The sequence below is a fragment of the Balaenoptera ricei genome, chromosome 12 (assembly GCF_028023285.1).
Source record: "Balaenoptera ricei isolate mBalRic1 chromosome 12, mBalRic1.hap2, whole genome shotgun sequence".
Lineage (NCBI taxonomy): Eukaryota > Metazoa > Chordata > Mammalia > Artiodactyla > Balaenopteridae > Balaenoptera > Balaenoptera ricei.
The window spans coordinates 39,499,756-39,783,376 of NC_082650.1; the positions used below are offsets into that span (position 1 = coordinate 39,499,756).

General features: G+C 37.5%; 4 protein-coding genes across 12 annotated transcripts; 1 reads left to right on the plus strand and 3 right to left on the minus strand.

Annotated features, from left to right (window-relative positions):
- The first annotated feature begins 10,315 nt into the window (after nt 1-10,315).
- Nucleotides 10,316-10,941, plus strand: LOC132376294 (gamma-tubulin complex component 3-like). The gene has a single exon (XM_059941963.1). It carries the CDS (start codon nt 10,390-10,392, stop codon nt 10,939-10,941), a length of 552 nt encoding a protein of 183 aa, XP_059797946.1. The 5' UTR covers nt 10,316-10,389.
- A 27,703-nt stretch (nt 10,942-38,644) lies between these two features.
- SMPDL3A (sphingomyelin phosphodiesterase acid like 3A) lies at nt 38,645-55,530 on the minus strand. 7 transcript variants are annotated; one of them, XM_059941290.1, is made up of 8 exons: nt 55,193-55,530; nt 50,859-51,072; nt 49,812-49,956; nt 45,390-45,486; nt 44,449-44,618; nt 43,812-43,992; nt 41,825-41,949; nt 38,645-39,854 (listed from the first exon to the last, which is right to left on the minus strand). In XM_059941290.1, exons 1-8 carry the CDS (start codon nt 55,302-55,304, stop codon nt 39,537-39,539), a joined length of 1,362 nt encoding a protein of 453 aa, XP_059797273.1. In that variant the 5' UTR covers nt 55,305-55,530; the 3' UTR covers nt 38,645-39,536. The 7 variants fall into 7 exon arrangements, with proteins under 7 accessions (XP_059797273.1, XP_059797272.1, XP_059797278.1 ...); XM_059941289.1 differs by having other exon boundaries at nt 50,859-51,075; XM_059941295.1 differs by lacking the exon at nt 55,193-55,530 and adding an exon at nt 54,930-55,185.
- Nucleotides 55,531-59,483: 3,953 nt separating this feature from the next.
- FABP7 (fatty acid binding protein 7) lies at nt 59,484-63,568 on the minus strand. 2 transcript variants are annotated; one of them, XM_059941311.1, is made up of 4 exons: nt 63,392-63,568; nt 62,760-62,932; nt 61,647-61,748; nt 59,484-59,708 (listed from the first exon to the last, which is right to left on the minus strand). In XM_059941311.1, exons 1-4 carry the CDS (start codon nt 63,462-63,464, stop codon nt 59,658-59,660), a joined length of 399 nt encoding a protein of 132 aa, XP_059797294.1. In that variant the 5' UTR covers nt 63,465-63,568; the 3' UTR covers nt 59,484-59,657. The 2 variants fall into 2 exon arrangements, with proteins under 2 accessions (XP_059797294.1, XP_059797293.1); XM_059941310.1 differs by lacking the exon at nt 59,484-59,708 and adding an exon at nt 60,277-60,476 and having other exon boundaries at nt 63,392-63,464.
- Nucleotides 63,569-98,880: 35,312 nt separating this feature from the next.
- PKIB (cAMP-dependent protein kinase inhibitor beta) lies at nt 98,881-211,225 on the minus strand. 2 transcript variants are annotated; one of them, XM_059941313.1, is made up of 4 exons: nt 211,089-211,225; nt 186,523-186,622; nt 104,665-104,841; nt 98,882-99,517 (listed from the first exon to the last, which is right to left on the minus strand). In XM_059941313.1, the coding sequence occupies exons 3-4, from the start codon at nt 104,831-104,833 to the stop codon at nt 99,450-99,452; spliced, it is 237 nt and encodes a 78-aa protein (XP_059797296.1). In that variant the 5' UTR covers nt 104,834-104,841; nt 186,523-186,622; nt 211,089-211,225; the 3' UTR covers nt 98,882-99,449. The 2 variants fall into 2 exon arrangements, with proteins under 2 accessions (XP_059797297.1, XP_059797296.1); XM_059941314.1 differs by lacking the exon at nt 186,523-186,622 and having other exon boundaries at nt 98,881-99,517.
- Nucleotides 211,226-283,621: the final 72,396 nt, after the last annotated feature.

Here is a 283,621-nt window from a genome sequence, read left to right on the forward strand (position 1 = left end):
TTTTTATATTGAAAATTGTGGAAATGTTTATTTTAGCATTATACGTGTAATGACATGAATGCATGCATAAGTGCCTTCATAGCAAACAGATACACTCATTTGTAGAAATCCAATCTAGAGCAGTAGATGTAATTTATTATCGGATGGTTTTATTAACTTTATGGGCTGAATCATTTCATCATTTGTCTGTCCAGCAGGGCAGGGCATCTGGAATGGCCAATTGTGCATGTTGGAAAGGAGCAGTTGATGCTACTCATACATCAGTGCTGACAAAGCACCTTTGAGAGCCAACCCCAGAGCCCATCCTCACCCCTCCGCCCATCTCCCTTCCCCACATCTGCAGGATCTCCCTCCTGAAGGGATTGCCAAAGTGTGTTCACAGACAACCAGTATCGAGTTTTGTGGTGTTCAGTTAAAATGTGACGCAGGCTCCTTACCCAAATACTCAGTGACCCTTCCCATATTGGACTTTCCCATCTCCAGCCCAAGCAACCAATTATGTAACTCCTGCAGTGAGCTGTGATCAGCTGGCTATCCAATCATAGGACAGGATCTGATAAACGCTTACACAGAAATGCTAATAGATAATACTCTTATCCTTCCCAGGCCTATATGCCTTATTATGGAACATAATGGAATGAAGATATATAACAGATACATGTGCATGCAGTGTTCTGTTCCTAATGTGTTATTTCAAGTAACAGAAGTAAGCTGGGGAGATAGACACCATCAGCATCTTTCTTTCCAGTGTTATTCATGAGAAACTTCAAATTATAATAAATTTAATAAAGAGGAAAGAAATCCCTTCCTGTGTTTTCATGGACAGCTGCCCTAACTGGGCATGTCTCAATAAAGTCATGTCAGCAGCAAGAGGGAATATTCTAATCTCAGAGGCAATGGATAGAAGAAGGCGATGCCCAGGCACAAAAAATCATGTTGGTTGGGCAACACACACACAAAATTTTAAGCATATTTTCTGAATTAAAAGCTACTGTACCTAGTATTTTTACACATGAAAGTTTCATCTATAATAAAAAGCAGAATTGATTTTCTAAGTCACCCTTGTCTATTGTCTTTTTTCCTATTTAATAAATATTTTTGTTAAAGTTTAACATACATCAAGGACCCAGTTCATAAGTCTATAGTTTGATGAATTTTCACAAAATAAACGCATTCATGAAACAAGCACTGAGATTGAGAAACAGAATATTCCCAGCGTCTCAAGAGACTCCTCATGCCCTTTTCAAGTGACTAACTTCCTCTCAGATGTAATTGGTGTAACTGTTCTACCTTCTAATGCCATAGAACAGCTTTGCTAATGCACTTTTAAATGGAAACAACTTTGCCATTTTATTTTAGTCATATTATTACCCATTTGGCTTTAAATCAAAGATAGTGATTAGAGACCTTTGGTTTTCCTAAGGTATTCTTCAGGGTATCTGTTTTTCTGAAAGTACATCATCTTGAATTATCAAGATCTGAAAGAGCCAAGTTTGAAAAGATGACTTTTTAACACAAGGTCCCAAGACAGAAGAATGATGATGCTGAAAGAAGTCACTATGTAAGAGATTCATTACTGCAACTTGATATACAGTGTAGTTTCAGCCATAAATTCAGAGTAAACTTCCTTTATGTGTAACACTTTATTATTTCATTATTATCAAGGAGAAATATAACTTTGCCTTTAGCCATGTTCAAATCTTCTGAGGGAGAAATATTAAATATATAAACATGTGAGGAATGAACTTCAGCAATGTAATCCATTATGAATATATCTGAGGCATAAAATCTATAATAAATGGATAGAACCTGTACTAGCCCATTTCATATTTAAAGTGTGTCTAGTAATACTTCATTCCAGCTGAGCAATTTATAGATTGGGTAGTTGTTTTCCTTACTCTTTATTCAAATAGTAAATCAATTTTTGTGTTTTTTAGAAGTTGAATGATGAATTAATCAGAGCCTGAGTTTCATACTTTTTAAAAGTTAGGTGACGAGTTATTCAGATTTCCCTACTACCAATTTCACTTTTTTTGAAGCAGAGGGTGGGAAAAATAAACTGACTTATAAACCCTCCTTATCCCTTGGTAGTTTCTTCCATGAACCATTGACCCTGATAAGCATAATATGAGAAAAGGGGGAAAAGAAATATAATTGCATATATTTATTAAGCAACTGGGTGGATATAGTACTTTATTGGTACTAATAAAATATAGTCCCACTTCTTATGAACTTAAAGTTCAAAACTAAACTATATCATGCTTTCTTTCCATGGTAAACCCAAAGGCAGTCACATTTACATTTCTGTAAGCATGGAAGGGAGCAGCCGCATGGATAGTTCTGAATGATGGGTATTACAAAAGCTTTTATCACTGAATCTGCTTTCACTTATATTTATATATGGTCCTGTCTGTTACTCTAGTAATTAAGTCACAGTACTTCTAACAAAATAATGAAACAATCTTGTAAAGGCCTAACTCATCAAGATGAAGAAAGTAACCACCACTTCTATTCAATCCAATCTCAACTTCTCCCTAAATCCTACTTCAAGCTGATATATGTAGTCACTTCTCTGACTGATGAAAATCTCCTTCGAAGATTTCACTCAAATAAGGAAAACAAAAGTTGTGGCTTTGAATCATTTATTTGATATAATACAGGAATAGGGTAAATAGATAGAAGAGTAAAGCAAAAGGAAAATGTATTATTGATCATAGTAGTTGTAATTCTTAAAAAGAGCCAAATTTTTAACATATTTCACCTCAGGACAGTAAGAAAACTATCAGGCTTACTTTCTTTTTTTTTAACATCTTTATTGGAATATAGTTGCTTTACAATGTTGTGCTAGTTTCTGCTGTATGACAAAGTGAATCAGCTATATGCATACATATCCCCTCGTGTCTCCCTCCCACCCTCCCTAGACTTACTTTTTTAATGAATTTCTTTTTTATCTTAAAGGCCTGGACAGAGGGGAAGAACACAAGGAGGAAGACCATAGGATGAAAATGGAGTTTCATAAGAATGATGATAGTTCAGTAGAGGCAGAACCTGAAATAATCCCTTGAACTTGTAGCTAAGGTAGTTTTTGCTTTGATCCAGGCATGCGTACCCTGAGGGCTTAAATGAAAGCAGTGGTTCTCAAAGTGTGGTCCCCGGACTAGGAGTACCAGCATCACCTGGGAACTTGTTAGAAATGCAAATTCCCAGGCTGTACCCCTAACCTACTAAATTAGGAACTCTGTGGGTACACTCCACACATCCTCTGTTTTTAAAGCCCCCAGGGGTTCTGCTGCAAGCTGAACTTTGAGAACCACTGGTCTAAAGCAGAGATCAGCAAACTTTTTCTGTAAAAGGCCAGAGTAAATGTTTTAGATTTGGCAGTTCGTACTATCCCTGTTACAACTACTCAACTCTGCTGTGTAATGAAAAAGGAACCATAGACAATTTGTAAACTAAGGGACATGGCGGTGTTTCAATAAAATTTTGTTCAGAAAAACTGATCGTGGGCTGGATTTGGCACAAGGGCCATTGCTGACCCCTGTATAGAAAACTGGTGGGAGGAAGAAGAGGCGGTAAGTCTGCTCACAAATTCCCCCTTCCCACTTTCACCCTTGTGTCGGTCCTGACACCTAGCGATGAGTCCAAATGGCACCGAAGTTCTTTCCAATGTGCATGTACTTCCTTGCTTCCACTTGAGTGTTGTGTACAGAATGTACTCAAGCCATTTAGTAATTACCAGTGAGGCACAGAAAGCAGATCAGTAGAAAGAGATGGACGTAAATCAGCCAATGAGTCAGTCAGTAGAATTGCAGGACAAAGAGAGAAAGGATAGCCTTAGGACTGAAATATAAACTTCATAACTATCATTATCCAAAGTTTTGTATCATTTTCCTAAAGGAAATGTTCCCTGTGATCCTATCTGCTGTCCTCAAGAAACAGAATAAAAAGAAAAAGGAGCCTGACATCTTCATTCACTCAAAAAAAATACATCCATATGACTGATCACAATAAGATTAATAGCAGACGTGCCTCTTGAACCTCTCCACCTGGACGTCCTACTGGAACATTCCACAAGTCTCAGATGGAAATTATGACCACCTTCCCTCCAAAACAGAGCCTCTCAAATTCTTTCAAATGTCAGAATCACCCGGAGGGCTTGTTAAAACAGGTCGCTGGGTCCCATCCCCAGAGATCCTGATTCAATAGACTGGGTTAGGGCCTGAAAGTTTGCATCTCTAACAAGTTCCCAGGTGATGCTGATGAGGTTAGTTCCAGAACCACACGTCGAGAACCACTGCTCCAAGAACATGCCCTTCCCTCTGTGTTCCAACCTCAGTTGGCAAAATCACTACTTTATACATCCAGGCATCTGAGCAAATACATGGGTCATCCTTGACTCATCACTATCTCTCACCCGGACATTAATTAACCGCCAAGTCTAATCAGTTTTGCCCTTTCAGTAGTTTGGAAATCTAACCCTCTTTATCATCTTCATTGTCAATGAATTAGTTTAGGCCAGTGTTCTCATACTTTTCCCATACTTTACATATAAAAAGCAACTGTATCCATAAGCCTGTAGAGGTAAACAGATCTATAATAACTGTAGGTTGCTGGACACAACAGGCCTGGGGATTCCTTCAACAATCTCCAGGAATGAGGGAATCCATCTCCCTACATAGCTCTTCCCCATTCATTCAGTAGGGAAACCTTATTTTAGGTCCTCATAATCACATGTCTTGAATATTTTTGTAGCTGTCTAGGAATTCTACCTAATTCCATATTTAGCACTTCAAACACATGTCCTACTAGCCAAAGTGATTTTTTAAAAATTATAAGTTAACCAAATATTCTAAGACCAAATATTTATTGTCTCTCCTTGCACCTTACAAAATGAGCATTGAGTTCATGTAGCTTTGCACAGAACAAAGCTAATTCCAACAGGATACAGATGTTGTACTCAAAATAGGGTAACTCAAGGGGGGGTTATCTGCAAAGGTGAGGGTGATTCTCAATGATTCTCAAGCAGCAGAAGTTTTACTCCTGAGGACATTGGGCAATGTCTGTAAACATTATGGAGACTAAATGGAGGGTGGGGGAGATTGGGAAATACTACGAGCATCTGGTGGGTAGAGGCCAGGGGTGCTGCTAAACATCCTACAATACATAAGACAGCGTTGCACAACAAAGAATTAGACAATGTCAATATGTCAATCGTGCTAAGGTTGAGAAATCCTGCTGCAGAGTAAGTTCTCACTAAATATTTGTCAAACTGAACTAAACCTGAACTGCAGCACAATTCCCTAGTACAACTAACTCTGAGTCAACTGAAGAGGAATCATGGTAGGCAATCCGTGTGGAATGATGGAAACTCCATCTCCTTTTTGGGCTCTTATGTCTAGTTTAAGTTCACTTTTTTGAAGAGGGTTGATCTGCCCCAGTGGGTAGCTTTTATGTGGCTGAAGGTTCCCAGCTTTCCTGAGATGCTTTGTGAGCCCAATGTATCAATATTTTGCTCCAAGGAAAATTCTCAAGTATAGACTGAGGTATCCATTCAAGGTGGAAAATGGAAACATCACATTAATGAATTTATGAAACATTCATTGAGTGCTTACTATTTTTCAAACACTATGCAAAACAAGTTTGAAGATACAACTCAGTATAATCTGAAGATGGTTGAGCTCTGATGTTATAGGTAAATCTTTTCTTAAAGTTTAGGTTAGAGAATGAGATTTGTTCTTCTAGATTGCCCCTTATCCAGGAGAGACAGTGAGGTCCCAGTGATGAGTTCTATAAGATAGAGAGGAGAGAGGAGAGAGTTCCTAAGCCTATTGGCACCACCCTCCATTATGTCAAATGAAACCACATATGGTGTACATAAGGAAATGCTCTATTTGCCAACCACATGGTACTAGAGAAAATGGAACAGCCATTTGTGTTCTTGACTAATTTGAGAGGCATATGCTTATGAGTTATTCTTCAGAAATAATTAACTAATATCTTTCTCAATGAAAGCAGAATAGTTGATAGTCTATATTGTGTCATTTGTGTGTCACTTGCCCCAAATATACCCTTTTATTATTTTATGCTAAAACAGGTGGGTTAAACACATGGTACAGTTTCCTCTGTTCTCTCTCCTGCTCCCACAACAGAAATGAGTAATCAATCATGGCATTCTTTCCCCCTGAACCTGGGCATGGCCTCAGATGCCTTCTGTATATAACACTTCAAGAAGCTACTGTTAACAGACAGGAATTGGCACTTCAGGTAAAATCTACTTGTGCTTGCTTGGCAAAGGTATTGATCCTGGGTAAGTCTAGTTAACATATGAATATGTACCTGGAAAGAGTAACTCAATGACACTATATCATTTTATTTAGTCTGTCTCTTCCTTAGTAGAGACCTGATAGGATAGAAGGAACAATTTAGTTCTGATAAGACAACTAGAGCCTAAGGTGGGGAGGAATCTTCCAAGGCAATAGTTGATAAATTTATATTACAAATGTGTATTTCCAATCCAAATCTCTTTCCTGAACTCCAAATTCATATATCTAATTGCCTACTTGACATCTTCACTTGCATGTTCAACAGACACACATCTCAGAATTAAAATGCCCTAAAGACTTCGGCTTCCTGCCCAGATGGAGTAACAGGGATTGGATTTAACCACCACCATCACCAGCAGCCCAACATTATACAACTGGCAAAACAGACAAAATCTATGAAACGACAGTTTTCAGAGATTGGACAACAGGGAGTGTGGACCGTGACCCCCGAGGGAAGGAAAACAAACAAGGGGGGGGCCCCAGCCTCACCCCAGCGTACTACTGGAGAGAGCTTCCAGGCTGCAGAGTGAGGAGGAGGAACCTAAACGGAGCCCAGGTATCTCATTGAGTTGGAAGACAGAGATCTGAGTTCAGAGAGTCCAAGGCAGCTAGAATTTGTGAGGCAGATTCCAAAGAGGAGGAAGCCACACAGAGAGAATTTGAGTTTTTGTCTGAGTACTGATATGAGTACAGGTGAAAGGAAACTCCTTGAGACTAGGGAAAGAACGTTCCAAAAACAACAGGAGAACAATCCTAATAGAAAAGGACACACAGCATAGGTAATAATGAATATTTCCACCAGCCAAAGGAGAAAGACCTTGTAAGACATTGGAGCGTAGGGTAAAATCCGCAGAAGAGTATCATCTCAGTACCAGGGACAAGTTAGACCTGGACTAAAGGGTGCTCTGGATTCACACTAACAAAGCTTAAGGTAGACCCCAAAAGGAACAAACTGATCCTAAGTAAGTTGGCTGCATGCCAGAACAATGCCCAGCATTATTTAAGTGATTACAACAAAATCTAGCACCCAACAGCATAAAATTCATAATGTCTGTCTTCAAATAAAAAAACAGGCATCAAGGGCTTCCCTGGTGGCACAGTGGTTGAGAGTCTGCCTGCCAATGCAGGGGACATGGGTTCGAGCCCTGGTCTGGGAGGATCCCACATGCCGCGGAGCAACTAGGCCCATGAGCCACAATTACTGAGCCTGCACATCTGGAGTTTGTGCTCCGCAACAAGAGAGGTCACGATAGTGAGAGGCCGGCACACCGTGATGAAGAGTGGCCCCCACTTGCCGTAACTAGAGAAAGCCCTCGCACAGAAACGAAGACCCAATACAGCCATAAATAAATAAATAAATAAATAAATAAATAAATAAATAAATAAATGGATCATCACATTTAAAAAAAAAAACAGGCATCAAATAAGCAGGATATATGACCCATCACCAGAAGGAAAGTCAATCAGTAGCAACAGAACCAGAATTTACAGAGATGGTGAAATGAGCAAACAATGAATTTCAAACACTATTATGTTTATACTCCATATACTCAGGAAGATGGAAGAAAGCATGAGCATTATGAGGGAAGAAGTGAAAGATATAAAAAGAATCGACTTGATGTGTAGAGATACAATATCAGAAATGAAAAATATGGAAAGGATTAACCACAGATTAGATCCTCCACAAAAAAAAAAAATCAGTAAACTTAAAGCGGCAGAAAATACCCAAAATGAAGATTTTTTAAAAAATGAACAATGCATCAGTGACCTGTGAGGCAACATCAAGCAATCTAACAGTGTAATTGGAAACCCAGAAAGGGGAAGTGATAGAAAAAGTACTTGAAGAAATAATGACTAAAAATGTTCTAAATGTGACAAAAACTATAAACCCACATAAAGAAGGTTAAAGAACCCCAAAGAAAAGAAACATAAAGGAAACCACACCAACACACATCAAAATCAAATTGCTGAAAACTGGTGATAAAGAAAAAGATTTAAGAACAGTTAGGAGAAAAAGTGTAATAAATTCAGAGGACAAAGACCAGGACAGACAACAAAACTGTCAGAAACTATGAAAGCCAGAAGACAATGAAGCAAGTGAATGTATTGGGAAGAAAGGTGAAGACTGTCAACCTAGAATTCTATATGCATTGAAAATGTCTTTCAAAAATGAAAGTGAAATAGTTTCATGCCAAAAAAAAAAAAAGTGGAGGAGATTAATCACCAACAGATGTGCACGAAAAGAAATATTAGAGGAAGTTCTCTGATAGAAGGAAAATTATACCAGACAAATGTTCATTTCACTCCACATAAGGGAATGAAGTACACCGCAAGTGGTAAATATGTAGATAAATATAAAAATTGAGATACCCAAACTGAACTCTTGAATTTTTCCTCAACATCTGCTTCTTGCTTAGTCTTTCTTTACCTCGTTTAACGACAGCTCCATCCTTCCATCTTAAGGTCAAAAATTTTGTGATCAACATCGACTTGTCTTTTTTGCACACACCCTACATCAAAGCCTCAGCACGTGCTGGTAGCTCTAACTTCAGAACATGTTCAGAATCTCACCTCCGTGGCTATCTCTTAGGTGCTCACCTCCATCATTTTGCCTCCGCCTTCTAATTGGCTTCTCTGCTACCACGGCAGTGTATTCACAACGCAGCATAGTAATCCTGTAAAAACATATGACACTTCCCATCACACCTCTACTCACCAAACTCCAGTAGTTCCCACCTCCCCAGAGAAAAGCCAAACTCTTACAGCCGACAGGCCCCATAGCGCCTTCCTGTCTCCATCTTTGCGCCTCTCTGGCCCCGCTCCTACGTTCTCCCTCTCTCTCAGCTCAGGCTGCACTGGCCTCCTCAGATTCCAAAAGTACTCTCTCTCCTTGGCATCTTTGCATTTCCTCTGCCTCGGCCGTTTTCCTCCATATACTGACGTGGTTTATTCTCTCACTTCCTTCAAGTCTTTTCTCAAATGTCATCTATTCACTGTGGCCTTCCCTGAACACACTATTTAAAATTGCAACTTCCTGCCCACACAGATCTACCCCCTTTCCTGATATCTTGATCTCTATAGTCCTCCTGTTTTATATATTGTGTTCACTGTCGTGTCTCCACTAGAACATAAGTTCCACGAAGGCGGGAATATTGTCGTTCATTTTTACTGCTGGAAGTCCAGTGTCTAGAGAAGTGGCAGGCATTTAGTAGACCTCCGTAAATATTTGTTGAATGTATGAGTAAAGAGGGGTGTGCTTGACCAAGCCCGGCAGCTGTAGTACATACCTTTTGTCACTAGAGGGCAGCACAAGAGCATTAAGGTTTTAATGATGGACGCTGAAGAGACACTAAAACCTAGGTTCACACATGGGAGATGAGGAGAGGGTTTTCCAAACCCGATCCCGTGGTGGAGGCTGCATAGAAGAGGAAATCAGGGGTAGTTGAATCAACCTCTGTTTTTTTAATGTGTGACTTTGAGAATCACTTCACTCTCTGGGCCTCATTTTCCTCATACTTTAATTCAATTCACTAGATTTATTTAACTCTTGATTCACTTCTGGACCTAGCGGTCCACAATTTGAAATCAAACAAGCCCCCATGTGTCCACCTCACCTTTTTAAATTTCATATTCAGGCTAGAATGTAGTGCAATGCATTTTTACGTAAAGTTGTATTCAAGCTACTGGGATTCAGTAATTACCCACAAGTTCAAAAGAAAAACTATATCAAAGAGTGAGCTTGACTCAATTTCTTTACTCCCGCCTCTAGTTTTTGAATGAGAGGGAGTAATGCTGAAAGGAAAGAAGTTAGCCCCACTCTGGAGATCCCAGGGCTTTGAGATAGTGTCAATTAAAAGCTATGGTTTCGCGCGTTTCGGCGGGTTCTGTCAAAATGGCGCCCTTCTTGCCGGCGCTGCCCGCGGGCCCTTAGCCTGTGGGGAACCCGGGAGCTCTCGGGGCGCGGGGCGGACGCGGGCGGCCGGGCCTCCGGAGCACGCCGGGCTCGGGGCGGGGCAGGCGAGCGCCGGGGGCTCCGCGGGGCCCCCGCGGGCAGCCCCGGGCTAGGATGGCGACCCCGGACCAGAAGTCGCCGAACGTCCTGCTGCAGAACCTGTGCTGCCGGATCCTGGGCAGGAGTGAAGCCGATGTGGCCCAGCAGTTCCAGTATGCCGTGCGAGTTATTGGCAGCAACTTTGCCCCAACTGTTGAAAGAGATGAATTTCTAGTAGCTGAAAAAATCAAGAAAGAACTTACCCGAGAGAGAAGAGAAGCAGATGCTGCATTATTTTCAGAACTCCACAGGAAACTTCACTCACAGGGAGTTTTGAAAAATAAATGGTCAATTCTCTACCTCTTGCTAAGCCTTAGTGAAGATCCACGCAAGCAGCCTAACAAGGTTTCTAGCTACGCCACGTTGTTTGCTCAGGCGCTACCCCGAGATGCTCACTCCACGCCCTACTACTACGCCAGGCCTCAGACGCTGCCCCTGAACTACCAGGACCGCAGCGCCCCGCCGGCCCAGAGCTCTGGCAGCCTGGGGAGCAGCGGCGTGGGCAGCGGCAGCGTGTGCACCCTCGGCGGCCCGGCCCCGACGCCTCAGCCTCTCCTCCCGGGGTAACCCAGCTCGCAGTGGGCGTCCCCACGCGGTGGGCGCGGGGGGGTGCTCGGCCCTTAATCGGGCGTCTCGTCTTCACCGACACTGTCTTCAGAGCCGCGTGTGTGCCAGGGATGTTCTAGGCGCTGGGTCTGAGGTGCTCTATCTAGGACGTTCCCTTCCAGGCGCTCCCTCCGTTTCTGCCGGGAGCCCCTCCCGCGTTTAGTCCTAGCTGCCTGTGAAGGGTTTGGGCCGACTCCGCCTGTTAAGGAAGGCACAGGCCCATTAGCGGGGGGCCTGCGCTCGCGACGGCGAGCAGAGCCTTCTCTGGCCGTAACTGAGCGACGGGCTCTTGCTTGGCTCTTGCACTTCTCTCGGTGCACGTTGTCCCCTTCGTGGGTGTGCTGTTCCCTTCCTCAATTATTTAAAACGTCTGGAACATAAGATAAAGCTGCCTCGTCCTCGAGTGCTGAGGTCTTCAGACTGAGGCATGTGGCATCTTACAGTACATGTGTGACATCAACGTGCTGTCACATCCGACCACACGCAGAGCTCATGGCTGAGAGTAAAGCCAGTGCCAGTGCCCGAATGGACGTGGAACTTTGCTCTCCTGTGTGTTTTTCCATACACATTCCTAGAAATCACATTAAAGCAGACTGTGCTTTAAAATATCAAAAAGTGGATATTTTTCCAGGAGAACAGTGACCAAGGATTTACCATTAAATGATGTTTTCCACATGAGCATAATACAGTTATAAGTCATTGTGCGACTTAATCAAATTTTGTTAAAGTTATTAGAAAATAGAATGTGTGTACCACACATGTGGAATAAATGGAGTCTAGTATTTTAGAAAGACAGCACAATACATCCCAAAATTTAATCTTAAACTCATATTCTGGCTAAAAGAATAAACAGATGTTCTTATTTTCACCTTTAAAAAAAAAAAAAAATGCTATGGTTTCTTTCCTGGTTATTACTTTTGGGGATAAGCTAGTGTAGAGAAATTTGAGACTGGAAGATATTGTCTCCTGGAAAAGAGGCCATTTAAACTTATCTATTGGAGGAAATGACTAAATTTATTTTCTTAATGATGGAAGAGTTTAATTTTCTTTGAAAAAGTCAACATTTCTAAAACTGATCAGGGGAGGGCAGTAAAGAGTTACATACGGCTGCTAGTCAATTAAGTATTCATACAAGAGAAGAATTATATTTTAAGCTAATTTATTTTTAAGTTTTACTGGCCCTTAATAAAATTCACTCACCATTTTCTTGGTTTGAAGAACTTAAAGTGTCATCAAAGGATTTGTGGAGATGAGTTCGGTCACTGAGTTAGCATAGCACCTCAGAACAAAAAACTCCCTGAATTGCATGTTACCATTGAATGTGGAGCCCACTACCACAGGCAGGAGGAATCATCTTTTCGTGATCTGATATTTAAGTGGCTTTAATGAAAGCCATCCCTTTTATGGGATTAAATGCATTAAATTCTATTTTAGCGTAATTGTTTTCTTAGTCCTGGCATTTGACTTATTTCAGAATGTCTAATCTACATTTATGCTTCACAGAATTTTATTTTCTCATCCAAAAAAAAAAGAAGACATAAAAAGACACACAGGTTGGACTTCTTAGTGCCGGTTATTATGTTAAAGCAAAATCAACATAAAGCTTGGTTTCTTTGGCCTAACTCCATTGACTTACGTGGGTGGCTTTGGTTGGAAATATACTGGGCTGCTAAAAAAATGAGGAGAAAAAAAATCCATGCCACAAGAGTGTTAAGTAAACACATCTGATTTTCTGTCTAATTTTCTGACAGAATGGTTAATAAGGTTATCTGGAAAGAATCAAACAATCCAGGCTAAATCCTGGCTATGTTCTTTACTTTCCTACATAGCATTTATCAAAAATGTAATTATCTAATGGCTTGTAATTATCTAGTGGTTTTTATTTTCTATCTTCACCACCTAGACCTGTACCACTCCCCAACCTCACCCCACCAAATCTCTCTTCATTCAGGGTTGTATTCCTGGCAATGTGCATAGGCCTGTTCATATGGCAGGGGCTCCATAAATTCCTCTAGATTATAAGCCCCAAGGACAAGAATGGTCTCATAGTCAGCTTCAGATTCCTAGTATTTAGCCCATAGCATGGTAGAGCATGTAAATTTAGTAAATATTTCTTAGATGAAGTGTTGTCTAATGTATTTATTCTCTTTACCAGGTCCCATAGTGAACAAAACAAGTTTCATGCCCTCATGGAAACATTCTAGTAGGAGGTGGGGCAACAGAGGTCACAGATATATATGCATGAATAATTGAAATATCAGACAGTGATCAGTGTAGCTAGACTCCTGTAGCACCACAAGAAAGTCACTGACAGCCAAATGCAGAGCCAACAGTGCTGGCCGTCCTCTGAAAATCACAGAAGAGTCTCCTAGGCAAAGGAATCGCTTGTGCAAAGACCCTGCACAGGAATTTGGTAGGTTCAAAAGGTCAGTGAGGCCAGGAGTTGCAGAAGGAAGGCATAGCCATCCACCTATACCATTCTCTGCGCTGGAGACTGAAGAAAAGCAGCTTGAAAAGAATGACACAAGGAATGCAGTAATGATGCTGAAAACTCAGCCTCCGTGCACCAGTGCCGAATCGAATCTCAGAGACAGAGTTTTTGGTGAAATAGAAAAGAATAGCTTTATTGCTTTGCCAGGCAAAGGGAGACACAGCAGGGTCATGCCTCAAAAACTGCGTGCCTCAACCCGGGGGGATTTGATGAGGAGTTTTATAGCGATGGTTCAAGGGCAGGGTTCTGATAAGGACCAGGGTGTATGTAGGGCCTGCACTCCTTTAATCTGGCCTCAGGTGGTTTCCTGATGAGCTTCGAGGTTATCAAACTGTGACCTTCTCTCTGGAACATCTTCCATTTGGTGGGGGTTTTAATTCTGCAGAAGACCTTAAAGATATTATTATGTGTATCCCTTGAGGTGGACCCAGGACCCTGCCCTAAGCCTGCAGTATTGTCTCTTGGCTGTTCCTCCCTTGTCTCTGCATCTCCTCCCTTCACTGATTAGCAAATGTTTGAAAGTCTTCCGTGCTTGGTTTCAGTAACAGAACAACCATCTAAGAATGAACACAAAGAAATCCTGTCCTACTCACTCAAAGGCTTGGTGTTCAACACTCAGCATCCAATTTTGCAGCATTACAAGAAGATTCCCTCATAAAAGCTTGGGGAGATACTATGTATATAATGTTAATTTAAATATCAAGATTCCAAATTGCTTAGACAGGATAAATTCAACTAAGCAAGGACTATTCAAGAGAATAAGACAATATTCGTGTTCATTCATGAAGGCATTATTTAACAAATAATAAGTGAGTGCCTCGAATATCAGGCATCATTCTTGGTGGTGGGGATACAACCGTGAACAAAACAGAAAAAGCACCTGTCTTCATGGAGTTCATCTATATTATTGAGGGAGAGATAGCCAAAAAATAAAAATTACACAAAGGACAAGATCATTTCAGCTGTGACAAGTGCAACAAAGGAAAAGTGCCAGGATCCACTTGGGTGGTCAGATGTCTTCCCAAGTCCCCTTCACAAATCATGTCAGCCAACGAGTACAGCGAACATTAGGAGAGGTTTCCTTTAAGTTGTGGAATGATGAAATGGTTTTCTCCTTTATGTTTTCTACATTTTCTAATTTTTTGCAATGAGGATGTTATTTGATTTATGTAATCAAATTGACGAAATTTATTAAATAATACATAAAAACATTCTCATTAAAGTTTCAGCTGCTAAAGATAAAATTAGGAGTTTCCTTTGCCAAGGGAAAGGAGACAGGCATAGAGTAATATTATAAATGAACTTTATTAAAAGTGACAGAAATGAACTTTATTAAAAGTGACTTTATTAAAAGGTCCGTGATTTGGTGCCTCTGCTTCATAACTAGAACAAGTTTTCTCGGAAACAGTAATCTCTATTCCCAGAAGTATAAGACAGCATACTTCACTATTTTTAACACAAATGCTTCCTTCTTTAATTTATGAAGAGGGTTATCGGCAGGGATACCAGTGTTAGTTCCATGTGATCATAGAGAGAATTCTGTGATTTTTTTCGTAGACAAGGAGCAAAAAGCACTTTCAGGAGTTTGGTTCACATATTATGGAGACACTAGTAAACCTCAGCAGAACCAAGCTCTTTTTTTTTAAAACCTTCTTGGTCAAATGTTCAAACTCAGATTGAAAACACTGTTGATTGCCCCAAAACCAACTGTGGACATGAGTCATCAATCCTGACTACAATTCAGCAGGACGTGAGGCATATTCTTGCTCCACGTGTCTGGGAAGGAGGAACTACCATGAATGTTACAGTCCTCAGATGACAGGATCCATAACCAGTGTGTCACAGGACTGTCATGTGCCATGCCTCCCCTGACCAGTATTTGACATTGATGAGAAATGACACAGGTGAGGGAAAGGGGACTAGCTCACTTTTTATTTAAAGCATACAGTCCGCTGTAAGCAATGTAATACAATCCAGAACAGTACAAAACAGGAAGAAACAATCTACTTAATTTGAGCAAAACCAAAACAAACAGAAGTGTTATTTTCTTTGTCTCTGCTCTGTTAATGCACATACAAGTTTCTAGAGAAACATTAATATAACCACTAGAAAAATGGGGAGGGAGTTATAGAGGAAGGTTCAATAAAGTGCCAAAACAGATAAAGCTGACATACTGGACGCAAGTCTCACTAAACTGTAATTTTTTTCCCTCAGTCTTCTGTGTCCCTTTGCTTCCCCCCTCCTGTTATAGAACATCAATTAAAATTTTTTTTCTTGGTGTTACAGTGAAGAGCATTCAGTGATTCTCAAGGAAAAGCAGGCATCTATTTCTCTTTTCCCAGGCTTTCTTCTCTTTCCTTGAAAGACCAAAAAAAAAAAAAAAAAAAGGCAACAAGGAGAGACTGTTTGGTGCTGCCCAGTTCCCCATCATGCGATGCTGATGTAACGAGCTGGGGGCGCCCTGACTGGCTGACTGAGAACTGGTCATGCTCTCTTCACACATGGAGCAGCAATCAGCTTACAAGTAAATCACCTCTGAGCACAAGCTGTCTCCACAAAGGCAACCAAAGAGGCAGCATTCAAAGGCTGACAAAACATCCCTAAAGCGCGAAAGAAAAGGAGACCCTGAGGCTGCTGGAGAGAGAGGCTTCCAACATTAACCCCCACCCTGTCAGGCATTGTGCGCACTCCAGAGGGAGCTTGACTGATGGAATACCATCTGAAGTTCACACTTGGAAAAAGCCGCAAGGTCAACATCAGGAGTGAGGGGAAAGTGTCAAGATATAGGATAAACAAATAAATAAGAAGAGGGGGAGAAAAGAATAAGAAGGGAATGCAGTGTTGTGTGGTAACACCCAGAACTGATGATGTCAGTTGCATCTTAAGCTTCCAGTGAACTCCGTTAATTATTCATAAGCAGATATTTTGTGAATTGCATACACTTTGCACGTCATTTATTTTCTAATGTAAACATTGAGGAGAGTCATTTCTTGAAAGTGCAAATGTTTTTTGCAAGAAACACTTTGAAAAGTCATAACACTGACCAAAGATCATCAAATGACGTCTAAAACACAGTTTAAGTATAGTAAGTCTGTTCTTCCTGAGCAGAGATTGTTAGTTAATACTCTATAAATTATTTACAGTCATGGTACTGGTGAGCTTAGAAATGAGTTGAACCAGAAGAAATGCACCAGCTCTCACTTACTCTGGCCCTGAGATCTGCACTACTTCTGCTTACCGGATACTTCATCTACTTATCTATCTACGTTCCCTACACATTTGTCTGCCTATCCCTACCTATGCATACTTTCACGCATCCAACACTTACCAAGCAGCTCACATATTGCTTGGCTGTATTTACATCTTTGTCATATCATCACTCTCCTCTTCTAAAGAGACTTCCACATTAACAAGTTACATCCTTTTTTTTTTTTTTTTTTTTGGCTGCATCACACTGCAGTGGAAGCGCAGAATCTTAACCACTGGACTGCCAGGAAAGTCCCCCATAAGTCCCCTACATAAGAACAAGTTCCATTCTGAGAGCACGTTTGTAAGTCCAACAAAGTTAGCCTAGGTACCCGACTAACACAATTGGCTATATAGTACTGTACTATAATAGATTTATAATACTTTTCACACAAAGAATACATAAAAAACAAACACAAAAAATAAAGAAAACATTTTTAATCTTACAGTACAGTACCTTGAAAAGTACAGTAGTACCAGCTACATCACCACTGATTTTACTCTTGCTTCTGGACATCTTGGGCTTGAAATAAAGATACTGTACTACTGTACTCTATACAGTGCTATACAGTAAAGTACACAAAAGCACAACCACTTGTAGAGGATGCACGCACGTGACAATGTATGCCAGACACGTGAACTAACTTACGTGATTGGACATGTGAACGCACATTCACATCTTTGAAAATTCGCAATTTGAAGCTTTGTATGTACATCCTTTTTTGATAGACTCTTTCAAAGAGACATTTGATAAGATCCATATATGATCATTTCTTGATACTTTTTTTTTTTGTAGACTCTTTCACAGAGACATTTGATAAGATCCGTATATGAAAAATGTTTAATTCCAGGTTATTAACATGCAAATGTCAATTTCCTTTTAAGTGAGTTAAGCAAAATAATCAAAACACTGAGCCTACTAAAAATTGATTGTGAAAAAAAATTGAATAGGAGATATACAAGGTTTAGAACTAGATATGGAATGAAAAAGAAAACTAAGAGATTAGTTCACAGGTATGCATAGCTTACCCCATTTATTTAATGATATTAACTTATAGTTATATAGTAGGGGTTTTTTTTGCCAGATGCTATTCTAAGCACTTAATAAGTATTAATTCCTTTAATGCATACCATAATTTTGTCATATAAATTCTATATTCATCATATTTTATAGAACAGGAAACTAAGGCCCAGAAACTTGCCAAGGTCATACAGCTAATAAGTAATGGAGATGAAATTTGAACCCCAGCAGTCCTGATCCAGAAGCTGAGCTCTTAACCTCTCTGCTACACAGCCTTCATGTTAAAGCATATTTGCGATTTTTAAAATCAGCTCCTTCTAAGGAATTTTGACACCTAATTTTCTAAATGAAAAATAAATGTCGGGCTTTCCTGGTGGCGCAGTGGTTGAGAATCTGCCTGCTAATGCAGGGGACACGGGTTCGAGCCCTGGTCTGGGAAGATCCCACATGCCGCGGAGCAACTAGGCCCGTGAGCCACAACTACTGAGCCTGCGCGTCTGGAGCCTGTGCTCCGCAACAAGAGAGGCCGCGATAGTGAGAGGCCCGCGCACCGCGATAAAGAGTGGCCCCCGCTTGCCGCAACTAGAGAAAGCCCTCGCACAGAAACGAAGACCCAACACAGCCAAAAATAAATAAAATTAAAGAAAAAAATGTCAATTTATTAACTTGCAAAAATAAATATGAGCAGGTCATTAAGCAGATCAAACTCTTATATCAGCTTAGCCAGCACGCAATTCCTGCTACCTGGGAAGTCAAAACATGAGAAGAACGCTTGATAAGGAAGGGATTAGAGCAAAAGGAATTCACTACAAGCGTTCGTCAGTTGGGGCTGCGATCACAAAAATACTATAGACTGGGCTTAAACAGCAAACATTTATTTCTCTCAGTTATGGAGCCGGGAAGTCCCTGAAAAAGGTGCTGGCAGATGCAGTGTCTGGTGTTGGAAGCCATCCAGACGCTGCAACGCCATGACAAGGTCATGGGACGCTCCAGTGCGGAACTGCAAGGCGGAACCACACGTGGAAGGTGGACTACACTCCTCGTAAAAGCAATACTTATAATTTCTATATATGTAAATTTAAGTGTGGCAGGATATGCCCCAAGGAAAAATCTTAGATTTCCTGACTTCCCCTTTGAGTACTGTTTGGCAAGGCCCGGTGCCTAAAGAGGGACATTGGGAAACAGTGACTAAATCTGGACATAGGGAAATGTTTCTTTGGAAAACACCATCCTCCCTAGAGATACGGCCATATGAGGGTGTTTATGATGGTAATAATAATTTGTGGTTCAATACTAATGGTAGTTTAATGATATTTGATCAATTAACTGGTGAACAGATATGTTCTAGATTAGGGACATATAGAAATGATTTGGAAAGTTATTCTTTAATAGATTATTGGGATCCTAATATTGTTTGTTGCTATATTAAATTGCCTTTGAGTAGCAATATTCAAAATAGAAATTTTAAAATATATTTTAGATATTTTTATGGCATTATAAAAAAAGAATGTCCAAGTAGGAAAAGCTATGTGGGGGCTAAGGATATATAGAATATAAGGATATATTTAGACTTAGGTGTTAAGGTTGGTTAACCACCAAGAATAATTCTTAGAACATGTGCTGTACGTAATGGTAACCTTGGAATTTATCTTATGAGAAAATCTAGAAACTAAAAGGTATGGTTTACGTAATCTTTTAAGGAAATCTTTGTGGGTTCAAAATGATTCATTCTTTCGACTCAAAACAATAATATTACAATGTTTGTTAATGATTTATGTAATTCTACTGTAATCTATATATGAGTATATGAAATAAAGAAAGCACGAGATGGTGCTATTTTTACTTGGCTGAGTCCACGAGTCTCAGTCTCCTTCCTGTTGACTTGGCTGAGTCCACGAGTCTCAGTCTCCTTCCTGTTGTTCATCGCCGACGCTGTCCATCCTTTTGGGGTATCCTGGATCCTGTTGGAGCTGGACACCGACAGTCTGGTGGTAACACTTCCTGTTTGCAGATGGCCATCGTCTCCTTATATCCTCACATATTGGAGAACAGAGAGAGCAAACTCTCCTGTTTCTTCTTATAAGGGCACTAATCCTATACATTAGGTCTCCACCTTCATGACCTAATTACTTCTCAGAGTCCCCACTTCTTAGTACAATCACATTGGGGATTAGGATTTCAACATATGGATTTTGCGGGGACGCGAACATTCAGTCTGTAACACTATGTGATACAAACGTAGAGCAGCATCAAGTCCTGGTGTCCTGCTGCATCCATCTCCACCAAAGGTGGAATCAAGCTTTGTGCTGATCTGATTCAAGAGCCTTTTAAGAGCTGGCCTAGAGGAATCAAACTTATCCTCTGGTCTTGGATAGAGATATTTCACATACTAGCCTTTTAAAAGATAACCGTACTTATCATCATATGCATGAACTTTTCATTTAGAGACCACCATACAACCAAAGAAGGCAGGATATATATTCAGGTCTAGAGTGACAACAAAGAGGATCTTGAGGGCAAATCAAGAACATGCCAGAGAATAGTTTCAAGCAGTATGGGCTACAATTTTAAATGCTGCAAAAATATCACAATAATCTCAAAATTGTTTATGTTTTAATCGAGACTGATTTAAATTACTTTAAAAGCCTGTGGTTATCATTGAAACTCAACAAAAATAACAATGATCATAATAATGTTATTCCTGAGAAGTAGGAGTCAAATCTAAATAGTAATCAACTCTGTTTCAGAAAGTTGTACCTATAATACTGCAGTCAACTGAATGTGTTACAAATGGATTAGATATTTTCTGTGCATTTGAGGGATGGAGGGTGGGGGAAGAGGGTGGCTCAGGACTTAGAATCTATAATCCTATCACACAATCTAATACAGTCACCAGGTACAGCCCATCTTCTAGTTTGTGTGTGAAATCGAGATGGAGAGACACTTTGCAAAACATACTAGTTCAGTCCAGAGTAGTCTTGCCTCTTACCTTGTTTTTTAGACTTTTTGATACTACTCCATATCAAAAGTGGTTTATTCAAAGAAATGAGTAATAAGATATCACTAATCACATGGTTGAAAGTCTTTTATTTTTTCAACTTTTTTTTTTTTTAACATCTTTATTGGAGTTGAAAGTCTTAAAAAAGTTGTAATCATTGGTAAAGAGTGTGTTCTCTGTTTTGCTAGCAAGAGTATAAATTGGAATATACCATCTCATATGAAGAAAAAATGGCATCAGCAGCCTTATAATTTTTCATACCATTTGATCCAGTAATTATTGTTTCAGAAATGAATGCCAGGAAAATAAAAATCTACTTAAAGATTGATATAAAAGAATATCCCTCATAACATTTATAATGATAAAACACTGGAAACACCCTAGATTTCTACTATCAAGTGAATGGTTACATTATTGGTTATATTATTCATTTGAACTGCCGGGTCAACGATTACCTGGGTTTCAGAGGACATTTACTACTGAACTCCCTCAAGAGAGCGTATCAGTTATTCTCCCCCAGCTCCGTGCTGAGTGAGCAGGACTCTGATCTGGCTTCATCCTCGACACTGTCTCTCAGGTTGCTGCCTCATCACTTTCCTCTTTAGTTTTCCACAGTGACTCAGATCTGCATCTCACTCCTCAAAACATCAAGCTGCACAATCCGGTTCCAATCCCTAATCTCTCAGCTGTCGTCCCCCCTCCACACTCCTCAGGAAGAAGCAAAGTAGCACATTTCTCAGTAGTGAATCTGCAAGTTATTGGTCCTCAGGGACCCATTTAAGAAGGGGCATGTCATTAGGAATCCATGCAGTATTGGGCTATTACAGAGCCAGGCATACAACAGGTGGTCACTTCCTGGGAAATCTGTCTGCCTGGAGCAGAAACCTCACCAAGGAGCTGAGGAACAGGGCTGGGTCCAGAGGAATGCAAAGAACTGCTTGGAGCTCTGTTTGCTCAGGGTCTGAGCCCATATGTAGAAACTGCCCAGCCTTAGGGGTCTGCAGAAGATAGGCACAGAAGATTAGGGAGAAGCGGGCACCAGTTAGTAACATCATGCTTACATCTGCAGAGTGACCCCTCAGGCAAGGGGAGATCTACTTCCTTGGGCTGGCTTTTTGGGTTAGCCATAAAATTCCCCATCTGCTCCTGCATCTGCAGCCAACATCTCGCCTTAGGGAATGATTCCATCAGATCCCAACTTGTTTCTCCCTCTTTAACAATTTCTGTAAACTAAACCCTATCTCAGGGATCTTCAGACATTTTTACTTACATACTTTCTAAAGTAATTTATAAAACTCTGTACTCTCACACGCATTTTTAAGTTCACAGGGAATACTACTCATCCTAAGTTTAAATAATTGCAAAGAATATAAATTCTGATGTATTTCAAATTTGACATTTTAAAATAAATCTGTTAAAAACTCTTGGAAAAGTATCCAACGTGTTATGGCTCCATAATATGTTGGCTAGGCTAGGCTACACTATTTTTCCCTAGAAATCTCTTTCCTGTGTGTTTCTGGTAAGGGTGGGCCACAGGAAGGAGTCTTGTGGGAAACTGGAGAATAACCGTGAAGCAGCAGCCATGTTGGGGTTCACGTGACTCTTTGCTTCCCTGCCGGCTCACCTTGTTGCAGAGGATCTGTGACTGTTCCGTCTGTTCCTTCAGCTCCTCCATGTCCTGGGACTAGTGTGTGTTTAGCTGTGTGGTCAAGGCACCACCCCCTCCTACAAGCCACCCAATGTCAAGATGGGAGACAATGAGAACTGACATGGATTTCAGTCTCTTCTTGCTTGAGCTCATGCTGAAGACATGCTTGTTCTTATTCTTCCCAACTTCACATCTCTTTCCCCTTCCCAATGGTTTGCCTTGTTGATTTCAAACTCCAGTGTCAGAGGCAAAGGCTGCCAGTTTACAGGGACTGTTTAGCCAGTTCCCAAAATTGTATTAGATCAAATCCTTGTGGCAAATCTCTTATTCCATAAAAACAGAGGAATCGATATAAAGAGATAGGTAGGTGGATAAACAGATTCCTCCCCAGTGGTTCTGATTGAACCCTAATACATGAAACACCATAGTGATTTGATCCCCATCATTATTCATTTAAAAAATACATGATCGGGCTTCCCTGGTGGCGCAGTGGTTGAGAATCTGCCTACCAATGCAGGGCACACGTGTTTGAGCCCTGGTCTGGGAAGATCCCACATGCCGCGGAGCAACTAAGCCCGTGTGCCACAACTACTGAGCCTGAGCGTCTGGAGCCTGTGCTCCGCAGCAAGAGAGGCCGCGATAGTGAGAGGCCCGCGCACCGCGATGAAGAGTGGCCCCCACTTGCCACAACTAGAGAAAGCCCTCACACAGAAATGAAGACCCAACACAGCCAAAAATAAATAAATAAATAAATTAATTAATTAAAACAAAAAAAAATACATGATCCATCTCTTCTTGAACAGTCAGAAGGTTACTTCACTTATTTTATTCCTTGAATTCATATTTCTGTCCCATTTTAATGCAAATGTACTACTTTTACATTTTACTCAAATATTGATCACTCAATCGTACTTCTCTTCAACTAAAATAAATTCACAAATTATTTTTTTATTTCCTGTGGCCATGATGCTCAAAGTATTAAAACATGTCTTATGGATTTTATTCTTATTCCATTATTAATAGTAAGCTATTGATCAACATTACAAAAATACTTTATTAACTACTAGACATTTATTTTAGTTAGCAATTGCTGCTGAAACTCCAAAACTCAGTGATTAAATCAATAATTTATTTTTCTTGCTCATGTGTCTGTGATTAGGAATCTACCTTATTCTAGGTTGCTATTGGTGGGGGCAGATTAACTGGGATTATTCTGCTCAATGTGTCTCTCATCCTCTCCATGGACAAACTGCTTGGCCAGGCCACTTCTTTCCCATGGCTATGATGGAAACCTAAGAGAAAACATAGGCAGGTGTTAGCTCTTCTCTAAATGTTTGATAGAATTCGCCTGTGAGGTCATCTGGTCATGGGCTTTTGTTTGTTGGAAGATTTTTTTTTTTTTTTTTTTTTAATTTTTATTTATTTATTTATGGCTGTGTTGGGTCTTCGTTTCTGTGCGAGGGCTTTCTCTAGTTGTGGCAAGCGGGGCCACTCTTCATCGCGGTGCGCGGGCCTTTCATTATCGCGGCCTCTCTTGTTGCGGAGCACAGGCTCCAGACGCGCAGGCTCAGTAATTGTGACTCACGGGCCTAGTTGCTCCGCGGCATGTGGGATCTTCCCAGACCAGGGCTCAAACCCGTGTCCCCTGCATTGGCAGGCAGACTCCCAACCACTGCGCCACCAGGGAAGCCCTGTTGGAAGATTTTTAATCACAGTCTCAATTTCAGGGCTTGTGATTGGTCTGTTCATATTTTCTATTTCTTCCTGGTTCAGTCTCAGAAGATTGCGGTTTTCTAAGAATGTGTCCATTTCTTCCAGGTTGTCTATTTTATTGGCACATAGTTGCTTGTAGTAATCTCTCAGGGTCCTTTGTATTTCTGCAGTGTCAGTTGTTACTTCTCCTTTTTTGTTTCTAATTCTATTGATTTCAGTCTTCTCTCTTTTTTTCTTGATGAGTCTGGCTAATGGTTTATCAATTTTGTTTATCTTCTCAAGGAACCATCTATTAGTTTTATTGATCTTTGCTATCGTTTCCTTCATTTCTTTTTCATTTATTTCTCATCTGATCTTTACGATTTCTTTCCTTCTGCTAACTTTGGGGTTTATTTGTTCTTCTTTCTCTAATTGCTTTTGGTGTAAGGTTAGGTTGTTTATTTGAGATTTTTCTTGTTTCTTGAGGTAGGATTTTATTGCTATAAACTTCCCTCTTAGAACTGCTTTTGCTGCATCCCATAGGTTTTTGGTTGTTGTGTTTTCATTGTCATTTGTTTCTAGGTAATTTTTGATTTCCTCTTTGAGTTCTTCAGTGATCTCTTGGTTATTTAGTAGTGTATTGTTTAGCCTCCATGTGTTTGTATTTTTTACAGATTTTTTCCTGATATCTACTCTCATAGCGTTGTGGTCGGAAAAGATACTTGATACAATTTCAATTTTCTTAAATTTACCAAGGCTTGATTTGTGACCCAAGATATGATCTATCCTGGAGAATGTTCCATGAGCACTTGAGAAGAAAGTGTATTCTGTTGTTTTTGGATGGAATGTCCTATAAATATCAACTAAGTCCATCTTGTTTAATGTATCATTTAAAGCTTGTGTTTACTTATTTATTTTCATTTTGGATGATCTGTCCATTGGTGAAAGTGGGGGTGTTAAAGTCCCCTACTATGATTGTGTTTCTGTCAATTTCCCCCTTGTGGCTGTTAGCATTTGCCTTATGTACTGAGGTGCTCCTATGTTGGGTGCATAAATATTTACAATTGTTATATCTTCTTCTTGGATTGATCCCTTGATCACTATGTAGTGTCCTTCTTTGTCTCTTGTAATAGTCTTTGTTTTAAAGTCTATTTTGTCTGATATGAGAATTGCTACTCCAGTTTTCTTTTGATTTCCATTTGCATGGAATATCTTTTTCCATCCCCTCACTTTCAGTCTGTAGGTGTCCCTAGGTCTGAAGTGGGTCTCTTGTAGACAGCATATATATGGGTCTTGTTTTTGTATCCATTCAGCCAGTCTATGTCTTTTGGTTGGAGCATTTAATCCATGTACATTTAAGGTAATTATAGATATGTATGTTCCTATGACCATTTTCTTAATTGCTTTGGGTTTATTATTGTAGGTCTTTTCCTTCTCTTGTGTTTCCTGCCTAGAGAAGTTCCTTTAGCATTTGTTGTAAAGCTGGTTTGGTGGTGCTGAATTCTCTTAGTTTTGCTTGTCTGTAAAGGTTTAAATTTCTCCATCGAATCTGAATGAGATCCTTGCTGGGTAGAGTAGTCTTGGTTGTAGGTTTTTCTCCTTCATCACTTTAAGTATGTCCTGCCACTCCCTTCTGGCTTGCAGAGTTTCTGCTGAAAGATCAGCTGTTAACCTTATGGGGATTCCCTTGTGTGTTATTTGTTGTTTTTCCCTTGTTGCTTTTAATATTTTTTCTTTGTATTTAATTTTTGATAGTTTGATTAATATGTGTGTTGTCGTGTTTCTCCTTGGATTTTTCCTGTATGGGACTCTCTGTGCTTCCTGGACTTGACTGACTCCTTCCTTTCCCATATTAGGGAAGTTTTCAACTATAATCTGTTCAAATATTTTCTCAATCCCTTTCTTTTTCTCTTCTTCTTCTGGGACCCCTATAATTCGAATGTTGGTGCATTTAATGTTGTCCCAGAGGTCTCTGAGACTTTCCTCAATTCTTTTCATTCTTTTTTCTTTATTCTGCTCTGCAGTAGTTACTTCCATTATTTTATCTTCCAGGTCACTTATCCATTCATCTGCCTCAGTTATTCTGCTATTGATCCCTTCTAGAGAATGTTTAATTTCATTTCTTGTGTTGTTCATCATTGTTTGTTTGCTCTTTAGTTCTTCTAGGTCCTTGTTAAGCGTTTCTTGTATTTTCTCCTTTCTATTTCCAAGATTTTGGATCATTTTTACTGTTATTATTCTGAATTCTTTTTCAGGTAGACTGCCTATTCCCTCTTCATTTGTTAGGTCTGGTGGGTTTTTGCCTTGCTCCTTCATCTGCTGTGTGTTTCTCTGTCTTCTCATTTTGCTTAACTTACTGTGTTTGGGGTCTCCTTTTCGCAGGCTGCAGGTTCGTAGTTCCCGTTGTTTTTGGTGTCTGTCCCTAGTGGCTAAGGTTGGTTCAGTGGGTTGTGTAGGCTTCTTGGAGGGGACTAGTGCCTGTGTTCTGTTGGATGAGGCTGGATCTTGTCTTTCTGGTGGGCAGGTCCATGTCTGGTGATGTGTTTTGGGGTGTGTGTGGCTTTATTATGATTTTAGGCAGCCTGCTGCTAATAGATGGGGTTGTGTTCCTGTCTTGCTAGTTGTTTGGCATAGGGTGTCCAGCACTGTAGCTTGCTGGTCGTTGAGTGGAGCTGGGTCCTGTTGTTGAGATGGAGATCTCTGGGAGATTTTTGCCATTTGATATTATGTGGAGCTGGGAGATCTCTTGTGGACCAGTGTCCTGAACTTGGCTCTCCCACCTCAGAGGCACAGCCCTGATGCCTGGCTGGAGCACCAAGAGCCTGCCATCCACATGGCTCAGAATAAAAGGGAGAAAAAGAAAGAAAGAAAGAAAGAAAGAAAGAAAGAAAGAAAGAAAGAAAGAAAGAAAGAAAGAGAAAGAAAGAAAGAAGGAAAGAAAGAGAGAGAGAGAAAGAAAGAAAGAAAGAAAGAAAGAAAGAAAGAAAGAAAGAAGGAAAGAAAGAAGCGGTTATACTTTTTAAAGGCTCATAAAGAAACTGAAAATGGCTGTGAGAAAGTAAGAATGATTCACACAGCTCTTGAACTTGGCCTTTGGAGAGAACAGATATATTCTACCCTGTGTTTACAGCATCTAATCCCCATCACCTCCACAAGAAAACCTGTAATGAAAGCTGATTATGCTATAATGTAACACTAGAATGAATGATCCATCTATTTTCCATTGTTTACTGAGTTACAAGAGGTTACCATGGTTCAGGCAGCCTCATTACAGGCAATGCTAACCATGCAGTGTGAATGGAGATTACATAACAGTACCAGGAATGGTGCATTATGAAATCCAATGGTTCCTTGTTTTATAGGAACAAAATAGTCTGCTAAAAGGTGAGTATAGCAAGAGAGAGAAAAAAAGTTCAAGAAAACATATGTAAGTCACATTTAATGTAAAATTTTATGTTACCTAAAATAATTAAAAAATAGTTTATGACACTAAAGCAAAAAAATGGACATTTTAGAGAGCAAGAAGTGTGTAAATAAAACAAACCTCACAATTTTGCCCCTAATCTTTATGACTTGGTTTAAATATTCCATTATTTTTCAAGCCACAAACTGCAGGAAAAACAACCATTGTTGCTTCAATAACTTTCTTTTGCTTTGTTTTGTTTCGGTTTTTAGCTTGAAAGTTTTTCTTGAATTAACTTTGCTATACATTGGTGTGTTTTTTCAAATGCAATTGTAGGATATCTCCCTTGTGTACAAAGGGATTGATGGATGAATGTCCAAGGGATAGTTCATCTTTTAATATTAGATGCTCTGCGGGTCCAGAACCAGTGCAGAAACTTGAAAACCATTCCATAAACTGGAGTAATCAGGTATATAGGAACTAATTTTGTACCTTGTTTAAAATGGATGCTCAGTAGATCATGTTAAATAGGTAACTGACTGAGCCCCATTAAATATATAATGAGCTGTTAGAATTAAAAGAAAGTTTTCTAGCAACATATTGAAAGTAAGGATGCATTTAATATGTAAAAATCAAGATTGAAAAACAAAATCTCTTATACTTGAAAAGTTACATTCTACCTACTCTGAAGTAAAAGAAAAAGGATAAACTCTTTCTTACATGATTCCTAAACTGTGTCTGTCAGGAGAAAGAGGAAACCAAATTATAAAACAGAAGTTTTAATTTAATAGAAGCAGGTCAAGACAACATCACGCAGCCTTCGTTGTGTTTTCAACTTATCAATAACAATCAAGTGAGTGTTTCCTCATAAGGAGGTATGTAGCGTCAAAAGAATATTGACTCTGAGATCTCAGAACAGGCAGATTTTAACAGGAAAAGAGGCAAGAGTTTACTGGATAAACACATTTTGAAATACTGACAGGCAATCTTGGAAACAATCCATTGCCTAACTCAATTGTGAAACACATAATTGAAGTTGTTTTAGTAGAAGAGTTTATTATCTGTGCTCTATGAACCTGATGAATTATAACTCAATGTAGAAAGTGCTGGAAACTGCAAATTTGACTAGTATAATGGAAAGAATACTGAGCTTGGAGTCCGAAGGCGTGGGTTGAGTTTCAGCTTCTTTACTTACTTGGGTATTTCCCTTGAGCAGATTACTTAATCTTTCTGAGTCAACTGTGCCCATAAATAATTTGGTAGATGGGCTAAAACACTTTTGAAATACTAAAGAACTAAAGGAATTATTATTTTGCAAGTTTGTGTAGGAAATATACACAAAGATATACATTTTTATTTAAAATTTTAAATTTCTTTAATGAGTAATTTATGGATATTAAAATAGGTTGAACTGAAAATGACTTTAAAAATTAAAGTTCACTAGATATGCCTTACGTGTCTTTGGTTGAACTTCGGTGTCAAATGACATCTGTCTAGCAGCTCATCATATTGCTACTCTATGAATTCACAGAATAAGATCAAAAGGCACAACAATAATTTAAGCTCTATAAAGTCAGGGATATTTTACCCTGTATCCCCAGTGTCTAAACAGCATGTAGGAGGAATTCCATAAATATTTCATGAAAGAATAAATTAATTAACCAGGACCAGGAGTCATCTTGTCGTCAGAATCCAGAAAGAATTTGAACTGATAACTTGATGGGAATAACAATTACTGATCTCTGCATAATATATAATCAAGCATTGCAAGTCTGCTGGTCTGAAAGAAGAAGAGAAACCTTTGCCCTTACCCCACATCTGCCTCTTGCTCAGAAGAACAAGACATTCAACCAACTGGAAATCAAGGCATATACCGCTCTCCAGCCAGAGTGCAGCAACCTGAGCATTGGTTTCCCTCCTCTTTAATCAGTCTATCTCATTCTATAAAATATTAGACTAAGACCCCAGAATATAAATAGGCAAGAAATAAGGGGAAACGTTTGTAGAACTCTGGGAGACATAGTCTTCATAGATAAAATTTTATGTAAGAATGGAGGTAAGATGAACCCAAATACTACTGCATGTGGGAAAGTATGGGTTTTGCCATGATTCTGATGTTTTAGCATCTCAGACAACCAAACAGTAGAGACAAAATAAGATATCAGCTCAAGTCAAGCAGACCCCCTCATTTACTGTGTGTCTGGCATTTACTTACATTAGCCTATGAGGTAAACAGCAATACACATCCAACTTGAGATCTAAGAACATATTGACTAAAACTCAGTGTTTCACTGTCTGTGACTTACTTAAAAATACCCCGTCAGAGATAACTGTGTTATGTATGTGCAAGTGAGTGTAAGCTTCAACTCCCTGGCCAGTCCATTGTTATACTTAAAAGTTCATGTGCTGGGTGTTCAACTCACTTACTATCAAGAATGAAAGGCCTGAGAGTGGTCAGTGCAAGTTCTAATCAGGAAGCTGTTACTCTTTGCTAATTAGAATACTGGATTTCAGAATTTTTTTTATGTTTTAATCTAGCCAAGGTTTTTTTTTTTTTTTAAATTGAAGTATAGTTGATTTACAAGGTTGTGTTAGTTTCAGGTGTACAGCAAAATGATTCAGAGATATATATTTATATATATTTTTTAAGGTTTTATTTTCTTTTGAATTTTATTTTTTTATACAGCAGGTTCTTATTAGTTATCTATTTTACACATATTAGCGTATATATGTCAATCCCAATCTCCAAATTCATCCCACCACCACCACCACCACCACCCTGCTTTCCCCCCTTGGTGTCCATACGTTTGTTCTCTATATCTGTGTCTCTATTTCTGCCTTGCAAACTGGTGTATCTGTACTATTTTTCTAGATTCCACATATATGCATTAATATACGATATTTTTCTCTTTCTGACTTACTTCACTCTGTATGATGGTCTCTAGGTCCATCTACGTCTCTACAAATGACCCAATTTCATTCCTTTTTATGGCTGAGTAATATTCCACTGTATATATGTACCACATCTTCTTTATCCATTCATATGTCGATGGGCATGTAGGTTGCTTCCATGACCTGGCTATTGTAAATAGTGCTGCAATGAACATTGGGGTGCATGTGTCTTTCTGAATTATGGTTTTCTCTCAGTATATGGCCAGTAGTGGGATATATATATTCTTTTTTTCAGATTCTTTTCCATTATAGGATATTACAAGATATTGAATATAGTTCTCCATGCTATACAGTAGGTCCTTGTTGTTTATCTATTACATATATATAATAGTAGTGTGTATCTGTTAATTGCAAACTCCCAATTTATCCCCCTCTCTCCCCTTTCCCCTTTGGTAACCATAAGTTTGTTTTCTGTCTGTGAGTCTATTTCTATTTTGTAAATAAGTTCATTTGTATCATATTTTAGGTTCCACATATAAGTGACAACATATGATATTTGTCTTTCTCTGAATGACTTACTTCACTTAGTATGAAAATCTCTAGGTCCATCCATGTTGCTGCAAATGGCATTATTTCATTCATTTTTATGGCTGAGTAATATTCCATTGTATATATGTACCACGTCTTCTTTATCCATTCATCTGTCAATGGACATTAAGGTTGCTTCCATGTCTTGGCTATTGTAAATAGTGCTGCAGTGAACATTGGGGTGCATGTATCTTTTCAAATTAGAGTTTCATTGTTTCTAGATATATGCTTAGGAGTGCGATTGCAGGATCATATGGTAACTCTGTTTTTAGTTTTTTAACAACCCTCCACACTGTTCGCCATAGTGACTGTACCAATTTACATTCCCACCAACAGTGTAGAAGGGTTGCCTTTTCTCCACACTCTCTCCAGCACAGAAATGCATTTTTTTTTAAATTTATTTATTTATCTATTCATGGCTGTGTTGGGTCTTTGTTTCTGTGCGAGGGCTTTCTCTAGTTGCGGCGAGCGGACACTACTCTTCATCGCGGTGCGCGGGCCTCTCACTATTGCGGCCTCTCTTGTTGTGGAGCAGAGGCTCCAGACGCGCAGGCTCAGTCATTGTGGCTCACGGGCCTAGTTGCTCCGCGGCATGTGGGATCCTCCCAGACCAGGGCTCGAACCCGTGTGCCCTGCATTGGCAGGCGGATTCTCAACCACTGCGCCACCAGGGAAGTCCCCAGAAATGCATTTTTATTGGTGAAAATAATAGTCTGTGGACTAGCATGATGAATGTTGGAAATGGACTCTCAAAGGAGAAATTAAAGATGTGCAAAGTATGTAGATTAGCTAAAATGGCATGGATAGATAGACAGACGATAGATGGATAGGCAGACATAGAAATATATGCATGTATTTTTTTTAAAGAGACACTCACTCCTCCTATCATACATAAGCAAGGTAGAAGAGCCAGGAGGCCAGCAGCCTCACCTATAAGGATATCTTAGACAATCCTCACCCCTTCTGCCTCTGAAGGTGAACTCCTGAGGGTTTTGAGCAGTGCCCCGTGAAGGCATATTGAAGCCTGAGCTCAGCAAAGAAAAAAAGTGTGCCCTTACATACTCTTACCAAAATATCCTCCCACATTTTGAACCAAATGTAAAAGTTAATAAAATCTCTACAATCAAAAACATGACCATAAAGCTCCATGTTGCCAAATGGGATCAGATGCCATGGTAAACCTTCACGAACTGTTCTAGTAGTTCGGTAACCACTGGTTACTTGGAAATGACTTCTTGTTGCACAGTAATGCAGGAACATAAAACAATGACTGTCTTTATTTAAAATTTTGACATTTTGTTCATGACAAATTATTCTGCATTAATTTTGAATTTTTAAAATATTATTTCTCTTGATTACTAAGTGTTTTGGCACCTCTTTAAATTTTGCACCTGAGGCTAATGCCTCAACTGCCCTGATTTTGAGCATCTGAGGTGTCTACAAGACTGAAATATTGTATCTCTAGAATTTTGGTGTTCGACTCTAGCAAACCTCTAATCCAAGGTAGTGTTCAAAGAACCCCAATGGATGGAGAATGGGATCTTCTAGAGACCATAAAATGAGCATTGTAAATAAAATGTCTGTTGTTTGGTTTTATTTTTGATTGTTTTATATGTTATTTTACTATTAAATATTTAGTTAATAAATATCTATATATGTGGTATAATCTGGATGAAACTTGTTTTCATTATTATCTGACAGGCCAGAATTTGGGAATGGCTACCATTATCTGCCAAAAGAGAAGCTGAGAATAAGTTAATTCACAACACTCAAGGAGACAATGAATGGGATCAAGGGTAATGTATATTTTATCTCATTTAACTACATTTTTGTCGCACTATCTGTCAAAGATTGTTTTATATGCTTTACAAAATTTGATTCATAACAATCGTCTCTGTGAAATACTATTATTATCTCTATTCTACAAATGAGAAAACTCTCTTTCTCTTGGGAAAATCCAGAACTAGGTGTACCTCGCTTGAAACTGCATGACAGAAAAAGTCCACCATAGATATTATACCAAACTAATGTAGCAAAACGAAAGAAAACATTGAGCCTTTAGACCCAGAGAGGGAATGTATTTTTAAAATAACTCATCTCAAGAACCAAAAAATACATTTAGGAAATTTGTTAAAATCCTCAATCAAATGCAAAAACCCAAGAACTCATAACTATAAAGGATCAGGCAAAATAAGAGAGCAAATCAGTAAGATTTAATCTACTACAGTAATTTTTTTGGAGGGGGAGAAAGTTTTATTATCAAGTTAATGTAAATCCTCTTAAAGACTGTTAGAATGCTTCTGTCCCACTCTTGGCTCAAATCTACTTAAAAATTGCAGCACTGATTGTCACAAAAGTATCTGTGGTTCAGAGAAATGTCTCTAAAGACTAACGTTTAATTATGTCCATTCTAAGAGTTTGTGGTATGAATTTGAAGGGTGGATATAATTTCTGGACTTAGATCCTCACATCCTGATAGCGCTTTCCCCCCCCAGCTTTACTGAGATATAATTGACATATAACACTGTGTAAGTTTGTGTACAACACGTTGGTTTCATATACTTATATATTGCAATACAGTTACCACCTTAGCATTAGTTAACACCTCCATCATGTCACATAATTACAATTTCTTTCTGTGGTGAGTATAATTATTTTTAGTTGTCCACTTATGTATATGTCTTCTTTTTTGCTTCAGGTTTCAATTACAGGCCCTGCACATAACAGGCATTAAGAAAATGTTTGATGAATAAACGTATGAATCTACTCCTCCCTTTTCCCTAAAAATAATTACTGAACATATGAGTAACTTAAATAAACACAGTATGGCTTCTAAACAAGGGAGCCCCCAATTTGATATTCTGTGGTCTATCATGCTCAAATGTAGAAGATAAATAACATCTTAAATGTACTCTTATTGAAAAGACCTTGTTTTGCCTCTAAAGCATAAAGATTCCAAATGAAAGATTTTGGTTCTTTCTTCTGTAGCAAACATATCCATTAAAATATAATGATGGTATTTAAATTTTTTAAGTGACTTCTTTTATTTTCAAAGGATTTTAATATGTTTATATATCTAAAATCAATGCTACCAACTCTTGGCAAACAAATAAAGGGTTAAAAGAAACTACAGATATTTCAGCTAAAGATTCCAGCTAGATTTTAAGGGGACTGGTGGTTAATGAATTTTCAGGTGAATAAAAACTGCCTCAGGCTGCTGCTATGGTGCTTTGGTATCACTTGGCAGTAATTTGCAGGCTTAACAGGAAAGAAGACAAGTGAAGACTATATCACAACATTCCCTGTAACTCCAGTTCTTGTTTCAAGCACAATCCCATTGCTGTCTGGGTGATGTGAGAATAAATGCTTTCAAGACACACACGTAAAAAGGGATTTTGTAAGTAGTATCCAGCAGGAACCTCAGAATTAATCTGCAAAATAACAAAACCTGCCTGACTGATCAGAACATAGGTTTTTCTTCTATGCTGTGACAGCCATTTCCATGTTTTTCCAATTATATGGTTTTAGACGAAGCAATCATTTTAGCAACTTTTTAATCATTCTTCCCAAATAGCAAAGACTCAAGTGGGTATCTTTGTAATACAGTTGTCAGTATTTCTGACCCTCTTGTTTTGTGACATGACAGTCACAACCCCTACTAGTTTCTGGGAATGAAGTCCATTGTAATGAAGGTGATCCTGTTAAAAATATTTAAAATATTTTAATTGTTAAATCAGTTTTAGCTACGTGCAATGTGGTTCAAAGGCAATCAGCGTTCCCCATAAGCTGCGCCCACGCACCCGCGCGTACACACAAGCACTCATCACAGTAATGCACGTGCTAGAATGAGCCCCATAAAGGAAGGAATCTTCGCCTGTTTTGTTCACTGCTGCTTACCTAGCACATAGAACAGTGCCTGGAACATTACAGGAACCTTACATATATTTGTGGAGAGAATTGTGCCATACAAAACACAGTGGTGGTGGCTTTATGTGTGTATAAACTGAATGTTCCCCAGAACAACGTTGAAAAGTATGAGGTTCTGTTCTCCTTAACTTCATCTTCCATCTTCTGTACTTCCAAGTCCCTGTCAAATCTACTCTGTTCCCTTTGGGCATCTAACAATGTTAAAAATCATATTAATATTTATAACTTTTTTTAAAATTTATTTATTTATTTATGGCTGCTTTGGGTCTTCATTGCTGCATGAGGGCTTTCTCTAGTTGCGGTGAGTGGGGCCACTCTTCATGGCAGTGCGCAGGCCTCTCGCTGCGGTGGCTTCTCTTGTTGCGGAGCACGGGCTCTAGGCGCGCGGGCTTCAGTAGTTGCGCACGTGGGCCTAGTTGCTGCGTGGCATGTGGGATCCTCCTGGACCAGGGCTCGAACCCGAGTCCCCTGCATTGGCAGGCAGACTCCCAACCACTGCGCCACCAGGGAAGCCCAATATTTATAACTTTTACATAATGCTTACAATGTCCAGAAGCTGAGCTATGCACTTTACATTTTCACCTAATTCCCACAATAATGTTATAAATCAGGTGATGCTATAACTCTCATTTAATTGACGAGACAAACTGAATTACAGAGAGGTAAGTACCTTGAACTACACAAACTAGAATCCCTGGCCTCATCAACTTATCATATGGCCTCCCGATGATCTTTTACTCACTAAGCCCTTTTCCTTACCAGCATGTGAGAGGACAGGCTACTCTTCTTTTCTTATGTCTCAAAATCCCCACTTCCCTTCTCAGTTCCCTTTCCCCAACCCGCCAACGCCAATGCCAGAATCCATCCTCTCTGTCTCAACTGGAATGAGTATGCTCTCAGGCACGTAGGATGGCTGACTAATCAACTCGTTACCCATTAGTGTAAATAAGTTTCCATCAATGGATTGCCTAAGCCAAACATGTCTATCTTCAACCTTTAATCTCTGCTGCTTAATGATAATAATAGATGGTTTTATCTAGTCATTAAGGAATTTGGGCATCAGCAAGAAATGGAGAAGAATATCTCCCAACATAGATATAATTTCATTAATTTGATACTGTTCATTATAAAGCTTACTTACCTATTTGTCAAGCATTGTGTTAGGTGATGGGGATACAAAGTTGGGTAAAGCAGAGCCCTGTCCTCTCAGAACTAAAGGAAGAGAGGGAACGAGAGAAAAGGAGGAGTGGTAATGGCATCGATGGTTTTAAATAAGGTACCGATGGTGTCCCCAAGGAGAGAAGATTAAGTCTGCCTGAAGAGGTTAGATAAGTTTTGACAACAAAGGTAGTTTTTATGTGAGGTCTTAAGAAAAACAATATTAGAGAGAGCAAGAAATGGGGGACTTTAGATTGGAAAAAGGAACAATGTGAGCAAAGATGAAGAAATTGGTAATTGCGTGGATGGACCTAGAGGTTATTATGCTAAGTGAAATAAGTCAGACAGAGAAAGACAAATACTGTATGACTTCACTTATATGTGCAATCTAAAAAAGAAAACAAACGAACTAACATAACTCAACAGAAACAGAGTTATAGATACTGAGAACAAATAGGTGGTTGCCAGAGGGGAGGTGGATGGGGGTATGGGTGAAATAAATGAGGGAGATTAAGAGTACAAACTTCCAATTATAAAATAAATGAGTCCGGAGATGAAATGTACAACATGAGGAATATAGTCAATTATACTGTAATATCTGTGTATGGTGACACATGGTAACTAGACTTTTCATCGTGATGATTTTGTAATGTAAAGAAATATCCAGTCACTATGTCATGCACCCGAAACTAACATAGTGTTGTAGGTCAATTATTCTTCAATTATTAAAAATATATGCATATGTAGACACAGAGTAAATGCATCAAAATGCTCATGGTCATTACCTATGAGAGGTGGGGATTATGGGTGGTTGTTACTTTTTACTTTATCCTTTTATGTATTTCTAGTTGAATGCAATGAACATGTGACACTTGTAAAATTAGAAAGAAAACAATAAATGTCATTAAAAATGAAAAATAAATAAATCCCAACCTTATAATAAATTAGGAAATTGAAATATATGCTACATCTGAAGCTAACAAAAGAATAGAAATTAATCCAATAAAGTGTACCACTTTAAAAGGGGAGAAAAGAACAATATGTAAGAGTTCCAGTTCTGTCTTCGCCAGTTCTCGACATCGTCAATTTTTCAAAAAACAATTCAATTGGGGTGTAGTAGTAATTTATTTACTTTAAAATATTTTTTTACTTTTTAGTTTACATTTTTTTTAATGACTAATGTAGAGTATCTTTTTACATGCTTGTTTGCCATTCGTATTTCTTCATTGGTGAAGTATTTGGATCTTTTGACATTTTAAAAAATTGGGTTGTTTTCTTACTGTTGAGTTTCGAGTTACGTATTTTGAATTCAAGTAATTTATCAAACATACATATTGAAAATCTTTTGAAATGTATAATTACATGTGTGTTTAGAAACTGACATTCTATGTTAATTAGACTATGCAGTGGTGATGGGTGGAAAGAGTCTTCACTGAGGCAGGAACAAAGGCTACAGAAACCAAAAGGACCACTGGGTCCCTAGTCCTGCATGAAGAACAGTCCTCCAAGCCTACAAGGCAATGGTCAGGGGACACTCACAGCCATCTTCCCAAAACCACCAGTTTGGAGACATAGAACTTTCATAAGGGAATGTACTATGTATAGCATAGAATGCAAAAGACTTGAAGTTTTACAATAAAAGAGAGGAGTTTTATACTGATTTGTTTAAAATTAAACAACAGATTGTAGAAAGAAATTTGTTTTACTAAAAGTTAAGGATGATGAATCACACTAAATTTTAATGAGGAGAATTTTGTAAAACAGGAACTTCAGGTATGTTTTGAAAAACTAATTATAAAATAAACATGATCCTTACCTTATTATTTCTGTGTTCATGGCAAGGTTGCCTAATTATGCTTACACACATAATTGCTCCAAGGAGAAGCAACCCAAGTAGGGGATGCTGTAGCTTGAGAAAATCCATTCTCTACCAAAAGAATAGATAGCTCATCAATAACTGAACTAATACTATTTTTCCTTTCCTTAAGTGTCCTTGATGTTTGTCTAGAATGATTTAGGCAGTACCAGTGGGGAGGCAGGCAGATGCTACATTCCTATAAGTAAGTCATGTTTATTCCTAATAAATTTTAAATATTGTAGAAACAATCATAGTAGTAGAGTCTGAGTTGTTTGGCTGCTTTCTTAGGGTACTAATTTATTTTTTAAAAGAAATCCTAAAGTTCTCAATTTAGAGATGACTAGAATAGCAAAATGTTTAAAGAACTAGAGGAATTCTTGGGTAGCCTGTATCAGCTGTAATACACTATAGTACTCTTAATCTGTTGCTCTGTGCCCCTCACACTCCCCACCAGCCCTCTCCTCTTCTAGTAATCCCAACTCCCTCATAACACAACCATCTACCAGTTTCTCCAGCCAAAAATCTAGCAGTCATCCTTTATTTCTCTCTGTACTTTATCTCTTACATCCTTGCCATCAACAAATCCTGCTGCTTCTACTTACAAAATATATCACAAAAGGGCTACTTCTCTCCACTGCCACCACCTCAGCCCACCCACAATCCCTTCTCTACTAGACTACTTCAAACCCTCCCAGTGTCTCCATGCTTTCATTATGAATCATTCTCCGTAGAAGAGCCAAAATAATCAACTTTAAAGGCTGGATCTCTATAGTATTTAATATATTTAAAAATATATAAAGAAAAATGAGCTAACATTAACATAGCCACTAGGAAATTGATTGAACTAGGAAATAAAACTTTACCAACACATTTAAATCCCCTTATATATCTTTCCCCAATCAACTTCCCCATTCATTAACCTCCAACATTCCTGTATTTGATGTTTACCAACACACCTCTTTTGGGGGATCTATTACATGTATCTGTAAGCAACATATAAATACTATTTCTGCATTTTTAAAGTTTGATAAAATATTTAGCCATTCTCCTGTGACATTCTCTTCCTTAAAACTTAGTACTAAAGAGGACTCCCCTTCACTCACAGAATGAAGACAGCTAGTGAGGTCATGTCCCGTGATGTTTCATAGACTCAGAGATGGCCCTAATGTGACCTTGGTGTTTTCCCAAGAGTATAGATAGTGCATAAACAGTGTCAACCTCATGATACTTAAAACTGTCTGAACCTCAGTTTACACATGAAGTTTCCAGAAGAATGAATTAAAAGACTGAAAATTATCATATTAAAAAGAATTCATCATACTCAGGGAAAAGTAATTTGTCTTATTGTATAAATGACAATTTCAACAAGAGTATAAATTAGATGTAATTATATAAACTGGAAGATAGGGTATTTACATCCAAACATCATTCTAGTAATGGGCAGTTTAGATACATTCGATATAATAAAAATTTAGGATGTTAAAAATATCTACATTTTGGGCATCATAAAAAAGCAAAGACAGGAATTCTTCCTGCCCACTCAGTAACTCACAAAGTTTGGCATAACAATTGTCACAAACTGATCTCAGAAACAGAGCAATGATACATTTTCTATGAGTACAGACTGTGAAATACTACGGATTGTGCTTTATATAATATTGTTTGAGGCAATCTGTATAAGAAATAACATCAAGATTCATAATTGCACAAATCTGAAAGGCCTTACATTTCCCATCACAAATTACCCTACTGTCATAACTCACAAAGAAGTAATTGTAGTATTTTATAAACTGTTTACTGTCTAAGATTGCAAATTGTTTAGCTAATTCATACAAACTTTTTGGCTGCAAATCTTCAATGTCATAGGCCTGGGTCAGGTTATACTCCAGCTTCCAATTAGATTTTCCCTTTAGATTAGCATCTGTCAGGTTCAAGTAATACTGCAGCACATCCTATAGTTAAAAAGAGTAACAAAGCCTGGTTCGTTTTTTGGCATATGAAGTACTGCATATCAAGAAGAGTTCTTATTAGGATTTATGTGACATTCTTAATTTAAAGTATAGTCATTTTAAGAAGTGGGCATTGCTTTTAAAGAAAAAGAGTCCTGATAGAAAAATCTATATATTTTTTCATTTAAAAAATAATGAAAGAACGTAATAGAAAATAATCCAACTATACAGAGGGATTTACAAAATAAAAAGTCTTCGATTCACACACCTCAGAAGTAACCACTGCTAATAGTTGTATATAAATCAGTCATATGCAGGAGGTGGCTTGTACCAGCCCACAAATGCTGACTGTCAAATTTTCAGGCATCTTGCAAGTTAGTTGGTATCACTTTGGCAGCTTGAAATTGGCCATGATGGGAGTATTTATGCCGTGGAAATTGGCAAACACTACAAATCAAAGCACTTTTCCCCCTGCCCGGTGAACCAGCTGTTAAACATTTACCAGCACTCCAATGTATGTGTACTGTTCTAGACTTTATGTACAAAGAAATATAAGTATTTAGAATATATATACCTATTTTCTATCTTTTTGACTTTTTCAAAAAATGAAATTAAACTATACAAACTTTTGTACTTTTAAAAATGATATAATATTCTATCAGGTACATCTTTCTATGTCAGTATACACACACACACATGCACACACACACGTGTGTGTGTATCTGAGATTCAGATCCAAAAATAGGCAACTAATAGTTGTAAAAGAATTCCTTTGGGGACTTCCCTGGTGGCGCAGTGGTTAAGAATCCGCCTGCCAATGCAGGGGACACGGGTTCAAGCCCTGGTGCAGGAAGATCCCACATGCGGTGGAGCGACTAAGCCTGTGCGCCACAACTAATGAGCCTGCGAGCCACAACTACTGAGCCCACGTGCCACAACTACTAAAACCCATGCACCTAGAGACTGTGCTCCACAACAAGAGAAGCCACCACAATGAGAAGCCCCCGCTTGCCACAACTAGAGAAAGCCCACGTGCAGCAACAAAGACCCAACGCAGCTAAAAATAAATAAATAAATAAATAAATTTTAAAAAATTCCTTTGGACTATTTTATCAATTGTTTTATCTCCTCATTTAATTTAATGTTTATGGATTAAACCAGATTTTTCCTGCCCTATCTTTTCTTGTAAAAACATGCTCTAGGGATTAACAAATCTATCTCCTACTAAATTTACCTAGGAGAAAAATACAGTTACATCAATAAAGACTTTAATTGAGAAATTCTTTTCAAATTATATTTGTTGAAAGGGGCAGTACCCATAAGCTAAATGCCTGGCCTTTTGAGGCTGAATTGATATATAGAGTCATGTACCAGCTCCAGAGAACTTTTGTCTCCAAAGTTCCAACTCTATTTATTTTCTTTACAAAAAAAATTTTGCCAACATTTATTGAGCGCTTACTGTGAGCCAAGCATTTTTCCAAGTGCTTTAAGAATAGATGTTCATGTAGTCCTCACAGCAACTCAGTGAAGTCAGTAATATTTTAATCTCGGTTTTAAGGAGAATAGACTAGGACACAGAGAAGTAGGGTAAGACCACTCATGAGAGAGTATGGTTTCAGAGCCTACATTCTTCTTCATAGCTGTGTTCTGGAGAAGAGTAATTAATAACAAATATGGAGTAGTGAAAAGTTTCAAATGTATATAAGTCCACAAACAAGGCGCTACCCAATGAAACCCTTATCTAAGTAAATGTGAAGACCTTAGAAGACAGAAACAGCTTCCCAAAGGCTAACCTCATAAACCCACACTTAGAAAGTGCTGACATTCCAAATATAAAAAGGAAGAAAAACATCCTGAGATTTCAACATAAAGTACAATTCACAATAGCTGCGCTGAAAACATTCAACTAAACTAATGAAAACCACAAAGATATGCATAAATATGGGGTCACTTCTAAAACTGTACCAACTTACCAGTAATTTATAATCACGAGGATCATACTGAAATAGTCTGACACCAGGATTGTTGGTCTGTTTTTCTAAAACACTCTTCACTGGAGTAACAGCAGGAGCCACAAACAAAGAATTTATTGGATTTCCTAGACAAAATATATGTACATAAATATATATTTTTTAATAATTGAGTTTAACTATATTAAAAATATGGACAAATTCCAGATTAAGAGGTTAACAGAAGTAACGGCCAAATGATGTGTGATGCTTGATGGATCCTGATCTGAAACAACAGTAAAGAGACACTTTTGAGAAAACAGGGGAAGTTTTACTATGAAGAAAGAGATTAAAAGAATTATTGTTGATTTTGTTAGGTAAGTTAATGGTATTATTATTATGTAAGTTATCCATATACTTTAGCAATGAATACAGAAGCATGTAGGGCTGAAATACATTTGATGTTTGAGATTTATGTTCAAATACTTCAGCAAAAAAAGAATAAAGGATCATAGATAAAATAAATGTGGCAAAATCTTGATAGATATTGAATATAAGTGATGGTACATGAGGGTTTGTTTTATAATTCTCTCTACCTATATATATATTTGCAATTTTTCATAATAAAACTATCCAACTTATTACAAGTACACACACACAGAATATACAAAGCTAGTTTTTTTTGTACTCTACCTATAACAATATTCCAATAATTATATAATAAGAATTTAAGTGTCACCATGTTTTATACATATCTGTTATAGCAGCAGTCCCCAACCATTTTGGCACCAGGGACCGGTTTTGTGGAAGGCAATTTTCCCATGGGTGTGGGGGTGGGTGATGTTTCAGGCGGTAATGGGAGCGATGGGGAGTGATGCGGAACAGCAGATAAAGCTTCGCTCTGTGCGGCCCCGTTCCTAACAGGCTGCAGACAGGTAGCGGTCCGCAGCCCAGGGGTTGGGGACATCTGTATTATGGAACTAAATTTCTGAGTCAAAAAGCTATCAAATGCTGAAAAATGGTCACTTTTACCAAGCCCACTCATTCTAGATGAAGAAGGTAAAGCATTTGAAAAATGTTCCCCAATTACTGAAAAAAAAAAAAATACATATTGATTTTTCTACTGGCTGACTGCTAAAAAATCAGAACTCTTATTTTGTTAACTCTCAGTTTTCTTGCCCTTATACAGAAGTTATCTTTAAAAATAGATAATCGTTGGGCTTCCCTGGTGGCGCAGTGGTTGAGAGTCTGCCTGCTAATGCAGGGGACACGGGTTCGAGCCCTGGTCTGGGAAGATCCCACATGCCACGGAGCAGCTGGGCTCGTGAGCCGCAATTGCTGAGCCTGCGCGTCTGGAGCCTGTGCTCCGCAACAAGAGAGGCCGCGATAATGAGAGGCCCGCGCACCGCGATGAAGAGTGGCCCCGGCTTGCCACAACTAGAGAAAGCCCTCGCACAGAAATGAAGACCTAACACAGCCATAAATAAATAAATTAATAAAAAAAATAGATAATCGTTGTCTTATTTAATGCTAGAGCTTCTATGTTTTTTTCTTTTAATGCTGAGTAGATGACAATGTCGATAAGCACTTAAAAGTAGGAGCTTAATTTATTTTAAACCAACAGTAAATTGTGCTTTGCTCTTTAAATTATGAGAAGTAAATCTAGTCATATCAAAGGAAACTTGAGTCTAGCAGGTAAATAAAAAAGAGTGATTCTCTAAACTCGAGGACCTAAAAGAACATTTGAGCGAACTGAGGGTTTCAGAGGCTTTTGTGTCAACAGCAGTCAAATGACGATGGCCTTGTGGAGCTAAAAGGAAGAAACCCAGTGGCAGGACTAAATATGATTTGGACAGTTGCCATCACTCACAGAGGGTACTGAGAAAAAGCAGGTGCTGGCAGGTAGATCTAATAAAACTTTTAATTTACTGGATCAGTAAAAAGTAATGGATATTCACTATTTTGCTCTAGCATCTTGGACTGAGGAGATGCAAATAGAATGTTATATTACCTTTTTTATCTGAAAGAACCATAATACTATCTCTGTGAGTGTGTCCATAAAATTGTCCTGCAATGATGTTACTGTATTTTCTAAAAATATCTATCAATTTCTCATTATAGTATTCTCTCATTGCCGTCATGCTTCTTGAATAAGGCAGGTACCCCACTGGAACATGAGCTATGATGTACACCTGGAGAAAGAAACACAAAGAGGACTGATGAGACTCTTTTTGCACATTTTTCACAACAAAATGATTTAGATACCCAAGATTGAAAGTATATTAATTAAATTTTAGAAAGCAAATATACCATTTCTCCTATTTATTTACCAAAAAAAGATGAAATTATGAAACTATTAATGGCCCTATATTTGCACTTGTTTATTTGAACTACATGGTTTATGATGTAAGGTAACTGTGACTTTGCTCAAAATTTTTTTAAAAATATCAACAGATGTCAACCAATCCCCAGAGCATTAAAAGCAAAATAAAACAAGCAACAACAGCAGAGGCAAATCACAAAGTGTTTCATGTAAGAACATCTTTAAATTTTAATTCTTTTATTAATACCTGACCCCACTCAAGTCTAATAAGTATACAAGTTTAACCTCTGTTTATCCCATGATGATGTTAGTCTACGGCATCTACCTTCTCCTTATTTTGCTGACAGATGTTCAGTGTATTTTCTAGCCATTCAAACTGATTTGCTGGGTCAGTCTTATTTAGGGTCACGATATTTGGGCCATAGTATAAGTTTGTGTTGAGACTGATGATCCTAAGGTTCAGATTAGTTGAAACTTTCTGTGAATAAAAGCCACCTATAAAAACAAATTTGAAACACATTCTAGAATAATACACACACAGATACATAGACACTGTGAAAGCAAAATCTTAATAAAGGTTTTCAAGCCATTTAGGCAGGTTATACTTATTTCTTATTCTTTAGTTTGCACATACATAGGCTGTCATTGGATAAGAATCAGATTTAACAAACATTTATTGAAAAACTACTATGTGTCAAGTCCAATGCTGCCACTTCCACAAATTGAGGTAACAACAGTTGTATCCAACATTCACATGAAAAGATAACTAAATGTTTTGGCACTAGACAATGAGGTACTGAATTTTATAAAAGAAAGATTAATACATCAACTTCTACTTTTGTATGTTTGGGGAATTAAGATAAGAGATATTGTGAAATCTAAAATCCAAAGAATGGGAACACACATGGATCTTGCCAGAGAATACTGAGGAAGAAATGTCAGATAAACCAGAGCTGCTACAATCTCAGGTGAGACGAGGCTTAAAGGTATAACCCCACTCACACCTGTGAACAAGTGGTGACAGAACACCCTGCTGCCATGGCACTTTCAGCCACTGGGACCTTGCCCCTGTTTTCTTCACCCTGGGCCCACTCACCATGCATGCCACTCCCCGGCTTTCAAACATGATAAGGCCTCCAGAAAAACTGGGCACAGAGACTCTGCAGAATTGGCACACCCAAGCAAATATTAAAGATCTAAGTCTAAACAACATGAACTGAGATAAAAAATAGAGATAAAATAGGGATGAGTAAATCTTTCACTTACCTTTCCTTAGAGTACTAATAGCTTCTTCATCCAGCCATGGCTTCCAGAGGCTTGCTACTGCATTGTACACCTTGCTGGTGAATATAGGCAGTTGATCCTGGCCACAAACAATATAATCCACCATTGAAACTCTAAAGATATATGGATGGATTAATTTAAATATCACTTGAGCAGTTACTGCTATGTTAGGCATCTGGAGATGCAGGAATACTAGAAAGACTTAATTTTCAAGGATTTATAACTTAATTGGGGAGATGGAGGACAAAATGCAACCAATCATCTATAAGACAATGTGCTAGGCACCACTACAAGGGCTCTGGGAGTGGAAAAGCAAGAACAATCAAGTCTAGCCCAGAGAGTCAGCAGGGAGAGTGAAAAGAGCATTTGAACCAGAACTTGAATAATGATTTCATCAAGTTGACAAGAAAGGGAATCGAAGCAAAAATAATGGCCCAGACACCAACACAGTGCCATATACAGAAACAAGCCCTTGTTTCAGCGTGACCGGGGTATAGAATGGATGTGAGAATATGCTTATTATAGAGACACTGAAGGCAGATTTGAGCCTGAATATGTAGGACCTGGTGTAGCATGCCTAGGAGATGGATTTCAGAATTAAACAAAGTCCTCTGAAATGTTAATACTAGTATAAAGCTTTTTAGCTTCTTGAATGAAGACTTATAACCACATGTTTTTGATTTTTTCTTTGTTTGTTTGTTTTATTGGAGTATATAGTTGCTTTACAGTGTTGTGTTAGTTTCTGTTGTACAGCAAAGTGAATCAGTTGTACGTATACATATATCCTCTCTTATTTAGATTTCCTTCTCATTCAGGTCACCATAGAGCACTGAGTAGAGCTCCCTGTGCTATAAGTGTGTGGTGAAAAGGGAACCCTCCTGCACTGTTGGTGGGAATGTAAATTGATACAACCACTATGGAAAACAGTATGAAGGTTCCTTAAAAAACTAAGAATAGAACTACCATGTGACCCAGCAATCCCACTACTGGGCATATACCCTGAGAAAACCATAATTCAAAAAGAGTCATGTACCACAATGTTCATTGCAGTTCTATTTACAATAGCCAGGACATGCAACCAACCTAGGTGTCCATCAACAGATGAATGGGTAAAGAAGATGTGGCACATATATACAACGGAATAATACTCAGCCATAAAAGGAAACGAAATTGAGTTATTTGTAGTGAGGTGGATGGACCTAGAGTCTGTCATACAGAGTGAAGTAAGTTAGAAAGAGAAAAACATGTTTTTGATTTGAAGTCTCTTTATGTCAGTCTAAATCATAACGTTCTGATTTTTTAAATAATATATGTATAATACATTATACCGTATTTTTATCATCCTATTTTATCATATTATAATAAAGTATCTTTATGGTGACATAAGCTCTAGGGAAGAAAAAAAACTTCAAGAAAGTACATACTGAATAAAAACCCAGAAATCATTTGTGAAATTGGGTAATTATTCCTATTTTTTGTTTCAAAAAATTATATTAAAAAACTGAAGTCATTTTCTTCACTCTCTTCATTTCCTTCTCTATATTGGTAACATAGACTTATTTCTTAAAGGAGTTTCCCTGTCATCATTAATTAAAATTCTTAGTTTTTTTTTTTTTTAAGATGACACCCAAGTCACATCAGTTCCTAATACATGTGCCTAATACATAATGAAAATACAAATATATTCAAGGCAAGTAATAAGCAAATGACTTCTTTTAACTGAAACTGATTATCCAGAGGATATTTTCAATTTGTGTCAGCAATCAGAGTCATCTGTCTGAAAATTACACAATGGCTTAGGCCAATCTAAATTCTGATTAAAAATTGGTAATCATCATCATCATCAAAAACCTAATATCTTAGCCATTTGTTTATATTGGGATGGATGCCAAGATACTGGTATGGTCATGTAGAATCAAAATTTTATAAACATTGCTCTAGATTTTTCTGTCTATTTTAAGTATGAAAAATATGAGCACCAGAGAAGTTAAGTGATTTATCCAGGGAGCGCTGGTCAGTCCCAGAGCTGAGTCTAAATCCCAGGTCTTTCTACCATCACTCTTACATCCAGTTATCTATTGCACAATGGGAAGTGACCCACTCACCAGTTTGGTGGCACCAGCCTTGCCAGTGTATGAGTACCTGAGGACCCTGGCCCAGACTGCTTCCTTGAGTGGAAATGGAAAGAAATCCCTGGGCTGTCCACACAAATATCTACTTCTGATGTAATGGGTGGGAATTTGCATCTGTATTTGTATGTTTATGTAGCTATGTTTAAGTACATGTTTATGGGGTTTTAGTGGAGAAATAACACATCCGATTTATTTGTTACTAACATTCACCGGAATTTGATCTCAGATATGAGAAGTCTCAAGGAGAATTTGTTGTAGGGCTTTCATGTTACATCTGACCTTCCTGAAACTGGGATGGAAGGATGGCAGTAGAATAATAGAAGGTTTTCAGATATAAGGTCATAAGCTAGGAAGAGAAAAAAATTAACTGTTTAAGGTATAAAGGCTGCCAGTTTATCCTAGCTGTACATATAATCGGATATATTTTAGACGTTGGATAGCATCTATATCTTTGAATTATTATAAGATTTGGCTTTGCAAAAAGAAGGCAGAGATAAAAGTAAAATAAAACCAATCCTCAGAGGAGTTAGGAAACATGTGTCCCATGTCACTGCTTCATGCTACAAAACCACCACTACACTTACTGAGGGCTTATTATGTGCCAGGTAGGAAACTATGCCCTTTCCATATAGTGTCAGTAATTCTCCCCAAAACTTTGCAAAGTAGGTATTATTGCTCTTGTTTACAAATGATCAGGGATAATTATGTGCATTATCCAAGTTGCTCAAGCTATTAGAAGCAGGACAGGACAGGTTTTTAACTTCTAGTGAATGTGACTCTAAACCCTACATGTTTTCCATTACAACAGTCTGCCTGTCACCTAAAGCATATAAAAACAATGTGTGTAACCTCTGATTCCTGGAGATTGCCCATTCCCAAGCCTCTGCCCTGTGTGGTCTAACATCTCAACAGTAACAAAAGCTGACCACTGGTTGAAAGGCCAACTCGCAGACTCCCATACTGTTCATCTCAAGACAGGAGGCCGGGCTCAAGAAGTCACTTGAAACTTAAGCTCATCATAGAGTGCAACTTTTCAAAGTCACATTATTCACATTAATTAACTATTATAATCAAAACCCTCATTAAGCAGCCTTTTGACATGAGATGGAAAAGATATGCTAAACCAAAAGAAAAATGTAGACAAAGAAAGGCATGAAAGTAAATATAATGTTTAGGAAATATTGATATGTTAGTCTGGCAAGAGTAAAGGATGTGTGAAAGGATGTTTGTTTAACTGAACACAAAAGATCCAGGATGTGGGTTCTCCCACTAAGTGATTGTGAGCACTGGAACAAGCAACTTAACATTTCTGGGCCTCAGTTTTCTCTTTGGTAAAATGAAGAGTTGATCTAGACAAGGGGTCAGCAAACTTTTTCTATGAAGGGTCAAAAACTAAATATTACTTTAGGCTTGTGGGCCATATAGTCAATGTGGCAACTATTCTACTCTGCTGTTACAGTACACAAGCAGCCACAGGCAAAACAGAAAGCACAGCCATGGCTGTGTTCCAGCAAAACTTTATTTACAAAAACCAGTGTCAGACTGCATTTGGACCACAGGCCCTAGTTTGCCAAGCCCTGAACTAAACAACAATCTCTAAGATCTCTTGAATTTGAACAAATCTAAGATTCTACACTGCTATAGCAGATCCCTGTAACCAGGGCTGCTATCCGATTGTGTTACGCACAGGCTGTTTAATAAACAGCCACTCTAATAGGTTGAAGGCTGGGCCGTATCAGGCATTAAAAATATTCTGAACATGCTCTCTGCCTTGAACCACATCTTGAACATGGACCTCCCTTTTTGGTTCTTATGATGATTTGCTATGCTTTTGTTTTTAATCACAATCCAGCTTAGATCAGAGTATGGGTAGCTTATACTATGCCTAATAGAAATTCTGAAAAATGTAAACATTGGTCAACATTAACCGTTTTTGCTAACCTGAACATGGAAATTCAAATGAACAAAATTATTCAAAAGAAAGGAGAAACTGAGGAAGAATACAAAAGAAATCAAGAATTAATAACTCACAAACTAGGTAATTTGATTCCAAAATCTCACTATGGATATAACTTTTTATGAACTATTAGGAGTCCCTTTCAAGTCCCCAAAGCACTTGTCTTGCCCTCCTCCATGGTTAGCATTAAGAGCAAACTCCACCTCCGTGAGCGCCCCTCCCATGCCCTACTATCAGCTAGTTATCAGCATAATTTTGACACTACTGATGGAAAAAAATCCTTTAAGCATTTCTAGAAGCTGTGGTCAAATTTACCTGTGGCCAATAGTCATGATTACCCAGTGCAGGGAAAACCTGGAGATTTGGAAAGAGACTCTGCATTGTGGTTGTCATATTAGCAATCACATTTATGACCGTGTCTGTTGAGAGTTCACGCACCGGAACATGAGGTGGGCTATCCCTGAAAAGGAGACAGAATCGTAGAGAACAAAATCAGTTTCTATAAAAAGTCACTAGACTCCCGTGTAACGCCTTGTTGTATTGTCATTGTCAAATGCCACTATAAATCAACAGATGATAAAGAGTTGATAAACTACTCTTCATTTACCTTTGTCCCACAGAGAAGCCTATAAAAAAGAAAATTTGTGAAATACAAAAGATAAACTGGAAATCTCAGTCTATTTCACTGCCTGACTGAAGATTTATAAGAGGCAAAAATTTTTAGCAATTAAAAGCACAGATTCCAGGGCCAAAAGTGCCAGGTTTGCCATTTACTAGCTGTGTGCACTTGGGCAAGTTACTTAGATACTCAGTGCCTTCATTTCCTTATCTGTAAAATGGGAATAACAATATCTATTGTGAAGATTAAATGAGTTACAATGTATAAATTAAAACAGTGCCACTGTCATTATTGCAGGTCCAGGAAATATTAGGCCTCTTCACTCTGGCATGATGGATGGAATTCGTTAATTACACCACCAGAAAATGATGTTTGCAAAATCGCTATCACAGGTTAACTCCCATTGTTGCCTTTTTTTTTGGATTATTTAATCAAGACCTATTATCACATTAATAAACACCTCAAGACACTGACACAAATATGCTGTTTATGGCTTCATCTCTTAGTTAACATGGACATATTTCTAGAGCCTGTATTCTAAATAAACAAACAAAGAAACAAAACTGGGTCTTTTACAGTTTTTCTTATCCCTAATAATGTGGATTAATTTGATCTAGTATTTTTTTAAACCCCAAGAATTCTTAAAACGTAATATATATTCTTATGAAATTCGGCATTCTAATGAAGCTTAGGACACTGTAGATACATACTGAGTAACTAAGGGTATTTATATAATCACTCACCCTGTCCATATCATAAAAGATGCTTCCTGTCCTGAATTTTTAATAAAATCAAATGCTGACAAAATGAGGTGATAAGGAGAATCACATAGAACATCTCCAAAAGGGCCAGGATTGGAGGCATTTGCACCTTTCGAGGAAGCACACACTTTTGTGTGGTCATCTGTGATGTGGTAAGTAGGGTCTAAGTGTAAGTCAGTCACATGCCAAAACTGTCCTGCTGATGAGAAAATACATGCTGTTAAATCTACTTCTCTTCTGGAATTCCCATACCAATATTTACAGTAAGACGAGATTGTTGCTCCACCCTGTGATAGAAGAAAGCCTTAGTAATTTAAATATTCATATGCCCTGAAGTTAAATACACTCTTTCCCTGTCAGAAATAAGGATTCTAAAGACAATAGGAAGACTTTACTAGAATTTACTATTTACACACATCAGAACTGATGAAGTCACTCACAGCATGACTACTTAACAAAGACTACATGACAAACATAAGTTTGCATAGTGATATACATGGAGACATCCTTCTGGGAAGTCAATAATAATCCCATATTGTATCTTACCAGCATGTCTCCTTCCTTGTAGAATTTAAGGTTTTAGAATTTATTTATTTTCTTCTTGTAGAAAAATGGACAAAAAATAGGATGTGTTTTGTTAGGGTCACACAGTGAATAGATTGCAGAACTTGTAACTAAAAAATCTCACTCCTAATTTCTTGTAAAACCTTGCCTCTCAACATTAATGAAAAAAGAGTCTTCAGTTTAGCTTTCAGCCAAAAATAGCCACTGCCAGAGGTTCTTAAAAGCTATTTAACAGAGGAACATCTTCTATCATACACTTGTATAAGATGTTTATAATATTAAGGGAAGCATTTGTTAAAGAAGATGTTCCCACTGGGTTTTCAGGGAGAAGCCCAAGACCCACTTGATAGCACCCCTGATTGGAAATCATCTTGAGAAAGATTCCTTCACTGAAGGAAACACAGGTTAATCATAGTAGTATCTCTCTTTATTAAGTATTTACTATGTGCCAGACATTGTGATAAGCAATTTAAATATACTGTGTCATTTCATTCTCAAAACTACTCTCTGAAGTAGGAATCACTGTTCTCATTTTAGAGTTGAGAAATTAATGCTGGATCAGTTAGAAAATTTGCTCTAGTATACAGAGCTTAATAAATGGCAGAGACAAAATCTGACCCCTCATTTTGAAGGGCCCTCAAGTTTGTTTATACTTAATTTACATATATCTTCAGTGATTTTGCTGCCTTCTCATATGCAACCAATAAACTGTTTTAATATTGAGACTTTTTCACACTTTGAATTTGGAGCTCACTCTGATTAGGACTAATTTACAATAGGAAACATCAGAAGTGACATAGCAGCAGTACTACACCAGAAGCATGGAGCAAATAAGTAGAATGCAAACTTTTATCTATACAAATGACAAAAGCTAAGTATGATAAAAGCTAAGTATGCACCTGAGCAAACACTTGGATAAAACCCAAAGCTGGATAATAAAGTAGAAAATTGAAAGCAGTTAACTTAAGGTGGAAAAGGTGTATTATATTTAGGATGTTATTTCTTTGCAAAGTTGTTGTAATTTTATAACACATTTAAGTTCACAGTTAAGAAGTGGTAGACAGAAGATCCAGAACAAAGTCGTCATTAAATAGTCTTTATGGTCAATTACTTGGTCTTCAGCCCCAATTTGAAAACATTTGCCAAGAGTAATTTATTTTATTCCATAATGCAGAAAGTACTCCAACTCTTTTTCCAGCTTGGACATACTTTACCCAGCACATAAAGTGGTTTGGCAGACAGCTCAGAATCATCCTGGTGGTTGCCCTTCCTTGGGGTATAAATATATACTGCATCTCTATTGTATGTAAATATGTATATTATTATTCATAGAATGTTAAGGTATGTAGTAAACTACACACAGAACAGCATAGTGTTATGGTTAAGGATGGGGGTTCCAGAATCAGACCGCCTTACTTCAAATCCAAGCTCTTCTTCCTAATCTAGTTGTATGATCTCGGCCTGTTTCATCTGTAAAATGGGAATAATATTGTCTACTGAATGAGGGTTAAGTGACTTAGTAGCGGAAAGAGCCTGGCATCTGGTAAGCTCAACATTAGTTACGTTGTTATTCATTTGTAATGTCAAGCTTGCATCTGAGATTGAATTTCCTCATTTCCAAGTAATAGCTGAAATGTACTGAGTACTTACTATAAGTTTAATGCTGTTTCTTACGCTTTACGTGTATTAACTGACCATTATTTCCATTTTACAGGTAAGGAACTGCAGCACTCAGAAATTAAGTGCAAGTCACATATGTCATATGCAGCAGAACCAAGACAGCAATTCAGGAAATCTGACTCCAGAGTCCACACGGCTCTTAAGCACTGCACACAGTACCTCTCTGTGCGTGCTCACATTCAAATGTCCTTCCAGAAAAAAGAAGTCCTTCCGTCTCACTTGCCTCATGTAAGATAGATAACAGCTACACCTATAGGGGATACTGTGACAAGTAAGGGACATGAAATTATTAATATATTAAACTTTGTAAAACAAAACTGGAAACACATTAAGGACACATTCCTCTGATGTAACTTATTACCTGGATTTATATATCCCCAGCATCTAGAATATGTCTGACCTATAATAGGTCCTCAACAAACATTATTTAATTAGGCACAGGCAGATTCAGAATTTCCTCAATATCACATGGTGACTCAGTAATGAAAGCTGAAATGGAACCAGTCTCTCCAGACTTGCAGTCTAGCGCCCTTTCCACTACATTGGATTGCTAGACAGATAAGTGAGGAATAATTATTTAGGTGCACTGAAGGGTGTCTTTAAATAGAAGCCAAGAATGGAGCCCTGACAGGTTCTTAACCTGGGATTTATGAATAATGAACTGCTGGAGGCCTCACCTCCAACCTCTAATGAAATTTATACAAAATACTGTGAGTGTGTGTGTGTGTGTGTGTGTGTCCAAGGCCAGAGACCTGGCCTGCGGCAGAGCCCACACTTCAATTCAGATTCTCTGGTTCGCAGTCCAACGTTCTTTTCACTACACAACAATTGCTTTCTTGTTCTGCAGATAATCTTTAAAAAGATTCCCACATATGTATATGTGTATATGTGTGTGTGTTGTAAACATATCTAGATAAATGCTCAAAACAATCTTATCTTTGGGATAATGTATCCCAAAGAAGCTAGTATATCATAATTCAGATGTTTGGACCTATGGTTGTTGTTTAAAATAGGTGTTTTTGTTTATTTGTTTATAATGTCAGTTCCTACCAAATACTCCATCAGGTCCTGACTTAACTAAATGTAAAAAATTGTGGCCAAACACAACCAGGTGAAGTCTCCCTGGGCTGTTGTCCTCTGACCACTGGGACTTGACAGGACAGAAAGCTGAGACCGGGAATTTGCAGACACACACACACCACGGCGTAAAGAAGTCCTAGCATTTGGGGTGGCATCAGGGGGAGAGGGAAGGTCACATCAAGTGGAAAGCATATAAATTAATACATCCAATGTGAACCTGCTGAATGGACACTTCAGCAGGTCTTTGAACCTTGGTTCCCCCTCTCCCTCTCTCTCCCCCAGGTGTAGCTTCCCTACAGAAACAGGGCGGTATGAAGTGGAGACTCACTAGACCCCAGAAAGCTGTCATTGAGGCCTTCAGCAATCAGATCCTTAAAACCAAAAGGCGCATTTGCCATGGGTTGGCCTCCTGCATTCTAGGACATTTTATCTCAAAATCCTAAACAGCCACATAATTAAAGAAATACAGCTTTAATGAAAGCAGAAGCCAGCAGCATGCATAAGTATTTGAGGACAATTTCTTGTTACCACTGACAGTTGGGAAACCAGATTGACAGTTCTTGCTTTCAGCTGCCTGACAGCTGAGTCATGAGGACTTGGCTCTTGAACACACAGGAGGCATTTTTTGCCCAGAGCATTTCCGAAATCATGTGAGAGTACCAGCCCCCAGCTTCTTTTTCCCTTGAGACACCCAGTTTTTCCTTCCTTTCCCCCGGGCACAAAACACACCTGGAGACACAAAGCAAAAACAACTGCACGGGAGGAGCAGCGCCCCCCGCTGTCCGCAGCCAGTCCCGGCCTCGCCGCCGAGCCGAGCTGGCGCTCGTGTCCTTCCGTCGCCCTCGCCCTCCCCGCGCCCCGCAGGGGCAGTCGCAGCCCAGAGCCTTGGCCGGGGCCACTGCTGCCCACAAGCACTTTTCTCGGCTCTGCGCAGGCGCTCTGGCCGCCGCTCCTGGGCAGCTCCGGGGAGGAAAAGGGTACAGACGACTCACCCACCGCCGGACTGGGACTCGGGCCGCCAGCGGGAGCCAGAGGCAGTCCGAGGCCGGGGCGGCAGTGCCAGGCAGGCAGCAGGCAGCAGACGAGCGCGCCCAGCAGCGCCATCGCGGGCCGCGGCCACGGGCCCGGGAGACCTATTGCTGTCCCGGGGCTCCACACGACCGTCGGGCCCGGGGCTGGGGAGGAGGAAGAAGACCTCTGCGGGGGTTGACGCCCAGTGGTCACGTGAGAGGGTAGAGTCCTTAATGAGTAGGTTCAGTTGACTTTCAACAGCTGTCTAGCGCTTATCCGGCTTTTCCCGTTGTTGTTTGTGTCTCAGCGTCAGTGACTGGCCTGGGAAGGAATGCGCTTGCAGCAATCCCTCGCAGATCATCTTCCCTAAGTGCCACCTGACCCTGAGCGCGTGGGGCTCCTCTGCAGAAGTGATGCAGAGAACCTCGAAGTGTCTCGATTTGAACTAGGTCAGCAGAGATTTGGGATACAGTGGATCTGAGTGTAGTCCCTCGACCAGCAGTGTCAGCACTACCTGGGAAGTCTAGTTAGAAGGCAAAATTCCCAGGCCGGCCCGGGACCTACTGAGCCACAAACTCTGAGGGTGAAGCCTAGTCGTTTATGTGTATAAGTCCTCTACGTGACGCTAAGTGATGGTGATGTTTGAGAACCACTGCTCAGAAACACTAGGTTTCAGTTTTTTATTCGTTTGGCTTTTTTCCTTTGTTTTTGCAACTGAGAACAATGTCTCAGAACCATATTCTATGCATTCCAGAGATATACGAAAATCATAGAACTGGTTGGTTTTACTCTTCAAGGAATTTTTGAAGATACTCAGTCTGACAAAGGAGCCAAGATCCCCAAACTTCGTTGGGTTCTGTGGTCCTTCTAGTACCATTTATGAGGATGCTGACTTCTTTAAGATAAGGGAACATGTAGTTTAAATTTGTAGGGCGTGGAATTCCTTTGAAGGAGAAAAAACCCTCCAGAATTACTAACCTCATAAAAGATGTTGTAAAGTGTATTTGTTTCCCAACAGAGAAAACCTTATTTTGTATGCTGTGTAATTTAATGGGAAAGTGTCTCATGAAACGGGCTTTGAAATGGGAGTTAGGGTGCCTCCATTTTCTGCTTCATATGCTGCCAGGGCTGTTCAAGTTCTGCTTCAGCTTTAGGATGAATCAAAAGCCTTTGGAGAACCAAAGTGCTTTCCTATTGTGGAAAAAATTGTCCTTGGAGTTTCTCAGTCCACAACCTCAAGAGTGTGGAGGAAAATGGAGCAGGATTAAAAAGAAAAAGGGAAATGGATGTGAGAGAACAACTTTAAGGACAGCAAAATAACTTGCATGTTTCTAGGGCAAGCATTTTGAAAGATAGAAAAAGGATTTTTAAAAATTGTAAAAATAGCAATTCTCACTCTTTTTCTTTTGCCAATTTTCAATCAGCTTTACTGGAAGTAAATTGTGAAATAATTCTTCTTAAGTAAGCATGAAATATGACGTACACATTTTGAAACCTAAGAAATGCTTGCAATTTTAAAAAGGCAATATATTGAGTTAATGGGTAGAAACACTATCCTCCCTTCGACTCCCTCTGCTTTCTTGTGTTTTCCTTTATACCCTCTCTCTGAGGAGCACAAAGCTACAGTGCCTTACCATCTCTGGGTGTACACCTCACACCTGGGCATGTATTTGTAGGTCCCCATGTTCCAGGTGTAGGTGTAATTTGTTGTGAGTGTGTGTATCTGGGTGAGAGACAGCACCAGTGACAAAGTGGTTCATGATTGGATTTCACAAGACAGCCTTTAGCATAGTTAGTATCTATGAGATCTTGGAATTTCAGAGGTGTTCTTCCAGGGCCAGTTGGTCAAATTGCCTTTGGGCTTAGTAGTTTTTCCTTTTCAAATGCGTTGAAAAATTTTTAAAAAGGCAAACCAGAAAAGTTAGTACCTTGGCAGGTTACTGTATGAGATAGAATATAGCTTGAAGGAAAATGATTTGTAACTACCTTGTAAACATTTAGGAAGTAAATATCCTTGTTATTTATCTTCCTAGAAAACTGCATTTGATCTACCGCTGCAACTCTTGAGCTTTTAACCCAGTGTAACTTTGCTTCCCACTAGGCCATCCCAAAACTTTTCTATTTTTCAGACAGTTGTTATGGAAATGAATGCCAGGATGTTATTTGACCTAATTATAATGAGATGAAGCTAAATCCCTGTCCTTGCCCTTGTACCTTTAAGAATAGAGAGGCCAGAGCCGTGCTTCTATCAGAGCATAGGCTGAAATCACCAAGAGAAAGCAGTCTTCCTCCAGAAGCAGAGATGAAGGTTTTCAGAGCTATTGGAGCAAACACCCTCTCTATGTTCTGTTTCATGCTTTTAAAGACAAAGGTAGACTCTAGTTTTAGTAATGGTAACCTGATCTAGACCATCTTATCCTGACATTCAGTAATAATTGTACATTCACGTGTTAAATCCTATAGCTGCACTTTAGATCTTTTCTACTCTTTACTGCAGTAGTTAAAGTAATACAATAGTCAGGTAATAGTATCATTGTGTTGAACTGTGTAAGTTAAGGGAAGTTTCCTCATACTTATATCTGTAAGTTAATTGGACCTTGAATTAACTTATAGAAACTTACTGAAAATATTGGGTTGATTAAAAATGAATACTGAATGTTTGTCCTGAAAAATATTTACCCGTTCCCTGCCCCACGCACCAGCCTTCACAGAGGCTAACAGGAAAGTTTTCCTAAGGAGTAATTCAGGGAAAATAAAATCTTACATTTTTGTTTCAGAAGAAAATTTAGCTGAAATATTAATTTTTGAGAGGAAATAAGCGGGAAGATTGCAAGGTTTGCAGTTCTCAGTATTATTCACTAGTCAAGAGAGCTTGCACATGTTAATCGAATCTTCAGTTTCCTCATCGGCAAAGTAAAAATAATAATATCTGCCTTACCTGCTTCACATTGTGGGTTTGAGAACATGTACAAAAATCGTCTGATAAACAGTGAAATATGATATAATATTTGTACTTTACAAATGCAAATCTTAGCCAGTCATAAACAGATATTTACTTTCCTTTGGTCAACTCATTTCCACCAACCTGGCACACCCCTGCTTCCCCACCACCACACACACACACTGGCACACACACACACAATGCCCTCTGCACACTCCATTTTATCCATTTTAGCACTTATAGACTTTGTTCAGCTCAGTGTACTTGTCTAGAGATACATCTTTATAGTGTTAGCACAAGTTCGTGTGCCCAATGCACAATGAGGCCAAACAAACTGAAACGTCAGAGTCTGGAGCAGAGAAAGGTTTATTGCAGGGCCATACGAGGAGACAGGTGGCTTCTGCCCTAAAAGCCCTGAGCTCCCTGAAGTGTTTGGCCAAACATTTTTAAAAGCCAGGTGAGGGAGGTGGGGTCGCAGGCTATGTGATCAGCTCATGCACAATTCTCTGACTCACTGATGGTGAGGTAACAGGGTTGTATCACAAGGGTTCACATTATCAGTCCTTAGGCTCCAGGAGGCCTGGGGACTATGAGCTCATGGTCATCAAGTAGTTAACATATTCCATTTGGTGGGGAGTTTTCACATCTGGAAAACAACTCATGAAATGTGCATCAACTACTGTTATCTAGGTACTTCAGAGAGGAGCTAAAGCAGAGGATATGGAGGACGGCCTGTCCCAGGAAGGCCCCATAGGGTCCTACTCGGTTACAATAGTCCAGGATAAAATTCACTCCCTGGTCCTATTTACCTTTCAATAAGAAGCTTGAATTACATGACATTTTGATTATATGAGATTTTGATTATATTTACTCTTTAATAAGACATTTTCATGTATATCAGCTTGCTTCTTCAGACTACCTGTTTCTAGTAGCAAGAGGTCATTTGTGCAGCCCAGCCCACCATGACAAAGCTCCTTTGGAACCTGGCCATCCCAAATTCTCTACAGAAGTACCAATCCAAATTGTTCCACGTTTCCCTGGGCTTCTGCTTATTTTTTAAATTAGTATTTTAAACAAAGTGCTAACTTCCCCAGCCTGACTTTATGCCATAAAAAAAAGGCTATTTTATTTAAAACTCTCTAATATACAATTCCCAGCCAGATTAGTGATATTAACAACAACAACAAATTTCTCATGGGTGTAAGATTTTTATTCCAATTTGATTTGCATTCCACTGGAAATGTATTCCCTTCTTTATTTTAAAAAAAAGTAGTTTAAAATTTTAATAGGAATTATAAAATGTGATAAATCTGCAGATCAAAAATGGCTTTGATTGCTTGCAGTAACAAGTTTTTAAGACAAGTTTTGAAGTCATCATTTTCCACCTCCACACCAAGGATAACCTTCTAATTAGTGATCGGCCGTGCCGTAACAGCAGTATAGCACTGAGACTTGGGTAAACAGAAAGATCGTAGAACTTCTCCAGCCCCAGATCAGGATGTTTTCTATGCCTTCTCATAGTGGCGAATGGCAACCACATCGCCAAAAGTAAGAGTCTGAAAGATTCAAAAGATAACCAAATCTTTTTACACAGGTACATCAGTAGCTGAAAATTTTAAAGATTATCATATTATGTTATTTTAAAGATTATCATATATATGATTTAAGTATTATACAAAAGAATAATGGCATTTAGAAACATTAAATGTTTCATAAGTCTTCATTTTTTGAAAAGAAACCCTTATATTTATCTCGTGAATGACATGTATACATAATTCATGTCTCTAAAAGAAATATGAGGCAAAAACTGAGATTGTCTAGATTCAGGTCAAAAGAATTCCTTTTGCCTTAAATTATCAGGGTAATTGGAGCAGATTAGCTATCTGCTTTAAAAAGTGTATAAAATTTATAGTAGGTTTTCATAATACTTTACAATTCATGATCTAGATAAATTTTGAAGAGTTTTTTGGAAACCCAAATTATTTGGACAAATGGTATTTGCAATGATTTGTTCCAAAATCAGCAGGAAAAGGTAAATGTACAAACGTTCTCGTTGCTTTGCCTGTCATGTTGTAGCCTATGTGAACCTTGGTGGTTATGTGGCTATAATGTGCAACATGGGCTCTTGTATCTAATCCAACTTGAAGAATTGCTATAAATACTCTTTACAAAATTTAGTGTTTTTTAGTGTTCATCATTTTCATGTAGTCCTGTGATTTCCAAGAGTATAGTGTGCCCTTGTCATCCATTGCTTTCATTTCCTTGTTTGAACTCAGGCTTGCCTGATCACCGTCATACATGCCAAGGCTGAGCTATCCACTTTTCTGTATTCAGGAAAAAAATAAAGAAAAAATCATAAAGGAGAACTTCAGATTGAATCCTTTATAAATGAGTTTTTTTGTTTGTTTGTTTGTTTGATGATGGTGATGGTCACTGCAGGAAAACGTGGGCAAATATTCATCAACATGAAAGGAAAACTGTCCCTCTGCTCCCCACACCCACTTCCACCCAGGAAATGAAGAATGAATATGTAAGCCCTCTATCTCAACCTAGAACAGCTAGCTGGTAGTCAAGGGAAGGAGAAGAAAACTAGTCAATAGTCTTAAATAACAAAACCAAAAGACCCTTCCTGCTATTATCTTAGAAGGAATACGTAAAGCAACCCCCCCCCCAAAAAAACCCACAAATGATGTATTGACTACTTCAATGTCGTCAAAATTCCATTACTCAACTCACCAAAAAAAAGTGTCTGGGGTGCTAGGTTGAGACATAACATTTTTTCCCAGTTTATGATGCTACTCCATCATTAGAGAAATTATTTTTAAATTATTTTTTATTTTATAATTTTTACATGGCTATCCAGTATTGAATAGACATGTTTTTAAAGCTATCTGATGCATTAAAAAGAAAGACTGGAAGGAAGTAATACCAAAATGGTTCTCTCTAAGGGGACATTAAAAAGGATTTTCATATTTTTGTTACACTTTCCTGTTATATTCCAAATTATCTGCACTGAACTTGTGAAACCTTTATAAACTAAAATATAAAATGTTTAAAGCTCTCATTTATTACAGGAGCTATAAAGTAATTTTTCTGAGGTTCAGCAAATGATAATATAGTAATATCATCTCTCTACATTTTCATGATGACTGGTTTTATATTCAGATTTCATTTGAGGATTAGACATTACGGTAATCCAACAACTGTTCTTTTGACACAATTTTAGCTAAATCAGTGGCAACTTTTTAAAGCTACACTTAAGTAGAATTTTTCTCTTTTTCTGTAATTAAAGAAGCAGAGTGGAGGAAACAATTAGCTAAGATATTTTTATTTCTCCTGTTTTACACATGATTAAAGAACCTTGCTAGTGATTTAATGTTATTAAAGAAGGAAAGACAGGAGAGAAGGAGGGAGGGAGGGACAGGGAAGGAGATGGGAAATGAGGGGGTGAGGGGTGGGCAAAGAAGCAGGAAGGGGAAATTGCTCTTGCTTACCATGACCATTTTGCCATTCTTAATCTCTCTTACAAAATTTGTCGCTTTGCCATCCCATTTCTGTACATGGACAAGTTTGTCTCCATCCAGGCTAACAACAGACTGAAACCAACAACAAAATGCAGAATATATCAATAGGTACAGGTCAGATTTCTGTTATGGAAGCCAAATGAATTGATTTTTATCTATTTAAAAAAAATTTTTTAAGAGTTATTTATTTATTTATTTTTGACTACATTGGGTCTTTGTTGCTGAGCATGGGCTTTCTCTAGTTGCAGCGAGCGGGGGCTAATCTTCGTTGCGGTGCACAGCCTTCTCATTGCAGTGGCTTCTCTTGTTGCGGAGCATGGGCTCCGGGTGCGGGCTTCAGTAGTTGTGGCACATGGGCTCAGTAGTTGTGGCACATGGGCTCAGTAGCTGTGGTGCATGGGCTTAGTTGCTCTGTGGCATGTGGGATCTTCCCGGACCAGGGATTGAACCCATGTTCCTTGCAGTGGCAGGTGTATTCTTAACCACTGTGCCACCAGGGAAGTCCCTGAGTTGATTTTTAAAAGAGTAATAATTGAATAAATAGTTATCAACTAATTATCAAAGTAGTACAATTTCCTCTGTTGCTTCCAGAGTCATTATTAGAAAATCTCTAGTAATTCATAATTTGATTGAAATGTATACATCTAGATGCAAAAATTTGCATATTAGAAATAAAAATCCTGAACTAGTGCTTTCTGACTAATCATGCTACTCTTTTAAACAGAGTCTTAGAATGAGGCACGCTATCGATTTAGTCAACCTGAGGCAAAAGAGAGATTAAACAAAATGCAGTCTTTTAAATGAACACTGTTAAATACTTTCTGAAATACAGGTTTAATACAAAATGAGATAAACACATGGTAAAGAAACAGATTCAAGATTTGAGCTATAGTAGGTGCCCATTGTTCAGAGTATAAGCTATGAACACTAGAATGCAAAATTAACTCTTGGTCCTTCTCTCTGAAGTGAAATAGTGAGAACATTTTTCACTTCCCATCATCCAGAAAAAAAGAAATATTGGGACTTTCTCTCTTTTATTCTCTCCTTCCCATCCCCACCCCCAGAGAAGGAGCGGCTCCTTACCTTACAGTTTCTGTCATCTGGAGTGGTTTCATCAAACTCTTCTCCCAGATGGAAACTAATCTCTGTGTTCTTGAATGTGCTTTGAGTCTTGATCACCACTTTGTCCCCCTCCTGACTGATGATCACTGTTGGTTTAGTCACATTTCCCACCTGCCTAGTGGCAAAGCCCACACCTAAAATAACAAAAGGAAGCAGGACAGTTGGCTGCAACTTCCAAAATAGCTCACAAAGCAGGAATCTACCTTCCTATTCTGGAATCTATGTCCTAAAGTGTAAGTTTCATTAGAGTATGTTTAGCCAATCAATTATGCAGGACAACTGATGAGCCGTAATAATAAGTGGATGCTTATCTGGAAGCATAAATAGTAAAAGGATGCTGGAGAAAAAGTGGAAAAGGTGCAGAAGCTTCATGTCCTCCACAGAATACTAAATGCTCCATTATTTGGCCCTAGGCAAGAAAGCAGGCAAATGCCACATTTAAATATCCATTCTGTGAGAAACACACAGCCTAGTACCCTGATTATGACAATGTGATCTGTCTTTGTCTCTTGCTAACCTGATGGGTGAAGAAGGAATCTGCAAGTATTGAAGCTGCAGGTTGAGAAGAGAAAGCACATCTTATTTTTACCTACCTAGAGCCTTCATGTACTCGTCAAAATTCTGACTGTCCGTCAGCTTCCACGTAGCACAGAAAGCCTCCACCATCCTTACCCTTTTCCCGTTAGCTTCAGAATCAGATAAAAGAGGCAGAGGCAAGGATCTTCGGATCTTAGGGCCACTGCAATTCGGAAGACCCCTTTGCACCTCACGGCAGCTCCTGCCTTCTTATTAAGAAAAGAGGCAGGCAGAAAGCCAAGGATTTGAATTGCAAACACATCTCTCCAGTGCCCCTCTTTCCAGGAGGCTGTTGCAGGGGGAGGAGATGGGAAGGGGGGCGTGCAGCGAGGTTCCAATCCTCTTTGTGATTGGCTCGGGCCACTGGGTTAGCGGAGTAGGTCGAGTTCCTCCCAACCCTCACACTGCAGTCCTCCTGCCTGAGAAATCTCTGCAAAGATTCAGTGAGGCTGGAGGCAGGGAGCGTATAATGAGAGAAGGTCTTTCAGGTTCAGCCTGAAAACTTGGCAAAGGCCATTTCAGACTGCGAGGAAAGAAAAAAACGCACAGTAGGACATTCAGATTGATTTCCGTTAATGGCAAAGCTGGTTGCAAATGAGGACCCCGCCTTAAAGAAAACCACTGAAATGCCAGACTTTTCAGACAAAAGAGGCTGAATAGTGCCTTTTATTTTCTCTCATATTTAAGGGAGAGCAAAACATGAGCTAGAATTTGCCAAACTCGGGAAAGGGGAGGGGGAGGAGGTGTAAATACCTTCCCTAGATTGTACTGCTAGAAGACTACTCCGGCTGAGTACTAATAGGACACTAATTTTGGCCTCTTCCCAACACAAACTGAGTGAATTTAAAGATCCCATTTTTCTTTCTAAGGCTATGAGAACCAGACTAAGATGGAAAAGGGACCTAAGGGAGAGTATGGCTAGGATTCACTAATGAGCTAAAATAAAGCAGAACAAACTCTTTTTCCCCACTCCTTCAACCGATTGTAGAATCGAAGTGGAAAAACTGGACAGAAGTTCATTTGGTAAGATTTTAAATGACCTGCACTATAGAACCTTTTGATTTCCTGAGGCCACATCTACATCTGTGTACTAGTTGTGAGTTAGCAATGGAGGAAGGGCAAGAATTGGAGCAGAGGTGGGAATCAGAAGACTTTGGCTTCAGTTTGTCCTGGCTTAGGGCATCTCAAGAATGGCAAGCTACCTCCAGGGTTCTAAGTGATAACATATTTAAAGGGGGACTCAGACTCCCCTTTACCCAGAGTTTCTTCCTGCTTTATTAGTGCAGGCCGCTGATGAAAAGCAGGTGCCCCCCCTTTCGTGGGGACAGGTCAGGGGACACTGACTTGGCAGTCTCTGCTCTTCTCTCTCTCTCTCCTCCCATTTCAATCTCAGCCCACTGCCTTTCAGCTTCTGTCCACACCAAATACAAGAGACAAGGCTCAGAATGCATCTTAATCCAAATGTCAGCTCTGTGGTTCTACTTTGGTATCTCAAAGGTACCTCAAAACATAAACTCAATCTTTCCCCTCACCTGGTCCTCCTCCAGTTTTCACCATGTTTGTGAATGGCACCATCATCCACCCAACTGCACAAGCCAGAAAACTTGAAATCCTTTCTAAACTTTACTCTCTACATCAATGTCAGAGCCCATCTATTTTCCTTCCTGAATGTCTCTAACTTCTCACTTTCCCTCTATCCCCACAACCACCTTCTTAATTCAAGTAACCACTGTCTTTTACTAGTCCTATGGCAATAGCCTCTTTTTTTTTTTTTTAGATGATTTAAGCATTATTATTATTATTTTTTAATTTACTTATTTATTTATTTTTGGCTGTGTTGGGTCTTCGTTTCTGTGCGAGGGCTTTCTCTAGTTGTAGCAAGTGGGGGCCACTCTTCATCGCGGTGCGCGGGCCTCTCACTATCGCGGCCTCTCTTGTTGCGGGGCACAGGCTCCAGACGCGCAGGCTCAGTAGTTGTGGCTCACGGGCCTAGTTGCTCCGCGGCATGTGGGATCTTCCCAGACCAGGGCTCGAACCCGTGTCCCCTGCATTGGCAGACAGACTCCCAACCACTGCGCCACCAGGGAAGCCCGGCAATAGCCTCTTAACTGTTCTCCCTGCAGCCATGCCTGATCTCCGGCCTTTCACTAGGCTGAAGCCCGAGTGACCTTTTAAAATACAAATCTGCATCTTCCTAGTGACTAATGGTGCTGAGCACACTTTTCATGTGCTTCTCTGCTGTTAATCTATCTTCTTTGGTGAAGTAACTGTTCAAATCTATGGTCCATTTTCAATTGGATTGTTTCTGTCTACTGAATTGTAAGAGTCCTTTATATAGTCTAGATAAGTCATTAGTTGAATGTGTTCTTCAAAACTTTGTTCTGTTCAGTTATAGATACAGAGAACAAACAGATGGTTGCCAGAGGGGAGGGGGACTGGAGGGAGGAAAGAAATAGGTGAGGGAGATGAAGAGGTACTAACATCGGCTTCCCTGGTGGCGCAGTGGTTGAGAGTCTGCCTGCTAATGCAGGGGACACGGGTTCGAGCCCTGGTCTGGGAAGATCCCACATGCCGCGGAGCAACTAGGCCCGTGACCCACAACTACTGAGCCTGAGCGTCTGGAGCCTGTGCTCTGCAACAAGAGAGGCTGTGATAGTGAGAGGCCCACGCACCACGATGAAGAGTGGCCCCCGCTTGCCACAACTAGAGAAAGCCCTCGCACAGAAACGAAGACCCAACACAGCCAAAAATAAATAAATAAATTAAAAACCGCAAAAAAAAAAAAAAGAGGTACTAACATTGCAAAATAAATGTCACAAGTATGAAATGTACAATGTGGGGAATACAGTCAATAATTATGTAATATTTTTCTATGTGACATATCATAACTAGACCTAACATCGTGATCGTTGGGAAATGTATAGAAATACCGAATCACTGTGTTGTGTAATAGCAACTAACACAGTGTTGTAGGTCAAATGTACTTCAGAAACAAACAAACTCATAGGAAAACAGGTCAGATTTGTTGTCACCAGAGGCAGAGGGTAGGAGGAGAGGGGATTGGATGAAGGCTGGTCAAAATGAACAAACTTCCAGTTATAAGATGAATAAGTGCTAGGGATGTGATGTACAACATGATGACTATAATGAACACTGCTGTGTGTTATACGGAAAGTTGTTAAGAAAGCAAATCCTAAGAGTTCTCATTGCAAGGAAAAGATATTTTTTCTATGTCTTTAATTTTGTATCCGTATGAGATGATGGATGTTCACTAAACTTACTGTGATGATCATTTAATCTTGTATGTAGGTCAGATCATGATGTTGTACACCTTAAACTTATACAGTGCTGTATGTTAATTATATCTCAATAAAACTGGAGGAAAAAATGTTTAATTTTTTTGCTTTTCATTTTCTCGATTGTGATAATGGATACATTGGTGTGTCAAAATTTATCAGGTGTACATATTAAATGTGTGCAATTGATTTTATATTTAATCAAATATACTATGGCAAAACTATTTTTAAAAAGCTAAATCTTATCTTGTCCCTCTCCTGATTAAACTCCAAATGGCTTTTTCCTGCTCTCAGGTTAAAGACCAAAATTCCTATCATTGCCTGTACCAGACCTGCCTCTAACTTTTGAAGGACTTGGAGTAAGAATCCAAACAGAGGTTCACATGCCATATGCCTAAACAGTAAAAGTTATGGATCAAACGATGCCCACAGCCTGGCCCAGCGTCGAGTCAGGACTCATAGCCACCCCTCCACCCTTTCCTGACTGCCTGCCCCGTAGCTGCCCACAGGCCTGAGCACAGGCACAGATCTGGTGGGGCAGGCAAGTGGAAGCTTGTCTGGAGCTCAGGGTTTCCAGTCAGTGACTAGAGTACCCTAAACCTGCAGTGGGGACTAACATGGACTTGCTGTTGTGCTGATATGAGCTTGAAGCTGCCAAAGGCTATAGTGAAAAGTCTGAAATGAAACAAGCCCAGAGGAAGCAAAGCTTATACATCAGACACATCTGACATCATTTGAGCCTTTGAACCAAGTCCCTGAAGCTAGCCCCACCTATGAATTTTTCATACGTTCTCTTTTTTGCTAAATCTAGGTGACTAATTAATCCATTTACACAAACCATCCTTACGGTAGAAGTTCTCAGACCAATTTATTTTGTTATGTCAAAATATTCTTATATGTTCCCCTTAATAAAACGTATTTAAACTGGTAGAGTGTTTAATTATTATTCTAAAATGTAATAAACCATTTCTTTTTCATGGTCCAAGAATATAAGATCAAGATTGATGAGAGCAGGGCGCATGTATTAGACATCTTCATCTTAGCTCCTTACTGATCATGATGCTGGAATATTCATCTATCTCATTTATTTCTTCCACTCTTTAGATAAGGAAAGGAACTGATGATATATTTATTTTAACTTAAAGCATATATTTCTATAATTCAGATTTTTTTACACCTTATATAAAACATAAAAGCTCAGCAATTTAGAGATAGGTTTTTTGGAATTGTATATTAATTTAGTAATAAGCAGAAGAGAATATTGTTATCCAGATGTCTATAGTAGAAATTTTAGGAAAAGCCACTTGACTATGTTGTAATTCCCTAAACTGGCACATTTAATCTTACTATCTTTAATTGTTCAGGATATAATAGATTTACAGCCAAGAATAGTTGCTTTCAAATAATAGGTAATAGGTAATAATAAGTCATTTGCTCTATTTATTGAGGACTTTATTAGAAAAGAAAGTGAAAGAACAGAGAAAAGATTGTGCTGTGCTAAGGAAGATTCAACTAATAGATATTTTTGGTAACCTAAATGGGAGGGAAGTCCAAAAGGGAGAGGATATCTGTATGTATATGGCTGATTCATTTTGTTGTGCAGTGGAGGCTAACACAACATTGTAAAGCAACCATACTCCAATAAAAATTAATAAAAAATAATAGATATTAATTTTTAAAAACTAATAGATATTTTTTTCAATTTTCCTAAACCTAGGAACAATTTATGCTCTTGCTATGGCTTCTATAATATAAATGCATCCACAGACTTAAAAAAGGAAAGAATGTGACAGATTGACCACTCTCTCAAGGCTATGACCTTTATGTATGGGAATTTGGACTCTAAAGAATCCATCATAAAGATTAGTTTTAATAGTGAAATAAAAGGAACAAAGAAAAATTGCTTTGGGAGATCTTGGCAAAATCTCCACATGGGGCTGAATCTCCTGGCACCTGCTTTATGGAAATTTTTCCTTCTCAAGAAAATAAAACGTTTTAATAAAATTTTAACACTGTTCTTGAGCCAAGTAAGCCAACCGGGGTCATGACACTGTTTCCGATAAAATATCCAAGGATCTGCACCAAAAGAGATTAAGTACCATTCAAAGTACTTGCTTGAAGTTCTTTTTGTTACCAAATGGCACAAAATAAAATAGTAATGGAAGATCTCTATAGTTGGAAATGAAATGTGATTACGCCATGGAGGCACTATTGACCCACAGTCTCTCCCATGATAGGTACTATCTTCAGAAAACACCCCTTTGCTGAAACAGTGGTCTGTCTGTCATGCGCATCACACTCTCTCCCCTCAAACAATTAAACAGCTAAACCAGCTCTAGGCTTCAGGAGTGATGAAGATTCCAACATTCAAGCAGGAGTTAATGTGCTATGTATGGGTAATGGAATTCAATGGGAGGAGGTGTGTGGGAAAAGACCTGTGAATTGTCATCCCTTGGTGTTGTGAAATTTTTATATTATTATACTTCTTAAAATGTGAACTAGACCAGAGAGGAGATGCACCTCCAGGTGTGGCACAATCTTGAAAAGAAGTGCTATATTCTTCTGCTGGAGAATGAAAAGCTAATAAAGACAAGCTGTTGAGGTTTAGACTATCTTTCCAATGTCCTTCTCATTCTTTTTGATTTTCTGCAGTTTTTTTTTCTCCTTTTACCTCTCATTACCTGAGTATCCCACTCTTCATATTTTCTTGGGTATAAAATGTAGAAGAAGTCCTTCACCTGCTTCTAGATCTGACAAATCTACTCAGGAGAGAAATTTATTCCATGTTTGTTATGAAAGAGTTATAGACCTTCCCTCTTCTGGCCATTTATATGCCACAACTCTGCTGAGAAAACTCCCCTCTCCAGTTCCCTAGGTACTTTCCTCTTGTCTTTTAGAGGTTAGCTCAAATATTATTCACTCAAGGAAGACTGGATCAGAACCCCAATTATGTCATCCCATGGTTTTATGTCTTTTAAAACATATAAATTTAATTAAAAACTTTTGTAGTCAATTGTTTAATATCTTTCTCTCCCATTAGAACATGAGTTCCCTGAAGCATTTATTTTAGCATCTATGTCTTTTATTCTCCATTGTGCTCTATCCTCATTGTCTATCACAGTATCAAGTTCACAGTGTTTGTTCAACAAATGTTAAAGGCATGAACAAATATAGAGCATGGACATAGAGAATCAGAGAACTTCAAAAAATTAAGATTGTAAACTATTGTACAAATGATCTTTTCCAAGTTTCTATTCAAACTTTTCCTCTCTTTGCAACCTGTGTAATCTCCAGAGAAGGATACCTAAACCTCTTCCTCATTCATGTCATGTCAATTTGGGAAGAAATTAAGGCTTAATTTTTCTAGGGTTCTTTTCTTTGAAGTAAAAGCACATAGACTAGTCTGAGCGAACCTCCAAATGTATGATGGATTTATTAAATGCAAAAGGAGGAGAGTTTTGTGCCATCTCATATGTGGAAACCTGGTGCCAATTAATATGCACAGAATTTGTCCGTTCAGTGGATCCTCTGATCTGTTTGATGTGAGTTATTGATGTGTAAATAAAAAATTTAGAAGGTTTTTTTTTCTGCTTCATATACTCCTGGAAGATCTCTATTGCTAATTCTGCACATGAAATGCCGAAGTAAGCTTTGAGAAATGATTATCAGACAGGTAGCTATAAAAGGAAGGTATTAAGGTATTAATCAGTTTAAGATTAAAGAAACCACTCTAGCTATTTTTAACAGAAACAAGATGAAATACAGGGAATTATACACTTATAAAATTCTTAGAAGTGTTGGAGGACAAGGTTTTAGGCTGAGCTGAGCTTTCAGTAATAATTCCAGAACATACCACCGCATCATAGAAACTGGTCTGCGAAGGAAACCATTTTCTCTACTAAAATCAGAATGCTGGGGAATCAGGAAGCTGCTTTCCCACCTGCTGGCTCCAGAAATCTCTTGCCTTAGCTGTCATCCAGGAATGAGGGAGCGTCACACAGAAATAGTGATTCCAGAGGCATGCCACATGGGCCAGATCTCAGGAGCAAAATGGTTGTCTTGGGTGCATTCTCTCTCACCACTTACCTGAGTTTTGAATTCAAGTCTTACTCAAGCATGTATGATAAGCAGGGTCTAAATCAAGTGTAGATAGAGAGGAGATTGGGAAATATTGTTTTGCTCTCTGGGGCCTCTGCAGAGCAGAGAAGACCACAGAAGGCAGTGGGAGCAAAGGTCAGGTGAGTCAATCTACCACACCCTATACACAACTCAGAGATAACTGGATATATTTTTTAAATGTTTGTTAAAAGGGGAGAATAAAGAAAAAATAGAGATCCTATATGTCTGGAAATATTTTAGAGTAGTGAAATGGGTAATCATTAGAATCACCTGGGGAGATTTATAATAATGCAGAATCTAAAGTTACCCAGAGAGATTTTGATACAGGTGGTCTGGGGTAAGGCTGAACTTTGTACTGGAAAACAAAATTTTAAGTTGAAATCCTATGTATGCTGATGCATTTAATGCCTTATGATTTATAAAATAAATAGTATACTCCAGTCTGTCAGAATCATGTTAATAAATTTGGATTGTGATACTTCTTCAATGCAAAATACAGGGTAAGACTAGGAGGATAGTGATGCTACCAGTTTCTTGACCCTGCCATTTCAGAAATGGTGTGTAACTTATACCAAGATGGCTCCACATTTAAAATTATGTGTGTTACACAATAAACTTATACTACGCTTTAGGTCAATTATATCTCAATGAAACTGGAAGGAAAAAAATTTAAAAATAAAAAATAATGTGTCATGTGATAATCAACAAGAAAGAAACATGATCCAACTATCCTAAGGATGAAACATATTAAACCAATGTTAACAAGTAAAATTCTGTGTTGTAATGGAGAGTATAATCTATCATAATCAAATTATCAGGATTCATAAAAGGTGCTCTCTATAAATTTAAATGGAGACATTTCTGAAGACATTGAGAAGTCTTATCCCAAGAGAGCATCTGGTCTACCTGGGCCTTCTTGTGAATAAGATATTTTCATACTCATTTTCTAGAAGAAACAGAATCCTTGAATAATACTTTCCATCTAAATTTTAAGTCTCTACAACATGCAATTTTCAAGACAATTTATTGGAACAGCTCTTGATATAGTTTGACCAGTAACATAATTAAAAATTATAAATGGGCCATTGAGATTCATGGTATTTTTCACCCAATCACTAATTGGAAAGCACAGGAGTATAAGCATATCTTTGAATGCTAGTGATATAAAAATAAAATAAAATAAAAATAAAATAGGGTATTAATTAATTTATTTTTTATTTCCAAAGCAACTTATTAAGTTGAAACCATTATTATGATTGCATTATTTTTGTTATTGTTTTTAAGCACATAGGAGTAACTTTACAAATGTTAGTACCCATCGATTTGTTGAAGGGTGAGCCTCTATTTTGAAACTGTTAAGAAAATGCCAGAATATCATAAATTTTCTGCTCTTCATATTAATTTACTATGTTTGGAAATAGTTAATATCCTGAAGAGGAGACAGTAATAAATAGAATTATATTGTTTGAAGAGAATTTCTAGAATGCAGGGAGATATTATGAATAGTAAAAGTGGAAATAATAGACATGAAGAGAATGAAACTACAGCCTAATTATGGGTATTACTAAGAAAGACATCTAAACAACTGGAATAAGATATGTAATAAAGAAAATCATAATTGAGAAAAACTTTCTGTAGCTAAAAATAGGCATCAGTATATAGATCAAAATTGTTCATCATTTGACATAATTAATGAAAATAGAACACAAGCTCTTTAATTCTAGTAATATGTTTGAATCAAATATAATTCAAATAAGTATATATAAATATAAGGAAAAATCCAATAAATATTCAATCAGAGGAAAAGATGCATAAAATGTTATAAGAAGTGCGGCTGACCATAGTCTTTTCATTGTAGCATTTAGTTACCAAATAAATATAGAGCAATGTTACAGAGTTATTGAAAAAAGTGGTGGCTCAAATTTTTTTTCATCATATTGTGAATGTAGAAGAGATTTTCTTTTTGAAAATCAATCGATGGTCATTTTCATTATACCATTTTCGTGTGCTACTTGTCTGCAGGAAGAGAAAATATTAGTCAATGGACTTGAGAACCCAATTTACTCTGCAATTATATTTCTCTTGCAAATCAATAAATTCTGATTGCATATATCAGTCATGGCAGCCTAGCTGACTTGTGTCTGTCCCTGAGACAAGATCAAGGTTTGCTGTCAAATTGTGTTTCCAGATCTCAGGATCAAAGTCCAGTTTCTGAACAATGACAAACACTTTTTTGTTTTTGTTGTGGTAATATAGTTGATGTGCAATATTATGTTAGTTTCAGATACATTACATAGTGATTTGGCATGTGCATAAACTATGAAATGATCACCACAATAAGCCTACAAAAACTTATATTCGTCCCTATACAAAGTTACTACAATATAATTGACCATGTTCCTTATGCTGTATATTACATCCTCACGGCATATTTATTTTATAAATGGAGATTCATACCTCTTAATCCCCTTCACCTATTTCTCCCCTCCCACTACCTTATGAGTCTGTTTTCATGTCATTTTTTCTGCCTGTTTGTTTCGTTTTTTAGATTCCACATATAAGTGAGATCAAATAGTGTTTGTCTTTCTCTGTCTGACATTTCATTTAGCATAATGTCCTCTAGATCCATCCGTGTTGTCACAATGGCAAGATTTCATTTTTTTATGACTAAAATTCTATTGTCTGTGTGTGTATATATATATATATCACAGCTTCTTTATACATTTATCTATCATTGCACACTGAGGTTGCTTCCATATCTTGGCTGTTGTAAATAATGCTGCAATAAACATTGGTGTGCAGATATCTTTTTGAACTACCATTTTTTTTTTCGAGTAAATAACCAGAAGTGAAATTGCTGGATTGTATGGTCATTCTATTTTCAATTTTTTGAGGAACCTCATATTGTTTTCCCTAGTTTCTGCACCAATTTACAATCCCACCAACAGTGCAAGAGGATTCCCTTTATTCCACATCCTAGCCAACACTTGTTATTTGTTGTTTTCTTGATGATAGTGGTTATGACAGGTGTGAGTTGGTAGCTTATTGTGGTTTTGATTTGCATTTCCCTGATAATCAGTGATATAGAGCATCTTTTCATGTGTCTGTTGGCCATTTGTATGTCTTCCTGGGAAAAATGTCTGCTTAAGTCTTTTGCCCATTTTAAAATTTTTTTTTATTTGAGTTGTGTGAATTGTTTGCATATTTTGGATAACTACTTATCAGACATGTCACTTGCAAATATCTTCTCTCATTCAATAGGCAGCCTTTTTGTTTGGTTGGTAGTTTCCTTTGCTGTGCAAAAGCTTTTTAATTTGACATAGTCCTATTTGTTTAGTTTTGCTTTCATTTCTCTTGCCTGAGGAGACAGATCCAAAAGACTATTGCTGAGACTGATGTCAAAGAGCATACTGCCAATGTTTTCTTCTAGGAGTTTTATGGTTTCAGGTCTTACATTTAAGTCTTTAATCCATTTTCAGTTTATTTTTGTATGTGGTGTGAGAAAGTAGTCCAGTTTGATTCCTTTGCATGTATCTATCCAATTTTCCCAACATGGTTTATTGAAGAGGCTGTCTTTCCTGCAGCTTTGTATAGTCTTGCCTTCTTTGTTGTAGATTAGTTGACTATATAAGTGTGAGTATATTACTGGGCTCTCTATTCTGTTCCATTGATGTGTCTGTTTTTGTGCCAGTACCATATTATTTTGATTAATGTAACATTGTAGTATAGTTTAAAATAAGTGAGCATGATACCTCCAGCTTCGTTCTTCTTTCTCAAGATTGTTTTGGCTATATGGATTTTTTTGTGTTTCCATACACATTTTAGAATTGTTTGTTCTAGTTCTGAGAAATATCCCCTTGGTATTTTGGTAGGGATTTCACTGAATCTGTCAATTGTCTTGGGTAGTATGGCCATTTTAACAATATTAATTCTTCCAGTCCATGAAGTTGGTATATTTTTCCATTTTTTTGTATCGTCTTCAATTTCTTTCATCAGTGTCTTATAGTTTTCAGAGTACAAATCTTTTACCTCTTTGGTTAGATTTATTTCTATGTATTTTATTATTTTTGATGCAATTGTAAATGGGATTGTTTTTTAAATTTCTCTTTCTGACAGTTCATTGCTAGTATATAGAATTGAACACATTTCTGTAGGTAACTTTGTATCCTGAAACTTTACTGAATTCATTTATTAGTTCTAATAGTTTTTGGTAGCATCTTTCAGATTTTCTTTTTTTTTTTTTCTCTTGTAACATTCTTTATTTTAAAGTCTATTTTATCTGATATGAGTATAGCTACTCCAGCTTTCTTTTGATTTCCATTTGCATGGAATATCTTTTCCATCCCCTCACTTTCAGTCTGTATGTGTCCCTAGGTCTGAAGTGGGTCTCTTGTAGACAGCATATATATGGGTCTTGTTTTTGTATCCATTCAGCAAGCCTGTGTCTTTTGGTTGGAGCATTTAATCCATTCACGTTTAAGGTAATTATCAATATGTATGTTCCTATGACCATTTTCTTAATTGTTTTGGGTTTGGTTTTGTAGGTCCTTTTCTTCTCTTGTGTTTCCCAGTTAGAGAAGTTCCTTTAGCATTTGTTGTAGAGCTGGTTTGGTGGTGCTGAATTCTCTTAGCTTTTGCTTGTCTGTAAAGCTTTTGATTTCTCCATCAAATCTGAATGAGATCCTTGCCGGGTAGAGTAATATTGGTTGTAGGTTCTTCCCTTTCATCACTTTAAGTATATCATGGCACTCCCTTCTGGCTTCTAGAGTTTCTGCTGAGAAATCAGCTGTTAACCTTATGGGAGTTCCCTTGTATGTATTTGTCATTTTTCCCTTGCTGCTTTCAATAATTTTTCTTTGTCTTTAATTTTTGCCAATCTGATTACTATGTGTCTCAGTGTGTTTCTCCTTGGGTTTATCCTGTATGGGACTTGCTGTGCTTCCTGGACTTGGGTGGCTATTTCCTTTCCCATGTTAGGGAAGTTTTCGACTATAATCTTTTCAAATATTTTCTCTGGTCCTTTCTCTCTCTCTTCTCCTTCTGGGACCCCTATAATGCGAATGTTGTGTTTAATATTGTCCCAGAGGTCTCTTAGGCTGTCTTCATTTCTTTTCATTCTTTTTTCTTTAGTCTGTTCCACAGCAGTGAATTCCACCATTCTGTCTTCCAGGTCACTTATCTGTTCTTCTGCCTCAGTTATTCTGCTATTGATTCCTTCTAGTGTAGTTTTCATTTCAGTTATTGTATTGTTCATCTCTGTTTGTTCTTTAATTCTTCTAGGTCTTTGTTAAACATTTCTTGCATCTTCTCGATCTTTGACTCCATTCTTATTCCAAGGTCCTGTATCATCTTCACCATCATTATTCTGAATTATTTTTCTGGAAGGTTGCCTATCTCCACTTCATTTAGTTGTTTTTCTGGGGTTTTATCTTGTTCCTTCATCTGGTATATAGCCTTCTGCCTTTTCATCTTGTCTGTCTTTCTGTGAATGTGGTTTTTGTTCCACAGGCTGCAGGATTATAGTTTTTCTTGCTCCTGCTGTCTGCCCTCTGGTGGTTGAGGCTATCCCAGATTTTCTGTATATAGTTGTCATCTGCAAAGAATGACAGTTTTACTTCTTCCTTTCCAATTTGTATTCCTTTTAAGTTTTTTTCTTGTTTGATTTCTGTGGCTCGGACTCTGAATTCTGTGTTAAATAAAAGTGGTGAGAGTGGGCATCCTTGTCCTGTTTCTGATCTTAGAGGAAATGCTTTCAGCTTTTCACCCTTGAGTATGTTATTTGTTGTTTTTTTGATGATAGTGGTTATGACAGGTGTGAGTTGGCTGTGGGTTTGTAATATATGGCCTTTATTATGTTGAGGTATGCTCCCTCTGTACTGACTTTGTTGAGGGTTTTTATCATAAATGGAATGTGGATTTTGTTGAAAGCTTTTTCTGCAACTATTGAGATAATCATACAATTTTTATTCTTCAATTTGTTAATGTGGTATATCACGGTGATTGATTTGTGGATATTGAACCATCCCTGCAATGACTTTCAACTCATAGGAAAGATACGCACACATACACACACACACCTCCCTTCCCTGAGGGAGAGGATCCTGAGCGTGGAAAGAGAGGATGTGTTCTCTTTAAGAAACCATGTTCAAAATTGCCATTGTTTTGACTTAAAAATCAAGAGAAAGCATACAGTTTTTATCAAAGAGGAGATGGGCCATAAAATATTGAAGTAATGCTTCAGTTCAAGATCTTGGGGATCCTTCAGGAGAGAATAGTCATTCTGTCTCTTTAAACATCTTCTGAAAATTTTAACAAGTCAGAATTGAGTTAAAATTTATAAATTTTTCAGAAAAGATTGAATCACTATTACATGCAGTCTTTCCATTTAGAAACCATAAGGTTTTAGCTCCATTTATTCAAAAGTGTAATACTTCTTTCAGAAATGTGTTTATCTTCCATGTATCAGTTTGTGTTCCCAATCCTTTTACTCTCTTCAAGATAGCCTTTGGCTGCAAAAATAATTAAAAACAAAATGAAGCAAAACTGCATATTCCAGGGATTATCACTTTTAATCTTAAATCTGTGCAAATCCAGCATTTAGATAAATTAATATAATAATCCTTGGCTGCCCTATATGAAAAACCTATTAAGAGAAGATTTTCTTGTTTTGACTACTGTCTAGGTTCAAAACATAGGGTTTCTTCCACCATCTATCTGTATATTTATCCTTAGATAAATTATCTAAACACTTTAGCATTTGTATCATTGTCTGGAAATGATGATGTTGTTTTGGATCATCAATTAGTCTTCTTCTTTCTCTAATGTCCCAGGATTCTTTCATACTTCTACATTATGTTGGTCCATTTTCAAATTTAACTTCATGGAAACTCTGGCAGAGAAGTTAAGAGAACTTTGACCTATTTATGTTAACAGTCACCTTGTAGGAGACTCATACTTCATACTTCCTGCACTCATCCAGATGCACTCAGCATTTAGCAATCACCCAAATGCACTCAAGGTTCTAATTCAAGGCAAACAAGACAATTCTACTGATGTAAAATTTTGAGATTAAAAAAAAATGCAATCTCTTTAGGAAGATGGAATTGGGGAAAAGAGAAAGAACTAAATAGCTATGTTTGAGTTTCCCAAGTAAATAAAGCTAAATTTAACCTGGAAATCTCACAAAATTCTCTTCAACATGACTTTTATTAAAATTTTGATTATTTACTTAATGAGGAACTGTATACTAATCATTGGCAAAAACTTTCATTTTAAGTTGTTATAGTAATACATGTGCAATTAACTAGAATTAGCTTGCATGTCTAGAATTTCAGCTTGAGCAATGACAAAGGTCTTTCTGTAATTGATTTGCATAGCTGGCACACACCCTATGGGGAAAGACGGCAGCCAAATACCATTCAGAATTGTTGTCAAGAACTCTTGTTACTTGATTTGGAAACTCTTAGGAGGAACCTCTGGGCTCTGTCCTGTCGCACTTTACACATAGGAGATACTTAATAAGCATATTTGAATAAATTAATGAATGGGATGTTGTGGGACTCATTATGAGTTTGTGACACTAGTGGCCCTGTTTTATAACTTTACAAAAGAAAAACCCAAGAAGAGAACAAAATATGATGCTGGTCCTAAAGGAACTTGTTTCTTTAAGAAACTTTTTAAAGTACTGTGTAGCTCTACTATTTCCACTCTAAGATTTAGAAGTAGCCCTGCTAATTGCTGTCCTAATGAGCAATGATCTCTAAATATTTTTTATTTTGCACCCCATCAATAAAATATATTTATCCACCTCATATTTGTGTATTTATTTATTCATAACTTATATACATATAAATGCCATATGAACACAGTATGCATATTATAACTCATATAAAATATAAATTGAAGAGAATGAGATGAAGACAAAATAAATAATATTTTTAATATATTATTTTGCTAATTGTAGATGGCTTCATATTACTGTTAACTACTATTTCGAGGCTAAAATACACTCAGGGTTGAAATAGGTTGAAAAATGAGGGACTCACTGACTGTCATGCACTCTTCTCTCAGGACCCTGCAGGACAAGAGACTGATGTGTGCCCAAGTAAAGGACCAATGTCTATATATATATATATATATATATATATATATATATATATCTTAGTAAAGATTTAGATCTAATTTTATATAAGATTAAATATGAATGAGGGCATTAATATTTTCTTCTGGCTCCTTAATAGATCATCTTGCTGACTCACTGGGATTCCTGTAGCCTCCTTGAGCAGCCTGTCAGGAAAGAAGGCCCACAAGCCACATAAAGAGGAGAGAAACCCCAAGGACAGTGGGTATGAATTTGCAGCCCCAAACCTATATATAATAACATATATCTTTGTTCTTCTGTAATTGAACTTGATTACTAACATCACTTCCCATTTTTACCTAAAAGCAGAAAACTTTTATGGTCACTTTTTTGCACATTAAGTAACATTTGTGATTATTGAGACATTTTAGGTTTTCCCCAAGTTGATTCAAGGATTCCCTCCTCCTTCTCCGTGAGGTTGCATCTAAGATCTAAAGACAGGGAATGAGATGAAAGGGCAAGGGGTCAGGGTCCAGGGGCCATGAAGGAAGTGCTTGTTGCGGTGGCATCACAATATCTAGTCCTCAGTCATCTTCCTTGGACACTGCACTCACCCTGCAGTGTATACAATGCTGAGGTTTCCTGTCCCACGTGAGAGAAAGGGCAGCGTCAAGAAAGATTCCAAGATTTTGGCAGGAGCAACTTATTGAATTGTAATTCCATTCAGAGCATTTAAAAAACCTAGAGAAAAACTGGTTTTGGAGGGGTAAATCAGCATTTCTCATTTGGAAATGATAAGCTTAAGATGTCTATTATGTATTCAAGGCAGATATCAAGTAGCCTTTTGAATATGGCAGTCTAGAGCTCAGAGGAGAGATTTAAGGATAAGATATACATTTTGGAGCCACCAAATCATATAATTGATCTTTAAAGCCATGGGACTGGATTAGATCATCAAACTCTTAAGTTCCAAAGAGTGAATGTGGACAGTACAGAGAAGCGATTCAAAAGACTGAGCCTTAGGAACTCTTCATTAATAAATCAGGAAAAGTAGGAGCTTCCAGACAAGGAAGCTAAAAAAAAAGTTGTCAGTGGAGTGGGAGGCAAACAAGGATGGTGTTATGTATCAGAAGCCAAAGGAAGAAGAACTTCAAGGGGAGGGACGGATGAACGTTGTCAAATATGGTTGAGAAATTGGGAGAGATGAAGACGGAGCTGATCTTCAGATTGGGTCATCTGGAGGCCACTGATGACTCTGATAGGAGTGATGAGAGTGGGTTTCAGAGAAACTAAGAGAGAAATTGGACGTAGTGAGTACAGACAAGCCTTTTGAAAAGTTTTTCAAAGAGAAGAACACATAAATTGGGGAAGTGGCTGGAAGGTTATGTGAAGTCATGGAAACTGGTTTGGTTTTGTCTTTTTTCCCGCTGCACCAAGCGTCATGCAGAATCTTAGTTCCCGACCAGGGATGGAACCTGTGCCCCCTGCAGTGAGAGGGCGGAGTCCTAATCACTGGACCACCAGGGAACTCCCAGTTTGTTTGGTTTTTAAAGGGGAGTATTACAGCATGCTGGTATGCCCGTGAGAATCATGCAGTGGATTGGGAATGATGACCAGAGAGGCTTGGCCAACAGGGACAGTAAGGCTATTCCTAATGATAGCCTCCTAGGGGCAGTCAGTGGCAGCCCTCTTTACAGCCTTCACAGAGAAGGTATCATTGACTATCTGTGGTAGTAAAAAGCGAGAGTGGTGGGGAGCAATGGTGGTCTCAGCAGAGGCACGGAGCGCTCTGCAGTCTGCCTTAGAGCTTGCTATGGGCAAAGTCAAAGTTTGACATTGTAAAACTTTGCACAAAGTGACATTATACACCAAAGTGCAATAGGATGATAAATTTTGTACTGTTTAACCATTGTGTTTTTCACCCTGGAAATGCTCTTTCGTTTCATTACTCTTTCAAACCAGACTTCAAGGCACCTATTGTCACCACTGAAGAACAGGGAAGGAGAAAAGCAAAAAGAAAGTTTTGGAAGCTAACACTTTGGAGTTGAAAAAGTCTGACCTTTTGAATTACTTGAAGTTCTCATGCAAATTAAGAAAAAGGGTATAATTTCAGGAGAGAAATCCTTGAGAAGGTGGAAAAGTTTGAGAACTCCAGGGCAGTGAAGGAGCTGTCTTAGGAGCAGGGATATTTCTTCCATTGAAACAGGAGGGATGGCAAGCACATGGGCACAGAAGCAGGAAAACTGGTGGATTTGATGTGAGAAAATGAGGAAACACCTGCTTGATTTTCTTCTATGAAACACAATACATTCATCAGCTGAAAACAAAGTTTAAATGAATTGAGATTAGGTAGAAACCACTTTGCGGAACTCCTATTTGAAACCAAATGTGAACGTAGAAAAATAAAGTTACATTTCTTATACAACTGAATCTTGTGGGCTAAAGCACTACCCACTGTATGCAGAAGCCTGTCTATAACAAATACATGCACTACAGAACCAGATCATATTGAGGTGATAGATGGGAGTGAATTGGCATGTGGGGATGAGGCAGACTCCAAACTCAATACCAATTTCAGAAAAACTGCTGGATTGAATGTGAGCAGACTACTGACTGCTTTGCATTTTCTAGGTAGATGCAGGGGAACCTACATAAGGAAAGAAACAAGGGTCAACAGTCTTATAAATTGCCACAGAGATTCAATTCTCTGAATCCCTGGAGAACACCTAGGAAGGAGTGGAAGTTTTATTTAGAGCCCATTCCTTAGGCTCTGAATTTCTTTTCAAAGCTGTCTACAAAAGCACCGCAAGACAGAGAGCTCCAGTTATCTTGCAGAGCTGTCATCAAGCAGCCTGGAGTATGTGCCAGGTGACAGATCACGCTTTGGGAGAGAGGTTTAGACTCCATGGTAAAGCCAGAGAGAACTGCTTAGTCCCCAAGAGAAAATTGTTTCAGACAGCTGTTAAGCCTTAAGTCTGGAATAAGCATTTTTCTCTTTCTTTGCCTTTATGGAAGCAGCATTTTATTCTTGGCTGAGACTCTTAAAAAGAGACTATAGCTAAAACAACAGAGATCATGCAGGCTTAGGCAGACTCAACAAATCAGAGAGCGGCCCCTGACCCTATGCAGCCCAAGCTCAGCCAGCGTTTTCTTGATGGCAAAAGATTAGGCCATCACTATGTGGAAGGAGTGGATACAGCTTTGTTTGTTGTCTGTAAACTCTAAGTGCCATAAAGTTTGGTTTGTTGGGTGAAAGAGAGACTATTCCGATTCACACCTATTGCCCTGGCATAATTATCCCTTTCAAAGGTGTCAGAAGCTTAGACAAAGGGTACAAAGCACCCTGTGTATAAGCAAAGCCAACTCTTCACCTCTTATGCAAGAGCTTCCACTGGAGCTTATTCCTGAAGAACGGCTTCAATCTGCATCATGGCCAATGTCCCCAGAGATGGGCAAGAAAGGATGGGAGAAGCTTAGGCCAGCACGTGAAGGTGGAAAACCCCTATAAAATGACTGTCAATGCTAGTGAAGGGCATTGCATATGAAACCCACTACTTAGGCTTAACCCTGGAGTGAGGGGAGGAAATGTCACCCAGAGAAGCACAGGCTGCATTGTGTCATGAGGAAGTTACTATTCTTATGAAATAGATTCCGTATAAAAAACTGGTTTTCACCCTTTTGGAGACTGCAGACAGGGACAAACATACTTCCAGGAGAAGTCAGTTTTCTTCCCAGAACACAAAGACTTACTTATTAGAAAAAAATAATATTTTGCAATATAAATCATTGATTCTTTCTTTTTGCTCCTTAGCCTTCTAGCAATCAGATTAGTAAATTACTTTGCTAGTCAGCTAAGCCTCCGGGGAGGAGCCGTGCCCACAGGCACGGAGAGAGCAGGGAGAGGGTGTTGGGGTGGAAAGCTGGGGAGGGGCAGTGGATTCTCAGTTACAGAAGCCAAAACATTTGGGTATGGGCACCCAGGGACATCAACAATAGATCTGCAGGAAAGCCTGAGGAAATAAGGGCCAGTCTGTCCACTCAGATCTCAGAAGATCCATAGGAAGTAAAGATACCTGGGCTGGGGGGAAAGGATGGGAGAAGAGAAAGAAGGAAGACGAGCAGGAAGCCAGAGAGCTTGGGAGCTAGTGAATCCCCTCTAAGGCCCAGTGTCCTCCACCGGCTTCCTTTCCCAGGCCGAGTTCTAAGGTGGAATACAGGACAGAAATCCTCTACTATACATTTGGATGGATCTGAGAGACAAGTAGTCAGTGCCTTGGTGCTCAGATGAAGTGAGAGGAATTGAGTTCCCTTCTTACCCAGCAGCACAGTTGAGCATTAAATAAAAGTGGCCTTTTGTATTATCTAACATGCCTGACCCAGCATTTTCCCAAGCTAAATGTGCTGAAAAGAGGTGTGAAAATAGTTAAGTGTGAAGTGAAACCAGAAAGGCCTTGTAGACAGGATGTGGTAGTAACCTGAGTAGAAACTTTAAAGGAATGTGACTTCTCAGCAAGGATGTTAGCGAGCAGGCAAAGATGATGAAAATCAAGGACGAGATGCACGTCCACCTACCGTGCTTCCCTATGACCCGTCACCTCTTAGGACCAACATCAAGGATGAGGGCAGAGGTAATAATAATAGTAGAAAACATACAGGGCTTTCTCAGACCGAGCACTATTCTATGCAGTTTACATATATTAACACATTTAATTCTCACAACAACCCTATGATGTAGGTACTGCTATAAAACCTATTTTACAAATGAGGAAACAGACACACAGAGGTTAAGAATAAAAATCCTGAATTAATTTAGATTAAGTAGAACTTACTGACATCAGTTTCATGATCTCTTCTATACTAGAGTGATCAAAGAAAAAATTTCAGTATACATATATATTCATGTACATTTATGTGTATATAAATTTATTATAGCTGAATTTTCACACAAAGATTTAAACTCACTAAAAAGATGACTAATGTGAATTTTTAACTATGGGGTATTATGTATAACAGGTAATTGAGAATCAAAGTAACAGCATATTTAGCACAATAACACAGAAAAACTCAGAGTAACTTAAGCAATCCAGAAGAACAGGAAAAACTCCACAGCATAAACCTAGTCTTTCAAATTTTCCTTATTATCCCATTTATTAGCTACCTCCTGACTTCATTTCTCTCTCTTCATGGGCCTTCCCCAAAAGTAAATCATTCCAGTCCTGCTCTTATCAACACCTTAAATTCTTTCATGACATCCAGGTTTAGACCAAGTTTCTTGTCTTCTCTGTTCATCCTGCCTTTAACACTGCTGGATCCCAGAGTAAGAGTAAAAATGGAGGCCCACATGCTGTTAAATATATGTTCTGTCTCCCTGCCTTGACAAATACACCTTCATAATGATTCCCTGCCTTGACAAATATACCTTCCTAATCCAAAGACATATGTAATTGTATGATTTCATAAGGATGAAAATTAGCAAAATGTCAAAGACAAAAGAATTGTTATTATTGCACACGTCTGATTGCACTGTTAATGAACTATCAATGGATGGATGACTAATAATGAAAAGCATAATTTATAAATTATACAATTGTTCAAAAATATATTTTCTTATGTTCATTTAAGCAAAATAATTATATTGTGAGAATCAGGATTTTTCACTTATTTTGTGTTCTATTGGCAGCAATTATTCTAGAGGATTAAAAGATAGTATGTACTTATATTCAAAGTATACAAAGTTTGAATATAGTTTTTTTAAAGTAAATTAAAATTAGATAAACAATAAGGTCCTACTGTATAGCACAGGGAACTATATTCAATAGCTGTGGTAAACCATAATGGAAAAGAATATGAAAAAGAATATATATGTCTAACTGAATCACTTTGCTGTACAGCAGAAATTAACACAACATTGTAAATCAACTATATTTCAATAAAATTAAAAAAAAATTTTTTTAAAAGATACTACCATATTCTGTAGATTCCAGTAATCCTAATGCCCTAATCTCATAGAACCCCACTGGATTACAAACATCAAAAGAGAAAAAATTAAAATTAATTCAAAAAAACAAAAATTAAAAGTATTTTCATTGTTTTCAAAGCATTTTTCTTCTGAAATATCCAGTTTTATCTATTAAAATTATAAAGCAAATACAAATTAAAAATTAATGAATATTAAATTTATTAAAATTAATGAATACTAAATGTTTTATTTAATTTTAAAATTTACATAATCTCATTATATATGTTAATAAATTTAAAACTCATAATTCTAGCATTCAATTTTCATCTAGTTGAACTAGTCTCACAATTTACATGACATCTAAAAGTAATACAAATTGCTCTGTTCCTTGCCACTGTGGAGAGAACAAGTGTCAGTCGTGGCCAATCCAAGCACCTTCTTTCTGTAGCTAAAAGGTTCAGTACTGGAACATGTCTCAAGTCAGACTGACCAAAGTATTCCAGAAATTATTTGCTGGAACTGTTGGGGAACAATAGTCTCTTTCCCCTGTGGGATGTTTAAGCTGGAAGTCAAGCGTCTGGAGTTATTGGTGGCCATCTTGTCAATCATACATCTGGTCCTAGTGTGAAAAATCAAAGTCAGGCAGAGGTAAGCAGAACCAAACGAGAGGGTCAGAGCCCTGTTGACTTGCTTGAGCTCCTGGCCACGGCCATGAATAAACCAAACACACACACGAGGGCTAAAAAGTGTAGTCAGAGCCCAAAAGAATTATTGAAGGCTCTGGACCCCCTTTTTTACAGGTTGGCTACACTTCTGGACTTACAGTTATACAAATCAGTAAGTTATTTTTGCTTAAATTCAGATTGAGTGTCTGCATCTTGCAATCAAAGAGCACTGATGAATACTTTAATCTATAATAACACAATTAAGATGATTAACTATTGATTCATATAACACATGGGTCTAGATACTGTTTAGGCGTGCCAAGGTGGAGGAAGATGGAGCAGGAGCGTGTGCTCTGTCCTCAGTGGTGATGTGGGTGGTGCAAACTGTACCATCATAAAGAGTGTGCATTACAGACCCTCTCCCAGCTAGTTAGTAGTAAGTGAACTGTGAAGCAAAGGTTAATTGGTTTAGTGGCCTCAAGTAACAGACGTTTAAGAGTTCATTGAAGGTTTGAAAATAGTGAAAGTACATGGTGTGAATGACATCGCATGACACGAAGAAGAAAGTCACCATTTCACTTTTTTTTTTGGCCTTGCCACAGGCTTGTATCATCTTAGTTCTCCAAGCAGGGATTGAACCCGAGCCCCCTACATTGGAAGCGCAGAGTCTTAACCACCGGACCGCCAGGGAATTCCCAAAAGTCACCATTTCAGAACCCCCGTCTCTGCTGCCAGCACCTTCTTATTGGTTCACACCTTCCAGAGGACTCAAAATCCTGAACTTGTGGGACAAGTTGCAGTATTCCAGTTATCTTATTTTGAGAGATAGATGGTTTTAAAAATAACAATGAGAAAACTGAGGCAGTAATATTTACGAAAAATAAAAGAAAAATGGAATACTTGGGAAAAACCATTTTAATTTATCAATCTCTGTGAGCATTAGCACATATATAAGAAATATTAAAATACAGATTAAATACAGCTTTTTTTCTTTATTGTGAAATATGCTTGACTACAAACAGCAAACTTAGAATAACAAATCATTAAGTTTTAAAATCCTGATAATCATTGCCTAAGTGATGATGTAATCCCAACAATAAAGTTGAATTAATTCATTATTGAAGAGACATGGAAAAATACTAATTTGATTGCATTAAAATGTTTTTTGACAGTATATTAGAAATCAAGATTTAAATCTTTTCACTGATTTAAAGGCAATAAGGATGACCATAGGAAAAATGTTTTATATATGAGAGCATAATGATAGCCAGTTTTTAAAAGTATGCTGTCATTCTTACCAAATATTAAAATCTTATAACTGATCTTAGGCTTGGTAAATCTTAGTTACTGGATATCTTTTATTTTTAATATCTTCTCAAAATTCTGTAAGATACTATGAAATATATAGCTAGAGATAATATAAATTTATTTATTTATTTATTATTACATGGTAGTTTTGTTCTATTGTGCTTAACTCATCTAATAGAAAAAGTATGTTCTTAGTTAAGAAAACATGTTTTATGCCTAATACCTCCATATTTCTTGGAAATTAAGTAGTGTAATTATAAGTAGCTATGGATTTATTGTAAATATATCAAAAAAACTAGAAGAATCTCTCAAGAATCTTATATGAAAAATAAACAATATAATTACACCATCCAGTTACTTGACTAGTGAAAAAGTCAGTACTTTTAGGTAAACTTACAAGTAGTTGAGTTCTTAAAACTATACAGCTAGGAATTTTAGAGACCTGTGGGCATTACCACAAAATTTGAAAAAAATAATAATATACCTCCGGAAAATACACCTGAAATAAATTTCTTAATTTCCATAAATAGAATCTCATGTTCAAAATTTCAAAATAAGATACAGAATTTAATATACAATGGTGATAAAACAAACATTTTAACAAACATTGATGAATTTTTATTTAGATTTTTGTTTTGTTTATATATATTACATATATGTATATATACATATATGTTGAGGCATGTATTACAGCATATATGCACTGTATATACATGTATGTGCATATATGTATGTGTATACATATATGTGTATATATACACATACATTCTTCTTATAGAATGAAGTATTGAGTCAACACAGTCTAGAGTTAAGTCTTTGCTAAAGGAAAAATCTAGAAATATTTTTCATTGTGGTTCCCAAAATGGGATTGCTAGACCCATTTTCCAGTGTTATTAAAAACTATTTGAAGCATGTTAAGGATTAATTATCCAACTGCTCATTAAAATATCTGTATCTTAACAATTCCACCAGCATGAAACAATAATTTATTAAGATTAAACTCAGTATATACTAGGCTCTGTGCCAAGCACATTACAGTAATATCACTTAAACCATCGTTAATCTCCTTATAAGGTACGTGCTAGTGTTATTTTCATTTTACAATGGGAAAACGGAGACTTGCCTGAGGTTTACCATCTTAAGAGATACAGCAGCTATTCCAGTCGGGTTTGTCTGCCTCAGATCTCATGCTTTTAACCACCACACCATATTGCTTTAACTGGGTTAATTCAGTAGCCAAAAAAAAAAAATTTGTATTTTATTCACATTCCCTTATTTTTTTCAGACATTTGTTTTTCCTCCTTTGTGAACTATTTTCTGATATCGTCGCTCATTTATTTTTTAATTTGAAAAGTGCTTTTCTTATTGTTTCTTTTATATTGCGTAATTGTAAACATTTCCCTAATTTTTGTCTTTCTTTTGTTTTATATAATGAATTCTTAAATAATAAAACCTAGAGCATTTCTCAGAATAGAATTTTTAGAAGAGCATCTAATTCCTTCATGTAATATTTGAGGAGAATCAAAGTCACACACTCAGCTAATTGCTAATCTCTGAGTATAACCTGGGAGGCAAAGTATATACTATATTAATATTATAATACCTAATTTGACCAGAACTTTCCAAACTGTTTTATTACGATCATTATTGAATTACATTTTTTTTACTCTTTTGTAAGATTTACTTACAATTAAAATGTGTGGCTATCTTGCTCAACTAAAACATAAAAAGAACTAAAAAAAGTATACATACATACATAAGTTATGTTTAAGTGATATAAAATATGCAGAGATATGTAATATATATCTGACTTTTTTTCTCATTTTCTACCTAGATCCAGGAATAAATAAATACAATTAAAGCAAAAAGCCACCATGATTTTCTTGGCTTTCTCTCCCTCATTCCTATTTTGGAAAAAATCTTGACATTGATCCAGATAGGTGGCCAAAGGCTGAGTATTACATTTACTTTGCTTGCAGCCCTGCTGTGAACTTCTAGACTTACTCTTTTTCTATGCTAGATGAAAGAAAGGAGGAATAAATGGTGGACAAAATGAATTCCAAGGAGGAAGTCCAAACATCTGCCAAAAGCAAAAGATAATTTTTTTGCTTTATGCTAAGCTTTTCCAATGTGTTGTCTACAAGCATAAATATTTATGATTTAGAGTTTATTCTATCCCACAAGATAGAATATGATTTTGGAAGTTTCCCTCATAGATAACTTGTGTTCGTGTGAAGGAAAAATAGGGTGACACAAGCAAGGTATGTTTCCAAACAACAGCAAAAATTCTCACACTCTTAAGTCCTGTTTTTGTTTATCAAAAAGAGACGTTGTGAATCATCATGGAAGACAATCCCTCTCACTCCTGTTGCCACCTGCCCCCTCCCACACTACTCCAAACACACACACACACCCCACACACATGTGCACACCCCACACACATATGCAAAACCGAGAATTCAGCCCCCAAAGTACAAGAGGACAGATTGTAGAAATGGGTTTATATATAGCAATGTAATATTGATATTTTCTGGAAAATAGAGTAAGTTATAGGAAAGACAAATTCAAACAGGAGCAGTAAAGCATTGTTTAATGTTTTGGTTCTTTGTGACAGTGATAATAGGAGCTGCATTTTAATGGAAGGTAAAACACTGCTTTGTAATGTGAAATTTTTTTTTTTTGACTCTACACTACATGACCTCAAGTGTACCAAGCTCTTTACAGTGGAAAAATGTTTTTCAACAGCATACTTGGCAAACTGCAAAGATGACCTCACATTGCCAAATGGGCTCACAGCTGCTTCCTAATTTACTTTTTCCACGGTTTGTTACTCGATGTTACACATACTATTGTGCCATCCTAGACTAATCTGGCATCTCAAAAATCTCACCATGGGACTTCCCTGGTGGCGCAGTGGTTAAGAATCCACCTGCCAACGCAGGGGACACGAGTTCAAGCCCTGGTCCGGGAAGATCCCACATGCCGCAGAGCAACTAAACCCATGCACCACAACTACGGAGCCTGCGCTCTAGAGCCTGCGAGCCACAACTGCTGGGCCCATGCGCCTAGAGCCCGTGGTGCTCCACAACAAGAGAAACCACTGCAATGAGAAGCTTGCGCAACACAACGAAGACTAGCCCCCGCTCACCGCAACTAGAGAAAGCCCGCGTGCAGCAATGAAGACCCAAAGCAGCCAAAAATAAATAAATAAATAAATACATTAATATTAAAAAAAAAAATCTCACCATGCCTGTGTTTCAATCTTACTGTTCCTCTCCTATTACCTTCCAAAATTGTTGAAATCAACCATTTCTCTTCGCAGAAAAGCATAATATAGAGAATATGATGCTCATAACTAATATGCCTGAAACGTGTTTGTTTTCCAGTTGATACTGGTAGAGCCAACAGACTCTAAATTCGGTGTGTTCTTCAATAATTATTCAGTAAAGAGAGAACCATTCCTACTTAAGTTTCCTAGGCAACCATTTGGTGAAAAACCTGCAGTAATATATTTTTTCTCTCTATTTCTCTATTTTTCTATTTTTCTAGAACTGCCTAATTTGTTCCCCTTATTTTCCAATATCCATTCCTCCTCACATTTCTCTTTATTCATTATCTTTAGTATTTCTCCTTCTCCTCTTGCTTTTCTCTCTTATTCTCTTTTCTTCCATTAATTAGCTAACTTTCCTTTAGGAAAGAGTTCAAAACTAATACTTGCCTTTAAAGTTGTCCTGTTAACTACCATCTGGTTACTGTTTCGTTCCTTTTAAGAAAATCCACATAGGCCTTTCATGGATTTGGAAATTCTACTCTCTTACGCTACCAGAGCATGGTTGTGTCCCCAGCTTATTAAAATGCAGAAGACTTAGTGACAGAGACAAGAGGGGTTCAGACTCTAATTTCTACATCCGCCTGCCTTCTCTGAAGACTGAGGGCATTTGAAATGAAATTTCTTAACACCAAAAACAAAGAGAAAGGGCAAAGAGGAGAGATTGCTTTTGTTAGCAGATTACTAGCTAAGGTAAATTAGAGATGCAAGAAATACATCACCTGTACCGGGAGGGGGTGTGTGAAGGCTGAGTTGGCATTGTACGACTGAGGTTTCTTGCAGCACCTAGGTCCTTTTCTCTGATATGGAGATTTTTTTGACAGAGTTGGCCAGTTTGGGTTAGTTACAACCCATTTCCCATTTATTGACTGAGCATAAAGTGTAAAATATTTTTATTTATATTACTTAAGAAGATAAAGGAGTTTGATAGTTTCATTGCATTGGTTCACTACTCAAAAAACATATATATATATATTTTCCTATTGCCTATAGGATAAGGTCCAGATGCCTTTCCCAAGTCTCTAGAATGTACCCTGAATCTCATTTCTAATCTTATTTGCCATATCTCCCACTACTTCTCCGTGTACCTCAGTGCCAACCACACTGGCCCATTTCTCTCCAAATAGGACATGTGCACTTCGCCTCCTCTCAGCCTTTGGTCACATCTGAAACACGCTCTGCATTAGGGGAGGAAGTAGATACTCTACAAGAGCACCCAGAAAGGCAGCCACTGATGGTTTTCCGTCCTCTCTCTCTTGACCATTGTTGCCAAAAGACGTCAAATGTGGTTAAGTCCAGAGACATCTAAGAATAGGGATCAGGTGGGGTGAGGAGGAACAGGGAGAATATTTAGAAGGGTGAAAGTCTTAAGAAAGGGAGAGGAACGTCCTTATGGTCACCAGCCACTCAGATGGCGTGGCTCCTTATCTAGCATGATGTGTAATGTATCAGGACATGTGTCGATGTGGAGCTGCCTATGTCCATATCTCGAAGGAGCAGTGAGGGGAGGGTGAGGACAGCTTTGGAAGCCACTCAACCGAATTAAATTAAGTGAAAGTTTTATATGGCATTACTTGCTATAGAAATTCTGATCATTCCTTCACTTATTACTGATAATTTATATTATCAATCATTTGTTGAGTATGCAGTTGTGAAGACTGCACACATAATGGCCAGTCTGTCTCTTCTCAGCCAGAAAACTGAAATAAGCAGCACAGAAAAAATTAAAAACAAACAAAACAGAATATGAATTTGTAAGTTAAAATATATATGCCACTACTGCTGACAGTTTTGTTCTCTCAAAATACCTCTTAAAATGAGTCCAAAAATCAGAGGCTATCAGAATTAGGATTATTTAAAAGAATTTTCAATAACTTTATTCTACATATAAGAAAGCTAAAGTCCAAGAAATAAAGAACTCTTGTATTTGAAAAAAAAAATCTGTGAATGGAAAAGAACCTCTTTTTCTATGGGTCTGTGCACTCTGATGGAGCAATTCGCGCCCCCCCCTCCCCCCCGCCACACTATCTCCTGGCCAAACACCTAAGCATCCATTGCTGTAGGGAAGCAGGCGTTCACACTGGAAGAATGGGACCATTCATTTAATTACCAGGAGGGAGGATAAACATTAGAGGAGGAGACCCAAGGCCGTCTTGGCCGTGGGAACCTGGTAGGAAGATGGCGTCCGTGTAGGGCAGGCTGGAGCTGGGAAGCAGGTGGGCTACACTCAGTGCAGAGGAAGTTGGTGTTTCTCGTTCTCTACGTTTAGTGTCCTATTTGTTTTAAATCCAAGGACTGACAAGAGGCACGAAGAGAAGAAGCTCATCCCCATGATTAAACCAAAGCCACCAAAAAGAGGCGGTGTGGCAGGCTGGGGGCCGGGAGCAGCCTGGAGGGGGCAACATCGATGGAAGTAAGGGGCCCCAAGGAAAAGGAGAAGGGGGAAGAGGGTCAGAGCTGAATTCTGCACCAGCTAAGCATGCTGATTGACTGGCTTAAAGGCTTGTCTTTGAGCACACCCTCAACTTCAATCATCATTTTAACCTTTTAACTGATCTGTGCCTGTTTCCTCAACTGTAAAACGGGGACAATAATACCTATATCATGGGGTTGTGAGAATTAAAAGAGTTAATGTGGGTAAGACACTTAGAACAGTAACAGTGTCTGGCATATAGTAATCGCTGTATAAGCGTTCTCATTTGGGGACATGATACAGGTTATATGTAAAAGCGCAGATTCTAGATTCAACCTGTTTTGGTCTGAAACTTGGCTTTGCCATTTACTAGTGTCAGAGAGGAAGAAAACCCCCTCTACCCTTCTACGTTCTTCTGGTTGGTCTAAGAATTAAATTGACGTGAGACGTTAACAGGAGAAAATCAAATTAAATTTCATTAAGTACAGAACTCCATGTACATGAGAGGGTCAGAGACAGGAAGGTAAAATGAGGTTTATGTGCCATCCCGAGCTAGGGAATGGGATTGGGGCCTGGGGCTTCCAAGGAGAGGAGGGTCATTCACATGACATACGAGGAAGAGCAGATGTTGGATAATAAGATGTTTGCCCTGCCATATAGATGGGGCCACTTAGATAAAATTTATCTCTTTTTCTCAGAAACTCTTTTTCTCAGAAAAATCCCCAACTTAAATCCTTTTAGGGAGTTAAGGGAGGGGCAGTAATTCCTCTTGAACCCATAGGGTCTCCATGGCCTTTAGCTGAAAATAATTTACAGGCCAAAGTGGCTTATCTTGGGGAGGCCTGTTCTGAAACCTTAGGCTAGTGTGACCTTGGGCAACAACTCCTCCAGCCCTGTTTTTTCACGTGTAGGGCTACGGTTAGAATTAAACAAACACACATAAAGCACTGGGCACAGTCTTTAATGCATATTAAGTGTTAGCTGTTCCTGCATTATCTGTCCCTCCTCCTCCCTCTTCACCCACAGGTGGCCCATCCCTGAATGGGGAACTTCGCGTCCAGTGAAAACACTCCAGGGATATCAAGAAGCTGTGCTCAGGGTCTCTTACCCCAGCGGGTTCCTTGCCAAGACTATTTGGCCAGCATCTCCTTTGTGCACCCAACAACAGACAGCGGGATTTGTAGGGTAAGTTTCCCCTATTTCCCTTCCTGCACTTGGAAGACCAGGAATAATCACCAGGAAAATCCTCATTTGGTTTTCATGAGACCCACCTTTCTCCTAAGTGGAGGGGGAAACTGTTAAGTGATAGAAGATATTTTGAATTAAATCAAAAGTATAGCCACACATTCACATACCATTTACTGCTAGGGGCTTTTCAAAGTCTCAAAGTCACAATTGAAAACAGTGCTTTTAACTTGAAAAAAAAAAAAAATTAAAGGTCAACTTTTAATCTAAGATTGTAGAGAATTGAAAACTGTTTTTTATTTTATTTTAATGAATAAAGCATTTATGCATAGCTATCTTAAATTTTAAAAAGAAAGAAATCCAGTCAACCCTGTTATACAGAAAAAAAGAACTTTTTGTTGCATAGAAGAAAAAGTTGTAGTTTTTGTATTCCTAAGAAGCGCATTTTTAAAATGTATTATAGCACCCTCTTTTGGTTATCTAAGAGCATAAGGTGTCCTAAACAATCAGCCAGGGATTAGCACACTTTTTATTATAATTTCCGTTCTAAACTGTCTCTTAGAAAAAAATCGTGTTTAAAATACTGTGGGTTTTGTTTGCTGCTGTTGGTTTATTTTATTTTTGCAACAATCCTGAGCAATACAAGTAGCAGAATTGGTAAAACAAAACAAAACAAATTGAAAACCTTAGGAAACCTGATTAAATTTGACTTTTGTTAAATTCGTAAGAAGTGTGATGCTAGCTCCACCTAGTGTCGATTTTGAGTAATTCCTAAAACTGAAAATTAAAAAGGAAAATAATTTCCCTAGAGGCCTACAGTCAATTTAGGTTAAATTTAAGTTAAAATCCTAGAACCAAATCCACATTCCTTGACTGATAGCTCTCTGCTTTTTTTCCTTATTGTTCTACACAATATTCAAGTATCAAAGAAAGGAAAGATTTAAAAAGCAAATCCCTTCCACTAACAGAAATCCAATTTAGGTGAAAATTTTATTATAAAACAAGAATTTTGAATGTCTAATATATCTAAAGCACCATGAGAGCCTTCACAGAGCTGCTGAAGTCAATTCCATACACTCTAAGTTGGGGCAAAAGTTTTTTCCTAGTTTCTAGCTCTGAGAAGAATGGTTCCCAAGACCTCTGTAGCCATCCCCATCCCCATCTAGCACTTTAGGGGCTTCTCTGCCATCAGTACTGCCAAATATTATTCAGCCTCTGAACTGCATCTACATGGAACAAGGGAAGTCATTTCATTCACCTATGTGGCCCTACTTTTAAGATACTTATAGTTAGTTCATGCCAGATTATTTTTGTGTGTCCTACAGAATGTCAGTGTGCCCTCTTCAAAATCATGACCAGCCCCAGCACAAACATGAAATGAATCAAGTGTGAGCATGGCGCCTCTCTTCTTTTCAGTTCAGCTTTATCCCCTTTGCCTCATTTCCGGGTACTTCCTCCCACCCTACAGAGCCACTGGCTCCTCACCGATTTTCCTTTCCCTCAGGGTCTCCCAAGTTAATGGCAAATTAAATGGTAATCGTGCTTGCCCTATAAAATCTTTTCTGGAATAAGGTAAAATATGAATTCATGAAGGAGTGACTGAATGAATACATGCCAAACAAATAAATAAAATTGCTCGTGCTAAGATATCAATGTCTTCTGCCTATGTACAGCTTTTCAATTTTCTTAGGAATCCTAAGTGGAATTCAGACAAATTTAATAAGAGTTGTGGATGGGATGGTCTGAGGCAAAGGGGCCATTTAGAGCAGTAGAGGCAGTGCATATCCTGGTTCTGAGAGCCCTATCCCAGACCACTGTGGCCATTTTCTTACTTGAGTGAATTCCCAAAGGCACTCCCTGAATCCATTTTCTTCATCTGTAAAATGAGAAACATTAACAACCATTTTGTATGATTATTATTATGAAGCTTCAAAAGGATCTACTAGGGTGCTTAGTAATCACCAGTCACTCAAAGTATGGCTATAATAATAATTTTTCCCATTCCTGTGTGCTCAATGAGCAATCTGTTCTAGGATTTTAACAGGTAGCAACAATACATTCTCTAGCCCTTTGTTTGAGTCAATGCTTCCATTTTTAAATAGCTGCAGATTTTTGATGTTCTGAGAGTCATCAACACTAACTCTGGAAAAAACTGGAGTGCATTCTGATAAATCAGTCCTAGTTTTAGCTAAGGAGGTACTGCTCACGGAAAGAAAAGAGAGTGAAGGAATAGCAGAAAAATCTACCTTGGTAAATAACATAGAAAGACTCAACAGACCCCCTAGGGCGTTCACCTTGAAGTCTCCACCACCCTTTATGCTCATCCAATTAATAATGATAATAACTAATAATAAGTTTTTGTTATGTATCAGGCACTTTCCTTAGCAATTTACCAGTAGTCACTCATTTAATTCTCATAATAATTCACCATTTTATACAGTGAAGAAGTTGAAACACAGAGAGTAAAATAACCGAAGTCATGAGCACAAATGGCAGAGCTGTAATTTGAACTTGAGGTGTCAGGTTCCACAGATAAGGCAACAGGCTAGTATGCTTCGGTAATTCTTCCTCTTTTTCTCTCTCTCTCTCTCCACCATCATCTGCCCAAGCTGCCCAAGCCATCTGAGCTGGCAAAGCTGAAAGCTAATGCAGTGTTTCCTCTTGCAAAGAGGATGGCTCTCCCTGTAGTCACTCACATTCTGAGAAGGTTCAAGCCTTTCCAGTGCAGATCACACACACACACACAATCTCCGGGCACATGACACAGAATGGTTTTTGCTCTTTCTCCTCCTATGTATAGAGTCAAATTTCCATATAGTCCCTTTATAGTTTTATTGCCCCCTTTTGTCCTGGTTTCTCTGACAGTATTAAGACTTTATAGCTATTGACTAAAGCCAAGTGGCTTGTAAAAAGACAATAGCAAAAATGAGCATGAAGACTTTCTTTAATGAGCCCCAACTAGGGGCTTTGCTGAAAGTGGCTACTTGCTATGACAAAATACTATAGGTTCTCTAAAAGAGGTTGATTTTTTTAAAGTTGGTTGACAAATTCAATTTTGTCTTTAAAGTACTACTGACCTCTCATTCTTCTTCGTCTGGATTCCTTCTCAGCCAAAAAATCCTTTTGTTGGCAAATATTCAACAAGCCTGATACCTTGTGTAATACAAAATATTACATGTATAAAATGAGACATTTATGTGTGTTGTGATGAAAAAGTGATTCAGGATATACATGATTAAGAATATATGTCATTACTAGCAACGATGAGGAGGGACGTGGCTTCATTTCTGGTCTTCTAAATGAGAGATAAATATCTTCCAAATGAGAGATAAATACTATGACTCAAGATCTGTTACTTTTTTTCTTCTACATTTTCATGGAACACTGTTACTACTCATTTAAATACTGAATCAAAATTCTGTCAGTAACTGTCATAAAACACTAGGGAGGTGACTCATTGTTAAAAGGTAATACTCATCACCTGTCAGTGGCTCATTAGCATAATTGAATAGGCACTAATGTGGTAATTACCATGAATTGTCAATTTCCATCAGTGTCTTCTCCCAGCCCTGAGATTGGGGATGTTTGTGAAATCACAGAGGAAGGCAGAAGATAGCCAAGTTAACAAATCCAGCTGCCCACCATCTCCACTACCAGAAAATAATGGCAAAAACATCTAGAATAAAAGCAATGAGGATGATAGCTAATATTTATTGAATAATTATTCTTTGCCAGACATTATTAGCCAAGTGTCTTACATATTCTATTGCATTTACTACTTCCACTCACCCTATAAAGTATGCACTATTATTAATACCATTCCAAGAGGATAAAACTTAGAGACATGATGTAAATTGCCCAAGATCATACAGTTAATGAGTAGCAGAGCTAGAATTGAAACCCAGGTCATCTGAATCCAAAATCCACGTGCTTGACAGTTTCACTCTATTCCAGGGTTTTTCAGCCTCAGCACTATTGACACTCGTGGCTAGATAGTTCTTCGCTGTGAGCGTCTGCCCTGCAGGACTGAAGAACGCTTAGCAGCTTAGCAGCAACCCTGGCTCCGCCCACTAGATGCCAGTAGCATCTTCTCTCCCTGGCCCCCTCCCTACTAGTGGCAGCCAAGAAATGTCTCCAGATGTTACTAAATGTCCTCCAGAAGGCAAAATTGTTACTCCCCCCAAACTTGAAAACTCTACCCTAACTCTTCTTTATACTGACTATATAATATCATGTCATTAAATAACTTCCAGAAACCTAATTTTAATGGCTATAAGACATTTTATTGAATGTTAAATTAGTACTACACCCAAAATATTACTTTTGATTATTTTTTAAAGAAAAATTTATGTTTAAGAACTTATAACAAGATTTTTTGAAATCTACCCCTTTGGTGAATTCTCAGATTTAAAGATAAACTTTGCCAATGAAATGAGAAGCAGGAGGTGTTTTACATGGCAAAGACTATTAACTTCCCTTGTTAAAATGTGTCACTGTTTTTCACCTGTTATACTATAGGAGAGAAAATGAAGAAGCCTTGTGTCAGTAAGAAGTTTCTTTAATAGTGAAAGAGTTTATTTGATTACTGTATACAGACATGGCCTAAATCAACAATCAAATAAAATATGGCATGCATATATATCTGAAAATAAAAATAAATTCATTAGTCAGATTTTCTTTAAAAATTCAGAATTCTATGATTTTCCTAAAAGGTAGAATAAATCAAAATTTACTAAAGCTTTGGCTTTGGTTTCATTCCTTTTAAAATATATACTTAAATAAATATTAAAAGCAAGTATTTTGCTATTTCTACCTACACCATTCACTAAATACTTAAGTGCTTACTATTATGTTAGCTAGTTTAGGAAAGATATAAAAATTAATGTCTGCATTCCTGAGGAAATTATTTTAGGAACAAGTCACATACACAAAAGCCCTAACAATAAGAAAGGACAGTATAAAGCAACTAGTAAAGTGTTTTCTGTAGTTCACATTAAAGAAAAATATATGCGCACACACACACACCGAAGTTAAGGAAGATCGCGAGATTCATTTAATAGGCATATTCCATATAAACTACTCATCACAAATTTTCCATTTTAAGAGTCCACATGAAAAATCAGTATGCAGAGACTAGAAGCAAAATACATCAAACAAAAACTTCCTAGAGATGTCTGAGTTGTCAAATTTTACTATTTTTCCAAATCTTTGTAAGGTTTGAGAAAAAAATGGTGCATTTTTGGATAAAAACAAACATACTTTTATTGATGCATTTTTTACTATTCTATCATTCTTTCTCACCAAAACCACAATTTCCTACAAATCCCATGAAGTTTTAAATTAATAGTGTTTGGCTGATATTTACCAAGAAATGGCTTACCCATCACCATAAAAATGGAATTAAAAATATATCTGGCTAAAGAAATCCAAAAGAGAACGTTGGATTTTGTTGGGTTTATAGACAATATGTATTTAAGTGACCATGCATTCTTAACCTCTCTCTTGGGTGCAATTCGGAAGTAATCTGCCTTTTAATAACCTACACTGGACATCACGGTTGCAATCCAAGTGAGTAGCGTCACAACAAAATTATCTAGTACACACATGTTGCTTAGGGCAGCAATGTTACCATAGTTACTACCAGATCAAACATCTCAGGAAAGCAGAGCCACTAAGTCTTTCAATGTGCAGAAATTCAGCACTTTTGATAGGTAATGAGCCTTCATTTTCCTTCATCTTTGGGCTTTTCCAATTGGTCTTGTGCTGTTTCTTTATCTTTCTTTTTCACATCTAAAAAAACAAATAATTTTCCATCATATAGAGAATATACTGAAATCTACTTTGTATTATATTGGAATAAAACAGTTGGTTTTTCCTTTATGCATCCTAGTCATTTTCTACTTGATTAGGACATACTTTGCCGTCAGTGCAGATATGGGTCTGTCTCTTAGTTATCTTTCTCTCCTATTCTCCAGAATTATTATGTGCCAGGTGGTCTTCAAAGGTATTATTACAATCCCCATTTATAGATTAGTTTACTGAAGCATAAACAGGTTAAGTGACTTGCCCAAAGTCACCGAGCTAGTAAGTGACAGAGCCACAATTTGGATGCAGACTGACTGAACTTGCCCTTCCCCATCTCTCGACGTTGGATCACACTCTCTCTAGCTTCCTCACACTTTTTATCTCCTTTGCTCTTCGGACTTAATCTCACTTTCTACTTCCAGGAAAAAAAGTCAAACCATCAGATCACACAAGCTCAACTTTCTGCCACCAAACCTCTAAAATCCCCTGCAGTCTCGACTTTTTCCTTCTGCCCATGTTACAATGGAAGATGTGCTCCTCAGGACTGACTATGTAAGTTGTTGGAACCTAGTGCAAAGTGAAAACACAGCGCCCCTTACTCAAAAAATATGGAAAATGTCAAGGCAGCAAGAGTAGAACAAAACCAAGGGCGAGCCGCTTATGAGCCCGAGGCCCTGTGCAGCTTCCCGCCCAGCACACCCTTGTAGCTGGCCCTGGTGCTGCTCCTACTGTCCAGGTCTAATTTCTTCATAATCCAGGATCTTATCCATTTCTGCCTCAACAGCACTCTCAAGATCATCTCTCATCCCTGCATTTCATCTGACTTTTGCTCTTTCTCCTGGCTCCTTCATTTCCTCAAGTCACTACCATCTTCAAACTAACAAAGGCCTTCTTTCGACTGCAATTCCTCCACTTACTGGCTTTTCTTTTATCCTTTAAAATATATTACATCTTTTGCTGTCATAATTTTAAAACAAAACTATTGTTTCTACTACTTCCGCAAAATGGGTCCTGCCAAAATCATCAATGGCATCTTTGAAAAGAAATCTGATAGGCCATTCAGTTCTTCAACTTTCAAGCACTATGTACCAAGCAGTGAAAAAACAAACAAACAAACAAACATACATTCCAGCTCTCAGGGAACTTCTTGTGAGGAATATGGACAATAATTAAAATAAGTAAAATGAGTGGCATGAGGGAAGTGAGAAGTGCTACAGAGGAAATTACAGATCAGGAATTGTCAAGAAGTCTTGGGGCCTGGAGGTTGCAATTTTAGATAGGGTTGGCTGGGAATGCCTCACTGAGAAGGGGTCATGTGAGTAAAGACATGAGGAGGTGAGGGAGTTAGCTAGTTGGGTAGCAGGGAGGAGAGCATTCCAAGAAGAGAAAACGTCAAGGTCAAAGGCAGCAGTGTGCAGGAAGAACTGCAATTGGGACTGTGCAGAGAAAGAAAGGACGGAAAATGGGGTCGGAGAGGTACCAAGAGACTAGATCTTTGAAGGAGAAAATGGCAGATTTCTGAACCAATTTTGAAAGTAGAGCTCACAGCATTTGGATGTCTCATAGGCCTCTTAGATGGAATATGCAGCAAGCAGATATCACTCCTCTAACCCTCAAAATTGCTTTTCTTCCATGCTGGCCCTTCTCAGTATATGGCATCACCATCTACCCTGCTGCTCCAGGAATTATCCTCCATTTCTCTTCTTCATTACTTGTAGTCATCTCCACCACCTCCAATTCATCAGCAAGTCCTATGAATTCTGCCTATAAAATATATCCCAAATCCACCCACCTTTCTCCATCTTCACTGCCTACTCAGAGCCATCGTCTTTCACTGGACTACTGCAACTGTCCCACAGGTAAAGTCAACAAAGCCCTTTATCCTTCTCTAAGGACAAATTTGACTTGGGGTTAATTTTCTAGCTCTGTTAACCTGGGAACTCGATTCAGGTGGAATGTCAGCCTGGTTACTAAGCGTATGGTAAAAATGACCCAAATGGTAAAGTACAACTGTACTGAGAGAAACTACATGAGAACTGTAAATACCTGGTAGGAAACCATAGCATTGGGATTCCGTAAATGCCATGACACTTATAACTGAGCATGTCCCTTGCAGAGAAGTTAGGAAGCAGTGTCCAAGGACTTGTTACAAAGTATTAGCCCCCATGGGACATGGGGCTTCTAACCCGTTGCCCCCATTGGTGCAGATCTTGTCCCCTTGCACCTGAGTTCTCAATGAGTGGTGGGGTGGAGGTGCATAGAGACTGGCCCCCAGGACTGCTTATGTGGATCGCTGCAAGGACTTCCACAGAAGGAGATGGTGTAATGCAGCCCTTCTGGCCTGCTGTGTTTCTAAACCTGTATACTTCTGAGCAGACTGGCACCAGATGTGGTCTTATGAGTTTGAATGTTTAATTTGGCCCCAAAACATTTCCTAATGGGGATTGCACCTCCTAACTCAACTATATCCATTATTTCTCTTCTACAATCCATTCTCCACATAACAAAGTGGATATTCAAACATGAACATCACTCCCCTGCTGAAAACCCTCACGTTTAGAATAATATCCTCTTTATTCATCCAGGTTTCTGAAGCCCTAAGAGATCTAGTCCTTGCCTCCTCTCCAGTGTCATCTCTACCACTCTCCCTCTTACCCACTGCCCCCGAGCCATAGTGGCCAGATTTTATGCTTCTTGACACGTCCACCTTGTTCCACTCTAAGAGCTTTTTACAAGCTGCTCCTTCTGCAAAGAATGCTCTTCCCTCTGATTTTCCTGTGCCTGGACCATTTAGTTGTTATTCAAAACATACTGTTGCCATTCAGATTTCAGTTAGGACATCTGGAATTTCTCAGTCTAAAGTAGCCACCCAGTAACTCTCTAACACAGCATCCTATTTTAATTCTCTGATAGAACATATCACTGTTGACTTACATATTTATTTGTTTACACTCTAACTCTCCCATTGGAATATAAGATGCATAACAGTAAGAGTTTATGTCTGTCTTATTCACTACTATATGGCCGGTTTTTAGAATGGTGCCTAGCACTTGGCACTAAGTTGAATGGTGGATCAAATGAATAGTTAGTGATGGTGGGAGGTAAGAAAGGCCGTTTGTGACATTTACAGTTTCCTAAGCTGCCACCCTCTGTAACCTCTTGCTGATATGTTACAGGGCATCATTGTCCTCCCTACCATGGTTATCAATTTGTAAGGGATAGATTAAGACGGATTATAAACTAGGAAGATTTCAGGCAGGTTAATTTCACGCAGGATGCAGGATGTCTGAGATCCTAGATTTCTTCCCACTTAAGAATATCAAAAAACAAAAACGAAAGGGGATTGATCTGTGGGAAACTTGCAGATCTGTCCCAGAATTTCTATTTTTAAATGACTAAAACATTGAAATCATAATGTCTGAGATAGGTCCTAGATTTTTGCTACTATTAGCAATTGAAAACTATTCATTTTAAATCCTTAATGTCTATACTTAGCTAATAAAAAAAGAAGATAGACCTTAAAGCTATTTATGTATAGCTTTGTTAGTGAAACATTGTCTATGCCATCTACCTATATAAACTTACTTCCTTTTGTGTATTCTTTAACATCCGGTGTTACTATGTGGATTCACTTTTAACATTTTGAGTTTCTTAGTTAATACCTTCAACTTTATTTCAAAATGATTTACAGGAAAATATAAAAATAGAAACAATATTCTTTCAGATAATGGTCTCTTCAGTGAACAAAATAAAATGAAGACACTACTAACTTTCTTACAGTGTATTTGTTCTCTTTTGTTTAAATAATGTCAATAAGCATTAAGGTTATTGTGTGTGTGTGTTTAGGGGCTATCAACTTTAATTAGGCCTGTGTGTGTGTTTAGGGGCTATCAACTTTAATTAGGCCTGTTACATGAACAAGTAGCTTATCTTCTCTACCTCGCTAGTTGAGGATGGCTCTTCAACAGCAATATCATGCCCTGATAATCAGATTACATTTTTTAACTTAAAAGGCCAAAAACATTACACATATTTTTATTCCTCTTCTTTCATTTCCTCCATCTTTTCTTTTATCTTATGATAGTTTACGTGTACATGTATACTTTTTTGCTATTACTTTAGTACCCTTTATGATACATACAATGATTTTTAGAAAAAGGTGAATTAACCGTGGGACTCCAAGGTTAGGCCACAGTCCCTGGCTTAACAAGGATATAAGTATTTCATAAAGATCATACCAGGAACATTTGTAATTTTACCAGGTAGAAAGTCACCTCCTGAGGCAAAGAACTAACAGCCCTCTTCTAGGGCTCACATGAATAGGGTAGAGGTGCAGAAGCTTCCAGCTCTCTCTTGCCTCATTGCCACCAGGAATAAATTTCTACACACACACTGGAGTCCACTTTGAAGTCTAAAATGGGGTGCAAAGCACAGGTATGTTGGTAATGACTTGGTACTAAAACTTTCCTTAAGCTATTTGAATGTTTTTAAGTGAAGGGACTCAACACTTTACTGTAAGTGTCATTATATTTATTTTCACAAGACTAAACGCTGGAAGCTTTATGAACTGTATGTAAGCAACAGGGTAAAAGACCCAAGATTTTCCTTCATTGGTTTGATAGCTCTCGTTTTTTCTGAATTCAACTTTTTCTACTGATTAAAGAATGATCAACTTTTAAAGTTCCCATCTCTAGTTGATAATAAACCTATTCTTAGCTATGAAAAATAGAAGAGCTTGTAGAATACTACAATGAAGCAGAAGCTTCCAAAGTGATTTGCCAATGGATGGCAGAAGAAAAATTACTTTATTTCTGAGAGCTTCTCAAGAAATTTTGTAAGCTGTTTGAAGGAATGGATTGTATTTGTTCACGTTTGTATTCCCAATCATTAGCACTGTGCATAACTATACACATCCAACGAATAAATAAATGTTCAGTTTCCACATTTAATCTAGGAGATAATACGAGGAAAAGTCCACTTTTAGAAAGGCTGAAAAAAAATCTACTTAGCTTTAAACAAAAGCTGAGAAGCTTTAGTAAACAAGCTTAACTAGTTAAAAGGGAGACTTGTTCCAGAGGGAAGGATGAAGAAGAGAGAAATGCTGCTGATTTTAAGAGGATTTTGAGTGTTACCTTCCTTCCCGGAGAGGACCTCCGGTTTGAGGGGCAACTCCGAGGTTCCGCCCGTGGCAGCTGAACCCTGGATGTCTGCTAGAGCATTCCGGCGGCCTGCCCTTGCTGATGATGCAAAATTGTTGACCACAGGCTCCACATCCGTCATTTTTGATGAATCTGTCCTCATAGCAACATCTACAAATAGAATGTGCACATGAAGAAGAGGATGAGCCTAGTCCAAGGTCCGTGTTCACACTGGTGGTGGTTAAAAGGCATGGCTACATCAACAACACAGAAGCCCTGAATATCTAATCACTGATCACATCCTGCATCTATGTCTATGTTAAGGTCCTGGAGCTTCTATCTGCACTTTTGTACCCTTGCTGAATAAAGCAGGAAGGCCTCAGTGTGAGCCAGATCGCTATAAATAACCTCAGAGCCGAAGGAGCCACTTGGATGCTTTAGGGTGCAGTAATTTCTTGCCTTTTATTCTGCTTTTCTATGGATGGATCAGCCAAATGAGGACTTGGAAGGAAATGCACACTGACTTGCTTGGCCACGCCTGTGGAGACTCTGCCTGCCAGTATTTGCTTGTAGTGCTTGCTTAGGCTGAAACCAAATCACTATAATTTGTAAGGACCAAACAAAACACACTTTTCTCTTACTCTTTAGAAATAAGAATTTCAACTTTATCTCAAAGGCTTTTTACCCCAGTGGCAGCTGTGTATTTCTCTCTGCTCTAGTCTCAGACCTAATTTTCAATAGACTCATGTCTGTGTTTGGGAGAGTAGAACCAGTGTTACCTTTTCTTGCCTTCAAGTGGACATGGTAATAACTAGTGCTTTTCTAAGCATCCTTTATCTTCCTAGCAATTGTCTTTCTCTGTGAAAGAATTCTCAAGAGACCATTCACTATACAGCGAGGGAGGTAGCAGACATTGCTTATTCTAAAACTAGCCCTCTCTTTCATATGATGTTTTCTAATGAATCTTTCCTAAGAAGTCAACACTGAAGAGTATCTCAAAAGCAGCAGCAATCTTTTTTTTTTTTTTTTTTTTTTTTGAGAACCCATTAAATGCTAGGCTCTCAGCTGGGCCTTGAGAGTACACAGGAATGATTTACTCTCCTTTTTTAGGGGACTTGTACTCTCCAAGGGGAGAAAAAAGGTATACATACAAGGATAGATAACATCATAACACAGAATGTGCTGAGTATCAACCAAGAGATGGAGATACTCATCTGTGGTACTTGAGGGCCGAAATATATGAACCTTGGCCTACACGAAGCAAACCAAAGTTTTCACCTCAGTTAGAAGGGAGCGCTTTCCAATCAGTTAACTGCAATTCAGGAAATGCTAAAAATGAAGTAAAACAGTCACAAAATATGGTGCATTTGATATTAGAAACACAATTTCTTTGGTCCATAGCAACCAAGAAATGCACATCAAGCTTAGTGTGGGAGTTCAGGAGTAGAGTCTAGGCTACTTCCCCAGATGGTCTCATCTTTCCAGGAATCATGGACAATTTGACAACAATGCTAGATTTTCAGACATAATTTTGGACTCCTACCTGTTGAGTATTTGCCAATTGTCTGGCATTGACAACATAAAGTAAAGAGCACTGGACTATTAGTCAAAAAGAACACTCCATTACAGGCCTGCAAGGTGATACTGGTTAATTTCTCCGAGTCACGGTTCCTCCCCTAGATAATGGATATAAACATTAGCCTGACTGATTCACAGAATTCTAGTGAAGAACAAGTGAGATAAAGAACATGGAAACTCTTTGTAACTATAAAACCATATGTTTGATTACCAGCATCGCTGTTCATTTCTCACTAAGTTTTATTTAGGCCACCACCTCCTATGTATCCCCCTTAGTCCTAACAAGAAACACCTTCCTCTTGAAAGACCTCTTGAGTTTTTTAAAAGGGAAACCAGAATTTATTCAATACTACATGAACACTTTCATATCTATTATCTCAGATAAACCTCCCAATAATCCTTGTGAGGTAGTGAGAAATAACCCTCACTATATGGGTGTGGTAACTGGGGCTCAGAAAGGTGAAGTGACTTATTTTAAGTTGAACAACTGCTAACTTAGCACACAAGGATGCAAATCCAGTTTCAGTTCACTCTGAAAGCAAGATGACATGGATTACCACAAAACTATCTTTCTAAATCCTGGTGATACATACAGACAGCCAAACAACAGCTACTTCAGATTCTGCCCTTCATTACTTTTTAAATAGAAAAAATTATATACAGCTGACCCTTGAATGATACCAGTTTAAACTGCACAAGCCCACTTATATGTGGATTTTTTTCAGTTAACGTGTACTACAGTGCTACACAGTCCACAGTTGGTTGAATCCAGAGAACTGCAGATATGGAGGTTGGATTGTAAAGTTATACACAGGTTTTTGGCTGTATGGAAGTCGGTGCCCCAACCTCCATGTTGTTTAAGGGTCAACCGTATATATATATATGTGTGTGTGTGAAAAAGAAAGAAATTCCCTGCCTTTTCATAGGTATTCCTCTCTGGCTTGAACGTTTGGTTATCTGTGAGCCCCCCGCACTACTCCCCATGACACACAAATCTCAATTAGAGATCACTTCTCTACAGCTCATGAGGAGTATTTGACACCAGTTTGGAAACAGACCCCATTTGCAGGCCCCCATTCTGTCCCCAGCCAATTAACATCACATCAAAAGCCATGGCCATGATGAAGTGTTTATTTCTGTGAAGCATCTTCCTGTGTAATTGCAAAGAAGTTAACTATGCTAAGCTTGGAGGAGAAGCTCCACGAATACCTTGATTATTACTGTCCTGATAGTCCAAAATCATAAAACTGAAGATAACAATAGATATAAGATTATTAAGATACACTCTTTAAAATACTTAAATGCTATATATTTTATGTTTAGCAAAATGGGATATGTCAAAGGAGTACTGAGTTAGAATTTGCACATTGACAGAAAACTTCCAAAAGGTGGCCTGTAGAGTGGGCCATCAACATGGAAGAAGACATTCTGGGCTCCAAGTTTTTTCTTTGCTATTGGCTCCTATCTTGAAAGTTTTTGCTTTTGCCTTTATACTATTATTTCTGGCCTAGGCTTTCTAAATGAGTCCTTTTTTGTTGATTGGTGTTAGAAAACAAGACCATCACAAGCCATCTAAAAGTTTGTCAACATTATACTCATTAATTATCATTTTAAGATCAAAACAAAACTGGATATGCAGGGAGGTCAAGCAACAGGTTACTTTACTCCAGAACTTTCCTTGGTCCTTTTCCAAACTCTCATTAGGCACCATCTTCCTTTCAGAGCCTGTCACTGATGCTGAGTGACCAGGATGTCAGGCTCCACCACAAGATGGGTAGTTTGCCCAGCCCAGCCCTACAGGGCTGTAGGGACAGGGAGCTTTCTGTAGTGAAGTCATCTGATCTTCCCGACAGAATGTGCCGGTGACTTAGAGATCACTGGGAAGAGAGTCTGAATGCACAGGGTGATTCTCAACTGGGCTCTTTTAATCCCCTGGTAAGAAAGTTTATTGCAGCACTAGAAATAATCTGGAAGTCCATCAGGAAAGGAATGATTGAATAAACCATATATATTATATTATGGAATTTTATATGGCTCTTAAAAAGAATGTGTTAGATCCAGTCAGATCTACTTACTGAGATATGTTCTTGACACAGTGTGAAATAAAGCAAGTTTAAAAAGAAATATTTACAGCATGAGGGGAAAAGAGAAAAAGTAATGAATGTAATGTAATCTCAACTTCGTAAAAAGAATAAAAATTCTAGTTGGGAATTTAAGAGAGAACAAGGAGAATACTCACCACTGTTGGTATCTCCTTACATATTTTAACTTGTAATAATGTGTTAAAATAATAAAGGACTTGAAACACATTCACCTGGCAAAATTATGAATACACAGGTATTCGAACACCGAATGTCTCTAAAGTAACATTTTGATAATTTTACCCAAAAGAGTATATCTTCAAGTGAAAGTCTCTCACTACCCCAACTAGCCATCCTACTTGTCTATTGTTATTATCCTATGCAACACTGATTGCGTATGCAGTCAATATATATACACACATATTTTATATATAGATACATATAGATATATATACACATATACATACATACATATAAGGTAGAGAGAATTGCTCTCTTCAATGCTTTGTGACATTTAAAAAAATATATAACCCATAGAAAGATGAGGAAACACTACTAAGAGAAACAAAAGAGAGATTAACTTCCATGTTCTTTCAATTTTCTGGGCTTAAAGCTAATTGTGTCTATGCTTGCTAACCAAGGCAGTTGACTCACTAGCAACTCTTCCTCTTCTTCTTCTACAGAATTAGCAGTGGAATCTGTATGAGTTCTGCTTTGTCAACTGTGGCTGCTTCCAGGAGCTGAAACCATTTGGACACTGGGAGATTTCACAGAAGTCCTTGCACGGCCCATAGCAAGATAATGTGATTTACAGATGCCTGGGACACACTTTCTCCTCTACCGAAAATACACAATTTTCAGGATGCCTTAACAAAATACCATGACACAGCCACATCTACACACATGCCAGGACCTTGGCAGTCTCCAAAATATGAAAATGCAACACCAGCATAGCTGAAGAAGACAAAGACGTTCAAGCTAAATGGAGCACTGGAGGAATATATATATTTATATATAAAGAAAGCACTAGTCAGCTTCCAGTGGGCTGAAAATTGCCTGCTAGGAGTATGTTACTATGTTATAAGCATAATTATAAACAAAGAGAAATTTTTGCAACCTCTTTCCCTTTCAACTGACACGGTCCCTCTTCTTAGCTCACCCTCATTCTTTTCTCAAACTTCATTATTCGAGGCCCAGACCACAGGGAGGCGGCTACCTTTTTTTCTAATCTCTGCATCCATGTCAGTCACCTCGTCCTCCTCAGTGAAACCACTACTCATTCTGCATGTAGGACTTGGAATAAGCTCTTTACCCTCTAAATCAGTTCTCTGGGAGTATGCGTCAGGCTATCTGAGAAAACACTTAAACTAAACAAACAAAGGAAGAACATGTATTTTGGAAAGTCAGTGCTTTTCTGGCCAAAAGACAGAAAGAGAGGGAGGGAGACATACACTGGTCTCAGCTGATAACCAAATATATCATCTGTCTCTCCCCAGCTTTCAAAATCTTAATAACTTATGCTAGATTTCTCTGGTTTGATTTTCTGTTTCGGAATATACAAACCTCTTCCAAACAAGGTAAAAGAACTATAACAGTTGCTTCTTAATGTGGACCAACGAACACAGATAATTATTTATTCATCCAGTCAACATTTATCAAGCTCCTACTAAATTATTACGTGCCAGGCCCTGCGCTAGGCTCACAAGCTACAGAGAGGAACCCATAGTCTGGTGAAATCAAACACATTCTGGTCTTTTCAGTTACCTTTCTTGATCTTAAATCTTATTCTTTGGAAATAAAGTAAAAGTATCCACCTCTAAAATGTGAATCCTTTAACATAGCTCCTATTCAACTCAGTATCAAGACAATTTTAGGCTAAACAGAGCTTACATGGAATGTATACATGTATAAAAATTGTTTTTTTAACTTAGAGACCTTTCTCTTTTTAAAAATTCCTCCAAATTTCTGTGCCTCAAGTACAAGCCAAAGGGAATCCTAACTTTTGCCTGTTGACACACTTTTTTTCCCGTGCTTAGGTTCTTGCTTGCTAATATTACAGATTCTTCCAACACATATTGATATGTACATGGAAGCTATTTTTATCACAGAGAATTTTTGACAGCTTAAACCTATAAAATTCAAAATGCAAAGTCAAACTCGTTTTCCCATAATCTTCCAAGTAAAGCAGTAAACAAATCTGAGTACCTTTCCCGCACAATGACACTTGCTAGACTAAGACAGGGCCACTTAGAATAATAATATAGGCTGACGTGGCTATAGATGAAAAAGATTAACTGCAGCAAACCACGCAACCCCCTTGAGCGTGGGAGTCACAGTCACCATGAGATTTGCCACAATCAGTAAGGACTCCCCCGCCCCACCTGAAGACCTGGGACAGCAGCATGGCAGGCAGCTCCTCCACAGGCACAGAGGAGGAGTGGTTAACTCCACAGGAGAGAAGGAGGCCAGACTTCATGGGAAAACAGCCTCTGAGTAGGGTCCCAGAGAATGAGCAAGCAAGTGCCAGTGAGAGGCTGCTCTCAGACCAGCCACTTCTTATCTTGGCCCTTTCCAACCACTCTTGGACACAAAGTGTTCCTATATTTCGAAAGGGGCACAAAGACTCTCCAAGCTCACAGAAGCCCAAGTTTTGCACTGGTGGGAAAATCATACAATTTTGAGGTTCATGTGGTCTGTTTGCACCCTTCCTGTCTCACCGTGAACACAGGACCCCGAGAAGTTGGTTCCCCTTTTAATAAGACGGTGGTTTTTAAATGTCAAGTGACTTTTGATGACATCAGTAGGAAGGAGAGAAGGGGAAGTTGACTCTGACCAATGTGGTCACAGTAGAGATGGCTTTGTATCCCTCTGCCTGGTACATGGACTGGGACATAATTGTCTAAAAAATTCAATAAAAGTTTAATTAATAGCTGACACCTATAAATTATGAGCAGGCAAACATAGCCTGTGAAGGTGCTTTTAATTATTAATATTCTTAACAAAAGCTGAAAGTTCAATTATTAAATATTAAAATGAAATTTGTTACATTAACATTAAAATAGCTTTGGAGGCAGGCTGTGGACTTTGGCAAATACAATGCCTTGCAGGTGTAAGTAACACTGATAGTCACATGCAGAACAGTAGTTAAAGCACAAAGTCTTATAGAACCACCCTCATCCAGGGCGTCTGGATAGTTATATTCTCCAGACACCAGTCCTCTCTGGAAAAGATCCATATACATTAAACTGTCAACAGCCTTGCATGCAGGACCACCCAATCCTGTCTGAAACATCCGTTAAGACATTTGTTCTACACCAAAAGGTCCTTGATATTTGTTCGTATTTGGTCCTTTCCAAAACATCCATGGAGACATTTATTTGGTCCACACCAAAAGGTCCTTGATATTTGGTCATGTCCAAAACCATTTGGCATGGACCAAATATGCTCATGGATGGTCTGTATAGGACTAAATTTCAAGGATATTTAGACATGGACCAAATGTCTCATGGAGCTTTGGACAAGACCAGATGTCTGCTAATTGTGAACAGACTTGCCAACCTGAAGTCAGTTACATATAATTCATCAGGTTTCCCTCGTACAAATATGCAATCCTCTTAATACTTTAAAAGACCAGATCCTATCGTCGTAATTCTCCTTTACCATTTTCATTCTGAACAAGTGGAAAAATAAAGCCCTTTTATCCTCTGGGCTTATTTTCTTTGCCTACGATTACTATCGAGAGTGACCCACTGATGACAAAAAATAGTCCCATAATTACTCTTCCAATTTAAAGGTAATTTAAAGCAATATCTTAAGCATGGACACTTTCAATTACATGCTTTTATTTCAGAAAACTTCATAGCATATATGCTTATCTGTCTTCAAAAGGAAAAATGCAGTGTGATACAAAACAATAGAACTCTTTTTATTAACATACAAAAATTTATACATGTAAATGTGTACCACATCCTTCAAAGGAACTTTAGGAAGCTACATATTTATTCCACCTCTCAAAATATGTTTGTGACTTCATAAGTGCAGCTCATTTTATATTCATATATAATATAATGATAAAATATTATTTTTAAAATGCAACATTATATTTTATAGTTTTTAATTATAGTTCTTAATTACCAACTGTGTGTCCCATTTGTTTGCCCATCTCTTTCATTGCACTTCAGGTTCTTTTCAAAGCCTCCTTAAGTAATTTAGATTTGCATATATTCAGAAGGAAACTGAATTTTCAGTTTTCTGAAGATTTCAAAGCAGTTTTGAGCAATGACAGCATTACTGAACTACATTAGTACACCCTTGGGATGAGTGCCTTTAAATTAGTCCTTATGTTTGTTAAGCAGTCTATATGGAGCAATGAAAAGTTTGTTCACCTAAAAGTGAACATCCCTGATGTTGAATCCTGCATTGCCTTCTAATAGACTTTCGACTTCCAGCAAGGCTTCTCAGTTAATTGTTTCCACATTTATCAGAAGTAGGATTAATATTACCTATTCTACTACCTTAGAACCGAACTAATGAATATAAATGTGCTTGGTTAACAACTACACAAATGAAATTTGTTTAGAAATCAGTCATATTAATTTATAGGTACTATAATAGATTATCATTATGAACATCAATTACCCTGTTAAACTATGGTGTTGACGTGGCTCTGGAGAAACCCTCTGATGATGTGAGTTACAAAGACAAAAAGAGATTAACACTGAGACCTTGCCAGAAACTTGGTGTTTAAAAAAAGAAAGAACATTTTTAAAAAAATTATTTACAACCTCCCTTCCACTTCCCCATTGACCAACCTAGCCCCACAGACACACACACACCCCTCAGAGTTGGCTACTTTTCTGCAACAGCTGTACCAGATAAGCCACCTGTCACAGAAAGCCACATCTCCCTTACACTGTTCATTAGAGAGTTTCTCCCAGAAGGTGAACTCCCCATATACTTTCACCACAAACCCTGTTTAAGTGTTTCCTTAATAGGTAACATGGGATTGAAATTCTCAATTTCTTCGTGATGCCTGAAAAAGAATTCTTCATCTGAGTAACAACATAATGACATAATATGGTGAGGAAAGAAGGGTCGCAAAAGATCATGTGAGGGAGCTCTGCTTTCTCAGTGAGGCCTGTCCTGACCACCCCATTTAATGGTGTTCCTCCCCATAGTTCCTGAGCTTCCTTGCCTCTCTCTCCTTTCCCTGAGCTCTTAGTAGCTTCCAACACATATTATAATTATAACTTACTAGGATAGTACTTGTTGTTTACTGCCTCCCTCCACTGGGATGTAAGCTCTACAAAGGCTTTCTGTAGATTTTTCACTGATCTATGCACTAAAGCTATGCCTGGCACTTAGTAGGTACTCTATAAAGTTTGTTTATTGAATGAAACAATTATCTTTTCATTTTTCTTTTTCAAAATGAATTCTTTTCTTTTTGCATATGAAAATAATACATGTTCATTATTGGGGTAAAATGACAATTCTGAAAAGCATAAAAGAGAGAAAACAAATTGTCTTATATCCCATTATCCAGTGACAGCACTGTTATAATTCTGGTGCATATCCTTCCAGAAGGTTTTCAGTGTTCACATACACAAGCATATCACATACATATCTTATAAGTATGTATTTTGAAGTTAGATTATATTTATTTTATATCATGTTGCTATTATATCTTAAAACTACAATCTTTTCCAGGCCAAAATAATTCTAAATTTTTAGTAAAAGTTTTGAAAAAAGAAAAATTTCTAGAAAGGTAAAATTTCAGGATGTATACCGACTATAAAATATGCATAGTCGAAAGCCAAAGCAATAGCAAAAGTAAGGGACATGGCTAAGGACTGAAATCATTCACAAACCTTTCCTTAATTAAACTGAATAAAGTTAATATATAGGTAAAAGGCTTTTGTAAGTCTACACAACTGTAAAAGTTCCAGTAGTGTCTTTTTCTTCTATTTCCTCAATTTAAAGAAAAATTCTTTGGGATGTCTCTTAGTGCCTTTTTTTTTTTTTTTTTTTTTTTTTTTACTGTTCTAGCTTATTCTTCTTTATTTTCTTTCCTCACTTATCCATTCTTAACACACTCATACATATTTTTTTCAGATCTCTTTTATATTTTCCCAGTCTTGATTAGAATTTCACATTTCATATTATTTGGTTTGTTTATTTATTTATTTATTTATTTATTTATGGCTGTGTTGGGTCTTCGTTTCTGTGCGAGGGCTTTCTCTAGTTGTGGCAAGTGAGGGCCACTCTTCATCGCGGTGCGCGGGCCTCTCACTGCCGCGGCCTCTCTTGTTGCGGAGCACAGGCTCCAGACGCGCAGGCTCAGTGATTGTGGCTCACGGGCCCAGCTGCTCCGCGGCATGTGGGATCTTCCCAGACCAGGGCTCGAACCCGTGTCCCCTGCATTGGCAGGCGGATTCTTAACCACTGCGCCACCAGGGAAGCCCTCTTAGTGCCTTTTTGAACGAATTTAATTTTCATCTTTTTTTTTTTCTTCCAACTGAGAAAATGGGGAAAATAATTGAGCCTTTTCAAGCTCTGATTTGTTCTCTAAGTTCTCTTCAGTATTTTATTTTTCTTCGCAGGAGAGGAAATCACTGTAGAGTTTTATTAAGCCCAATATTCAATCAAAATCACAGTGGCAAAAATTTTAAAGTTATTTTGAGGATTTTCTGGGTCATACAGGCAAAACAAATTCCCAAATAGCAAATACTTCAGAAAGAAAAATCATACCATTGAAATATTTTTGTTCATCAAATTATGTATATTGGTATTAACCTACAATTAAGTTAATAGAAGTAAAATTATTTATATGGATGCATTTAACTTTTATAGAAAACTTTTTAAAAATAAAAAGATTCTGTTATTATATTTATTTATTATTATATAAGCTCAAAAGAAAAAAGTCCTCATGAAAAATGTATCTAAAATATATTCAACTGACATAACAAATAAAAAAGTTCAAAAACCTATACATAAATGTATATATATACACATAATATTAATTTTAAAAATATATGCACAGAAAAACATGGCAAGGGAAATACACCAAAATTTTAGCAGTAGTCCTTTCTTGGTAGTATTACTATAAATGTTTTCTATCTTTTTCTTTGAACTTGATTGTGTTTTCCAAATTTTCTATAATGAAGATTTTTATAATATTAAAAATGGCATAAACATGTGTTGAGTACTGTTTTAAAGCCTTTTAATGAGAATAAGCTTATGAGATTCTGTGCTGTAGGGAAGTCATTACTGTCTTTATTTTAAAAGTGCAGAAATTGAGGGTCATAGAAGTAAAATGATTTGGCTACAAGCAACCCAGCTAGCAAGTGACGAGGCACAACCAGAACCCATTTTATTGGGTTAGCCAAAAAGTTCATTTGGGTTTTTCCGTAACAGAACTTAACGGTCAATCCAACATCTGACACCTCATTCCTTGCTCCTTCTATTACACCTCACCAAATATTTGTTGAATAAAGACTCAGTCTTCATTCAACCAATTGTTACTAAGCATCTAATATATCCTTAACTCAGTGCAGAATTCTGGGTGAATAGTGCCAAGTAATACTAAAGACTGTGATAGACACAGTGGGGATACACAAAAGAAGCATAATACAAGGTCCTCACTCTGGAAGAGTCTGTGACCTAATATACAAATAAAATACACACCATTAAAAGAAATGTAAAAATAGAAGTCAATATATGATATATTTAAATAAGTGGTATAAATGAAAATACTATAAAATGTAGAAATGTTATTGAAGTTGGGGGCTATTAAGAGAGACTTCACAGAAGCTGTAGAACACATATTGGGCCTTAATATTTGAGAGGGTAGAAAAAAAAATAAAAAGGCTTTACCAAGCCAAAGAAATCTTTAGCTAAAGCATGAAGATGGGAGTGTAGAAGGCAAATTACAAATAAAGGAAAAGGAAACATGGGGCTATAATAGAGTATTATGCCATATAGAGCTGGAAAAATAAGTTGGACCATGGTCATAACTAGAACCCAAGTTGCAATGAAATGAGTTCTATTATAAAGGATACTGTATTTATTCCTGTGAGCCCTGGGGAACCATGAAACTTTCTAAGTCACATAATAAGGATGTGTACTAGATGCACTGTTTGAAAACTGAAACTGAAGTGAAGGAGATTAGAAGGCTATTAAAAAGGGACATTTGTAAGCAAACCCACCATAATAGGAGGGATAAGCTCTTTACGAAAAGTATCTGTAAATGCACAGACCAAGAATAGCTTCTTTTTTAAAAAAGAAGAAAAAAGATAGGGCACCATCAGTTCTGAAGATTCATTACAAAGTTTCAGAATTTATACTTTCAGACATGAAAATTCATTACAGTATATGAGTTATTAAGATAGTGTGGTATTCTTCAAGCATAGACAAATAGAAAAATAGAATAAAATAGAGACTCCAGAAATAGACACATATACATATGGTTCCTTGATTTGTGACAAAGGGTGTAACTACTAATGTGGTCTCTTGTAACTATGGTAAGGGTCTAACTATTGCTGGTGGACTTCGAAGATTCACAGACAGAAAACTAGATATTGGTGGGAAGATTGTCAATCATGGAAAAAATGGTTCTTAAAATAATATATGACTACATATGAATACAATAAAGTTCTAGGATTAGTAAATAAATGGCTTCAAGTTATAGTGTATTCCTGTGAATCTTGTATTTAAATATTTTCGTACAAGTTGAAAGAACAAGGTATAACCTCCACTTGATTTCAACAATTGTTAACAGTTTGTTATATTTAATCTCTCTCTCTAAACATACACACACACACACACACACACACACACACACACAATTCTCGTTCAACCAATTGAAAGCAAGCTGCTAACACGACACTTTCACGTCTAATATTTTAGCACGTCTTAAGAATTACATTCTTCTATATATCCATAATAACATAGTTCCACAATGTTCCTTTTTGCACATTGCAATTGTGACATAATTCCCCCTTTTTCCTGGATATAATCCAGCCTTTAGGAATTTTTGCAGGGGGTGATCATTGGTTTTTGCATGTCTGAAAAAAACTATTTTATCTTCATTCTTGCAAGGTATACCACTCTAGGCTGAAGTTACATTCTACAAGCACTTCATGATACTATCCTCCTTTATCCCTTTTTTTGTTGTCAGGACGTTTGCTGATTGTGATGGTTAATTTTACGTGTCAACTTGACTAGGCAACAGGGTACCAAGATATTTGCTTAAACATCATTCCGGGTGAGTCTATGAGGGTGTTTCTGGATAAGATTTGAATCAATAGGCCGAGTAAAGCAGATTGCCTGCTCCAATATAATCTAATCCACTGAAGGCCTTAATGGCACAAAAGGCTGAGTCAGAGAGAATACGCTTTCTGCCTGACTGTTTTCTAAGACATCCATACATGTTTCCCTATCTTCAGACTCAGACTTGACTGGAACTTACATTATCAGCTCTCCTGCTTCTCAGGCCTTCAGACTTGGACCAGAACTATACCATCAGTTCCTGGGTCTCCAGCTTGCTGACTACAGGGCTTGGGATGTCTCAGTCTCCATAAAAGCATGAGCCAACTTCTTATAATAAATAAATATACATCTAGATCTAATATATACATATATATTAAGTCTTCATCTGTGTCTAATCTGCTGTATAAGCTATACATCAAGTTGTAATTTCTAATTATTATATTTTTCATTTTTAGACAATCTGGCTCTTTTTCAAGTCTGCTTCATTATATTATAATATCTTATTCCTTAGTTACACATAATTTAAATATACTCATTTATTCCTTTCAAATATACTAAACCTATGTTTTTAAATGCTATATAAGTAATTCCAATATCTGAATTCTTTATACTAGTCTGATCCTGTTATTTATTGTTTATGTAGAATCTCTCTCACGGTGGCTTATTTCCCTGCATGTTTTATGATTTTGGGTTGTAAGCTCATGTTTTTTAAAACTTTTTCCTTGAAATTATGTGAGACCTGAGTTAAAGTATTTTCTTCTACACAGGCTCTGAATTTGCCTCCACTGGGTGTCTGGGGAACTACCAAATTCGTTAGCTTTAAATTCTCAGCATGGAATTTTTCAGACTAGACAGACTACAGAGCTGCAAACCTGTGTGAGCTTCCACTTTTGGTAATAAATGATCAGGACAGCCCTTTCCTCTTTACCACCCAAGGCAAGGCCAGGACTGGCAAGTATTCTTACTGTCTTCCTTTGAAGGTTAGGGGTTGCCATATTACCCATGGAACAGACTAAACCTTATGCTGATTTCCCAACTTGAGTGGGTCCTAAAAGTTTCTTTCCTTGTCCGCAGATCACAGCTCTTTAAAACAAAAGTTGTGAGTCACTAGGGAACCCAGGGAAACCTCTGAGTACAGTACTCACCTGCCTCTAGATACGTGGTTTCTCATTGTTCTGGGTTTATGAAGTATTCTCTTATTTGCCAATACAAATGTTCATTTAAAAAGAGTTTTGAAAATATTTTATCCTACCTTTTAGGGTGCTGTGTACTAGAGTTTTCTTTAAAGGACATTAACTCTTCCATAGTATCAGAAAAGGAAGTTTTAAGTTTCAATAATTTCTTATCCAAGTAATAGCAAGATAGTCATTTCACTCAGTCATAAAAAAAATATGTGCAATAATATAACTGCATTATTCTTTTTTTTTTAACATCTTTACTGGAGTACAATTGCTTTACAATGGTGTGTTAGTTTCTGCTTTATAACAAAGTGAATCGGCTATACATATACATATATCCCTATATCTCCACCCTCTTGCCTCTCCCTCCCACCCTCCTTATCCTACCACTCTAGGTGATCACAAAGCACCGAGCTGATGTCCCTGTGCTATGCGGCTGCTTCCCACTAGCTATCTATTTTACATTTGGTAGTGTATATATGTCCATGCCACTCTCTCACTTCGTCCCAGCTTACCCTTCCCCCTCCCCGTATCCTCAAGTCCATTCTCTATGTCTGCGTCTTTATTCCTGTCCTGCCTATAGGTTCTTCAGAACCATTTTCTTTAAAAATTTTTTTTAGATTCCATATATACGTTAGCATACGGTATTTGTTTTTCTCTTTCTGACTTACTTCACTCTGTATGACAGACTCGAGGTCCATCCACCTCACTACAAATAACTCAATTTCGTTACTGTTTATGGCTGAGTAATATTCCATTGTATATATGTGCCACATCTTCTTTATCCATTCATCTGTCGATGGACACTTAGGTTGCTTCCATGTCTTGGCTATTGTATATAGAGCTGCAATGAACATTTTGGTACATGACTCTTTTTGAATTATGGTTTTCTCAGGGTGTATGCCCAGTAGTGGGATTGCTGGGTCATATGGTAGTTCTATTTTTAGTTTTTTAAGGAACTTCCAGACTGTTCTACGTAGTGGCTGTATCAATTTACATTCCCACCAAAAGTGCAAGAGGGTTCCTTTTCTCCACACCCTCTCCAGCATTTATTGTTTGTAGAGTTTTTGATGATGGCCATTCTGACTGGTGTGAGGTGATACCTCATTGTAGGTTTGATATGCATTTCTCTAATGATTAGTGATGTTGAGCATCCTTTCATATGTTTGTTGGCAATCTGTATATCTTCTTTGGAGAAATGTCTATTTAGGTCTTCTGTCCATTTTTGGATTGGGTTGTTTGTTTTTTTGATATTGAGCTGCGTGAGCTGCTTGTAAATTTTGGAGATTAATCCTTTGTCAGTTGTTTCATTTGCAAATATTTTCTCCCATTCTGAGGGTTGTCTTTTCATCTTGTTTATGGTTTCCTTTGCTGTGCAAAAGCTTTTAACTTTCATTAGGTCCCATTTCTTTAGTTTTGTTTTTATTTCCATTTCTCTAGGAGGTGGATCAAAAAGAATCTTGCTGTGATTTATGTCATAGAGTGTTCTGCCTATGTTTTCCTCTAAGAGTTTTATAGTGTCTGGCCTTACATTTAGGTCTTTAATCCATTGGGAGTTTATTTTTGTGTATGGTGTTAGGGAGTGTTCTAATTTCATTCTTTTACATGTAGCTGTCCAGTTTTCCCAGCACCACTTATTGAAGAGGCTGTCTTCTCTCCATTGTATATTCTTGCCTCCTTTATCAAAAATAAGGTGACCATATGTGCGTGGGTTTATCTCTGGGCTTTCTATCCTGTTCCACTGATCTATATTTCTGTTTTTGTGCCAGTACCATACTGTCTTGATTACTGCAGCTTTGTAGTATAGTCTGAAGTCCGGGAGCCTGATTACTCCAGCTCCGTTTTTCTTTCTCAAGATTGCTTTGGCTATTCGGGGTCTTTTGTGTTTCCATACAAATTGTGAAATTTTTTCTTCTAGTTCTGTGAAAAATGCCATTGGTAGTTTGAGAGGGATTGCACTGAATCTGTAGATTGCTTTGGGTAGTATAGTCATTTTCACATTGTTGATTCTTCCTATCCAAGAACATGATATATCTCTCCATCTGTTTGTATCATGTTTAATTTCTTTCATCAGTGTTTTATAGTTTTCTGCATACAGGTCTTTTGTCTCCTTAGGTAGGTTTATTCCTAGGTATTTTATTCTTTTTGTTGCAATGGTAAATGTATAGGAATGCAAGAGATTTCTGTGCATTAATTTTGTATCATGCTACTTTACCAAATTCATTGATTAGCTCTAGTAGCTTTCTGGTAGCGTCTTTAGGACTCTCTATGTATAGTATCATGTCATCTGCAAACAGTGACAGCTTTACTTCTTCTTTTCCGATTTGGATTCCTTTTATTTCTTTTTCTTCTCTGATTGCTCTGGCTAAAACTTCCAAAACTATGTTGAAAAATAGTCATGAGAGTGGGCAACCTTGTCTTGTTCCTGATCTTAGAGGAAATGGTTTCAGTTTTTCACCATTGAGAATGATGTTGGCTGTGGGTTTGTCACATATGGCCTTTATTATGTTCAGGTAAGGTCCCTCTATGCCTACTTTCTGGAGAGTTTTTATCATAAATGGGAGTTGAATTTTGTCAAAAGCTTTTTCCGCATCTATTGAGATGATCATATGGTTTTTATCCTTCAGTTTGTTAATGTGGTTTATCACATGGATTGATTTGCGTATATTGAAGAATCCTTGCATTCCTGGGATAAACCCCACTTGATCATGGTGTATGATCCTTTTAATGTGCTGTTGGATTCTGTTTGCTAGTATTTTGTTGAGGATCTTGGCATCTATGTTCATCAGTGATATTGGCTTGTAGTTTTCTTCCTTTGTGACATCTTTGCCTGGTTTTGGTATCAGGGTGATGGTGGCCTCATAGAATGAGTTTGGGAGTGTTCCTCCCTCTGTTATATTTTGGAAGAGTTTGAGAAGGACAGGTGTTAGCTCTTCTCTAAATGTTTGATAGAATTCCCCTGGGAAGCCATCTGGTCCTGGGCTTTTGTTTGTTGGAAGATTTTTAATCACAGTCTCAATTTCAGTGCTTGTGATTGGTCTGTTTATATTTTTTATTTCTTCCTGGTTCAGTCTTGGAATGTTGTGCTTTTCTACGAATTTGTCCATTTCTTCCAGGTTGTCCATTTTATTGGCATATAGTTGCTTGTAGTAATCTCTCAGGATGCTTTGCATTTCTGCAGTGTCAGTTGTTACTTCTCCTTTTTCATTTCTAATTGTATTGATTTGAGTCTTCTCCCTTTTTTTCTTGATGAGTCTGGCTAATGGTTTATCAATTTTGTTTATCTTCTTAAAGAACCAGCTTTTAGTTTTATTGACCTTTGCTATTGTTTTCTTCATTTCTTTTTCATTTATTTCTGTTGAAATAAATTTTCATTTATTTCAACAGAAATAAATTTCTGTTCTGACCTTTATGATTTCTTTCCTTCTGCTAACTTCGGGGTTTCTTTGTTCTTCTTTCTCTAATTGCTTTAAGTGTAAGGTTAGGTTGTTTATTTGAGATGTTTCTTGCTTCTTGAGGTAGGACTGTATTGTTATTCAATTGTTTCTTGAGGTAGGATTGTACTGTTATTCCCTCTTAGAACTGCTTTTGCTGCATCCCATAGGTTTTGGGTTGTCGTATTTTCATTGTCATTTTTTTCAGGTATTTTCTGATTTCCTCTTTGATTTCTTCAGTGATCTGTTGTTTATTTGCATTATTCTTTAACAGAACTTATTTTAACTTACAGATCCCTATTTTTCCTTTATAGCAGAAAACAGTCTTGAAACTCAAAGTAAAATCATTCACTTCCACTTTAAAATGTATTCTCTCTGGGGTACATATCAAACCAGTTTACAGTCATCCACAGCATTCATTTCTCCATGATGTGTAAGGCCTAAAATTGAGGCTCGATATTACACGCTTCCCTGACAGGTAGTAAAACTGGGAGGACTTCAAAGGGCCTAATCATAAGTGTCTCTCCCCACTCTGCTCCTGTGGATAACATACCCTAGCCAAACAATCCTCTTTATCAAAGGGACCATAGTAGTGGTTTGTAGTTCCTTGTCAGCGTGAGAAATTATTCAAACAAGTCAATCACATCCACCTGTGAGAACCAGGAGGCACCACCCCCTCTTGTTACTACAAAGGCTATCTCCCACAGTTCTTGGTTGTTCACTCTGTTCCTGAGTACAATGCCCATGAGGCTCTGCATGGCATACAGCATCCTTCTCCCTGGGCTGTGAATATATGTGACTAATAATGTGCTGTCAATCTCATCTTCCCAGTGTCAAGTGTTGTGTGTTTAGCCATCCCCATACCCCCAGGACAGGAATATCGCCCTCACCTCAGCGTGAGGTGAATAGGAGGCAATAAAAACCATTGGTGTCATAAACCACACAACATGCCCAACCATGACCAAGGACACCTAGTCAGCTTTAATTAACTGCTCTTAGCCAATTTATCTGTTTCCATGATATGAAGAAGGCTGCCTGAGATGGAAGAAGTAATTTCTGGCAGGCGTGAACTATGTCCTGTGTGGTACTTTGTTGTGTTTGTCAGCCACTGCTCTCTCTTTTGGCTCCCAAATGCTCTGTCTCCTAGATGAGAATTGTTAATTGACTATACCCAGCACAATGGTGCTGTCAGGTTTAGCCTGTGTTTGGCAGTTGGTCTCTGAGGCTCCCACCTGTAAAGGCAGTGAAAATACAGCACGATAACTAGTCAGTGCTTCAGTCTTGTTTACCAAGGTCAAGCTAGGTCACTGAGTCTAGCCTGGTGACTGTCACTGGCTGCTTGGAGAAGCTACACAGACATCGTTTGTAACTGTGCACCGCTGGAACAGGCCCAGAGACAAACTTTTGTGAGGTTTGTAACAAGAAGGAGCCTGCCACCCCACACAAAATTAAGCATGGCACCCTGGTTGATGTTTTTGTTCATGAAAGGGTAGTGACCTTGCTGGTTTCCTGTGCTGCTGCTTCCCTTGCCGCTGTTGCTTGCGCTCTCCTGACCCCCAGGGTTATCGAGGTGCACATCCATGGTGGTCTGTGACCCAGGGGCTGATGAAAAAGAAAGGGAACAGGGAGGAAGGAGCATTTGGTACTCAACTGCTCTCCCAATGTAGATCCCATAGCCAATGCACCTAGGCTTTGCTTAGCACTCCTGCTTTCCAGAATACCAAAGGGCTAAGCTTGCAATCATGGGCCTTATGGTCTCCATCCAAGTCATAGGCAAAATGACTCTACTAGATGTGGACTCTTATCCCAGGGATACTGTCATTCCCTGGAGAAAGAGATGCTCACTGATGAGGGACGCCACTAAGCTCCTGAACCTTCCCCATAACCACCCAGAAGGTCTGCACCACAGGTGATTGTGCAGACACAGCTGAAAACTTCAACTTTACATGGCTAGAAACCCAAAATATTCCCAGGAAATTTGTACAGAGGAAAAAAAAGAAAAACAAGACAGGAAGCCCACATGATAGGAAAGGGACTGTAGCAGAGGACAGTTTTGATCCATCAAGTCTGGGTTGTAGGCCCAGCACTTCTTCCCGCACCACTCTGCTGCTTATGTCTGTCGCAACAAAAATTCTAATTCTCAGGATTATAGGGAAATACTCATGGTGCCCTTGTGGTGCCAGATTCAAACCCAATCTAGGCCCAGGGTCTTTAGATCATATAAATCAACCATTGCTAACTCTGTCAATACTAATTTGAGGGCCTCTGGAGGAAGCAACTTATAAATATAATCAGGGTAGAGAGGATCCCCCCCCCACCCCCAAGTATATCCAGTGACCAAAAACAATAATAAGATAAACAAAATAAGGTAAGAAAGAAACGTGGATACAGGGAGGAGGACACTAAGAAAACAACAACCTAAAACAAAGGCCCACAATTTGACCCAATTGAAAATTCAAAATTTACTGAACGAATTTATATAGCAAATGATGAAAGTTCACTGATTGCCTTCTGTGCCTCTCCATATAGGTTTTGAATTAACTCTAAAATCTGCTGAAATTCACCAAGTGGCAAACATTTATGGCTTTAACCAATACTGGGGCTAAAATTACAATTATACCTGGGAATTCCATTAATTTAAACATCGTATCCCCCATAATGGGGTATTTACCTATGGGAGTTACTGAATATAGAAGAGGACAAATACGTATGCTTCACCTTAACCATCAGAACTTTGTCTTGCTTAAATTCCCCATGGTTATAGCACTCATCTCACTCGAAAATATCCCTTGGGCATGGGCATGGATACTCTGACCCAATGAAAAATAAATGAAAATTAAATTAAGTCTTTGACACTTACAAATTGGTTTGACAAAATGAGAACCCATGACCTCCCCCACCCCTTCCCCCAGTTAAAATAGTTAACATGACTCAAGGTAATTTAAAACAGGATCTTCCAGGATTAAAACTTGTTTTATAAGAGGAACTGAGTGAAGGGTTGTTATTCCCACTGTTTCTGCATTTAACAGCCCTATTTGGCCTGTTAAACCTGGAACAAAAGAATGGTGCCCCATAATGGATTGCTGCAACTGTAAAGCCATGGTCCCATCCCATTAAGGCCTCTGTACCCAACAACTTAATTATTAAAATTGCTGACTCCATCCAATCAGCAACCAGTCTATATTTTGATGCTATAAATTTGGCTAATATGTTCTGTACAATGCCTAGTTCAACAGCCTCTCAGCCTCAGTTTGCCTTTACCACTGAAGGGACACAATCCACCTTTACAAGGATACCCATGGGATATTTCAGCATCCTTGCCATTGCACACAATCTCTACAGGCAAGATCTTAACTGTATCCACCTTTCTCCAGATATGACATTACATCAATGACATCCTCCTCCAAGGAGATTTGTTTGACATACTCATTAAAGATATACAAATACTCACAAAGGAGCTCCCAAAAAGGGGATGAACCATTGTCCCACACATAGTGCAAGGCCCTGCCACTTCCATTAAATTTCTGAAAGTTACTTGGTAAATTGAAGGTTCTCTGACATTGTCATGAAACAGGTATTGACCCTCTCAGCAACCACAAAGTCAGTACAAATTCAACAACTTTTAGCCTCTTTTGGGTTCTGGAGGCAACATATTGCTCATTTACTAATTTTACTTAATGTCTTTGATGCTGTTTCTTCTAAATTAGCCTACCTCAAACGGGACTCCTTCCAAAAAAAGCTCTAGAAATCTGTCCAAATTGAAATCAACAAGCACTCTAGTTTGTGCCCTCAGAGCCCTCTTTACTGTAGCTTCAGCAACTTCCTCTCTTGCCTCCTGGAGTCTCTGGACCACCTATGAAGGTTGTAAGTTGCCCATGGACTTCTGACGCAAGAAACTGCCTTTCTCAGCCTTGCACTATACACCATTAGGATAGCCACATACTGGCCTCTTCTGGAAATAGAGGCTATCACAAACCTTGAGCCTGCAACCCTCTGTACCCAGCTACCCACTATGCCTTGAGTTATCCAAGCAGCACTTCAACAGCTTGAGGCATGGCTCCTGAGCCTTCCTTGCTACAAGATGGAGTCACACCTGGGCCTTCTGGCACATTTCATCTGTTGGAGGGGGTGGCCTCCCCTGTTCTCAGTCCCTTCACTAATACCACTATGCTAGAAGAGGTCACCTCTATCCCAGAGTCCTTTGATACCTGGGGAGCCTTTTGGGGATCAACGGAATGGACAGCAATGGAAGTTTGTACACTTTACTAATGCTGTTGCCACCATGATAAATGACGGAGCTCAGAGGAGAGCTGCTCCTTCTCATCATTTAACCAAAAGCCCCTGATAAAAGATAGGACCCAAGAGTCAGTACAGTTGGCACACTTCAGGCAATTGACATTTGATGCCATCTATACATTTTTACAAATTCTTAGGCCATTACCTAAGAGTTGCCCCCTTTGGGGCAAAGAACTCTGGGAATCTCTTGCTCCACAATTACTCAGAATAAATCAAGGTAACAGATTACTCTACATATACTAAGGCCACAATACAAGTCCTCTGCAGGATGCTCTGTATCCTCTTTGGAGTTCTAGATACTACCAAGAGTGACCAAGACACTCATTTCATTTCCAGAATACACAGTGCTGGGCTCTTGAAGAAGACATTCAGTCAAACTTCCACCTCCCCTGGGGCCCCAGGCAGTCAGCTCCAGGCAGCTGGTGAAATTGAGAGGCTTAATGGGTTTCTTAAAGAATTCCTATTTGTCACAAAGTGGAAAATTCTTGCTCACCTCCTGGAGATACCTACTCCATACACCAATGCCACACAGATCTCTCAATTGCCTTTATTGATTGCAAATAGGGACACCTCTAAAGTTCCTGGTCAGGTGCCTACTTTATTCCCTAAAAGTCTCAGTCATCACCAAGGTTTAAATTGATGTCAAGGGATCAAGGGGTCACTTGTGGCACAAAACCAAAAATTAAGGATTAGTATAACGTGGTGCGCCTTGACATTTGATAAAATAGGTCTCGAATGGCCTAACCCAAGTTCCCTTCCCCACTCAGTTCCCATGGATAACATCCCCTAGCCAAACACCCTCCTTATTAAAGGCATCAGGCACAATTCCTGCTCATCTCTGAGTAGCAGAATTATTCAAACAAGCCAATCATATCCTCCCACAGGAACCAAGAAGCACCCCACCCTTACTACTGCAAAGCCTGCCTCTCACAGCCCTGGTTGTTCACTTTGTTCCCAAGTGTATTCCCTGTGTGGCCCTGCATGGTGTCCTCTTCCCCCAGGCTGTGAGTATATATGATGAATAATATATATGATGAATAAACTGCTGTCCATTTCATCCGATCTCACCTGTCCAGTGCCAGGTGTCATGTATTTAGCCATCCCCATAACCCCAGGGTGGGAATCCCTCTTTCACCAATGGGGTAAACAGGAGTTAATTTAAATACCCTACCACCAATACCACTTTCCTTTCCCTCTTGAAAGGGAACCTTAAGTATAAGGAGGACAAGGCATCAGGTTCCCATATATTTTGGGTCCATTCTGACCCTCACTGAGTTGCAGCTTGTCCTGTTTCATCATTGTACACTGGGATCTACTGCTGCTATCTCAGGTACAACCATAACCTCAACTAGAGATAAGTGCAGCCGTATCCTCTTTGTTCCAACCTCAGGATATTTAGGGTCCATGGCCTATTTAAAGCACTCTGTGTCCTTCTTGAGGTCATTTCAGTCTCTCCTGCACCGCTCTGAGGGCGTGGGAACTCCATGAAGCAGCACTCAGGCCCATCTGCTGAAGCTCACCATTGCTTCTCTTTCTGAAGTTATACAGGATATGGAGCTTCTTTAAAATGCTCAATTTCCCTGGGAATTAAGACCTAGTCCTTTCTACACTTGGATTTCCTAACCCCATTCAAATTTCTACTGCTTAATCCTCCTCTGGCTCAACTCAGTGAGTCCTGGGCACCATCCCAAAGACTCAGACATTGCCTAGGGCCTCCTCACATCTTGAATTCTTCTCCTACCAGCTAGTTAGTGATTCATTTCCCTCCCAGAAATATCAAAAGGAACTCTTATGTCATCATATACTCTCTCTCACTCTAAGGTCTGTTCTCAGTTCTCTAGTCTCAGATGGCTCAAAAAAAGCTTTTGTTCTCAAAAAGTCAAGTTATTTTCTAGAGACAACTTTGACTTTCAAAACTTTGCTCTTTGTTTTCATTTTAAAAAGCTAATCAGAAAGTTAAGTCAACTTTTAACCTGGATAATGTATACCACTCCTCAGCGAATAGTGTCTATAGAAAGCATTAAAGGAAGTATAAAGGAGTAAAGAAACCCTAGTTGATAATTAAAATAATTATCATCTATATGCATTTAAAACAGCTATTCTTAGTAGAGTCCTTACTTAGCAAGGTAGTGAATTCCTTCATATACATTATTTCATTTAATCCTTATAACAAATGTTAGAGATACAGAAGGGGGGGGAGGATTATCTCCATAATTCAAATGAGACAACTGAAATTTTGTCTTCCAAATATTAGGAACTGTCTCTAAATTACGATCCAAAGCCCTGTTATGTCTGATTCCAAAACATGGTCTTTTAATTATTTCATTATATTGTCGCCACTCCGTTGGGTTGGCCAAAAAGTTCATTCGGGTTTTCCTGTAACATCTTATGCAAAAACCCAAATGAACTTTTGGGCCACTCCAATAGAATCATAGGCCTTTATAAATTTGGAAGAGATTAGAATAGAATACAAATAACTAGAGTAATGAAGTTAGGGATCCAGAACCCACTTAAGAGCTCACCTACTATGCTACTACCATATGCATATTTTCTCTCCTTGATCAACATATTCTCCATAATACTAAACCAAACTCAAGATATTGTTCAATTCATGTGTTATGAAACTTTAACTCAATTTTGAATCATAAAAATGAAGATCATGTGATTGAAATAATATACACAAGTTTGAGTAAAAATTACTTCTTGTTCTTTTTATACTTCTTATTAACTATTATATAATATACCTACACAGTATAATTATATAATCTGTGAACACACACATTCAGATGCCTTAAAATCCTTTTACAGAATAACATGGAAGCAAATTCCTATTGGTTGTGGTATAATTTCATCTATAACTTAATTATTGTTATTTTTAGTTGTGTTAGTTTTACCTTCCAACTTTTCTTCCATGTCACAACAATTAGCAGAATTCACTGAAAATAGTAAAAGGTCAATATAAATGCTTGTTTAAAGATTCTAAGATTTGGGGGAGACCTTCAAGATGGCAGAAGAGTAAGATGTAGTCCTGCCCAACAGAAAGACAAGATCCAGGCTCATCCACCAGAACACAGGCAGCAGTCCCCTAAATGGATTAAATGCTACAAACATAAGACACAGACTGGCTGAATGGACACAAAAACAAGACCCATACATATGTTGTCTACAGGAGACCCACTTCAGGCCTAGGGACACATACAGACTGAAAGTAAGGGGATGGAAAAAGATATTCCATGCAAATGGAAATAAAAAGAAAGCCAGAGTAGCAATTCACGTATCAGACAAAATAGACTTTAAAATAAAGACTATTACAAGAGACACAGAAGGACACTACATAATGATCAAGGGATCAATTCAAGAAGATATAACAATTGTAAATATTTATGCACCCAACATAGGAGCACCTCAATACATAAGGCAAATGCTAACAGCCATAAAAGGGGAAATCGACAACAACACAATAATAGTAGGGGACTTTAACATCCCACTTTCACCAATGGACAGATCATCCAAAATGAAAATAAATAAGGAAACACAAGCTTTAAATGGTACATTAAACAACATGGACTTAATTGATATTTATAGGACATTCCATCCAAAAACAACAGAATAAACTTTCTTCTCAAGTGCTCATGGAACATTCTCTAGGATAGATCATATCTTGGGTCACAAATCAAACCTTGGTAAAGTTAAGAAAATTGAAATTGTATCAAGTATCTTTTCCGACCACAATGCTATGAGACTAGATATCAATTACAGAAAAAAAATCTATAAAAAATATAAACACATGGAGGCTAAACAATACACTACTTAATAACCAAGAGATCACTGAAGAAATCAAAGAGGAAATCAAAAAATACCTAGAAACAAATGTCAATGAAAACACAACAACCCAAAACCTATGGGATGCAGCAACAGCAAAAGCAGTTCTAAGAGGTAACTTTATAGCAATACAATCCTACCTCAAGAAACAAAAAACATCTCAAATAAACAACCTAACCTTACACCTAAAGCAATTAGAGAAAGAAGAACAAAAAAACCCAAAGTTAGCAGAAGAAAAGAATTCATAAAGATCAGAACAGAAGTAAATGATAAAGAAATGAAGGAAACAATAGCAAAGGTCAATAAAACTAAAGGCTGGTTCTTTGAGAAGATAAACAAAATTGATAAACCATTAGCCAGACTCATCAAGAAAAAAGGGAGAAGACTCAAATCAATAGAATTAGAAATGAAAAAGGAGAAGTAACAACTGACACTGCAGAAATACAAAGGATCATGAGAGATTACTCAAGCAACTATACGCCATAAAATGGACAACCTGGAAGAAATGGATAAATTCTTAGAAAGGCACAACCCTCCGAGACTGAACCAGGAAGAAATAAAAAATATAAACAGACCAATCACAAGCACTGAAATTGAGACTGTGATTAAAAATGTTCCAACAAACAAAAACCCAGGACCAGATGGCTTCACAGGCGAATTCTATCAAACATATAGAGAAGAGCTAACACATAACCTTCTTAAACTCTTCCAAAATATAGCAGAGGGAGGAACACTCCCAAACTCATTCTATGGGGCCAGCATCAGCCTGATACCAAAACCAGACAAAGATGTCACAAAGGAAGAAAACTACAGGCCAATATCACTGATGAACATAGATGCAAAAATCCTCAACAAAATACTAGCAAACAGAATCCAACAGCACATTAAAAGGACCATACACCATGATCGAGTGGGGTTTATCCCAGGAATGCAAGGATTCTTCAGTATACGCAAATCAATCCATGTGATAAACCATATTATCAAATTGAAGGATAAAAACCATATGATCATCTCAATAGAAGCAGAAAAAGCTTTCGACAAAATTCAACACCCACTTATGATAAAAACTCTCCAGGAAGTAGGCATAGAGGGAACCTACCTCAACATAATAAAGCCCATATGTGACAAACCTACAGCCAACATCATTCTCAATGGTGAAAAACTGAAACCATTTCCTCTAAGATCAGGAACAAGACAAGGTTGCCCACTCTCACCACTATTATTCAACATAGATTTGGAAGTTTTAGCCACAGCAATCAGAGAAGAAAAAGAAATAAAAGGAATCCAAATCGGAAAAGAAGAAGGAAAGCTGTCACTGTTTGCAGATGACATGATTCTACACATAGAGAATCCTAAAGACGTTACCAGAAAACTACTATAGCTAATCAATGAATTTGGTAAAGTAGCAGGATACAAAATTAATGCACAGAAATCTCCTGCATTCCTATACACTAATGATGAAGACTCTGAAAGAGAAATTAAGGAAACACTACCATTTACCATTGCAACAAAAAGAATAAAATACCCAGGAATAAACCTACCTAAGGAGACAAAAGACCTGTATGCAGAAAACTATTACACTGATGAAAGAAATTAAAGATGATACAAACAGATGGAGAGATATATCATGTTCTTGGATTGGAAGAATCAACATTGTGAAAATGACTATACTACCCAAAGCAATCTACAGACTCAATGCGATCCCTATCAAATTACCAATGTCATTTTTCACAGAACTAGAAGAAAAAATTTCACAATTTGTATGGAAACACAAAAGACCCCGAATAGCCAAAGCAATCTTGGAAAAAAAAACGGAGCTGGAGGAATCAGGCTCCTGGACTTCAGACTATACTACAAAGCTACAGTAATCAAGACAGCATGGTACTGGCACCAAAACAGAAATATAGATCAGTGGAACAGGACAGAAAGCCCAGAGATAAACCCACGCACATATGGTCACCTTATGTTTGATAAAGGAGGCAAGCATATACAATGGAGAAAAGACAGCCTCTTCAATAAGTGGTGCCTGGAAAACTGGACAGCTACATGTAAAAGAATGAAATTAGAACACTCCCTAACACCATACACAAAAATAAACTCCCAATGGATTAAAGACCTAAATGTAAGGCCAGACACTGTAAAACTCTTAGAGGAAAACATAGGCAGAACAGTCTATGACGTAAATCACAGCAAGATCCTTTTTGACCCACTTCCTAGGGAAATGGAAATAAAAACAAAAATAAACGAATGGGACCTAATGAAACCTAAAAGCTTTTGCACAGCAAAGGAAACCATAAACAAGACGAAAAGACAACCCTAAGAATGGGAGAAAATATTTGCAAATGAAGCAACTGACAAAGGATGAATCTCCAAAATTTACAAGCAGCTCATGCAGCTCAATATCGAAAAAGACAAACAACCCAATCCAAAAATGGGCAGAAGACCTAAATAGACATTCCTCCAAAGAAGATATACAGATTGCCAACAAACACATGAAAGGATGCTCAACATGACTAATCATTAGAGAAATGCAAATCAAAACTACAATGAGGTATCACCTCACACTGGTCAGAATGGCCATCATCAAAAACTCTACAAACAATAAATGCTGGAGAGGGTGTGGAGAAAAGGAACCCTCTTGCACTTTTGGTGGGAATGTAAATTGATACAGCCACTATGGGGAACAGTATGGAGGTTCCTTAAAAAACTAAAAATAGAACTACCATACGACCCAGCAATCCCACTACTGGGCATATACCCTGAGAAAACCATAATTCCAAAAGAGTCATGTACCACAATGTTCACTGCAGCTGTATTTAGCTCTAATAGCCAGGACATGGAAGCAACCTAAGTGTCCATCGACAGATGAATGGATAAAGAAGATGTGGCACACGTATACAAAAGAATATTACTCAGCCATAAAAAGAAACGAAATTGAGTTATTTGTAGTGAGGTGGATGGACCTAGAGTCTGTCATACAGAGTGAAGTTAAGTCAGAAAGAGAAAAACAAATACCATATGCTAGCACATACATATGGAATCTAAGAAAAAAAAAAAAGGTCATGAATAACCTAGGGGCAAGCTGGGAATAAAGACACAGACCTACTAGAGAATGGACTTGAGGATACGGGGAGGGGGAAGGGTAAGCTAGGACAAAGTGAGAGAGTGGCATGGACATATATACACTACCAAACGTAAAATAGATAGCTAGTGGGAAGCAGCCGCATAGCACAGGGATATCCGCTCGGTGCTTTGTGACCACCTAGAGGGGTGGGATAGGGAGGGTGGGAGGGAGGGAGACGCAAGAGGGAAGAGATATGGGAACATATGTATATGTATAACTGATTCACTTTGTTATAAAGCAGAAACTAACACACCACTGTAAAGCAATTATACTCCAATAAAGATGTTAAAAAAAAAAAAGAGTCATATACCACAATGTTCATTGCAGCTCTACTTACAATAGCCAGCACATGGAAGCAACCTAAGTGTCCATTGACAGATGAATGGATAAAGAAGATGTGGCACATATATACAAAAGAATATTACTTAGCCATAAAAAGAAACGAAATTGAGTTATTTGTAGTGAGGTGGATGGACCTAGAGTATGTCATACAGAGTGAAGTAAGTCAGAAAGAGAAAAACAAATACCGTATGCTAACACATATATATGGAATCTAAAAAAAAAAAAAAGGTCATGAAGAACCTATGGGCAGGACAGGAATAAAGATGCAGACGTAGAGAATGGACTTGAGGACACGGGGAGGGGGAATGGTTAGCTGGGACGCAGTGAGAGAGTGGCATGGACTTATATACACTACCATATGTAAAATAGATAGCTAGTGGGAAGCAGCCGCATAGCACAGGGATATCAGCTCAGTGCTTTGTGACCACCTAGAGGGGTGGGATAGGGAGGGTAGGAGGGAGACGCAAGAGGGAGGAGATATGGGGATATGTATATGTATAGCGGATTCACTTTGTTACAGAGCAGAAACTAACACACTATTGTAAAGCAATTATACTCCAATAAAGATGTTAAAAAAAATTTTAAAAAAAAGATTCTTAGATTTTTTTTGGTTTAATTTTAGACTTTATTAATTTTTGCTGTACTTTTTCTTTGCAGTTTTTGGTTAAAATATGAAAATAAGTTTGCACTGTATGTAAAGATATTTTCTGATTACTAAGTAGAGAAGGCCCCAAAGAATGCAGCAAAGGAAACCCACTATTACATTCCGTAGGGGTAGCTGACAGTTGACTGCACTGTATTTACCAGATCTTTTAGTCATCTTTATACATTTTTAATTTTTCATTTTATACAAATAAATATGCATCTTACTGTAAAATTCTGAACTCTATCATTGAAAGCTGTAATTATGATTTGGTGACCTTCTCGCAGCCGCCCTAGCTGTATACACCTTGGCCTGAATATACTTTTAGCTCAGTAACTACTAAATGATCAAGTACTCTGCTTCATCCATCTGCTCTAACAGTGACCTCTTTTGAATTTTTTTTTTTTATGAGGTTTGGATATTTCTTTTTATAGCTTTGCCAACGTAATCATATTACATTCTGACACCAGGCAGTGTAAATTAATTCTTCTTCTTTGTTATGAGCCACTCCACAGAGAAGAACTAGATTTTTCACCTTAACGCTTGATTAACTTGTGGGAAAAAGAAGGCAAAAAAAAAATGAGGTCTCTGGGAAAACTGTTAGCTCACCTATGCCTGGAGACTAACATAGTGAATTTAAAGCAAATTAGCGCTTACGATCTTAAAACATATGGAGGCTAAACAATACACTACTTAATAACCAAGAGATCACTGAAGAAATCAAAGAGGAAATCAAAAAATAGCTAGGAACAAATGACAATGAAAACACGACAACCCAAAACCTATGGGATGCAGCAAAAGCAGTTCTAAGATTTAAAAAAATTCTAAGTTCTAAGTTTTAAAAAAATTCTAATGGGGGAGAGCGGGAGAAATAGAGGAAGAGAGGGTGGGTAAAAAGCCTACTTACCTAAAATTAATCTTATGCCAGATGAACTAGAGCAGTGTTTCCCAAACCTGCCTGCTCAGAAGACTCACATGGGAAGTTTGTTAACAATACAGGTTCCCAGTGCCTTCCCTAGAACCTTGAATCTTGTGTGTTTGACACCATATGTATTGCAAGCACTCTGGAAGATTCTTACTGTCACACAAGTCTGAGAATAACTGAACTGGAGTAAAGGTTAGGTCAGATTCTTCTCCATCTTTCTCTAATAATATACTGAAAAAAATCTATAACTGATGTTGCTTCAGGGTCTAACAGTATGTATCACCCAAAAGAATGGACTGTTTACTGGTGGTTTTAGCAAAGTATACCAACACATGCACACAGCCTTGGAGATCTACACATCCAATTTTCGACCTTATTAAAATTACCTTGTAGTAAATTAAAAATTAAATTATAAAACTAACTTTGTCCAGACTTGCTCTATCAGGACATATACTGATGGCCTTTGTTACATCAGTCATCCCCTGGGCTGGCTCTTTCACCTTTTACTCCGATAACCAACCCTGAAGTTCACCATTAAATTAGTTTAATATGGTTTTCACTAAACGTTCTATGTTGGTGACTTGTTTTACCCGCAGAAGATCATACCTCTAGGGTAGCAACAACAAATGGGGTCTAAGTGTGGACAGTGGATAGTAGGTGTTCAATGAGTGCTTTTTGGGTGAACTTCACATCGATCTAACTGTGCAGTCCACATCATCTGCAGATCCTGTCTGTGCAGATAGGAAGCTTATGTTATTGAATTTGATATAAGTGCTCTGTGTTGGCATTTTAAGCATTGCTGCTTTAAACCCTAGGCTGGCAGTGCTCCTGAACCAAGAAAGACCTTTCAAGTCATCCTGCCCCTTTGATCCATTTCACATCAGATTTTTATTGTTATCCTTTGACATTTGATTAAGGATAATGATGAATTTTAGTATAGAAAAATTCCCCCAAATTCCTCATAATTAAAATAACTGAAGAAAACACTAAAAAGCTGACTCTGTTTGTAATAATCTGAAGAGTAGAATAATTACAGAAAATTCTCAAAGATCCTCACTAGCAGGGGTAAAGTGAAGCGAAAAGGAAGCATGGATAAATACATGGATACATTAAAAATAGCAAAAAGAACTACTCACTAAAGCTTGTTGACCCTGGAGAGTCATTTTGAGAGGCCAGAACATCCTGGATGATATTGACTAAAATATCTCTCTCCATCTCTCAAAGAGATTGTAAAAAAAATGGACTAAGAAAAAGTCAAGATTGAAGAAGATCTCATTTAATTCAACTATATTTGGGGGAAGCATCATTTATAGATGTGCACCTTCTGAATAAAAAAGATCATAAGTAATGTTCTGAAATGTGGTCAATGTAAAACAGCTGTTAATAATAGGACAAATGCTGAAAATGAATACATAAAAGGCAGAGAGTAAGGGAGACAACAGCATGAACACATTCTGGAGCACAATTTCATTACAACAATATATCTAACCTCTGGTCAACTGCATATTCTCCCAGACCAAATGCTTTGCACCCTTCACCGTCTTCCTTCATCCATTTCCTCTTGTTCTCCTCCCCAGGCCCTGCTCCTGCCATAGACCTTCCAATGTCCTCTTCCCCTTCATCCTACCCAAACCAGCTTTTGGAAAATATTTACTTAATTTGTTCACAGGAATGTGATCTACGTGTGGTTCCCTACAAGGAAAACTCCAAAGTCTCAGACCAAAGAAGCAAATTGTCAATTGTGGCACTTCCACAAATTAGCTAATGGAAGAGGAGTGGTATTTGGGAAAGACAGGGCAAAGACTTTCCTGAATTCTCAGCATTGTATCTTCCGCCTGTTTGTAAGGTTGGTGGGGGTGTTAGAGTCTAACCTGTGCTCTTGGTACCACAAATTGCATGACACTGGGCAGATTCTTTAACCTCTTTGAGGCTTAGTTTCCCTAGTCCCTGTCATGCAATGTTTCTTCAACGACTAAAGTATGCCCTTATTTTTCATTTGCAGTGTAGGCAGGAGGACTTAGATTCTTACAGTTTTATTTCTAGTAATTAAGTAGCTTTCAGTTGTTACCTCTTTCACTCCTCTTACCTTACACACTTAAACCCACATAAACGTCCCAATCATTTAACAAAAATAGCCAGGAAAGAAAGGGGAAAGTAGTGATTAAAGCTATTCTAATTCATTTATAAAATTTTAAAAGCCAATTTGTTTCACTTTTAAGACCTCTGGACTAGGTGTATTTGTTGCAATAACCCCCAAAACTTGGAATTTTCTGAGCTAGATGGATAAATTTTAATAAAAAAATTTTACTTCTACTGAAAAGTGTGAGCTTAAAGAAAAATCCATCCAGAATGTATATGACAGCTCTAGTTTCATTTGAACTACGAGTGCTCTGGTTCACGTTACTCATGTGTCACCAGGCAACCGTCCCTGAGTCTTTCAGTCGCAGGGGTGTTGACGCTTAAATTCCAAGCTACATACTCCACCCTAGAGTACTGAGGTTTCTGAAAATCTCAAAACTTTGCACGCTGGGGTCTGCAGGACAGTGACGATATGTAATCGAGAGTGAAGTGTTCTGGCATCTTCAGAAGCCCCTATCACAGGTGTGGAAACAATGAAAACAATACAAGTGTACATAGGTTTGGGTTTTTTTTTGTTTGCTTGTTTGTTCTTTACCTACTTGTGTATGTCACTTTCCCCAGCAAAACCTCTCTGAAACATGGATAGAAAGTAGAAGTACCGATCATCTGTTAACTTGAATAGTCTTCATATTTTAAAGTATTTTAATTGCCAAGATTAAAATTTGAAACCTGTTTCCCAGTAAATTCTAAATCAGGAGGCTTTCTGTAGTTTGAAACACCATGTTTCTTTGATGTATTTTTAATTTAAGATAAGCTAGCCCGGTCAAAGCAGAATATTTCGCTATTTTTTTCCCCACAGGCATTTGTTCAACTGAGGCCAAGTAGAATGGCCATTTTGCTGCTGCATTCTATGCATGAGGTAAACTCTTTTCAGCTTAAGAGTGTTCTCTTTCTTTTAATCCTTTCTATAACCTGCCTCCAGATTTATCTGAGAAACGTATGTTGAGTCATTCTCATCTCTATTTTTCATATCCATAGTAGTAATTACATAGTAGTAATTACAACAATAGAATTTTTAGTCTTCTTAAAACTGCATTTTTAAAATATTAGCTGCAATCTGGCTGTCTCTCCCTTTAATTTATTCCAGTGGTAACTTCCATTTTTAAAATTAAGGGTAATATGGAAACATATGATTCATTTTCTAATTCCATCACCATCTATAACTGGGGGCAAGTGACTAACTTCTCATAACACATTTTTAATGACCTGTGAAGTTCAGTAGCTGGATGAAGATTAATAAGTATGTTTTCCGAATTTAAAAATATATAGAAATATTTCAATAGGTTAATTTAAAAAATTGAAATGTAGCATTTTACACAAGAGACTCATGAGTCTCAGTGTGACCTTAACCACAGCATACCTAATCCAGTTTCTTTTTCCTATTTTACAAATTAATGGAATTGCTGCAAAGTCAAACGAATCAATGCCATTAAAGACTGTCAAGAGAAACCAAAAAATGACAATGTATAAGTAACTTGGAAATATCTGAGAATTTGGGGGCTAGAAGGAACTCTGGTCATCAGCAAATTAATAAACAAAAATTAAGCAAACAAACAAACAAACAAAAAGCAACCCTGAATTCAAAGATGAGGAAGAGACCAGATTGCAGGTATGATGGAGATCTGGTTAATTTCAGAATCAAGTCTAGACATCATGTCACTGGACATCTGGGCCAGTACTTATCCCACAATAATGATGGTTTCTAATTTTTTTTCAAGGATAAAAACTACTTTTTAACATCATATCACTAGTGGGTATGGTGGGTGTAATTTGTAAGGGGAAAAGGCCCAGCCTCTGGGGTGTGTGCAGGAGAGCAAGGCAGCCATTCTGCTACCGCACTCGATGAAGGTCAGGCCTTCCTGTGGTTATGGGAAGGTTTCTGCTTGTAAAGTCTATTAGGGAAGCACATGTCCATATCGTGACCATGAGCCTTGCTTAGAAGTGATTTCTGAGTTCTTCTAAGGCTTTATGAAAAAAATAAAAGCATTCACCTCTTTGACTGGAAAGCCGTCTTGCTTGGGAGTAGACTGTTGGGGTGGAAAGGGGCTTAGTTAAATGAGAATTCCAGTTTGGAATGATGAGATTCAGGCCCTAACAGTTACTTACTGTTGTAATTTAAAAGTTGTATTCACTGGGGTATGAATTGCATAAATGCCAAAAATATAACGATCATAATATATACTGATTTCTCTATGTGTAGGGAGAAGGATTCTAGCCTAGAATCCAGGGAGGCAGAACAAGACTGAAGTAACCTTGCCTGTGGAAGGTGGGCAGAAACCTGAAACAAGGTGGTCAGCTGGATACTAAGGAGAGAGCCAACCAGTAGCGGGCCCCGGCAAATGGGCACAATGAACGGACTCGTGTAGTAATGATGTTGAATATCTAGTTCTAGGTTTCTTTTCTCTGCACTATAATTCTCTCATATTATCCTCAAGTCTTTGGTAAAGTTTACTATGCACTACAACCATCTTAGTGATATCTCTGCTTTGGGCAACAAAGGGAGTACCCTGGGGACAGTCTAAGATGACACAGACTAGAGAGAGTTGCAACAGCATCAGAAAGCTTTAGGAGACAGCAGGGAATGGTGAGCAGGGAGACCAGAGCGCCAGACCAGAAAAAGTGACAGCTAGCACCCAGGGTAGATTCATAGGCTCTGAGGATTCTCAGAAATAGTAGGTGTGGGGAAAACAAACAAACAGAACAGATTGTACATCCTGGAGTGTGGAAGCTACAACTATGTTTATTGAGGTTTAATAGCAAGATGACTCCTCAAAGTTGAAGAACCTACACTTTTTAGATATCTGTTGATTGAGAAAACATTTAACAGTTGAAAAGGTACTATAAAATAAACATTTTAAAGAAATTAACCCTTATTTTTATAACAATAATCTATATACATTTGAAAAATGTTAGTATATATGATATGTGACAGTATTTATTCAGACACAGATGCATGGCTTTGTGGACCCCCTCGACTAATTCCGGAATTCTAGGGGATCAGGATATTCATTGCTGGCAAACACTGGACTGTATCATAAATCATGGCCCTAGTGGCCAGCACCCTTCTCCTGTAACAACCATAACTTTAATCACTAACTTGTCAGCCTTCTTCTACCTACCTTTTATTCCACCCTTCTTCCATGTGGAATTATAGGCTATACAAGTTTAAAAAAAAAATGTTTAACACTCGGGTAATCTAAGGCCCTCAGATAGCTCTTAGAGATCGAAAGTCTAGATAACCATGACTGTCAATGTTCAGTAGACAATTCCAGAGGGTCTCAGCAATATATGGGTAGAATAGAATGCAAAAATCTCTCATGCTAGATTCCATCCCACAGTCCCATCATTTGTTCAGCCCAGAGTCCTGGGAGCCTATTTTGAGTACTGACAGCCCATCTCCAATTTCGGGCTGTGGGCTTACACATTAATAGCAGCCTTCCCTTATCCAAGCGTCATTTGTTAGTCTATGATAGTCACATGGCAGAGAATCATTCTTGAGGGGAAAAAAAATAAGATATCACTCCTGAAAACTCTAAATTATTTTCAGCAAGGCTGGGATGGAAAGTCTCAATTAGCAAGTGCAATAAAGATGTCACATTTAAAAACAAATTATAACACATTTCCATCCTTCATTGGAACACTGAATGATGACATATTGTTCTTTTATAGTTGTCATTTCCAAGTTTTAATTGCTTTGGTTTAATTGGTTTTATCCAAAAAAATGTCAATTTAGTAATTACCCCTATGCTATTGGAATTACCTTCATTTATTGAGCAAAGGAAAACTGACTTCAGAAAGGGAAAAACAATTAAAATATAATACCAGGGGAAATACTGTATCATTGAGGTATTAAAAAATAATATTGTATATGACTAAAACTCAGTTTATTTCATAGGAATCAAAAAAATGTTCTTTTTAAATTCGAAACAGTAATATACCAAATACATAATCAAACATAAATTAGCTAATACAGAATCATGTTCATCCATTTAGAAATTTATTAATTCACTTAGAAAATATCTACTGAGTGCCAATGATATGCCTGGCAAGAATTATATAACTACTTTCATGGAATCTAATGGGTGAGAAAAAAATAATCAACACAAATCCGTGTATGAATACAAACTGTGGTAAGTTGTAGATGAAAAATTATGAGGACTTATGTGAGTATATCAGAACCTGACGCATTGATAATACGAGCTGAGATATGGAGGAAAGGAACATCTGGTATAGAGGTAGAAAGAGAGTATTTGAAGCAGAAGAGAAGAGCACGGCACATTTCAGGAACTGAAGGAAGGCTAGTGTGGCCCAAACGCAGAGAAGAAGGTAAGAAATGGCACAAGATGGAGTAGCTCACTTAACAGGGGCTACATCATTGAGGCCTGTTAAAGATTGGGTCTACTATTCTAAAAGTATTGGGAAGCCACTGAAGTCTTTTAAGCAACAGTGTGACAATCCAAATTGAATTTTAAAAAGATCACTTTGGCTACAGCAAATGGAATAGATTGAGAAAGAAGAGTGGATTCAAGAGATGAGTTTGGAGGCAGCTGCAGGATTCCAAGTGAGACATAATAAATTAGAAGGTAGAGTTTATGCCTTTGATTTAACAATCCATAAAGTCTACAGCTATTTGTGTTCTACAAGTGACCTATTTTAAATGTGTCAGAGCTAAAAGGAAAGCAGAGTGATAGAATAGAAGGTATGTGTGCTTTAGAAGGAACTACAGCCGGCTTAGCATTCTGGTCTGAACTTTTGGCTCCACTCCTTGTTAGCTGAGGAATGTTATGTGAGGCATTAAGCTCTCTGAGCCTCAGCTCCCACATCTTCTGAGTGCACATAATAATACCTCCCACAGTTGAGAAGATTAAGTGGGACAATGTGTGTGATGTTCTCAGCATGGAAGGCCAGTTAACACCGAAGAGCCCAGGACACATCAGCGGGTCTCATCCCCTCCTGTTACAGATCTTCATCTTCCTTTTGAAACTTGTTCCTCCTCCTGTGTTTTCTTTCTCAGCGAACAGCACTATAATCCATCCAGTTGCACAAGTCAGAAACGCAGCAGGCATCCTTTCCCCTCACCTTCCATGATCATCAAGTCATACAAAGTCTATTCTCTAAATAGCTCTTGAACCAATGGACCGACTGCTCGGCTCTTTCACTACCCTAGTTAAGGGCACCAGCCTCTCTAGATTAGATGATCCTCTTCACTCATTACCCTGCCTCCATTTTGTTGTCCCCTAGTCCATTCTTTACACTAGCCAAGCAAATATCACTACCTCAGTTCTCTGACTACTCCCCTTATGCCAAGAAAACGTCACCCAGTTCCTTAGCATGGCTAACAACACCCTCCCTGATCTACACTCCGCTTACTTCCCAGCCTCACCTCTTGCCACTCCTCCCCCCACCTTGGGTCTGGCAGGTGAAAGAAACTGCTCCCCATTCAGGACGTGTAACTCCCAGACATACGCCTTTCACCTTCACATTCAGGCCACCGGCTGGAGCACTCTCCCTCCAAAGCTTCTCTTGATTAGGTCAACAACTACTCAACACAGAGCCTCAGCTCAGAAAAAAAAAAATGTGTCTGGGAGGCACTTTTGCTCCACTTGACTGTATCCCAAGTATGTTGGACAGCCTATAACATGAATTTCATTATTTGAATGAATTGAACAAGCAGTCAAGTGAGGTCTAAGGAATCTGACTGGATTGGCCAAGGTTACATAGGTTAGGGGTTACCTTGAGGAGAAGATCCAGGTCTTCGGCCACATGTTGCAGTGTCCCCTTCTCTCCATCATGCTGACGTTTTGCCTTATTAATCTCAATTGCACTGGCTCTCCTCATTAAGCCTTTGAAACATTCTCTTCATGTGGTTGCAAAATACTGCTCATTTATACTGAGGGTTATAGTTTTTGCACTCAAAACAGACCAATGTCCCCTCCTTCCAAAAGCCTTCCTGGATTCCCCTAAGAAGTGGTAGCCGTGGCTCCTGTGACACTCTCAAGCACTCCTGTAGCATTTTTTATACTGCTCTCCCTCCCTGTGATACTGTGAATTCTTCCGAAACTAGGACCATGCTGGCTTCATTTTACATCTCTGATACCCAAGACTGTTCTTGGGACAGAGTAGTGGTACTTAATATTTGTTGATTGTAATGGCTCTTCAGAGCTGAACAGTATCCAAATAAGGGCAACTAAAGTGATGTAAGAAATGCCAGGGGGAAAAAATGATGCAAGAATAAGAAGACAGACTAAGATGATGATGGCTCTGCTATACAGAGATATGGAGTTTGAGAAAAGGCACAGATTGCTCTGGCTAAGACGAAGAATCGAGAAGGTGACTGAGAAGATGATGCCACTGCTGGAACAGGCTGCCTCTCCTGGTGAGAACCTTCAGTCCCTCAGAGACCTTCCTGCTTCTTTTTATTCAGGACAGAGAACTGGAGTCAGAAAAGAAGAAGCTCTCACTTTCAGACAGCTGGGCAGGTAAGTAAGAAAGCTGAGTTACAGAGCACTTTCTATGCCTGCTGGGAAGCCTACAGCCGACACTAGAGAAACTGGTTTCATAGGTGTTGAAGGTTCCTGAAATGGCAGAATCAGAGTCAGCCGATTGTGATGGAAATGGAACTGAGCTGGGGGCAGAAATCCAAGTGTTGGTCCTAGTCTTGCCCATAGCCTTGGGAAAAGCTCTGAGTCTCATTTTTCTCCTCTGTGAAACATAAGAGGTTTGAACTAGATGGTCTCCTATAGTCCTTTCTCACGCAGGGATTCTTTGATGCATGGGCTCAGCACTTGGATTTACTTAATGCAGCTATGCAACCAAGGGTAAGAAGACTGTTGATCTGGGTAATGCATGCAAATGCAGACATGCAACCTCATCCTTTTCACTCCTGTAACTTGATGTGGACTAGTTGAAGCACGTATCCACAACGGTATTTCCTCGTTCATACACAGTAAGCACAGCCAAAAGCTTTATGAATAAAAAATTAGAGATACGGTAAGGCTGTAAAGCAGTGGTTTGCAAATATCAAAATCAGTGTGGTAACTTTTGCAAAAGAAGTTCCAACGCCTTGCACCAGATCTGCCAAATCAGAACCTTCAAGATGGAACCCTAGGAATGTTTTTTACAAAGCTTTCATGTGATTTTGATGATCAACTAGTTTGGGACACATTTATAAAGGAAAATTAGTGTTTCTCAAAGGGTATCCAAGATGCTTGATAAAAATATCTGGGAATGTGGCCAAAAATCTGCATTTTAACAATTCTTTCAGTAATTCTGAAAATAGCTTATATATGCTGACAAATGAAATCATCATATGGGCAAAACCTCAAAGTCTACAGAACAATACAGTATAGTAAAGACAGGGAATTATGATTGCAGTATAGGTCTATTCATCATTATTATTTATATCATATTTCATCATTTCATTTAATCCCATAATGAAACTGTGATACAAGCATTTTTACCCCCATTTTACTGACAAATTGAAGCAGCAGAGAGTTCAGGTAACTTCCCCAAAACCACGAGATTCATAAATGGATACATCAGAACTGAAAACTAATGCCACATAGCTAAAGAACAGCCTACACTGCTATAGAATGTGCAATTAAGAGTTCAGTACAACCTTTTAATTAAACAATTTGCTGAGATCTTATCTGAGGAAGCAAGTTAGAAATATGTCTCAGTTCCTGTTGGTTGATTTTATTAGCTACATCACAAATGTTAATGTCATTATAATAATCATAGATTAGCCAAGATATAATGACTAGTAACTACTAAGCAACAATATTTAAGGGACGTCCTAGAATCATAAAATGATCCAAGGTAGTCATCATTTCTAGTCAACAACCTTCAAAACAAATATTTACTGTTGAGAAGCCCAGAAGTATGCTGTCCAAGGTCTCACCCAGCTAGTGAGGAGTCCACCCAGCTCCAGACCTTAGTTACCTGACTGCTTCATTAATCTGTCTTTATACCACGGGCCCTAGACTGTGTGCCCTTCAACTCAGTATGCCGACTGTTTGCTTTAGTGCTAGAATAGGACTACATTAGACTTGAAATATCTTTCAGAGAATACAATATAAAATGCTATTACTACAGGTACATTTTTTAGGACAAAGCTTTTTTCCCCCCTCATTGGTTCTTCTCAATTCGTCTAATAAAATATGTTTGTGAAAAAATGTGTTTGTCTTGATCTCTTGCTAGACTGAAATAGGAAATGTCTCCTAGAGTCCCCATTCTTGAGTTGACCAGTTTTGGGTATAGCCTAATAATAGGCATTTCATAAATATGATGAAACCAAATGGACCATACCTATTATGAGATCTAGCTTTGATTTTTTAAAAAAAATTCACTAAAAGCATTAATGGAAAAGACCAAGTTGTCCAAAGCCATATAACTTTTAACAGAATTCAAATTCTTCCCTTTTCCTGTGTTCATACCCTACTCTTTTTCTCTTCCTTCCCATTGATGTTATAGACTCTCTAAAATATGTGAACACACAGATATTTTCACAAACGGAAAAAAGTAAGGAAAATGACATCAAGAAAGAGAAATTGCAAGAAAATAACTTAAACATTCACTAGCTGTAGATAGATTTGGTGAAGGCTTTCTGACTGAGGATTTGGTTTGTTTTGTTTTTTGAAGGGTGAGTTTTGTGTGTGTTTTGCTCTCATTCAAATTTTGCATGCCAGCTCAGATTGTATTGCTATATCCTGTCAAGTGTTTTACTGTGGAAGCCATTTCTTCCACAAAATCAATATCTAATTTCCTAAATAAAGAAAAAAATACTTACAAATCTCTGATTAAAATATGCTGCTATTTCTAAGACAGGTTTAGCAAGACATTTTCTTTTTTTTTTTTAGCAAGAAATTTTGATAAATCTTTTTTTCCTGTAAATTAAAAAAAAAAAACTATGAAGAACCAGAAAAGGTGAAAATCGATTTAGATTATCAAATTCTAATCATTTTGTCTTTTTTAAACTTAAAACTGGTAAACACTATGACTTGCTTGACTTTCTTGAGAAAAGCAGAGCCTCCAATTCTACAATAAAATTTTCTATTAAAAGTCAAGCGGGGGCTTCCCTGGTGGCGCAGTGGTTGAGAATCTGCCTGCTGATGCAGGGGACATGGGTTTGAGCCCTGGTCTGGGAAGATCCCACATGCCGCGGAGCAACTGGGCCCGTGAGCCACAACTACTGAGCCTGCGCGTCTGGAGCCTGTGCTCCGCAACAAGAGAGGCCGCGATAGTGAGAGGCCCGCGCACCGCGATGAAGAGTGTGGCCCCCGCTTGCCACAACTAGAGAAAGCCCTCGCACAGAAACAAAGACCCAACACAGCCATAAATAAATAAATAATAAAATTTAAAAAAAAAACAAAAACTGCTTTATAGGTTAAAATCAGTTTAAAAAAAAATAAAGTCAAGCGGCTTCATTTCAAATAGCAAGTGTTAGTACCTAAGACTGCCAGCTACAAAATGCACTGAATAATTACTGTATCAGTGCTATTAGGGATTAATGTCAAGTTGAGAAAGTCATCACATAAAGATAACCGTCCATTACAGCAAACATTTGTAGGCACAGAAAATGACTGTAAAAAATATTTGGCATAACTACACCTTTATTTAGTAAAACATACTGCACTTTGAGGATATGACTGTACAGAATCTTTTACATCTTTCTCAAGTGCCTTGAAGCGCTGTACCAGTATTCCTAATACCCACATGGAGACCACGTGGAAGAAATCCAAGCATCTTGCTTCCAGAAATGAAGATAAACTATGTACATATAATTCTTCTTTACAGATTGGGCCCTGTATCTCAGGGCTGAGCATCTGACCCAAGAAAGGTGAAAAATAACAGGAGTATAAACCATGGGTATTTACATCAGCCACTGATAGCAACAGGGCACTTTGCAAATGCCCTCCACCACACTCTCACTGCCCTAGCTCGGCCTGCCGTTCACTCTTACAGGAGCTTTGCAACAACATCCCAAATGACTTTCTTCTATGCATTCTTGCTTCCTGCAAATCCATTCTTTACACAGATGTCAGGTGGAATTATTTCAAAGTAAATCTGCCCATGAGCATTCTATGATTAACTAATCCTTCACAGCCTTCCCATCACCTGCAGGATCAAGTCCAAGCCCCTTCACAGGGTGCATGATGCCCTCCAGAAGTTGGCCCCAATCTACCTCTCCTTCATTTTCACCCATGCCAGATCTGGGCTAGTCCTAAAGCTCTGCAGTCACACCTTGCCAAAGACCCCCTGTGCCTTGTTTATACTGCCCTGCTGGCTGAGGTTCTTTGCCCTCAATTCCCTTCCCATCCTCTGGTTAACACATATTCATCCACTCAGGGTTCATCTGGATGCCCCTTTCTCAGAAGCCTTCTATGCCCCCTTGGACGAGGCAGGTTCCCTCCTCTGTGCTAGAAAACACTCTGGCCTATCTCTATTGTTGAACTTATCACCTATATCATTAATTTCTGATTAGTGCCTGCCTCTCACCTCCCACCTCACACAAGTTTTTTAAAGCCTTTTGAGGGCACAGACTGTGACTCATTCATCTTGCACATGGTAGGAGGGATGCAATAAATAAATATAAATAAATGTCAAGGTTTGTGAGGTGCTTTTCAGACTCAGAGTTGCTTGAATGCATACTTATCACTGTGCAAGAATTTTAAAACCAAAGCAGACATCTTTTAACCGCGTTCCTCTACCCAGCTTCCTATATGGTTTTCACTGTTCCTCTCACTGTGTATCTGAGACCATTTCCCTTCAAATGAGTCTTATTTGTTTAGACTGAATAAAGGAACTGAGAAGAGGAATAGAAAAATAAATGAACAAATTATCTTATGGGAAGTAGTAACAAAGTTAAAATTTATAAGCTTCAAAATTTATGTAACGTAATGCAAATATGCACCCCTAAAAGAGCAAGATTAAGAAAAATACTTTTGTAGTCCTAATTTTTCAAATATTTGCATACGGCTCTTGGCAATGATCTAGTAGAAACTGTAAACAGGAATACAGTTTAAAGTCAGTTAGATAAAACTAAACACTGTTATTTGTCTTTAAAATGAATATTTTAAAAAACCTCTATAATTTTATACTTTTTCCAGGATTAAATTTGGTTTCATTTTACAAATTTCCACCTATCTCTGCCCATTGTACTAGAACCAAAGAAAGAAAGAAATAGAAGAGTGACATAGTTATTTTTCCCTCTCCACTTCTTTGCAGCTTATGTTACATTCAAATATACTCATGCAATGGACTTTAAAAATAATATCCACATGAATTTTTGATTCTTCATATACATCAAAATTCAGATTTATGGAGGATATGCTAAACACAAATACGCTAAATATTAAGAGACTGAGTCTCTACTTATCCTTTAAATTATCAATTATCAAAAACTTTACTAACAAAGAGAAGTAATTCCTGAAAAGGTTTTAAGAACAGTGGCATGCCCTTAACAACAAGAACAACAAGTTGTTTTGAGCACACATCTCTTATTTATGAATATTTATTTCTATAAATTGTAAGTATCACTCTTCTAATGACTAATATAATTTATATGTTATATTATCATTATCATGTATGTTAAATACATTAACAGAAATGTAAAATAAGATAAGAATACTGTAAATATAACTAGGTGTTCTACTATGTTCTTCCTGAACTTCCAGATTGGATGCAGAATTTATAAGACATTGTTACTACACAAGATCTAATTCTCTCTCCATTATCTCTTGGAACTACAGTTAAATAGCGATATACATATAACATATAACAGCTAAGAGATTCCCAAGGGGAAAAGGCCAATGGTCTCAGCAAAGGTTATTATAGGCTTTGCAAGGGGAGCAGATCAAGATATGGGTGGTTCAGCAGAAATGCATCATATTAGAAACACATGCACACACAGGGTTGTGGATTAGCAGAGATTTTGAAAATTGGCTAGTTCAGTGATTTTCAAACTATTAAAAAAAAAAATGTTTTTTCCCAAATGAACTCTTTAGCAGGTGGCCAATATATAAGACAGATATAAGCAGAAGGGCTCTGGCTAAAGCAGCTTCAGTCTCTACCCACTCTCTCTCCTTCCTCCTCTCCTCTCCCACCAGGAGTGCAGTTTGAAAATTACTTGACAACATTGTCATTTTAGAAATAAGGTTACCAAGCTGAAGATGGAACAAGAGAGGCCATTTTAAGACAATGTAATAGATAAAGTAGCTGAAATTATTAATCCTGGACACTTGGCTATATTCCCTTTAGATGCCCCTGCCTTGTCTTCATGAACTGGCTTCCCTGAACATTCCCCATCTGATCTCATTTGCAAATATAAATTTTTAAAGTATGATCTGGTAAGATTTAAGGTATTTTTGCCTCTAGAGTTTGGTAAAATAATGAATACTTTATTTTTTTCTTTGAAATATATATTTTCTAACTTGAAAGTTTTCATGACTCAAGCAGTCAGCCATGTCAATATGCAAAAATCTGCATAAAGAAGAAGGATCCAGTGCACTTTCATATGCAAGATTTCAGGGGGTCCTGCAACCTCAAAAATCAAGATAAATAATATTTAAAGCAATAGTTTTTTAAAAATCAAAATTAGTGCAAAAGATCTATGATGAAAAACATCAAATTTTAAAATAAAGATCTTACTCTGCACTTGTACAACTTGGCCTCACGTACCTCACCCTAGCCCTGGAGCTGGTCTGGGAACTTCTTTGAAAAATGAAGTACAAACATAAAAATGATGTCTGGTTAGTTGTATTAAGTAAATGTCTGCCTCTATAATACCCAGGATTGTAGGAGAAGGAAATGTTGTTTGGAGGAAAAGCCCAGTCAAGGTGTGCTCTGCAATATAGACCTTACACCTCAGTCTGTAGGACTGAAGATAAAGTTAAGTTGTTTGAGAACAAATAAGCATCTAGAGAACTACAACACATGAGGTAATACTCAGTCCATGGTTGCACTGAGCTATTTTACAATTTCAATGAGTTACTAAATATAGTTACAGCTGCTTCAAGGGGCATTATTTTCCACTTTTGTTTTGTTTTTAAAAGGCAAATCATAGTTCTAAAATGTGTAAAGACCTGAACATTCAAAATGTCAGTTGAACTTCATCTGATTCCTAAAAGCACATTGACCACTTCAACTGCAAGACCCAGTTTTAAAAGGCTGTCTCCTTAAGATGCATTTAATCTCTCAAGCATTATAAAGATGAAAACAACCATCAAAAGATGAATCGCTGTGACGTGAGAGAGCACAGACATTCATGAGGATGTTTTCTATCCATAGAACTCAAATGAAATAGCTTAGGAAAACAAATGACTCTATGCCTGACACAGAGTAGGCACTCAACACATATTTACTGGATAAACGAAGAATGAATGAATGAATGAAAGTTGAAAAAAGATCAGAAGCAGGTAAAATAGGACCAGATTATAAAGACCTTTGAAACAGAGACTTTATGCTGTAGGCTTCTAAGCTGAGGTTTAACAAGGAAAAAAAAAAAAAAAGTGGCTCTTTAAAATAAAGAATGGGCGAGTTGATAACGAGCAAACAGTAAATCCAGCTGCAAGTCTCTAGAAGTAACCTTGGCATTGGCAATAAAGGCCCACCAAAGGGGAAGACAGTAAAATTGGATTAAGGAAGGTGTGGCAGAGACTGCTAGCTGGGCTCCCAATAGCTCTTCTCGCCTTCCTCTCTAAGAAATAGAAAGTTTAGCTGGGTACATAGCTAAGGACCACATTGCCAAGCCTCCCATGCTGCTAGATATGGCCATGCAAATGGATTTTCCCATTTAAACATGAGCTATGAGCAGAAGTGATGTATGCAGTTCTAGGTTATACTCTAAAAGAGGGTTTCCCTGGTGGCGCAGTGGTTTGGAATCTGCCTGCTAATGCAGGGGACACGGGTTTGAGCCCTGGTCTGGGAAGATCCCACATGCCGCGGAGCAACTAGGCCCATGAGCCACAACTACTGAGCCTGCGCGTCTGGAGCCTGTGCTCCACAACAAGAGAGGCCACGATAGTGAGAGGCCCGCGCACCGCGATGAAGAGTGGCACCCGCTCTCCGCAACTGGAGAAAGCCCTCGCACAGAAACGAAGACCCAACACAGCCAAAAATAAATAAATAAATAAATAAATAAAAATTTTTAAAAACAGTCAACACCAAAAAAATTAAAAAATAAAATAAAATAAAAATAAAAGAGAGGGGAGTGTGGCCCCTCCCTTTTCTTTTCCCCTTTCTGAAAACTGGACTGTATCTGTGTGGTGATATTCACCACGTGAACAAGGACACCACTTTGGGGATGACGAAGCAACAAGATGGAAGGAGCCTGTACCCCTGACATGGATAGTTTTGTCCTTGTTGTTCCCTAACATGGTTAAGCCATTATACCACCTCTGTACCATCTACCTGGGCTGTAATAAGACAGAACTAAACCTCCACTGTGTTTAATCCACTATTATTTTGGGACTTTATTATAACTGCCAAACCGATATCTTAACTAATTCAGATGAATAAAAAAACATTTCAAAATGGAAAAATCCATGGAATGTGGTAATAGGCTAAGGTGAACGAAGGAGGGCAATGAGCTGAAACAACTGCAAGGTTTTATGTTTAGGGAACTGGATCACAGAATCACTAACAAAATAACAGATGAGAAGAAGAGCTAGTAAGTTTAGATGCTGGCAATCTTGCCAAGGGGACAGCAGAGTTAAGTAACTGGAACTCTGGGCCTAGAACTCAGACAAGAGGAGAAAATTAAAAATGGAAATTTCAGGAATTTTGTATAGTATATAGAGTTGAAAAGATGAGAATTGATAGAACCTCAGACTAAAAGAGATCAGAGTGTGTCAATGAATAATAGCGTGTTCTCACAGGAGACAACAGAAGAAGCAGTAATCAGAAAAGGAAAAAAATAACATTATTATCTTAAAAAAGAGAAGGGTAATGATTGAAAACATGGAATAATAGAATTAACCCTGATCCTAGATGGCAAGCAAATTTCAAAGGAATCTGATGTGGTCAAAACTTCTTAAATCTGTTTAAAGGTATCATGAAAAATTAATCATTTCTTGAAATAGAAAAGCATTAATCAGAGTTCTGAACAGGTCAGGTCTCAATCATGCTTTCGTTTCAACTTAAACCTCCAGAGTTTCAAGAGCGCAAAGAACAAACAACAGATACTTATTCTCTCCTTTTATCATTCTCACAAGAGAGGAAGCAACGAGGTGACAGGAAAAAAGGAAAATGGAAGCAGAAGTGTTTTGCAACTGCCCTTATCCTTTCTAGGAGGCTGATGTTTACAAGTGTAGAAATGACAAAACGAAACAGAAGCCTCCTCCCCAATTTTTATTAATTTACCTTCAAAGATGTAGTGGAGGGCTTCCCTGGTGGCGCAGTGGTTGAGAATCCGCCTGCCAACGCAGGGGACACGGGTTCGAGCCCTGGTCTGGGAAGATCCCACATGCCAAGGAGCAGCTGGGCCCGTGAGCCACAACTACTGAGCCTGCGCGTCTGGAGCCTGTGCTCCGCAACAAGAGAGGCCGCGATAGTGAGAGGCCCGCACACCGCTATGAAGAGGGGCCCCCACTTGCCGCAACTGGAGAAAGCCCTCACACAGAAACGAAGACCCAACACAGCCATAAATAAATAAATAAATTTAAAAAAAAACAAACATGTAGTGGATCTAAATTGCACAATTAAATCTTAAAGTTAATCTATATTTGGCAACATGGAAGTCAACTGCTACTTATATGAAGCAAGAGCTTGGGAATGCAATCTGTATCACTTAACCAGATGCATTCCAATTACTGAAAGGTCACCAGCATTCCAACATATTCAGGCAATGTTGTGGTACCATGCCTTCTAACAGTCCTTCTTCCCCACCTGGCCTCGGCCATCCAACCAGAAGGGTATTTTTTAGGGAGGAGTCAAACCAAAGATTTCTGGTTTTTTTTATTCCACTGTCCACTTCACACTGATGAAGCTCACCATCATAGCTTTTTCTTAAGATTATTTTCTCTCTACTTTAGCCTGAAGAATGTACATTTCAGCTACCCAAAAGACATCCGGGAAAACTCCAGGATTCTTTACCACTACATTTTCATTGCAACCAATCATACTAATTCACTTTGTATGAGAAACTGATATTCCCCTCCTCTCCTTTGATGAGATGTCTGTTAGTAATCTTTTCCTCTGCACATAGTGATTGTATTATCCATGGTCTTTAAAATGTTTTGGGGATAGTTTTGTCCTTGTTGTTTCTAGCACTATACTTGGGTTTCATAATCAATCTTCTCAAGTTCTTAATACTGGCTTGAATTTTGGGATTCCACAGCCCCTCTTTTTTTTCTTTTTTTTTTTACATAATGACCAGACATTAGTATTCATTCCTCCAAGTAAATCAGAGTGGGAGGGCCTGCCCCCAAATGACCTCTCCCTTATAAATGGTTGCAAAATACCTAAACAGAGGTTGCTGTACATCATCAAATTAGCTTGTGGAAAAAATTGTTTTTTTCTTACCTTGAAGTTGGTATCAGGGAAGAGTGTATGTGTGCGTTCCGTGGGTGGGGGCAGGAGGGAGGATTGCCCTTCATGAGGCTTAGCATTCAATATGGACAACTGCCTAGCCTCACTCCCATCTGTTCTGCCCAACCCCTCAGGTGTGGCTTATGTGGTTCTAAAATTCCTGGCATTTGACACAAAATCTGAAAGCCACTCTGAGCATTCAGTAAAGCCCCTTTCTCCACCGTCTTACCATGTGTCATATAAAAACCACACCACAGGGGCTTCCCTGTTGGCGCAGTGGTTGAGAATCCTCCTGCTAATGCAGGGGACACGGGTTCGAGCCCTCATCTGGGAAGATCCCACATGCCACGGAGCAACTGGGCCCGTGAGCCACAATTGCTGAGCCTGCGCGTCTGGAGCCTGTGCTCTGCAACAAGAGAGGCCGCGATAGCGAGAGGCCTGCGCACCGCGATGAAGAGTGGCCCCCACTTGCCGCAACTAGAGAAAGCCCTCGCACAAAACGAAGACCCAACACAGCCATAAATAAATAAATAAAAACAAAAAACAGAAAAAAACCACACCATAAAAGCACCAGACACATATTTATTCTAAACTACCCACTGTTTCATAATGTTTCTTTATAAAGCTTTAATAAAGGAAGTACCTTTTAAATTTTTCCAACAACATTAAACTTCTTAGCCTATATTACCTTCTTGCCTGTATTATAATCTTTAAACAGCAGGAAATCAACTCATAAGCCTCACATGTGTTCCATATGACTTACGGTATTTTAATAGGTATGCCTGGGTCTAAAGAGAAAACTGTTAGGCATCACAGTTAATACGTAATTTTTATGTTAATAATAAAACAGTTAAAATTTTAAGTACTGAATCCAATGTTGTGATATTCATACCAGCAGATTTAGATCTGGTATTCAAATATTTATGCTCACAAAAGAAAGCCGATGAAAACTCATATATGAAAGTGAATATACCAACTCATTGGGAGGGAAGGGAGCAAACAACTGCTGAGTGCCCGTGATTTTCCAATTACATCTTAAACATTCTCTCACTGAATCCTTAAAAAAGCCCTCAGAGGTAAACATTAATACCATTGGATACCTGAGGAATTCCAAGATTATAACAAAGCCAATGCCAAGCAGTGTCAGGATTTGAACCCACAAAGTCAGACTAACTCAGTAACGATAGTGGTGCTTGACTAAGTCAACCCACAGGAGCAGCAAAGAGTAAATACATGGGAGAGCAGAGCTGATGATGTCTACTTTAGAGGTCACTTTGGATATGCCACCTATTTTTTTTCAAAGTGGTTTTGATGAGTCATCCTATTAGCATTATATTTTAACACCAGATGCTCCATCCCCACCTTGATAAGATCAGTAACCTGTTCAAAGGAACCCAATCTGTTTTCTTAAAAAGCACAGCAATGTCCTTGAAGGCAATTCAGGACTAGCATTAAATGTGCTGTCATCTGGCAAAACTACCAGAAAGTGATTTGACAGACTCCTAGAGTAACACAGGTGGGAGATGGGGGAGGAGTACAAAAAAAACCATAATAGATCCCCAATTTTAAAAAATTGGTTTTGAAATAGATTTGGTGCCCTCTGGGGTAAGGCAAGATGCTCTTAGGAAATGGACATAATGATCTCTTACAAAATAGTAAACCCTTTGGACTTCAGTTTCCATATCTGCACAGATAACCTGTGGGAGCTTTATGGGCTTTTGCAATGTTAACCTTAGAGTCTGGTTGAGAGGCAGTGTCAGTGGTGAGAACACTAGGCAAAGAAATTCAGACGATCATAAAAGTTTGGTCAGAAAAGGCTAAAGCTGGGAGAGATTCTAACACTAAAAACAGTATAATGCTAAGCACATGAACTTTGGAGCCAGACTGGCTCTAGAACATAACAGCTATAACTTGGGCTACTTCAGTACAACTTTTCTTATTTATAATGTGAAAATAAAACTTCTGCCTCACAGAGTGTTATGAAGATTAAATGAGACAATGTCTGAAAAGTACTTAGAATAAATGCCCTAATAAACGATAGTCATTATTATTAGGATGTTCTTTGTACCAAAGGAGAAACTGCACTTTAGAAGGTTAATGGGTAGCACAAGATCACAGGCCATTACTTTACTGGGGGCAAAGGAGTATAAACTCAGCTTCATCTAAAACCAAATTGCCTCTAAATAACCAATGACCAACAAAGGACCAGAAAAGGTCTGTGAAGATTTCAAATTTAGATATTTTTTTCATTAATAAAATTGGTTTATAGCCAACTTTTTTTCCTCTTCCTGACCTCCATTTCCTTTCAAAACTAACTCTGTATGAATTCCTATGTGGTCTTGATCCTGTTATTTCCTGGGCCGAAGGATCCCCTTTTTAATCTACTTTGTCCTAATATTCTCAGTCATGGCTATTTCTTTCTCCCACAGTCTAGGAAAAACACATGTAGAAAAAAATGTATTAGAGGAATCTTATTCTGAGGCATACATCTTTGCTAACTATTTAACATCCTGCAGATTTAGATGCTTCTACCTAACTAAAAAATAGATTGTTAGTTCCATATTTTAAAATAGCATTAAAAAAAATCTGAAATAGCATTTTGAGATAAATTCATTCTTAAAGGGTCTTTTGAAGAGTGACTCTTGCGCACTATCTATAAGAACTATCTCTGAAAAGCAAACCGACCAAGATTTCAAACTTAGTTCATCAATAAGGAAGCTCAGGGTGACATGCTCATTTCTGGTTTTCCTATTTACCTTTACTAAGGGATGCAGCCCAACCTTGTTTCTCTTTGTCATTGTTGTTGTCGTCACCAATTTGAGGATTTTTTTTTAAATCCAGGTATATGGGTCAACTAAAAAAAACCTTCACTTTCGTAATTCATGATCTGTCTAGAACTGGAGATACATTTATAGCAGACTAATGCATTAGGCTGTATAGAATGCACTTCATGACTGAAGCCCAACACTCAGCTGAATTTAAAAACTGCTGACACCATTAAAGTACAAAATTAGAATAAAGGAAAGTCTGAATATGCTTTTCTACAAAGATGTATTTTTCCCTAGAGTGTTGCTTACTAGACACACTAAATTCTTTACATTAAATTTGTTTTTTTAGAAGATGAATTAACTTATTTAAATATGCTTCACTTTAAGACATTAAATTCAAGGCAAGAAGATTATGGACAGGACAAAAAAAGAGACAAAACTCAACAAAGATATATTTAATGTCAAAATTACCTCCTTCCTTCCGTTCCTTGAATTTGAGAATGACTACATGTCTCATACTGAGGTCAGTGACATTTATTACTAGCTGAATTTACACCTCCTATACCAGCACCTCATTCATGTCAGGATTTATCTGGCTCAGAGAAAAATGGCAGCTGCAGTGGTGATTCACTAAAACTAATTCTCAGTGAAGCAGCTGCTGCTAAAAGCTGTGCTTCACACATCAATCATTTGCTGATTGTCACAGCTAGTTCAGGCACATCATCTGCTTAGTCTACTGATTGTGTGGTTGTTGATATTTGCATCGCATTGCAGTATTACTGTTGTCATAGCATGCTGCACTAGTTGAAATAACATCATCTTGTGGACCTTCAAAAATGAGAAAATCCACATAATCATGAAAATACAACCATTTTGTGAAGGAGCTGATGAAAAGAGCAATCATTCTAAATGCTAAGAGACTAGCTTATTTTCAGTAGTGTGATTTCATCCACCTCTCATTGCTCTGAGGGACTGACCTCAGTCAGTCACACTCCAGCAGTATCATAAGTACCAGATTTGGTGTTATGGGTTGAATTTTGACCCTCAAAAAGAAATGTTGAAGTCCAAACCCCTGTGCCTATGACTGCGATCTTATTTGTAGATGTAACCAAGTTAAAATGAGGTCATACTATTGCAGGGTAGGCCTTTAATCCAATATAACTGGTGTCCTTATAAAAAGAGGGGGAAAAGGGAAAGGGAGGTGGGGGGGAGGGATAAATTGGGAGGCTGGGATTAACATGTACACACTACTACGTATAAAATAGATAACCAACAAGGACCTACTGTATAGTGCAGAGAACTCTATTCATTACTCTGTAATAATCTATATGGGAAAAGAATCTGAAAAAGAATATATATATATATATATCTGAATCGCTGTGCTATACACCTGAAACTTATGCAATATTGTAAATAAATCAACGATACTTCAATAAATTTTTTTTAAAAGGGGAGGGGAAATGTGAAGACACAGAGACACAGGAAGAACATCATGTGAAGATGGAGGCAGAGACTGGAGTGATATATCTACAAGCCAAGGAATACCTGTGGCTGCCAGAAGGGACCATGAAGGATCCTCCCCTAGAGGCTTTGGAGTGCGTAGTCCTGTCAACATTATGAAATAATACATTTCTGTTGTTTTAAGTACCAGTTTGTGGTACCTTGTTACAGCATCCCTTTTGGGGCATCCATCTGGGGATGGTGGAAGAATATCAGCAGCTCCTAGAGGGCATGGGTATAAAGTGTGTTGACTTAGGGAACCATAGTGACTTAATAAACTCTTCTTTCAAGCCACATTTACTCAGACTTTTCTCAAATCAAAGCACCCCTAAGGGCATAGATAACTGAGGATAAACAAAATCAGGATCAGACTAACAGATCTTAGATTAACAAATACATAAAATTGGCTTGAGATGAACCAAATATCCCTTAACAACTTGCATGTCTAGTGCTTCCTGATATCTCATGACCTGCTGGTATTAACAGATATCAAGCTGTTATCATATTTACTCATGCCTAGAAGTTCCAACACACTCAAAAGAACAAACAGGTGTATTAGAATCACTACATTACCTATTTCCATAAAGTTTTTCAAAGCCAAGGAAGTGCAACAGAAATGGTACAATCAGAATAAGGGAAATAAGAAATATGCTTAAGAGATTAAGCCATTAAACTAAACCTTCATAATCTTGCTTAAGCTTTTATCTTGGAAGGTGGTAAAACATAGTAGCTAGACTCAGACATCCTTGAGTCATGCTAGCTCCACTACTAACTAGCTTTATGTCTGTAGGCAAGTTATATACCATCTCTAAACTTCAATTCAATCATTAACGAGACTAATAATGCTACCAACTTTATAAAGCAATCATTTGGTAATTATCAGCAACTCTTCTTATTACTAATCTCAATGTTAGCTAAAATTGCCACTTCACTCATGGAAGAGATATTGCTCCAGGCCTCTGCTTTCTGTTTTTAAACCAGAAAGAAATAAAGCCAGCTACCAAATGGGTCAACTCCAAAAAGTACCCATAGTGCCATAGTCTCTCTCGGACTATATGCAATTGGACAGAAAGAGTAAATCCTTTACAAATTTTGTTGATAAGAATCATTCTAAAATGTTCTAATCCATTTCTCCTGTTTGGTAAATAGAAGGTACTGGACATGACAGTATCTTTTTTAATCTTTCAGCCTCCTGCAGTTTTTGATGGTCACTATTTGGAGTATCAAATATTATTAGAATATTTTTAAAATAATACTTTAATAAATGTATCAAAATAGCCTCTTACAATGTACAAAGCATGCTCATAGTACTGAATCAATCCCCTTATGACATCATCCTATTCTTTTGCTTCATTTTGTTTCACCTTCCATATGTGGAATTTCAGATACCTAAAAGGCCAGCCATCATGCCCTAAGTCTTTTCTTCTCAAACTAAATATATGCAATACATAATTTGATATTTTCAAAACCTCTTCCAAACTGTTGTTGAGAAGTTAAAATTTTGAAACTAAATATATTTACTTTTAAGGCTTACAAATTTCACATTGTTGATTATAGTTCATCAATCTGGTCTGAGATAAATATCAGTTCTACTAAATGCTGCCCTCCCCAGTCTTGTGTAATCAACAGAGGTGAAAAAATGCCTTCTAATATTAAGCAGAGTTCTGCCAAGAACAGAGCTATGGAGAATGTCACTAGCGATTTTCCTTCACCTTGAAATGGGTCCATTCAAGAAAGGAAGATAGAGTTTATAGATAGATTTTGGATCTGAAGATTTAATATGGTTAAGATGGCAATAGTCCCCAAATGGATCTACAGATTCAAGCACAAGCCCCGTCAAAATCCCAGCTTGCTTTTTTTCAGAATTTGAAAATTGATTCTAAAATCCAACTGCAATGTAAAAAACATAAAATGACCAAACAATCTTGAAAAAGAACAAAGTTGGAGGAGTCACACATCTTGTTTTAAAACTTACTACAAAGCTATTGTAATCAAGATAATATGATACTGACATAAAGACAGACAAGTAAATTAAGGCAATAGAATTGAGACTCTAGGGAAAAGAGCATAGATTATGGTCAATTGATTTTCAGCAAAAGTGCCAAGATAATTCAATGGGGGAAAGAATAGTCTTCTCAACAAATGGTGCTGGGACAACTGGATGTCAGATGCAAAAGAATGAAGTTGGACCCAGATCTCATACCACACACAAGAATTAACTGAAAATGGATCACAAATCTAAATGTAAGAGCTAAAACTATAAAACTTTCAAAAGAAAAATAAGAGTAAAGCTTCGTAACCTTGGTTTAGGCAACAGTTTCTTAGATATGACACCAAACTCACAAGTGACAAAAGAAAAAATACATATAAATTAAACTTCACCAAAATTAAAAACTTTTGTGCATTAAAAGACACCATCAAAAAGTGAAACGTTACCCAGAGAGGTGGAGAAACTATTTGCCAATCACTTATCTGATAAGTGACTTGTATCTAGAGTATAGAAATAAGAATTATTACAACTAAATTAATAAAAGATAACCCACTTTAGAAAATGGGCAATGGATATTAGGAGACATTTCTCCAAAGAAGCTATTCAAATGGCCAATAAGGACATGAAAAGATGTGCAACATCATTAGCCATTAGAAGATGCAAATTAAAACCACAGTGAAATACCACTTCACACCCACCAGGATGGCTATAATAAAAAAGATGGACAATGACAAGTGTTGACAAGGACGTGGAGAAACTGAAAGCCTCCTTCAGTGCTGGTTAGAATATAAAATGGTGCAGCTTCATTGGAAAATAGCTTGCCAATTCTTCAAATTGTTAAACAGAGTTACTATATGACACAGCTATTTCACTCCTAGGTTTATACCAATGAATAATGAAAGCATATATCCACATAAAAACTTTCATGGGAATAACATTTTAATATTGCTTCATAGCAATGTCCTTCATAATAGCCAAAAAGAGGAAACAACCCAAATGATCATCAGTTGATGAGTGCATAAACAAAGTGTAGTTTATCCTTACAACATAATATGATTTGGCAATAAAGGAATGAAGTACTAAATCATTGATGATCCTTGGTAACATTACACTATATGAAAGAAAACACATGTATGGTTCTATTTACATAGAATGTCCAATACATATAAATTTATAGAGACTAAGTAGATATGTGGTTTCCTAGAGCCGGAGGGGGAGTGGTTTTCAGTGAATTGAGGAGTCACAGCTAATGGTTTTCAGGTTTCTCTTGTAGTGATGAAAATGATCTAAAGGTGACTGTGGTGACGGTGAATGAACATACTAGAAATCATTGAATTGTATACTTTAAATGGAAGACTTTTATGGTATGTGAATTATACGTCAATTAAGATTTGTTTAAAGTAAATTTACCGTGAAACATTCTCAGAGTATGTTAACGTTCAGTGTGAATATCTGAAAGGGGATTAACGTACAGTATGCCAATCATGTTTATCCATACAGCCATTTATTCCTAAAAGCATTTTGAAAAACACATTGATTATAGATCCCAACTTGAGCTTGTTTTCTTTTTTCTAAACACAGAATGTAGGATTAGGATGCCAGTTTGTTACATTTTACTTATCTTGTATATGTTCTATCTTTTGATTATTCTTCTAAAATAGTGAGAAATGTCTAAGTATGAATATTCAATCTGCAAATATAAATGTTTTGTATATAGAAAGGTTTAGTAAATGGGTTTTTTAGATGAATGGTAATAATATTGAATGCGGGAATATGTCAATCACTGAGATTTTTCTCTTTTATTTATAATTCAGTTCCAAATCTGCTTTCCTGAAGAAGTCACAGATTTCCATATGAAAGCATGCTCTCTTTGGTCACTTAATAACTAACATACACAATCATCCTTTAGACTATAAAACGGCCTGGGGAGGGTGTTGCCTCGTCTTATTCTGATCAAGAATATCTGCCTAGTGGAACAGGAACTTTCTAGTGTAAGTAACCATGTGCTTATTTAATTCCAAGATATTCATGCCTTTTATGCTTTCCAGTGATTAGCATTCTAAACATAAAGTAAGCTCTTTTGGCCATGAAGTCTAAGCAAGGAGGATGCTACTCTGTTTACAGTTTAGTTTGTAAGAGAACAGCAGAATACAGAGCTACAGAATGCTAGAGTTGGCAGGAGCCTTAGAGAAGAATAGATTTAACTCTTTAATCTCAGTCCTCTAATTTCAGAGCTGAGGCCCTATATACTGAGGTCCTGAAAAAGTTGCCAAGATGAAGAATAGAGAAAGAATTAGAACCCAGGTCTTCTGAATCCTCCCCAGTGTTTTTTTTTTTTTTTTACATCATCTTGTCTTTCAATGCATAACGCAACATGGGTTTCTTTGCTCTTGACTATGTTGTCAACAACAATGAAAAATGCATACAAGTGTGATAAACCCACTGTGTTTTAAGGGGCTTTCTTATGCATGTCAGAATCCTCTAAGTTCTGCTGTGTTCAGAAAACAACTGCAAATGATTCACTGCTTAGCCTTCTCATTCATCCAGAAACGTGTTTGACATTTCCAACTCATTTGTAAAGGCAAACTAAAGTAGATAATTAATTTTCATGCTCTTTCAGGACATTTTAATATCATGCAGCTCAGGATAAATGTTTTCACTTTTTATTTTCTTTTGTGCAGCTCTTTCTATTGTTGACTGTCATTCTCTGTGTCTCTTTTTATAAAAGGTTCTTGGTTCTTTTTTACTTTTTTCCTTTGTGTCCTCTAAAGATAGCATGAGCACAATTCTCTCAGCTAATAGATTTTCAAATTACTTCATTTCTGCATTTACAAATTCCCCTCTTGCTACTTCATTAAGTCAATGTTATTCACATAGACAACATAATCCCAAAAAAGTTTGAGACTGAGAGTTTACCAAATTACAATTTTAAATGCTAGTTAAGAATATATCTCCTTTCAAACAGTGAAATTCTTGCCATGAGCCTTAAGGGTGACAGAATAGTGTTCTCCTTTACTAAGTTAAAACTTACTCAGTGATTGTGTGGAAAAAATAAATCAAGTCTCTATATATAAATCACATAACAGCAAAATGGTCTTGCATAATGATTTCACGCTTAGTTTGACTTATCAATAGATTCATCATTCACAATGTTTTTTAAAAGCATAATTAAATTTTGCATCATCTCTGAGGGAAAAAGCATGGTAAGGGCTGAATATCCCCGAGGCCAACAATTTTGAAATTATGTACTAACTCTATATCTAGAAAATTTTAAATACATTCAAGTATATTTTATGTATGTATATAAAGACTTATTAATTTTGTTATGTAAATTAATAGAGTAAATAAAATTCTAATGAGAAGTAGAGATCTTCAAACTTTTCAAGAAAACAAATTATTTTAAAGTATTTAGAAGCATCCATTTTCGTGTAAATGATATGAAAATAAAAACATCTTTATTCACTTAAAAAGTCCATATGATTTCTATTTGGTAAAGTCTAGTTTTTGTTCCTTATGAAAAAAATTGCTTTGATTAAAAATATTAAATAATTCAAGCCTACTGTTTAATATTATAAAATGTTAGTTCCATTAGGCTATGATTCTGTTGTATTTAACACTATATCCCCAGTGTCTAGAAGAATGCCTGGCAAATAGTAAGTAGGTGCTTAATAAGAATTTGTCAAATGAATGTTAAATAAATCAATAGCTATCACTGTTAATATAAAATCTAACATTACAAAGTGCTTCAAATGTGCCAGGAACTATGCTAAACTCTCTATTTTCTTGCTTTTCATTCTCAAACAGCCCTACTGGAGAAGAACCACTATCATCTCCATTTTATAGATGAGACTAAGTTCAGAGAGGCTAAGTTAATACCCAAGGTTAAGGTTGCCCATTTAGAAAGTTCAGGGATTTAAACACAGTTCTCCCTAACTATAGAGCCTGAGCTTAATCTCTATTCTATAGTAACAACAACAATACTAGCAATGAGATAATAATAATAATAATACTGTTGAGCCATTCCTGTGTACCATGATTTTAAGCCTTCACATATGTTAACTCATCTAATCCTCACAACAATCTTATACATCAGATACAACTATCCCCAGTTTACAGATGAGCACACAGAATATGTTTTTCTGGTTTCCCCTCAATTATTTCCAATTATTAGGCTTGTTTTTATTATGGCCCTTTTTGAGTAATAAGCCAAAGAAGAAAGGTATAGTTATGGTCTTCCCCAAAAACTTTGTCTTAAGTCCTGCTTTTGGTGGGACGCTGGACAAGGCATAAACATATAATAAAAATATCTTCTACTGAGAAACTGAAATATGCTAGGCAACTAACATGTGTTATTATCAGAGTCCTCCTAAGATTCTCAAGATAGGTATGATTATCCTCATTTCTTTGATGAGAAAACAGGCTGGGAGAGACCGCCCAAGCCACAGGCTTGGTTAGTGCCAGGGTCAAGATTCAAACTCAGGTTTGAGTCCAATCCAAACACACTATCCAATTATTACTGGTACTTCTCATTTTCTGGGGATAAAGATTTTCCTAGAGCTTTGACAAATGAGAACTAACCCATTCTTGAACTCTCCCAAAAAGCAGCTTCTTCTCTACAAGCCTTACCACTGTGACTTCAATGACACATCACCACTGTGACTTCAATGACACATCAAAGCAATAAAGACAGAAGGGGCACATATCATTGGGATTCTTTTCAATAGAGAACCCAGAATACTTCCTGGATAACAAAACCATTAATGGTTACCTAATTTGTTTTCACTCCTCCTTCTCATGGAATATAAACTCTTCCATTTGCCTTTAGTAATGTTAATGCCTTATAGTTTTACATTTTTCATGTTTTATCACATCCAAATGATCCATTCCTAGGAATATCTCACTATTTTTTACAACTTCTCTGAAATAACAATACAGTCTTTGTCTGCTTTGTGATGCAGTACAGAGGCAAAGGCACAATTAAAACAAATGCTGAGAACTTCCCTATTGAAGAGACCATATTTCCTCCACGCTTTGCCTTCAGCGAACCCTGGTTCAGATTTAAGGTAAGAAGATGTAGCAGCCAGTGCTGGTCCAGAGTCAGATATGCTCTTGCCAGGAACACGAAGCTCTCCCCTGGCCTTAATTTAGGAAGAGTTCTGCACAGAAAGGGTCCTTAGTAGAACTAAGGAAAAGTCAAGTTTGAATTCCAACCTTGTTAAACTTCTACAGTGATGTGCAAATTACATCATAATGAGAGCAATAATTGCTAGCTTGAAAAAAAGGAAAAATGAGTGTATAAATGAATGAAGGCAATTAGTGAGAAGTTCAAAGTCAGACAACCAGTTTTATTGCACTTGAAGGGATAATATTTAAGTCATAATCTTAAATCACTAGGCAACCTAAGCCAATACATTTCCTACTCTATTTCAGAGTAATATGTAACTAAAACTTCTGTATATCATTACTTTTCTGAATGTTAATTCGAATCTGACATCATTTAGTAAGGACCATTCAATTATCATAATTATATATACTAATCCAGTGCCCATATGTGCAGGTGTTGTCCAGGCATAATATAAATGACTTCACCCAAACCACTTCTGCAAATATAAGTTATGTTTAGTATTTCCTACTAATTATTCCAGAACTAGGACAAAACCAACCTATTCCAAAAACATTTAGACCTGCAAAAGATTAAAAGTACATAATATTCCTAATTATTCCTAATTAGCAAACCAAGGTTCCAGGCAGGTTTTTCTTTGAAATTTGCATGAAAGATTAGTAAATATAATTCTAATGTATATCTTAGTCAACATGATGTAAAGAACTTAATTCAGAGATTCAGGACAATAGCAGAGATTTAGAATTCGTGAGTATTTCTTTAAGGTTAGCATACACACCACCACATATTCGATATTTGACAAAGCCCTTATCTTTAGTTATGTTCCTTAATTGCTCTAGCAAGAGCTGCATTGTTCATAGTGAGGCGGGGCTGAGAGAACTTTTACTGACTGTATGAGTACATTGAGATGTGGCTGAAAGCCAATGTTTAAGTTGACTTACTCCCTAATCTTTCAAAGCTAAGAAGCACACAGCTGAAAAAGAGCTCAATAAATATCAATAGAGTTCACTGGAAACATCAATGTAAGGAAGATCCCAAGCAGCTCTTCATTAACAATGATGAAAAAGGAAGCAGTATGCAGATATCTCCAAAACCAGAGACAGGCCAAACTCCTCTATAATCATTCACTCATAAATTCCCCTCATTACCAAGTCTACATATTACTCTCAAGACTAAAGCTAAATTAACCCCAAAATATCATTTTTTTTTTTTTATAACTACATCCAACAGGGCAGTTTACTCAGCCCTTGAGAGGTGGGGGGTTTTTTTTGTTTTTTTAAAAAATTTATTTATTTATTTATTTATTTATATATTTTTTTATTTATAGCTGTGTTGGGTCTTCGTTGCTGTGCGAGGGCTTTCTCTAGTTGCGGCAAGCGGGGGCCACTCTTCATCGCGGTGCGCAGGCCTCTCAGCATCGCAGCCTCTCTGGAGCACAGGCTCCAGACGCGCAGGCTCAGTAGTTGTGGCTCACGGGCCTAGTTGCTCTGCGGCATGTGGGATCTTCCCAGACCAGGGCTCGAACCTGTGTCCCCTGCATTGGCAGGCAGATTCTCAACCACTGCGCCACCAGGGAAGCCCCCAAAATATCATTTTAAATCAGTTGTTGGTATCAATAAAAAGCAATTAATGAAACTAACATAAATCACGATACTAAATTAGGATGAATAGCTGCATTTTTGGTGTAAGCAATCACCAACATCTATTGCAAGCCGACTGAATAACCACTCTGAAAAAAACATGGACATTTCTGAGCATTTTGGTTATGTTCATGAGAGATCCAAATAAATAGCCAAGAGCAGCAATTTATTTTATTTTATTTTTAATAGTTTGCATCTGCTAAACTCAAACTCCCAATCCATCCCTCCCCCCTCCCCCTTGCCAACCACAGTCTGTTCTCTACATCTGTGAGTCTGTTTCTGTTTCGTAGGTAAGTTCATTTGTGTCATATTTTAGATTCCACATATAAGTGATATCATATGGTATTTGTCTTTCTCTTTCTGACCCAAGTTCTACTGAATAAAGGTTAAAGCCAAGAGCAACCAATTGAAAGTTTTGATTGTAATTCATCTAACAGCTATGTATTGAGCAACTAGAAGCTAGTAGGGGGTAACCTAAACAAGAAAGACAAGATGCTAAAAACAAAGGAAATTACAGAACATGTAAATAATAAAACCCATAATTCACAGTTTTGATGAGGGTTATGAAGGGGGAAAATAGGTTGTTAGAGAATAATTAGAATTCAGGACAATCTAAATTAGATGGAGAGATAGCCTCTCTGAGGAGATGAACCAGATGGAACTGTACGTGGCAAATATACCAAGTGAGCCGTGCAGCAAATATAAGGATTACTGGTGACCTTGTCTTCATGGATACAATGATTTACTTTCACTTACCTGCCAGTTCTGCCTCTACACCCTCAGTACCACACCTACAATTCAGGAATGGCCTTGCCTCCCATCTCTTCTACTCCCAGGAGTCCCAACTCCTCCTTCAACCTCTTTGCCCCTTCAGCTCCCCTTGCTGGGCTTCACGCTGGCTGACTGCATGTGTAAAGCTGTAACTCCGTGGTCCTACTGCACTATGATGTCAGAGTCAGAGGCGTGAGAACCAGCCAGGTGACACACACAGAGACAAATCTCAGCACAGATAAATCAGTTTGACTAAAAAGCTTTTCCTGATGTTATAGGAGCTAGTCCTTACCACATTTGTTAGGCAAAATTTATTTTTCTCAAATTCAAGTACTATATTTAAAATCTAAGTAAACAAAATTTTTATTTAATTCCCTATGAACTGATTCTTTCTGATTATTTATGCTTAAAGTCTTAGTGTTCAGCTTACCTAAAATAAAAATGAGATTTATGCTATTGTTACTATTCTTTAAAAGAGTATTTAAAGTTTGACGATATCATGTCTACAACACAATATTCTTTTATGTAAAAGATTTACCAGATCTGTTATTTAATGGAGATAAACATTACCCTAGTCAGACTCTGCTGGCATACGTAATAGCTCAATGACCAACTGTTTTTCGTTATAAGCATTTGCATAGGCTAAACCAGAATATTCCTAGTTAGAAAGAAAAAAAAAAAAATCTCTCCTAAGAATATTGTACATCCAGGCAAACAAAACTCATAATAACATGCAAAATGAATTACTAACAAGGTAGAAAGAAATGCTATATTATAATAATACTATTGTCATTGAGCTCAAATTTTGCAATTTCAAGCACCTTCTTAAGTAAATTTCAAAGCCCTACAGCTGGACAGACCATAAATAATTCTTTCTTTTTCAGTGTTTTAAAGATAGAAGAATAAAATGTAAAATGACTGTTTTCCTATGAACTTCTTTATATAGGCTATCTAAGTTGCTTCTTTTAAATTAAGTTACTTTTGTTAGTACTATTAAGTGTATTCTCTCTAGCCATCTATATTTCTTTCCATAATATTCATCACAATTAGTAGCTATATGTTTGTATGTTTATTTATGTCTGTCTTCTCTACTAGACTGTTACCTCCATGAAGGCAGATACCATTTCTATTTTTGTTTCATATCCTCAGGCCCTACTAGGCCCTCAATATATTTTTACTGAATGAATGAATACTCATGATGATAAACAGACTATATATATGGTACTTAAGTATAAGAATTAAAAATCCCTGGATAGAAGCTGAAATGCAGGAAGGAAAACATGAAGGCCAAAAATAATTAAAATTTTTAACTATATTAGCAGTATAATCAAAAAGGTGAACTGACCCGAGCCATATTTTTCTTGTACGTGATACCAATAAATCCAAAGTGTTTAGAAGATATCAAAATTTCCCTTCCCAAAACTAACATTGTGAGAGGGTATTAAAAAGAAATAAAAAGATAGTGTAATATATTCCAACAGGTTATAAGTAAATCAATACAGAAAAATGTAACAAGTAAGGACTGTGAACAAGGCTTACATCTGACTTTAGAGTTTGAGGCTAGACTACCAAAATGTCGGTTACATTCTTGAAATCTACAATCGCACAATAATGCCAATTGGTATTTATGCTTCTTCTTAGCCTTGGTTCAAAACCCTGAACATAGTAGACTTTCAAGAAAAGCCTATTAATACAAACAATATACTAGAGGTAAATGGTAACTAGCATGGGTTTGCCCTTAGAATGTAAATTATGGAGCCACAGTTGAAGTACTGGAGGAAATGGCAGGAATGAGAACTCTCATCTCCACCCTAAGTGCTATTTTTGTACATAATTCTATGTTCAGGAAGTCGGGGGTGGGGAACAGCAAGGAAAATACATTTTAAGTGCTTACCCTGTACCACACAGTTTTCCTACACATGATCTTATTCCAACATAATGCTCTGAATTATCTGCACTTTCTTTATGAGGAAACCAAGGTTTAGAAAATGTTACTAACCTCTTAAGGTGGTAAGAACCCAAACCCTGGTCTAACTGACTCCAAAGCTCAACTTCTTTATACTACATCACACTGCTGGAGCAGAATATCCGGACGAGAGCTTGAGAAAGACTGGAGAGGAGACAGATGGAATTAGCTTGGCCTCAAGCCCTAAGATTATCTGGTCTAAAATCAGAGGTGATGAGAAAACCATAATTCAAAAAGAGTCATGTACCACAATGTTCACTGCAGCTCTATTTACAACAGCCAGGACATGGAAGCAACCTAAGTGTCCATTGACAGATGAATGGATAAAGAAGATGTGGTACATACATACAATGGAATATAACTCAGCCATAAAAAGAAACGAAATTGAATTATTTGTAGTGAGGTGGATGGACCTAGAGTCTGTCATACAGAGTGAAGTAAGTCAGAAAGAGAAAAACAAATACCGTATGCTAACACATATATATGGAATCTAAAAAAAAAAAAAGGTTCTGACAAACCTAGGGGCAGGACAGGAATAAAGACGCAGACGTAGAGAATGGACTTGAGGACACGGGGAGGGGGAAGGGTAAGCTGGGACGAAGTGAGAGAGTGGCATGGACATATATACACTACCAAATGTAAAACAGATAGCTAGTGGGAAGCAGCCGCATAGCACAGGGAGAAAAGCTCGGTGCTTTGTGACCACCTAGAGGGGTGGGGTAGGGAGGGTGGGAGGGAGGCACAAGAGGGAGAAGATATGGGGATATATGTTTATATCTATCCGATTCATTTTGTTATACAGCAGAAACTAACACAACATTGTAGAGCAATTATACTCCAATAAAGATGTTAAATAAAATAAAATCAGAGGTGATGTTCTGCTTATGACCGATGGAGACAGGGAAGAGGGAGGGGGTGGCTGATCACTTCCAGGAAGACACCCCCCCCCCCAATTCTTTTTTTTTCTTCAAACAATCCTTTCATTGAGTTTCAGTTAATTGTACTAAATAGAATGTGGGGCGTTAATACAGAGGAGAGAAGTACATGTTCTGGAATCAGATTCCTCCTCCTCCACTCTCCCCACCACCACTGGTCTGAATTATAAAGCACCAGGTAAACTGCCCCAGAGGTTTCTCACAAAAATCTCTGTCACAGCCATAGATTGCACCTGAAATCTTGTCAAAGCAATTAATATCTTGCCTCTTGGCCACTAGAGCATACGTAAGAGAAGAAGATGGCCCAACACACACCATTATTCCAAATAAACAAGTCACACGAGCTTGGCTGAAGGTTGTAGTCACCTGGAGCAATCAATCCGGGAAGCCCCATCACCTTGTTAGGTAATTAGCAACCAAATGTTCACTCAGGAATGTGCCCCTTTCCCTCAGCAGAGATATTTTAGTTACATGCCGACCTAACTTTTTTTTAAAGTACATTTTAAAACAACATACTGAGAATGCTCAGCTATACAGGGAACAGCTTTCTGAATTTTCAAATTCTAGAATTCTTAGTTGAACAAAACTAAATTCCGAACCTGTTAGCAGAATCAGTCCCTCAATAGGCAACAATGAATGAACACAATAGAAAAACTTACTGGTCCAGTCCCAAAGATCAAGGCTGACCCACTCTATTACGGATGTTTTAACAGTGTGTTAATTCAAAGATAATAACAGCCACAGACCACAAATAAGATGATTTTTGGGAGAGTGAGAAAATCTGTTGAGAAAAAGCCACTACAGCTCTTTTTGCAAAAAAAAAGAATCACATCATGCCACCAAAGAGCATATTGTAGCTGCAACACTTTATTCTATTTTTAAGGAAAAATAAATGACTAAAGAATAAACTATTATCTAGAACTTTTTCAAGAAACCAAGTTTTAGAGCCTGTACTTGGGTGATTAGCCATAATCTTTGCATATACATCCTTTACATCTGCCTATACATGTGATGACTATGAGTCATCAAGAATAAAATTGGACTACTGGAATGGTCAGTTTTATGGGCCAGCTTGGCTATAGTCCCCAGTTATTCAAGCAAACACTAATCTAGGAGGAACATTTATAATCAACTGATTTAAGTTAAGGAGATTATCCTCAATTAATCTGGTTGGTCCTGATCCAATCAATGGAAAGGCCAAAACAGAGGTTTTTCCGAGGAAGAAGAAATTCTACCTGTAGGCTACGGCTTCAGTTCCTGCCAGAGAGTTCCCAGCCTGTCAACCTGACTTCTGGACTTGCCTAACCAGCCTCCATAATCACATAAACCATAATCATATAATCTCTTTCTTGGTTGGTTGCTCCAAACCGTGCTGTAGAAAAGGGAAAGAAAAGGACACACTCAAGGCTTGAAATTCCTGGTTCAAGCTCTGTATAAATGACCAGAAAGTATCTATGTCTGCCCAGAAGGAAAAACCCTTATCTCCTGTAGCTGTAGGGTTGAGATTTCAAACCCAGAATTTCAAGCTGTAAATTGCTGAATTACAATACAAATTGAATTCCCAACCTTGCAGAACATCATTATTAAAGTGAGGGCACTGACTGAGAAGGAATAGAATCCTGAAAATTGAAATAGATACATCTGGGAAATCCCAGAGAAACTGAGGATTTCAAATCCCTAAATTCTGCTGAGTCATTTGCCAACAAAAGCCACCCTCCACCTCCGTGTGAAACAGTTAACCCCTGCTTTGTCTGATGAACCTGTAATAGTCTCTCCTGAGGTATCTGCCTTGCAAGACACCGCTGATTCTCCTCAGGATTTATCCCTGCCACCCCTCTTTGCTTCTAGATTTATAAGTAGACTCATGTTCCAGCAGGCTTCAAAGGGTGAGTTACACAGTGTGACCCATGTGGAAGTGTGCTACGCACCAAAAGAAATGCATGATTTTTCCAATTTACTCCCTAGATAGAAATCTGGGGAATATGTGCATGAATGAATGGATATGAAGTGTGTTGGATAATTGTGGAAGGAACATAAAGTTAAATCAGAATGAATTGATTGATATGGGCTCACTAAACAGATTCTGGATTCAATGTTTTAGCTCAAGGGGCTAGAAAGGGGTCTAGCATTTTGTTTGGTTGGTTGAGACATGGGCCAACATTAAATGAAATCAAAATGCCAGAACTGACTGCCTTGGTATACTGTAGAATAAGTGTTAAAATAGCTTTATCATGTAAAACCTGCTTACCTACCCCAGGAGGGTCCAAAGGACACACTTTTAACTATGACTGTAAGAAATACATTTGTGAGAAGAGCCCCAGCATCCCTGAAAAACTCTGGGGTCACTCTTTTCTATAGGTCACAAATTACAGTGGGAATTGCTGCCGCTGAACTGGGATCCCTAAATACAGTGGGGAAAGTTGGGTGCCAGGGTGGCAGGGCCAAGTGGCAGCACTTAATCACCAAAGACAGATGTGGTTACTATAATGGGCAGCAGAGCCAAAGCAGTGACCAGAATAGTCTGCCTTGCAGAGAGAGACCTATGGTGTTGGCTGGTTGATCACGGTGTCCCTACAAAATACATAGATGGGCAAGCTAATCCATGCTACTTGATCTGTATAAGCATAAGATTTCTAGGACTACCGAACAGAGGTCTATCTTGAACCATCAAAACAGTGAAAACGTCTCCATCAATTCCTAGTCTTGACCTAGTTTACAGACCAAGAACCCCTTGAATGAAGGGGAGGCTAACTCCCCTTGGGAACCTGCTGTACTGCCAAACAATCACATTGTTGATCTTTCTCCTAGCCTTTTCCCTATGGTGCCAGTGGCAGATAGAGATGCTGTTTGGAGATCTGGCAGGCCCCTCGTGGCGAATCATAATGCAAACTCCGAGGCTTTTGTAACAAAGCCCTATCTTCCTCTGCAGGTATCTACTCTCTTTCTGAGATTTTGGCTTGCTCCTGGGCCTGAGTAGAAAATGAATGTCTAATCATGGGCCACCAAATTACCATGACACCTGAGCTGCCCATCATGAACTGGCTGCTGTCCGATCCACCAAGCTATAAAGCGGGGAGTGCACAGCAGCACGCCAATATCAACTGGAAGAGGTACATATGAGACTGAGCTCAAGCAGGCCCTGAAGGCATAAGTAAATCACAAGAGGAAGTTGTCCAAATGCCCATGGGCCCTACTCCTGCTACATTACCTATCCCCTACCAGTCCATACTTTTGCCTCACGGGGAGTTCCCTAAAACCTGTTGACTGAGGAATAGAAAATGTGGGCCTGGTTTACAAATGGTGTGTATGATATGCAGGCACCAACTGAAAGTGAACAGCTGTTGCACAACAGCCCCTTTCTAATACATCTCTGAAGGACAATGGTAAAGGGAAATCCTCCCAGGGAACAGAACTGTTAGATGTTCCTATTGCTTGGAAGGAGAAATGGCCAGAGGTAAAAAACTGTACTAAGACTTCCCTGGTGACGCAGTGGTTAAGCATCCACCTGCCAGTGCAGGGGACACGGGTTCGAGCCCTGGTCCGGGAAGATCCCACATGCCACGGAACAAGTAAGCCCATGTGCCACAACTACCAAGCCTCTGCTCTAGAGCCCTCGAGCCACAACTACTGAGGCCCGCGCACCTAGAGCCCGTGCTCCGCAACAAGAGAAGCCACTGCAGTGAGAAGCCCGCGCACCGCAACGAAGAGTAGCCCCCGCTCGCCGCAACTAGAGAAAGCCCGTGTGCAGCAATGAAGACCCAACACAGCCAAAAATAAATTAAAAATAAATAAATAAATAAATTTATTAAAAAAAAAAAACCACTGGAACAGATGGCAAGAGCTACAATAAATGCATATGTACATACATACATAAAATTCCCCTAAAGATAAATAAATAAATTGATTAATCAATTTAAAAAAAAACTGTACTAACTCATAGGCTGTGGCCAATGGTTTGACTGGATGGTCAGTAATTTGGAAAGAAAATGATCAGAAAATTGATACAAGGAAATTTGGGGAAGAAGTATATGCCCTCTGAATGGGCAAAAAATCTGAAGATATTTATGTCCCATATGAATGCCCACCAAAGGGTGACCTCAGCAGATGAGGATTTTAATAATCAAATGGACAGGATGACCTATTTTGTGGATCTGTGCCTCTTTTCCCAGCCACGACTGTCACTGCCCAATGGGTTCATGAACAGTGACCATTATGGCAGAGGTAAAAATTATACATGGACTCAGCAACATGGAATTGCACTCGAGGCTAGCCTGGCTACAGCCACTGCTGAGTGCCCAGTCTTTCAGTAGCAAATACAACACTGAGTTCCCAATACGGCATCATTCCATGGGATGATCAGCCAGTTAGCTGGTGGCAGGTTTATTTTACTGGACTGCTTCCATCATGGATAGAGTGGTGCTTTGTTCCTACTGCCAACAGACACTCTGGATATAGAGCTGCTTTCCCTGCAAGCAATATTTCTGCCAAAACTACCATCCGTGGATTTACAGAATGCCTTATCCACCGTCATGGTATTCCACAGAGCATTGTTTCTGATCAAGGAGTTCACTTCACAGCAAATGAAGTCCGACAATGCTCATTCACTGGTATTGCAATTTTCTCCATCATCCTGAAGCAGAAAGCATGATAGAACAGTGGAGTGGCCTTTGAAGACTCAGTTACAGTGCTAGTGAGGTGGCAGTATGTGCCCAAGCTCTGGAAAGAGGCTATAAATACTATAAATCAGCATCCAATATGTGATACTCTGTCTCCCATAGCCAGGATTCATGGGTCCAGGAATCAAGGGGTGCAAATGGGAGTGACACCACTCAGTATTATCCCTAGCAATCCGCTAGCAAAATTTTGCTTCCCGTCCCTGTGATCTTTTGTTTTGCTGGTCGAGAGGTCATAGTTTCAAAGAGAAGAATGCTTCTACCAGGAGACACAACAACAATTCCATTGAACTGAGAGTAAAGACTGCCACCAGTCACTGTGGGCTTCTCAGGCCTCTGAATAAATAGGCAAAAATGGAGTTTCTATATTGGCTGGGGTGATTGATCCAGATTATCAAGGGACAACTGGGCTGTACTACACGATGGAGTAAGGAAGAGTATGTCTGTAATACAGGAGATCCCTAGGGCATCTCTTGTTACTACCAGGTTCTGTGACTAAGGTCAATGGAAACCACAATTCAATTCACAAGTCAGTGAAAACCATAAAACAACAGCTAATGGCCCAGACCCTTTAGGAAGGAAGGTTTGGGTCACCCTGCCAGGCAAAGAACCATAATAAGCTGAGGTACCTGCTTGAGAGCAAAGGGAATATGGAATGAATGGCTTGGGCAGTAGAAGAAAGAAGTTATAAATACCAGCTATGACCATGTGACCAGTTCCAGAAATGAGGACTGTTAAGTTATTCGTACCCTTCCTTTTTCCATTATAAATGTTTGTGTGTGTGTCTTAAATATGTGTCTCTTTCTTCCCTCTCAAGTGCTTGTCTTCTACCATAAGATATATTAATAATAGCGAACTTTATATCACAGTATTTTAAGTTACGGGACCAATGACCCTGCACCTCTTCTGGGGAAAGGGTTGGCATGATTTCAGTTACACAGAGGATAGCTTTAATCATGTCAGGTGGAAGTATGATTTTGTTGTTGTCATTATTTTGAGATTAGGTATGATTTAAGGAAATGTGTATGGGTGCCAAGCTGACAAGGAGCAGACTGTGAGGGTCAGTTGAGGCTGTGATCCCCAGTTATTCAATCAAACAGTGAATTAGGTATTGCTGTGAAGGAATTTTGTAGGTGTGGTTAACATCTACAATAAACTGATTTAAGTAAAGGAGATTATTCTCAATAATCTGGGTGGGCCTGGTCCAATCATTTGAAAGGTATTAAGAGCAGAACTGGTTTCCTTGAGGAAGAGGAAATACCACCTGTGGCATCAGCTCCTGCCCCAGAGTTTCCAGTCTGCCCTTCCTGCCTTAAGATTTCAGACTCTGCTAGGCAGCTTCTACAAATACTTAAGCCAATCCCTTTCAATAAGCCTTTTTTTTTTTTTTTGATTTTTAGAAATTTCATGTAATGTCTGAATCAATAAGCCTTTTGATATATTTTTCCTGCTGGTTCCATTTATCTGGTGGAACTCTAATATAATTATGTTCAAATTATGAAGGCATATGAGAGTGGGACATATTAAAATGACTTTCACTAAAAAAAATTCCATTAAAAAAAAGGAAAACTTTGTTATCCATTGTGATTCCCAAAGGTGTACCAGAAATACAGTGTTTCTATGAACATGGTAGAAACTGAGATATGAAACTAAAATCCAGTATAGTAAATAACTTGCCCCAAAGTCACACAGAAAGTCAGAATTTTAAGCTAGATTTCATGACAGCCAAGTTTATCTTGACCTTAACTACATAAATTAACTTTCGTTTGATAAATGAATGCTTAGTTTCTCTACACAATATTCACCATTATAAAGAAAATCTACTAGAAAGAACCATGGATTTTCTTCTGTTGAAAATAGTATTTGGAGAAACAATGATGAAGCTTTGGAATTTCATAATAACCAAGTAAAAATTTTGTTACAGTGGACATCAGCCTAAGATTTATTTCAAAATATAAGGAACAGGAATGCTTGGATTTTATTTTATTTGAGGGTTTTTTCCTTTAATCACAAAGATGTATGTCAGTAGGCATAAAATCTAGATCAAAAGCAGAAAGCTGTTAAAAGCTAAGACATGGGCAAAAGAGTCAAAATTCAATTTTCTCTCTTATTCCTTGGAGGTGGAGGTCCTGATTTGAGAAAGAACACTCCCAAGTAACATAACTAGGCCTGAAATGACTTCTAGGGAAAGGGCCATTTAATACTCCATGTCATTATAAGGAAATTAATTTCAGCAACTTCCATGCCATTTTCTCCTCCATTTCAAGCAAAGCTCAGCCAGAAACAACCACTTACTTGCTAATCCTCTCATTTTATACTCTCTTCTCTGATACATGACTTCTTCCTCAGGATAAATCCAAGAAGAGTAGGAAATAACACACCTCTATATTGTATGCTTCACTTAACCTAAGCCCCATGTGAGCAGTTTCAACTGCATGGAATTCATTCTGATCTGAAAGTTACTGCAAACTTTATAAAAGAAAGAAAGAAAAAAAAAAGGCAAGGCTGATTACATCAAAGTTGCCTTCTAATCTAATTTGTTAGCAATAAAGTAAAGCACAGTTTAGTAATCAACACATTTGAGTTTTTCAATTTTCAAAAGACAGACATGTGAATCTATACCAAGGACTATCAAAGTCAGCATCTATAAAGACTGGCCTGGTTCCCTACTCCAGCATCCTTCCAAGCCACACAACCCCCAGAAATGAGGGTGCCACAAGTCCCCTTCAACCTGTGGCCCCATGTAACAAACTCTGTGCTCTAATGCCCTGGATGGTACCCTAGTCCCTCCAAAACAGGCCTCTGCACTAGTCTATCCAGTTTTCCCAGGGCCTGAATTTCATTCCGAAACCCCAGCCCCAACCCTGGGGCCATACTATCTGTGAACAGACCTCTCTGTTTATCTGCCTGGATGTCACCCGTTCCCAGACTCTGCGTCACCACTGCCCACCCACCTGCTGGGACACCATCTGCTGCACCTTGCTGGTCAACTCGGACTCCGACCCCCTGCCTATCAGGACAGCCTCCTTTTGCTGTCATCATTCTCTCTAGACGATAAGGCCACTAGCTTAGCTGGACTTTCTCCCATGGGCTAAAACGAGTTCCAATTTCAGTGGCCTCTTTCACCCTGGTGGGTATGTCCTGTTTTTAAGAAACAAACTAATCTGTCTTTCTACCACCAAGCTCTTATTTTGACATTAGACTGCTCTATGCACTACAAACTATTACAACTTTAACAAGTTTCAAGCTTAATTAAAAGAAACTGAGAACTGTTTAACAGAGTTATGGGTGTGTGATAAGCTTAAAAAGGTAGAAGTCATGTACCAACCTGTACCAAGGAAACCTGATAAACAGTGACACTACAGAGGTGAAAAGTAATAATCAAATTCAGTTTTCCAAATAGCCTTTCACCCAATAGCACATTTATAAAGACAGAAATTGAAAAATGAAATAAATTAACCCATCAGAAGGTAAACAAAATGCCTACACAATACAAACACAAGTTCCAAGCCCAGTTATAGAGATTGTCTCAGTCAATACAACTATGAGATATATAACTATTTTGGCTATATTTTAAAAAATTCTTTAGTTTTGCACATGTGCCTTAATTTAAAACAAACAACAACAAAAAATCATTGCTGTTAGACCATATAGCCACTAATACTTTGCATAGAAACAGTAATTTCACCAGCATCAGCTTAGTAAGTTAAAGGTACATTGAAAACAAAGGCAAGAAACAGAAACTTAATGTAATCTTCAAACTGGAAATACTCATATAGAAATCAAACCCAATGAAGTCCAATCACAGTAAAGTTTTATTAAACAGTCATATAGGCACTATTCTAAGTGCTTTATAAATATCCATTGATTTAATATTCTTAATAACTTTATAAGAGAGGAACTATTGTCAGTTCCATTTTACAGATGAGAACCTAACCTTGACACAGAGAGGTTATGAAATTTACCAACTAATAAATGGCACAAGTTGGACTCAAATTTGGTAGTCAATGATTTGATCCACTGCACTGTGCCATATCTCAGAATGACTTGCTAAGACTCATGCAGCTGGATGGGGGCAAAATAAGGTCCAGAATAGAGATTTGACTTCCAACATTCAGTGCTCTTTCCACCAATTCTTCCATGTCATTTAAATATTCAGCTAGTGTCAGAAAAACTCTGAAATGTCATGTGATGGACTAATAAATAGCCACAAGCAAAACAGCCAAAGAAAAATTATAAAGTACTGTTGAAATTACAACTTGATGTGATGTGATTAAGCTATGGTATTTAAATACCAAAAGCAAACTTTACAGACTAACATATGGCATAATTTTAAGAAAAGTGGATTAAGTGGCCCCCTAGCAGTAAGCTCACAAAGTTGAGCCATGTTCCACATGACATACAAATAGCATATAACCACCAACCAAACTAAACCAAAGAGGAGCCATCACAGGTAGGCGATGTGGATATGACCTTGAGGGACATTGTCCTTTTAGCCACCTTGCAGCAACCATGCCCACACATGGAACGGTTACACACTGAACACTTGAATAATAATTGCAGCTAAAATATTCATGATGTCTTCCAGCAATCTGAAGATACACCACTTGAGACAAATAACAAAAATCAGCTCATGTGCAACATTTGGACAATGACTTCATTTTCTCAGTAATGATATCCTTGACCTTTTACAGTTGTGTCTAGAAACAGCCAAAAGCACTACACTTCCTTTCCAATGGATTCTTATTTTTTGTGACTATAGTTACAATGTCTATGCTATTTACACAGTAGGATAATAGGTTGACATTAAATTAATCAAAAGTATTTTGTTTTCTCAAGCACTTGTAAATTAGGATTTTACAGACTGAACTTATTTGTAAGATAATCAAATTACCATAATTTTTAAAGAATATAATCAGATGAAACTTGATACTTTTCACATGATAAATCTTCACTTTCAACGTATTGGGTTGGCCAAAAAGTTTGTTTGGGTTTTTCTGTAAGATCTTATGGAAAAACATGAATGAACTTTTTGGCCAACCCTATATCACTTAACTTCTATAGACTACTTTAGCAATCAAATATTATTGCCAGCAGATAGTCAAGAAGACTGGTTTTATGTATCTTATAAATGTATAAAATATATTGGAAAAACAAAAACAAATTTGATATGAGTAAAACTTTAAAAATATTTGCAAGCCTTTCAATCCTAGGAGTCATATTAGTTTAAAAGTTTAAAGTAAATAATGAAATGATGAATTATTTGTCCTAACTCCATGTAGGATAAATGATATAATTGCAAGACCACCTCACTATGAAGAACACCTGAGACTGGGTCTGGTTAAGAAAATTGCAGACCTAAGCTGGCACTAAAAACCCCTGCTTAATTAGTGAGTCAGTTCTCTGTCTTCTGTACAATCTTGGCACACCCAAACCTTGCAGAAACAGCCATGTCACATTCATTAACTAGCCAGCTGTTAACAGGACAAGTATAGGGCAAAGGTTAGCTGACAGCAAATGGAAGAGATGACTTCTGATCACCAGTGAAAACTGATTTACCTGGCCACATTCTGCTACCTAGTGGGACACAAGGGACAGGATACTTTATCCAGTGGAAAGAGGTGATAATTATATTTACCTGAGCAAGGAGAGAGCAATCATAAGAAAAAAAATTGATGGATTAAAGCTAGACTGTAACCAGCCATTCTGAAGACAGGATATCAGGCAATTTGGCCCTAGGAATCCATTATCTTACTTCTCTACATCTTTATTAAACATAAGAAACACCATGATGAAAAGAACAATGAACTGGAAAGCATTCTACATATATCTTATCCCATGCAATTGTTTGATTCTGAGATTTGGGCTGGTATTTCGAGGACTGTCACTAATAAGCTGTGTAGCCCAGAAAGTCATTTCTCCTCCTGCAGCCTTGTTTTCTTCATATGCAGGCTAATCCTCCATTCTGGTTTGCCTAGTTTATTTACATTGTCCTGACTTCCCCTCTGGCTTAGCTTTTGTCATTTTCAAAAAGTCCCGGTGTTGACAATATATAAAGACATAAATGAGAATAACGTTTTCTCCTAAATCTTCCAGCAATAACATCCTGTCATACACAGGCCCAATTTCGGAGTAAGGAAGGCCACTAAACGTGAATAGTAAATGTCTTATCAAAAAAACCCCACAAATTTCACCTAGGAGAACAGAGCTAGAACTATATATATATAGCTATATAGATCTCAAAAACACAGTGTTGTGAAAAGCAGTGATACTATTTTTGTAAATTCTAAAAACACAAACCAGGACTAAATATTGGAATGGTTGCATAAATACGTGGGTAAAAGTATAAAATGGAGGGCTTCCCTGGTGGCGCAGTGGTTGGGAGTCTGCCTGCCAATGCAGGGGACACGGGTTCGAGCCCTGGTCTGGGAGGATCCCACATGCCGCGGAGCAACTGGGCCCGTGAGCCACAATTACTGAGCCTGCGCGTCTGGAGCTTGTGCTCCGCCAACAAGAGAGGCCGCGACAGTGAGAGGCCCGCGCACCGCGATGAAGAGTGGCCCCCACTTGCCGCAACTGGAGAGGGCCCTCGCACAGAAACGAAGACCCAACACAGCCATAAATAAATAAATTAAACCTTATTAAAAAAAAAAAAGTATAAAATGGACAGAAACAATACACACTAATTCATAGATGCTTCTGAAAGGAGACTTAACTAATTGTACCATTTTATTTCTTTAAAACGGAAGACTCAGCAAATATTATAAAATGAAATGCGTTAATTCTGAGAGGTGGGAGTTGATTTTATTCTTTGTTCTTCTTAGCATTGTTTAAATGTCTCAATATATAAATTATACTAATAAAACATAGAACATGGATTACTAAAACTTTGAGTCTAAGAGGTAAGTGTAAAGCTGGTGGGCCTGACTCCTCATTGTATGTCTTCAAGGGAGCTCTTCCCACATCAATGATCTCAATAACAGATCCAAGAACATTTTATCTTCAGAGATGAGTTAATCACCAACTCTCCATCCGCAGCCCCTCACCATTTCATGTATGAATTCCTTGTGCTACTTTCCTTCCTAGTGGTACCAAGCTTCTGGAACCATCTCAGGTACCAGAGGTAGCCTGTTATAATTTCAGACAGCCACTCCTTTAATTAAATAAAAATATGTCTTTCTCTGATTCCCATCCACTCAACCTAGTTTTGCCTTCTCAATCATAGAGATGATATTCCTCATATAATTGAAGAAAGTTAGCATGTCATCCCTGAGGACCTTCCCAAAGCATTAAACGTCAGCCACTCTTGATGTGACCCTCCTTTGGGTCTCCTCATGGTCCTCTAGTCAATTTTTCTCTGTATCTCTAGATCTCTAGATCCTGCAGTTTACAAACCCCGGGGAATCGCAAAGTATCCTCAGCTCAGCATCCTCAGTGCTCACAACTGGCACAGAGTAAATTAGTCAGAACTTGCTCAATAAATACTGAATGAAGGAATGAGAAAATGGGTTTTGCAAACACTATGAACATTAAATGGCAGTTATTTTGATCACTAACAATTAGTGCTAAACTGTCAATGACCACCTCCTTTCTTTATATATATGTTTATATTTCTTTATATATACTTGTATGAATTATAAAACTATCTAGTTGAAATCCTTTACTCTCTTGGATGCTATAATTCAGATTCAGCTGACCTTTTTAGATGGAACAATCCTGATTTCCATGTCATTATTTGGTCTTCTCTAGAATTCCATCTTTGAAATTTGCTCTGTGTCTATAGCACAATATCCCAGAATGGGCTTCCCTTTTTTAAGCCTTCAAACAGTAGTGTATTTGGAATATTAGTCAGAACTTGCTGATTTATTAATTCTAACCCCAAAAAAAACAAGAAAAGAATTTTCAAACACAGTGCTAGGCATGCTGCTTGAGTCTCCTTTATATTTGTATGTAAAAAAGTTTTAATATGTCTCATAGTCAAGTCTATCAATCTTTAATTATGGTTTTTGCCTTTGATGTCATATTAGACAAGATTATAAATTATTCACCTATTTTTCAGTTATATCTCATTATTCTTCTTCAATTAATCTGATATTTATCTGTATTTTGTATAAATAAAAGATTCAACTTTACAATTTTTCCTAACAATAACTAATTATTTGAATTGTGTTCTTGTAATAATCAATAGCTTCTCCACCAACATGAAATTCTGTGTTTATTATATGTTACCCTTATATGCTTAAGTCTATTCGGGGAATTTTCAAGATGATTTAGCCTCTCCTAAGTCTCTATTTTAGTAAAAAGTAACATACTGTCTTAGTAATAGTAATTTTATAATATGTTTTAATACTTGGAATTAGAAGTTCATTCTTCATTATTCTTCTTTTTCAAAAATTTGCTTTTCCCAGTCTGTTCATTCCTCCAGATGAATTTTAATAATCATTTTGCCAACCTCTCCCTAAAAATATCTTTGTGGTTCTATCTGGAATTGCATTAATTTTATAAATTAATTTGGGGAAGCTAACATCATTACAATATTTATTATTCTCATCCAGGAATACAATATCAATCTCCATTACTGCTAATCTGATTTTGTGCTTCTCAACAAAATGTTATTTTCTTCATTTAAGTCTTGTACATTTCTATTATAGCTTACTCATAGATATATGATATTTCATTATTATAAATGGGATTTTTTTCATGTTTTCTATTTGTAGCTCTTATAGAAAAGTCGATTGATTTATACACATTTATCTTTTGTATGACCACTTAACTGAAGTATCTTATTCTAATAGTTCTCCAGTTGATTTTCTTGGGATTTTTAGTAAATTCATATATACACACACACACACACACACATATGTGTGTGTGTGTATATATATATATATATATATATATATATATATACTTTTTTAAGGAAAAAAGATGTCATCTCTTTTCTAATAATTGTAAACTTTGAGAGACAGCATATGATAGGATTTAAAATTAAAGATTCATGAGTTAAGCCACTTGAGTGCTTATTCATCTCTACCACTTATTAGCTGTGTGACCTTGGCCAAGTTACTTAGCTTCTCTGGGCCTCAACTTTCTCATTTGTAAAATGATAATTACAGTAGTCAATATTCCCTAGGATTGTTATGAAGATTAAATGAATTAATATTTGTAAAGTATTTAGAACAGTTTCTAGTATATATATTAAGAAATTTTAAAATGTTAGTCATTTAAAAAATTTTATTGCATTGGCTAGAATTTATAGAATGATGTTAACTGTAAGTGATGAAATAGGGCATGTAGTAAGTGTCTAAGGTTTTTCTGTTTTTTCTGCTTTTTCACAATTTAAAAATATCCCTCTATACCTAAATTACTATGTTGTATATATGCATGTTCTTAAAAGAAATATAGTTACATTTTATCAAATGTCATTTGGAATCTATTAGGAGGTAAAAATAGCAGTTTTATCCTTTAGTCTATGAAATTAAAATAGATTTCTCAATATTGAACCACGTGTACATTTCTAGAATAAACATGATTTTCTCGTATTATTCTATTTTGTTGATTTCTACATTCCTGTATTTAGTATTTCAGTGAATTTTTGTGATTTTCTTTTTTGTGCTACTTTTATTAGTGTTTTTAATTTTTTTGTTTTTTAGTTAAATGTTTTTTTAGTTAAGTGCTTTTCATTAAATGAATCAGAAAAATATTTCATCTCTTTTGTAAAGTTCACGGAGTATGGGATAATATGTTCCTTAAAAATGTATATTTTCAACCATCGATTATAAATACCTGATGCAAACAAGATACTTTGCTCATCTAAACAGAGTATTTTAGCTCCTGCCAAATCTCCCTATCCAAGCTGGTCAAGGACATAGGCTTAAGCATCAGACAAAATCTGGCTCAAATCCTAATTTCACCACCCACTAGCTAAATGTGTGCACTTGGCAAGGTACACTTTTGTCATAGGGAATAACTATGCCTTCCTTACTTTTCCCACACAGTTATTGTGAGGATTACATGAGATTATAAAGCACTATCCACTCCACTCACAATAAAGACTCAATTATTTTATGTTAGTCTTAATTTTCTTTAAATACAAAATTAATGTTTACAAATGTACTTGCTGTTTTTTCTTATGGAGATTTCAATTGTTTATATACAAATAGAAATGCTTTTTGATACAATTTTTTCATGACATTAGTTCATAATAAAGGTCGATTTCAATTAAAACATGTTATTCTCCACTGACACAAACTTAAAAAGTTGACAAGAAAGTAGTAAAATGCTCAGATAACACAAGAAAATGAACCCACTGCCATTGGCTAAATGAAATCGCAATGGGTTAATAGGAAAACTGTACTGGTTTTCAGAAAACCAGGCAATGAGCCTAAACCAAATGTAATGTCTTCCACTCTTTCCTGTTCCCTTGGAGCTTTGTTCTCATGGGAATCCAAGAGTGGGAGGAGGCTTCCCGCAAGCTGAGGTTTACTCCATGGTCTCTGATCTGCCATCTTAACTGTAACAGGGGAGCAAATCTCTCACTCCGAGTGGGAAAACACAGCCCTGAGGGATTGGAGGGGCCTCAAATACATCAGCAGCACACAGAAAACTGTTTCTCAAAAAAGCATTGGAGATTTATGTCCACCAGTCAGTGTCATCAAGACTATTTACTTGTATGTATTGATAATAAAGCTGTCACTATGGTCTCTAAGGAGATCAGTATTAGGAGAGTAGTAAGTTTATAGGATCTGATCGGTAATACTATAAGTTTTTCTTCTGTTTTAAAGGATATAAATTTAAAACATTATTTTGGTGGGCTAGCTGCCTCTGTTGAGAACAATTTAAATAAGCTCAGCTAAGAATGTAAATATCAAACCAAGCTCAGTCTCTGTACTAATCACGGGCCCCTGGCAGACACAGGATGGAAATGTGTAGCTCAAGTTCTCAGCATGCATGCTATTAATTTGACATTAACAATAGACTCTATCAAGCTTCCATTTAACCATACTGATCTGTTTTCTAAAATAAAGACCTCCCACTTTATACCTTTTCCTTGCTGTCCTCTGGCTTTATAACAACAAAGATATTTTCAGGGACACCCTCAATAGCAGGATTGATGGATCAAAAGTGTACCCACCTCTATCTTTTCTGCCCCCTGTGTGGCCTCAATAACTTGATAGTTTCCAGCTCCCCCCAGATTTCTCTTGATTGAGTGCTTTTTCAGTATACCATGACCCCTGAAGGAAACAAAGGGAAAAAAAGATATATTAAGATAAACATCCTGGTTCCTTGTCTCTTTCGGGAAAGAACAAATGGTTCCTTGAGCAACAATATCCAATTTAATGACAAAATGACACACAATTTTAAAACAACCTTCATTGTTATTTTTTCATTCCTCATCCTGATTTCTTTTGTGTCTCTGATTTTATAACAGGAGCAGGATAAATTTCCTTGAGTCAGCAGCTCAGCAGTCTCATAAATGAGTGTTTCTTATTATTATTTTGTTCCCTTTTCAAACCCACCAATTGTATTCTGATCAATCTTTCTTGTGTTTTGCCCCAAGACTGTGTAACATAGGCAGTCAGAGACATACCTACTAAATAGTAAAATCAACAGTATAGCAAAATATATTTTTTTCTTCAGCTTGTCAACTTTCCATTGAAAATAGTTTCACTAGCTGAGTGACAGCCTTTCTCAGATGTGTGACTTTAAAAGCCATAAATCCCTGCTTTTGAATTTCAATGCCAAGGAGCAAGGACATTGTTTTCCTCAATTATATAATATGGAGATTGGAATACTGGAAGAGAAAATCCACCCAATAAAACCTGGCCCACACATAATGCCTCAGCATCAAAAGGTAACTTGAAATTTTGCTATGAATAGGCATCTGATGCACTTGCATTGTTTTCCTGTTCCTATCCTTCTAGATATTTCTATATCAAAAGCCCCCATTTTAAAACTAATAATATAGAAACCAACTGAGCTATTTTCATTTCCATATATACTCCTGAAGACGTGGCTACAGCCGATCGCTGGGTAAACCAGGCTCCCTTAAACTCAGGCAGTCTACATATTTGAGCAGACACATAACAAATGCTTAGTTGTCCTAGATGAGAGAGCCATGTTTCTTTCCTGTTACGGAAATCATCTGTTCCTTTTTCTATAAAGCGTGAAGCCAGGAATGTCAATATTCCTATGCTTGTATGTGCTAACTTTACTAGGGTTATTCAGAGCAGGAGAGAGTCTAGTGCTGTTTGGTGTTTTCTTCTCTCCTTTCTAATAAACCACCAAATTCTGTCTATTCCAGGCTCAAAATTGTCCTTGAACTCACTCTTCCTTCCAATTCCATTCCCACAGGCACCACCTAATTCCACCCTCCTCATCCACACCTGCCTCCATCCCATCAATTCTTACAGAGATTATGACATCTCTCACTAGTCTCCCTGGTTTGAGAAACACCCCTTCCAGTCCATATTCCACAGACCACCACTCACATTGGGATAATAACTGAACTTGTGATTGGTATAAAACCCAGGAATTATACGTTGTAGAAGTATTTCACCATGATTCTCAAAAAAAGTCTTTTTCTCCAAATGCCAACAGCATGTTAGCCATCTTTCAAGTTCATCTGTAAATAATTTACTCTTCTTTCCTCTGCTTCCCACATTTCCTTATAGCTTACAAGTAAGCCAGTAAAAGAAAGTCCTCAGGGCTTGTAACACAGAGGGAGAAGCACTGAACTCAGTTCTAGTTCCAGCTCATCCCTGTATCAGCTGTTGACTTTGAGGAGTCATCTTTTTTGTAGCTAAATGACAGAGCCTTGCTTATCAAATGGGATGGAAATATTTACCCTGCTTATCTCTCCACGTTGTTTTGGGAATCAAGAAAGAACACATACAATAAAATACACATATGCAATATTATTTTATTACTCTCCCTGAAGTACTACAAAAGCAAAAAATGTGTTTCTTGTGTTTAACACTAGATTCAGTTTGGGGGTCCTAGAAAGGTAGCTGTGATCACAGTCCCAAGACTTACAGCTTCCTTTTGGCATTGTGATGGTCTAAAGAGTTTTGTTTTGGCTTCCAAAGGAAAAATAAAATACCAAAGGAATCATACTTTAACATATTTGGAGTCCCAAGACATATTGAAATCGAAAAGAGGAAGAAAAGGAAAAGGGACTCAAAACAATGACAAATCTTAATTGGCTGAAACTGCCATTTAATTAAAATAACTCAACTGTCACTTATGCACAAATGTTAATACAATCTCTTCAAAACCCAGCTGAATCCTCCAGATATCACTGGACACTTTGCAGTAGGAAATACATGCCCATTCCCTATCATTGTATTGTAGGTTTTTAATTGGAGAATATATAATGTGTACAATAGGATGAGTTCATTTTGCTTCTAAAGAGGAAATAAAAAATATCAACCTGAATATCACTTCACATATAAAGCAGCACTGTAGCCTCCGTTTAAGTAGGTTTTATTTTAGGCTAAAAAAAACACCAAAGGCATACATTTGAACTCATGCATCTAAACAAACCAATGAAAGTGTAGAAATTAAGTGCAGAAGGGGAAGCACAGAATGATAGGAATAAAGTCCACAGCTGTGTTTTCTTAAAATCCGGTGAGAGGAATGTTAATCAAAGTTCACAAAGTTTAAATTTTCCTTTGAACTGCATAGGTATAATCAAGTAAAGAAACACAACCCTCACTGAAGTATACTTTTTTTATTTGAAATTATTGTCCCATATTAAGAAGGTAAGTTTGTTCATTCATTCATCCAGATATTCAAAAACCAATACTTACTGATTAGACTTTGTACAAGATGTGATAAAATGTGCTGGTTTGAACCCCTTGGCCACATGGGGCTAGCAACAAATACCAAAAGAATTGCACAGATAGGCCATATTAAAAACTTCCTGATTTTTCCAGACACAAGACAGAATGTAAAGAAGATAGAACTTATTAGAGGGAAGGGTCGCTGCCAGAACAGCGGCCCGACTTCCTAGTAGTCTGGGAGAGTCGAGCCCGAACATGTGCTATTGATCAGTTTTTATAGCCAGAAAACAAAGGAATGGTCCGAGGTGAAAATTTTGGTCGAGACACATATACCTTCCATCTATAGGGTGGGAGTGAGACAGGGCAGATGCCTTTCCTTATTTGGGACAGGTCCCGTTGCCCAGGTGGGCGTCACCCAGGTGGGCTCAGGAATTTCGTAACCATCGCAACATGGTGGGGAGGGCAAGTAAGAGTCTGGTAGGGGGTATAACGCTGACACTTTTTCAGGCAGGGTCGTTCTTTGTCCTTGGAGCATCACAATATCCACAAAGACTCTATTTGCAAATAAGGTGATATTTGCAGGTGCCAGGGGTTAGGACTTGGACATATCTTTTTGGGAGGACACAATTCGATCTGCTACAAGAGGGAAAGTTTAAATTCTTTTCAAGGGAGGAGGCTAAAACTAATGACAAGCGTGAGGATCTGGCTCAGATTGGTAAGGGTGAGAGGTAAGGGATGGAGACCCTGGAGGTGGGGATAGGGACTGGCTTTTATGTGGCATTAGCTGTGAGGTATATGGACATGACTAGCACTTCCAAAAAGCCAACTGAACCAGACTCCACTTGTCTCATGCCAGAATAGGAGTCCCGAATTTGGTACCTCCTGGTATTAGTTGCTCTGCCAGACACATTGATAAGAGCACGGACTTTAGAATAAGTCTGCCTGGGTGCTAATCTGGGCTGTATGACTTTGGGCAAATTACTTAATGCCCAAGTTGGGCTGAGTTCCCTCAAAGCAGATCCTGGGACAGGATTTCAATGCACTTGATTTATTGAGGGAGTACTCTTGGGAGAAAAGGGGTGAGGGAAGCCAGTGAGGGATGGCAGAAGGATCTAAGCAAGGATGTAATCCCAGCTAGAGTCTGTCTTTCACCTGATCCCACAGGGAACGCAAGGGGGGTGAATTGCACCACAGAGTTGGTCCCGCTTTCCAGTGGTCCCATCCTTCAACAGTTGACCTACTGTATAGCACAGGGAACTCTACTCAATATTCGATAATAACCTATATGGGAAAAGAGTCTGAAAAAGAATGGATATATGCGTATGTATAACTGAATCACTTTGCTGTACACCTGAAACTAACACAACATTGTAAATCAGTATAAAATAAAAATTAAAAAAAAAAACAAAAACTTCCTGTTTCTTCCACCCAGAATGCGATCATCCCCCTGTGCTCTCACTAGTAGGCTCTGGGCCATCCTTAAAAGCCCAACTCAAAGGTTGCTGCTTTTGTAAAGCTCTTTGGAACGGCCCAAGTTTGGTATGAGTCATAACCCCTGCCCCTAAATCACTTTGTTCATAACTCTCTGATGCACTTATCACGGTTGACTTCACATGACAGCTCTGTGCGTGTCAGTCTCCCCTAGCAGGCTATGAACATCTTGAATGGCAATTTTTTATTCATCCATCTACAGCACTTGGCACAATATATTGTAGGTACTCAATTAGTGATTATTGAATGGAAAATTCATACATCTTTACTTGCATGAGCAAAAGGTATAGCATAACTTTAAAATGAAGAGTTGCAAATATTTTACACTTATTCTTGCTATATGTAGTTCTAAAAAGATGAATTTATACCATGAACTTATACCTTTGTGAAAACATGGAAAATTCATGTATTTATAAAAGTGGTCACAACCAAATTAGCATTATTCTCTTCAAATTCCTTTATTTACTTATTCTTAAGTTTCCCTCTTCTGACCCTTAGATTAGCATCCTCTATTTTTTCCTATTTGATTGATTTGTATATACTTGATTTCTATAATTGTGATAGTTTTTAAACTAACCTACTAACCAGATCCTTGGCAACAGCTACATTTTCAAAAGCTTTAATAGCTATTGTATGTAAATCAAATTGCAAATAACCTGTTTTATCCATTCCATCATTCAGCAAATATTATTACCTACCATGTGGTAGAAGCCACAGAGGAAACAAAGATCCTGTTTCAGGGGACAGAGGGTTACAGCTAGAGCAGGTAATAAGAAATATACACAAATGACCAAGATCAGAAATCTATCTAAGTGCCATATCTCTAATTTATCTAAAACTATTAATTAAAAAAAAGTTTTGAATGAAGCCTCAGTAGCTGAAGAATGAATTAAGAGGAACTGATGAAAATGACTAAGAATCAGAAATACAATCATGTTTCAGATTCATTTAATACTAATAGTTAAACATCCTGTCTGTCTCCTAAGATTCAAGTCAATACCATAACCATAGGCAAAGTAAAATCAGGATTTCTTGTTTTTTGATATCGAGCTGCATGAGCTGCTTGCAAATTTTGGAGATTAATCCTTTGTCATTTGCTTCATTGGCAAATATTTCCTCCCATTCTGAAGGTTGTCTTTTCATCTTGTTTATGTTTTCCTTTGCTGTGCAAAAGCTTTTAAGTTTCATTAGGTCCCATTTGTTTAGTTTTGTTTTTATTTCCATTTCTCTAGGAAGTGGGTCCAAAAGGATCTTGCTGTGATTATGTCATAGAGTGTTCTGCCTATGTTTTCCTCTAAGAGTTTTATAGTGTCTGGCCTTACATTTATGTCTTTAATCCACTGTGAGTTTATTTTTGTGTATGGTGTTAGGGAGTGTTCTAATTTCATACTTTTACATGTAACTGTCCAGTTTTCCCAGCACCACTTATTGAAGAGGCTGTCTTTTCCCCACTGTATATTCTTGCCTCCTTTATCAAAAATAAGGTGACCATATGTGCGTGGGTTTATCTCTGGGCTTTCTATCCTGTTCCATTGATCCATATTTCTCTTTTTGTGCCAGTACCATACTGTCTTGATTACTGTAGCTTTGTAGTATAGTCTGAAGTCCGGGAGCCTGATTCCTCCAGCTCCGTTTTTCTTTCTCAAGATTGCTTTGGCTATTCGGGGTCTTTTGTGTTTCCATACAAATTGTGAAATTTTTTGTTCTAGTTCTGTGAAAAATGCCAGCAGTAGTTTGATAGGGATTGCATTGAATCTGTAGATTGCTTTGGGTAGTAGAGTCATTTTCACAATGTTGATTCTTCCAATCCAAGAACATGGTGTATCTCTTCATCTATTTGTATCACCTTTAATTTCTTTCATCAGTGTCTTATAATTTTCTGCATACAGGTCTTTTGTCTCCTTAGGTAGGTTTATTCCTAGATATTTTATTCTTTCTGTTGCAGTGGTAAATGGGAGTGTTTTCTTAATTTCACTTTCAGATTTTTCATCATTAGTGTATAGGAATGCAAGAGATTTCTGTGCATTAATTTTGTATCCTGCTACTTTACCAAATTCATTGATTAGCTCTAGTAGTTTTCCGGTAGCATCTTTAGGATTCTCTATGTATAGTATCATGTCATCTGCAAACAGTGACAACTTTACTTCTTCTTTTCCAATTTGGATTCCTTTCATTTCTTTTTCTTCTCTGATTGCTGTGGCTAAAACTTCCAAAACTATGTTGAATAATAGTGGCGAGAGTGGGCAACCTTATCTTGTTCCTGATCTTAGTGGAAATGGTTTCAGGTTTTCACCATTGAGGATGACGTTGGCTGTGGGTTTGTCATATATGGCATTTATTATGTTGAGGAAAGTTCCCTCTTCCAAAAATGGGCAGAAGACCTAAAAAGACATTTCTCCAAAGAAGATATACAGATTGCCAACAAACACATGAAAGAATGCTCAACATCATTAATCATTAGAGAAATGTAAATCAAAACTACAATGAGATATCATCTCACACTGGTCAGAATGGCCATCATCAAAAAATCTAGAAACAATAAATGCTGGAGAGGGTGTGGAGAAAAGGGAACACTCTTGCACTGTTGGTGGGAATGTAAATTGATACAGCCACTATGGAGAACAGTATGGAGGTTCCTTAAAAAACTAAAAATAGAACTACCATACGACCCAGCAATCCCACTATTGGGCATATACCCTGAGAAAACCATAATTCATAAAGAGTCATGTACCAAAATGTCCATTGCAGCTCTATTTACAATAGCCAGGACATGGAAGCAACCTAAGTGTCCATTAACAGACGAATGGACAAAGAAGATGTGGTATATATATACAATGGAATATTACTCCACCATAAAAAGAAACGAAATTTAGTTACTTGTAGTGAGGTGGATGGACCTAGAGTCTGTCATACAGAGTGAAGTAAGTCAGAAAGATAAAAACAAATACCGTATGCTAACACATGTATATGGAATCTAAAAAACAAAAAAAAAGAAAGAAAATGGTCATGAAGAACCTAGGGGCAAGATGGGAATAAAGACGCAGACCTACTAGAGAATGGACTTGAGGATACGGGGAGGGGGAAGGGTAAGCTAGGACAAAGTGAGAGAGTGGCATGGACATATATACACTACCAAACGTAAAATAGATAGCTAGTGGGAAGCAGCAGCATAGCACAGGGAGATCAGCTCGGTGCTTTGTGACCACCTAGAGTGGTGGGATAGGGAGGGTGGGAGAGAGGGAGATGCAAGAGGGAGGAGATATGGGGATATATGTTTATGTATAGCTGATACACTTTGTTATACAGCAGAAACTAACATACTATTGTAAAGCAATTATACTCTAATAAAGATGTTAAAAAAAAATCAGGTTTTCTAATAATTAAAAATGTAATGCCTGAATTGTAATATTGCTTTTACATAACAACTTGGCAAAGTTGACCAAGAGTCTTTAAAACGTTGACCAGCTTTGACCCCAACAATCTCACTATGAAACTCCCTTGACCCTTTAGGTCCCTAGGATAACCCTCTTTTTACTTTGTTTTTGTTGCTGCTGGGAGAGGAGATAAAAAGATTTTAGCATTTAATAAACACTTGTTCTGTGTCATGAGTCTTGCTAGACACTCTGCATTTTATTCCACTTAATCACAATTAATCTTTCTTTTTTTTCAAAAAAGAAAAATGGACTTTTTTCAAAGCTTAAAGATGGTGAGATACCTCCCTAAGGTCACACAGCTAATAAGTCACAGAGACAGGGTTCAAGTTCAGCTCTGTCTGATTGGAAAGCCTGCGTGATCCACTATGAATCATTGCTTCACAATATTCCTGGACTGTTGACCTAGTTTTACATACAACTTTTCACCTGTATTATTTTTCTCATGACTAAATGGCAATTCCTTGATGCTTTGTATCTCAAAGCTCTAAGAAACATGACTTTTTTGGAGAATTGATCAAAAACAGTTCACTTATTCATCTCCTCTATATTTTCTTTTAACCATTTCCTCTTCCTTCACATCTCATATACCAAAGAAAATATACCTCACATCTCATCCTGAAGAGAAACAACTTCAGTGCTAAATGCCTACTGAATTTATTTTGCAAATTCATAGAATTTGGATGGATACAAAAAACTTTGATTTAAAAGGCTTCTGGCTGTGGACTATAGACCCAAAGAATAAATTAAACAGACTTTGTTTAGTAAAAGATTTCATAGTTTTCACTCTCTTGCATTCTCTCATTATATCATTATAACCTAAAAACAAGTTTGTTGTGAATACCGTTTCATGTTGCCCTCATGAAATAACATGGTGCTCAAAGTACAGCATAATGATTGAGAAGCAGAGGTTCTGAAGACAGACGTTCTGATTATAAATCTTTAGTGTATACATTTGGCCTGGTTACTTGACCTTTCCGGGCGGGCCTAGACTTCTCCACATGTAAAATATCCATAATAATAGTACCTCTCGTATACAGTTGTTGAGGAGTTAAATGACATACTAAATTTAATTTGTATAGAACAGTACCTGGCACATACTGTGCTTAATATGCTTTAGATTTATTAATACTCTTATATAACAAAGATAAATAGAATGCTTATGATATGAATGATATGAATGATACATATGATAAAAACAATAAAAAGTTCACATTTAAATGTTAAGTAGCTTTAAAAATAAGGCATCTTAAAAAACATTTAAATTGTCTTACTGTTGATATACTATCTCAGTTGTACTCTAATTGAATGGCTTAGACACATTAGTGTGTGTGCATGTACACGTGTAAAACATAAATCTGTGTGCAATTCTGATGAGGAATTTTAAAGTTTTTAAGTATTTTTTTCAAAAAGAATATAGGTCCCTCGAAGAGTGCAGACCCCAATGCCAACAAAGAAACCTCCCACTTTGTACCCAAAGCCCTGCTTCCTGAAACCTTTACAGGCAAACAGTTACAGCACAAGACCAGAAATACTGAATGAAAAAATAGGGAGAGAGGGAGATAAGAAAAGTTTACGTCACTTCTCTCTAGCTGGCCAGTGTTAATTATTTCTCAGTGATGGACGTTCATTCCTCTGCTTCACACTTTAGGCTTTCATGCAGCTGTGTGTTATTCCAAAATATTGAAAGAGCTCAATTTTGGTCGTTAAAATATGTTTCTGGATCTCCAGGAAAAGGTTTACTTAGTATGGGCAACTTTAAGTCCTAAAAGGAGAACTTACCCTTCTTACAAGAGCTGATTAGTTTTGACATTTTATCAACTCTCCTGAAGAGTCATTTATGGGCTGTGTTAAATACTAAAAAATAAAGTACGATGTGGTCCTGGTGAATCTTCTACAACAGAGAGAAAACTCAAAGCAGTATCTCAAATATTAGTAGCAAGTTCTTGCATTGATATTGAGTCAAATACTCTGCCATGCAGGCCCACTTGACCAGATCGCAGTTAGCTTGCTGGTTTTTCTCAAATATAAATATTTGCTTTGTTAATAGGGAAAGTTACATATTCCATGAGGCATAAAGAAAAATTACTTTCCATTGACCCAGAAAACTTACCTTGCAACTATGCCTGAAGGAGAAAGGAACTGGAATGAGGGTATTTGAAAAGAGAACTCTGGCTGCCACAGCTACCTACCTTGCTCCAAGTTCATGTCTAATTAAATTTACATCAATAATTCCATAAATTGCTTGCATGTTCATAGAACTTAAGTTATCATCTTTGATTCTAAGGTCAGATACTTACTGCTAACAACCATTGTGGCTCTGTGGGAGGCTTGGCCCTCTGCCAGACTGTACTGCTTCTCCCACGGGGATGGGCCTACCACGACTATACAACTCCATGGGGGACGATGCGACACCAGCAGCCCCCTGGTTGCTCAGCAACAGCCCCTTATGACTGCTCCTCTTGGACTACTAGGCAACAGCACTGAGCCTGACCCAGCTGCTCCCAGGCACTGCCTCTCAAGAGGGCCAGGTTAACAGGAGGCCAGGGGCCCTAAGTGACTAGTTACATAATCTAACACATTTCTCGGGATGCTCTCCAACTAAAAAATCAGAGCAGAGTTAGTTCCTACCCTGAAGGGTACCCTTGACCGTATCCTTAATTTAAACTCTACCCTTGAATCTTTAGAGAAGCTGACAGAAAACTAATGCATCAGAGTCAAAATCTGTGGCCAAAAAAAGTCTATTAAAAAAAAACACACACACATACATAAAGGAGGCCATTCCTTTTTTAATTGCGTTTAAAATATGACTTTCAAACCTTTCTTAATTTCAAAGAATTTTACTATTTACATACTTTCTGTTAACAGACCCCCCAAAACGGGGAAAACATATTAAACCACTTACTTTTATGGCAAGACTGTTCCTTAAATAGCTTAAAACATAACTTTAAGTATAGCAATTTCTAGGGAAGATCTTCAATTCTTATCTATAGTTTAACCCACATTTATGTCTTCTTAGTTCTAGACTTTTAACAAATAGAAATTAGGCATATTTTTCCATCCGTTAGCTGACCTAACTTTTAGGACAAAGGCAACAACCCAGTCAACCAACCTAAAAACTTACCCACACGTGGAAACATGAGTCCAGCCGTGCTCCCATCTCCTCTACTGTCACTTACCTCTTTGTTGTGGAAAAAGAGATGTGTGCTCCAAGAGACACGGACTCACAGCCAGTCTACCACAGTACAAATACGATTCTACTGCTCCAATTATTCAAAACCTTCAGTCAGGTCCAAGCAATTTATCGTGAAATGCAAGGCACTTCTGAATCTACTTCCCTTTGAACTTCCACCCATATCCGCAGCTGTCCAATATACTGATTTAATTATAGTTCCCTAAATACATCACACATTTTAAGCCTCCTTCCTCTTCCTAGGACATAGTCCTCTTTGCCTGGCAAACTAGTGGTTATCTTTCAAGATCTAGCAATAACATCACCCCCTCTGAGACACTGTCCCTGGTTTTAGAATTTCTTATAACCATCTCTGAGCATCTTCTACCTGATTCATACTGCTATAGCAGCATTAGTCACACTGTTTCACAGTAATTTACTTACTCAACATTAATGCTATGTCCTTCAAGGGCTAGGACCTTGTTCTGTTCAACTTGGTCTCCTTGGTGCCTGGCATATTCCTTTGCATTAAGAAGCTGTTTATACTACGGCTGTACTAATGATTAGAGAACAAAACTCCCAGGCAAAATTGTAAAATAGATGAGGAGTGGGCATTTTTAACCTCTTAATTAACCAGGGATGGGTAATAAAGCAATTCAAATCAAAACAAAAACTTAATCTCCTGACTTCTGGGCTGGTCCTCCCTCTTCCTAAATTATGATGAATCATTGAGGGCAAATAAGTAGATACCTCTGCAGTGATCCAATCCATCCAGTAATACGGCTAAAATAATCAGATTTCCTGTGTCCCCTTTATTATAATCATAATAACATGAAATTCAAGGGAGCTACATGGTCAGGTAACCAAATCACTAAAAGGTGGTCTGGAGCTGGTCTCAGGGAAGATAATTTCCCATTCAGATTAGCAACTCTTAAAGCAGTTTTTGCAGGAATCTTGGTGCAAGTAAAGTAGGGAAGAGAGTAAAAAAGAAACCAAAAAAATTAGAGCTAAATAGAAAGCAAGAAAAAGCTATTCTAATTTTAAAAACCTCCTAAAAAATACTTCACAAAACAGCATTTACTCAACATGTCTCCTTCAAAGCACTAATTTAAAAAAAAAATAGGAACATGAGCAAAGAACACACAAAAGCCCACAAATGCAGCAGCCAAGAGTAACAGCATGAAGCCACTCAACCTCTTACTTCACCACTTCAGTAGCTAAAGATATAGGCCTCCATTTTCAAACATAACAATGCTTTTATGCTTTTTCTACAACTTTCTAGGTTCACATATGTGTTTATCTAAGATATTGCCAAATCTTTGATATTAGCAGTAATGTGATTGTCTAAAATAATCCATGCAATCCAAATTCTAATCAACGGACATCTAAATTTTTAGCTTATCTGTGTTAAGCTGAGAGGGAATTCTTAGTCTATTACAAGCTTGTGGTTCTAAATACCCCTAAGTCTGTGCTTCCTCAAAACTAGGAAACCTGCACCCTTGAAAATACCAGAAGTTACCCACAACCACATGATAAATTGTTTATCAAAGGAGTCTTACTTGACAGTATATATTTAAAGCATATTTTTATACTAAAACAAAATGAACACATTATAGAGTGCATAATGTATACAAATATGTAAGATGAATATGAAATGTCAAAGAAACTTTGTACTTTTCTATGGAGCACTTTGAGTTATGCCTCTAGATTTCTGGGAGTTCTTTGGTGGAAAAGCGTGAGAAGCCCTACTCTAAGGGAGTCCCTCCTAGAAGTTGAGGAAAAGATTACTTTCATGTAAAAAATATATATCACCTTGGCTCTAGCATACCACGACCACTGAACTCAAAAAGTGCTACCATACTTAGACATACCATTACTTTTTAAATTGGAAATTAACCTTTATTACATCTTTTTTATTTTGAAGCAAAAATATTTCTCTCTCCAACAGTCCTAAATCTTTCTGCAGGTACCTCACAGGACCAGTCTAAACTCCTATATATGTATGACAGTCCTTCAAATAAACATAATAGTCACAAGTAATGGAGGCATACTGGATGCCAGGAAATGTGCTGGGTACTTGACAATCATTAATCAAAAAATAAAACTGCAGGTAAATAGTATCATCTTTATTCTACAAAAAAGAAGAAGTAGATGAAGAGGAGGAGAAAGGGGGAGGGGGTAAGGGGAAGGAGAGTGGGCAAGGAAACAGCCTACAAAAGGATAAGTGACTTTCCCAAAATAGCACAGCTCATTAGGAGCAGAGCTGAGCTCTAACTCCAAAGCTTGTGCTTGTTTTTCTCTTTCTTTATACATCATGTTATACTACATTTCCAAGCCCACTTTCCCAGGTGTTCATTTCTCCTAGCGAAATATCTCCATTTTACAACTATTCCTTCCATCACTTCTGCAATAACAGACCATCCTGATCAATGTACGTGTGTGTGTATTTATTTGTAGGAGTAAAATATCCAGAACAATTTGGCCATGGAAGAACAGAGTTGGGCCATCACTTCCTTTGCTCTGGATAAGATACTGCTATTGATACAACTTAAAAATATGCTACCTATGTTGGACAACCACTTGACATTATATTGAATTGGCCATAAACCAAAATTCTTTAGTATTGTTTTAACAGATTCTGCTAATAACCATTTCTTCTCTAACTGGTTTCTTTCTTAAAATGTATACAACTCTTGTATTTACCTACATATAAACAACCTGTGAAAATAAATCTTTATTCATAGAGAGTCACAGATTATATGACTCTCTACTACTTTCAAGGATGAAAATTAGCTACAAGTTTAAGTCCAAAGTTTTCATCCCAGCATTTAAGATTCTTCAGTACAGCCTCAATGTGTCTTTCCACCCTTACCTTCTCCCAGCCCCTAAAATTCTACACAGCTCTGTCTCACTCTTTTCTGTATTTGTACCTTCATTCATGCTGTTCTCTCAATCAGGAATGCTTCGCCCACTCATTGAAATTCTATCAGTCCTTCAAGGACCATCCCAATTACCACATTGCCTTTAAAGTCTTTCTGATTAATTTCAAAGTTTATCTTCTTCTTCTTTGAAACCCCACAGCTTTTTTGTAGCTCTTTTGTAGTACTTATTACAGTCTGCCTCGCAGGAAAGGTAAGTATATTATTTTCCCTTACCTCCCCCAAACAGATAGAATCCTAAACCTCTTAAAAAAAGATGGAGTCTCATTCCACTTTGCAATATATCACTAAACACAGTAGCTGAATCCAGGAGGGTGCTTTTTAATAGATGTTTATTTGAATTTAGTTAACTATTCATCTCAGAGATGCATGTACTGAGTTCCAAAATTCATTAAAAACTTAAATAAAGAATATCTATAACCAACCACAGAAAAGAACCTGAATATCAATCGGTACATATAGCACTAAAATATGGAATTATAGGCTCTATTTAGAATAATACAGGTACTTTTTTCACTGTATTGATCTCATGATGAAGAACTGAAATCGCATCATTCATATTGGTGTAATCATGTTGACAAAAACTGAAATCTCAAGAGATTAAGAGACTTCCTCAGGGTCACATGACTAATTAAAAGCTGAGTTGGCCTTACAACAAAGCTTTCTAATTTCTAGCTTAGTTATTTTTCTCTACTATTATCATCCAAATCATGTGTCGATACGTTTTCAAAAATATTAGCTGCAAAAATATTTATGTAAGAGAGAAATATTCTCTTCTTTCCTATATATTAATAATCTTCAAATTATTATTTGTACAGGTAGAATTTAAAATAAAATTCATTAATGATGATTAAAGAGGATTATAATACACAAAATTTATTTATACAAATCTGACTCATTTTGCAACTTAACTACAAAGACAACAGTCAAGAATCAGGTTATTAACAAATATTGTTGTTCAGTCAAAATAAATGTCATAAAACCTATGTCGTAAAACCTATACACTAATAACGTTCACGGTCTTTATTATAAGCCAGTCCTACAGATTTAATCAGAGCCTGTTTATGCCTCTGGTTTGTTTTTAACCTCTTGTCACCAATTTAGAGCATAGTAAAAATTTTGCCTGCCCAACATCCATTTCCCCTTGAGGAGCCTTTCCTCCTATAGTCACTGCAATAAGATTCGTTGTTTCCGAGAATGAAGTTGAGACTCAGACCTGACATATCCAAGCTCCAAGTGCCCTGAGCTACAGTGACTGGCTCAGAAGTGATATGTGACACAAACCTGCCTCAACAGGCTTATTATTACGTTTTTCCAACCCAGCAAATGCTTAAAGACTGGGTTCATGATGCAAATTAGTCCACCTTAGGACTGGTGCCAAAGCTACTAAGTGAAGACACTTTTTTCTCTTTGAATTTAAACTTGAGGAGTTAGGCCTGGAGCTGTTGATAGCAATTTTGTCACCAAGCAGAGCCTGAGAATGAAGCCAAGTTGAAAGACAGTAGAGCCAAGAAGTAGAAGGGAATAGGGTCCTTACAAAATAATGTGAGCTCTAGATCAAGCTGTGACTGAAAGCTGGGTTACATAAATCTGATAAATTCTCCCATTCTCCTTAAGCCAATTTGAAGTGGATTTGCTATCGTGAGCAACTGTGACATTCCTAACTAATGCACTCAGGTATCTGACTTTCTCAACCCACAACAGATTCAAAAGGTCATATAGAGAGTGAACAGTAAGAGCTATTACATACATCAGATGAAGTAGCAGCTTACGGTTTGAAAGTGATGATGAAGACAGGTAATATGTAAAAAAAGAAAATAAGGAATTTCAAAAATGTGGAGTCTTTTAGTCAAGGACTTACTCCACATAGCATCCTGGGAAACCTCTCAGTCCCAGAAAAAACAGGATAGTTGCCATGCTATTTGGGAGTACAGAGATTCTTGCAGTGATCTGCATAAACAAGAAGATAAGGGGTCATTAGGTCACAGAGGACTCAAGGCAGGTGGTGGTGAGGCTCTGAGGTTTCTGTACTTGTAGGGGAGAGTGTGGTAAGCACACAGAATTCTTAGGTTCTCCATTGACTTGTACTAATTGGAAATGTGCAATCCACTGAGAAACATCTTACTCCAAGCAATCAGAGCATGGAGAGTAAAAAATAGATGGATCAAAGAATCGGCCATCCCAATGAAGCCAAAGTACAAGTGTAGGTGTGAATCTTTGGATTGGTGTAAAAAAAAAAAAGAATATAGGATGCTATGCCCAGAGACTTTCTGAATTTGAGATTTTAGGAAGGAACAATTTCATATGATAAGTCCAGGTTGTGACTACAGAAGGGGCTGGGTGAAAAGAAGTAAAAGAGAAGACTACTGCTTGAAATTGCAGAGGTCACAAACTGAGAGGCTGTGGTGTTGGGTGTAGACATGAAGTCACCCAGATTGAGGACAGGAGACAGGTGGGAGAAGATGACTGTACACCAGTTGCTGGAGTGTTCAGTGAAGGAGGGGTTTGTTCAGGTGGTGAGTAGATCACAGAAATAAGCAATGGTAGTTGATAGCATAGCCAGATGGCTCAAAGGAACAGGAATGAGTATAAGAGTGTAGAGAAACAATGGTCTACAGGTGGGAGGGTGTATGGAGGGCATGTGACCCACCTCCCTACCCTGAGATTCATGAACTACGGAGTAATCAGCCGTCTCCAACAGGAAGGGCTCACGGGGAAGTGGAATACCCCTGGGAGAGTCAAGATTCAGGGCTAGAGAAAAAAGTGGAGGTTAAGAGGAGTTTACTGGGACTGAACAGGTGTTCCAGAGGGCATAACAGAATGGTTTTGAAGGAAGAATAAAAAGCAGAGATTAGGTCAGGGAGAGGCAGCACAAAGCATAATAAAGTTTCAAGGCAGAGAGGAGAAATGAGCAGACAAACGATAAAAACAGAGATTTGAAGCATTAGAAAATTAACTGTTTTGCAAGGTTAACACAATTACATGTTCCAAAACTGGTAACGTGGGAATTTAGGAAGAGCTAGTAGCTATGATGTGGGATGTGGAATTCCTTTTCCTCCTGGGATGAGGTGGTGAGTGACAAACGTGGATCAAGGCAGTTTAGGGAGGCAATCGAAGAGCCTGCAGTCATGTGTAGGAATGGTGGCCAGCAAGGCATGTGAGAGGGAATTCTGTGGGACTTCAGGATGATATGGCCAGTTATATTGAGGGGGGCTCCAAGGAGGTGCAGGGGCATGGGATGCTATTTCAAATCAGCGGGGAAGGAATCAATGACAGAAGAAACGAATTTCAGACAAGATTAGTGATTAAAAAATGTTAATAATAAAATTAGATTACCTACTTCATCCCCTACTAAAATAACTTCTAAAGGATTAAAACTTTAAATTAAAAAAAACATCAACAGTACTATTAAAAACGTAGATGAATATGTTTAAAGGGGAAAGTCCTTCTCAGAAACTATGCGAGAAGAAATTGACAGCTTTCACATCCACAAAATTTAAGGATTTTACAAAGCAATGCTCCCTAAAATAGTTAATGGCAAACAAATGAAATTGATTAAAAAATTGCAACATAACAGACATACAAAGAGTTAATATCCTAATGAATAAAAAGCTCTTGAAACAAACAAAAAAGGATTAAAAACAGGCAAAGAATACTAAAAAGCAATTCGTAAAAATAAATCCAAAATATCCAATAAACATACTGACTAACTAAAAATATTCGGCCTCATTAGCAATCAAAGAAATACAAATATGAGGTATCTTTTCCTACTGATTTCTAAATTTAAAATTTTTAAACAGTATTAGTATGTTGGTAAAAATTTTGAGTATAAATTGCTGCAGGCTTCCTGGAAAGAAATTTTGCAAAATGTGTCAAAAATGGTTAACAAGTGAATATCCACTGACCTCGCAAGTCCATGTCTGGAAGTTTATTCAAAGAGATTAATAAAACAGCCATGTACAGTGTATGAAGATCACAAACAGAGTTATCTACCATGGTATTGTTTATAAAACCAAATTTGGGAACATTCTGCATATTTACCAATAGGGGTTAGTTAAAATTTTAATAGAACACTATGTAGCCATTAAAAATATGATTTAGCACCTGACAAGATATAGTAAGATGAAATATTAAGGGAATATGATATATCACTTTTCTTTTTAAAATCTACATATATGCAAAGAATTTTATAACGAATGGTGGAATTTAGGTGGACATTATTTTCCTCTTAATACAATTCTGAATATTTCTGATTTTCACTGCAATGTGTATGGTCTCAGAAACACTATTTCAAAATTTTAAAGTTTAAAACTTAGTGGTATTTTAAGTGGCAAACATTACCTGCCCAGAAAATTACATGTGGAATAACCCATTATAATGTAATAATAGGGAGTTGACAAAAGGATGAGACTGAAAGAAAAAAATCACCTGATTATATTTTCACATCTGTGATTCTTGGTGAATAATTTATAATAGCAAGCATATATTGTCCTTGGAAAAACTGAATTCTACATTTGAACATTGCCAATATTTAAAGCAATGCATTTTAATGATTTATGTTTTTCTTTTCTTATTTCTGTGTTAAACTGATGATTACCACAGGGTGCAGCAAAATTAAAATGTGGCCTAACTGGAAAATTCTGTTTCATACCCTTAAGAGCTGAAATTTTATCTAGCCAAAACCTATTTCATGGGTCACTTTGAATAATAAGAAGAATGTTACTTTTTAAAATTTGCTCTTCCTATTCATTTGTATTCTGGTAATAATAATTTTAAGAAGAAAAAAATAATTTACAAACTGTATACCATTATTACATTAATATAAAAACATTCTTACAAACGGACAAAGACTGGAAGATACTCAATACTGAAGCGATTATGTTTGAATATTAGAATTTTAAAATCTTTCAGTGTTCTTAATAGTGTGATGGTTTTATGATAAAAAAAAATCTGAAAGAAAGAAGCTAACTAATAAACTTTTACCAATCCTGTTATAAGATAATTTGAGATGTCCTTAGATATAAACGAAACTGCTGTCCTTAGTCAGAATCATATTTCATTAATCCATATTTTAAGTGGATTACATTGAGACAAAACCCACAAAGTGAAGAACTGAACCAATTCGCTATTAGGACCAATAATAATTATTGACAGGTAATATGAAAAGTTTTCAACAAATTAGGTAAATTAAGATACTTTTTAAAAGAGTTGGTAAAAATAAGCATCTATGAGTAAAAAAAAAGTGCTTTGTTTCCTCCCATTTTGCAGTTACACCCGAAAAGTTTATATTTCCTTTCAAAGCATTCAAACCTAGAACCCAAACATGGACTTCTCAGAGTTGAAACAACCTATGCCGGGTTTTACTTGAAGCTTAATATCCTTTGGCAAAAATCCACAAACATCTCAGGGAGCTGACCCAGATCTACCCTGTGAAGAAAGTATTCCCCACTTCCCCTGAAAACGTTCTCCCACTCCTCCCTGAGGCAAACAAATAAAAACTATGCCCCCCATGTTGCAGACTGGTCCCATACCCATACTGTCAAACCCATATGGTGCAAAATGAATGGAAAACCTGAAATGACCTCATTTATATCTATAGCTGGGTTGGTGGCAGAGGGACCATGGATGCACTGCCCAAGTTATCACACTGCTTATTTTGTAACCATCTTTACAACTGATACTGAAGATGGGCACATTTCAAGTGGCTAGCAATCCAAAATCCAGGTTATCAGCAAGGTTGGTTTCTTCTTGGGAGCTCAGGAGAATCTGTTCCATGCCCCTCTCCTAGCTTCTGGCGGTGGCTGGTAAGTCTTGGAATCCCTTACATCTACATAACTCCAATCTCTACTTCCACTGTCACAGGCTTGCCTTCCCTCTATGAGTCTCTGTCTCTGTGTCTCTTCTCTTCTTCTTATAAGGGCACCAGTCATACTGGGTTAAGGGCCCACCCTACTCCAGTATGACCTCATATTAACCAATTACAACTGCAATGACCCTATTTCTAAATAAGGTCTCATTCTGAGGTTCCAGGAAGTACATGGATTTTAGGGAGACATTATCCAACCCAGTAAACCCACCAAATCTGCCTTCATTCTTCTATTGCCATCTTTGTATATAGTGCTAGTCCTCAACCTCAAGCCAAGAAGCTGAGAACCGCCCTTCATTCCGACCTCCCTTTAAATTCATATCCCAGTTATCATCAAGCCTGATCATTTCCCACTCCTAATATTTCTAGACTCTGATACTCCTGTTCATCCCTAAATTCTTTATCCCTAATCCCTGAATCACTCTCTAGCACCTCTTGCTTGGGCTACAACAGTCTGTCCAATACTCCTCAAATCCAATCTTCTCCAAGCTACAGGAGTATATATAGATATATACATACAGCTTCATGGCATGTTAGAAAGATGTACAGTTGCTTTTGTTTGTTTGTTTTTCCTATTTTTCACTACCTTGAAAAGTTCTGCTTCTTTACTGCAATGAGCGTAATTATGATAGACATCCTTCTTCAGGGATACAGAAACTGAGAGGCAGAGTGGTTTGTGTGCAAGCCCTGGCCTTTGTAACATCTTCTCCTGACTTGATAGATTCTTTACAAACCTTCAGAATGCAACAAAATCCATTATATCTATAATCTAGCTTTTTATAGATTTTATTAGATTTGGGAAAGACAGGCAAGAGGGGCTTATTTCAGTGTTTTGAGATTTAATATTATACCTGGCTCCAGAAGCCCCATGATAGAAGTACTTATTCTCATTTTTTAGATAAACAAAAATAATAAACAAAGGTAATTGCATGAGTTATAAGCCATCCTTGTTTACACAAACGTACACACTGATTTTAAGAACAGTGTTTTCTTCTGAGACATATTAACCCAGCCCATAAAAATTAGTGTAGAAATAAATCACTTCATAGTCCTTTGATATAAGCATGTTTGGGAAGACAGCTTAACTCTTTCCTGTCTTCCACGAAATTATTCCTGAAACTATCACACTGAACCTCAGTTTCCTCCTTTCCTTCACCCAAAAAGTGAAAACTTACAGTTAACCATGCTAATTTGCACACTCCCAAAGGGGATTCTTTTTCATCAGCACAGTGGATTTTAGGGCTTAGCAGGAAATAGGGACTATGAGGAGGCAGAATCCAAGAGACAGAGGAAGGCATTTAGCTCCATTTATATTGGTCTATAAACGCTTCTGCTGTTGCTTCCCCAAACAAGTGTTCAGGCTGTGTTGGCTCCAGACTACACAGTCTTAAAGTATTTCCATTCCCTTGGCCCACTTTCCAGTCTGAGAAATCCTATTCTAACTGATCCAGGATCCTAGGTGAGATTACTTCCTCCTATTCAGGAACATGTACAACTGTGAATTGCTTTATTCTTATATAGACAGCTCTGAACTTCTTTTCCAACCAAGCACCCAACTCTTGGACACCATCACTTTTTAAGGATAGGAGTTATTGGAGAACACAAATCTACTCTGATTTATAAAGTCCATAGCATGCTTTATACCTGGACAGATGCTTAAAACTGCTATTTGCCTTTGAGAGCATGAATGAAAAATAAATAAAAATAAAAATAAAGTAGACTACGTATTTGATTTCTCAAAGTCAACTGTACTTCCAATCAAAAGAAAAATAATAATAACCACTTTGGTTTTCTGGGTATGTTCAAGTATTCTCTTTATGTAATGTCACTACCTGATAATGACTTATAAAAAGTACATTGAGCCTATTAATATAAAAATTACTGAGACCAACAGGATTCAGAGAGCATGTGCTAACCACAGAAGTTTTAAAACAGTAAGATAGGAGCCCTGGATTTATCCCTAATACATGATTTTTGCACATGTCAATCACTTAAACTTGGGCCTTAGATCTCTATATCTAATAAAATATGTTTAATTAGTACTTAGAAGAATTATGTGGCATCATAATTACGGATGCTTATTTTATCATAGGATTTATAGGGTTTTTCTGATATTCAGAAAGGAATTTTTTTTTTCTAACTCAATTAAAATCTTGTGTTGAAGGAATGGAAAACCACTGAATTTACTATCAAGCCATTCAGGTCTGAGTCTCATCAACATCCTAAAATACAATTTTCAAATTGCTTTATTTCCCATTCTCAAAGGAAACTGCAGGAAATTTAGTCTTAATTAAGCCTGATTTACTCTCATTTAGCATTAAAAAAAAAAAAAAAGATACTGGGGGAAGGGATGAATAGGCAGAGAACAGAGAATTTTTAGGGCAGTGAAAATACTCCCTATGATAGATGAATACATGTCATTATGTGTTTGTCCAAAGCCATATAATGTACAACAACAAGAGTGAACCCTAAGATAAACTACAGACTTTGGGTGATTATGATTTGTCAATGTAGGTTCATCTATTGTAGCAAACATACCAGTCTGGTGAGTGAGGGAGGCTATGCGTGTGTAGGGTTAGGGGGTATTTGGGAAATCTGCACCTTCCTTTCAATTTTGCTGTGAATCTAAAACTGCTCCAAAAAAAACTGTCTTTAGAAATATTTTATTTCTGAGAAATGTTACACTTTTTTGCAAATTTGTTTGCTATATCTGAGCTCTAAATTTGTAAGGAAGCAAAGTGTTTCCTGTCCAACCTTCTCTCTATGTATATATCAAATCATATATGATCTAGTAAGAAACATTTATTTCTCCAGAATTTTCTACATTTTGTGAATACATAACTTCTACATAAAATTCACTCTATAATGCTCTTAAAAAGTTAGACATACGTTTATCATACAACCCAGCAATTGCACTGCTAAATATCTATCCAAGAGAAATGAAAACATGTACTCACAAAGACTTGCATGTGAATGTTCTTAGCATCATGATTCACAATAGCCTCAAGCTGAAAACCCAAATGTCCATCCACTGGCGAATGGATAGACAAAATGTGGTATATCCATACAATGGAAAACTTCAACAATAAAGAGGAATGAAATACTGATACACGCTACAGTATAGATGAATCTCAAAAACAGTAAGTGAAAAAAGTCATAAACAAAAGATCACATATTTTATGATTCCATTTATATAAAATGTCCAGAGAAGGCAAATCTATAGATACTGAAAAATTAGTGGTTGCCTGAAGCTGAGCAGAGATTAATTATAAATGGGCATGAGGGATCTTACTGGGGTGATGAAAATGTTCTAAAACTGAATTATGGTGATGGTTTTACAACTTGGCAAAATTTCTTTAAAAATTATTGAAAGGGGTAAATTTCTAAAAATTTAAACTTCTAGTTTAAAATTGACTCAAGAGGAGAGAAAATTCTTTAACAAAGAATGAAATTTGACACAATTTTAAATATCCTGCATAAGGTATTCCATTAGTCTTTGATTTTTTGTTGAAGAAAGTTGTGGTAAAGATAAAACTAAAAAGTCAATTACTAAAAACTTTTTGAAAACTTTTTTCCAATATATACTTTGCTTCAAAATTAAATCATTTGATCTTCCAAAACACTGTTTTAGAAAATGAACTCCCTTAACATAGTGTCAGCAGAGGGTTACTGACCAGCACCTGACATACTAACAGGAAAACAAAGTTTTCAAATTGCTGGTCTAACTAACCTTGATCCAGAACCTACGCCATTACAGCACTTCCTGTGAGCTTAATGGCCATCAGATCTCATTTTAACAATCCAAATTCTGAGCTTTCTGAATATTAAATCCCAGAAGGAATTTTTTTATGTGTAGCAATGTCAATAAGAAGAAAGGCATCTTGTGAAGAGATAAAGTGGACAGATGGATTTTGAATCTACATGTACACCAAGAGAAATGCAATACTCACAGTAGTTCTAATCCATACTTTTTCAGTATCCAAACCATTAATATGAGTGTTTCAGTATTTAGTTTTTCTAGTTGAATGTTTAAGTGGTCATCGGCATCAAATCTCCATTTTACAGTCCTGCACAGACTCTAATAATTTCACCTGCCGTTTTTTTTTTTGGGTTTTTGTTTTCTTAGTGTTTCCTGTGTGCCCCACTTGTACCAAGCGCTCTTCCAAAGGAACCGTGTTCGGATGTGTTCCCTGAGATGAGCTCTACGAAGATGAAACTGGCCCGTTCATCTCAGCCTCACTCGTCAGGGGTTGCCAGTCAGGACAGCTGGTAAATCGGGGTCATCTCCCCCTGAAGGCACTATCAGGCGCTTCCCCAACGAGCTGCTACAGCATCAACAGTCAGGACCCACGCCCTCCATCTCCTGAGCCCCTGCGACCACACTGCGCTTCCGTCCCTCCCTGGCTGCCGGCCGGTGTCCTAGGCTCAGTGAAAACCCAGTAGTTGAAGAGAACTCTTCATTTGACCCGATCTCACCATTCCCATGTTTTATCAAATAATGGATGGAGACTGGTGAGATGAGGTGACTGGGCTAAAGCCACACAGCTCGACGCGGGCAGAGCCGGCGAGAACACTGGTCTCTGCTGACCCGGCGGCCGCGAGCGGCTGCCTGGGGCTGGGAACGCGCAGCCCATGGGAAACGACGTGGCATTGCCCGTGCTAGAGGCGAAGGCTCAGCAACTTATGAGAGGAGATCACCAATGTCCAGCTTCAGGGCAGAGTGGGCAAAAAGAGGTGACCAGACCTCCCTGGTTACGCATGTTGGCCTGAGCGTCCCCTTCCACTCTGCAAGTACCTCTGCATGTTAAATGATGTGGTCGCTCTGGCCAAAGAGGCGTCCACTTTGAATTTCCCCCATGCTCGTGCGGACTGGCCAGAAAATAGGAAAGTTGCTATAACCACATCTTCGCTCTCTCAGTCTCCCCTGACTGCCCAAGTCCTTTCCCTCCATCTTCGCTCCAGAGACACCCCCCCCACACACACACACACTCCCGACTCCCTTTCACCAAGTACATACCAGCCGCGCGCAGAGCTGCTCGCCGAGCCTGGGCCGGGTCCCGGTGCCCGGGCTCGCCCGGCCTCTACGTGGCCGCGAACTGCGACGCGGGCTCTAGGTCGCTGCCGCTTCTACCGTCCACGAGGGTGCGACCGCGTCTGAGCTGCTGGGCTGGGGCGCAGCCAGGAAGTGGCAGCGACTCCGGGGGCGGAGAGAGCGGCTGCCGGGACCCGCCCCCGAGCGTGGAGTGCCCCTCCCCCATCCCCCCACCCCGCAACCCCCCACCCCGGGTCTCGCTCTGTGTGCAGCCACTGCCGCCAAGGGGCTCTCGGGGCCGGCGCGACGGTGGTTCTTGTCTTTTGGCTCCCTGGGCAGCGTTCTTTTTCCTGCGTGCGCTTTAACAATTAATCATCAGTGATCATCACAGAACCCGTGCCCTCCTCGCCTACCACTCTCAGTTCCCCTGGGGCAGGGTTAAGGTTCTACTAAGAATTTACTTGATGTGACTGAGGGAATGTCGCGTCCCTCCCTGCTCCCGGAGGCTTCCTCTGTAGACCCTCTGACTCATTTGTGCGCGACCCCGAGCGTTTGTGCTCCAAGTGTCCTCAGGTTGCACTTTACTCGTGGCTCCTTGGAGAAGGTAGGAATGTGCATGGTTTTCCTATCTGCACCCGGAATGTGGGTATTCGTGTTTTGTGTTTTTTGTGTTTTTTTTAACATCTTTATTGGAGTATAATTGCTTTACAATGGTGTGTTAGTTTCTGCTTTATAACAAAGTGAATCAGTTATACATACACATATGTTCCCATATCTCTTCCCTCTTGCATCTCCCTCCCTCCCACCCTCCCTCTCCCACCCCTCTAGGTGGTCATAAACCACCGAGCTGATCTCCCTGTGCTATGCGGGCTGCTTCCCACTAGCTATCTATTTTACGTTTGGTAGTGTATATATGTCCATGCCACTCTCTCACTTTGTCCCAGCTTACCGTTCCCCCTCCCCATATCCTCAAGTCCATTCTCTAGTAGGTCTGTGTCTTTATTCTTATCTTACCATTAGGTTCTTCATGACCTTTTTTTTTTTTTTCCTTAGATTCTGTGTATATGTGTTAGCATACTGTATTTGTTTTTCTCTTTCTGATTTACTTCACTCTGTATGACAGACTCTAGGTCCATCCACCTCACTACAAATAACTCAATTTCGTTTCTTTTTATGGCTAAGTAATATTCCATTGTATATATGTGCCACATCTTCTTTATCCATTCATCCGATCATGGACACTTAGGTTGCTTCCATGTCCTGGCTATTGTAAATAGAGCTGCAATGAACATTTTGGTACATTACTCTTTTTGAATTATGGTTTTCTCAGGGTATATGCCCAGTAGTGGGATTGCTGGGTCGTATGGTAGTTCTATTTGTAGTTTTTTAAGGAACCTCCATACTGTTCTCCATAGTGGCTTTATCAATTTACATTCCCACCAACAGTGCAAGAGGGTTCCTTTTCTCCACACCCTCTCCAGCATTTATTGTTTCTAGAGTTTTTGATGATGGCCATTCTGACCAGTGTGAGATGATATCTCATTGTAGTTTTTATTTACATTTCTCTAATGATTAATGATGTTGAGCATTCTTTCATGTGTTTGTTGGCAATCTGTATATCTTCTCTGGAGAAATGTCTATTTAGGTCTTCTGCCCATTTTTGGATTGGGTTGTTTGTTTTTTTGTTATTGAGCCTGCATGAGCTGCTTGTAAATTTTGGAGATTAATCCTTTGTCAGTTGCTTCATTTGCAAATATTTTCTATTCGTGTTTTTTAACGCATCATTTTAACAGATTGAGAAGCCATGTGCAATGTAGACAACTTTTGGACAAAGAAAAGCAGAAATCAATGTCTATCGAGTTTCACTTCAAGGTTCTCACTAAGAAAAATGAAGTCCTTACTATTAAGGTCTCGTTGTGTCTTTTAGAAAGCGTAATAGGAAGATGATGATACTGCTCTTAAAATTAAGGTGCTCTCTGCTTCCTGAGAAGGTGGTTTCTCCTCACTGAAGTCCTGAGATCCCCTCTGGTTTCCTGAAAGACATTATTAGTGTCCAAAATCTTCTTAACACCAATATGTTCACAGATACTGTGCTCTGGCTTCCTACCCAAGCCTATGACACCTGCCATTTCCCTACTGACTACTTCCAGTATTTTCATAGGCTATGTGATATAGAAAAATGTTTTATTTAATGTATCTGCCAGTGGTGCTACCCTTACGCTCTTTAAATTATTTAATATTCCTACCCCTACAATGTGGTAATAACACGTCTGTTTTCAGATAAATAAAGTGAGGCTCAGCAAGGTTAAATAATTTGAATAAAGTGAAATCACTAGGAAGACTTCAAGTCAGTTTCTGAGCTCAAGTCTTCCTGCCTTTAAGATTGACATTCTTTAAATTATAACTTGTTAGTAAAACTTATGATTTTTCTAAATGCCAACACTGGTACACTTTGTTTTATAAAAACATGGTTATTTGTATGGTCATACAAATAGTAATTAAAGAGATTGAGAGTTATTTATATCTTTAGCGTAATTTCAAGTGTATAATAAAATATATTATTATTATTTAAGGCAAATTATTCTAAGGCCTATTTATTTTAGAGAGCCTGTGATAGAGATGCTAAAATGTTTGGATTTATGAGTTACAGTGCAGTGATTGGATTTTTATAATTCTGAAACTGTACTCCTTATACTCACAAAATTTGTCTTGTAAACCCTGTATTTTGGGGCAGGTTTGGTAAAACTGTTAGCCCTCGCTGATGCACTTTAAAGTTACGTGTTTGAAATCATCAGAGCCACTTGAATGTACGCTCCATGAAAGCTGTATCTTCGGTAGCTAGAGTAGTACCTGTACAAAATAGCTGCTTAATAAGCAGTTTTTAAATGAATAAATAGAACCTCATTTTCTTCAGTTAAGACAAAATAATGACTTAAGAAAACACTACTTTTAGTATGCTTTTGTCTATTTATAGTAGATTGAAGATTTTTGATAGCTTCTCATTTCTACTACGAAAGTAAGGAAGATGAAGGAATCAGGTAAAGAGCCTGAAGGTTTGTAGTAGCTGCTGTTGGGAATGGTAGCAAAAACCTGACTATAAGTACAGAAAAACAATCTTTTGAGTCAGGAATTGGTGATAGCAGTAGTTCCACACAACTGAGAATTTGTGTAAAATATATGACTGTAAATGCAGAAAGTTTCACTAATCCCACTTGGGGATTTTGCCAAGTGATTTGATGGAAAGGCAAGGAGAAAGCTTGGATGCTATTTTTAAGAGAATGGTTGAAGGACAGAGCTATGAGGTTCACTTAATACTATATGGGAAAATAAGTGAAGACATAAAAGGGGAGAGAAAAAGCAGGCAAAGAAGTACAAATCTCAATCAAATAAGAGAGATGGAAAAATAAGAAGTTGTAGTTAGGAGGGGGGATAGTTTTCTTAAAGGATTTAGTAGCAGAATAATGGCAGGGTTATGGAAGAGCTGTTGCTGGGGTTAGCTGTTCTCCTTAGAATGAAGATCAAGCAATTGGAGACTAAGGTATTAGAGAGGCTATCCACATGGACACTGAAGCCACCAATGGTGATGCCGTGGGTGGAGAAGGAATGAGTCAGACACCAAAGGCTTTCATGACTGTGGTGGAATGATCAGGAACTGAGTGGATGACTGTATAGAATTGGGACAGAAGGTACATATCCAGGGAACAAGAGCCTAAATGGATCAAGGGCTGGTGTAAGAGGGGGTGCACGGTTCAAAAGCAATACTGGGGAGCTACAGGGATGCCAGCGCTGGCTCTCATGTCCTAGGATGTGAGATAATGAGCAGTCTACATTGAAGGGAGATCCAGAGGAAACTATTCTCAGAAGAAAGCTGATTTTTACCTAAAGCAAGACAATGGAGGAAGCATTGTGTGAATAGGTTATGAAGGTGGAGGGATTTTTTCAATATTGAACAAGGATTCCACAAGGTCAGAAAAGATGGATTTTAGGAGGTAGGGCCAGCTTCATGGCACTACAATCTGTGCAGTAGGACAGGGCTCTACTTCTAAGAAAGCCCTGTGCTTGTCTTAATGTTCTGCTGTCCCTGCCTTGAAATTCGTAATAATTTTTAAACAAGTGACCCCACATTTGCATTTTGCAGTGGTCCCCACAAATTATGTAGCCAGTTCTGTTTAGAAGAAGTGGAGAAATGGGAGTGTAGGTGAAACAAGAAGTAGCACCAACCTTCTGAGGAATAAATTATGGGAGAGATTAAATGCAGGAGGTTGTGTTTTGAGGAGAGACCAAGAATGGTGGGAGAAGGGGTGTGGCTGCAAGGTTCCAGTAACATCTAGGTTCCCTCTCTTTAGGGCAGGCTAGCTGAGACCTGGGTGGGAAAGGCAGTCAGCAGTCCCCTTCAGCCTCTTGCAGGTCTGTGTAGTGTATTAGTTTGCTGTAACAAATTACCACAGATTTTGTGATTTGAGCCAGCATAATTTTATTCTCTCACAGTTCTGGAAACCAGAAGTTCAGAATCAAGGTGTTGGCAGAGCAGTGCCCCCTCTGAAGGCCTTAGGGGAGAATCCTATTTTGCCTCTTTAGCTTTTGGTGGCTATAGGTAATCTTTGGTATTCCTTGGTTTGTGACTGCATAACTCCGATCTTTGCCTTCATCTTCACAGATCCTCTGTGTTTCTTCCCTACTGTCTGTATTCTCCTCTCCTTACAAGGACACTTTTTGGGTCAGGGTCCACCCAGGTTAATCCAGGATAATCTCATCTGGAGCTCCTTACCTTAATAACATCTTCAGAGACCCCTTTTCCAAGTAAGGTTACATTCACAGGTACTGGGGTTAGGACTTGGACATACCTTTTGAATGCTGGTCTGAGACCAGCATTCAGTCCGCTACAGCGAGGTTGGCTGAGGCCACAGGAAGAGCCAGGCTGGATGACACTGGCAGCTGATAACTTTTCAGGTCTGTTTGGCAAACCAAGATACTTATAATAATATGAAGCTTACCAGTGTTTCTAAAGTTTTCCAGCTGTGAAATTTAATACATACAAAATCTAGAAGATTAACACTGCCCAGAGAGACTTTATATCCCTAGAGGTAGCTATCTGTCCTTGGGGACAAAATGAGACTGGGGAGAGAAGTCGTGTACCTTGGATCATGCCAAGTCTGGTTATAGGGAATTGAGGAAATGAGATTCTCCACTCCTTCTCTTCAGCCACTTCTTCATTCCAGAGGACATATGTGCTTCCCTGATGCAAAAGGATAGCTTACGGGATGACCACATTTCATCCCTCTCCATAAATATGAGCTTTAGAAGGACCAGAGGAGTGACCTTGTGCCTCTGTGGCAGAGACCCAGCTAGCTTCCCAAGCCATGCCTTGTAGAGGACAATCTTAACCCTCGGGGTGGGGGTGGGGAGAGGAAGAAATGTTGAAACTGTGTTACTGTGCTAGCTGTGCTGTTAAGTTTATTCTCCTCCTCCAGCTGGCAGGCGCTCTGAGAGTTAGTTGAGTAGCCGGAGCCAAATGGAGCTCTCCTTAAAAAGCATCACACTCATTGGGACTTGCTCCCTTCTGCTCATGACAGAACAGGAACCATAAATTCCATCCATTATTTTCTAAGTGTTGACAGTGAGAAGATCCTAGATTGTGGCAGTGGGGCAGCAGCACAGCTACATTGAAGTTTGGAGCCCATACGAGCAACATCCCTCTTTGGGTGGCCTCTAAGGAAGTTGCCCTGAGATCAAGCTTGGATAATATACTGGCAGATGGCAGAAGGGAGTGGAGCCTGAGCTGCCCGCTGTTGACCCTGCTCCTGTTGTGTGACAGAAATGATGCCACAGACCCACATCCACCAAGGGAGAGGTTGGGCATTGAAAAGAATGGGGCACAATTGGCTTTCAGGAGATCAGAGGCTGTAGCGTGAGAGGCAGAGGAAGAGGAAGAGATTGCTTTCCTTTTAGTATTTAAAATAGAAATTTCCTAAGAAAGTATTCCAAATTATCATTGTACTCACACATCTCTCCTGTTCCTGGTCAATGGGGCATCGCTTTGCAGAGTATCAGGGTGTATGAAAAGGACACTGAGAATCTTGGGTTCTAATCCCAAGTGGCAATGCCACTGATGCTGTGAAATTTCAGTAAAGGCAGTTTTCTCTGAAGGGAAGATATAGGACTAAAGGATTGCCCTGCTCTAAAATTCTCTTAAGTCTCTGAATTTGCTTCCTTATTAAATTCAAACTCCTCAGCCCAACATTTAGAACACTTTACCCACCCATCTCTATCTCATTTCAGTTCTTATCATTTTCCAGTACAAATCCTGTTTTCCAGATAAGCTAATCCACTTGCCACTCCTTGTGACTTTCTCATTCCAACATTCATAACTGGTGCAGGAGGATGTGCTTTTTACTATCTTCCACTCTTAAGCAGTGTCACTTAATTTCTTCAAACTCCTGTTCACAAATAATCTACTTATGGAGATCTACTGAGGAATTTTTTTCCACCTCTGATCAATTCATTCAAACATGTGCCAAGTTACTCTCTAAATTTTATAGCCTTTCTTCCATGTGTTTGAGGAGTACAGCAATTTTAAATTAAGATAAAATATTATTCTCTTTAGTTTTTGCCACATCCTTAAAACCTTTTCATGTGTATTAATTCCTCCTAATTATACTGTATGTTTCTTAGCATGAAGCTCTTATATTCCATAATAGTACTTTCTAATTTCTTCCAATAAATGAGACAATTCTGAATGCTTTAGGATTAGTTTTAAAAATTGCTAGCTATTGAGCAATGGTACAGCATCGACAGGTGGTTGGTCCAGGGTAAGCATTCAGTAACTATTTTTGCATGAATATATAAGTAAATTCTCACCTTTCTGCTCATAGTTATATAATTACACACAAAAACACTAACGATTCTCCCTCCTTTGTTCAATATAATGAATTTAACACTTGGCAAAAGAATAAAAAGTTAAAGAAGTCTAAAAGTTAACAAAGATGTGATTCACCTTTGTGATTCACCAGTATGTGGTAATTTATTTGCCCAAATAAGCTTCATTTTTAACAACATATATGAGAAATAGTTGAAAACATTTTAATATATTTTTATATGAATTGCTTCCATGCACAGATTCATAAAATCAGAGATGCACGATTTAAGATTAGATGATCATAAAAATTTAAAAATTAACTCATAACTTCTAACATAGGGGAGCTTGGTGTCTCTAAAATTGTCTCTTAGTATATTAGAAAATATACACTTTATCAGAACTCCAGTAAAATTTTCATAATATCTATTATATTATTCATAGTAGATATTTATTATGGTCCTGAATTATTCCATAACTATGGATAAATATAATGAATGCTAAGCTGTCTTATAAGTTGGGTCTTTTTTGATTTGGGGAAAACTCTAATTTAACATCACTGGAAGAATTTAGGGTGGGTGGAATCTTCTAAAAATGGAAGCTTCTGGGATGTTCCTGGGGTATTTGGATTTGAAGGCTAGCCTCTTAAAAATTTCCTTGAGAACTGAGAATTTAAACTTAACCCAATTGGGACACTCTTTTTGGTAATTTTCCTTATACTGTACAGGAGTTAGAAAAGCTATAAAAATTAACATTAGCCCATAAATCTAAGGGAGATCACAACAAAAAAATGTATTCCTTAATTTAAAGTATTTTAAGAGTTGAAATATAATCTTTAGCATTAACATTTCACTGGGTATCTTGGATTAGATGCATCTTAGCCATGATTCTCCTTATTAGATGCAGTGCCAGATAAAATTTTAAAATAAATAAAGCCTATCCCCTTTCTGCATCTTTTTCTTCTTTTCCAACCATTTGAGGTTCTCCTGTGAGGAGTGAGTAGATTTTCTAAACACAATGACCCTCTCCTTAACTTCTGGAAAGAAGGAGTGACTGCAATCAGTCATGTTAAAGATTACCAGACAAGACCCATGCTTTCCTGATTTCAATCTATTTAATGAAGATTCCTTTCCTTAAGTAAAAAGGAGGACTTTGATACAGAATTCTGGGTTGACAGTTTTTTTTTCCCCCATAGTTTAAAGGAGTTGCTGTGTTTCATCCTATGTATAAAATATGTCTTTTATTCTCTGTTTTTAAGAGTGTCTCTTTACCAGTGATTTTTTAAAATTTATTTTATTATTGGCTGCATTGGGTCTTCGTTGCTGCGTGCGGGCTTTCTCTAGTTGCGGCGAATATGGGCTACTCTTCGTCGCAGTGCGCCAGCTTCTCATTGCAGTGGCTTCTCTTGTTGCGGAGCACGGGCTCTAGGCGCGCAGGCTCAGTAGTTGTGGCTCACAGGCCTAGTTGCTCCGCAGCATGTGGGATCTTCCTGGACCAGGGCTCGAACCCGTGTCCCCTGCATTGGCAGGCGAATGCTTAACCACTGCGCCACCAAGGAAGCCCTTTACCAGTGATTTTAAGTAATTTTATTATGATGTTTTTGGTATAGTTTCTCTCATGTTTTGTGCACTTCAGGTCCATTGCACTTCTTGGGTTAGAAACATTTCATTTATTTCTTCAAATAATTTTTCTGCTCACCCCTTCTTGAGGATTCCAATTAACTCATATGCTTAAGCTGCTTGAAGTTGTCCCACATATCATTGATATTCATTTGTTTTTGGTCTTTATGTCTCTGTTTGTTTGTTTTAATAGTTCTATTGCTATGCCTTCAAGCTCACTGATTTGTTTTGCTCTGTAGTGTTTAATTTGTTAATTCTATACAGTGTTTGTTTCATCTCAAGATATTAGATTTTTCATCTCTATAAGTATGATCTCAGTCTTTTTCATGTCTTCCACATTAATATGCTCAATCTTTCCTCTACTTTCATAAGCATATGGGATATAACTACAATGAGTTTTATAATGTCATCACATACTAATTCCATTGCCTGTGTTAATTTTGGATTGTTTCTATTGATTGCGTTTTCTCTTCACTATATTTCCCTGCTTCTGTACATGCCTGGTAATTTTTAATTGGATGTCAGACATTATGATTTTGCCTTGTTGGATGGGTGATGGATATTTTTGTATTCCTATTAGTATTCTTGAACTTTGTTCTTGGCCATAGTTAAGTTACTTGGAAAGAGTTTATCCTTTTGAGGCTTTCCATTAAGTTTTATGAGTTAGGATTAAAGAGAAGCCATTAGTCTAGGGCTTACTGTGCTCTACTGCTGAAGTAATAACTTTTGGGGTCTACTGAATGTCTCTTGAATTATGACTAAAATCCCATGCTTAGGAACATGAACTGCTCTCAGCTCGGTGTGACCTTTGGTGATTGGTCATTCTACTCCTGCAGGTGGTTCTTGTTTCCTTACATGAGTAAACTTGTTTTCCTTACATGAGAAAGTTCTTGTTTCCTTACATGGGTACATTTGTACCCAACTGAAGGCATGAGGGGATCTTCTGGAGATTTCAGGAGTCTTCTCTCTGAAGATGTCTATGCACAGGGACTCTGCCCTGCAACTTCTAGGTGCTCTGGCTCCCCAGATGGTCAGTTCTGTTTCTTCAACTCTTAGAGATGACGAGACTCAGCATGAGTTCCCCCTCCCCGCACTATCACCTGGAATCTCTCTTCAGACACTGAGCTATGGGAATCATAGTGCCTACCTTATTCGTTTCCTCTTTCTCAGGAATCACTATCCTGTGGTGCCTGATGTTCAATATCTGAAAAACCTTGTTCCATGTATCTTGTCTGCTTTTTTTTTTTTTTAATTATTATTTATTTATTTTTTTTTTTTGGCTGTGTTGGGTCTTCGTCCCTGTGCGAGGGCTTCCTTTAGTTGCGGCAAGCGGGGGCCACTCCTCATCACGGTGCGCGGGCCTCTCACCATCGTGGCCTCTCTTGTTGCGGAGCACAGGCTCCAGACGCGCAGGCTCAGTAGTTGTGGCTCACAGGCCCAGTTGCTCCGCAGCACGTGGGATCTTCCCAGACCAGGGATCGAACCCGTGTCCCCTGCATTGGCAGGCAGATTCTCAACCACTGCGCCACCAAGGAAGCCCTTGTCTGCTTTTATAGTTGTTTCAGGAAGGAGAGTAAATCTGTTCCTTATCACTCCATCTTGACTAGATGCAGAAGTCCATTTAGTAATTTGTTTTTGCTGTTTAGTTTTAGTTGTTTTGTTTTTCATATAAATCCTTTTCCCCTAAACACTTAGTAATAGTTCACTGCACACAATGCACTTTTATAAATGTTTTGGATTGAATGAAATAAATCTTCAAGAAAAAGGGCAATTTCTGTTCACCAACATTTTGCTCAGAGGAAAACTTATCTGGAGAATTTAGTGGAGGACACAACTCTGAGATAACCAGTTCTATTCTCAACTCTGTTCCTAACAACTTCTGTGGAACAGAATTTTATTTTATAGAGGGTCTTCTATTATTATAGAAGACCCTCTATAAAATAAAATTAAGCTAGATTTGTATAAAAATATATAAAGGCAATGAAATAAATATATCAACCACTTTGCCTGTGTTTACTGAGATTAAACATTAAATTTGGTTCTTCACCTCTTGGAAATTAAAGCAAAAAAGGTAAAACAGACTGTAAAGCAAGTTAGCTTTTGCAACCCCATGTATAGAATCCCAGTTGGGGATATTAATAACAACATAGTTCATTTCACTTTTTAAAACCTTCTGTATAGGTAATCACTTTTTTGAACCAAACTTTTATCTGAAGGGTTATATTTCTGCAGTTAAATGGAAGATGCTTAAATTTAGTTCAGTGTCATTCTAACTGTTGGATAAAGTCTAATATACAAGAAGAATCCACATCTCATTGGCTAAATCCTGAATAAATGAAACTGATAGGAACAAAGGTTTAATTTTTTACAAAATAAAAATTTAAAACTTTGACTTCCTAATGTTTGATAAAGTTATATCTACCTGGCCAAAACCTTCTGGTTAGGTATCCATGAAACAACTGGTGTTATGAAAATACAGTGCTTTTTGCTCATTACAAATATTCTGTCCTTCCCCAGATGAAGACACTTTGAGAACCAATAGTTTTCGTGTACCCTTACTTGTATTGGCTTATCTTATGTCAATGTTGGTATTAAGACCAGAAACAGAATACTGAGTTCTTGACTTGGACTCCAACTACGATCTTGACAATTCATTTTCAATGCATTCTAATCTACAGACGGTTATTTTACAAAGAAGGGTGAATAGACATTTTTTGTTTCTAGTAAAGGAAGCAGTAGATATCAGTCTATTAATGCAAAAAAGTAATCATGAAAAGCAATAATTTCCAGTAGCCCCTTAGTTATTCAGAGGAAAAGCATATAGTCACAAAAAGTTTTCCTAATTAGGCAACAACTGTGTATATGCATTGGAGGTGGGGGGAGAGGATATGTGTGTGTGTTGAGAAATAGGAATTAGATGAAAGGCCTTCCTAACTGTAGAATTATTTAACAAGGAGAAACTGCAGTGTGTGATGTTTCCCACTTGAAGATAACTTTAAGAGGTGGATAAACTGTAACCTGCCCATATGGATGAGATCCATGTTTTTTTTTTAAGTAAAGCTCATGATAGATACACCTATGAGGGGAAGGGGCAGTTCTAAAGGAACCACACAGCTGTGGAGTAGTTTACCACTGGCAGATCCTCTTCACGATTTTACCTACTTCAATCTATTTTCTCCCCCAATCCTTGTCCATAGACGTCAGTTATCATCTGTGAGCAGAGGACAGCCCTGATGACAGAACAGTGAGCATTCCTCATCTTCCCACTATCACCGTTATCTCCAGTCTCTCTCTGGCCGCGTTCTGACTCTTCCTTTCTCCTTGGCCCAGCTAAAGTAAGAAAAATGTCTGATTGTTCTGCTCTTACCTAAAACCCGAAAAGCTCACCTTGGGGATTAAACCATCGTATCTTTTGTGTCTGTATTAATCAAATTAACTAAAGAGCAAAATGATCTACACTTTGTTTTGTAGAACACTGTTAGAAGGCTATCATTTTACTGTCTGTCTAGGTTTATACACTTCCACCGGAGGGGAAAAAGTAACTCTTCCCTAGCTGAGTCCTGCTAAGCGAAGTGCTTTTCTTTCTTTACCTTCCGCCACCCCCCCAAAACAATCTGTGAGTTATGCAGTGTTATTGCCTTTAACAAAAGAGTAAACTGAGGCACAGATAAGTTAAATAAAACTTACCCAAGATCTTACAACCTTTAAGCAGTGGAATCACGTTTCAAACCTTAGGTATGACTAAGCACTAAGCCTGTGATCTTAACCTCCACACTACATAACTTCCCGCAAATGAAACAAAGTATCGGTGTGAATCATATCTGATGTAAAATAGCTATTCATGAAGCTCTTCCTAAATAAGGCTTCATTTTAAGACATCATATTTGCTAGCAGTAGGCTCAGAGCTCAGAAAGATAAATATTTTAATTGGACACCACTCATCTTTACCAATAATTTAGCATTTTTGTATACGTCACTGTTTCTTCCTAACTATATGTCTAAATATCCCCCCTTTTTTCCTGGTCCTGATTTTTACTCATTTCTTCTGATTTTCATTGATGTCAAAACATACATAATGATTAAGGGCAGAAACAACAAATGATAAAATATTTCAGAATAGCCAAAGCTTGAAAATTCTAATCTTTTTCGGAGAATATGATATAGTGAATATTTGAGGATTACTTATCCAGAGTTGAAAAACATTGGTTTCTTATTATTAACAAATAACTCTTTGTTGACAAAAGCATACTCAATTTAGCCGTCTTCTTTCATTACTGCCCCCTTACTCTTTATACTTTTGTTTCCTATAATAATTAAATATCAATATCTTATTTGTGTTATCTCTTTTATAGAACTTGAGCCAGCTTGGAATGACAACCACCTCTTGCATATCTGCATATTCTTTCCTAGCCCCTAGTGTAAAAGAATGTCAGAATAGAGGCATATTAAGTTTTTATTGGATAACATACTTTTTAAAAACTTTTTTTTTACATTACACAAATAACTCATGAATATATCCTATTTTTTGCAAATTTTAAACATGGAGATGAAATCAAGCCACCTATGAAAGCCACCTTCAACTTTTAGTCCCACCTTCTCCATAGATAACTGTGTCTATCAAAAATTTAGCATATTTATTTCCCACCCTTTGTGGATATTTTTAAATATTTATTTATTTATTTAGTCTGCACCAGCTCTTAGTTGTGGCACACAGGATCTTTTTAGTTGCGGCATGCAAACTCTTAGTTGCGGCATGCATGTGGGATCTAGTTCCCCCACCAGGGGTCGAACCCAGGCCCCCTGCATTGGGAGCGTGGAGTCTTACCCACTGGACCACCAGGGAAGTCCCCCACCCTTTGTTAATGCTTTTACAGAGATGTCAAGTGGATCCAGAATTACTATATACATTGTTTTTCACGTCTCTGTGTTTTACATACCGTAGATAGTCTGCAACTTTCATTTTTTGTTGCACAATGTCTTAGAATTCTGTTGCCGTTACCAAACATAGGTATGGCTCATTCTTTTTAATTGTTGCATAGTATTTCATAAAATAAAAATATCAAGACTCATTTAACCACTCACCATACAGAAAAACATTTGAGTTCTTCTCAGGATTTTATTATTATAAAGGTAGCTGAAATAAACATTTATTTTTATGTATCTTATATACATGTGTTATTTTAGGATAGATACTGAGAAGTAGAGTTTCTGGGTTATGGTATATGTCTTACTCTAAGAGATATTTCCATAGTAGGAAATTATACTGGGGTCAATAGGTTCAGGCACAAAAGTAAGAACTTCCTCAATCCTGGAGTCAAGAGTCGTAAAATGTATATCAATTTAGCAGGAGTTGTACTGAATATTTTTACAATGGAAAACATATTGTATGAAAATCAAAGGAAATGGATACTAACTCCCCTCTGCGGCTAATTAGAAGTTACGCAACCTCTCCAGACTTGCATTTCCTCAACTATAGTATTAGGATGGGATAGGACTAGAGGATTTATTTCTCAGAAATGTTCAGATCTACATGGCATAGTTCTGTTCTTCATTTATTCGTTCATTCAATAAACATAAACAAGGCATATATAAGAATCTACAATGTTTCCATACGGACTTAACAAGAAATAATACCAGGAAACAAAGCAATGTATAATCAGATAGGTATCATTTAAGTAAATGTATCTAGGCCACAAAATGTGTGCTTTCAAAAAAAAAAAGAGAGAGAAGGGGTACAAAAGATAAACACTTATCATTTATTTAGTTTGCTTTATTTCTCCAGATTTTCCCCTAAATACAAGTCCTCTCATCTGCTACAACTTCAACTATATGTAGTCCGTACACACACTGAATAAAGAAGGGGTCAAGAAGGAGAAAGTATGGGGGAAGGCCTTCCTGAAGAAGAGACTTATGAATTTAATACTTGTTAAAGACAAAAAAGAAAACTATAACCATTTTTATCCAGTTCTTAAAGATTCCTCTCAGTTAGCACTTAACCTGTACATCTCTTCATTCATTTAAGCTTTCTTAGAAGTTGTAGTAGCTTCAAAGGCAAAGGGACTATGTGAGGACACAAAAAAGATGAATCAAAACACAGACAATGTGGTTTATAACATTGAATTATCAGTCCACTGAGAGGACAGCCAGAAATAAATTGTATAAAATGTAGTTATATTAAAATGAGGAAAACATATGACGGTATCAAGACAGCATTTAATAATTACAAAACGAATAATGAGAAACCTAAGACAGAATCATAAATAAGTTCCTGTCTGTCAATGCCATCCTTGGCTCAATTTACTTTCAATTTAGACAGTTGAAACTTACCCACCCAAAAAGTGGAAATTGAAACCCTCTCTGAATAGGTGATTTCAAAGCATGATTTCACTAAGCCTTTGTCAATTACATCGAATTGGTTAAGTTTAATTCATTTCAGAGGACATTTATCATGCCCTAAGCATTCTAGTAATTGCTAGGGACATAAACATGACAAAACATGACCCCTACCAAAAAGAGTTTACCTTCCATTGGAAATATTTCAAAGTTCTCAAATCTCAAAACCAAATTAATTTGAGTGTGTCATCTTTAATCAAAGAAAAGAAAAACAAAGAGGGAGAGAGAAACAGTTTACATATATATTTTGCAAGGACTTAGCATGATTGGTTACAGAACACACCACCAACAACAACAACCTGTGCGGATACCAAAATCCGGGGATGCTCTAGTCCCTTTTATAAAACAGCGTTCCTGCTGTACCCAAGTTTCGGCTTCCACAGTTCCAACCAACCACGTTGAGTTAATCTGCAGATGCGGAACCTGCGGATAAGGAAGGCAACTGTACTTCCATAACTTAATTTTACTTCTATAGACTTAACATTCTTTAGCTGTGAGAGAGGAAGAGAATTAAATAATCTATGGCCCCTTTCAGCTTTAACCCAACAACTGAGTCAGCTATTAGGCTTCCAGTTGTTTGTGTAGAAAAGTAGCAAATAAAGGTAGCCCAGATAGGTCAGTTCAGTGAAAACCATGTCAAGTTAAAAGGTGTTCAATTATTCAGTAGACCATCTGCTGCTCTTTGTATATCTTACCTCACTGTATTGGATAAATACTCTCCCACTGATCATAATACTTTTCAAGTAGGGTATTTAATGGATTTAATATTTTAGAACAATGGTAAATTCATCAGATAACTCATACTTAATCTCAACCTTCCATTTTTAAATCCTTTCTTAATAAACTGAGGCCACTTTTCTGACCATGAATAAATAATATGGTAAATGAAATTTAACACTTTTTTGGTTCTGTTTATATTTAAAATTTTACATAAATCTCAGTGGTGTAGAAGTTAATAATACTAAGACAGGAGATATTTTTACTTAGTATTTTTGCATCTTTCTTCTAAATGTGGAATGTAGCAAAAAAAAAAAAATCCACTAGATCTTTAATCAGTGTATCACAGGCCTCTAGCTTGCTGCTGGGCTATTTATTTATTGAATTCATTTATGCAAAAATAAAACACCTGGTTAGAATTCTATTCATGGTTCAGTTACTCTAAGATTAGTTATAATTTCCAAATGATACAACTTTTGTACTGACATATTTAACCTCTGGTTTGTAGATGTAAATTTTAATTTAACTTATGCATTTGATCTCCCATGAGATGAGAAAAAATGATACTTATTTAAAGAAATATGTAGCAATAAGGTGGAGATACTACCTTAAAATCTTGTACATGTAACCATTCTTACATTCTTTCCATTCTTAATATATTTTCTTTCTGATTAGCTTCTAAACATTTTAATTAGATCTTCTTTTATACTTATTGTCAACCTATATTTTAAATAGCCATTTGCCTCGCTCACAATCATTAATGATGTATAATCTCTTAGAGGTAAGATTAGGTCCATTCAGCCTTAGTTCTGTATACACGTTGTATGTTAAGTGGTTCCTCATACACCAGACTTACAAAGGATTCCACTCAAATCATTTATCTCCATCTCTTCCAAGTCCAGTGCTGGACCTGGCATTGTACACTCATCATCTAAAACCTCATCTCTGGTAGACATGTACAAGTAGCACAGATAGTTCAAAGCATAAATTTAATCTAACGTCTCACAGGGGCAGAAGTAATGATAGCAGAGCTTCCTAGATCTCTTCCAGCAGGACTGCCATCTGGTCTATCATTTCTCAATCTTTGGAAGGATCTTCTAACAAAAGACATTTCATTGGATGTGGAAAAGCTAAGAACGGTTTTAACTTATCTGGCAATCCCCCTAGTGTCAGACCCCATACACTCATACATTTCAAAAGAGGCGGGCAGGGTAATAGACCACCAGAAAAATAATAGATAAGAGCTTTCCTCATTTCTTTATGACTTCCCAAGTTAGACTCTCCCATACTATAAAGACACTAAATACTAACCCTCCAGCTCTTCATCCAAGTGAAACATTAAAGTCTCTTGTCCAAGTGAAAGTCTGATAAGCCTTCCGTTGGTCTTTCTGCTCTGTTCTCACTGGTCTCAGAGGAGCGTAAGGAACTGTTTACCTCTGAAGTCAAGAAAAATAATTTAAACTTAAATTTATTATTTTTTCCTTCCAGTTTTATCATGATATATTGACATACGGCACTGTAATTTTAAGACGTACAGCATGATAATTTGACTTAAATACATCATGAAATGATGACCAAAATAAGTTTAGTGAACCTCCATCATCACATGCAGATACAAAATAAAAGAAAAAGAAAAAAATATTTTCTCTTCTGATGAGAACTCTCAGGAATTACTCTGTTACCAACTTTCTTTTTAATTTTTCTTTTAAAAAAATTTATTTTTGGCTGCATTGGGTCTTTGTTGCTGCACGCGGGCTTTCTCTAGTTGCAGCGAACGGGGGTTACTCTTCATTGCGGTGTTCGGACTTCTCATTGCAGTGGCTTCTCTTGTGGAGCACCGGCTCTAGGTGCACGGGCTTCTGTAGTTGTGGCATGCAGGCTTCAGTAGTTGTGGCGCACGGGCTTAGTTGCTCCGTGGCATGTGGGATCTTCCTGGACCAGGGCTCAAACCCATTTCCCCTGCATTGACAGGCAGATTCTTAACCACTGTGTCACCCGGGAAGTCCTCTTAACAACTTTCATGTGTAACATACAGCAGTGTTAATTATATTTATAATGTTGTACATTACATCCCTAGTGCTTATTTATCTTGTAACTGGATGTTTGTATCTTTTGGTTACCTTCATCCATTTCCCCCTCTCCCCACCCACCTCCTTTGGTAACCACAAATCTGATCTCCTTTTCTATGAGTTTGTTTGTTGGTTGGTTTTGAAGTATAAATGACCTACAACACTATGTTAGTTCCTGGTGCACAACATAGTGATTCGATATTGCTATACATTTCAAAGTGATCACCACGGTAAGTCTAGTTACCATCTGTCACCATACAAAGATAGTGCATTATTATTGACTGTATTCCCCACACTGTACATCTCATACCTATGACTCATTTATTTTATAACTGGAAGTCTTTACCTCTTAATCTCCCTCACATATTTCTCTCATCCCTCCCCCAAAATAATAAAAAATAAATTTAAGTCTATGAAAATAAACTAATTCAGACAGATTATTATAATTGTTATTTAATATTATCATCATTATGATTAATGGTGCCCATTAGAGTTGGTATTTGTTCCTAGAAGAAAACTGAAAAAACACCCTAGGGTTATAACTGCATAATACATGTATGTGTGTGTGTGTGTGTGTGTGTGTATTTTCTTTAAGTAAATGGTAGGAAGGGGAGTGGTGCTAAGGTAGCATCCAAATGAAAAGCAGCAAAGATTCAATGGAATAACCTGGTAAGCAAAGAAAAATGTTGAAAAAGTATTTCAGAGAATCACTTGTGAAAAATTGTATTCTGCAAGATGAATTATGAGTCTCATCTTTAATATGTGTTATATTGGCTTATTACCTATGTCATTATTAGAATAAAAATTCTCAATTCTAGGAATAATTGAACATTTCTATTAAGAGAGAGTAAGTCTTTCCTCAGAAGTGCTTTGGCATGCCTGTTTCACCATTTGCTATCTGAATAATGTAGAAGATATGATTAATATTTCTGTTTTAAGGCCACTAATAAATATGTTTATGAAATATATTTTTAAATAAAATTATTACTATACTAATTTGTTCAAAGTAATCTTCACCAAAGCTTAGTTTGTTTGATTACTAGTGTATTTTGCAGTGAAATCAAACAGCAACTCATGTAACCAACTTATTTGAGAGAAATAGCAAAAAAGAAAAGAAATAAAACATTCATGATGGAAGTGCTTTTCTATTTTGATTGCTAAGACTATTCCATATCTTATATCTCTTCATATTACATAGTATTAATCAATATTCAGTAGATGATTATGAGATCAGGAAAACAAAACACAACTTGCATAGCCAAAGACAGAAAATGCAATAATTTCTAATCTTTCATTTAATAACAATTTCCTTCGTGACTACTGTGTGTTAATTACTGTTTTGAGTCTTAGGACACATGAGAGAACAAAACAGACCAAAAAATCATTGATCTTGTGGAGCTTATATTCCAGTCTCTACTTAAAAATGTTTGTATATAATAATATATTAATATGGTCATCAGGCCCTTTATCACAGGCAGTACAAAAGAATTGTGCCTTCTGCAAACACCATCCATTGCCACAAAGAAAGCAGCTATCATCCCAGGAACATAGGTTAGAAAAGCCAGCTGGTCACGTATCTATCTGTCTCGCTTCTCCAGCAGGTAACATCATTCCTAGCTTCAACCTCTTTGAAAGACATATTTATAAGCTTTTGAGAAAAAGAACCAAAGTTTTTATTCATAATTTGCTTGAAATAACATATTATCATGTAAAACCGTCTTTTGGTCTTTGAAATCATTCCCAGTCGTTCTCATCTGGATGAAAGCCACAAGCCAACAACTGTGTGGGTTGTTAAACAGTAACCACATCTCCTTATTTCTCTCTTACAGTCTCACTTTTCACATTCCTCTATTTTTTCATGACAAATAGGAGAAAGTAAAGAGAAGCCCAGGGGTGTGACTGATAAGTCCTGCTTGGTGAAGAACACTTACTGGATTCTGAGGAGACACGTTAAGGCTCAAGGATGCCCTGGATGAATCTAGGACTTCAACTTTTTTATTAGGATGTTAACTGTCATTGTATCAGTTCCATGGAGATAACACAAGTAAACAACCACAGAGTCCTCTCATCTGTCATCAAGAGGCACAAACAGTTTTTGAGCAACTACTCTATACTGTGAACCATACATTGTATGGTTCATAGTGGTAAAAGACAGTCTCTCCACTCAAGGGGGCAGGGGATATATATACATACATATATATAAATAAAACAACTATACAATGTATGGTTCATGGTTCAATACATATATATTCAGACATATATGTATGCATGTGTATATATATATATACACATATGTGTTTATGTATATGAATGGTTCATATAGATGTAAAAGAAGGGCATTAACATTTTAAAAATACAGAATGATGTCATATTCCACACCTATACCCACTCCCCACTCCACATTCAGACCACTCTTATCTATCGAGATAGAAATCTAGAATAAAAACTTAATAATTGCTATGTATAGAAAGATGGCAATCATTAAAACATAGCCTCATGGATCAATCAACTAATATTTACTCAGTAGTCAGAGACATCTGGCACAATGAAAGATTTGCAATGGTCCCTGCCTACAAAAGAGATTAAGATATAATAAGGAAGAAAAACAGAAAAAAATACCATAAATGCAAATGCAAATGCTAAAATCACAGAATTATAAGAACAAACATATTAAAAGGAGGATTAAGTTTGTGTAAGAGAGAAAATGAATTTCTTTTAAGTCTTTAATCTTGGTTCTTGAAATTTTAAAGATTTTGTAATTGTTTTTCAACATTTATATGGCAGGTTATTGAAATTTAACCTAGTCTTGCATCTTCCATTCCAAATCTATTTAAGTCCTTTGAGAGGCTCTCTGACCAAATAATTTGCATTACTTCTTTTCTGTTCACTTTTTCATGCTCAACATTGCCTAGTTTTTTTGTTTTGGTTTTTTTTTTTTTGAATTTTACTTTATTTTTTTTTTTATACAGCAGGTTCTTATTAGTCATCAATTTTATACACATCAGTGTATACATGTCAATCCCAATCTCCTAATTCATCCCACCACCAACCCCCGCCGCTTTCCCCCATTGGTGTCCATACGTTTGTTCTCTACATCTGTGTCTCTATTTCTGCCCTGCAAACCGGTTCATCTGTACCATTATTCTAGGTTCCACATATATGCGTTAATAAACGATATTTGTTTTTCTCTTTCTGACTTACTTCACTCTGTATGACAGTCTCTAGATCCATCCAACGTTGCCTAGTTTTGATAATAACTAACAATCATAAGAGGAAAGGAAAATCTTACCCTGTAAAAGAAATGTTCTAATAAAAACAACTCTGAGATGACAGAGGGGGAGGAAATTCTCTAAACAGAGATCTGCATTTCCTGGGAGATACTAAATTTCAATACCAAGAAACTGCTTCAGTCCTGGAAACTCTATTCTATTCTTTATATAAAAAAATTGTGATAAGATTATAATGGTTCAATTCTTCCAAATCACAGGGTGATATAGAAGTTAAATTTTTATTTCCACAGAATTACTAAGACTATTTGAGGATTGACTTGATATCCTGGCGATTTCCAAATGTCTTGGGCATTAGTGTGACCCAAGGTACACCTTAAGCCTCTGATTGATGGAGGATCCTGGGCATATGGCAGGCTGTAATATAGAAGAAGTGCCATCCACTTATGGTAGCCGAGACAACAAGAATTTATGGTAATGTTTGTTTCTCCATCAGCTTTTATTCACATGTTTTCTAGAGGGAGTAAAAAAGCAGACTTGCCACAGGTGGTGTCAGACAAGATATTGAGCACAATTCAGTAAAAATAAATAAACCTTACTATTCTACTTATCCATTAATTTTTCATTCTGGAGGCTCACTAAAACAGATTCAATCTAAAAAAAGGGAGAAAATGTTGGTGTGCCAAGAACCGAGAAGATACCAGACCAAATAGTAGTCTCTGCTGCTTACGGTGTATGATGCATGCAGACATGATACAGGAAAATTCCAGTCCCAAATGTTGCAGCAACATGAAAAGCCGAGTGCTCAGGGATGCTTAACTAACAATGTGAAGCTGAGCAAACCCTGCACAGGCAAACGATTCACTTCATTAACAGGCTAATTAATAATAAGATAATTAATTTTTCAAGAAGAAGAGAATGAGGAAAAGTGTTGTGTGGGAGAAATATATTTCTAATTCACTTAATGAGTAACATACTAATTACCTCCATTTAATAGAAGAGATGAAAACAAATAACAAAATAACATAATTTCATGCCAGAACTCCCAATTTCCCATCAAAATCAACCAAGGTCCAGTTTCTAAAGATTTGTTTTCTGTAATTCACAGTTTAATATAGAAGGAACATGCATTTCCATGTTTAGACTCCACTTGAACCATTTCAGCACCTATAGAAGAATCTTCAAGCAAATTATTTTAGTGGTTGAATTTAACTGCATTCACATAGAACCCTCTATTTTCAAAGAGGGAAGAACAAATTTAAAACCTTTAATATATTGGACTAGTAAAACTGGTCAAATATAAAATAGTTGTTAAATAATTGCAGTATAAATTCACTGGAAATATTTAAGAAATGTGTGATTTCACTGAATAGAAATACTTTGACACCAATTTTTAATAATTTCAGAACAAGGCTAACTGCATCATCTGTCTTCATACGTCTTTTCTTTGCACCTGAACTCTAAATGAGAAACATCTGGTAGTGTTTAATTCATATCATTTATTTGATGTGGCTACTTCTGTGAGAACAATTCAGATTTCATCAAGCTGAACTATGGAGAGACTGCCACTTTATTTTCAGGAATAATATTTATCGTTTCCAATCTGATCTTGATACATGGGGCCCAGAGAAAATACCAGAAGATTACCTTTATTTTGTTGTATAGTACTTTTCATTAGGAAATAGAACATCTTAAATTTTAAAATTTGAATGAAGGAATGATCAAATGCATTTATTTTTGTAAATAGTACTTTGCTTTGTTACTAATTATTGATTAATGCTCATTCAATTGAATAAATATTTATTGAGTGCCTAATCTGATGTGAAGAGTCAAAAAGATGAGTTATACACAAATCCCTACTCTGGAAAAGGCTATAATCCAGTATGGGAAATAAAAATAATTCATATATTATTCTAAGAAAAGATAGTAAAGAAAGTGGCATAAAAATAATAAAGAGAATTCAAATAAGAAAACAACTCCAAGGAATTTGATGTACCAGGAAGATCTTCAGAGAGGGATTTGAAGATGGGCCTTGAAGAATAGGTTAGGGCATGTAGCCTAGAGAAGGAAAGGAAGGATATTCCATGCAGAGAGAACACAAATGCAAAGATGTGGGAATGGAAAAACATGGGTTGTATCAGTACATCAGTGAAAAACCCTATTTGATTAGAATATAAGAAGACTGTAAGGAAGGAATTGGAAATAAACATGAGAAAGTAGGCTGTAGGTAAATTCTGGCAGCCTTGAACTCCTGACTTTATTCTGAAGTAATGAGGAGACATGGAAAGGATTTGAGCAGGTAGAGTGATGTGATCAGATCTGGCCGTCAGAAGATTACATCATCAACCATGTACATTGTGGGAAAAGCTGGCAGGCTCTGAGAGCCCAGACAAGAAGTAACAGAGACCAAGATTAGGGTAGTGACCTTGGAAATGGGAAAGAAGGAAAGATAGATTAGACAAAGGGAAACTGGGAAACTAGGCAAATAATTGAATGTAGGAAATGGAAAAGACAAAGTAACAGTTTGGCACCTAGGTAACTAGAAAAGTAGTGTTATAATTAATAGTAATAATTAAGCCCAGAGGAAAATGGGTTTTTTGGTGGGAAATTGATGAGTTCCATTTTGAACAAGTAGAATTCAAGATTCTAGAAAGATATCAAGGGGGTGAAGTCAAAAGCTGTATCACTTTCTTTCCCCCCTTTGGTGAAAGTAGCAACCTAACAAGCTTGAAGCATTGTACATGATGCTAATTCATTTGCCAAACCCTTTGAAAATGTCTTGGTTAAACCTTGATTTTATTTTTTTTCCAAAGCTCTCCAGTCTCATTTCACTCATATTTGAAGTAGAAATCAACCTTCCTGGCTCTTATTGTTTCTATCCATGTTTCCTTCTAACTCAGTTTGTCATCAATCACATTTCTCCTGTCTTTTAACACCATCCTAAAATGGTGCACCTGCCCACTAAGTTTTACTCCTTTATCCTAAATTTTACAGAGAAATTATTTTTCCCCTAACGACGCTCTTTTCTGTTTCTTTCCAGTTAATGCATTTTGAATAAATGTTTGTCTTCCCCATTAAAATGAGAAGAAACCATTCCATTTTTCCTCAGTACTGGTTTCTGTATATTTTTTCATTTATATCTGACAGCAAATGGAAGCTTTTTTCTGGGAAGACTTTTTTTTTTAATTTTTATTGGAGTATAGTTGATTTACAATGTTGTGTTAGTTTCAGGTGTACAGCAAAGTGAATCATTTATACATGTACATATATCCACTCTTTTTTAGATTCTTTTCCCATAGAGGCCATTACAGAGTACTGAGTAGAGTTCCCTGTGCTATACAGTAGGTCCTTATTAGTTATCTATTTTATATATAGCAGTGTGTATATGCCAATCCCAATCTTCCAATTTATCCTTCAAACTCACAAACTGAAACTCTTGATCGATCACCTTTGTTCTGCAAATCTGTTTGAAAAACAATGGAACTATAAACTCCTAGAACAAAATGTACATAAGTCCAAATTCGAGGTCCATAGTTAGGATCTGTCAATTTATTGCTTTTTCTTTGGCCTTTCTCCAACCCTGCTTCCCTCGTTCCAGGAAAAAGTTATTCCACCATATACTTCTATACTAAAAATAACATAAGTCAGGTTTTAATCTCATTTTTCTAGGAGTCCTAATGTGCAATATACTTATGATACTGTTTGGCTGAATGCCTTAATCAAGGCAGGAGTGGCTCCTGCGTCTGTGTGCACTCACAACACGTATTACATAACCCCATAGATAATGTTATAGTGTAGTCATCGTCTTCCCATCAAATTGTGAGATCTCTGAAGAGGCACCACCCCATCTTAATTCTTACATGCCTCATGCCTGGCCCAGTACCTCACACATAAGTGGTCTAATGTTTAATGAATAAATACCTAAATAAATGAATGTGCAGATGCTAGAGGTAGACCTCAAGGCCATCCAGGCCTTAATGCTTTAGACGATGCTTAAAATGTCATATCTAGCTCCTGATTCTCTCTCCTTCTAGTAGCTTTCCTTTTGTTTAATTACACATAAAGCCAAGAGTTAGAATTAATTTTAAAATGCTTGAGATAACATATCAAAGCTTAACAAAATCAACATGTGATATGTTAAATATATCCTTTTAAACAAATATATGTTGTCAGTAATGTTTCTTGACTTATAATTTACTTACTTTTACATATAAATTAAATTATACTTTTTTCCATTATATTACCTTTGTGACATTTTATGATTATGAAAGTAGTGCTGTTGTGGTAGAAGACTTGGAAAATACCAAAAAACATAAAGAAGGAAAAAAGTCAATCATAATTCTACAGCTTAGAAATACCAATATTAATTTGGGATGCATTTTCTGCATAAGTTTTAATACATGAAATCATAATTTGTTACAGCTTTGTATCCTGGCCTACTTTTTCATTTAACATTGTATTTTTAGTATATTCTTTGTGAGTAAACATTTTTGGAAATTATCTTTAATGGCCGTGTACTCTTCCCTTTGAAAACAATACCATAATATTTTTGCCTATCCCTCTATGTATTAGGCATTTGGATAATGTCTAAATTTTTAAGACTATATTTACTGCTACAAGAACATTGCTGTAATAAAATGGCCAGCAGGTAAAAAACTGTGAATATTCAACCCTATATCAACTTGTTAATTACATTATTTAATCTTCATAATTTTCTATAAGATATATATAATTATCCACATTTTACAGTCAAGGAAATAGATTCAGTGAGAAGAAAAAAGTAACTTACCCTAAGTCACATAACCAGTAAAAAGTAGAGAAGGTATTTGAACCAAAATTTGTCTGATGCCCTAGCTTTGCTCTGACCAGGAAAACCACAGCTCTGATTGGTTTACAAAATTAAGTTCAAGAAGGCAAATTATTGAAGCAAAGAAGCAACTTTTTAAAATTCTGTGAGCGTTTCAATCTTTGCTATTTTTACAGATGAAAATTTTAACTCTTATTTATTATGCTTTTATTTGAATACTAATGAAGTAAAAACTGGTTAACTAGTTTTTTTATGTCTTGTAGCCATTTTTACCTCCTGTTAGAGAATTGTGAGTTCATAATCTTTTGCCATTTTTCTATTAGGGCCTTTATGTTTTTCTTATTGATTTGTGCAACCTTTACATACTAAGAATATCATATTATCATATTTTCCATATTTGTGGTAGTTTCCTAGTTTGGACAATTTTGTTTCAATGTTTTGACATACAAAAGTTTGCTTTTTATGTTGTACAATTTAATAGGCTTTATTTTCAGGGTAGTTTTAGGTTCACGGCAAAATTGAGAAGAAGGTACAGATTCTGATTTACCTCGGTCCCCACAAATGAATAGTCTCTCCCATTATCAGCGTCCCCCACCATAGTGGTACATTTGTTACAACTGATGAGCCTACAGTGACACGTCATTATCATCCTAAGATCATAGTTTATATTAGGGTTCACCCTAGGTGTTATACACTCTAAGCATTTGGACAAACGTATAATGATATGTATCCACCATTACAGTATCTCAAAAATTTACATTTTAAGAGTCAATTCTATCACACTTTTTAATTTGTCTTTTGTACTTATAAAGGTTTTTTAATTAAAATATTAGATGAATATTTCCTTACAAATATTAGGTGAATTTTCTTTACAAATATTTTGGTTTACTTTATATAGTTTAGGTAATGATTTTTATAATAACATATTTCAGACAAACAAAAAGCATGTGGAATGATGTAACTACACGGAGCTACAGTGCGGCTTAAAAAATAAAACATTACTGATATAACTGAAACCTCCTATGTTATCTTCCCAATAGAATTACCCTTCCTTATCTCTAGAGGTTAGTGCAATTCTGACTTTGGCTTTATCACTCTCAACAGGTTTTATCATATATTTTATGACATATTTTATGTCACTTTGCATGTGTGCAATTTTTGCCTGTATGGCATTGCTTTGCATGTATAAAATTGTTGTGTGTATATTATTGCTTCACAAATACTACTCTATTTATGAATTCTCTGAAGTTTGCTCCTTTCATTTAAAAATAGGTTTTAAGATTTATCTATGTTGGTACAAATAATTGCTAACTCATTTCCTTTTAAGTTAGCCAACTTAAATATGAAGTGATGACAACTAATTTTGGTGTTTTATTTTGCATTCCCCCAAAAGCAAACTCTGAGATGAGGCTTCAAGTGTAAGTATCTGTGTAGTACAAGGAACCTTAGCAGAGGATTAGTGAAACAAGACAGGGAAGGGAAGATAGTGGATCAAGTGTGTGTTATTCCATAGCCACTAAGGAAGACAGTATGAAGACTCCTCAGTAAATTAAAACTATAACTACCATATGATCCAGCAATCCCACTTCTGGATATATGTCCAAAGGAAATGAAATCACTATCTCAAAGAGATATCTGCACTTCCATGTTCATTGCTGCATTATTTATAGTAGCTGTAACATGGAAACAATCTTAGTGTCCACTGATGGATGAATGGATAAAGAATATATGATTATAGATATAGATGATAGGTGCATACATACACACACAATGAGATATTATTCAGTCATTAAAAAGAAGAAAACCCTGCCATGTGCAACAATATGGATGAAGCTTGAGGGCATTATGCTAAATGAAGTAAGTCAGACAGAGACAGACAAATACTGTATGATCTTACTTATATGTGGAATCTAAAAAAACTGAACTCATAGAAACAGAGTAGATTGGTGGTTGCCAAGAGCAGGAGGGGGAGAGAAATGGGTGAAGATGGTTAAAGGGCACAAACTTCCAGTTATAAGATGAATATATTCTGGGAACCTAATGTGCAGCATGGTGACTATAGTTAACAATACTGTGCTGTATACTTGAAAGTTCCTAAGAGAGTCGATTTAAACATTCTCACCACACACACACACACACACACACAAATGGTAAATATATGAGGTGATGGATGTGTTAACCAATCTAATTGTGGTAATCATTTTGCAATATATACATATATCAAATCATCATGTTGTATACCTTAAACTTACATAATATGTCAATTATATCTCAATTTAAATGGGGGGAGAAAAGGACTGTGTTACGAAGCCAGCTACTATTGGTGGGTATGTGACTGAAGCTTAATCTTGCAGATAATGGTGTAAAACACAGCTTCAAAGGTATTTATTCATCAGCTCCCATCAGTCATTATTTGATGGATGCTCCTGAGGTATGTTAATTCCCCAGCATTTCAGACACGCAACACACAATTGGACAGAAAGGCTTTTTGTATCCCAGAAAGAGTGTAAGTACGTAGATACAGATGCCAGCAACTGGTGTCACTGAGTACACCAAAATGATCCTCTTCAAGGAAGTTGGGGAAAACAATTTTACTACAGCCAGTGAGGGCATAGTGAAATCTGTACTTCTACACATTTCCAGGAATAATGTAATTTGCCACAATTATTTTAGAAAGATATTTGACTATCTATATGCCAAGAGCCTTAGAAATGTTGGTACTAAGGGCAACTCCATAAAAATAATTATATGTGTAGTCACCATAGTGTCATTTATAATGTAAAAAATAAGAAATAATCTTAACATCCAACAATATAAAAATGGTTAGGAAAATTCTGTATGTCTGATGAATGATATTTTGCCATGACAGCTGAGAATTACAAAGATTACATAGCTATACGAGAAAATGTTTTTGAGGGAAGAAGCAAACTAGAAAAAAAAGGACGGTGAGATGAAATATTTCAAAATGATAATATGTGATTGTGCTGGGGGAGAGGGCTTATGCAGTTACATTGGTTTTATATGGAAAATAACATGTCTTTAGAGCAATATAAGCCTTACTCTAAAGATCATCCAAAATATTTTAATATTTATATCTGCTTTCTATGTATAACTTCTGAGGTTCTATATAAAATCTCACCTTGTCATCACAAAAGTCTTATGAAGTAATTGAGATTAATATTAATGTCCTTATTTTGCAGATGAGGAAACTACATCTCAGAAAGAGTCAAATGGCTAGAAAGCGACGGCGCTTGCGATTAGACTGTGTTTATGCTGACTCCTGGCACAGTGCTCTTCATGACAGTAGTGCATGTCTGCTGTGCTTGCTTGCCCAGCACCCCTTTTATAATAACTAAATATCTTCTTTTGTTTTCAAGACCCTCTTCATCTCCTCATATTCAAGGGTGGGTGGTAGATCTCAGCCTGACTAGTCAGAGTTTACAGTGACTGGTACAGGACTGGGCATGTGACCAAAGTTAGGCCTGTCAAAGTTAGTCCAGGACTTCTGCTGGAAATTTTGAAAAATAGATGGCTTCTTCCATTGGAGGGTACTAAACTGCTAGAAGATTAGTTGCCTATGGCCATATTTGTCTGTCAAATATGGCCATAGAGAGTGGCCATATTTGAGAGTGAAGGGAAGACAGAAAAAAACAGAACTAGGAATGGAGAGAGACAAATTTCTCATGACATTGTTAATGCACTTGGATATTCAGATCTGGCTGCTTCAAGCCAAGGTCTGTCCTTGGCCTTTTTATGTTTGTGAACCAATTTTTCTTTTAATTAAGATAACTAGATGAAGTTGCTATCATTTCACCTAAAAATATCCTGGCTAATATGGAAGTCAGTTGTTGTTAATAACAAATTTTTAAATTTTTAGGTTGGCCAAGTCGAGGTGGACTGCAGGGTGACAAATATTCCCCTTGTACTAGCTACAATGTGGCCCATCTGTGCTATGCAGTAGCAAAGCAGATGGTTAAACTGTTAACCTGTCATACCTTTGGACTCAGGTTATGTGTCTACTGAGGCTAGAACCTTAGGGAACTTGGTAGAAAAATGTCAGGATGCTGGAATATAGTAACGAGTTCTCAATATGTCAAGCTTGACTGTTTTAAAGCAAAAAAAAAAAAAGAAGAAAACACCACTTTGCTTTATGACTGCATCTGACAATACAAGACAGCTGATATTCAATAGCCATGTGCTTTGAAAATTATAAAAGGCGAATTCTCCACCCCAACAAAAAGTTAGTGCAAGGAAATCCAGGGAGGCTGACAACAATGTTGCAAATCATAGTAGGATCTAGAAGAAGCTGCAATAGCATTCTCCAGGTCCTTCCCAAAAGCCTCAATTAAAAGACAGTGGAAAGCACTTTCCCTGTCATGCCACCTAGAGATACAGGAAAGATTAGATATGACTTCCAATCCCAACCAATTGTTCTACACCATGATAAACCTTTAAGCTGAGATTTAGAAAATGAATAGAGCATTGAGGCCTAATGGTAAGAAACAGAAACTACAGACTCAGATTTCTCTTGAGACTTTGACTCAACATGATCTTGTGTTCTAGTTATTAGTCTAGAGCATTGACCAAACGCAAATTAACTGGATGCCTACCAAGGTGTTAAGGAAGTTTTCCTTCCAGGGAAATCTCAAACCTGGCAAGCATATGCATGGTAGTACTTAATCCCTAAACATTCCCTCCACCACTAAAACTTTACCAATAGGGAGTGCATTGCTAACATGTGGCAGCAACAAAAAAAAGAGATCAAATGTAGTCACAAGAAAATAATTGTCAAGTGAAATTCTCTGCAGATTCCTGACCTAGGGACTCACTGACCTTCCAGGGCAGTAAGTACTGGCAGTCCCTGATGAGTAGAACCATTGCTTATTTATTTTTCCCCTCTTTTCCTTCCCAAATGAGAATTTTATTGAGCTTATCCTTTATTTACTCCACCATTGTCTATTATGTTTGCTGTAGATGGTTAAACAAATATACCATTAGTCATAGACTGTTGAATCATGAGAAGCTACATCTGAGCCTGACAGAAAGATAGGCACAAAGCAAAGATCCAGATCTAGAGGTAATATGGTAACTGTACAACAAACATTTGTAGTTTTTAGACAGAAGTTGAATGTGGTATTTGTTGCAAATAAAATATTGAATAGTTGCCTTATGTGTTACATAGGAACAATGTGTATATAAAAAGAAATGTTGAATGTATGAATTAAAAGAAAATGTATGTGTTTACTGGGCAACCAAGTGTGATAAAATAGAGATGTATTGGTTTTAGCTATCAAACATCCCTGGCAGCAGAACCCCCCCTTTTTCTTATGGACCCCTCCATTTTCAATGCACAAGGTTTAGATGGGCTGCTCCAGGTCTAGGAGTATGCTCTGACTTGACAATTCAAAATCAGAATCCGCAATTACTGTTTAAGAAATGGGCACATGACCCAAGGTAGGTCAACCAAATTAGCCTGAAGATTTTTGCTAAAAAGCATTGGGAAAAGAGCATTCTTATTCCATTGGCATTGTTGTTGGTAGACTATAAACCTGGAACTGCCAATGCTCATCTTTGCTACCACTTAGAAAGCTTCTGAGAACAAAACCAACCAAGAAAGCAGAGCTGAGAGGTGCAGAGAGAGAGAGAGACTCTTGATAACCTGTTAGCATCTAAATCAGCCATGCCCACAGCCTATGTGTACAGCATGTGCTTCTCAGTTATTTGAGGCATTAAATTGCCTTTTCTGCTTCAGTAAGTTCATAGGGAATAAGAAGCAAAAATGTTGATAGATAGATACCTCTATTTCTACCCTTTGAATCCTGGCTGTGGGAGAAACAGTACCCTATTTTGGTCTCAGATTCAGATAGTATACCTAATCCTGGAGAACATACTTCAGCCCTCAAAGGTGTTCCTATCCAGCTGGCACCACAACTGAGTTTTCACATGATCATTCCACCGTTCTATCAGGCTAGCTGCTTCAGGTCATAAGGTAGCATGCTAAGATCAGTGAATTCTAAGCCCATTGCCACATTTCATTTGTTGCAAAAGTAAGTTCATTGGTTGGAGGTAATGCTGTGTGGAATTCCATGATGTTGAATAGGGCATTCTGTATGTCCATGGATGGTGGTTTTGGCAGAAGCATTGCAGATAGGGACGGCAAATCCATATCCAGAGGTATCTATTCCAGTGAAAACAAAGCACCATGATGGAAGTGTTTGATGTAATCATCGGGCCGGCAGGTGACTGGCAAAATTACCAGGGGGATGGTGCCATAAGAGTGTCTCAGATTTTGTCTGTTGGCAGGTTGGACATTCAGCAGTGGCTATGACCAGATTAGCCTGAGTTACTGAGCCAATGGAAAGCCTCCATCCTTGCTTCCATGGCCACTTTCTGTGTTCATTTGTCAAGGACAGCAGTAGCTGGGGATACGTAGAAATAGCAACTTTTCACATGATTATTACAGTCCTCCTTTGCTGATGTCACTTTTTGGTGAGCATTAACATAAGTCACAAATATCTTCATACTCTATACCATCAGAGAGGTCTATCCACATATCTCTTCCCTATCCTGTCTTGTGACCAATTTTCTGATTGGGTTCCTTCCAAGTTTCTGACTATTCATCCAAACATTAAGCATTGCATGTGGATCAAGGTAGACCCATGCCTCTGACCATCTCTTCTTTCAGGCAGAAATGAACAACATGTGTACTGCTCTGACTTCCACCCATTGGAAGGATTTCCCTCACCACCACTGTCCTTTAAGGCTACCCCTGAGTGAAGCTGTAGTCCTGCAGTTTTTCACTTTAGAGTGATGTCAGCATACTATGCAAAATCACATGTAAACCAGACCACAAATTTTGTTCTTCTGTAGTCAGTTGGTCATGGGAAGCTCCCCATGAGACCATAGGTACAAACTGAGATGGAGGAAGGAACTTAGGCAGAAATGTGGGCCATGAGCATCTGCGACCCTGGCTCTGTGCTAACTTGTGCCTTCAAAACCTGCTTGATCCTGATCTTATATGACTACATTCATGTGATAATGAAGTACTGCTGTACTGGCCCAATGTCTTGGCTTCTTGTCAACACTTGGTTCATGATAGGTAGCTCAGGTGATTTAGTAACTTACTGGTCCATGATCAAGCTTTCAGTTACTTATGGCTTGCCAGTAACAAGTAAGAAGCTGCTTTTCAAAAGGAGGAGAGTTTTCTACAGAGAAGACAAAGCTTTATCACAAAATTGTTAAAGCTCTGTGCTATGACTCACTTGTAGGGACCCACCAAAGCTTTCATACAGCATCCCTAACTACCTCTGACACTTCAAGAACCATCAGATCTGCTCATTCATACGGCCCAAGTTGTGGAGCAGCTTGTGTGGCAGCCTGGACCTGATAAAGAGCCTTCTCTTCCTCTGGTCCTACTCAAGGCAGCCTTTGGTAAATAGGTTGGAATAAGTAGTTCAAATGAGATAGATGTTGTCTCCCAAAATCCAAAGAGGCCCACAAGGTGTTTGACTCTTTCTTAGTGTTAGATGAGGCAGATGCAGTAACTTGTCCTTCATCTTCACAGGGATGTGTCAATATGCTCCAGACTACAAGATATCTAGAAGTTGCACCAAGGGGGCAAGCCTCTGAAGCTTTGTGTGGTATTTCTGTATTATGCACGTCTCTATATTTCTGAGGTGGTGATTTTTTTCTTGCATGTTATGATGAGACTATCCTCCTCCAAAGTATCATCACTAATAAGGAAGAGTTAAATGATAGTGAACAGAATCTTCAAGCCAGCCGTAAGTAATGTTCTGAAAGAAAGCAGAACACTAAGATAAGAAATGGAACCAGAGGCTAAAGTCCTAATGGCAATTTAAAAGGAAAAGAGGGCCTTCAGGATAGAAAAGCACAAAATTAGGAAATGAAATTACACCTCCTCTCCCATCAAAGAGATAATGCCACATTCAGGACTAGTTCTGCAGGTCCTTTTTCTTCTTTCTATTTCTTCCTTGCTTTTAGCACTTGGTATCTCTTCTATTGATACTTTCAACCTAAATACTGGGTTTTATCAATCATGCCTGCCAAAATTATCAGTTTTCCATGCCTCCCTCCTGCCTACAAGATAAAAAGCAAACAATTCATAGCCAAAAGGCTGCTTCAGATACAACCCTCAACTATCCCTCCAGCCACCCATGCAACCTATTCTCAAGCTATACTGGATTCCTCACCTTTCTTAGAATACATTGTATGTTTTTACAACTTCCAGTCTTTGCATAAATTACCCCTCTCCTGGGAAAGACCTCCCTCCTCTTCTTCTCCTGGATTGCTCAGTTCATCCTCAAGACTCAACTCAAATATCATTTCTTCTCCGATTTCCCTGATTTACCCAAAAAAGTTGATCAGTCTCACCTCTGGGTTCCCCACAGCTTTTGGCTTATAATTGTTAGAGTGCTGACCACAAGAGATTGTTGTTTTTCTATCTATGTATGCCTATCTTGGTGAATAGAACAAAGAGGAGCGTAATAAACATTTGCTCAGTAAATGAATGGACGGATTTATTACCTTTTGATTTGCCCGGATCTTCCACTGTACCACCCCATCTATTCACCTGCAGTTTGCTGATGATGTTATTTAAAATCTTTAAGGAGGAATTTATTTTTCCAAAACAGCTGTGTAAGCAATTACCTAAAGTCACTAACAGAATATTCCCTTGAATTGGTTTGTTTAGAGGTCACTTAGAAAATTATGGTATTTGGTGGTTTATGATATATGGTGTTTAATTAGCTGATTTTTTCTTTTTCGGTGGCACATTCGTGCATGAATCTCTGTATAAGAAAGAGAAAGAACTGAGCAGTTAATTAAAATGCTGATCTTCTTTTTACAGTTTACTCTGTCAAAGTTATGCAGTTATCCCAGCCAGAATAGTGGACAGAGCCCATGATTAAAAAGTCCTTGTCTTCCAACATCCTGACTGTAACCTTTGATAGATAAGCCCTCCACTGCTCAGTTATCTTTCCACTGTAAAATGAAGATAATAATTCTGGCCCATGTTACAGATTTCTTGAAAATGTCAGTTTTTTAAGTGAGTACAAACACTAGTCAAATACAAACATTATGCAGACTTCTTGTGCTTAATAAAAATATCAGTACATTTAGTGAGGCATTCTAGGGATAACCTGTGTACTCTTAAGATTTATTTAACATTATATCTTTACCAACCTGCACAGTGTCTGACAAACTAGAAACCTAATTAACGTATATTTAAATACCTTAATTCAAAGAAGATCATTGAGATAGTACCCGGAAAATTCAGGAATTTTTGCTTCATAGTTGGAGTTAACTTTTTCTGTCATTATTGTAAGCTAATGTCTTATTTCATCAAAAAAAAAAAAACTAGTAGTTTACAGTCATAGTCATCTAGTTTAGGAGTCCTCATGTCTAGGTCAAATTCCAGCCCAAGTAAATCCCAATTCAGTAGTACATAATTTTAAATTGGTAAATTTAAGGGAGCTATGAAAAGCTAATTTCTAAATTTTTTTTGAGAACTACAGATTCTCAGTTATACCTGTTGTCCTATAAATGCAAATGTCGACCAGAATATGAGAATACACTGACAATTTGTTTTACCTAAATTAGAAGTGTCACTTTGCTCCAACTAAATTAGAAGCACCTGTGTCACTTTGATCCAAACTCGGGAGTTGTGAAGAGCTCCAGGTTCAAGCTGGTCTGACAGCTGCTTCGAAATGGCCGGGTGGTGCAGCTGTAATTGTGGAGACAGCAGAGGAAATAGGGCTACACGTCAAGGGAGAATCACCTACCATTTAATATTTTTTCCCCCTCCTGAAATCTCACCTTAATTTTGCTTTATATTCATAGTTCAGTTCTCTATGGAAGAAACTGTAAATTAGATTCCTTAAAAATTAAACACATTCATTTATTTCACAAAGGTTATTAAGTTCTTAGTATGTGCAAAAGGGCAACATGCTACTCTGGTGACAGAAAGAAAGAGAAAGCTTTCACTGTAAACTCAGGGAGAGAGACTTGTGAACAGCTTGTGCCCTAAGGGAGCAAGAGGTAAAAAAGCAACTAATTTCAAGAGAGAGAAAGGGTCAAGGAAGACTTTTTAGAAATAGTTGCATTGAGGCAGAAATAGAGACACAGATGTAGAGAACAAACATATGGACACCAAGGGGGGAAAGGGGGGTGGGATGAATTGGGAGATTGGGATTAACATATATACACTAATATGTATAAAATAGATAACTAATAAGAACATGCTGTATAGCACAGGGAACTCCACTGTACGGTGGAAACTAACACAACATTGTAAAACAACTATACCCCAATAAAAGAAAGAAAGAAGGAAAGAAAGAAAGGAAAGAAAGAAAGAAAGAAAGGAAGGAAGAAAGAAAGAAAGAAATAGTTGCATTGAACAATTTTGAGAGATGATGACACTCTGAGTTAAGGTATTTCTAGAGGGAGGGAACTGTACCCATTTATTTCCCAGGAGTATCCATTTTCCCTGTGAATCCTGAAAAATAAAAATAACTCAGCACTTTTTACAAAAGTGTTTAGAAATAGGGAGCAGAGCACAGGGCAGTCAGGATAGCCAGGGGATAAATGATTAGGTGGTCAGGGGCTGATGGCGAAGAACACTGCACACCATCCTATGATATCCTATTATCCTGTTTGGGGACACCCAGCCTCTCACAGGCTTGAAGGACAGGCTCCAAGTGACTATAGCAGTCAGCCCCGAATCACAGCAATTTGAACAGGGATGGTTTAACATGAAGAATCACTAACTGTAACATGGGATTGGAGTGCCCAGGGATTAGCTAGTAAGAAGTAAAAACAACCCTAAAGAACATAGGAATCCCAGATATAAGGAGCAGCCACTCCCTCTCAGGTAGATAGAGCCTGAAGACCAACCTACTTCCACCCCCAAGGCTGAGATCCCGACCTTGCTGGAGAGGGCACAGAAGTGGCTCACAGGATGCAGAGAGGATGCTGTGATGCTGCCCTGGTGGAACTTACTGGAGATTCACGCTCCAGGGTGCCAGCAAAAACTATTCAAGGGCAGATGACTCAGCTGGAGGCACTCCTTATAAAACTGCCTAAGGGTAGAGGTCCTGAGGAATCTGCTGGCTGCTGCATTCTGCTGCCCAGCGTGAACTGCCTAGCTGGGCACCGGAGAAGCTGCCTGTACTGGAAGAGCCTAATGCTACAGAGCGATGCATTTCCAGGCTGCAGGAGCCAGACAAGAGGAACACACTGGAACCAGGAAGAAAAGCCCCTCCTCCTGCAATGTCTCTCCAGCGACCTCTAGTGACAAAGCTTATTCTGTTACCTGCTAAGCAAAATATTCCATCAGCCTGCTCCGTGTTCACAGAGCAGGTAAAAAGGGTGAATTCAGAGCTGAGAGGCAGCCGTAGAGACAGCATAGAGCCAACATGATTTATATCAAGAATTCACAAAAGGCTTAGAACTGGCAGAGAAAGCAGATGCTGAAAATAAACAAATGGTGAAATGTTGTTTAAGTACTTTGATCCATAGATTCCTTCCATCACTCTCTGCGGCGAGGTGACTGCCCTCCTTCGACCCAGCAGAAAGACTGGAGTTTTATTCTTTGAAGACAAAATAGAATGTCTTTGGACTGGGATGTGCCGGGAACAGTGTGAGAATCAGGCGAATGTGGTGAATACAGACCTACTGAATGTTGAGCCCCCTGTGCTCTTCCTTCCTCGTTTCCTGGCTCAATGTTGACAACCTTTTAGTTCCCACCCTTAAAATGAGAAGGCAAGGTTAATGAGATGTCTGAAGAAGCCTCTAACATGAAAGATAGAGACCAAAATAATAATTGAAATAAAGACCTTAGAAAGGAGAAGAAAGTTCAATTATTCTCAAAGAAACAGGAAAAAAAATTGCAAGACTTTCTTGCAGTATAAAGGAACATTTGGTGGAAAAAAGAGAACATGATAAAAAACATGATGGCAGAGATGAAAAATTCAATAGTAGTGATGAAAGATAATGTCAAGAAAACCATCCAGATACTAGAGTACAAAGACAAAGAGATGGGAAATAAGAGAAAAGATAAGTGTAAGCTGGGACAAAGTGAGAGAGTGGCATGCACATATACACACTACCAAACGTAAAATAGATAGCTAGTGGGAAGCAGCCGCATAGCACAGGGAGATCAGCTCAGTGGTTTGTGACCACCTAGAGGGGTGGGATAGGCAGGGTGGGAGGGAGGGAGATGCAATAGGGAAGAGATATGGGAACATATGTATATGTATAACTGATTCACTTTGTTATAAAGCAGAAACTAACACACCATTGTAAAGCAATTATACTCCAATAAAGATGTTAAAAAAAAAAAAAGAATATGTGTAGAAAAAAAAAAAAAAAGAAGAAGATGGTTCAGGAGGTACAATATTTGAATCACAGAAGTTTCCAAAAGAGAAATCAGATGAAACAGGCAATCATCATAAAAGCCAGGGAACCATTATTAAAATAATTTAAGAAAATTTCACAGACATGAGTTTCCAGATTAAAAGGGCTCACTAAGTGACAGCAAAAAAAAGACGAAAAATAGGCCCAACTAAGTGAAATTTCAGGTAAATAGAGATAAGCTTCAAGATAGAAAAAAAAAAAAAATGACAATAAGTATGCCATGCAAAAATAAGGAACCAAATGCGATATCTCAATAGCAACACTTTTCTCTAGAAGAGAGTGGAACAGCATTTTCAATATTATTATATAAAGAAAAGAATCTTTCAATGTAGGAATCAATGCCCACTTACCGGTGTTATGGTAAAATAAAGATATTTTCAGACGCACAAATTCTCAAATATTGTATTTCCCATGCACCTTTTCTCAGGAAATAATTAGAGGATGTACTCCAATAAAACAAGAGAGTAAGCAAGAAAGATGAAAAGAGGGAATCAAGAAAACAGGATACCCAAATTAGAAGAAAAACAAGGGAGTTCTCAGTATGACAAGGAGAGTTTCTAGACAAGTGCTTTGAAGTATCCCTAAAGAGCAGTCCGTTCAAGTAGAGAATGAATGGACTTCTCCAGATGGATGACTCCATAACAAAGTAATTGGAACTGATAGATTACCTGAGAAGAATGATCTTGGGGATAATGGTACTGAAAGGCTATTGTGAAAAATTAGCAAAAGATTTAAATAAAACCAATCTAATGAATAAAGCAAGGCTATTACCAATGTCAAGAAAAATGAAAGTTTAAAAGGAAGTGTAATTTTAGTAAATTCCTAAAATGCTCAGCTATAAATATTATTTACATAGCCATAATAATGTAAGCAATTAATTAAATCTAGACAAAACTTTTAATGTAACTGTATTGTGGGAAATGGGGAGGGAACCAGAGGACATGAAAGTTTCAGGGAGCTAAATGCTCAACCACCATATTAGAAAGTCAATTGATAATATTTAAAATTGAATAATCAAAATATAGGAGTATATGCATATTATTGAGAAATCTGAACAGGTATGAAGAAGGAATCTCTGAAGGAATTCAAAAATTGCAGGAGAGGGGCTTCCCTGGTGGCGCAGTGGTTGAGAGTCTGCCTGTCAATGCAGGGGACACCAGTTCGAGCCCTGGTCTGGGAAGATCCCACATGCCACGGAGCAGCTGGGCCCGTGCGCCACAACTACTGAGCCTGCACGTCTGGAGCCCGTGCTCCGCAACGAGAGGCCGCGATAGTGAGAGGCCCGCGCACCGCGATGAAGAGTGGCCCCCGCTCGCCGCAACTGGAGAAAGCCCTCGCACAGAAACGAAGACCCAACACAGCCAAAAATTAAAAAAATTAAAAAAAAAAAATTGCAGGAGAGATTGACAGAAATGTATTTTGTTGTATATGTTCCATTTATAAACTATGTGTATATATTACTTTTTCAAAAAAAATGTAAAAAGGAATAAAAGAATATTAGTTTAAAATATTTGCATATTCACACTCATTGAACAAATATGTGTTAAGAGTTCACTCTGTGCCTGGCTCAATGCTCTGCACTGGGGATAAAACTGGAATAAGACAGGGTTCCTACCCTGAAGGAGCTCATACGATTGGAAGATGACAGAAGGGTGACGAGAGAAACATGAAACAAATAAAGGGGAAGACATTGCCCTTAAGTGCTAGATGTAGAGTATGAATTGTAGCATGGGGAATTCAATTGTCTAAAAGACGTATAAGAGAAAATGTTTCTTGAAACAAATGTTTTCACAGTTTAAAAGAGGTTACCATATTAGTTCATTAATAATAATAGAAGTCATAGGTGCTACTTTTTTTTACCACCTCCTACGTATTAGATGCTCATACTCAGTCTTTTACCTTCATCCTTTGATTTAATCCTGGCTCTAATGAGGCAGATCTTATTAGCCTCATTTTACAGATGAGCTGAATCATAGTAGCGTTAAGAATAGAAAAGCTTCACATCTGTGCCAATAGCTGACATGATTCACACTCAAAGGGAGGGAATGAACTAGATTATTTTCTTGGCTTACTTCAAATACTGTGATTTTACAGCGTATTTCTTTCTATAGGTTGTAGTCAGTAGAGTTGAAAAGTCACTGTTACCAGAACCTCACAATACTATTGAAATGGACCTGTGTGCTAGAACATGGAGAGGTCTTTGCAAAAGAAGAAGCCTTTGTCCTGCAAAACATTCCTTTAAAAGTTTGATATTAACTATTTATCTATACAGATATATGTAGCTACCAAAGAAAGTATTTCTTCTTTCTCTTTAAGTAAACTTCTTAAAATTTCCATGTGAATGAATTCAAAGCACCATCAAAATATGCTTAATTGTTCTCTTCTTTTGTAGTTCCCAAAATGCTAATATTGTTCATTATACTTTTAATATATTCTGAATAATTTAATTTAAACTCTAGTTACTTAACTCCATTTTCCTGTCAATTTAGTCATTGTGCACCTGCCATATTTATCTCTCTTTATAACCTAAAATAAAGGATAAAAAATGAATAATAAAATAAAATGCTTAACTCTATTTTGTATTCATTCTGCCATCCTATTATTGAAATACTTTGAATAGCATCTCCATGTGACCTGTGTAACCATCACAATACTGTATTCTAAATTGAAATGACAGATACTACCAATATTTGATGTCCTTTCGTCCTATTATTCTCTATGTGTGGTTTTCCATCTTGATGTTAGATGACCATTCTGAAAAGAGTAGGATGAGATTTTATATTTGCTAAGAGTTTTCTTTTTTTAATACTTCAGATCTCCTCGGGAAGTCAAGAGTTCAGCCTTTGAACATCTATAAACCATTGTGTAAATTATAGAAGCTTTTAAAGTCCTCACCATAAAAGCCTCATAAAAGGTTATTTTCATATTTAAAACTCACTGTGAATTTATTTTTAGACCAGAAAATGAGTTGAGAGTTGTCTTTAAGCTACTGTAATTCCCAGGTGTGTTTCCAATTAATTAGAGTATGTCAAAACAGGTCTGTTGAAATTAAATTACCTTTATTCTTCCTTTAAAACACATTTCCAAATCTGGGAGAAAAAGATTCAATAAACTACCAGCAACAAGGTTCTAGAGTATGAATGGTAAATAAAATGTTCTAAAAGTACACAGAGATCTATTTTATGGATTTAGCCTTGTTATTCACTGGTCTAAAGCCAACCTGCATGCATAAAAAGTAAATAAAAAGTGACTCAAGACAGTAGTCATAATCCTGTCTTTCACTGCATTTGTACAGCACTTATTCTGAGCCCTCCTAATACATTTGCTACTTCCTACTATGTATTGTGTTTGTGTGTAAGTCTCATCTCCCCTGCTACAATACAACTCTTTAAGAAAGGCCCCTTCTCTTATTCATCTTTTTATTCCTACTGTACCTAAGCTCTGATTTTGCATATATTTAGCACTCAATACATTATTCTACTGGCACTTTAAAAAAATATATCTGTCCATTAAAGAATACTTGAAGAACACAGTAAAGGTAAAAAAAACCCCAACAAATGAATCACTGCTTGTTCATCTAAAAACACCAGAAATGATATTTAAAAATACTACCCCCCTTTACTTTTTTCCTATTTGTGGCCATTTTAATATAGTTATAAGCCTGATGTCTGCATAATTTGTTTGTAAAGTTAGACATGATAACACGAACAGTATCCATGCTATTTTCAAACTGTAGTAAACAGTGAAATAGCTACATAGTATTTCATTTAGAGCCTTTTAAAACATAAAGTTATTCATAATTCTTTTGCTATGAGGCAGAAAGGTTACTGCAAACACCCTCAGTGTTTTTGAAAAGTTGTGCATCCTTCTGATAGAAGTGTGGCCAGTGATCCAGTGATAAGACCACATCTCAGGGTATAGGTTTTAGGATGTATTGCATCCAAGGGAACTTTGTGTTTACCCACAGCTCTGAAGTGTGAGGTACTGGGGTACATCAGGTATTACTGGCAGTTTCGTTCCCCTGCTTTTCTACCTCTACCACCCAAAAAACCGACCTTCTCCAGAAGAGGAAGCTATTCACAGTTTTTGGCAGCTGAAGACCTGCACTGCCTCAGCTCGTTTCTAGCAGACACCAAGTCACCCCATATTTATACTGTTAATTGGGAGGCTTCCATTAAAGAGAAATTAACCTTTAAGAGAAGACCCCTGTTCTTGGGCCTTCATCACCCATAGATGAAACCCCTTGACTCTATACATGGGCTCCCAGGGCAGTCTCTCCAGGCTCTACCTCTTATGCCCACGTCTTAACCCCAATAACCCCCTGCTGTCCTGGATGCCAGCCTCTGCTCTGTTATATATTATATATTCAGCTCTCTGCTTGATCCTTTTGAAGCTGCTGATCTATTCAGATAATTTTTTATTTTTTATTGGGAGAGGGATGGAAATCTCCACCCAAGTTCTGTCATGGACACTGCATTTTCTGGCATGCTCCATTCCAACTTCCAGGCCCAGATCTCAAAACTCCCTTCCAGGCTAGAGCCCTAGACCATCTTTTTGTGCAAGAGAAAAGATCAGACACTGATTATCTGGGAGATAATTTTCACATTTTTTAGTGCATAATAGGTGCTTAGTGAATATTTGTCTACTATTTAGACATTTCCTAGAGGTGCTAGAAAGAAAAACATTTTTAGAATTCTTTAATGGAAGTCAAAATAATGGTTACTTTTGGGGTTGAATAATGTCTGGTACTGAGCATGAGGGAAGTTTCATGGGTACTGGAAATCTTCTATAACTTGATTTAGGTGGTTGTTAGGATGGGTACACTTGATAAAAATCCAAGAGTTGTACACTTGTATCAATAACCACTGGTTATTCCCTGGGGACGCAGTGGTTAAGAATCTGCCTGCCAATGCAAGGGACATGGATTCGATCTCTGGTCCGGGAAGATCCCACATGCCGCAGAGCAACTAAGCCTGTGTGCCACAACTACTGAAGCCCGTGAGCTCTAGGGTTCGTGCTCTGCAACAAGAGAAGCCACTGCAATGAGAAGCCCATGCCCCGCAACGAAGAGCAGCCCCTGCTCACCGCAACTAGAGAAAGCCCACATGCAGCAACTAAGACTCAACGCAGCCAAAAATAAATAAATAAATAAATAAATAAATAAATAAATAATTTTTAAAAAGGATAACCATTATTGTATGTATCAATAAAAAGTCACCCCTAAAAACAAAAAGCAAAATCCTTGAGTTATTAGAATATTCCTAAAAACCTTTTTATCTCTAAAACTTCTGAGATTCTAAGACAGAATCCACTAAATAAACATTCAGATCATCCATACATGACCAGGGTACCTCTATCTTTCTGGCCCATGGGTGGGAGTAAGGTTATCAGCACAGAGTAAGCTAGAATGGAAATTAGAATCAGCTGTCTGCTCACCCCAGCTCTAAATGGCATATCTTCCCAATGTCCCTGAAGGAACTTAAGGGACAGACCAGGAAAGAACCTCCCCTGCTCCAATATTCAACAGGGATCGCTCACCTTTCCACTATTCCCTGTCTCTTCTCCCTAACTTCATTCCTTGGCTACTCCCATTCTCAATACTTGTTTCAGTATTGCCTCATTTGGTGGAACCTCTTCTCCTGCTTTCTGATATTGTCCTGTCCTATTTGATTCTAAATTTTCCATATCCCCTCAGTTTCAGTCAGCCTGGCTCTTGCTACAAGCTAAGTCTGAATGAACAGTGGTGTAGCTGCAAAATAGGACACACAGCAGCTGGACTAGCCTCTGGCCTCCCCACTAATAGAGGGGTCTGGGACACAGGAAAACTGGATGCAGCGTACAAATGTGAAGGAGGCCAAGCCTGAGGTCTGCAGCAGAGTAATCAGAATTGGGAATTCAGGCAAAGCTTACAGGAACAGTTACCTATTAAATATTAAAAAGGAAAAAGAGGACTTATTCATAATCCAAGAGTTGATCTTAGCAGAGGGCACAAAGAGAGTTGGAAGTTGAAGGCAAGAGCTTGGCCAAGTGATTGAGCATCAGTGATCAGAATTATGAAAGATGAATGTGCAAGAGGGAGAGGGAACTGAAAGCCAACTCTGATTCATCCTGAGATCTCCTGTGGGCTCATGTTAAATCAAAAGCAGTCCCCAGAGAGGCCGGTCTGAAGCCTGAAGGTGAGGATGAATAGAATTGCCTGGATGATGTGAAGAACAAATGACTGGAAAAAAAAAAGACAGCTCTATATTTATCCTATATCCTCCAGGAAGACAGGCACAGGTTTGCTCCTCAGCCCCAAGCAGTTATGTTTGTGCTCTTTGAGATTTATACTTTCTACTATAGGACATTTGAGTCTGCTGAAATGCCAAGAACTTTTGTATACTACCAGCCCAGGACCATTTTCACATAAATTTGTGGCTTCTGTTTTTCCCAGGCATATGGGGCATGTGAATTCTGGCCCCAAACCAGAGAGAAGGCTTGTTGAGAATTCTCAAGGAAAGAATTTTCTTTTTTCCCTTTTATCCAGGACCAAGGTCAAGAAAGGTAAGCATCTTTATAATCACCATCTCCTGGCTAGGATAGTTCACCCCCTTAACGTGTTCCCTTTGGGATTCCTGGATTTGCCTCTGTGTCTTGCTCCAATCTCTCACTTTGCATATGAGCCCAAGTGTTCCTGACCCTGACAATCTACCCATTAAAATAAAACTTTAAATTGCCAGGGATCAACAGATGCCCTCAGTGCAAATGCTGACTTTAGCACTGACCGGGAGAGAGACTCATAATTTCTTATTGTTTCTGGACTTTAAGGCCTTCCCTACAGTTATACATTTTTTAAAATATTTTATTCAGTTGTTCTGTACTTGCACTCCAGGACCCAGGTAGAAGGAGAACACTTCATCTGTGGTTTGATCTTCTCAATGTAGAGAGTAAGAAGAGTAAGAGAGCTGGTGAAGCCAGTTCTGGTTTATATAAAAGTTTCTGCTCTGGTGAGTGTACTGTGACTTCTGCTCACATTTCCTTGGCCAAAACATGTCCATGGCAGAGCCCGGTGTCTGTGGTGTGGGAAAGTATGCTCCTCCCAAGGAAAACACTGTCAGCACATGGCAGTGGCTGGAGATATACAATCCTGTTACAGGGAGGAAGAGAATGAATAATTAGAAACAATAATACAAGCTGCCACAAGGGAGATCACAGGTGGAAGAACAAGTCTGATGAATAAGTTGATGTGTTCACATCAGACATGTGATGCTTGAAATGTCTATGAGACACCCAAGCACAGATGCTGAGCAAGCAGTTGGATATATGGGTCAGAAGTTGAGGGAAAATAACTGAATGGGAGAGATATATTTAGAAACATTAATTGAAAATGGTAGCTGAAATCTTATGGAAGTAAATGAAATCTTTCAGGGACAAGAGGATAGACTTGCCATTTGCACATTAATATTTGCACTCTTCCAATTTTCCTTAAAACACAAAGCTCTCTTGGTCTTTCACTTTTCAATTTTTTATAGAAACATGGATATCAAGAAATACTTCTCTATTATAAGAAAATCAATAACTGAGGTAAGCAATAACTGAGGCTTAGGGTCAATGTGTGAAGGATAGCAAAGAGAGTAGTAAGTGGAAGAGATAGTACATATCCTATCCAAATGGGCAAGTGACATACAACTCTAGCTAACTATTGCCAGGTAGAAATACTAGCTTAGGTTGTCCAAATGGTCCAGTGTTTTGAGGAAAAGCTGAAAACATATTTAATGGGTAATCCCCAATTTTAAAATATTGAATATAATTATTTCAAAATATTGCAAGGGCTAAATTATTATTATTATTATTATTTTCATTATCACTATCAACATTATTATTGTTATTCACTATCTGTAGGCAGATTTGGTCTATGGAGTCACCAGTTTGATATATGATCTATGATACAGAGTGAGAAGAGGACAAAGAAAGAAACCTGAGAACATTTAAAGAATGAGCAGAAAAAGAGAACTCCACTAAGAAAAGTGGTAGGAGAAACATAAGAGGACAGGGAAGTCACAGATCCCCAAAAAAGGAATATTTCTAGAAGACCCTAATCTGGTTATTTTAAGACATTGATGCTTCCTTATATCTCAAAAATGCACACAAAAAATGTGTTTTATATTACTTGAACTAAAAATATAATCTTGAGGTGCTGGTGTGTTAAGATACCACCACAATTTTAAAGAGGTTAGGATATGCCCTGAAAAGTGTCTGCAATGCAAATCTTTATATATTTTTAAAACAAGACATTTTATTTACTAATGTGCTGTAAAATGTTTGTCCTTCAGTGGATAAAATATACAATTATGGCTATACCAAAATATGAGAGAAATATGAAAGATATTCTATAACTGGTCGAAAATTTTTTTAATGATTATTTTAAGCCAGAAAATACAGCACAGCCTGTGGAAATGTGCTAAATCATTTTTCAAGCTATGGGAAGTAACTATCTCTGAGCACCCAGGTGTCTCTAACAAACATGCTAAAATTAGACAAAAAAATGCATTAAGAGAGACTGGCATCAGCTTTCAAGGAATCTTAAATGAAGGAAAATGCTATTTGAGCATCTGCACTCAGCTGCTGGGCACTGATCCCTTAATGGCATGGATGCTACTTGAACTATATAGTAAAAAAAGCAGTGCTTCATTAAGTTCATATTTATTCCAGGTTGTCAAGGCCCATACTCCCTAAAACAACGTGAACTTTATAGTAAAATGAATTATTTTATCAAAAGGAAAATGCATTTAATTGATGGTAAAGATTCTAAAAATAAGGAAGAACCCAGATTATTAAAGATTATTAAAGCCATAATCATGAAGATCAAAAGACTTGACAACCATTGACCTCAGAAAGAAGACTCATTACTCATTACTGCAGTCTACCACCAAAGGTAATAAATGTATGCCCAGCCCACTGAATCAAGAATTGAAAAAACCGTTTATGAATATATCCTTTGTTAGCATCTTTCCAAAGAATGTGGATAGTTGTCTGTTTTAACTTCTAGAAAATACTTTGGGAACTGCCATTAAAGACATTGGAATCAACTCATTATCATTACCAGAAACTATTGATATAATGTAGTTGCATATGTTTGGCTAAATATAGTAGAAACCTCTTTGAGTTTTGTTTTTTTTTTGTTTTATGATCTTCCCATACTCTTTTTGTCTCTCCTAAATTTGTTTGGTATTGGAGTCCTCACTTTCTTTGGGTGATTGTCCTTCCTTGACCCCAGCCTGGAACAGTGCCTCACCTTCACGAACCAAGAGATGGTTACGTGACCAAGGCCTGACAACCATGGTTGTCCACTGCACTGGCCACAGAAAGTTGCAGAGGAATGGGCAGAACTAAAGCTAGGTATTCAGTCTGCCCTGTAATACGCCTAAATAAACAAGTCCTCTCTTTTGGGGTACTAAATGGAATGATATGTATCCTTTGTGAAGGAAGCTTGTGGTAGTGGAATAGAATTAAGCTACAAGAATAAAAGAAAAGAGGTAAGTGAAGGAAAAAGAAAATCCTGAAGAGCTTGTTTAAATCCCTGGATTCAGTCACCCTGAAATACAAAGTAAATTTCTGTATTTCCTCAAGCCAGTTGGAATTGGGTTTTAAGAAATAGAAACATTTGTATAAATTATTAACATCAAATACCAACTATCCATAATAATGATAGCATTTGAATAAATTTAAAAGTAATATATAAGCCTCTCGTGAGGCATAATTTTTACTTCCTCTGTGACTTTTAAATCTTTATAAGGGTTGCTACATGAAAATTTCAGAGACTCACTACTCTTGTCTGACTCTTTCAAGGTAGATATGTAGTTAGCAATGAAAAATTACTGAAGAGTGACCTTTGAGAGAAAAGAAACCAGGATCTACATAATTCATGAGCTGCAGAGTTCATCTCCAAAAAACCTGGAAATTACCATATTTAGCATACCAAAAAATGTATTTGGCACATATAGCAAAATGAATTTCCCTGCATCTAAGAAAATGCAATATCTACTTGTTTTATAGAAATAGACCATATCTAGGATTCCATGCATGCAACAAGAGGTAAGTTCTCTATTCTCTGTAGCAATCAGAACAATTCTAGAGACAATCTCAGACAGCATGTTTTGTGTGAACTCTCAGCTACACAGTGTAAATGTTTATAACTAGCAATGTGTGAAAAGACTCAAAGAAAATTATTTCCTGTACTAACTGTGTAAATGTACTGCAAATAAAAATTTATCTATAGAAAAAGGTTGAAATAGTGGGACAATCTTCTGTTCTCTTCCTCAGCATTACAATTTAGTTTTATTAATATTTATTGAGCACCTAGTATGTGCTAGATACTGAATATAAAAAATGAACATGACATAGCCTCTGCTACCTAGGAACTCAAAGCCTGTTGAGAATTTTCTTCCATTATTCCTAATCTTGTTGAGGAGCCAATGACTTCAATACTGAATAGGTTATTAAGGAAAGAGCTTTCTCTACCATGGGCCAATCTGGTCTCTGTCTCAATAAACACATCATAAAACTCATTTATCTGTAGAAGCATAGTTGAAAGGATTGGTTATGTGTAGTCTTATTTCTGTGGTGCAAGGCTAAGTCCTATTCTCTTAGTTGTATTCTTCCATCCCATTTACCCACTATCACCACCGCTACTCTCACTGAAAGTATTCAAAAAACTTTGGAAAATGGGTGCAGGTTATATGTGAACTTCCTGTACTATCTTTATGACTTTTTGGTAAATCTATTCTAAAATTTTCTTAAGTTTTTTTTTTTTTTAAAATTTAATGTGTGGATAATGAGCTTTTCATGTAGGTATTTTCAATAAATGTTACCAGCAATTATCAATCAGTCATACAAGAAGCTTAGGACATTGAAAAACAACTTAAAATATTAACATTATTATCTTCTATATTAAGTATTTTCCTGATATGAAAAAACAAATGAGATTTCTTCTAGAGGCAATTATTTTTTTGATCATTACTTTTCAACACATGTTCAGGGACCACAGGAACCGAAATACATCAAAGAAGCTTAGTGATCATCTGCTGATGTTTCCCAAGGGATGTGTCATTGACATTTTAGTCAGGACAATTCTCTATAGTACAACAGTATTCCATGAATTAAAGGATAACTAACATTCTGGCCCCTGCCCTGTAGCACTCTTCAGTTACTGTGACAACTAAACAAACCTAAATATTTCCAAATACCTACTGGAAGGAGGTATCATATGGTACCACTAGCCTGTTCCCTATTTTTGGAAAGGGGTAAATAGAAGTCCAGAGAAGTTCTATGGCTTGATTAAGGTCACAAAGGTAGCAAAGTTCTAATTAGCAAGCAGGCTTTTCTTAATCAATATTCCTAAGATACATGAATGTTTTTTTAATTCTATAGCATTACATTCAAGGTTTCTGAATTTTTGGTGCTTGGATTTAGTGTGAATTATTAAACCAAATTCCCAAACAAGAAAACTCAAGGGGGGAATTCCCTGGCTGTCCAGTGGTTAGAACTCGGCACTCTCACTGCCGTGGCCTGGGTTCAATCCCTGGTTGGAGAACTAAGATCCTACAAGCTGTGTCGTGCAGCCAAAAGAAAAAAAATGAAAGAAAGAAAAGAAAACTCAAGGCCTCTATGAAATTGGATTTAGTAATTGATTTTGAATTACTAATAGATTTTTTAAAATTTCATCTCTATTAACATAAGCATATACCTCATGACTTTCTTTGAATTTTTGAATTTTATTTTATTTATTTTTTTATACAGCAAGTTCTTATTAGTTACCTATTTCATACATATTAGTGTATATACGTCAATCCCAGTCTCCCAATTCATCCCACCACCTTCTCCCCCCTCACCACTTTCCTCCCTTGGTGTCCATACATTTGTTCTCTACATCTGTGTCTCTATTTCTGCCCTGCAAACCAGTTCATCTGTACCATTTTTCTAGGTTCCACATATATGCGTTAATATATGATATTTGTTTTTCTCTTTCTGACTTACTTCACTCTGTATGACAGTCTCTAGATCCATCCACGTCTCTACAAATTAACCAATTTCGTTCCTTTTTATGGCTGAGTAATATTCCATTGTATGTATGTACCACATCTTCTTTATCCATTCGTCTGTTGATGGGCATTTAGGTTGCTTCCATGACCTGGCTATTGTAAATAGTGCTGCAATGAACATTGGGGTGCATGTGTCTTTTTGAATTATGGTTTCCTCTGGGTATATGCCCAGTAGTGGGATTGCTGGGTCATATGGTAATTCTATTTTTAAAAAACAAACAACCCAATCAAAAAATGGGCAGAATACCTAAATAGACATTTCTTCAAAGAAGACATACAGATGGCCAAGAAGCACACGAAAAGCTGCTCAACATCACTAATTATTAGAGAAATGCAAATCAAAACTACAATGAGGTATCACCTCACACCAGTTAGAATGGGCATCATCAAAAAATCTACAAACAACAAATGCTGGAGAGGGTGTGGAGAAAAGGGAACCCTCTTGCACTGTTGGTGGGAATGTAAATTGATACAGCCACTATGGAGAACAGTATGGAGGTTCCTTACAAAAAACTAAAAATAGAAATACCTCATGACTCTTAAGGACAATTTAAGAAAATAGTTTAAAACTTAAAGCAAGCAATAAGGTAAGTGGTGAAGATGAGAAAGATCTCATTTCTTCCCAGCAGTGCCACAGTACGTAAATGACTGCAACAACAGGATTAGTGGGAACAACCTTCAATTTGGCCATGGACCCAAGAAGAGAATTATATATACCTAAATGTACAGAGAGGAAGGTCGAAGTCAAGTCTGCAAATATTGGACTAGCTAGACCACCCCTTATGTAAAGATGATTAAGGAAATTTAAGACCTAGGAAAAGATTCTGAAGGACAAGGGAAAGAAAATATAAACCCGAAGCTCAGAAAAAGGACAAGCCTATGAATTTTGTATACTAATCAAGCAGAAGAACATTTTAGAAAACTCCTTGGAGCTCTCAATCTCAGGGAAAAAGACAAAGTAGAACCTCAGGCAACAGGTTCTATTTATGAGGAACTAGCAATATCAAAGTTATAGAACAATGAACATTTATGTGTTAAAACTCATAGCATCATTTATTAGATACATGTATGTATATAATAAAATCTATTAGAAAGAGAAAGAATTGAGAACCACCTCCATAACTTTCCATAGAGGATTTTAATACTTCTCATACTTTGACAGCTCAAAAGGATTTTTTTTTAATGCAGAAAGTTTGGATAACCTCATTAATGACGTTGAGTTTAGATAGACAGATATCATAGGAAATATATCCTTTTCAAGAATGCATGAAACAAAAACTAATCAACTACTAGGACACAAAACCTCAACTAAGCCTGGGTAGAAATGGTAAAAGCCATATTCTCTGACTACATTGTATCAATAACAGAGCTGTAAGTTAATGACAACAGTTTAAACAAAAAGGCTCATCATTGTGGAAAATGGAAAAAACATGTCCTAAATAATTGTTCGGTTAAAAGAAAACCAAAGCTACTGGTAAAGAATATTGACAATGTTTTTCAAAATAAGAACTTGTTCTATTAAAATGTAGAAGACATGGCAAAGTTATATGGAGGCAAATGCATAACCTCTTATACTTAATTATTTAATAGGGAAAAATCATTTAAAAGAACAAGCACTTTAACAAAAATAAAACGTAAAATGTTAGAGCAATGAAAATGATAAACTGGAAACTGAATAAAAAGGTAGTTTGATTTATAAAAGAAAAAACTGGCCTTTGGGGGAAATTTTTGTTTGGAAGAATATCTCTGAAATTCCTTATTCAGGTCCAGGAATTAGTGGAAACAAAATATAATTGTGGAAAAATTACTGAGCCTGTCTTTGGTTCCATATTGTTTCCTAGGTACTCAATGGTAATGCTGATTTAGAGTCCAGAAATCGCCCTAGGTCATAGATCCAAAAGAAGCTCATGGCTTCCCTAAAACCTGGATTCTACTTTCTTTTCCTCTTTTCAGAGTTTTTAATCCCATAAGTACTACCAGTGAAAAACTGGTGATTCTCCTAGTATACAAGCATCACCTTCTGTATTTAGCATAAGTAGATGAATCTATTTATCTGGATCTCCAAGACCAAGCCAGAATCCTCACTGATGTGTCCTCTACCTCTAGGGCACTGCTCTGGTAGCCCTCTGCTGCCCCCTCTTGGTTCTAAGCAATACTTTCTCAGGAACTGGGACAAATGGCTTAAAGCCTCTGAATAAAACCTCCAAATGTTTCAGAAATACCTGTGTAACCAAAGCACACTTGGTGGATATTCACTTTTAGTAATGTAATAAAATTACAGATGGTTTTCAGTACTCATAATCTTCACATACAACTAAAGGAAATTTGCCAACTGTAAAAACAGAATACTTATCTTTAGCAAGTAGTTTCAGAAATTAACTTCAGCTCAGTTTTCTAGATAAAAACAGTCAAGCTATAGACATAAATATTCCCAGTAAGACAGTGATTCTTTACATTTCTGAGTCATGAACAGCTTCGAAATCTGATGAAGACTAGAGTCCAGAAGAGTGCCTATTCAGAATACATCCACCAGGACACTGTGAAGTGATCCATTTTCAAGGAAAGAGTTGCCTCAGCTGTGGGAAGTGCTGTCTTCAGTTAGCCTTCAGCTGTCAGCCCCTGCAGGAAGCCTTGGCTTGCCTGTCACCATGACCTTTCTAGAGCCCTATACTGACAACTGATTGATGCCGGGATATAAATGTCTGGTCACCTTAGCCCCACTCGAGCAAGTCCAGAGCTACCCCATGGAGTCAGCTGAGGCTGCAGTTGAGTCTCTGCCCATTCTTGTTTCCTTCTCCTTCCTGCTGCAGGTGTTGATACCAAGGCACAACCTAATAAATATCCTCATGTTAAACCTCATGTCAGAGTCTTCTTGGGGAACCCAACATGTGACAACTATGAACATCACTGCATAAAGTGTTTCCCCCTCCTTGTGGGAATTATTCAGAGGCTACAGGAAGAAGCTTTTATAAGTTCCCAAACCTTTTTTGGAGAACTTGGAAACATATTTAACTTCCATACTCCATTTTATATGTAAACTACCCAAAGCAGATGACATTCATTGAGATCACGAAGGAGGCAGGGGAAACAAGGATCCCTGGAGAGAAATCTCAAGAGCAGCGGCCCAGAGAAAATAGATCTCAAAAAGCACCAGCAAAAATACACTTCCTGAAAATGGGGGTCATCCTGAAATCAATAAGTAATATTCCTAGTTTATGATCCTTGGTGCAAGGACTAGCTAGACTGAGTTGGCATATCTTTCCTCCTAAGAAGAAGTGGGGCTATAAAAAGAATCATAAAGAAAAGTTATATTTGCAGGAAGCAGCATGACTCTGTGACAGAAGAAGAGAAAGCCTTTGCACTATGCAAACTTGCTAGCCTAAAACTCTGCCTTGTCTTCTTCCCCCAAAAGGAACCTCTGACAAATGACCAGTCTAAGAAAACCTAACTCATTCAATGATGAGTAATATTTTAAGAGGACAGAGTTGATTTTTAAAAATTCCCTTTTAAAAGAAAGGTTTTTCCTCTTCCCCCTTCTATTATTTAAAAAATATTCATTGATTCCTTTCACTTCTTTTCCCTTGAAGCAGCCAAGGCCAGTGAAACTGGTAGAGCCAAGGAGACTATTGGGGCTGTTGAAGTGGGCAGGACATAGCTGGGTCAGTAGTTTGATTACATACAGGAAGAATGAACAAGTAAGTAAATTGAGAATAATGGGAACCAGATTTCTCACTATTAGAAAAAGGAGTTACAAATATGGAAAAGCCAAAGGTCAGAATCAGCCCTGTGGTATTGAATTGTATTTGGAGTTGTCAATAAGAATGCATGCTACTTAATATATAGAGGTAGATGTAGAAATAGATATAAATGTTTATGTGTGAATATAGATGGATGGAAAGATAGATGATAGATAGATAGGTAGATAGATAGATAGATAGATAGATAGCTAGATAGATAGATAGATGATAGGCATATTTTCTCTGCCTGGCGGAAAAGCCTAGAAGCAATTGCATCCCAGGGGCAGTGAGCAGACCTACTGCTCAGATCTTAGCTTCTAAATAGAATTCTCCACTATATAGAATGAGAGCTCCTTGGTGAAATGAAAGAACAATATGAACCTGGAAGATCTTGTGCCAGAAAATAAGGAAAGGCTAAAATGAAAGTGATGGGGAGATGTCAAAAATAAGGTCCAGCCTCGAGGGAGGAACATCCCATTTGCCAAATAAGTAGCAAACTGAGCATCAAAATAAATAATTATAGCAATGATATCAACCCCTTAAATCAATAGAACTCTATAAGCATGTATGTGTATACACATATACATATATCATATGAATACATAAATAAAAGAGGGGCAAGAAAGCTATTACTTCCAGAAGAAGGCAACTAGAATGTAGAAAGAATGATGAAATTAGAAAATCACAATTTGGCAACCATGATAGTAAATATATATTGAGGTAAGAACTTCCAATAGATGCTGAAATGAATGGGTAAATAATTATTGAGAACAGTATATTTACATAATCTCAAAATAACTCCTTTCAGAATACGTATTAATTACAAAGAGAAAAACAGAAATTTTACAAAGGAGAAACTTCACAGATATCACTTTAAACAAGTGATAAAAGTTATTATCACTAGTAGTAGGAAAAATTGAATCAAAATTCAGACATGAAAGACATTCTACAGATTAACTAGACTGCATTCTTCAAAAAATAAAATGGTCATGAAAGAAAAAGAAAGACTGAGGATGAGTTCCAGAATGGAGGGTAATAAAGAGACATGACAGCTGAAAGCAACATGTAATCCTTCATTGGATCCTGGACCAGATTCTCTTATCTATCTATCTATCTATCTATCTATTATAAAAGATAACATTAGGATAATTGGCAAAATTTGAATATGCTCTATAGATAGTACTGGACCAATTAATTTTCTTTATATTATTTTTATATCTTTCCTGTAAATTTGAAATTATTTCAACTAAGAAAGTTTTAAAATGTTGCACTTTTAAAAAGTAAAATATAGGGCTTCCCTGGTGGCGCAGTGGTTGAGAATCTGCCTGCCAATGCAGGGGACACGGGTTCGAGCCCTGGTCTGGGAAGATCCCACATGCCGCGGAGTAGCTAGGCCCGTGAGCCACAATTGCTGAGCCTGCGCGTCTGGAGCCTGTGCTCCGCAACAAGAGAGGCCGCGATAATGAGAGGCCCCGCGCACCGCGATGAAGAGTGGCCCCCACTTGCCACAACTAGAGAAAGCCCTCGCACAGAAACGAAGACCCAACACAGCCATAAATAAATAAAATAGTGTTTAAAAAAAAAAAAAAGTAAAATATACAAGAAAAATAGTCATAGTGTAGATTTTATCTGTGATCAAACATTCTTCCAAAAAATTAAAAACTTATTAACACTAATCCCTCTAACTAGAAGACCACGAAGCAGAAAGGGGGCATCATGTCTCCCTTATTCTCAATTGATTCAAGCACACTCATTGTTAATTCATGACGAAGAAGACATCAGCAGATGCAGTTGAGTGTTTCAATCCTCAGGCACTCTTCAATCTGCTAAGGATTTCTATCACCACCCTTCAGGTCATAAACCTGAACTTCATCTTCTGCTGAAGATGACTTCAGTCATCGAAGTAACACTGCTTTTGACGTTTCTGCCGTTAAACTAGCCGTCTTTAACCATCTCTGCTCTTTTCTAACTTTGACTTGGAAACGCATTAACCACTCCTTTGTCACTTGTTTCTTGTTTGCTATGCGTGCTTCCCTTGGATCCTAATTTTTATATTCCAGTCACATATTACTGATTTTATCCAGACTCCAAATTATTCCAGAGCATTTCATGTTGTTTTTATTGCTGATACATCTGCCTTTTACCTAGAGAATAATGCTTAGACATATTAGTTTGTTCTGATATTTTAACCCAAACCCTTCAAATAAATACTTTATTGGTGACTATCTGTTCTATTTTTAAAACAAGATTCCAATTTTCCTTTGGGAAATAATTTTAGTGTGTAAATTCTTACTTAGATCTCTTATTTATATCTCGTATAATAGGTTAATCCAGTTTTCCCATTTTGTCTAATTTTATTCTCAGTGGAAATATAGACCACCTAGTTACCACATTCTAAAAGAGTATATTTTAACAGTGTTTCCCCAAACATGATCCATGGGATGTGATGTAGGTTGTTTTTTTTGTTTCAGAAGACAAAAAGTCCTGAGGTCATATAAATAGGAGAAACACTGGCTTAATAGCTTTATCACATCATTTCTCAAAGCCTCTAAAAAGTAATGTGTGATGTGAATCTCTAATAGGGAAAGTACCAAACCTGTTTGAAAAAAATCTCTTTATTTTGGCCCCTCTTTTATTTCAGGACTCCTTCTTTCAACAGGAACCAATAAAATTACTCTTCCTGTAATTGGCTACCTGAAGTTCTCCCACTTACTGACTGAGTAGCCTTGGACAAGTCATTTGATTTCTCCAGGCTTCAGATTCTTCATCTGTAAAATAGAAATATTAATAATATTTTTCCTTATGGAGTTGTAATGAGGATTAAATGAGTTAACACATATAAATATTTATAATAATGGTTTGCATACAATACAGGTTTTAGATTAATATATGATTATTATTGTTATTATTATGATTGATGACAATGTTAAAAGTCATATAGAGGAAAAGCAGCTATATGATTACTTTTACTACCCTGGAATAAATGTCTGTGTTTCTAAATTAAATACAAAACAGAGGAACTAACTTGTGATATGTATAAATAATCAACTAAGATGTTCTTGTTGGCTTTTACTTTTTTAAAATTAATTAATTAATTTATTTATTTATTTATTTTTGGCTGAGTTGGGTCTTTGTTGCTGCGCGTGGGCTTTCTCTAGTTGCGGCGAGTGGGGGCTACTCCTCGTTGTGGTGTGCGGGCTTCTCATTGCGGTGGATTCTCTTGTTGCGGAGCACAGGCTCTAGGTGTGCGGGCTTCAGTAGTTGTGGCCCGTGTGCTCAGTAGTTGTAGCTCGTGGGCTCTAGAGTAGTTGTGGTGCATGGGCTTAGTTGCTCCGTGGCATGCGGGATCTTCCCGGACCAGGGCTCGAACCCATGTCCCGTGCATTGGCAGGTGGATTCCTAACCACTGCACCACCAGGGAAGCCCCAGGCTTTTACTTTTGAAATGGAATATCATCCATTAGTGTCAGCTCTCTTAATTTGGTTCTCATGGTTTAAAAGTTAATATGTGTTACAAAAAAAAGAAGTCATTCATGGACAAAAAAATTACCTCTAATAATTCAAGCACTGCCTAGATAGAGCATTAAGAAAAAACAAATCTGATTATAATTTAAAACCAATGTCAGAATGGTAATATTTTAAAGTGCATCTATTGTAGAGTATTCCATTACCTTGCATTGGACAGGACTAAACCTTACTACTGCAAACAGATAATATACACAATCTCTTTTAAATTGCAGCCTATTTTGTACTCCACATATTTCTCCCCTACCCCAGGACATACCAATAACCTTATAAAATAAGTCAGTGTTCTTTAATCTTAAATATACTAACCCAACTTTCAAGTGTTTTAATGTATAATTTCAAGATAAAATTTGAATATCTATATAGAATAAAACTCTTATTTGAAACTGAAATTCTAATTCAGAGATATATATAGAATCAACATTTTATTTTTAGAAGAAATAGTTCTACTATTTCTCACTGTTCTTACTGTTCTACTTTCTCAGACAAAACATTGGTTTTATTTATATAAAAGTTACCATATTGGGCTTCCCTGGTGGCACAGTGGTTAAGAATCTGCCTGCCAATGCAGGGGACACGGGTTCGTGCCCCGGTCTGGGAAGATCCCACATGCCGCGGAGCAACTAAGCCCGTGAGCCACAACTACTGAGCCTGCGCGTCTGGAGCCTGTGCTCCGCAACGGGAGAGACCGTGACAGTGAGAGGCCCGCGCACCGCGATGAAGAGTGGCCCCCGCTCGCCGCAACTGGAGAAAGCCCTCGCACAGAAACGAAGACCCAACACAGCCATAAATAAATAAATAAATAAATTTAAAAAAAAAAAAAAAAAAAAAAAGTTACCATATTTTTTGGTTGGCATAAATAATGCCCACACAAATCTTTCAAGGATTATAATGTCTGCTTTTTATGAAGCCTACATTCTGTCTTTAAATAAAAAAGAAAGGTCAAGCTGTAGATGTCAAAAGAATTTATGACGTTTCCTTACCAGTGCCTACAGAAGAGGGTATTATTGAGGAAGCAATGAAGGGCTCTTAAAGAATCAAAAATCAATCCGTTTGCAATTAACATTGGCTGCAGGCATTTTTGGAAGAGGCAGTAAATGCAATAGAAAATTTTTATTTTTGCTTGTAAGTAAATACCAATTTAAAACTTGTGAGTTTTGGGAACAGCAAATGACAAACAAGATGTACCTATAATGATGGAATTATTTGTAATCACACTATGGGTAAAGTGTTTTACTTTTTATTCACTTACATAACATTCACAATCATGTTTTATTTTTTCAGTTCAGTTTTTTTTCTCTCTCTTCAATGACTTGAAAGCATCTCATGAATTAAGCAACCATACTTTCTGAAAGACTTGCTTCCTTCTCCACATCTCTTTAATCCCAATTTTCTAAGTCAAGGCTGATAGCTTCTGAAATAGCAGATGATTTGAACACTGTGAACCTTTAAATTGGCTTGATATCTCTAAAAGCTAAGAGGGAAAGTTTTTAAATTCTTCAAGGCTGCAAGGATTTTCTTAGTTAAAATTTGTGGCATCTCACATTCCTGGCTTTCTAAATGTTACAGTTTGTGGCAACTCAAATTTCTGGCTTTCTCAATTAAATTCTAAGACAAATCATAGATTCAAATTTTGTTTCCAAGGTAGTCACTTGTTCTACTCACTTAGGTACAGAAGAGGTCAAATGTTTTCAGGTCCCATTCATGTCCCATTCATTAGACAAGTGAAGTTTTGTTGAGATATTTTATCATAATATACCACACTCATTACCCTTTCTATCACTGAGGATGAACAAAATAGAAAATGAAAATTTGCTTTGTGACCTAGAGTTTAATTTAATACTGTTTTGTATTGTAGGGGAGCAGAACTTGCCACCCCCAAATATCTCTTTGGCATTCAGATTATTTCTAGCTAAAAATAATCAAGGCCCAAAAAACTCAGGAAGAAACTTTGACCTTTCCCCTAACTGCCTAAAGAATTTAGAGGGTCAGTTACAAGAATAGAGTTATTACCAGAGATGTCTGCAATGAACATAGGCTAGGTATTGTGGGGAAAACTTAGAGATCAGAGACTCTGTGTCCTATTGTCTCTGTGCGGCCCAGCAAACATTTGTTTACCAAACTTTTGATTTGCCATCTCCATGTGAATTGCCTTCCTCCCCTTTGAAGTCCCAAACCACCCCCCCCAACACCTTCTTTTGTCTTTAGCTGAAGATAGTATTTAAGGTGAGGGTTTTAGTCATTTTGACAAGTCACTCAGTTTTTCTGGGTCTCACCCAAGGGTATATGTTATTAAAATTTTGTTTGATTTTTCTCTGGTTAATCTATCTCATGTTAGTTTAATTCTTAGACCAGCCCCAGGAACCTAGAAGGGTAAAGAAAAATCTTCCTCCCCAACAGCATTAAAGCCCTTCTCTTTTACTGGAATTTGGGGGGATGGGATAGGAAGTAGGAAGAAAACTCTAAGAGATTTTCTCAACAGTTAATGTCATAGATTGCTTTTCTCTAAATTTGTTAATATTGTGAGATTTAATAATAGATATTTATTTAAGACTATCAATGTACTTGTTCAATTTTTTTCATAGAAAATAATAATCAATCTGGGAAAAAATAAACATGATTTCCAGATTTTGGTAACTTAGATTATTTTCCAAGAAAATAATTTTGAAAGACATCAGAAATTTTTCATCTCCTAAAGAAATATTTTCATTACAAGAGTAAGAGCAGGCAATAAGGGACCCTAAGTAAGTACTTAGTGTCATCCAAATCCACTTTCTCTTATCTCCCCCTGCCATCAAGTTCACTCTTAAATTCACTCATTTATGTGTTTATCGAATGTATATTATATGTAGATGCATGATGAGTACTATCAGACATATAAAATAAAACTATCAAAGCATATAAAATAATCTACGACCTTATGTAATTTATACTATAGTGGGGCATTCAAGCAGGGAAACAGAACTAAAAGGAATAGTCAAGTTCATATCACACCAGCTCTGTAATTCATTAATTAATTCAACAAACATTTACTTAAACATACCTACTATGTAAAGGGCATGCTTTCATTTTGCAAATACAGTAAATTGCATAGGTATTGTGTGATTAGCTGCTGGGTCTAGTGTTTGGGACATGGTGAAGACTACACATTACTTAAATGTATAATGGTATGCTTTGCCAGAGAAGACCTTATAAAAACAAGCCAGAAACTTCATTAAAATTTTCAGGTATGTATTTTGCAAATGTGTTATTTATTTCTGAATAATATTGAAATCTTTTCTGAAAAGTTATTTTCAGACAAAAATTATGTAAAGATTAAGGAGAATAAAAAACTCATTAACCAGACAATGACAAACTCTGCAGTTATTGCCAAAATCACAGTACCTGTAGTAGGTTGAATAATGACCCCTACAAAGAAGGCCACATCCTAATTTCCAGAACCTGTGAGTATGTTACCTTACAAGGCAAAGGGGATTTTTCAGGTATGATTAAGTTTATAATCTGGAAATAGAAAATTAGCCTAGATTATCCGGTTGGGCCCAATGTAATCACAAGAATCATTATAAAATAAAGGGAGAGGCAGGAGAGTCAGAGAGAGAAATATGACAACACAGTAGAAGTTGAAGTAATGAGAGATTGTAAGCCAAGGAAAGTGGACAACCTCCAGAAGTTAGAAAAAGCAAGGCAATGGATTCTCCCCAAAGCTTCCAGAAAGAACACAGTGCTACCGACACCTTGATTTTAGCCCAGTGAGACCTATTTTGGATTTCTGACCTTCAAAACTATAAGACAATAAATTTGTGTTCCTTTACACCACTAAGTTTGTGGTAATTTGTTACAGCAGCCATAGGAAAAATAATACAGTACCTTCTTGAGCATTTACTTTGTGCCACTACACATGTTAGACATATTATATCTTTTAATCATCATAAGAGCCCTATAAAGTAAATACTCGAATTTTCTGTGTTTCACAAATGAGGGAACCAAGGTAAAACTGTTTAAGCAGTTTGCTCGAGAGACTGAACCTTTAATCATCATTAAATTTCCTCATGATCAAGCAAGGAAATACATACATATGAAGCAGGATATCAACCTAGTAGCAATTTTATTATTGAAGTGTTTTACCAAAGTGCTCATAGTTTCCTTCGATTTTATTTTGTACCTTGATGAAAATTCTGTAAGCATACACTACTAAAGATTTGAGTGATTGCTTGAGTTTCACGATAAACATGTTGGCTTTGTTTATTCTTGATGGCAGTATTCCATTTCTAATGTTTTCCATTTGTTTCATTCCTAGGAATTTGATCAGGTATCTGCCACTGTCTATCTCTCTCAGAAATGGACCAAGACCCCCCAGACACCACCATACAGAAATGATAGTTGAACAGCTTAAGGTAGAGTGGTTTATCTAATCAAGGCTACTTGAGGGATGGTAGAGCAGGTAATTGTTTAAAAATAACATAGAAGTATTAGAGCAGCATAATAAAGGTATCGATTTTATGTCACAGAAGTCTTAACTGCTTTCTTTTTTTAAAACTCACTCTTCTTCTACAAGTAAAATATCAAAAAATATTCTCTCTATATATATTGGTAAACTGTTTAGGCACCATGCACTTAGTCAAACATTACATAAAACACATGTTTACCTTCTACTTTTCACACACAGGTAAATATAAAGATGGCAACTGGGACTTCCCTGGTGGCACAGAGGTTAAGAATCCACCTGTCAATTCAGGGGACACGGTTCAAGCCCTGGTCCGGGAAGATCCCACATGCCGTGGAGCAACTAAACCCGTGCACCACAACTACTCTAGAACCCACGAGCTACAACTACTGAGCCCGCGGGCCACAACTACTGAAGCCTGCGTGCCTATAGCCTGTGTTCTGCAACTGCAACAAGAGAAGACACTGCAATGAGAAGCCCACGCACATCAACGAAGAGTAGCCCCTGCTCACCACAACTAGAGGAAGCCCGCGCACAGCAATGAAGACCCAATGCAGCCAAAACTTAAATAAATAAATAAATAAATAAATAAATAAATAAAGATGGCAACTGTAAGCATATTAGACCCTATTATTTATAACTAATTATCATGCAACATAATTTTTATTATTCCTATCAATAAGCATATTTAACTAGTTTTATTATATCTTTTATTTGGTTGAACAATAAAATGTGTTCTTTTATATTTACTCTTTATAGTAAATGAAGAATAGTATGTAGTCTATTTAGTACCACCTTTTCCTCAAAACAAAGCAAAAACAATTTTTAAAAAAATATCATATGATACTCTTTTTCATGTGCTTGTTTGTATTTCCAAAAGGTTTATAGAGTAAACAACCAAATTCAGTGCAGTTTTGCTCATGCACAACTGAGGAAAATATATGTCAGATTTATATTGCTAAATGTCAGAGATACATTTCCCAAGGGGCTAAAAGCAAAACACTGTACCCTTAAACTTAACATTAAGATATATGATTCTAGATTGTATGAAAGTATACTTACCTTTAAAATTTTACTAAAAAGCTGACTTTTCCATTTATTTATTTATTGCAGAAAGAATAATAGAATTTCTTTCTTACACTACAGAATGAGAATTGTCAGCTAAGATCCAATTGCAATAATTATTACTGACGAGGATGCAAAAGACAGAAATAGCACTACTTGCTGACAGATCACAGGTGGAGCATGGGTTACTGGAAGCAACAAAAATCACTTTTCCACTGAACAGCAAATGGACTTGCTATGGAGATCTCTGAGAAATAAATAGATCCACTCGTAATCTTATTCACACAAATCTATATTTCCTGAGCTGAATTGCTACTTTTTATAGTTATGAACAATTATTTGTCAAACTTTCTAAAAACTTTAAATTCTAGTTGAATTTATGTTCAGGAGTGTGATGTTACTGATCACATATCAGTTACCAATATTTTCAGTTTTTTCTTTGTAAATAATACATTTATTTATTCATTCAACTAACTTTATTGATTGCCTATCAAAGCCCTAACGTTTTTCTAGCCTGAGGATACAAAAATGCCTAAGACACACTCACTGTCCTCAAGAAGCTTAGAATGGTTTGGGAGGTTAATAAAATACAACAGACAATACAATGAGGTAAATGCACTCTTGCAAAAATGCATAGGTTACATAGAGAGTAGTTAAGTCATCTTACTTAATGTTAGGAATTAGTCAAGGAAAGAAGGGGAGGCCGTCAGGGAAATTCCATAAAGGATATGCACCTAAGCTGAGTTTTAGTGGATGAATCGGTACCAGCTAGATACAAGCATTTATGGGGAATGGTGCTGAGAATATTTCATGCAGAATTATATACATGAGCAAAGACAGGAAGATAAGAAAGTTCATGGCATGTTGGGTAAACTCCTAGTAGCATGGAGTGATCGAAGCATAAAATGAAATGCAAGTTATAATACTGGGCTTCCAGTCACAGGATGGAAGTGGAAGTTGGCATTTTCCCTATTCTATTCCTTGAAATCATCCAAATGGAATGAGGAGAAAGAAAACAAAACTACACAATCTCATTTTTAGCAAAATCAGGGAACAGCTAAATCCTAGATGAAATTGGAGGAAAGGCTGACATAAATTACGGGAGATAAAATAAGAGTACATTTAGGAGGAAACAAAGAGGGTTTGCCTTGGTTGTAGATCCCCAACAGAACTAGCAAAATCCACTCCTTAATGGGAAAGAGCACACTTGGAGGTGAAAACCTAAATTCCTTATTTGCAATCATTAAAACCATTAGTAGACAACGTCTCAGTGCTTCTCTGGACCTAATTTGGGTTTGAAAAGCAGAGGTAGGGTTAACTGAAGCATCATGAAAGTAAGTTCGTTTAGGAAGGAAGGAATCTATGGTAGTAGAATAAAAGAGAAAACAGAAGAAATAAAAAAACTTTGGTGGGGAAGTAAGGAATGGGAAAAATTTCACTGGCTAAGGAGAAATGAAATAAAAATGACACAGCCGCACCCCCTCCCCCCAAAATATCCAAGGTCAAAAGGAAATTTTCAGATAGATAGAACATGGTGCTGGATATTTCTCCATATGAATCTCCTTTAATTACCAAGTCTAGGACAAAACTCACCATTTAAAGATGAAATATTAAAATAGTATGAGCACAAGATGTATATAAGGATATTATAAGGAATAATGAGAAAAGAAATAAGAAAAACAAATGGCAGATGATGATCATGGACGAGAAAAGCAATGTGGTGGAGCAAATAAAATAGATAACCATGATCTTAAACAAGCAAATCGACTTCTATGAAGTATTGAATAAGTGAAAATAGGCATAAGAACTTAGTGAAGAGATGGGGAAAGAGTAGGAAGAGAGAAATTGTGAATTGGCAGAGGTCAGACACTAAGTGGAAGAAACTGAACAAAATAAAATACAAATAAAGTTGACCCTTGGACAACACAGGTTTGAACTGTGCAGGTTGACTTAAATGCAGATATTTTTCAATAGTAAATACTAGAGTACTACATGTTCTAGCGATGGTTGTATCCGTGAATGTGGAGGAACGGCACATATGGAAGGCCAACCATAAATTTTACACAGATTAACCCCTGCGTTGTTCAAGGATCAACTGTAAAGAATTTAAAAGGCTATGAAAGAAGATAATATGTATGAAAGATAGGCAAAAGAGAGTCAATATATAAATAATTGGTGTTTCCATAAAAAATAATAGAAATAAGCAAATAATTAAAGATACAATTCAAGGCAACTTTCCTGGAAAAAAAAAAAAAAACCCTTAAATTTGCTCATGAAAGCGTTCCTCATACTTCACGGAAACTTGACTCAGAGTGTTCAATACTAAGATATATCCTAGTAAAGTTACTGGACTTGAAATTAAGAAAATTAAGAAAACTGACAGCTAATTTGAGGTTGAACTAGCACTTAAGCACTGGCAGCCTTACTTCAGGTTTAAGCATTTCTCTATAACATTTCCCTCAACTGCCATTCAATCCAAGGCTTTTCTGTATGGAGATCCAATGGGAAAATTCCATCTTTTGGATTGCATTTGTGAAAGCTACCTCTTAAAGCATAATTCCCATGTATTATTATGTTAACCAATTCTGTTCATGTTTTTTCTCTCTACTAAAGACTACCGTTTGAAATTGCTGTCCAACCATGCCTGGATGAAAGCATACCATAGAAAAAGGAGTACCCTTTTATATATAGCTGGATGAGTATTTCTGGGAAGGAGAAATGTGCATTTATATTAATCGTACTCGAAATGTTCTCTCCATGGCAGAGAAACTAGATGGAGGGAGCTCTGCTCTCAGCCCAATAGCCCCTGATAGGATTTCAAAAACTGGATGATCCCTGAAAGACTGAACTCTACTATACAATATAAATAAGATGGGCCAATTGAGGCAGGAAATTCCCTTTGAGAGATGTCAATGGAAGATGGTTTCTGGTTGGCTCATACACTAGCTTCCTCTAACACCAGATCTTTAAAGAAGATAGGACTGTTTCTAGAGGAAGACAGATCTATGAGCAATATGGCAGAGCTCGTGGAAGCCAGGCCAAGCTATACCAGAAACAAATTTAGGGAAAACAATAGAACAAATGACACAACTGGATGCTACCAACAGCTACACATAGGATTTTTGCAGGTGATGCAGAATGGGTTACATATATGAAGACCGTGGTACTAGGAAATGCTGCGATGCTTTATGAAGAAATTCGGACCTTACCAGTTAATTATTGGGTTGAGTAAAACTTGGTAGGGAAAGTGTGGAAGGGTGTCCACACTTTTGTTCTAACTGTTTTTGAAGTTAAAGCAAATCTTCAAGAAAGGAAAGACTGTGAAAAAAAGAGTACCCAAAGTTCTTGATCACTCAGCAAAAAGAGAACAAGAAGAGATCAGCTTTATGTAAGAATTTGCAGAAGTGTTATATGGGGTAACAGAGAATACAGGTAGTGGAATGAGGTGTGGAGAGCTGAGTGAGAATCAACAAGCACTGTCTGGAATTATTTGAAATCAGGCTGCCGAAAATGTCAGGGACTTCCTGGGAGCACCCAATTGTTACAATTAACTCTGGAGGGAGGAAAGCTAAGGCCATAGAAACTCAGATGATAAGTTGGTTAAAACAGAATTATGGATTATTTGGAATGCTTGAAAATCAAATCTGCTGAATTTCATACATATAAAAATAGCAGTATGATAGCCTAAATAATGATAAGAACTTAACATTTACCCTTCATTCAAGTCTATTGGATTTGATTTTTATACAAAATATTAATTAGATGAAACAGATTCGATACCTGAAGTAAATGTACAGGCTAAAAACCACTTTATCCTGAAATAGCTTAATAATTTATCCAAAGAAAAGTATGTTTTGCTTGTTTGTTTAGCCTGAACTGGATCACCTGGATAACTGCCTCAATTTTTTCTCTCAGCATTTAGATATGTGTTGTCCACTATGTGAGCTATTGAACTCTTATAATGTGTCTGATCTGGATTGAGATGCGCTATAAGTTATAATACAAACCAGATTTAGAAGAGTTATGAAAAATAATGTAAAACATCTTATTAATAATTTTTATATTAATGTCATGTTGAAATGATAATATTTTGGATGTGTTGGGTTAAATGTATTGTTAAAATTAATTTCATCTGTTTTTTTTCTTTTTAATGCGGCTACTAGAAAATTTTAAATTACGGATGTGCCGTATATTTCTATTGCACAGTACTGATTTAGACATTACCTTCATAACATATTTAATAAGAATTCAAAAATCTGATGAATATCCAAACAGAAATAGTTGGCTCTTTTCTGTAGCATAATAAATAACATTTTTGGGTAAATGAATGCTTGATTTTAATATTTTAATATATCTTCAATATAGTAACATTATACTTGATCAGTTTCTATGTGTGATCAGTAAATACTAAACATATTTCAGCTAACTGCCCTTGAGATGCAAAATGTTTTAGAATGCCATTAACGTTTCTTCAAGTAGTCACTATCAATGATTATAAAACATTAAACATTAGAAACATTTGAATTCTCTACCCACTTCATTATTTACATTGTAAATATTTGCTTTTTGTCCCTAAATTTACATATGTTCTGCCTGAAATAAATATTCTATTTTTGTAGTCATCTACTTCACTGGCATAAACACCTGATTGTCCATGAGAATTACTGGCTTAGATTTGGGCAAAAAAAAGAAAATCTGTGTGGAAAGAAAATTATTCATTTATATTTTTAATATTAAGTTAATAGTTTAGGAGAGTGTGCCTTTAATATTACTATCATTATTTTAAATATCAAGATCACTGAAAAAAGCATATCTTAAATCAGGATATGGTCTCTTCCAATTCTAAGTTTATACTGACCTCTATAGGTTATTATGTCCTAATCTATTTCTGGCTTATTCTTAAAGAACATATGGTGAAATATTTAAACATGTTTACATTTAGGATTAGTCATAAAATACTTTTTTATAGGCCTTTTTTCTCCTTATAAATGCAAAATTTTACTCATCCTTTAAGACAATTTATTTCGAGGGCCCAAGGTGTTTTATCCCTCAATAGTTTCAGTGTTGGTCTACTGAGGACAGGGGAACTAAATAGAAAAATGCCTAATTTACAGCGAAATATGACCTGATTATTTTCCATTAAAAATCTGTTGTATTTTCACAATGTTTCATAGCTATAGTCCATTAAGAAATTAACTTTAAAGTTGATACAGAAATTTGTATAAAGGCAGGAAAACCTTGGGACCAAAGGTAAGTCTGATTTCAGTTAACCTTGATGCAGGGACACTAATTCTAGGTTAAACAGGGAATTTTTAAAGTGTTGTGCAAGATACTAAACCATTTCCTTATGGATATGGGTGAGGAATTACAGGAGAGGGTGAAAGGTTACAGACCGCTGGCTTCTGGGCACAGGCATCTCCAGTAACAATTAGTGGGGAAGGAATTTTCTGCGGATGACCACTAGACAATATAGAGAGGAGCATGGCAGCAGCAACCAGCCAAGGCAGCAGTGGAAATTGTCCCATAAGTCATCATTGGTAATCTACAACAGGAACTCTATATACTCCGTATGCTTCCTTAAATTGCCAGCACCTGAATGAGATACTGAACTAATTTCTTCCCAGTCTATACATAGATAGTAAGAAAGGGAAAATCTCCACCTCTTAAAAGAAGAGTTTCAACAGTGTTAATTATCAGGGAGCAGGAACTACAGCAGCTCAGCAGTAAGTATGAGGTAGGCTCCAAAAGGTATAATGCCATGAAGTCCAGAATGTCCGTTCTATATTACTCTGTAATAACAAACACTCAAGAAGGAGTAGTGCATGACTATGAGACATCTATAACTAATGTTTAGAAAGATCTTTCATTATTCATGCTTATTCTGGAGGAAAAAATCAGTCATGGATTATGCTATATGAATTTAATATGAAGCCTGACTACTTTTGTTTTTCTTAAACTTGTACTTTAATCTAATCTGAGAATTAGGGATAATCGAACGGTCTCCTTCCAGATCAGATAGTAATTTCCAGAGTATTATAGAGCAAAGATATGTTTTGATCCTGTTTATGACTTGAAACTAGGCATGGATTGCCAGAAAAAATATTAAGTATTTTCCTTTACACTGAAGATATGGTTTTATTGCCATACAGGTAAATTCTGAAACCAAAATTATTATTTGGGTAGATACTCTCACAATACTAATGACTGATAGTCAATAAGTCTAAATTTCAGAGTAACTTATTTAGTTACATTAGGGTAAATTTTGTGCCCAGTTCATCCTGGGGATTACACTGGTCTAAGCTGATTTTTATTAATGTATTATTGAAACATTTACTATTAACAGGATAACCTTGGTAACCCTGCTTTACATTTTTCTCAGGCTAAAATTATCACAATCATGCTCTACGTGGGAACATTGATTCTTTGTTCATCCATATGTGAGAATGAACCCAGAATGTTTCCTGAGGAAAATCTTAAGCCTGCCTATAGTATTCCAGAATTCTCTCAGCCCACTCCTGTGCATGTCTATTCTGACCTGTGTCTTGGTCTGACTCCTGAATTTCCCTGAGACTATTAATTTTAAATTCCATTTATTTTAATGCCGAAGTTTATATCTTGTCTTTAATTGGCAACATAGAGCATGCTCACATTCTTGCCAAAGAATATAACCTTGAGCTGTCTAATGCTCAAGAAGATCTAATCTTTTGATCTAATGATCAAAAGCTCAGTTATGAAAAATGATATTTTAGGAGGATTGCCAGAAGGCTCTGCAGTCCATCCTTTCCTCCATCAGCATATCTTAAACTATCTTCCACAGAATATTAATTATGATAGATATTAATACCTGTTTCTTGGAAAAGAAAAAAGGGTTTTTAAAAGTCAAATGTTTCTAATGTTAACATGCAACATCAATCACAAGAATATAATATGCAGTACCACCCAAACATATTTGAAATCTTTTCGGGGGTGGATACCTATTAGCATTTCTAATATTTTTGGAAATTGCCCACTTGAGATCTTCTAAAGTTGATCCCTGAATCAGGTCACACCATAGGAGAAATGAGAAATTAGCATTTTTTAAAACTCCTAATTTACTTACTTTTACTGATTTGTGCTTTGGCATTATGACTTTGACTTGTACTATAAGAAGTAGCCTGGAGAAACTGCTCCTACTGAATTGCTGATTTGTACTGAAAACATGTTTTGGGTTGTCTTCGAGTACAAATCTAAAAAAGCCATCATTTTAACTCTTTCACAGTTGGCAAGGAGACAATCTGTTAATTATAATTAATAATTCTTTCTTTGCTTTACTATTGGTTTACAACTAATGGTTATATTGTCCCTTAGTGGGTATCACAATAATTAGGAGTAGGGGATAATTCTGACAGTTAGTGAGTGGAGGTTAATAATACTAACAAATCTGTCTCATAAAGCATAATCTCACATAATAAAGTACTGTCTAATCTAAAATGAAAATAATGTCTCTTTGAGAAACTCTTTAGCCACTAAGAAGCTTATAGTCAAATTTATCACACACTTCTAAAATATGATCAAACTCTTATGATTACTGAGGCTATATAATTTATTATCCAAACTTGACAACTTGACTCTAAAATATATATATATAAAAAAAGCATCAAGAACAGCCAAAACAAGTATGAAGAGTAAGGTATAAAAACCCTTCCAGATATCAAGACTTACTTTAAAGCAACTATAATTAAAACCATGTATTTAGAGACGCAACTATAAAACTATGTGTTAGTAAACTATGTATAGATGGACAACTCAATCCATAAAATAGAGTTCAGAAACAGACACATGTGTATGAAATGTGACATATGACAGCAATGGTATTGCTGCCATATGAGATGAGGGAGAAAGGATTATTATTCTAAAATTCATACTAGAACAATTGGTTATCCATAAGAAAAACTAGAATACAAGTGAACCTAGTGGTATGTTGGTGCTAGATCAAACCGACCAGTTGCTAAATAAATAGTCAAGAATTTCACAAGTGTATTGTTAAAACAATGGTAGATGGGAATCAGCCACAGTGGGAGTATTTATACTGGAAATCTGCAAATGCTACATATCAGGGCTATTTTTCCCCCCCTGGAGAGGCAGTTTACCATCACATCATTGATTGGATTTCTACCTCATACCATACACAAAAATCAGCTCTAAGTGGATTAAAAACCTAAGTGTTTAAGAGCAAAACGTTAAAACTAGAAGAAAATATACAGAGGAAAATATCTTTAAAATCTTGGTACTAGTAAGGAGTTCTAAACAACAAAATCATGTAACTTAAGGATCAAGTCTGTCAAATTTGACTACATTATAGTAAATTTAAAACTACGCTAAGGTGTCATCAAAGGACACCACAAAAAAGTGAAAGAATAAGTCCAGACTGGGAGATGTAATTGCTCCACACGTAACAAAGAATTTGTATCCAAAAACATATTAAGACCATATACAAATCAATAAAGTATAGATGGATAACCCAACTGATAAATGGGCAAAAGACTTGAAAAGGCACTTTATTCAGAAGAGGATGTTGCAATGGTCAATAACAAAAGTTCTCAATCTTACTAGTTATCAGGGAAATGCAAATTGATAGTATAATGAGACATTTCACTTCTCTCATGTTAGCTAAAGTGTGACAAACCCAAGTGCTGAGAAAGATGTGGAGCAATTCTCATGCACTGCTGGAGAAAGTGTACATTGGTAAAACCACTTTGAAGGGCAATTTGCAACAGTCAATAAATTGAAGACATTGTAGCAAGATTGTTAGTTGGTCCCTAACATTCATTCATTATGATCATCTCTTGGTGGAGGGGGAGGAGCAATTCTATTTGTAATGTTTTATTTCTTGAAGACAGGGGAAAGTTCATGGTTATGACGTTATTCTCTTTACCTTTTTGTAGGTCAAAATATTTCAAATTTTAAAGATGTTTGTATTAATAGCTTATTGGGTGATACTTCACTTTCTTACTCTTTGCATTTAATTGCCCATTAGGCATCCAGATGAATCCCCTTACGGAGATGAAAATGTGGATCTGCCCCTCTGTCTTGAAACTCTGTACTACTTGCACGCCACTCCTTCTTAACTGGATTTGGTAGATCTTCTGATCTCCCATAATTGTAGAGTCCCTAAAATGTCTTCCCAAGGATTGTTATAAATCAAACTTGTGTAGAAGCTATGATCTTTATAGTGGAGATACCACTTTATTTTTGGATTGCATACAAGAGGTCGATCTCATATAAGTAACTATAAGCCTACCTGAGGAAAAGACACAGCTCTGCAATCATAAATTGCAACTGAGTAGCTCTCTAGACGATCAATTAACATTAAGTGCTATATGGGTTTTATACATAAAGGTATCAAGGGATCTCTTTGATCAGAATATCTTCAGGGACTAATCACTATAAAAATAACTGGAACTTTTAGTGAATACATTCCATGGAGATGTCCATTATCACCTATGGACAGGGTCTAAATGTTTCCTCAACAGCTCGTGACATTCAGTAGAATCAATAACATGTTTGAGTTA

Excerpts from the sequence above, each read along its gene's own strand:
- SMPDL3A (XM_059941289.1), bottom strand. The coding sequence starts at position 55,304 with ATGGCGCTGCTGGGCGCGCTCGTCTGCTGCCTGCTGCCTGCCTGGCAC. Across the intron at positions 49,957-50,858 it reads TCTTTTATGATATGGACAGG|GGATAGCCCACCTCATGTTC; the intron begins GTGAGTGATTAT and ends TCTCCTTTTCAG. Across the intron at positions 41,950-43,811 it reads GGTTCTTTCAGATAAAAAAG|GAAATCCAATAAATTCTTTG; the intron begins GTAATATAACAT and ends TATTTTGTCTAG.
- PKIB (XM_059941314.1), bottom strand. The coding sequence starts at position 104,833 with ATGAGGACAGATTCATCAAAAATGACGGATGTGGAGCCTGTGGTCAAC. Across the intron at positions 99,518-104,664 it reads GGTCCTCTCCGGGAAGGAAG|ATGTGAAAAAGAAAGATAAA; the intron begins GTAACACTCAAA and ends TTGTTTTTTTAG.
- FABP7 (XM_059941311.1), bottom strand. The coding sequence starts at position 63,464 with ATGGTGGAGGCTTTCTGTGCTACGTGGAAGCTGACGGACAGTCAGAAT. Across the intron at positions 62,933-63,391 it reads CGAGTACATGAAGGCTCTAG|GTGTGGGCTTTGCCACTAGG; the intron begins GTAGGTAAAAAT and ends TTGTTATTTTAG. Across the intron at positions 61,749-62,759 it reads CAGATGACAGAAACTGTAAG|TCTGTTGTTAGCCTGGATGG; the intron begins GTAAGGAGCCGC and ends TGTTGGTTTCAG.
- LOC132376294 (XM_059941963.1), top strand. The coding sequence starts at position 10,390 with ATGGCGACCCCGGACCAGAAGTCGCCGAACGTCCTGCTGCAGAACCTG.